The sequence below is a fragment of the Ursus americanus genome, chromosome 34, assembly GCF_024610735.1.
Source record: "Ursus americanus isolate L20-20 chromosome 34, mUrsAme1.1.p, whole genome shotgun sequence".
Taxonomy (NCBI): Eukaryota; Metazoa; Chordata; class Mammalia; order Carnivora; family Ursidae; genus Ursus; species Ursus americanus.
Window position 1 is genome coordinate 2,142,977 of NC_142160.1, and position 243,793 is coordinate 2,386,769.

The 243,793-nt window shown below is 50.0% G+C and overlaps 2 protein-coding genes and 1 long non-coding RNA gene across 4 annotated transcripts; 2 read left to right on the top strand and 1 right to left on the bottom strand.

Annotated features, from left to right (window-relative positions):
* The first annotated feature begins 110,007 nt into the window (after positions 1-110,007).
* Positions 110,008-122,143, top strand: S1PR3 (sphingosine-1-phosphate receptor 3). The gene is made up of 2 exons (XM_045772557.2): positions 110,008-110,206; positions 117,470-122,143. Exon 2 carries the CDS (start codon positions 117,589-117,591, stop codon positions 118,723-118,725), a length of 1,137 nt encoding a protein of 378 aa, XP_045628513.1. The 5' UTR covers positions 110,008-110,206; positions 117,470-117,588; the 3' UTR covers positions 118,726-122,143.
* Positions 122,144-122,158: 15 nt separating this feature from the next.
* SHC3 (SHC adaptor protein 3) lies at positions 122,159-227,527 on the bottom strand. Of its 2 annotated transcripts, none has more exons than XM_045772554.2 (12): positions 226,962-227,527; positions 201,060-201,130; positions 165,566-165,629; positions 163,481-163,600; positions 160,501-160,554; positions 157,902-157,953; positions 153,877-154,003; positions 146,940-147,090; positions 145,759-145,858; positions 144,979-145,134; positions 141,665-141,960; positions 122,159-128,578 (listed from the first exon to the last, which is right to left on the bottom strand). In XM_045772554.2, the coding sequence occupies exons 1-12, from the start codon at positions 227,415-227,417 to the stop codon at positions 128,450-128,452; spliced, it is 1,776 nt and encodes a 591-aa protein (XP_045628510.1). In that variant the 5' UTR covers positions 227,418-227,527; the 3' UTR covers positions 122,159-128,449. The 2 variants fall into 2 exon arrangements, with proteins under 2 accessions (XP_045628510.1, XP_045628512.1); XM_045772556.2 differs by having other exon boundaries at positions 145,771-145,858; positions 226,962-227,526.
* A 7,059-nt stretch (positions 227,528-234,586) lies between these two features.
* On the top strand, positions 234,587-242,953 carry LOC123776480 (uncharacterized). Its single transcript, XR_006775368.2, has 3 exons — positions 234,587-234,930; positions 238,886-239,043; positions 241,846-242,953. It is a non-coding gene; the product is annotated as an uncharacterized LOC123776480 (long non-coding RNA).
* Positions 242,954-243,793: the final 840 nt, after the last annotated feature.

Here is a 243,793-nt window from a genome sequence, read left to right on the forward strand (position 1 = left end):
TCCATACTGAGGCCCGTATGAATGAAAACTTTCATTCTTGGTTTCCATAATTACAGGCCAGGGCTACCCTGCAAACTAGGGAAATGTTCCCACACAGGGACGGAACACTAGGCACGAGGAGGGGTCTCAGGAGTGCCTGGGAACGAGGACTGTGTGGGTGGAATGGGCGTGCCTGTGTGCAGGCCCCTGCTGGGAGAGGGGCACAGGCTCGGTGACACAGCGTCCATGCACAAGATTATGACCAAGCTCACGGGGGCCTGGCTCTGCAGGTCTGATCTGGGTGCTGTCACGAAGTGTCTCATCTCAAGGCCGGGCTGGGGAGAAGCAGGGGGCCAGGCCAAGGGTCAGAGTGTTAGCGTCCAGGTGCTGTCGGCGTCTGCAACGCATTGGGGCGAAACTCCCCTCGGACAGCTGTCTAGAGGGCTGCAGGTGGGCACGCCGGGCACCCCCTGGGCGAGTGCCGCTCACGGTGGACACCCAGTCTGTGAGGCCCCTTCCTGCACTTTGTGTCTCCCGTGTCTGACTCGTGTGTCAGATGTAACAGCACAAACACGCAGGGAGCAGACACGATTTCCTGCTCTGTTTTGCCTTCTTGCTGTACCAATAGGCTCAGAGCAGTTTCTTTTTCCTCGATCTGCTATAAAAGATCAACAGACCGTCCTCAAGTCGGGAGAACCCAGCCCCTCTGCCAGCCCAGAGGACTGCCGAGTCAAGGCCTGGAGACTTCCGCGGCAAGCAGCTTAGAAGCTTAGTGCTGGAGCGTGCACTGGCAGACCCCAGCGCACACCAACTCCCACAGGCCATGACGCAGATCTTTCACAAGCCTGAGGACCGGCCAGGTTGGAAAGGCCTTACCTGCCCATTCCGGCCCCTTCCTTTCCCTGATGCAGAAAGTGAGGTCAAAAGACTTCAATGGCCCCTTGGAAGAAGCAGCACCAAGGCCCTTCCCAAATGCTCACACCGTCTCTCACCTGTACCCACACTGCCCCCTCCTGCTTGGGAGTCTGTGTGGAAGGCCCCAAGGGTAGCCCTACCCACACTGTCAGGAAGGTGCTCTGGCTCTCCCCTCAAAGAAATATGGGGGCTGTTTTCGTAGAAGGTGAGGGAGAGTATTGCCTGACTTCCTCACCCGCAAGAGTGGTCTGTGGTCTTAACTTATCATCCCCCCAACCCGCGTGCAATGCCAGTGGAGGACCTGGGCTTCTCGGCCACACAGGCCCCAACCCTATACCTGCCCAGACCGGCCAATGGGAGACGGGGGAGTAGGACCCCCTGAGAGGCAGCCCTGAGGTCTGTGGAAATGATAAACCAGATTCATATGAAAAACTGTTTGCCTGCACAAGCCTAACACTGATTCAAACATTAATTCTGCCAAAAGGAATGAACCCAGGGGAAGCCTAGGTGCTACCAAAGACACAGGCTTCCGATTATGCCGTGAGTAATCATGGGCATGGAAGCCACGGCTCGGGGGGCAGAGCCCAAGGTACTGTAATCCCGGCGCATGGTGACAGATGGCCGCTCCCCTACTGGGGAGCACAGCGTAGTGCATAGACTTGTTCAATCACCGCGTGGTGCGCCTGAAACTAGTGTAACATCGTGTGTCCACTATACCAATTAAAAAATTTTAATAATATATTTCGCTTAACCCAATATGTCCAGAATATCATTTCAACATGTAATAATATAAAAATTAATGAGATATTTTACCCTATTACTGTAAGTCTTAGAAACCTAGCATGTGGATAACTTATGTAGAGCACGTGTGAGTCCCTGTGCTAAATTTTCATTGTTTAAGGGGAAATGTGGGTCTGCCCAAACAATAAAGTCATGTTTAACGGAAAAAAACAAAACCTAGGTGCTACTGCCATCCACTCTAAGCTTCTTGTCTTTGACTAGTTATCAAACAGCAAAAGAAGTCTAATTCAACAATTTATAGTCATTTTTAGAACAGATACAATTTCATTTCAATGAAACTCATGGGATGTAAGTTTCTTGGAAGACTTCTAATTTTGAAATAATTCTGGCTTCACAGGAAGTTGCAAAAACAGTAGAGAGATACCCCACGTACCCTTCACCCTCTTCCCCTAAGGGTTCCCCCTCCTAAAACTATAGTCTGTTCTCGAACACAGAAAGTGGACATTGGCACAGTGTGTGTGTGTAGTACCACGTCATTTTATCACTGTGTAGACACATCCCCGCATCCATGGGTTGTCCCATCACCACGGAGGTCTCCCTGTCACACCCGTCCCCACCCTGGCCCCTCGCTATCCTAACACCTGACTCCACTGGTCTGCTCTTGGTCTCCACGGTCTTGTCATTTTGAAGTGTTTTATATGTGGAGCGATCTCTGGCTCAGCTTGTTGCCCTGAGATCTCTCCACACTGAGTATAGACAGTTCTCTTCATTTTGCTGCTGAAGCATAGTCAGTGTTTTCCACAAACCACCACTGTTCAAATGTCACTGCTTGGGGCTGTCACACATCAGGCCTGCTATGAGCATTCATACGGAGGTTCCCATGTGGAGATTCTTATTTCCCTGGGATCGATGCCAAGAAGTGGGGTTGCCAGGTTGTATGGTAAGTGTACATTTAGGTTTTTAAGAAATTGCCAGATTGATTTCCAGGGTGGCTGCACTACCTTACACTCACACCAGCGATGGATGCGAGACCTAGTTTCTACCCAACCTCGCCAGCACTTGGCATTGTAACTGTTTCAGCTGCTGGAATATGTGATAGAGAGATAGATAATAGATAATACCATCTGATATCTAATATATATGTATTCAATATATTATCTTTGTAAACTTATGTGCTTGTTGGCCATCTGTGACTTCTTCCATGAAATACCTGTTCATGTCTTTTGCCCATTTTCCAATTGGGTTGGTTTTGCTTTTACTCTTGAATTTTAAGAGCTGTACAAATGTCCCATGTGCACGTCCTGTGTCACGCATCCCCATCTGTGGCTTGTCTCTTCACCCTCTTCACCTTGGCTTCCTGAGACCAAGAGTCCCTAGTGTGGCTGAGGTCCAGCTGAACTGATTTTGTTCTCTGATGGATTCTTGTTTTGGTGACATGTCTTTTCATCACCCTCGGCCCTGAAGATTTTCTCCTAAACGTTCTGTAGCTTGATGTTTTACATTTAAACCTACTACCCATTTTGGGATAATTTTGTATAAGCTGTGCGGTTTAGCTCGAGCTTCATGTGCCTCATGCACGTCCAATTGTGCCCACACTGTTGAAAGACTGGGATATAAGACAAAAAATTGTTTTAATTTGTCATTTTGTTTATGAATACATAAGCGAAACTACATTTCTTTGATGTAGGTTTTTAAAAAATATTTATTTATTTGACAGAGAGAGCAAGAGAACACAAGCAGGGAGAGTGGCAGGCAGAGGCAGAAGGACAAGCAGACTCCCCGCTGAGCAGAGAGCCTGATGTGGGACTCGATCCCAGGACCCTGGAATCATGACCTGAGCTGAAGGCAGTTGCTTCACCGACTGAGCCACCCAGGCGCCCTTTGAGGTAGGTTTTGACAGTGAAATTCCTTGTCAGGAAGGTTTTGGATCCAAAATGCGTGTACAGGGTCTGGTGTCTATGCCTCCTCAAGGAACGTCAGTTAGCAGGATGGCTATCTGCTGCCGGTTATGGCAAAATGAAGCTCTCCCTGTGCTCAATGCTACAAGCACCCAACCAGCTTCTCCAAATATCACAGGGTCCACAACCTGCTTTCTAGGCATGTGGGTGTACATGGGGCTTGTCTGAGGCATGGGGCTATGTGACTGCCATTAGAAGCTCTGGGTCTTGTCCCCAGAGAGTAAGAATCTGTTTTAGGAAACACATAGAATGGATGACTAAATGGCTGGGAGTTAAATCTAGTAAACTTTGTCAGTATGAATCTTCTCCTAGCACACGGCTTAAGTTTATAAGGCAGCAACTTTCACTGCATTCTTTATAAGGAGATTTAATGTAAATTCAGTTTTTTTCTTTCACCACCAAAACAAGAATGATTTTTTGCTCCTGTTCTGAAGAACTGATGTCTGGGTGTGCATATGGTGTTTGGGCTTGGTCTGGATAAAAATTAATGAGAGTGAGGGCTCTGTTCTGTTGTCTACCAGGCTCTCTGGATCCTTCCCTGTGAGGGCAAGGTTCTGTTTACTTGTTGGCCATCTAGTTAGTTTATTTTCATATTTCTGCCCTTTAGGGAGTGAGTCTTCTTTTGGGAACTGGGGGGATGAGCGTCAAGGTAGAGCTCCAATGGCAGCAGGACAATCCCCCTGGCTGTTGTCCACCCCAGATCCCGCCTCCGCACATCCGGCCTCCACTTTAGGCCATAGTGGGACATGCAGGCAGGGAGGATATGCAGCAGGGGACCTGTCCTGGAGCCCAGGCATGGGTTCAAGACAGCCAGATAGGGTCTTGATAGGATCAGGAGGACACTGATGCTGGCTGTTTTTCAGTGAATCACTCAGACCTACAGTCTGCATGACTCCATCATGGGGACACTGGAATATTATTAGATGAGTAACATGACCCCTCACCCCATTTTACCCACCACCCCAGTGCCAGCCACAGCCATTGAATAACCTGGCTGCCTATTATTTGTCTGGATTGCATGGAACATAAGGACCCTGCCCGTGGCCTTTTCCATCTTCTCCCCTCTACTTATCCCCTACTAGGGCACTAATAAGCCAGAGGACTTTTGTGGGTACTGTTTTAAATACCAAAACAGGAGGTATAAATGAATACAGTAAGACTTCTGGGATGGGAGCATTGGTCTTGGTGTGATCTGGGCAGGAAAGCCTTCATAGATCATGGGCACTTAACTGGAGCCTTGAAAGGGGCATGTGAATTAAGTGGTGAGTACCCTTTCCCTTGGTACACTCACAAGTCTCCAGAAGCCCCTTCACAGAACCCTGGACTGATCATATGTGTGAGCCAGCACTCAAGGGTTAAACAGCAGAGAGCCTCGTTGTAGACAATGAGATCCAGATTTAGGCCGAAATTTGAGTTGACACATCCCAGGCTCCATTCCCTGGGAAAATAAAGAGAAAAAGGTGAATCTCATCTGCTGGTGCTGGAGAAAGGCCCCTCGGAGAGAGCCCATCATACAGGAAGGGGCTAGGAGCTGGGCAAGGAAGTCATTACCATGACATTTCAAGCTTGCAACTCTAAATCCAGAGCAGATGGAGAGTGTTAGGTTGCATTTCTGAGCTGGATTATAAATCAGCTCAAGGTAGCCTTGGCATTTCCTGAAAACCACTGAAGCCTCACTGGGGGACATTCAACATTCCGATGCGGAGAGCTGCAACAGACCCTGCTGTTTAGGGCAATTATAGTTAAAAAGCAAGATTGGCAGAGTGGATAAAAAAAAAATGACCCAACTGTGTGCTGTTTATGAAAAATCACTTTAAGTTCATCAGCATAGATAGGTTGAAAATAAAAGGATGGAAAAAGATATCCCATGAGACTATATCAATGAAAAAACGGTAGGAGAGGCCATATTAATTTCCAAAAATGTAGATTCCAGACCAAAGAAAATAACTAAAGACAAAGAAGGACAACACATAAAGATAAAAAGATTGACCCACCCAGGAAGACATTACAATCCTAAATGTGAACACAAAAAACAACAAACAGTTAAAATAGATGAGGCACAAACTGGTAGAGCTGAAGGAGGAATAAATAAATCCACACTATGGTTGGGAACTTTGGCACCCACCTCCCATCGCCTGGAGAGAAAATCAGCATGGATAGAATATGAACAACACAATCTACCACCAGCATCTAAGTGCACATATATAACCCTTGACCCCAGAGCAGCAGAACACACATTTTTTTTCAAGTGCCCGTGAACATTCACAAAACAGACCATATCTTGGACCAAAAATAAATTTAAGGAATGTAAAAGATTTGAGGTCATACAGAGAATATTATGTGAGCATAATGGAATCAAGCTTGAAATCAATAACACAGAAACAAAAAAAAATCTCTAAACGTGTGGAAGGTAAACATTGCACTTCTGAGAAATCCATGGATTCAAGGGGAGGTATCACAGGAAATGAAAAAAATGTAGAACCAGGGCACTTGTGTGGCTCAGTCATTGGGCGTCTGCCTTTGGCTCAGGGCGTGATCCCGGCATTCTGGGGGGTCGAGCCCCACATCAGGCTCCTCTGCTGGGCACCTGCTTCTTCCTCTCCCACTCCCCCTGCCTGTGTTCCCTCTCTCGCTGGCTGTCTCTCTCTCTCTGTCAAATAAATAAAATCTTTTTAAAAAATGTAGAACTGAATAATGAAGGAAAATGAAAACACAGTGTATTAAAGAACGTGGGATGTGGCTAAGGCAGTGTGAAGAGGAAAATTCATAGTACTAAATGTTTACATTAGAAAAGAGAACTCTCACTTCATAAATCTAAGTCCATACCTCCAGAAACTGAAAAAGAAGAGCAAGACAAATGGGAAGATGCAGAAGGAAGGAAATCATCAAGTTCAGAGCAGAGATCAGTGAAATAGAAAACAGGCAAACAGAGAAAACGAATAAAACTGCCAATTGGTTCTTCAAAGAAAAAAATCAATAAAATTGATGAGCCTGCAGCAGGAGGGCTCAGCAGCACCAGGATGGAAATGAGACTGTCCTGCAGATGTCACTCAACCCTTTAAGGGATTACAGGGGAAACGAGGAAATGCAATGAATAACTTTATGCTCATAAGTTTGAATATTTAGAAGAAATAGGCCTTCTTTGAAAACCTAAAGCTGCTAATCAACCAGGGTGAAATAATCCAAATAGTCTGAGAATGATGAAATAAATTGAATTCATGATTGAAAATCTCCTGAAAGTCTCTGGCACTTTCACTGGAGAATTCTACTAAATACTTGGGCTTTTGGTTCAAGATATTGTTTTTATTACAATGGTGCAGAATGGGAGTCCCTACTTTTGTAGAGTATTCTTACATACTATTTCTTCTTCCTGGAGACCCTAGAGCAAGAGCAGCCATGCTGTGTGTGCTCAGCCCTGTGGGTTCCCTACTTTCCCATCTCCCAGGGACCGAACTCCAGCTTCAAGCCAGATGCGCCCCCTTGTTGTCCACAGCATGACCTCGACCACTCTCTTTCCCAGAAGTTAGTCCACAGCAAGCCCCGGGCCCTGGTGGGTTTTCACTCTGCTTCTCCTCTAGTGTTTGGGGCCAGAGCCCATGAGTCTGACGTGCCGAAGGGCAGGTCCGTGAGCAGAAAATCCTGAGCTCAGAGAGACAAATCCCAGGAGGCACCATTGGAGCCCACGAGTGGGATTAGGGGCAGTCAAAAGGCCAGCTGGGGAGTTCAGCGGATGGACCGTCATTTCCTGTTCTCAAAATTTCCTTTAGGATCTGCAGCCTGGCTGCTGTGCGGGGGAAGCTGGGGGAGGAGCCAGGGCCTGGCGCTGCGGGTCTGGCTGGCGCTCCTGATGGGACCCTAAAATCTCACACGGGGGCCTGTCCAGGCCAGGTCTGATCCCACACACAGGGAGACGTGGCTGGGCCTGTGGGTCAGCAGAGGGGTGTGTGTGTGTGTGTGTGCGCGCACACGTGTGCATGTGAAGACGTGTGGGAGAGTGTGTGTAAACATGCATGTGCGTCCGTGTTTGAGTGTGTGCAGAAACGGAATGGTGTCTGCGTGTGAGTGTATGTGTGCAAGTGGGTGTGTATGTACAGAGGAAAGGATGGATCTAAAATGTAAAGACCATTTTTAAAAAATATAACCAAAGTGCCATTATCACCTACAAGTCCTAACAACAGTCCTTCGTAGCATCCGTGCCCGGTCCGAGTTCACTGCTCCAGCGGTCTCAGACACCACACTGTGGCAGCTCGCTGCGTCAGGGTCTGCTGTCCCCGTGCTGGTGGAAACGTCCCTCGCTATCCCGCACGTTATTTGCTGCGTCAACTGCTCCTTGATCCCCCAGAATCTCTCTCAGTTTAAATCTGCTTTTGGGGTGCTGTGTGGCTCAGTCTGTTAAGCGTCTGCCTTCAGCTCAGGTCATGATCCCAGGGTCCTGGGATCGAGTCCTGTATCGGGCTCCCTGCTCAGCGGGGAGCCTGCTTCTCTCTCTCTCCCCTCTGCTTCTCCCCCTGTTTGTGTTCTCTCACTCTCTCTCTGATAAATAAGTAAAATCTTTAAAAATCAATCAATCAATCAATCAATCAATCAATCTGCTTTCTTTCGGACTTTGAACCCTGAGGTCATTGTTCAGCAAGCCCCTCTGCTCAAGTGTTTCCTGCGAGCTGGTGCCTGGACCTTAGGCCTCACCGCCTCCAGGTACAAATGTGTGTCAGGAATAAGCTCTGAGGGTTGTGTCCTGCCAAGAGGCCGCTGCGTCTGCCGTGTCCTCATTTGCTGGTCATAGGGGCTGCTGAGGTCAGGCCCAGAGGGCAGGGGCTCTATGTGGCCCGGGATGTCACACGGTGGGGCCACGGTGCTGTTGCTTTTATGGGAACTTCAGTGCCAGGACAAGGGTCCCCATCCACACCCCACCCTGGACGGGCTCATGGCCGCAGGAACTGGTGATGGTGGCGTGGGCCCCTGGCCCCCACCGACTGTCCTGACAGCTAGCAGTCGGATGGTGTCTTTGGGTGTTTCCTCCTCAAACGAGTGGGGTCCCTGTTACTTCAATGGTCGGCTTCATTCCCACGCTGGGCTACGGAGCACCGCATAGACACCTGGAAAAATCGGGGAGCTCTCCTCGCTGCCGAGAAACCACAGCAGCGCGGGCAGAGCTGGACAGAGAGGCCAGATGAGTTGCGGGGCCTCATCTTGAATGTTTCCGCAGAAAGAGACGAGATGAGGGCGGATGGAAACTTCGTGGTGTCAGCATAAGGGATGGGATAGGGGACGACCAGGTGGCTGTGAAGTCTGGGAGCAATCACGTTGTTGCCATCTGGTCCACTGCTAACGAACGGGGGATGGCAGGTGATGTCCAACAACATGTTTTCCTCAATTCTTTTTCCTTTGTCTCCTAAACAGGAGATTTGATCAACTTGACATTTTTACCAAAGGAAACATGGGGGAGAGAAGGGGAGGGGGTGTCCACTCACGTCAAGTGCCCGTCCCCCTGTCACCCCTTGGCCCTGTTCCTCCTTCTGGAAAGCGTGGTCCGAGGATGGGGCTTTTGCCGTGACAGCTGAGAGCAGGACCACAGTCCTCGGGGACTGCCAGCGGGTCCTGCCAGGGGACGCAGCCCACCCTCAGATGCCACACACCAGCCCCCTCGTCCCTCACGAATGCAAGCCCCTGGCCTCCGGCGAATGGAGGAGGAAACATTTGTTGTTACCGCCTCGCAGGGTGCTGTGAGCATGACCATTTCCTGGCGGGAAGCTTCTCCGTCTTCCCCAAGCCCCTGGTCCCTCGTCGTTGATGGTTGTTGACAATTTCTGAACCACAGCAGCTCCAGCAGCGCCCTGAGATCTGGGGCAGCAGGTGCTTTCCTGGAGCAGAGGCGGCTGGTGCTGTAAACTGCTAGGAGCTTCTCTGTGTTTGTTCACGTAGGATGACGTTCAGTTGGGTGACAAGACATTCTCTTCCGAAGTAGATAATGCCGAGCAAGGCTGGAGTCCTCCAGGAATCACTCCTGCAGTTTTGGGGAAACATCGCTGGAGCCTCAGTAGGTGGTCGTCTGAGGCTAATGTGGGGGGGGGGCGTCTTGAATTTCCAGAGCATTCACAGTGCTCTGGGGTTCCAGCTCTTGGACCCACACAGGTCCTCGGCTGCTTCCTTCTCAAGGCCTTGCCCCCAGCTGTGACATCACGCTGGCCGCAAGGGACTGTGGTGCCCATGCCATCCCCTGTGGCTCTCCGTCCCCTTGTCTCAGTCTCAGTGAGCGAATTAAGGTGCCAACGGCGCGTCCAGTAGGCTTTCTGATCTCTCTTCCCAGAAGCGGCTCGCACTTAAAAAGCAAGAGAGACAGTGCTGGTGTCCTCTGCTTCAATACCTTATGCTGCCTCTTGTTTTAACTTTTAAAAGCAGATAAACATTTGTTTACAATGCCGTTGATTTATCGTGATCCCTTTTTATTAAGGGCTGGGGATACGGTGCCGCAGGTGACAGGGCCAAAGAGAAGCAGCCCGGGCACCGTGGCGGGTGGAGCGGGAGCTGGTCATGACCGCAGGCGCCCACCTCCCACGCCGAACCCCGGAGCCTTCCCCACGTGCTGCCTGCACCAAAGCCGCGGCCAGCGGGGCTCTGTGTGCCGGGCCAACGCAGACGCAGCTTGGTCACGCAGGTTGTCTTTCACAACGTGAGAAGTCACCCTGTGCAGGAAAATCAGTGGGAATATATACTGTTTGTGAACTTGGAATCGGATGAAGGAGGCGTGTGTGTGTGTGTGTCTGCGTGCGCACGCGCCATGTGCATAAGGAGCAGAGGGGAGGAGAGCCCAAGAGCCCCAGGGACACCCCCGGGACAAACTGCTCTCTGCGGAGAGAGACAAAAAGAGTAGTAGGAGCTGTGTTGGCCCCTAAAGCTCTACAACCCCAGGGACTGGGGGGAGGCCAGGGCAGACCGAGCAAAGACTCAACAGTAACCTATAAAAAAGGACAAGATAGACCGAGGGAGCACTTAAACCAGTGATGCTGGATCCACAGATGCATCACATGCAGTTAGTAAAAATCAGACATTTAGACACTATTTCGTGCAGGCCATAAAGCAAACTCCACAAGTTTAAAACTGCCACCTAGAAATATAAAATCACACATATTGTTTCCAGTGCACAACTGAGCAGAAAAATGGTACGAAGTGAGTGTTCAGAAAGAGAGCCTCTATGTTTAGAAACCTAGTATTTGACCGGAGTGGGGTTCCCGTGTTGGGAAATGAGGGCCCCTGAATGGACTGCTTCTTGGGCACCATCGGGACCGTGCTCCGTCCCCGGATCTGGTGAATAGCCGGCGTCTAGACTAGACCCACATCAGAGCAGGACGTGAGCAGGACGTTGCTGTTCGTGACGCTCAGCCACGGACGTGTTCGACTTGCCTGCCAGACCGGCCAGATGCCTGTACCCCCCTCCTTGGAGCCGCTCACTACACGCTCAGAACTCGGTGCTGGGGCGGGTGGGCAGTTGCCTCCGAAAACCTGAGATCCACAGCATTGACTTGGTTTTGGGGGACAGGTGGCAAGACCACCCACCCTTGAGCCTGGAAACAGGGAAATCCGTGTTGGTGTAACTGCTGCCTGTGGGAGTTGGGAGGCTCGTCCCAGGCCCGTCTGAGTGGACAGAGCCATGACCGGAGCTGGAGGTGTGTGGGGGACGAGCTCGGGGCTGCTGGGCAGTTTGCAAGGAGTGGGGAAGGGAGCTGGGGCAGCTCACAGTGCGGTCTCTCAGGGCTGGACGCGGAAAGCCAAGGGTTTCCAGGTCACAGGCACCGCGAGGTGGGACTTAGACGAACAGAGGCCAGCAGGAGGGCAGCAGACCCTCCCCAGCAAACAGAGAGACGGAAGAGGCCCACACGCGTCTGAGGGCCTCCAGTGGGTCGGGAGGAGGAGGACGCGGTCCACGTGGGGGGAGTACCACCCAGGGGAGAGCTCCGGGTACGGCCACTCGAGTTCCATCCCAAATGGAAGCCTGCAAACCCGGAAACCCATCCAGTTTTGGAGGGAACCGCGTCACCAGAGAGACCACGAACAGAGACAGCAATATGATGGTGACCACGCCGTGACCCACAGACGACACTTGGGCCTCTGCGGCAGACAGCATCAGCAGCCCACCGCCACCTCCCATCTGTCGCGGTCTTCCTGTGGGGCCAGCACACCCGCCACCGTGGACGGGTCCGTGTTCTCCCACCGCCCCCCCCAACTCTGGGCGTGCTTGGGGCAATGGCAGAGCCGCCATCACGGGATGACCACGGCCAGGGTGACACACCTTCTGCGGGCTCTCGTGGGACGTTGGCACCCGGAGCCCAGTTGCTGTGCTGAGAGGAGCCCCGGCATCCCGGAGACGGCCCCCGGGAGGGGCCAGGCCGTCTGACCCCTACCTCTGGGTGAACTAACTCCCAGCGCCAGCTTGCAGGCCACGAGAGCAAGCCACTGTGGACGTGAGTCCTCCAGCTGCTCCTGAGCCAGCCCGGCGCTGTCACGAGCCCCGTCCAAACTGCAGATTTGCTAGCTGAATACGTGATGTTTGTTTTTAAGCTGCTAACCTTTGGGGTGTTTGTCACACAGCAGTAGACCAGCACAACGGCCCCACAGCAAGATGCTGGCTGCATGCTGCCACCTCCCCGGGATGAGTGCACCCATCCTCCCCCCACGCTTCGGACGGCGGACGAGGAGGGAACTCCCCGGTGCTGTATCACGGAAAACAAGGATCAGGGAGCCCCCCTCCCCACCCCTGAGAGTGTGATTAAGGCCTAATCAGGAAATCTGCACTCCGCAGGCAGGCGCCTTCCCAGGGACCATCCTGCGGAATCTGTAACTTTGAACCAGTAATCGCCGCGTGTCTCCCTTTCTTCCTTTCCTGAACAAGGGTTGATCGCAGGTACCCACCCCCCCACCCCCCCGCTGCTGCACAGGACCCGGGCGGAGCACGGCTGACTTGACCTTTCAGTGCCCAGAGAGATTTCCCATCTGGTCCTAATGGAGAGGGACGTGCATCCCTGGGGCTCAGGTGATGCAGGCACAGGATGGCTTTTCGCACAGTCTCCCTTGGGGGGATATGAGAACATTTGCCGCATGGGCAGCGGCAGTGCCCCGACAGTCTGTGTCCGGTGGGGCAGAGTTCACATAGACTCCTGGCGCTCACCCGGACCCATGGGCACCTCCGCGTTCCCAGACTCTTGACCTGTGATGCGTTCTGGCCAGTGGAATACGGGCAGCCCATTGCAGGCCTGGCTCCTAAAATGTCCCACACCATCACCCCCGTCTGTGCGTCTGTCCCTGTGGCTGAGAGCAAAGGGTCCTAAGAAGCTTGAGTCACTCAGTGGAAACAGCCCAGACCCACATCAGACATGCAGTGAGCAAAATTAACCTTTTTTTTATGTTAAACCACTAAGATTTGGGGTTATCTATTACAGTATTTAGGGTTAATTAGCCTGTCTACGATGATAAGCAAAGACTATGAATAGAAATGTTAAAGTGAAAAGACCCAAATGGCCCGTAAAGATGAAAAGATGTTCACTGCGAAGAAAAGCAGAACAGCGCTTCAGTACCGCTTTCCTGCCCATCAGATGGCGAGAAACAGTCCGCAGGCAGTGAGGGAAATGGGAGCTTTTCAACATCGATGGTGGCAGCGTGCGGAGTCAGAGTTCAGGGCCAGGAACAGAAATGGATGTAAGTACTTTAAGCGGAAAGATTTCCTGCAGATAACAGTGCGCTGACAAAGTCAGGAGAAGGGCTGGGAGCGCGGGAGGAAGGGGCTGCAGGCTGCGCGTCCCGGGAATAGAGCCCCCGCCTGCCGCCCCAGAGCATGCAGAGCCCCCACCTGCGGCAGGGGGCGTGGGGGCCCAGGACGCTGCTGTTGGGACGGCTCGATTCAGGGGTAGAGTCCTCCCTGTGTCCCCAAGGCAGGAGAGCTGGGGTGCTGACCACGACTGACCGACACACAGACAGACCCCACTGGGTGGGGAGGCGGCAGTGTGGGCCGCAGGCGAGGCTCCTACTCTCACCGTCCCGCCACCCAGAGAGCACATCACCGGCAGGACCTCCCACGCAGACACACGCCCTCAGGCCGAAAGCCCTGCTTCCCGGTGCCCACGGGGCAACACGGCCGAGGGGGTTTTCAGTATTAGATTTTGGAAATGGTGAACTGTCCCTCAGCATCAGGTGAATACATGGTTCATTCTGTGCCAATTAATAAGGGGGAAACTGCACTGAAGTGGACTTGGGGTGCTGGAGGGGAGGCTAGAAGGGGGAGCAGCTGGGCTCCATGCCAGTCCCAGGAAGAACTGGGGATTACAGGCCCCTCGCAGAGGAAGAAATCTTCAATTACAGGCCCAACCGGGAGAGACAGACACTGTGTCTCCTACAAGAGATCCACCAGCCCTGCAGCTCGGCCAGTGAGAAACCCTCACTGCCCTGGACTCTTGCTTGCCTCCAACGGACCACCACTCAAAACAGCCCCCTCCACCCACAACACCCTCCTTCTCCATAAAATCACCTTCCTCTCCTGCATTTGCTGGACTCACCTTGTTTCTCCCACATTGCAATCCTCTGCCGTGCCTGCAAAAAAGCCCATCATTGCCAGTCAAATAATCGGCAGTTTTATTTTTGATGTACCAATTCCTACAAGGGAATATTATAGAGCAATAAAAATAAATGGACCAGATCTACAGATATTAACAAAAGTAGACAGCAGAAAACATAGTAATTTAAGGAAAAGGCATGTGTCAGAAAGATACAGGAAGTGTGGTTTCGATGTTGCATATTTTTAAATAAATATATATTAAGATTTTATTTACGTGAGAGAGAGTGAGACAGAGGGAGCATGAACGGGGAGGAGAGGGAGAAGCAGACGCCGTGCTGAGCAGGGAGCCCGATGCGGGACTCGATCTTGGGACTCCAGGATCACGACCTGAGCCGAAGGCAGGCACTTAACCCACTGAGCCACTCAGGTGCCCGATGCTGCAAGTTTTTAAGAGTGCCCAGAACAATAGATACATGTCCATAGTCATAGATACATGGATTGGACCTTGGCAGTGGACATGCAAGTGTCTAGCATATCATTACCTACTGGGTGGGTTAAAAAAGTTTGCTAATTAGGGGCGCCTGGGTGGCGCAGTCGTTAGGCGTCTGCCTTCGGCTCAGGGCGTGATCCCGGCGTTCTGGGATCAAGCCCCACATCAGGCTCCTCTGCTAGGAGCCTGCTTCTTCCTCTCCCACTCCCCCTGCTTGTGTTCCCTCTCTTGCTGGCTGTCTCTGTCAAATAAATAAATAAAATCTTAAAAAAAAAGTTTGCTAATTAAAATGAAAACTTGAGAGTGAAGTTAGGGGATGCAGATGAAGGAGTGAAGCTGTCGTGAAATGCGCCAGGTGACAGACATCAGTACAACTGGCCATTCCAGAAACAAAGCATTTTATAAGGACTTTAGGCAGTCGTGGGACTGCAAACCAAACTTGTAGTCCTTACAACCAACAGAAATAGATGAGTAGCATAGAAGGGGGAATTGAGAAGCTCAACGAAGTTTATTTGTAATCAGGAGAAGAGTAAATTCACTGGACAAAGTTAGGCTGGCTAGAAAATGAAATTAGGGGCGCCTGAGTGGCTCAGTTGGTTAAGGGTCTGCCTTCAGCTCAGGTCATGATCTCACGGTCCTGGGATCGAGCCCCGCATTGGGCTCCCTGCTCAGCAGGGAGCCTGCTTTCTCCCTCTCCCTCTGCCTGCCACTCCCCCTGCTTGTGCTCTCTCTCTGTCAAATAAATAAATAAAATCTTTAAAAAAAAGGAAAAAAAATGAAAATGAAATTAACTTAATTAGCTGTCCATTCGGAAAACGGATGGTTTAGATTCCTAATTCACACCCACTATGTGTTTCTATATTCATTTAAATTGGTTTTTTATTTACTAAGAAATAAATTTCAGTTGGATTTGAGAGCTAAATGTAAAATCAAAATTATGCAAATATTAGAGACAGTTTAGGAGAATATAAATGCCAGAAATAATCTTCAAATTTATTGTTACTTCCATGGTTAAAGGTAAATTGTAGTGTGCTACATGTCACAGACTATGTCAGAGGAGATAAAAAAGAAAAACCCGGGGCCGCCTGAGTGGCTTAGTCGGTTGAGCATCTGACTCTTGATTTCGGCTCAGGTCATGATCTCGGGGTCATGGGATCGAGCTCTGCATCAGGCTCCCCGCTCAGCGGAGAATCTGCTTGAGATTCTCTCCCTCGGCCCCTCCCCCTGCACTGCACTCCCATGCTGTCTCTCGTCTTTAAAAAATGAAAATTAGAAAGTATATTCTGCAGAATCATATACACATAGAGAAAACTGAAAGTAGCTCAGGTTGTTTGGAAACCAAAAAAGATGAAGTGTGAGTATTATTCTGTTTTCACACAGTCTTGCGTTTTCCAGGGACGCCCGTGTGATACTTGCGGTCTGTCCCCATACCCCCCAGCTGAGGAGCAGCGGGGCACGGCTGCGGTGACCAGGGAGGTTTCCCGTGTGCACCAGTCAGGGCACCGCACACCATGGCAGCTGGGGGGCGGGTGGGACAGACGCCCTCCAGTGCTCTTGTGAGTGTAACGGGGGGGGGGGGGGGCGCAAGCAGGGACTTGAGGATGTGACTTCACAGAAGGCTCCGGATATGGACACTTGGGTCCGACTTCTTGACCAGGAATGTCTCTCAAGGGTTCGCTCCTTAACCCACACACTGTCTCCAGAAGCAAGTCATCTCTAGGATTGCCAAGGAGTCAAAACAGATGAGAGAGTGGGAGGACGAGTCAAGCACGCCTTCCGTCAGAGGCCCATGTGGCCGTCCACCCTGTGGGCCAGCAAGGTGCTGCCGGCTGCCCGGCCTGCCTTCGGAGAGCCCACAGGCTAACCTCTCAGCGGAAGCTGCCCCTGCCTCCTCTGCCTGCACTGCAGGACAGGCAGCCCCGGGCATTCATCCCTCTGCCTGACGTGCAGGGGCCACGGCTGCTCCACGACACAGCTCCACAAGGCCCCTCCCCTGCCTCACCAGCCTGGGAGGGGCTGCGGCCACCATGGCCTTGGCTTCCTGTGTCGTGATGCCGGGGCGGCTGGGGCCTTCCTGCCCCTTCCAGAGCTGGCCCCGTGTGGGGAGCGCAAACTACCCCAGGACCACGTGCTGAGACCACACCCACCGCCTCTTCTCGGCCCTTACGGTCTGGGCCACCATCCCCCTGACCTTGTCACTCCAGGGTCCAGTGCTGGACATCGGGGACAGCCCCAGAGCTCACGGATGTCATGCAAACTTAGCCGATCCTAAGCCTGCTTCTGCTGCCTCATGGGAGCCACAGTAAGATTCAGGCCCGTGCGTCCGCTCACTCGCTCCGGGGCCCGACTCCCATTCCCCCCTGCGTGGCCGGCGGGCCCGTCCCCTCCCCTGCCGGTCATCTCCTGAGCTGTTGGTCTCGTCCTAGCTCCGTTTTCTACTAATACCCTGTACTTTGGAAGCGCGGCTTCAGTGACCGTGGTACTCACGCGGACTCCCAGTTCCGGCGGTTCTTCCTGGGAGGGGCTCACGGTTATGCATCTTGTGTTTTCAGCTCCAGCATGTCTCCACTGAGTGGGAAGATGTTGTTTGTTCTTTCCATGTTTCCCCGGCCCAGGAGATACACATCAACCCAGAGTCTGGGGATGGAGTTGTTTATTATTCTTGGAAGAATAGGGAGAGAGGAGGCAAATCTTGCATCGACATGCTTGTCCCCGGAGAATTGTTACGACGATGGTCGTCCCACGAGGAGGCCAGCTTATGGGGGGGGACAGCTGACCCGCGGCACCATGGATGTGCCCCTTCCGCAGGGGAAGGGAGCCTGGACCAGACCCTGCTGGCGTGGTTGCTCCTGCCCTTGGGGACACGACCCGCTGACCCCCCACAGCCCCAGACCAGCTGCCGCCAAGCCCCCTGACATGGGAGTTTCTGCTGGACGTGCCCCACTTCAGAAAGCAGGATTGAAGCGGATCAACTTCAGATATGGGCCAGCCGGGCCCGTCCACTTCTTCCCGCACATCACTGAAGTTCACGGCGGTCGTCGACTTGCGTGGACGCCCGGGGACAGAGCCTGGAGGAAGCTCCCCGCCCCAGCTCAAACACTGCAGTTTGCGTTTTTATGACCCAGTTGCCAAACACCACCACAACTCAAACACGGCGGACTTCCAAGAGACGTCCGAGAGGCCATTGGCTTGGGAACAACGAACGACCGACCAAACGGAGAAAGTCGGGCCTCACGGGGCTGCTTGCCGCTGTGTAACCGACTCAGAGACGGGGTGAATTTTGTGTGTCTTGGTCAATCGTCCGTGTCACTTCCATTAGCTGGCGCATTATGGTGAAACACAAGCATGGCACGGGGCTTTTTCCACTCCGGACTTCCCCATGAGCTCTGCGAGGACGGCGCTGGCCGGCTGTGCGGGAACGGAGGGTCCTCAGCGCCCGTCTACACCACCGCTCTGCGAAGCTTTGCTGAAAACCATCATCACTTACCATGGCCCCCTTTCTCCCCCTTCTACCCTCTCCTGCTGAGGCCTCCTGGGACACTGAACGATCATCAAATCCTTGTGCCACGCGGGATTGCTCTCCTAAGAATTTCACGCCATTTGGGTGCTCCTAATAAATAACCATCACCCCCCACACACACACACACACGGAGACCCTGGATCCTTGCTTCAGGGGAGAGCCCGTGCTTGACTCGTGTTCACTCAATTGTCTCTTCCCTTTGTCGGGAAAAGGGACCCTTTTCCTTGGGTGGCAACCTCTCCTGAAGAGCCTGTTTTGGGCAGAACAGTCCTTGGTGGTTCCTGAACGAGACAAGGTCTGCGCCCATCACCACCTTCCCCTTCACCCCATGTTCTCCATACATGGTCTTCCCTGCGGTGTTTCCGACATCGACCTGCACGTCTTCAAGACTCCACGCCAACTGTCTCATGAAAAGCTCCCTGACCTGCCCAGGCGGCATCGGGAGCCCCTGCTCCGTGCTTTCAAAGTGCGTCCAGGGTACTCGGGTAATTGGCTGCTCTCTGTCTCCCTCCTGGGAGCTGGGAATGATCTGGAACGTGTCCAGTCAGCCAGCCTCTACTCAATTCCTGGCTCTCTGACAAACGTTTGTTGAATGAATAAGTGAGTGGTTGTAGAATGCACTTCGAATTTAGCCGGATGGATCTGTTGTGACATTATTGGCTGTTTAGTTAGATACCTCAAGGAAGCCCCTAAACCTGACCTGGCCCAATGCCCCTGCTCTTAGGCGAGGACTGTATAAATGGCACCGTCGTCTCCAGCTGAATGCATGAGTCACCCAGCGTGGGACCAGCAGAAATCTGTGGTCAGCCCACAGAGTTGTGAGAAATAACACTCAATCCTGAAATGGTTTGTTGACATAAGATTCTTTCTCCCTAATTTCTTTTTCCGCCATTCACGAGGTGACCTGAGCACTTCCCTGCCCCCCACAAGAGGACCCAGGGACAAGAGCCGGGTGGGAGGTAAGCGTCGGCCGGTGTGGGACCAGTATCCGCAGACTGATGCTAGGTGTGGACTCTGCCCTTCCTCTGGAGGCACGTAGTGTCCACCTCTGGGCCTCTGTGTCCTCTGTCCACGGGCAGCCTGAGTTGGCACAGTGAGTTTTCAAAGTGAGCTTTGAGGACCAGCGGGGTTTGCAGCCAGGCGCTGGAGGGGCCAGGCCGAGGGCATCCCTGGAACTTGGGGTGTGAGACTCTCCCCACCTATTGGAGAAGCTACTTTTGTATAGGTTTCATACATTGGGCTTCTGTCTAAAATTTTATTTGAGAAAAGCATTTAGCTGCTTTGAACATGTGAAAATCACTGGACTAGATTATTTTCCAGGGCCTTTGGGGACCTCATCTTGAGTAAGCCGGAAGCCCATGGCTCCAGCAAGAGCCTGCTCTCATTTGGTGTCTTGACACAAACACCCAGAAAAACCTAGCGTCCAAACACCCTGTGGTTTCACACAGAGCTGGAGAACACGCGGGCGTGTGGTGGGAGTCAGCACGGAGACGTAACTGGCTCGTGGGGTTGTATGTGGCACCACCATTCACAACAGGTCACTCGGGGATTGCCAGTAAAGCGCTCTCAGTGGCGGACGGGCAGCCCCTGCATCCCCTCCGTGCACTTGGAGTTCATCTCCGCTCAATCTTCCCTAAGGCTTGCCCAGCCCCCTACAGAGTGAGCACGTCTGTGGGCCATCTGCACACCCGGGCCTGGGTGGGATGAAGACCAAAGATCTGCACACTGAAATCAGTAAGACATGAATAAAAGAAATTAATGAAAATACACATAAATGGAAAGATATCCCATGATCATGGGTTGAAAGGGTTAATATTGTTAAAATATTCAAGCCACCACAAGTGATCTATAGATTTGATGCAATCCATTTGAATATCTCAATGGCACTTTTTACAGACATAGAACAAACAGTCCTAAAATTTTTATGGAACTATAAAAAACCCAAATAGCCAAAGCAATCTCGGGAAAGAGGAATGAGGCTGGAGGCATCATAGTTCTTGATTTCCAACTGTAGTGTAAAGCTACAATAATTAAAACAGTATGGTATTAGCATAAAGACAGACACATAGATCAATAAAACAGAATAGAAATCCTGGAAATACACCCACACGCATACAGTCAACTAATCTATGACAAGAGCGCAAAAAAAATACCTAAGTGAAGGACGGTCTCTTTGGTAAGTGGTGTGGGAAAACCAGACGGCCACATGCAGAAGAATAAAGTTGGACCCTTATCTTACGCCAGACACAAAAATCAACTCAAAATGGATTAAAGACTTAAATGTAAGACCTGAAACCAGAAGTCTCCCAGAAGAAAACACAGGGGAAAAAATCTGCTTGACATTGGTCTTAGCAATGTTTTTTTTTTTTTAGATTTGACACCAAAAGCATGGGCAACACAGAGAGAAACAAGTGAAACTCTATGAAAGCAAATGTTTCTGCACAGCAGAGAAAACCATAGAAAAACGAGAAGGCAACCTCTGGAATGAGGCAAAACATTTACAAACCATATATCTGCTAAGGGGTTAATATAAAAAATGTATAAGGATTTCTACAATTCAATAGCAAAAAACCTCCCCCATAATCCTATTAAAAATGTGCCAAGAATCTGAATAGACATTTCTCCAAAGAAGACATATAGATGGACGAGTACATTAAAGATGCTGAGCATCACTCGTCGTCAGGGACGTGCACGCCAAAATCACAACGAGATGTTACGTCACACCTGTTAGGATGCCTATGATTAAAAAACAAAGGAGAAGTGTTGGCAAGGACACGGAGAAGAGGGAACCTGTGTGCGCTGTTGGTGGAAATGCAAAATGGTACAGCCAGTGTGGAAACCAGTATGGAGGTGCCTCAAAAAGTTGAAAATAGAGCTACCCTCTGATCCAGCAATCCAATGTCTGGGCATTTATCCAAAGGAATTTAAATCAGGATCTTGAAGAGCTATCTGAACTCCCATGTTCTTTGCAGCAATAGTCACAATTGCCAGAAGATGAAAACAATGGAATATCCATCCATGGATGAGTGGATTAAGAAAACGCAATGCACACACACACACACACACACACACACACGGATATTACTCAGCCATAAAAAAGGAATTCTTTCAATTGGGACAGCGTGGCTGGACCTGGAGTTCATTATACATAGTGAAATAAGGCAGACTCGTAAAGACAAATGCTGTGTAGTCTCACTTCTCTGTGGAATCTCGTCAAGCTCATAGACTAGAAGGGCAGTTGCCAGGGTCTGGAGGGAATGGAAAAGCAGGGCTGACGGTCTGACGGTACATAGTTTCAGTTACGCATGATAAATAAGTTCTGGGGATCTACTATAGGGCTGCAGCTAACAGTGCTGCACTGTATACTTAAAATTTCTTACGAGGGTAGCTCTTATGTGAAATGTTACCCCCCCCCCCACACACACAATCGTAATAAAGCGCAGGAGGAGGCTGGGGAGGTGGCGGAGTCATTATGGCCCTAAGGACAGTCTGGGTTCACCAGGATGCACTTAGTTCCCAACTCAGGGAGTTGTGTTCATTACCTTCCACAGCTTTTAACGTGTCGCCCATACCTCAATGAGGTGGTTTTAAAGGAAAAAGAAATTGGCCATGCACATACCTTTATTTCTGGACTACAGCTTCTTCTAAGGCCCTGTCCCACTCATTTTCCTTCACCATGTCCTGAGAAGCATTATTTCCATTGAAAGCTTTAGACAGATGAAGCGATGAGATTTATAATTTTCTTTGTCAAGCAAAACAATGGGAGTGTGTAAACCTCTTGAAATATGACCACTCCAAGCCCAATGCTGAGCCAAGTGCATCCCAAGGGTATTGATCAGTCACAGCTCCCGTGTTTTCTAGGCACCTTAGCTGTTCTCTCTCTCTCTCCATCCGTCCGTCTATCTATCTATCTATCTATCTATCTATCTATCTATCTATCTATCCATCTATCTATCTATCCATCCATCCATCCGTCTGTCTTTATGTATTTTTAATTTAAGTATGGTTGGCACTCAGTGTTACATTAGTGTTAGGTGTACAACATAGTGACTGCACGAGTCTATGCGTTGCGTGGGGCTCCCCACAAGAGTGCCTACTGTCTCTACTATCTTTTGAGGTTCCTCAAAAAATTGAAAATAGAAATACCAGGGGTGCTTGGGTCGCTCAGTCAGTGAAGCGTCTGCCTTTGGCTCAGGTTATGATCCCAGGATCCTGGGATCGAGCCCCCAGATCAGGCTCCCCGCTCAGCGGGGAGTCTGCTTCTCCCTCTCCCTCTCCCTCTGCCCCTCCTCCCCGCTTGTGCGTGTGCTCCCTCTCTATCTCAAATAAATACATAAAATCTTTTAAAAAAAAAGAAAATAGAAATACCATATGATTCAATAATTCAACTATTGGATATTTACCTAAAGAAAACGAAACCACAAATTCGGGGAGATACTTGCACCCCTTTACCCGCTGCAGCATCATCTGCAGTAGCTGAGAAATGCAAGCAGCTCTCGTGTCCTCCCACAGACCAGTGCAAGAGGAAGTCGTGCTATTGAGACAGTCTCTGTTCTGGGCCTTTTCTGGTGACCTAATGACCATATCCTTATAAAGGAGGGGCAGCTTTTGGATTTAGATGAAAACTAGAGAAAACTGACTATGCTGCGAAGGAATTTGCATATGGCGGCCCAGAGAGCTCTTCCTGCCAGCTCTGAGGCAGTCTGGATGCACCCCCCGTGGCTCGTTCCTGCCAATGTGGTTTTAATCCAGAGCAATGAATTCTGCAAACTTACGTCCTGGGCCGCTCCTAATAATAGACGGCCCCCCCGCCCCCACACTGGCGGAGAATGCGGGGTCCCGGGAATGCTGCATCGTGATGCAATTTGCCTGTCAGGCCGCGGCCAGCAGCAGCTGCAGCCGATTAGGGTTCAGCAGAGGGCTGTGTGTTATTTATGACCCGCCTCCTCCCTTTCAAAATCCATCAGCACACACTCATGGAAGTCAAATTAGAGGCTCTGGCCAGAGTTTGGGCTTGGGAAATGCACTTTCCCCTCCTTCTGTGGAGGACAGCCATGTCCAAGAAGGCCACACGGAGGGGCTGGGGAGAAGGCCTGGTGAGCGCCCGGCCCCCCATGTCTCCATCCATAGGCCGAGGCTAAGAAACCAGATCCTCCTAGATGTGCAGGGCCTTTTTTGGTTAAATGTGCCTTCCTCCTGCAGCTTGCCACCGTGCTCCATCCCCAGCTCTCAGGAGGAATTTCAGGTCCAGCACTTACTTTCAAGCACTTCTAGTTGGGCCCTTCAAAGTCACCGACTGTCACCACCCACTTCCTGCTAACCCCACCCCCTTCTGTCATCTCAGTCCCTTCTTCTCACTGGCAAGAGCCACCCTCAGACTCCTGCTGACCCCTCCCCACTTATTCTCGGGGCCTGTTGTCCCTCGGTGTGTGTGAACCGGAGCCGGCGGGTGGGTCACCCCTGGACAAGCCATCAGCTGGACATCTCCACATGTATTTTCCAAGAGAGAACCCTGCATTCTTTGTCTCTTGAAACCCATATTCACTTTCAAAGCCTTTGGCCCCAGTTACAACAAAGAGACAACTTGGCGAAGGGCTTTTGGGAAAGACCTTGTCAGCTGAGGTGCTCTTCCTGTCTCCCCTGTGATGGCTGAGAAAGCCCCTCCCAGTGAAGGCTGCGTCTCGAACACTTAAGGTCAAGAGGCGTGTGCAGGGTGCTCACCCCGCGTTAAAGGAGAGCCAGGCAGGTCAGGAACAAGTTAGAGAAAATTAAGAAGTGAGAGCATTCAGATGCCAGTGAGAAAAACAGCGGGCCAGTGCAATCATGCCCTCCAGCCCACGTGGGCCTGGACAGGAGAAAGCTCCAAGTCAGCTGCTGTGGTCAAAGGCCCACGTTTTCCTACACCACTTGTTAGGACCCAGGACAGAATGAGGGAGTGGGGCCCTTGTTCAAAGAGAATAAGAATTTCAAGATGGCAGCTGCAGAGCGTTAAACCCGGCATGGGCCCTTCTGCAGGTACGACCCTTTGCTTGCGGGTGCGACCCTGTGCTCCCGGCTGGGCTGTCACTTGTCACTTCTCTTCTCTGCTCTTCGTGCTGATTTTTCTCACGTCAGAACTTTGCTGTCTTTGCCAACCTTCCTCTAGCTCCTAGGAAATGGTCAACACCATGGCTGCGTTGAGGAGGAAGGTGCCTGCTTGCCCTCTGAGGGCCAGAGGCCGTGGGGGGTTGTGGAGAGGGCCCCCCATCCTCACCTTGTCTGCCTTGCCCTTCATCTTGAGTCTGTCTTGTGTCACCTGGCTCCTGGCAAAGAGCTCGGACCTGGAAAGAGTCCTGACGCATCCCATGGAGGGTCCCTGCGGCGGGCCCCCAGACGACCTGCCGCCCAGGACTTCCCACCCACCGCAGTCGTCATCTGTCTGTGCGGGGGAACTCCTGTGGCTGCCTCTGCCAAGCTGCCCCTGCGCTCCCAGCAGGCTTCAGACCAGGGGCGGCGCTGGGCGAACCCAGACATGGGCTGCTCTTCCTTGCCTCCATCTTGAGTGTGGGGATGGTGGGGCGGCCTCCAGGGGCAGCAAGGGCCACAGGGGGCCAGCCCCCTAGATGCCAGCTGGAGCAGGGGAGTGTCCCTAGCTATGAGGCCCCTGCAGCTCTCTAGACACCAGGAGGGGGGCTCCTCACAGCGTGGCGTGGCCAGCTCTCAGAGGCTCTTCCCTGCTGTGCGTGACTGCAGAGTCACCGGGAAGAACATGATTGTTGGAGATCCGGGTGGGGGGATGAAAACTTCGCAACTTTTAATGATGATTCAAATGTGATAACAAAACACATCCACCAGCTTTGTCAGGAGCACAGGGAAGGCGGGGTGCGTGGGGGTGGCTGTGAGCGGCATCAGGCCCCCCAGCTCACGCCGCCGGCCTCCTAAGGAACAGGCTGAAGGCCAGCCCCGAACTCTGACCCGGACTCAGTAAGCCCCATGTTCTATGTCTCTACATCCCGTTTGGCGATCAGTGTGAGCCAGAAGAAGTGCGCGCTCTGGTTAAGTTAGGCTGTACGCTGTGGGTGCTTGTGTTGTTTTTTCAGGGAAATACATGTTTGCAAATGAAGACTCGGGGACCTCCGCACTGGAGGTTGGCTGGGGACACGGCCCCTGTGTGGGGGCAGGGCGGCCCAGGAGGTCCTGGGGGATGCCTGCCTTCAAGGAGGACACGCCCAAGCTGGAAACTCTCCTTTATCTGTGCGCATGGGGCTTCCGCAGGGAGCGGGCCCAGGGCCGGAGAGGGAACAGCAGGTGAGGGGGCCTAACTGTGAAAACACACGCCCTCATTCACTTGCCCCACAAACATCTGAGCCCCTCATGGCTGCAGGCTCCGTGGGACGAGGGGACAGGGCAAGACCAACCCCAGCTGTGACTGGAGCACATGGAGAGGGCACAGAGGAGTTCAGAGCAGCCGCTCAGGCTGAGACCTGACGCCCCAGCAGCTCTCGAGCACAAGAAAGGGACCTGAAGTCCTCAGAGCAAGGAGGCCTGGGTCCCCCAGCAGGTTTCCAAGGCCAGGGAGACCGGCCTCCGTGGGCTGGGACACCACAGGTGTGGGGTCATCAGGCAGGCCTGGACGCCGCCCCAAATTTCCATTTCAGCAAGTGGGTGCCCTAGTTTTCCTTCGGCAGGAAGTTGTCTGGGGGCCCGAGGGAGGGGTGGTGCAGGGGCCCCCATGTCATGGGTCAGTGGTCCCGGCCTGAACAAGGCATCTGAACGGCACCCATGCTGACGCTGGCGGATGGCAGCACTGGCCTCGGGTGCTGTGAGGATGCGTACCCTCCTGGCAGCCCGCCCTGGGCCCATCCCAAGTCACTGGAGTCCCACGGCAAGTGATGCTCAGCGGGGGGGGGGGGGGGTGAAGGAGGAAGCAGGGAGGCAGGGGAGGGGCAGGTGCTATGGGAAGAGGGTCCTGATGAGATGCAGGGGGAGCAGTGGGAGGTGGTGTAGGTGGTAATGAGCAAGCCTTGCAGGAAGTGTGCTGTAGCAGGGCAGAAAGACAGGCCATAGCACAATGGGATTGAGGTCCCCAAATGCGCATGGGTGGGGGACCAAGGGAGGCAACAACTTGGATGGTTTTAGAGGAACAGGAAGGGAGGCAGGAGAGGAGGGAACTCACAGCCCCGTCAGGAGCTAGGGCACCTTCTCCAGAGGCAGACCCGATGTGACAAGCGTCACGCTGAATTTCTGGCTGAGATGGAGACACGCCGGATGGTCGTGTCTAGTTGTACAGGTTGTGAAGTGCACAAAGATGCCTTGCATGGTGGAAAGCATCATTCTTGCAGCAGGTGGTGTGAGCTTACATCATTTTATGACAAGGGGGGCTTCTCCCTAATCTGCCAATGGGCTCTGAGTGAGGCAGGACTCTAGGGCGTCTGCTGAGCGTGAAGGAAAAGGCCAGGCGAGGGTTTGAAGGAAGATGAAAACTTGGGAAACCAGGAAAGAGAGGGAAGAAGGAGAGCCTTGCAGCAAGCAGAGAACAATTCTCCCTCTTTCTCTTGCCCAAGTGATGCCAGGGTCTGCCTGTGACTTATCATCCCAGACTGTGACCTGACACCTTCCCCAGGGTCAGAGTCACAAACAGGAAACCTCAGAACGGACCTCTGCCATCAGAAAACCTGACATGCCTGCCTAATTTTTTTGAAAATCAGACTGAAGTATTTAATTCCCTTGGTTTTTCAAAATACTCAGCAAAACCATTTCCTTGTGGACCTCATGTCAGATTTTTTTAAAATTACTGATGAAATGCCGCTCCTGGCAACTTCTATTTAATCCGAGCCCAGATGTGCTCCCCGCCAGCCCACGGCCACCCCCTGTCGGGCCATCGGGATGAGTCCATGCCGACCACGTCCACGTCCCCCCCCCTAAAAAGCAGTCTCTGCGCAGGAGCTCACAGCATATCCATTTCTGATAATTCTGGGCTCATTCAGGGGAAGGACCCCCCCCCCCGGCCGAGGGCACTGTTGGCTTCACTGAAACCCACAGCCCAACAGGGAATTATGGCATCGCAGACTCATGGGCACTGGCTCAAATCCAGTCTTTGTAGGACTTGTGTGGCCATTAGTAACTGATGCAACTTTTCTCTGTCACAAGTAGGGGGCAGAGACAGTCAGGAGCCGACGCCCATTTAAATGAGATCGTGTTTTTCATGATCTGGCTCGGGAAGCACAGCCTGGCACAGAAGTCAGAAAATATCAGCTGTCATTGTTATCTATGTTTCTTTAGCATTTTTTCCCTATGTGTTACATCATTACTATTGAAAAACCCAACAACAACCACCTTTACAATGAGGGAGTTGCTGAGTCACCGCTGGGGCACGCCGTTGGGGTTCCCAGACCTTGAATCTCTGCACCAACAAGAGGGTCTGAGAGCAGGTCTCCACCACGCAGGAGGACCAGCCAAGATAGTGAGGGTGAGAGCCCTGGTCCTCCCTCAGGCCACATGCGTGCACACGGCAGGGGCACACATGCCATCTGGGGCGTGCAATCCACACCCAGGATTATCAGCTTACCTTCCTCTAGTTCTGCTGAACATGTCAGGTAAACAGACACCAGGACAGAGTCATCCCGGGAACTAGGAGAACCCCAAGTGCTCATCAGTTCTGGAGGGCCAGAGCTGGAAGGCACACCCTCAGTCCCCTCAGAGCGCAATGCCTTCCCCGCACCTGCGAGCAGGAGCTCTGTTATCACTTGTCTCTGCACTCAGAACATTCTGATGAGCTCACTGTGGGAGCCGCTGCCAGGAGCCCAGCCTGCTCTCACCTGCTCTCACTGCTGCAGACGACCACACAGAAGGACTCCGGGGTCCTGGGCCATCCTACTCCATCACAGTGCAGAGGACCATGGGGAAGGACTCCGGGGTCCTGGGCCATCCCTCTCCATCACAGTGCAGACGACCATGGGGAAGGACTCCGGGATCCTGGGCCGTCCCCCTCCATCACAGTGCAGATGACCACGGGGAAGGACTCCGGGGTCCTGGGCCGTCCCCCTCCATCACAGTGCAGATGACCATGGGGAAGGACTCCGGGGTCCTGGGCCGTCCCCCTCCATCACAGTGCAGATGACCATGGGGAAGGACTCCGGGGTCCTGGGCCGTCCCCCTCCATCACAGTGCAGAGGACCACGGGGAAGGACTCCGGGGTCCTGGACTGTCCCCCTCCATCACAGTGCAGAGGACCACAGGGAAGGACTACGGGATCCTGGGCCGTCCCCCTCCATCACAGTGCAGACGACCATGGGGAAGGACTCCGGGGTCCTGGGCCGTCCCCCTCCATCACAGTGCAGAGGACCATGGGGAAGGACTCCGGGGTCCTGGACTGTCCCCCTCCATCACAGTGCAGATGACCGCCATCTGAACCAAATTCTACCACTTGGCCGTGATGTGCCTGAGTACGGTCTAAACTCTCATTTGTTGAGTTTGTGCTACACTGAGCTCCTTCCAACGGTGACGAATGTTTCTGTCTCCATGTGACCACAGCTCAGGGAGAATCTTCGCAGGCTTGCAGACCCTGCGGTCAGCACGGCTGATCTCACAGCCGGGGCTCGGGGCTGGAGCCAGTGCTGTGTCTCCTCTGGACACCATCGGTGACTTCTGTCCTGTCTTCCCATATGAAGTGAGGTGGCTGTCCCTGCTTCTCGACACTGTCATGGGAAACAGGTGTGCAGCTGCGCCCAGTGGGTCGTGGGGTGGATGGAGGCACGTGCGGCCACTGCAGTGTCCCTCGCACCCAGCACCAGACCTGATGCCCGAACAGGTGCTGATTAACGTGTACTCGAGTGGGTGCCATATGCAGACGCCTCGCCCAGGACCTGGCAGAGCACGGACAAACTGCAGTCACAGGAGGAGGGGTTTAGGCTCGTGCTCAATCCCGTCATTCACCCTGCACCTAACCGTCATCGCTGCCCTCTGTCAACCACCGCAGAGCCCAGGACGGAGCCTGGCTCACACGCGCCACCTGACAATGCTCGACTGTGTCACTGGGGAGGGTGTTGGCCGCAGAGCAGACCAGCAGCGAGACTGAGCTGACGTCCACGCAGGAACATCAGAATGCTTATTTAGCGCTTGCCGCGTGGTAGGAAATGGACACTCACTTTTCTGTGACTCATTTTTCTCACAAAAACCAAAGGGCCTGGTCCTCTTGCTCTTCCCATTATACGGATGAAACTGGGGCTCTGGAGGCTAAGGTGCCCAAGGGCATGACAATCACAGAAAAATAAGTTTCCGTTGATTAACACAACAAGCACTAAATAAATGTTTTGGTCTTGTTTTCTTGGAAGGGCTGTGCCTTGCCCACTGGTCCCTGTGGCCGCCGAAGGGGCGAGGTCACAGGGCGCCCCCAGCCCCCAGGGTCGACGGGAGGCCATGCCCCCACAGACCCTCCAGGGGTCTCTCTCCCGCACACTGAGCAGTGCTCCAGAACAGCCTGAAGGAGGTTGTCCTTGCTGCATCGAAACAGAGAACAAAGAACATCTGGGGGTCCTTTCTCCTTTCCAAGAACAACACAGGCTGCAATTTCTTTTTCCTTTAAAAAAAAAAAATTAATAAGAGAAAAAAAATGCCCCCTAAACTCCTAGGGGAAATCCAAAGACAGCTATTCCCACCACATTTTGAGGAAGTCTTGAACCTTTCATTGGCGGACACCAGATTCTCAGAGGGCGACTGACCTTCTGCAAAAGCCATTAGAAGGCTTCATCTGGATGGGGTTTCCAGAACACAGTACTGTAGCCCCACCGGCCAGCACACAAACCCAGCCATCGGAGACCACGTACGGGCCTGGAGGAGCCCGGATCAGCAAGTGCACTGATCATGGGCCAGAGACCTCCCCGCTCTGCCCAGGAGGGGCCCGAGCTGGGGACCCCAGCAGGCCACGGTGAAGCTTGAGGGGAGTTTTGGTTCCCGAATGGGCTGCTCCTTGCAGTAGAGGGGAGGAGGCCCGTGCCAGGACGTGGGCCCAGGGCTGCTTCTACAGTTCCCCCACAGTTGGACGTGTTCTGTAACAGTGGCACAAGGATGGGGCACCTGCGTGGCTCAGCCGGTGAAGCATCCGACTCTTGACTTTGGCTCAGGTCATGATCTCAGGGTCGTGAGATCAAGCGTCACATCGGGCTCCATGCTCAACAGATGGGGAATCTGATTGAGATTCTCTCTCCCTCTCCCTCTGCCCTTCCCCTGTCTCTCTCTCTCTCTCTCAAATAAATAAATAAATCTTAAAAAAATAAATAATGGCGCAGGGATGAGCTCCCATTTGCAGAGGATTCTAGTGACTGACTCTGTGTTGTGGGAAACGAGACCACCTAACTAATAGGCAGGCCATGACAAGAGCCCAGGTCCTTCTCAGAGCCATGTCCTGTCTGCAGTCGTGCGGACCTCTAACACGGCTCACTGCCCCATGCCCTGCAATCCATCACCCACCAACACAGCATCTCGGGGCACCTCGGAGACACACCTACACTCTCACTGCTCACCCAGAGTCCACGTGCTTGCTGGCTCAGATTAAATCTGAGCCCTCTGGTGTGGCTCATGATGCCCGGACCAGGGCAGGGGGGTAAGGATGGTCCATGCCTCACATGTCCAGATACGTTAAAGCCCTGGTCCTAACCCAAAGGAGACCACAAGCCAGCTGCTTATGCACAAGCATGTGGGCACACCAGCTGGTGCCTCCATCTCTGGGTCAGGCCTTGGGGCCAGGGTCATGCATTGGAGGAGGGCTAGTGGAGGTAGGCTTGGGATGTATGCACAGGGAATTCTGCAGTTTAGGATACCCCCAGCATGATCTAGAAGGAAAGTGAGGGCCCCAGGTAGCCCTGCGAATGCTTCTGCCAAAAGGGACACAGCAGGGCAGGTCCAGCATGGGCCTCTGTCTGCCAGCCCTGACCACAGACCCCTCATGCTGGGCTGAGGCCAGGCCAACGTCTCCTGCCCAGCTGTATCTTCTGCATGATGCCAGTCTTTCCAAGCCACATGCCATCCTAGGGAGTAACATCTGCTTTATATCCCCGTGAACATGTTTGTCATGGCCCACTTGCCTAGGATCCCCTCACAGTGGTCACCTGCTGGACCCCCAACCTCTGGTGTGGCTCTTACCACACTGTCTCATAGTCACTTTATGGTTTGCCTTCTGAACCAGATATTCTGTCTAAGCATGAATACCCAACACAGAGTTGGTGTTTAATCAGTATGTTGCCTTTGCTTCATCCCCATCCTGGAGAAATGAGAGAGATCGGCTTCTGCTCAGGGTCACAGATGCCTGGGAAATGCAGGTTAGATCAATGGTGCTTGGATTGTCTTCTCCCCAGCAGACCTCAGGCCAGGAGCCCAGCTAAATACCGTGCCCCTGAGAGAATCCAGGAGAGATGTGTGAACGTCATGTAGCATCACCCAACAGACAGATGTCGGACACTTCCTACATGTCAGATCCTGGCTGGACACTGACATATAGAGGAGCGGCCGATTGGCACAAACACTGGAACTGGAGCTTACACTTAGTGGCAGCAAACAGTCACTCGCCAACCCATGCATCTGTGCCAATGTGAGCACGGTGTTGTCCTGACATGTACTGTCCAATCAGGTAGATCAGGTCCTTGTGGCTGCTTTGTCCCTGGAGACCAGGGAGCTGTGGTGACGTTATGCTGAGCCCCAGACACCAAGCAGGAGGCAGCCGTGAGCACAGGAGTAGAGGTTTAGTGGCCTTTCTACATACAACAGGGGCGAAGAGGATTTACAGCCAAGGAGCAGGCTCAGGGGATGGAAAAGTACTAAGAGGAAGCATCATGGGTTGGGGGGGTTTCTGGCTGAACCAGCCTGACAGGAACGCTGAGAGCAGGCCAGGTGATGAGTCATCACCTGGAAGATGGAGAAGGATGAGGGGACTTCGTGAGACACTGAGGGAGATCACATGTTGAGGGTGGGGGCTTCTGGCTAAACTGACTTAGCAGGAATTTTGCTAAAATTGGGCAGCGCAAAGGTAGATGCAGAAGTCCGAAGCCTAAGCTTATTTGGGAAGACTGTTCAGAGGATCCAGACTGAAGTTTGGCCAGAGAGTGTCTTTGCCAGTAGCTCACTCCTGCCCAGAGCCCCTTCCCCCCGAGGCCTGGGCACAGAGAACCAGGCAAGGCTGGCAAAATGGAAAACACTGAGCAGCCACAGGCAAGCAAGTGAAAGTGTAAATCATACTGGTAAAGGCAACACTGTAGACAACTTTGGCATGCTGTCCTTGTAATGGTCATATATATAAACTATTTTTAACCCTGATATAGAAGTCAAAATATAAACATTTGTTAATGACTACACAAAAGAAAAAGAAGCAGACTCTGAAAACCAAAACACAAAGCGTGTGTGTGATGGGGAGTAAAGTGTAGTTTTATATGCATGTAAGTTAAGATGCTATCAGTTTAAAATAGATGGTTTATAATAATAAGATATTTTATGCAAGCCTGGAGCTAACCACAAAGAAAAAAAAACTTATAACAGGTACACAAAAGATACAGAGAAATGAATCAAAGCAAATCACTATCAAAAGTCATCAAATATCAAAGGAAGATAGAGAGGGAGTAACAATTGCAAAATAGAAAAGAACAAACAAGATGTAATAGTGAGTTATTAATAATGAGTTATAACTAATAGTGAGTTATAATTAATAAAATAATTATGTTAATAATTATTGTAAATGGATTAAACTCAGCAATCAAAGGCATAGAGTGGCCAAAGAAATTTAAAAAAACAAAAACAGAATCCAACCATATATGACTGCAAGACTCGCTTTACCTTTAAGAACACACATAGGCTGAAAGTGAAGGGATAATATGCCAAGCAAATGGTAAGCAAAAGAAAGCAAGGGTAGCCATACTACCAATAAACTTTCAGTCTAAAAGTGTCATAAGATACAAAGGTCATTATGTAATAATCAAGTGCCAGGCAACAGGAAGATATAACATTTACAAATATACACACTCAACATCAGAGCACTAATGTTGCAAAGCAAATATTGACATATCTGAAGACAGAAAGAGACAGCAATATGGTAATAGCACGGGACTTCAATACCCCCACTTAAGATAATGGATAGATCATTCAGGCAGAAAATCCACAAGGAATCAATAATCTGGAACACTGTGGACTAAATGGACCTAACAGACGTATATGGAACATTCCACCCAACAGCAGAACACATGTTCTTCTCATGCACACACAGAACATTCTCTAGGACAGATCCCTTGTTAGGACACAAAACAAGTCTTAACAAATTTAAGGAGACTGAAATCACATCAAGTGTCTTTTTTGACCACAATGTGATTTCTACTTTGACGCTGTTTGAGTGTGTTGTTTAATTTCCACATACTGGTGAATTTTCCCATTTTCCTTCTGTTACTAATTTCTACTTTCGTTTCGTTGTAATCAGAAGATACTTGTTATGATTTCAGTCGTCAAAAAAATTTCACCTGCTTTATCAAGGTATAATTGACAAATAAAGATTGTATATATTTAAGGTGTACAAGCTGATGTTTTGATATACGTTGTCACCACAATCACCACAATAAAGTTAATCAACATATCCATCCCCTCACAGTTACCTTTTTCTGTCTTCGTCTTGCATAATGAAACTTTGTAAACTTCCACCACACAATCCCAATCCCCCTTTCCCCAACTCCAGGCAACCACCAGTCCCGTCTCTGATTCTACAGGTTTGGCTATTTTAGGTTTCACATGTAAGTATTTGTCTTTCTGTGTCTTGCTATTTCCCTTAGCATTATGTCCTCTAGCTCCACCCACGTTTTGCAATTGGCAAGATTTCCTCCTTTTTTAGGGTTAATAATTCCATTGTGTGTACACACAGATGCGCATATATATTTTATTTATTCATTCATCCAATAGTGGACATATAGGTTGTTTCCATATCTTGGCTATTGTAAATAATGCTGTAATGAACATGGGAGGGCGAGTATGTCCTGTATCAGGTAATCCTGATTTTCATTCCTTTGAATATACACCCAGGAGTAGGATTGAGGATCATATGTAGTCCTATTTTTAATTTTTTGAGGAACCTCCATACTGTACCAATTTACATTCTCACCAATAGTGTGCAAAAATTCCCTCTTTTCTCTACATTCTCATCAACACTTATTTTTCGTCTTTCTCATAATAGCATTCCTGACAGGTGTGAGGTGATATCTCGCTGTGGTTTTGATTTGCATTTCCCTGATGATGACTGATGTTGAGAAACATTTTGTATACATGTTGGCCTTTTGTATGCCTCCTTGAAGAAACTAATAGTCTATCGCTCTTCTTAAAATTGGGTTATTTGGCTTTTATGCTCTTCCGTTGAAGGAGTTCCTTATATAGTGTGGATATTAACTGCTTATCAGATAGATGGTTTGCAAATATTTTCTACCATTCTGCAGGTTGCCTTTTCACTCTCTTGCTTGTTTCCTTTGCTGTGTAAAAGTTTTTAATCTGTCTTTTTTTTTTTCACTTTTGTTCCCTGTGCTTTTGGTGGGAGATCCAAAAAATTATTGCCCAAGAAAGTTTTTCTCTGTTTTATTTTCCCTGGTTTTATGGTTTCAGATCTTATGTTTAAGTCTTTAATCTGTTTTGAGTTTGTTTTTGTGTGTGGTGTGAGATAACATCATTCTTCTGCATGTGAGTGCCCAGTAACACCATTTGTTGAAGAGATATTCTTTTCCTATTTTGTGTTCTTGGCACCCCTGTTGAATATCAAATATCAACAAAACAACGATGATTTCTGACAAGGTAGACAAAATCAACACACATTTAGCTAGACTAAGAAAAAAAGAGAAAATACTCAAATAAATAAAATCAGAAATGACAGCGGCGATACTATGATAGTCATTATTATAAAGTGGGGTGTTGACAGTCCTTTCTATTATTGTGCTACTACCTCTCTCTTCAGTCCTGTTAATATTCTTAACATATTTAGGTGCTCTGGTGTGGGGTTCATAAACATTTATAATTGTTATACTTTCTTGATGAAGTGACTCGTTTGTCACTATATAATGACTTTGTCTCTTGTGACAGTTTTTAACTTAAAGACTATTTTGTCTGATATAAGCATATATAAGCATAGCCATCCTGCTTTCTTTTGGTCTCCGTTTGCATAAAATATCTCTTTCCAAGTATTAGTTTCAGCCTTCTGTGTCCTTAAAGCTAAAGTGAATCTCTTACAGATAACATATAATTGGATCTTTTTTTTTTAAATCCATTCAGCCACTCTGTGTCTTTCAATTGTGGAATTGAACCCGTGTATATTTAAAGTAATTACTGATAAGTAAGGACTTACTACTGCCATTTTGTTACTGTTTTATGTTTGTTTTGTACCTCTTTTGTTCCCCTCTTTTTCTCTCGCTGTCTTATCTTGCTGTTTTACATACATTCTTTTCTGTCCTCCATCAACATATTGCCTTTTTCTTCAGTCTTGTCATTTGGTTACCACAAGATGACTGTCACAGTTCTGACTATCATAACCTCATACAAATATGTCCAAAGGCTGAAAAAAAAGGGGGGAAAGGAACTCTTCTCACATTCCTTTCTTCTTTTATCAGGGAGGACAGAATTTTCTAGAAATCTTCCAATAGATCTCTCCTTGGATCCCATTCACATGGTTATCTTTAGCTGTAAAGAAAGCTGGTAAAGTGAATATCTGATATTTTCAGCTTGAATTGTGGGGACTGGCCAAAAAAAAGAATAGTAACTAACAGAGTCCGACAGACCAACACCCACTATTTGGCAACATCTATTCTGGCAGATTTGGGGCAGGGGATTGCAGAATGCCAGGAATTCCCCATAAGACTTTCCCAAATTTCCTCATTAGTATAATAAGTAAAATCAAGACACTGGTTTCCAAATGACACCTTGAATTTAAGAACCCCAGCCAGAACATAACCACAAACATGAGTCTAATATTAGAGAGGGGAGGGAAGCAATATGCTCCCCAATTTTCCAGAAGTAGAAAATGTTAAAACTCAAAATTGGACAAATTCTCAAGAGTATATTGAATCAAATGCACAAAACATAAAATATTTCACCATGAGTTTATGCATTAGACAGCATGAAGTTCAAAAAATCATGTTGGCATATTCAGTTAGTTAAAAAGCTCTGTAATCACTTCGAAACTCAGATCAATATTTTCAACTCAGTGCCTCTAAGCAGCTGGTATTTCCACCACTTATATTTGTGAGCTCAGTTGTTTCTATCAGTACTCATTCGCAGCTATGCATGTTAGTAAACAAATTTCACATCTTGGTAACTGATTCATTGTGTGTTTAAGTTAATGTCCATTCTCAGAAACACCTCCACAATCACAAATCTGGTCTGCAAAATTGATTTTGATTGCAAATGAGATTTAGAGTCTAATGTCAGGCATAGTATGAGGAGCCCTAGCCAGAGAAATCAGAGAAGAAAAAAAAAAAAAAAAAGAAAAGCATCCAAATCAGAAAGTAAGAAGTAAAATTCATCTCTGCTTGCAGATAGTATAATCTTGTGTGGTGAAAACCTTAAAGACTCCACAAAAAAATCTGTTAGAACTAATAACTGAATTCAATAAAGTCACAGGATACAAAATCAACATACAAAATCCATTGCATTTCTGTAAACTAACAATGAACTCTCAGAAAGGGAAGGTAAGAAAATCCCTTTTATGATAGCATTGAAACGAATAAAATACCTAGGAATGCACAAAAGAGGTGAAGGACTTGTACACTGAAAACTGCATCATCAATGAATAGAATTAAAGAAGACCCAAATAAATGGAAGGACCTACTGTCGTTGAGGGCATACGTCTCCCTTCAATTCTGTCAGTTGTCACCTCATGTACTGGGGGCTCTATTATGAGGTACACATATGTTTATCATTGTTGTATCTTACTGGATGTACTGGGTGAGTTCACTCTTCTAAAATGTCCCTCTTTATAGTAACTTTTTTTGTTCTAAAAGATTTTTTTTTTGCCTGATATTAGAGCAATGACACCAGCATTTTTATGGTTGCTTTTTAAATGACACATCTTTTCTTATTCTCTCTCTTTTTTTTTTGCTTCCATTTTTTTTATTTTTATTTTTTTATAATAATATTTTTAAATTATATTATGTTAGTCACCATACAGTACACCCCTGGTTTTTGATACGTGCCCTCCTTACTACCCATCAGCAGCCTATCCCATTCCCCCACCCCCTCCCCTCTGAAGCCCTCAGTTTGTTTCCCAGAGTCCATAGTCTCTCATGCTTCATTCCCCCTTCTGATTACCCCCCCTTTCTTTATCCCTTTCTTCCCCTACCAATCTTCCTAGTTCTTACGTTCCATAGATGAGAGAAATCATATGATAATTGTCTTTCTCTGCTTGACTTATTTCACTTAGCATTATATCCTCCAGTGCCGTCCATGTTGCAGCAAATGTTGAGAACTCGTTCTTTCTGATAGCTGAGTAATATTCCATTGTATATATGGACCACAGCTTCTTAATCCAGTCATCTGTTGAAGGGCGTCTCGGTTCCTTCCACGATTTAGCTATTGTGGACAATGCTGCTATGAACATTGGGGTGCATATGGCCCTTTTCTTCACTACATCTGTATCTTTGGGGTAAATACCCAGTAGTGCAATGGCTGGGTCATAGGGTAGCTCAATTTTTAACTTTTTAAGGAACCTCCACACTGTTTTCCAGAGTGGCTGTACCAACTTGCATTCCCACCAACAATGTAGGAGGGATCCCCTTTCTCCACATCCTCTCCAACAATTGTTGTTTCTTGCCTTGTCCATTTTTGCCATTCTAACTGGCGTAAGGTGGTATCTTAGTGTGGTTTTGATTTGAATTTCCCTGATGGCTAATGATTTTGAACATTTTTTCATGTGTCTGTTAGCCATTTGTATGTCATCATTGGAAAAGTGTCTGTTCACATCTTCTGCCCATTTTATGATCTGTTTATTTGTTTCTCATGTATTGAGTTTGAGAAGTTCTTTGTAGATCTTGGATACCAGTCTTTTATCTGTAGTGTCATTTGCAAATATATTCTCCCATTCCATGGGCTGCCTCTTAGTTTTTTTGACTGTTTCCTTGGCTGTGCAGAAGCTTTTTATTTTGATGAAGTCCCACAAGTTCATTTTGTCTTTTGTTTCTCTTGCCTTTGGAGATGTGTCATGAAAATGGTTGCTTTGGCCGATGTCATAGATGTTGCTGCCTATGCTCTCTTCTAGGATTTTGATGGATTCCTGTCTCACATCAAGGTCTTTCATCCATTTGGAGTTTATCTTTGTGTATGGTGTGAGAGAGTGGTCAAGTTTCATTCTTTTGCATGTAGCTGTCCAATTTTCCCAGCACCATTTATTGAAGAGACTGTCTTTTTTCCACTGGATGTTTTTTCCTGCTTTATCAAAGATTAGTTGCCCAAAGAGCTGAGGGTCCATTTCTGGGTTCTCTATTCTGTTCCATTGGTCTATGTGTCTGTTTTTGTGCCAGTACCATGCTGTCTTTGTGATCACAGCTTTGTAGTACAGCTCGAAATCCGGCATTGTGATGCCCCCAGCTTTGTTTTTCCTTTTCAACAGTTCCTTGACAATTCGGGGCCTTTTCTGGTTCCATACAAATTTAAGGGCTGTTTGTTCCAGTTCTTTGAAAAACGTTCTCGGTATTTTGATCGGGATAGCATTGAAAGTGTAGATTGCTCTGGGTAGCATGGACATTTTAACTATGTTAATTCTTCTGATCCATGAGCATGGAATATTTTTCCATCTTTTTGTGTCTTCTTCAATGTCTTTCAAGAGTGATTTGTAGTTTCTAGAATATAGATCCTTTACATCTCTGGTTAATTCCAAGATAATGTATGATTTTTGGTGCTATTGTAAATGGGATGGATTCCCTAATTTCTCTTTCTTCAGTCTCGTTATTCGTGTATAGAAATACAACTGATTTCTGAACATTGATTTTGTATCCCGCCAAATTACATATTGCTCTATAACTTCTAGTAGTTTGAGAGTGGATTCTTTTGGGTTTTCCATATAGAGTATCATGTCATCTGCGAAGAGAGACAGTTTGACTTCTTCTTTGCCGATTTGGATACCTTTTATCCCTTTTGTTTTCTAATTGCTGTTGCAAGGACTTCTAGTACTATGTTGAATAATAATGGTGAGAGTGGGCATCCTTGTTCTGTTCCTGATCTTAAGGGAAAGACTTCCAGCTTTTCCCCATTGAGAATGATATTTGCTGTAGGCTTTTCATAGATGGTTTTTATGAAATTGAGGAATGTACCCTCTATCCCTACACTCTGAAGGGTTTTACTCAGGAAAGGATGCTGTATTTTGTCAAATGCTTTTTCTGCATCTATTGAGGGGATCATCAGAACTAGAAGCTGGTTCTTTGAAAGAATAAATAAAATTGACAAACCACTGGCAAGACTTATCCAAAAGAATAGAAAAAGGACCCAAATTAATAAAATTATGAATGAAAAGGGAGAGGTCACAACCAACACCAATGAAATTGGAAAGATTATTAGAAACTTTTATCAACAGCTGTATGCCAATAAATTAAGCAATCTGGAAGAGATGGAGGCCTTCCTAGAAACCTATAAACCACCAAGACTGAAACAGGAAGAAATTGATTTTTTAAACAGACCAATTAGTTATGAAGAGGTTGAAACAATGATTAAAAACCTTCCAAAAAACAAAACACCAGGGCCTGATGGATTTCCCGGGGAATTCTACCAAACATTCAAAGAAGAAATAATACCTATTCTTCTAAAGCTATTTCACAAAATAGAAACAGAAGGAAAGCTACCAAACTCATTCTATGAGGCCAATATTACCTTGATCCCCAAACCAGGCAAAGACCCCATCAAAAAGGAGAGTTACAGACGAATATCCCTCATGAATATGGATGCCAAAATTTTCAACAAGATCCTTGCTAATAGAATCCAACAATACATTAAACGGATTATCCATCATGACCAAGTGGGATTCATCCCTGGGATGCAAGGGTGGTTCAACATTCGCAAATCTATCAGTGTGATAGATTTTATCAACAAGAAAAAAGCCAAAAATTATGTGATCCTCTCAATAGATGCAGAAAAAGCATTTATTCTCTCATTTTTAGCCTGTTTTACATCTGTGAATCTAAGTTGTATCACCTGTACACTGCATATGGTTGTATCTTGTGTTTTCTTTCATTTCGGCTGAACCATTTCTACCTTTTGATTGGATTGTTTCATCCATTTAAATCTGATATTGTTGATATGTCTGCTATTTTACATTTTGTTTTCTATATGTTTTATAGCTTTTCCCCCTTTCATCCTCCTTCGTTGCTTTTTTTTTTTTTTTGCATTAAGTTAAATTTTTAGTGTTAGGTTTTAATTAATGGTTTTTTCATTATGTATTTTTTATTTACACTTTTAGTGGTTGCCCCAGGGATTACAGTATACACTTACCACAATTTACTATAGACTCATGCTGACTTAATCCCAGTGATGTAGAGACCTCACTTTTCATTTTGTGTTATCATTGTTACGCACATGCGTCTGTCTCATTATTACCATTATTACAATATGTAATTACATGTGTTCTGAAGATGCTCTGGAAGAAAAGAGAACAGGGATGCACTTAGAGAGGTGGTTACATTGACCTTATTTGCAATTTCTGGTTCGCTGATCTTGTTCTTGTGGATTAAGTCCCTCTGGCTTCACTTTCTTACCCCTTCCACTCCTTTGTGCTGTGACTGAGAATAGATTGGATTTCTGTATGCTATGGGCCCAACTGCAATTACATAAACTCTGTTGTCATCAGATTTAGGGGGTTTTCAGCTGCTATTTCTTTGGACTCTTTCAATGCTCATACACATAGTGGAAAGGCGTTCATTCCTCTTCCCTCCTTGTTCTCTGCTCCTCAGATGACCTAGTACCCACCACGTGCCTTCAAGTTCACAGACTCTTCCTTCTGTCGTTTCAGAATGAAATGTTGAGTCAGATGTTGAGTCCCTTCAGTGACTTCTTCATGTCAGTTCCAGAATGTACATTTCATTTTTTCTCTAGTTTCTATCTCTTTGTTTGATTTTTAAAATCTCTTTGTTCTTTATTTGAGGAGATTGTTATCATGCCTTCCTGTTCTTCTTTATGCATGTTTCCCTTCAGTCCCCTAAGGTAATTATGTACCTTATAGGTACATAAGGTATAAAGGCAGTACAAACGCACATTTCTTCTTTTTTCTTGTCAACTTACTTAAGAAACAATTGCATAGGGGCGCCTGGGTGGCACAGTGGTTAAGCGTCTGCCTTCGGCTCAGGGCGTGATCCCAGCGTTATGGGATCGAGCCCCGCATCAGGCTCCTCCGCTATGAGCCTGCTTCTTCCTCTCCCATTCCCCCTGCTTGTGTTCCCTCTCTCGCTGGCTGTCTCTGTCTCTGTCAAATAAATAAATAAAATCTTTAAAAAAAAAAAAAAAAGAAACAATTGCATAAAACATAATTCATTATGTAATGAAGTGTGTATATGTGTTACAATGTAAGTGAACCTTAAAAGCGTTATGCTAAGTGAGATAGCACGGGGACAGAGACTGCAGAGTGTGTGACGGCACTTACGTGAAAATCCAGGAGATGCAAATCCGTGGAGATTGGTCTGCTAACTTTCACATTTGGGCTCACTCACAGGCTGCTTCTGTTGTCTGATGTTTTCCCTGTGTACAATTCACATTTTCCTGTTTCTTAGCATGTTTTATAATTTTTTGTTAAAAATCGAAAATGAGGGGTGCCTGGGTGGCTCAGTCAGTCAAGTGTCTGCCTTTGGCTCAGGTCATGATCTCAGTGTCCTGGGATCGAGCCCCATGTCGGGCTCCCTGCTCAGTGGGGAGTCCACTTCTCCCTCTCCCCCTCCCCCTCCCCCCACTCATGCTTGCTCACGCATTCTGTCTCTCAAATAAATAAATCGAATAAATAAAACCTTTTAAAAAATCTAAAATGAAAATAACATATATCACCATCTGGATACTGACCCCTCCACCTATTGGGTCTTGTCGTTTCAATTTGTTTGCTTCTTTGTTTAATGATCTGGCTGGAGTATTTCACTGCACTCTCTTGCCACAGTAGTATGACAGCTCTGATGTCAGTCCTCCGAGGGCACTGTCCCAGACAGTCACTCTGGGAGCCAGTGTTTTCACAGGGCTCTCTCAACTGTCTCTCTCATCTCTCTGTTAAGCTGTCCTTCTCTCTTGGTATCTCACCAGTTATTATGTTCCACTAATTGTCAGCTGATTGCTCTGTTGTTTTCAAGAATGTTCTGAGGCATAAGTTGCTCTACTATCTGATCCATTTAAACTCAGGCCAGGGGTAATTTGTGAGGCCAGACTTTAAAGTTTGTTCTGGTTTCTTTCCTGTTATTCTCTGTAACTTAGCTGACCTACGGTTTAGCTTACTGCTGGTAAGCTTCTGCTTCATTACTTATTGTCCAAACATTTGCTGTTTCCGAGAGTTCCCTTAGGCTTGCACTCCCCCCACACTGTTCCATGTAAGTCCATTTCTTTGAGGAGAGTGTTGGAACTCTCTGTTCCCCTATGAGCAAAGTTTCAGAGCCATTGACCTGGAATAGGGGCAGGGACAGTGATCCTCTTCTCCCAGGATGACATCTCTCGTTTATAGGCAGAGCACTGGTTGGGGATGGCAGCCTCTTGTCTTCTCCACTTGCCCTTCCCCTCATGGAAACTCTGCCCTATGAGCAAGCTTCAGTGAGGATGACAAGGGCTTCAATATGCTTAGTCTGTGTGCCTGGGGTAGAGACTTCATCCTGTAAGAGAGGCTGGGGAATGAAGCTACCGACCTCTTGGCTGCTCTCACCTGGGCTTTAATCTCTGACACATATACACAGAGGGGATGAGTAACACTGGGTCCTGTCCCTCCCAGGGAAGCACTACAGTCTTTGGGGGGGGGCATGGAGGGACAGGTGTCTCTTTGTTTTTGGCCTCCTGCCCAAAATGAAGCTTCCATCATGCTCCTCTGGGAGAAAGGAGAGAGCCACAAACTCTTGCTGTACTTACCAAAATCTGTTAAGTGTTCTTAAATTAACATTTCTTTATTTTCCATATGTCTTTTTCAAAAATTTCCAGAGACTTTAAATGGTTGAGTTTCTAAAATACTTTTCACTAGTTAAGGTTGTAGTACTGGGTAGCGAGTGTGTGGAGCTTCTCAAACTACCATTCTGAAATAGAATCTGCCAATTATTTTAAAAGTTCACTTAAGAGTGCTGGAAGACAAAGGAAAGGATTCTCTCAGAAAAGAGAAAAAATACAGGAGAGAAGACAAAAGACCTAGAGGGTAAATCTGGTAGTCAAGCTACTGAGTAACAGGAGTTCTAGGTGAAAAAGGCAGAAAAAGATTAAGGGGAAGAAATTATCCCAGAAATAATACAAGAAAATTTCTCAGAGTTGTAGGACATGCATCTGCAGATTGAACATACCTTCTAAAGTCTAGTGTTTACAATTTAAGATTTAAATAGTTAATGATATTGTAATAGTGTTGCAGGGCGACAGATGATAGCTACACTGTAATGAGCATACGTAACTTCCAGAGATGTGGAATCGCTATGCGGTACACCTGAAACTAATGTAACACTGTGTGTCAACTGTGCTCAAATAAAAAAAATTTAGAAGAAAACAAAAACAAAGCTACATAATTATGTAACTTCTGGACATAAAAGCATAAACAAAATGGTTAAAAGTAAAAAACAAGACTTAATGTGATGATCATTTTGCAATATCTACAAATACAGAGTTGTTACAGTGCACTCCTTAAACTAATATAGCATTCTATATCACTTATACCCCAATAATAGAAATTTTAGAATGTTAAAAAAAAGAAGATAGACCGCCTTCAAAGGAACATAGTTATGAATGGCATTAGCTTGAATGCTAAAGACAATAGAGCAGTGCCTTCAAAACTCTAAAGGAGAATAATTTTGAACATATATTCTAATACCCACACCAAACGTTACATGTAATGACTGAATCGAGACATTTTAAACATGCAAGAACTTAAAATTTGTTTCCCACGTGACCTGTCTCTGGCAGACACTTTTGGGTGTATTCATCTGAAATGAGGCACTAAATCAAGTCAGAGCATCACGGGAGGCGGGAAGCTATGTCTCCACCTGGAAGATGGCGTTCCAGGATGACAGCAGCAGCCTCGCTGTCCTGGAAGAAGGCCAGCCTGGGAGAATGGAGGGATCCCAGGAGGGACTGAGCACTGAGGTTTGGGGAGGGAGCAGGAAGTGAGGGCCACTGGAGGGAAAGCATCTTTAGACTACAAGACAGGTAATAAGCAGCCAGCCCAGGAGACCAGATGCAGAGACGGGGAATGGTGGAACGCCCTAGGTACTCGGGCAGGTTGGGGCATCCCTTCCCTGGAAGCAGTTCCACACGGTCCTGGGGAGGCAGGAGGCAGAGCAACGTTCATGACTGTCAGGAGCTAAATGATATACGAGAGCGAATGAATAAAAAACCAGTGTAAGCAGTTATGTGGTTATAGAGATAATGACTCAGAGAAACAGCTGAAACAGTTAAAAAGTGGTCGCTGCTGAGAATCATGGTGGATTTCTTCCATCAAGAATTTTCATTTTGCAGGCCTTTTGTGTGACTTAATATTTTAATGATATGGGATTTTGATTTTAAAAAATCTTTTTACATTTATTTTAAAATGCTTATGATTTTCCTTGGCTCTTAATTTCTGGGGTTTTTTTTTTGTGGGTTTTTTTTTTTTTTTTAATTTTGGAAATGAATGCAATGCCCAGAATAGCCGGGAAAGTGTCCAGGAGCCATGAGGCTGTGTCCAGAGACTTGTGCGTTTGTCTGTGCTGCGTCCAGTAAAAGTTCATTTTCCAAACATGATTATTTCATCTCCAAGTTGCTCCCTGACTGTTCCCATTTTGTCATTGTCCCTCAGTATTAATTGCAAATTTAGCTTTTCTCCTTCCTTTTGTGGTCTGTTAGCCAAAGCCGCCAGTCCCTGTGCAGCAGCCGTCCATGCCCTTCGGGCTTCCGCACAGCCTGCGGGGCAGCGACCTGGAGCTTCTCCCTGTAGATTAGGAGTCCTAACTCTTCTCAAGGACAGGGCCTTTTCCTGACGTAAGCAGGAAGGAAATAAGGCAAATCAGAACCAGAAGAAAAGCATTCCCTGGGAAAACGGGGAAGTGTCAAACATCAAGAAGCTGTCTACAGCCTAAATGTTCTCTACGGTCCCTGTTGTGTTGGAGCGTCTGCTCTGCGACTTGCGTTTTGGTGGCATTGGGTCTACTGATGAGAGAAAGGGACAGAGAGGGAGCAAAGTCATGGGCTCTTCCCCCGCTCCCTCTTCACCTGGGCTGGTGGAGCAGCTCGCCTGAGTGTGCTCACGGCAGCCGCTCACCCAGCTCACACCCGCCACCACCACACGCTCACCCAGCTCACACCCATGACCATTGTTCACACTCGCCCAGCTCACACCTGCCACCACTGCGCACACCCATGAGAGAGGGCATTTGCTCTAAGGCTTCGATCTTCCAAATTCCCAGTACAGTTTGCTTCCTACTCAAAACTTACAGAGTTCACAGTAGAAAGGAGTGAAGAGACTCCCACTAGCAATGCATTTCTTATCAATTGTCCATTTCAGATGAAAGAGACTCCAATTATCAAAGGCCCAAGTTCCACACAAGCCGCCGAGCAGCGGGTAGTCAGCGTCAGGAATGAAACCATCACCATGAGTCTCGAGCCCAATCACTGACGATACCAAGCCAGAACCAGAGCTTAAAATCCGTTTTGATTTTTTTAAATTAAATCTTTATTTCTTAAAATGTGACGGACCCAAATATTTAAGTTACTGTTATACTTCTTTCGTTTTTGAACAAGGACCCAGTTTCTTACTATGTTTGGTTCGCTTGGGGTCTTTTCACTGCGGCTTTTGAAAGTGTGCAGCCACGGGGACACGCCGAGCTCGGCCATCTCCAGGATTCCAACATGTGTCTGCAGGAAGCAGAATAATTCATCTCGAGACTCACATCAGCCCTGAGATCGTGGGGGGAATGACCTACAAACAACATCTGGGTCCATGATATTTATAATTTGAGCAATTACATCCAAGTATGACATGGTCTCTCCCAGCATGCATCGACAAGCGCCATGCCCCGTGCTGCCTAAGGAAACACACGCCATCCATGACCCAGGGCACCAGCGTCCTGCTCCAGGGTCCAACCACAGCATCCAGCATGCAGTTCACTCCAGAGGACCGTCTCCATGCCAACCTGCATCTTCAAGGACAACATCTAAGAAGGTCTGTAAGAAGGACAAAAATCACATCTTTCTCTTTTACATTTGAAAGGATTTCTCGTGTCACAGAGTGTGTCGGGATTATGAAAAGCTTAACCTGATTCCAGATTCCTTTTCTTTCACTTATTCAGTAAACAAAATAATTATGGAATACATCACACATGCCGGGTCAGAGCTGGGATACCGATGAGTGAGCGGGGGTACGGTCGTAGCCTCACCTTGCTTCCGGTCCAGGGCCCTGTCCAGTCGCTCACTGATGCTTCTTGATCTGCGGATGTGTGAGTACACCAGTGAGCCGACGGCAAATACTAAAGAAACAGTCCAAGCACTGCTGCTGGTGATGTATATTTAAAAAGAGAGACAATGGGCGTTCAAGCATTGTGAGCACCAGACCTCCAATCCGTTGTTTGTCCAAAACCTTAAGATCCTTTTTACAAGCCAGCTGTTTCCTAGCAGGTTAAAAGATAAATTTATGTGTCTTCTCTTGTTGGAAAGCTGTAGGAGGGGAGAAGAAATCTCCTAGAACTCACCCTCTGTTTTGGTTGACTATAGGTAATTTATAATCTCAACTCCTGGGAAACTGCACCATGGCATCTTGCAAAAAGCTCAAGGACATGGATCCTTGCCTTGAGGTCAAGGCAAGGGCTCGTAAAAGGAAGTCCAGAGGTGCTCCTGAGATTGCCGGCGTGCAGAGTTTCTTGCTGGGAATCTGTGGAAAGACGGAGCAGCACCTTACAATAGAATCCTCTTCCTGGGGCCTCACCGAGATGCGTGGTCTTCAGGAGGATGAAACGTAAGGGCTTGCTCAGTGGGATACAAACCAACTTTATGTACGCCAACAACCGGTTCCCCTTCTTTTTTCTGCCCTAAAGAAGCTTGTCCAAGCTGTCAAAGCCAGAAACAGCAGCTCCTTAAGGACGGAAAGTGTGTTTTGGTCAATGTTGCCTCCCTAACACCTACCACAGAGCGTGTGCTTGAAAAATTAAAGCAAGACAAGAAACTTGACACTTTCATAGGGAAAAAATGAAAGTAACTGTATGTATAACCTCCTCCTTCTCCCCCCTGTGGGACAGTGTCTGACAAAGGAGCAGAGCAAGCCGCGGACTGTGCTGCACTGAGGAAGGGAGCTGGAACACAGCTCCCAGTGAGAGCCGCCTGGGGCCGGCTGGGGAGAAGGAGGTGCAGAGACTGAAGGCGGGGTCCAGAAGGGACAGGCGCGGGTCCTGTGGGGCTGGAGAAGGCCTGGCCACTCGTTCCTGGAGGGAAGAGAAAGAGAAATGGGGCCTTGAGACGGGAGTGTCCAGAGAGGACTTGTGGGAGCTTTGCTCCCGTCTGCACTCCCTGCCCGGTCCAGGGAAGCCCAGGGTGAAGACCCGCACAGGCGCCCGGGCTCTGGAGCTGGGGGTCGGGTGCTCCTGGGGGTGGGTGCCTGGGGAGAGTGTCCAGGAGCAGGAGCACGCTGGCCCAGCTTTGTGTGGTTATAATATTTTCAACTCGGCTGCTTCACTGTCGCCACCCCCAGACACGTGCCCCTGTCACAGCCAAAGCTCACAGGCTCCCAGCAAATCAGTGCTGTTTATGAGACACACCTGGAGTCCAAAAACAGAAGAGTGCACCTCTGTACCTGCATGAGCCCGGGTGACGGTCGGGTAAGTGCGCGAGTGTCTCCCGAGACAGCGGAGGCCCATCGGGATCAGGAGTCCGCTTCGGGGAAAATGCGATAGGACCTGTTTTAAACGCCAGGCCTCCACTTGGGCAAATACAGCAGTCCTGAGACGCCTGTCCATTAACAGTGCTTCGTATGTATTTAGTGTCTGAACAAAATCAACTTCCAGCAGATTCAGTAGCTCCCGTTATAAACTGCTCTGAAGACCTCAAGGACTGCCCTTCACATCTCATTTTTCTTCACGGCGGTAGCCGAAGGGGAAACACACTGTGATTTCTAAATACGCAAAGAGCCCTCTTGTTTCCCTGCACATCTGGGGGCCTGGGCCCCTCGGCCTGACCGGTCCCGCAGACCGTGTTGCTGATGCGTGCGGACCGCAGGGGTTCTCCCCAGAAGGCCAGGCTTTGCCGCCGAGCACCCGCCCGTTACTAATCCGCCCGCCTGCCTCAGACCACACAGCTGCTGCCGGATATCCACAGCATCACAAAGGCATCCCGTGTCTGTGCTCCCTGAGCAAGCAGCTATGAAGTGCTGCGTCTTCTCTTCCCAGAAACCAATTAGTGTCCTCCGCCTGACCGCTTTCTTGGCGTGCCCAAGAGAAGCTGGCGATCACGCCCCCGGTGAAGCCGTCAGCAGGTTCTGTGCGAACACGGAGTCACTCTCAGAGCACACAGCACCCTTCTTTAGAGAAATGCAGGCAGCTTGCGTTCCATTTCTTTTCAGAACACTACCAAAAAGTAGTGCATGGTGCACAGTGATGCCATTATTGTGTTTCTGTAGGATACATCCCTAGGAGGTGGAGTCGCTAGGTCAAAGACTATGCATATTTAAAATGTTGAAAGTTATTGCCAAGTGGCCTTCCAAAGAAAGTGACACCAATCTATATTCCCACCGAAAAGGTTACCCATGCTCTTGTCAGCACTGGATAATGTCAAACTTTTCGCCTGATAGATATGAAATGGTGTCTCATCATTGTTTAAATTTGCATCTTTTCAGGGAGTTATGAAGTTTTGACCCTCGATTCCTGTAAATTGCCACATCTATTCCTTCGTCTGTGAACCACTGTTCAAGTCCTTTGTAGGCCTGACCTAAGGGCTTGTTCATCTTATTGATTTGTGTGAGCCTTTTACATATTGAGGAGCTCTGTGTTTCTTATGTGTAATGCAAGTAATTTCTACTTCCTGGTGGCATGGCTTTTATGTAGCTTCTTTGTTCCTCTGTGTAAAGTTTTGGGCTCTTGGCTGTGGGGTTGTGCTGGAGCAGAGCAAGCTCTGGGTCTGCTCCTACCCAGCATTGCACTGTCATGCCCAGGCTGTGACACAGTGTCACTCACAGATACACAGATGGGCTCACATCGCAAGGGTTTCCTTACAGTGCTCAGACCAGTTCCGCACACCCCCGGCACACTTTACTACTACCATCTTTGTTTCATTACTAGTAGTTTTGCCAAACCATTTGGGACTACACAGTTACCATCACGGTTTTCCAGGCACGGAATCACATCAATTTGTATCTTTGTTTTATCTCTCCATTTTCACGGGGGTCTTATTTCCGCTGTCATTTAATTTCTTGGCAAGCTATTGAGAACAACACTAAACAATGGAGGTCCAAGTGGGTGTCTTTGTCTTCTCTTGATTTTAAAGGCAATACTTTTGGTTTTTGCTACTAAATGGCAGTTGAGAGTTTAAGTTTGGAAATTGCTTTGCTTGGATTCAAATGCCAGCTCTATATCTGAACTGATAAATGTCTTGGGACAAATCCCTTAACAGTTTTAAACCTGGAGTTCCCCATCTGTTAGATGGGGATGTTAATATTGCCAAACTCCGTGTTTTCATTTTTTCCCCCTATTCTCTTTGTCAAGTACAAATATCAGTGTTACATCCATTTTACTGTATAAATTTGGAAGTTTCTTGTCTTGGTACAGGCTCCAAACAATACAAATGTCATCAGAATCCTATTTTTTTTTGAAAGCAGGAAAGAACGTGGGCTTGGCAATGTGCGTGATAGCACTCAAGAATTTTGACAATTTCTTTTGCTTTTGTTCATCTCTTTAGATTTTGTTTTAACTTCTTATCAAGTCAAATTTTGTCATTTATATTTTCCTGGAAAACCATCTATTTAAATTTTTCTAAGCAGCACCAAACTGAGAGCTGACATAAGGCAGAGCGTCTCTTCCTGGAACCTCAGCTGCCAGCCGGCTGGTCAGGACACAGACCTTTCACTCTCCTGCATATTGGCTTGGGAGTAACAAAACTTCTTAGCAAGCAGGGGGATTCACAAATGTGGAATGCATGAATTGTGAGGATGAATGGTATCTCTGGGCTGGTTTTCTAATAATCATGACGTATGCTGGTCTGCAGTTTTCTTGCAATGCCCTTATCAGGTTGGGAATCAGGAGGTGGTAGCCTCACCATGAAGTGAAGAAGTGTATCTTCTTTCTACTCAATTTCCTGAAGAATTTTTGCACAATTTGCATTGTTTCTTCCCTAAATATCTGGTAGAATGCACCATTGAACTCATCCTGACCTGGGCTTCACTTTGCAGGGGAGATTGGCATGTAAATGTGTATGTGGGGGGGGGGGGTAGTGCCGTATTATTTATCACCTTCTTTTAAAACAAACATTTTATTTTTGAACAGTTTTAGATTGACAGAAATCTTGCAGAGATAGTAGCAGGAGTTCCCATAACCCTCACACCCATTTCCCCTATTGTGACGTCTCATGTTACTATGGTTCCACTTGCTACGATTAGGGAACAAGTATTGATAAGTTCTTAACAAGTAAAGCCTGTGCTTTGTTCAGATTTCCTTCATTTTTACCTAACGTCCTTTTTTTAGTGCTCCAGAATCCCATCTAAGATATGAAGGAAGGAGGGAAAGATTTTAATTATTACAACATAAATGTAATAGAAGCAGAGCTATTTTTTTTTTTTAAGAGAGAGAGAGCATGAATGGGAGCAGGGAGAGAGAGAGAATCCCAAGCAGGCTCCACACCCAGCACAGAGCCGGACCTCCAGCTCGATCTCACAACCCTGAATCATGACCCGAGCCAAAGTCAAATTAGGTGTTCAAATGACTGAACCACCCAGGTGCCCCGATGCAGAGCTATTCAGATTACCTATTTCTCCTTGACTGACCTCAGGGGTTTGTGCCTTTCAATAAATTTGTCCATTCATCTAAGTTGTTGAATTTATTGGGATAGAGTGGTCCCTAGTATTCCCTTACATGGTATTATCTTTGGACTGCGTGCTGATGGGACATCTCTCCTTCCTGTTATTGGTAACTTGTGTCATCTTTCTTATCTGATCAGCAAGATTCAAGGTTAATCAATATCACTTTTCTCCAAGAAAGAGCTTTTGATTTCGCTGTTTTTCTCTCCTGCTTTCCTATTTTCCATTGACTTCGTTTCTGATCTGATTTGTGTTATTTCTTTTCTTCTGCTTACGTTTTGTTTCCTGTGCCCCACTTTCTAGTTTCTTATGGTGGAATCTGAGATAACTCATTTGCAGCCTTTTTCCCCCTGTAATACATGTATTTAATACTATAAATGTCCTACTAACTAATGACTTTAGCATTGTCCCACAAATTCTGATATGCTGAGTTTTATTCTCAATCAGTTTAAAATACTGTCTGGTTTTCCTTTTGCTTTCTTCTTTGAATCATAGGTTATTTAAAAGTGTGATATTTAGTTTCCAAACATTTGGTGATTTTCCAGAATTTTTTCTTTTGTTGATTTTAATTTAATTCCATGGTGGTCTAACCACATACTTTGCATAAGGTTGAATCATTTTTTTTCCCTCTAATTCCTTCTTTTTTTCCCCACATAAATGCTCATCTGTTTATTTTATTTTGCTTTATTATTTTTTTGACCCGAGTATAGCAGACACACAGTGTTACATTAGTATCAGGTGTCCTCCTCGGTGATTTAACGAGTTCATACATTATGTAGCTGCCCTCTGTCCTGCTACCTCCCTGTTACAGTATCACTGACTGTATTCCTTATGCTCTGCTTGTAATTCCCATGATTTACTCATTCCGTCACTGGAAGCCTGTATCTCCCGCTGTCTTTCACCTATTTTACCCATCCCCCACCTCCTTCCCCTCTGGCGACCATCGGTTTGTTCTCTGTCTTTATAGGACTGATTTTGCTTTTTCTTTGTTCCTTTTTTATATTCCGTTTATAAGTGGAATTATGTGCTATTTGTCTTTCAGTCTGACTTCTTTCACTTAGCATCATACTTTCTAGGTCCATCCATGTTGTCTCAAATGGCATGATCTCATCCTTTTTAATGGCTGAGTAACATTCCACTGTGTATTCACGTTTCCACTTTCCTATCCATAAGTCTGCTGATGGATACTTGGCCTGCTTCCATATCTTGGCGATTATAAATAATGCTGCAGTGAACATAGGGGTGCATGTAGCTTTTCAAGTGAGTGTTTTCATTTTTCCTGGGTGAATACGCAATAGTGGAATTATGGGATCATATGGTATTTCTATTTTTAACTTCTTGAGCAGCCTCCATACTGTTTCCCAGACTGGCTGCACCAGTTTGCATTCCCACCAGCAGAGCAAGAGGGTTCCCCTTTCTCCGCATCCTTGCCAACATCTGTTGTTTCCTGTGTTGCTAATTTTAGCCATTCTGACAGGTGTGAGGTGGTATCTCATTGTAGTTTTGACTTGCATTTCCCTGATGACCAGTGAGGTTGAGAATCTTTTCATGTCTCTGTTGGCCATCTGTATGCTTTCTTTGGAGAAATATCTATTCATGTCTTCTGCCAATTTTTGATAGATTATCTGGGGGATTTTGATGGTGAGTTGTATGAGTTCTTTACATATTTTGGATACTAACCATTTATTAGTTATGTCATTTGCAAATATCTTCTCCCATTCAGTAGGTTGTCTTTTTGTTTTGTTGATGGTTTTCTTTGCTATGCAAAAGCTTTTATTTTGATGTAGTCCCAATAGTTTATTTTTGCTTTTGTTTCCCTTGCCTCAGGAAAAACACTGTTATGGCCAATGTCAGAGAAATTACTGCCTGTGCTCTTTTATAAGATTTTTATGGTTTCAGGTCTCACATTTAGGTCTTTAATCCATTTTGAGTTTATTTTTGTATACTGTGCTAGACAGTGGTCCAGTTTCATTGTTTTGCATGTAGCTGTCTAGTTTTGCCAACACCATTTGTTGAAGAGACTGTCTTTTTCCCGCTGTATATTCTTGCCTCCTCTGTTGTAGATCGATTGACTATATAAGCGTGTGTTTATTTCTGGGTGCTCTCTTACGATGCATCGATCCATGTGTGTATTTCTGTGCCAGCACCATACCGTTTTGAGGGCTTCAGCTTTGTAGTGTACCTTGAAGTCTGGGAGGATGTTACCTGCAGCTTCGTTCTTTCTCAGGATCGCTTTGGCTGCTCCGGGGTGGAGTTCCCTTTGTTTTTTGTTGTTGTTGTTGTTGTTGTTGTTTTGTTTTGTTTTTTTTTAAAGATTTTATTTATTTATTTATTTGACAGAGAGAGACAGCCAGCGAGAGAGGGAACACAAGCAGGAGGAGTGGGAGAGGAAGAAGCAGGCTCATAGCGGAAGAGCCTGATGTGGGGCTCGATCCCACAATGCCGGGATCACGCCCTGAGCCGAAGGCAGACGCTTAACCGCTGTGCCACCCAGGCGCCCCTGGAGTTCCCTTTGTTACGGCGTCTCCCTCTCTCTCCGTTCTGTCTCGGTTGCTCACTAGCTGTCAGTCAGCCCTCAGGTCTTCAGGAGCAACTGTTCTGTGAACAGGTGTAGTTTGCCAGGTTCTGGGAGGAGGTGAGTTCAGGGTTTTTCTACATCCCCATTTTGAACCAGAGTGGCCTTCCCTTTAATTTCTTTGACATTTTAGATCGCAATCATCTGAATTTTTTTCTTATGCTTAGAACAATTCTAATCTTGAAATATAGTTCTATATGTATGAAAAAGCAAGTGGCCTTTATTCATGATGTTAGATTTATTTTTCCAGCTTTAATGTACCTCCAGCTGAGGTACGACTGACAACTGAAATATATTCTTCCTTTCCTTATTTACCACCCGTTTCTCCCTCTCCCTCTGTCCCTTTCTCTCTCTCTCTCAAGGAAAGTAGCAATGATAAATGTGAGGCTAATATTTATGTACAGATCTGACGTTGAACATTCTTGGCTCAAAAAGAAACTGGAAAGAGGAAATTTCCTTTTGTAATTCTTTTCCTGAGTATACTTGCCAGATGCTGCTGAGAGGTGTGGTCAGATAGAAACTTCAGGTCTGTCTCTGTGGAATACTTGGCAAAGCTTTTACTGAGTCATTTGCCCTCAGGGCGGTGCTCCCGCCTCCTGCATCCTGGGGGCTGGCAAGCCGGGCCCCCGGGGAGGCGAGCACGTGCCCACAGAGACCTCGCCTGCCTATGTGCGGGCAGACAGCGTGGTCCTCAGCAGACCAGTGCCCATGACCTCAGGACGCTTGTGCCCTCTTTAATATCAAGTCAGCAGGGATAAATTTATCCAAACCCTCGTCCAATTTTCTCCTTAGACCCTTTTCTCCCCACCATTTTCCCCCGTTGGCCTTTTCCTTTAAGCACATAACACAGAGGTAAGTATTCCTGGGGCAGTTACGTGTGAGTGCAAATACCAGTGTACAAATCCCCGTACCCTCACTCTCTTCCCTTCGTGGACCACGTTATTTCTGTTTTACACAGTTTCCCGGGGTCCTGCACCACCCTCCACGTTCCCAGACAGATCTGCGTGTTCGCTTGGAAAAATACATCCATTCTTCTGTCTGGTCTTCACCTTCACATCGTGCCTTAGGTCATGAAATTTTACTTGTTGTCCTTACGTTCATAGTGAGCTCCGGAGAAGCTTCAAGCTGTCGAACGTCTACTTGAGAAACCATTGCTTCCGTGGGGTCAGTGGTAGAGGGCAGAATATTCCAGACACGAAGTTTATTGATATTTCCTCTTGAAGAATTTGTATTGACATCTTATATAGAAAGTTTTTACTATTTTTATAGGTATACATGTTACCAGAGGATGGCTTGCAAAATGACAAAAACAATTCTCCTTCAAGGACACGGTCAGCACCTGCCTAACCCGTGAATGGGTTCAGCAGCAGGATGACACACTTGACTCAGAGAAGTTAGATCTCAAGAAGAGATAGTCAGTGGAGGAAAGGCTGCTGGAACGACGACTCCCAGTTAGATGGAGAAAAGAGATTCACACCCTACATGGAGACCAATGGAACCGTAAATTTTGAAATTTTCTGGGGAAAAAAAAATCACCATAGTTAAGATAACGATCATACACGTCATCCCCAAATCCTCTGTCATCTTTTAACTGGAAATCTTTTTTTTTTTAATGTTAAAATGTTTTTATTTTATTTTTTTATAGTAATTTTTTTTATTATATTATGTTAGTCACCATACAGTACATCCCTGGTTTCTGATGTAAGGCTCGATGATTCATTAGTTGTGTATAACACCCAGTGCACCATGCAATACGTGCCCTCCTTACTACCCACCACCAGCCTATCCCATTCCCCCACCCTCCTCCCCTCCGAAGCCCTCAGTTTGTTTCTCATAGTCCATAGTCTCTCATGCTTCATTTCTCCTTCTGATTACCCCCCTTTCTTTATCGAGACTGTGCACTAAGCACGAGGAAGCAGTTTTCCTGGGTGGTCTCAGGAGCTGCGGCAGCCCTGGGCTCTGGGCTTCAGCTCTGAAGAGACAAAAGCCCCCCTGAGAGGAGAGTGCTCCTGCCTCCTCTCTGCACACTGTCCTGTCTGAGCTGACGTCCCCTCTTACCCTGCCCCCAGGCGTCCTTGTGGTGCCCAGCTCAGAGGTGGAGTGCATCCTGGGCCCCAGGCAGGCAGGGTCAGAGCCCCTAGGGAAGTCCTTAGCCCTTCACGTGGCTGGTTCAAGGCTGACAGTGGCCAAGCTCCTTGGAGACCATAATGTTGTTTCGAGGGACTACTTGCTCTCTCTTGGGGGGAAAGAGCTTTACTCTTTCGAGCAAACTTGGTGTTGAAAAGAACCTGCCCACCCAGAGGCTACACCCCATGAATGACTTGCCCTCCTATTTGCCTCATAGAAATACCAGGCAGGTGTTTCCTCTGCAGCCCGAAGGGGCCTGAAAATGACACAGCCCATTCCAAATGCTCACCAGGGGCTCTGAGAAGTCTCCTTCTGCAGTCCCACCTCAGAACAACAGATCTGCTAGTGGTTTGTGTTCTCCTTGGTTCCGGAGGAGCCTGGAACACCTTCATGGAGGGGGGACAGTTACGCACACAGGCATCTTGCAGGTGTTAAAGCCTACAGCCCTGTGCGCTGTGGCGGCTGGACACCCTGCCAGAGAGACGGGACACTTCCCTCACCCCCCAGATTTCATCCCGCCTTTGCCCGCCCTCCACCCCTGCCCCAGGCCACTGCTGACCTGCTTTTTATCGCTAGAAGTCAGTTTACATTTCCAGGGATTTCATGTCGAGAAATGATACAGTATGTGTCTTTGACTGGCTGTTTCCCTCAGCACCACGGAGACGTTCAGCATCTATCAGTCGTTCATCCTTTCGATGTTGAGCACGACCCATCATGGGGGTATACCTCGTTTTGGTTACCATTCACCTGTCGACAGACACCTGGGTAGCCCCCAGTTTGGGAAGACGATGAATAAAGTTCCAGAAACTGCTGGCTTTCCCAGGTGGTTGCGCCGTTCCAGTTGGCCCACGGTTTCACCGGTACTTGGAGCAGAGTGTCTTTCCTTTATTTACCCCCATGGTGCAGAGGAGCTGGATTCCTTCCTGATTTTGGTTTGCATTTTCCTGGTGACTAGTGATCTTGAGCAGCTCTTCCTGTGCTCGTTGGCCACCATAACTCTGCTTTCTAGAAGTGCCTGTTCCAATTTTTTGCCTATTTTTTAAAAAATAGGTTATTTGTCCTCTAATCCCCCAGGCACACCAGGTAGTTGTGTTTTGTATTTTATATGAAGACTATAGTTACTTGCAAGGCTTTCAGTGTGTTGGACGTTCACTCCACCATATTGGAAGCAGAATTCTCCAGTCCCTGGTCCATGTGCAGTGATTTAATCAAGCCCTACAGTCAAGAGATACATTGTTTCATTACAGGAAAAAAAATGAAATTATTTAATTTCCTAAGAAGGAAAGTTTTAAACAGAGCATAGTTTTTCCTTCTTGTCAATTTTAACATCAAGGTGATTTTTTTTTCCAGAAAATACTGAACACACCTTTCTCTGTGTTCTTTCATTAGATTTTGAATTTCATTTGTCTATTAACTGGTTACTCACTAATAACTTAAATAACAACTCATTGTTTGAATCCAATCATTGACATAAAAACAATGCATGTGTAGGAATATTCAAATTGATCAAAACAGGTTCCTTCTCACAGGATCTCCTTTAACATGTTTATATAAACATTGTTTTATTGGGCAAATCATTAAATTTGTTTAGAGATTATTTTAAGTACTTAGGCAGTTTAATTCACAAAGTCTAAACATTGTTTCCACAATGGATACATTAATTGTGTAGTAACCCTTCTTTACCTGCACTACCAACCCAAACTCTGTTATAAGCAAAATCTAAATTATTGTCAGATTCTGAATTAAAAGAATCCAAATTCAGGAGTGTCGCAGACTGGAACCCCCAAGCCAGCCATCTTTGCCCCCATCTGTGGGTCAGGTTGGATGGTGTCGGACCCCACGCTGGTCCAGACAGCGCACATACTCACACCTCACTTCGAGCATTCCTCTTCCTATGTGCTACTCTTAAAGACTGGAACAAATTTTAGAAAGTCCAATCTGTCTATTTGCCCTTTTCAAGGGTGTGGTTTTGCTCACGGAATACTAGCTTCTTTGATTCCAATGCTCATCCAGGGACTAAACAGAAGGAAACTCTGGAAATACATTCTTAATTCAGGGTTTCAAATTCATAGTCTTACTGCTTTGTGCCACGTCCTGACACAGACCAACCCGCCAGAAAGAGAAGGAGTCTACATTCTTTGGCCTCTGATTTAGTCTGAGCAAGAAGGTGAGAGTTCTTACATGGTTTCCCCTGGAATAGTATAAGCTCCCGTCTTGCAGACAAAATCATTTCTATCAGCGAAAGATTGATTATAATGGACTAATGACTATGTGGGGTTGACATCTCTCTATCAACAAGCTTGTTTCCATGCTCTGATTATTTATCATATTAATGGGGTCCAGCCACACCGCAGGGCTCGGGCCCCCACGATGGACGTGAGACCCATACATGGAGCTGGCCTGAGGCAAGCAGCAGAGATCAGGACCCCGGGGCGTGGTCCACAGTCCCCCCTTCAGTTTCCATCGGGGAAAGCTGCAGGCCTATGAATCACGCTCAACCTCTGGAAAGGGCTGAGTCGTGTCCCCGAGTTCATGTTGCAGCCCCAGCCCAGGGCCTAGGGATGGGACTGTGTTTGCAGACTGCAGACAGGAGGTGTTTAAGTTAAAATGAGGTCACTGTGGGCCTGATCCACCATGACTGTGTCTTTATCAGCAGAGATCAAGGACAGACACACACAGAGGAATGACCCTGTGTGGCCCTGGAGGAGAGGCCTCAGGATAACCAGGCCTGCCAACACCCTGACCTGGACATCCGGCCCCCGGGATGTGGGGGTCTTACCATCTAAGCCACCCACCTGTGGTGCTTTATTACATCAGCCAAGCTGGCAGAGACAATGTCCCCAAGCCTGCACCGTACCACTGGTCCCCACCCCAGCTCTGCTCCAGGCCCCCCAGGGCCCACCGCCGGCCTGCGTCCATCCTGAGGGGCCCACCGGGGCCACCTCCTCATCTTCTCCCTGAGGGTGTCACCCCTGCCACCCCCTCCTGGGACCCCTTCATCAGTCAGCAAGCCCTCCATCTGGGAAGTGAGCACCTCACCTTATTTCGAGAACACCGCCACTGCTCCCAACAGCTCTGAAGTGTCCTAGCAGAGCCCGACTCTTGTCTAGAACACCTCAGTGCCCAGCAGCCTGCCTCAAAGGGTGAGCTGAGCTTCAGAGACGGGATCCCTGTCCTCTCTCCAGGCCCTTCTAGACCTGCAGTGCCCCAGTCCCCAGTGACGGCCCACCGTGGGGCCACAGCAGGTGTTGTCAGGGAAGAGTGTGTGGTGGTGATAGAGGGCTGACCCGGCGTCCGGACGGGCCACAGCAGTTCGAGAGTTACTCCCGTGTTGCCGAGCATTTAAATGACCAACCTGCCACTGGTCCCTTTCCGTGGCTGCTCACTGTCGGCCGGGTGCTGTGTCAAGTGACTTAATCCCCCCAGTGATCTAGTGAATATAAAGTTGCTGTTAACCACTTTCCTTGCTCTGGTTCTCCAGGTAAAGCAGTCTGCCCAGAGCCATGCGGCTAAGAAGCTGCTCACCAGGGTGGACAGGACCCTCCTGCCATGGGTCCCGTCTGCCAAACCCTCCTTTCCTGACACCGTCCTCGTGGTGCAGCTGACCACTGCTGGGCCACAAGCCTTCTTGCCCCTTTCCCGCCAGTTCCCTCCCTCCCCCAGGGAGTGGGTGGCTCCCAGCGCGGAAAGCACTCCTGCCTGAGGCTTGACTTTCCCCGTCCCTGCAGGGCCCACACCCACGGAGGAGAGAACCTCTTCAAACTGTCTCACTGAAGACACTTGAGGAGCTCTGAGAAGCCATAGCTTGAGCATTCAGCTTAGAAATATTTACAAATACTTCCCTAGAAATACGACTGACTCCACTGGAGATGTGAATACCTCCGAGACTGTTCTCATTGCGAAACACGTGCTCCCACGTCTTGGGATCAGCCGAGTGAGGAACTGGCGGCAGATCCGGCATCGCCGGGAGCTCAGTATGCAAAGCTGCGCTGAGGAGCGGTCTGGGGTTTGCAAGTGCTCTCTGGACACAGAGGTCTTGTCTTCTATTTACCTTCAGTGCACCTCCCAACAGGAAACACTTTCTTTTCCACATTCTCGCTATGTGTACAACCTGCCTCATCCTGGGGAGCAAGCCACCGTGTTTGTCTTGCTACAGGCGAGAAGTCTGCAGAGCAATCACCAAAACTGCATCGCTGGTGAAGGGGCTGGTGAGGAAGTGCTCCATGTCGTAAAGCAGGGGTTAAATATTCAATGGAGTAAAACGCGCTCTGCGTGGCTCATCGTTCCTTCTAGACTGCAGCAAGCCTGCCTTCCCAGGGCTGGGTAGGTCTGCAGACGGTGAGCCGTGTATGCTATCCTCAGCCCCCGGGACAGGTGTCAGGAAGTAGCAACCCCACAGGGTGGTTCCGGTGTGGGGAGAGTGTGAATGTCTCCCCCAGAGTCACGAGGAAACGTCAAATCCTCGACGAGGAGGTCTGCAGGCTGCCCCGGTGCTGGCAAAACGGCGCTGCGGGTCCCGAGGCCGACCGCCACAGCATGCTGGCTGTGTGACCAGCCTCGGCCCTCCGCTGCCCCCACGGACGATGATGAGCCCTTCATGAGCCAAGATGGAACCGCAGAGCAGAAGCCTCAGCAATGCGGGGCCTGCTGACCCTGACAGCTGGCCTGCAGGCTGGAGCAGAGCGTGCTGAGCCCACAGTGTCATCCCTCCGGCAGCCCGCAAGGCAGGGGCACCTCCCGCCTGGGTGTGTCCTGACATGTGTCAGCTGGAAGCAGTAACCCCCAGTGAGTCACTTGCACAAGGGTGGCCGTGGAACCTGGCTTACACAGTCTCCAGGAAGAGGAACACCAGCTCCACGAAGCGATTCTGTCTTCGTCCTCCAACCTGGCTAAGTGTCCACTTTCCTTATCTGTAAACTGGAAGTCGGAAAACCTGGGCAGGATTAAATGAGGCAGCAAGTGCAGAGCCTGCCCCGTTGCCAGAGGGTGGTGTGGACGGACCCAGGAGTCTGCTGTGCCAGAGGGATGGGCATGGTGTTGTGGTGCACGCAGGTGTCCCACACTGCCTGCCCCCAAGACCACTGTGGAGAGGAATGCACCCCCATTACCCCAAAGACAGCTCCAGGGCCTGAACACAGACACACCACCTTCCCCTGGCTCAGACGGGAGCTCTCTTTGTCGTCACAGGGCGTTCTTGGTTCATTTGAGATAATTTCATCTAGGAAAGGATGCAGGCATGGAGGAGTCCCTCTGGGGTCCCCCAGGTCTGTGGGACGGGAAGCAGGCTGGCGCTCACACTGCTCTGGGATCTTGCCAGCAGGATGGAAGTTTGACAAACCCATCGGTGGAGACGTCACGTGTGAGCTCGCGATGTGGGAAAAGGCTCTTAGAGAGAGTTGCGTATATGACAGAAAATTTATGAAATGCAAACTTTTCACCAACCATCCCACCAAATAAATGCAGCACACTAACACTTTCCGGTTCTTCATGTTTTTGGTGAGGGATTTTTTGATGTAAAATGTTGATTGTGAGTGTTGGGCCCACACGTGTGGGGCAGGTGCGTGGCTCTGGGGACCCAAGATTTACCTCCGCACAGCTGCTGGACGGTGGCCCTGCCAGGCACCTATCTGCAGAGGCGATGTGCAGGAAGGCTTCACTTTGGCTGGGGAAGGAGGACTCAGCACCACTGTTGGGGGTGGGAAAGGATGGGAGGATGGACCCCCCCTTCCAGCAAGCCCCCGCTCCTGCTCTGAAGCTTGGCTCACCAGGACCAGAGGCTGCAGCCCCCTTCTCTGGGGTGTTGCAGGGGGACACTGTTGCAGTCTTGTCCGGTCCAGGGGCTGTGGGAACTCATTCTTGAGGAAAAACCCAAAACAAGTCAGGAAATGAGGCAATCTGGGTCAAGACGTGTCCTGCACAGGTGAAGGCACTGAGCCCCGAATGAAAGGACAGCCCCCTGCAGTGGCATTTCACCTCCGGGCTGGTGAGGCGAGGACATCTATGTTTTCCGTGGACCATTCCATCCTTTGTTCTATTCATAGATGCAAAATTGTTATAATTCTGTCACAAAGTTGTAATACTTCACATATAATTTTGCATCCATTCTCTTACTTTGAGTTCATGGTTCAATTTTTATACTTTTTTTCTGTTCTAAACTCTATGATAAGCAAGCATTGCTTTTATAATCAGAAAAATTCATGCTCTAATACAAAGAAGAGGTCGATGAGTAGCAGAGTGTCTGACCACGGAGCACCTGAGGGAGCAGGTGACGTGAGGGGCAGGTAAGGGGGGGTGGGTGGCAGGTGAGTGGTTCGTTCAGGGACCATGGGATGGTAGCTGTCTGCAGGAGACAGCTCTCATATTTATTGTTTTTAAGGAACAACTATAGGTTTTACCCTGTTTTTTTCTCTTGCTAACTCCTTCAGGGTGTGAAACCCAGGAAGTCGGCACAGCAGGGGGCGAGCCACCCCCAGCACCTCGGTTGGTCAACAGTCATCGACCCAGCTGAGCACATCCTGAGAGAATGAGCAGCCTGGCGTCTACAGTCTGCTGGGAGCTGGGGATTCCTCCCCTTCTCTTGAAGTGCCTGTTCTCTGAAGTGCTTCGTTCTGTTCGGTCACGTGGGAAGCATCCAAAGCCCGAGGTCCTCAGCCAGCGGATATCGCCCTGTGGCTTTCTGGAGCCTCCACGTCTGTCTGGCATCCCCGTCCCTGTGAGCCCCCCACGCCCACACCCCACGCCCCGCCACCCCTGCAGGCTCCAGCTCTCTGGGCCGGTGCAGGTGCCGCAAGACGCCAGGCCACACCGAGAGGAGTGCGCCCTTCCCGTCCAGGGCACTTTCTCCTGTCCTGCTGAGCTGTTCCTCACACAGCAGCCATTCTATTGCTGCTTGGAAAACCAGATGCATCATGAACCGTCTTCCCGAGAGGAAAAATGCACGTTCGTCCTGGGTGCACAGATGCAGTCTTGTGAAGGTGTCAGTTCTGCAGAAACTAATCTACAGAATCAGGGCAATCCCAACAGAACTTGCCGCGGGCTTTTGAATATTTGATGACTGCACCTGAAAGTCCCCAGAAGCGTGACACACCTACAACAGCCACGATAATGCTTCAACATGAAAGCCCACGTGGAGAGCCAACATGACCTGATTTCCAGACTAGAGGGTTTCCAGGAATCAAGGCACTGCACATTTTTTGAAACTGGACAAACAAGATCCTTGGAATGGACAGGGGTCCAGCTCTAGAACCACGCTATTGGGACAGCTGATTCTGACCACATTTCAAAGGCAGTTTACTGGAGAACTAATAGCCGCGGTTGGACATTCATACTTTAAAAGATGGCATTGTTGTATTTTACAAAGTGAAGACGTGCTGGGGATGTGGGGCTGCAAGGGGCCCGTTGGCCACCCCACCAACTCAGGACCTCAAATCCTTGAGAGAAACTTGCCAGAGTCGTTAGGTTGACATGAATATAGGAGAAACGGAGAACAATGATGGTAAAACACTGCAAACAAGTCTGCAGTTTCAAAATAACTTCTCAGAAGTTCACATCAGGTGAGATACGTATTCAAGGAAAACGGGGGGCTGGTGGCTTATCAAGACTCAGAGAAGCTTCCGGAGTGGGAGGCGGTCCCATGGGGAGAGCAAGCTGGGAGCATGTTGGTGTGACCCCCAGCCTAGAAGGGGGAGGGGAAGTGAGATGGTGGGTCCCTGTCTGGCTTTATGTCTACAGAGTTGTTAAAACGAGGCAGATCTCTGGGAGGTTTCGGGAGCAAATCTAAACTCTGCCCCACGAGAAACCGAAACCAGATTCTGCAAAGGAGGTGGGGGAGGGAGGGCTGGGATGAGGTAGAGAGCGGAGGATGGAGAGTGTTTTCTATTTGATGAAGTGGACAATTAGGACATGGAGGTCCTGAATCATTTTATTAGGGATAATGAGTTGGATTTATGGGGTGCTTTCTTCTGAAGATCTAAAGCCATTTCCACACCTACTATTTTGTTTCTGTTCACAGCAACTTGGGAGACACAACGCTGTTGTGAAATAAACATAGAATGCAGAGATGCTGCGGGAAGGGAAGACATGGGGGCCACGAGGACAGAGCAGCCGCCGGCTGGGGGCGGGGGCACGTGGCGGCCAGTGCTCCCCAGACCTGTTTGCTGCCTCCTCCCGGATTTCTCGTTCCAGGTAACTTTGTCCATTCTTTTTCCAAAACACAGAGTTCAGTCTAGGGCAGTGTTCGGTTCATGCAAAACTCAGGAAAGAACAGAGATCACACACTCCCTGCCCACCATGCACAGCCTCCCCACCAGCAGCACCCCCACTGGAGTGGACATTAGTGACAAGCGACAAAGTTACACGGACACGTGATAACCCAGAACCCACAGCTCACAAGGGTTCCCTCGGCGATGGGCTTTCTGTGGGTTTGGACAGATGTATAAGGACATGTGTCCACCACGTAGAGTCCCACAGAGTCATTCCCTGCCCTGAGCGTCCTCAGCCCCCACCCCTCCAGGGAACCCCTGACTTTTCACCGTCTGCGTACTCTTACCTTTTCCCGAATGGCTCCCACACCGTGTAGCCTTTCCAGGTGGGCTTCTCTCTAATGTCCTTACACTTCCTCCATGTATTGTCATGGCCTGAGAGCTTATCCTTTTCAACACTAAATAATATTCCATTGTCTAGATGGACCACGGTTTGTCTATCCATCCCCCGATGAAGGACGTCGTGGTGAATCTTCGTGAGTTTGGACGATTATGAACAGAGGTGCTGTGAACACCGTGTACAACTTGTGCAGACATTGGCACTCACCTCCATGGGGTAGATGCCCAGGACCGTGATCGCTGGACCCCACGGAAAGAGCAGGTTAGCTTTTACTGCTATTTCCATGGCTTGATTCCTAGTTCTTTTTTACAATTTTTTATTGATGGGTAGTATGGTACACATCGGATGTATGACATGGTGCGCTGACGAGTCTGTGCGTTACAAGAGCAGTTCGCTTGGTAAGAAACCACCTGTGTTCCACGTTGCGTTCCCTCCAGCCGCAAAGGGGAGTCCCTGTGGATTCCCTCGCTCTGTCTCAGGCAGACGTGGCCAGCCCACGGCAGAGCCCGGCCAAGCCTGGAGCATAGTCATTACCTGCGTCTCAGACCTGGGCATGTTTGCAGGGGTCCAAGAGAAGGTGTCTGACGTCCTGAGTCCACAGTGCGGCCCAATGTTGCCTCTGGGGCTGTGGGCACAGATGATTGGTCCTGTTGTTTCGCTCACTTGTTCAAGCATTGATAACAGAGCACCTAATACGTGCCAGGGACCCCTGCTCGTGTATCAGCATCCCTGCCAGATGCTGCAGAGACGCAGCCTAGATGCAAAGATGATGCGGGTCGCGGTGCCACCGGAAGCTAGAGGGGCCACGGCGTGGATAGTGGCCCACGCCTCACAGAGGGTGTAATACTCGCTCCGCTCCCACAGAAATATGCGTCACCGGGCTGTGGGCACAGAAGTGCAGATACCTGACCATGTGACACAGTCTATAGGAAAAAAAAACACGCTTCCTCCCAACCAACCCACAGACAAGTAGGATAAATAAGTAAGATGAGAGATGTTTTGGGTGTAAAAGAATTAAGTGACCTCAGTCTGTGCAATGAGTGGGCCTTGTTCAGTTCCAGATTTTAAAAGCCACACTTAAAAATGCAATTTAGGGATAATCAAGGGAGTTTGAATATCCAGCAGGCATTTGTTGGAGGTGGTGATGTCATGTCCGTGACATCAGAGAAAAATGTCCTGTGGTTCCGAAAGCCACGGGGAAGGATGTAGCAGTACAAACATGTGGAGTCCATGATTTGCTCTAGTGCACGTCAGTGAGAGCAAACCATCCCACAAACAGGGGATGAGGTGGAACAGACACAGTGGTTCTCAAGCTTCGTGATCCCGGCTGGGCCCCCCAGGGCTTCTGGTCCCGGGTGCTGCCCACGCTGGTTCGCACCCCGACAACCCCCTGCATGAGGGGACCAGTAAGACTGCAAATGCGCGTGATCACTGCAGCCGGGCTTGGGGTCGCCGGGCTGTCCTTGCACTGTCGTGTCTACACGTGTCTGCTTGACAGAGATGGGGTTCAGACATGTTGTTGTTTTTTTAATGATTTTTTATTATATTATGTTAGTCACCATACAGTACATCCCCGGTTTCTGATGTAAGGCTCGATGATTCATTAGTTGTGTATAACACCCAGTGCACCATGCAATACGTGCCCTCCTTACTGCCCATCACCAGTCTATCCCATTCCCCCACCCCCCTCCCCTCTGAAGTCCTCAGTTTGTTTCTCATAGTCCATAGTCTCTCATGCTTCATTCCCCCTTCTGATTACCCCCCCTTTCTTTATCCCTTTCTTCTCCTACTGATCTTCCTAGTTCTTATGTTCCATAGATGGGAGAAATCATATGATAGTTGTCTTTCTCTGCTTGACTTATTTCACTTAGCATTATCTCCTCCAGTGCCGTCCATGTTGTACCAAATGTTGAGAACTCGTTCTTTCTGATAGCTGAGTAATATTCCATTGTATATATGGACCACAACTTCTTAATTCAGTCATCTGTTGAAGGGCATCTCGGTTCCTTCCACAATTTACACTCTCGCCACTATTATTCAACATAGTACCAGAAGTCCTTGCAACAGCAATCAGACAACAAAAAGGGATAAAAGGTATCCAAATCGGCAAAGAAGAAGTCAAACTGTCTCTCTTCGCAGATGACATGATACTCTATATGGAAAACCCAAAGAATCCACTCCCAAACTACTAGAAGTTATAGAGCAATTCAGTAATGTGGCGGGATACAAAATCAATGCTCAGAAATCAGTTGCATTTCTGTACACGAATAACGAGACCAAAGAAAGAGAAATTAGGGAATCCATCCCATTTACAATAGCACCAAAAACCATACGTTACCTTGGAGTTAACTTAACCAGAGACGTAAAGGACCTATATTCTAGAAACTACAAATCAGTCTTGAAAAACATTGAGGAAGACACAAAAAGATGGAAAAATATTCCATGCTCATGGATCGGAAGAATTAACATAGTTAAAATGTCCATGCTACCCAGAGCAATCTACACTTTCAATGCTATCCCGATCAAAATACCAATGACATTTTTCAAAGAACTGGAACAAATAGTCCTTAAATTTGTATGGAACCAGAAAAGGCCCCCAATCTCCAAGGAACTGTTGAAAAGGAAAAACAAAGCTGGGGCATCACAATGCTGGATTTCGAGCTGTACTACAAAGCTGTGATCACAAAGACAGCATGGTACTGGCACAGAAACAGACACACAGACCAGTGGAACAGAATAGAGAGCCCAGAAACAGACATGTTTTAAACGGTGCATTCTCTACAGCTTTTTGGAGCTAAGAACGCAATGGCAATTCAGAAATCCGATTCTTGCCCACATCTTCCCTCTCCAAAGCTTCAGTGAGAAATGGAGCAGCAGCTCCAGGAGACACGTGACCCACGTGACACCAGCGTGTCAGTCTCTCTCTTCTCACACCTGGGCAGAGACTGTGGCCAGAGTGACCCAGACCCAAACCCTGGGGGGAAAGACAGCAGGCCGCATGGTCCCAACCACTCGCCACAACGGGGGACTTCGTTTAGGAATGACACCCCGTTCAGATCCATTGGCTGTGGAAGCATTTGGTGCTGTTTGACTGCCAATGGCAGAAGCCATTTGCCGCACCCCTTGCCTCCTTTGTGTTTTGTGTAAAACACAAAACAGTGGTTTAATTGAGAGAAACATCTGCTTCTCTTCCCTTTGGGCCTCCTGAGCTGCTGAGGGGCCAGCGTCTACTACGCAGGCCTCATGGCCCCATGTGGTAGCAAAGGTGGGTGGGACACACGAATCCGGAAGCCTCCCAGGCTCAAGCCCCCAGCTGCTGTCTTCACTGGGGTCCAGCTGCTGCTCATGCAGGGGTGACAGAGATGCAGGGCTGCGTGCAGTTGGAACGGGGACAGTCGGGCACCGAGCAGAAAGCATCATGAAAGACCACACTTCCCCTCTTACCGCTCGGGACCCAGCCTTTCAAACCTCTCCTGACTGTTCAGTCTCTTGTAAAGTTGCCCACCACCAACTCGGAAAACAGGACACGAAATACCAGGTCGCCCTTTAGCAGAGTGGGATTTGAATTCCGATCCCCCAAGCACAAAGAAATGAGAAACCCAGGGCCTATCTTGTTCAGTGACAAAAGTCCTTGATGCCTTGGGGCGGGGGGTGGCGGGGAGTGCAGGGGGAGACAGGCCCCTTGGCCTGCAGGAAAAGCAAGCAGGAGTTTGCATCTCGGCTTCTCCCAAAATGGATCGAGTTGGCAATTTCAGGACAATCTACTTCCTGCAATCTTGCTTACCTAAAAATAGCTTACACTTTAGCATATCAAATCCCTTCTGAGACCTACAACTCTCAGGGCTGCGAGGCAGGAGCCAAGATCCTCAGGGTCGGGGGCAAGTCTGCAGTTTGTTGAGGACCCTCTGCAGGTGCAAAGGTCGTCCGGGCTCAGGGGGGAGATACCTCGTGAGGGAGGGGGAGTCAGAGATGGTCTATTTTGTTCTGCAAATAGAATTTAGTCTCAAGGCCTTAGAGATCTTTGTTTATTTAAAATGAAATGACAAAATTAATCGTATGCCTGTTGAAAAATTACAAAATGTAGCTAAGAAAAAAAATATTATTTTCACATACGCTCTTCTAACTCTGTGTGTGTGTGTATGTGTGAGAGAGAGAGAGACTGCATGGACCACTAGGTATATTCCACATTTTTGCAAATGTGTAACTGATTTTAACGTAAGAACCGATAATTTTCACTCCTTAAAGAAAGATTTAAAATAATTGAGATTCTGAGACAAACCTTGGAAATTCACACTTTGACTCCGCTGGGCAATTCGGGAAGACATGTTTTAGAAGAAATCTCTAGGTATTGGGACAAAGTAAAGCTCAGCACAGTGGAAACCTGTTCCCTCCGCCAGTGGCTCTGGAAGGTCACTAAAACCTCAGGAGTCTGGAGGACAGCTGGCCGGAGGGCTCACCCTGCTCATGGTCCCCTCCAGCGAGGACCAGGGGCTCTGCTCCCACCCACCCCGTGCTCCTGGCACCCCTTCCCAGGGCAGGCTGGCAAGCCTGAGCTCTGCGTGTGTGATCCTGTCCTCTCTCTCCTCTGCGCAGACTCGGGGAGAGAAGTTCAAAGGCCTCGGGGGAACGAGTGGCAAAGGCAGACTCAAGCCCAGGCCTGCCAGCGCCCCAGGCCCACGCGCAGCCAGAGAGCGGGGAGGGGGTCCTGCTGCAGCAGTTGCCACCCCACGCGGGAAAGCACAGAGCCCTCTCTCGTCCGCACACACAGGTTTCCTTCAATCACACCATGCTGCAAAAATGACCTTACTGTCACAGGTAGGTCAGCAACATGACCGTTTACGTGGGCCGACCTAGAGAACGAGCCTTTGCAACCCCGCACGTTTGGAGGTGGAGGCTGGGACGGAAACACAAAAGCATGTTGGACTGGTTATTCGCTCACCCCATCCTCCTCCCCAGCCAGCGCCCGGCCCCTGCTCTGTGTCCATTCTATCTGCATGCAAAGACGGTCGGAGGGGAGTATGGCGGCCTGGTGGCCTGGGGGTCCCCATGACCAGCAGTCCCTGGATCTATGTCCCTGAGTGGCTCCTTCTCCCACGTGGGCTGGGCTGCACACCTGCTTTAGCCAGTGGACTGTGGCAGAAATGCCGGTTCCCAAACTAGACCCCAGGAAGGCCTAGCCGCTGGAGCCATGCATTTCGGGGTGTAAGACCTCGTAAGAAGTATGGTGGTCTCCTGGGGAGACCCAGCGGAGAGGCCTGTGATGACATGGAAGGAGATTTCCCCAGCCCCCGCCTGCCCATGCGCTGGGTGGTACGCTGGCCTGTTCCGTCCACCGACACAGCCCAGCAGGTCTGGAGCCCTGTGCCCCCCTGGCTTTCCCGCCCTCCTGTGGGTCTCTGCGTTTGCTTCCTCAGTCCTCACCCACCTCATGGGTGAGCTGCGCCTTTGCAGTTGTGGTCCTCGGAGGAGAGCCCCCTCCCCACCCCACACCATCCCAGGACAGAGCAGGGATCACATAGTCTATATTCAGAGAAGACATGCCTGAAAGAGGCTGCTTACCCTGGGACCCAGAGCCTCAGCCACTCAAGAAAAAGGTTACTCGTTGAAGTTAATTATGAACAAGGTCAGCAAGACAGCCATCACTTAAATACCTTTTTAAAAAAATCATTATTCTTATGTACTTTTTAAATTGAAGAACAGTTGACATAAGTTTCGGGTGTGCAACACCGGGGTCTCTATGTGTGAGGAGCTGCTCACCCCGAGTAAGCAACCATGTGTCCCCATGTAACGCTGTCATAATCTCACCGGCTGCACTCCCCATGCCGTGCCGGCCGGCCCCTGACTTACTCCAAACTGGAAACCCGGACCTCCCTCCCCCTTCACCCAATCCCCTCCCCTCCCCTCTGGCATCCATCAGTGTGTTCTCTGTAGCTATGGGTCTGATTCTGTTTTTCGTTTGTTCATTTGTTTTATTTTTTAGATTCCACGGTGAGTGAAATCATGTGGTGCTTGTCCTGTCTGACTTATCTCACTGAGCAGAATACCCTCTGGGTCCATCCATGCTGTCCCAAATGTCAAGCGCTCATTCTTTTTTATGGCTGAGTAATATTCCACTGTGTGTGTGTGTGTGTGTGTGTGTGTGTGTGTGTGTGTGCGTGCGTGGACACACGTGCCACATCCTTACCCATCATCTGTCGATGGACACAGGTTGCTCCTATCTTGGCTGCTGTAAATGGTGCTGAAAGAAAGGTAAGGCTGCGGATATGTTTTTGAGTTAGTGTTTTCATTTTCTTTGAGTAAATGCCCAGTCGTGGAATTACTGGACCATAGGGTAGTCCTACTTTTCGCTTTTCAAGGACCCTCGTGCCGTTGTCCACAGTGGCTGCACCAGCTTGCATTCCCACCGACAGTGCACGAAGTTCCTTGAAATCCTTCTAATAGCAAGAACATCGCCTGTGCTTCTGACGGCTGAGTTTTCTTTTTAAAAGCTGAGCGAAATCGTATTGATCCGCAATCCTGGCTGATGGTTAGAATCAACTGGAAAGCTATTTCCAGAGCATTTAAGGGCTTCTATAAACACAGGTCCCAGATCAGAGGTTCTGATGAACATGTGTTTGAGAGCCCTTGACCTTGCCGGCTTGTCGAGATGCCGTCCCTCAGCTGGTTCTGTGATTCTTTGCTGTTATTTCTGTTTTTCTCACCAACTCAGAATGAGCCCCTACCCACAGCAAATCATCAGACATGGCTTTTCTATCTGTAAAAGGGAAATTATGGGAAACATTGTGATCATTCACCCTGTATTTGTAACTTAAGTTTTCATTGAAAAAAAATTGTTCTGTACAGATGCAAGTCTTGGTTTTCAGATAATTCAATCTTAATTGTAGCTAGAGCTGTTTCTTAATAATGAGAAAGAGAGAGATGTTAGCCAAAGGTTTGAGTAGCTGAAAGGAAAGTACTATTCATTTGTATTTAACATCAAGTATGATTTAGAATTCACTTTCACAATAAATACAGCTCATGTTTATTGAGCTGTGGCCATTACTCATGGCCAGCCTGTGTGCTGGCTGGGAAGCATTTATTCCGGCTGATAACCGTGGGATCTAACCCGCCATGGCGCCCGGCTCCCTGGGGAGGTGGCCTGGGCTCCTTCACTGCAGGGATGGGGCTGTCGGGGCCAGGAACAGCGCATCAGTTCTCTCTTCTAACTGGTCCCGTGCGCTGACACCGCGGAGAAGAGAAGCCAGACTGAAGCTCGCTAAGAGGAAGCCGTTCTGTGCTCTGCGGGAGTCTGGGGGAGAACACGTCCCCCGGGGGGCATGCTCGCCATCTACCGCACCACGAGCCCAAACAAGCCAAGAGCCCAATAAATGCTCGCGGGGTGAGCACCGTGGCGCCACCAGCACGGTGATGTTAAATGCAGCCTGGCCAGGGTGCCAAATGCCCCCGAGCAACCCCTCCCCGGTGCTGTCCCTCCAAATACCCACTGTGCCGACTTCTCTTCCCACACTTGGCTTTGCCGGGAATGCTGGAAACGCGACCGCGCTGTGCGTGCTCTCCCGTGTCTGGATTCTTCTGCTCAGCATCACGTCAGCGGTGTTCTGTGCCCGCAGACCTCTGCTCGCACGGGCCTTCCTCCCGGGGCTGGCGGGGGGCAGGTGCCTCCTTGGGCTTGTTTCCGGGGCTGGAGGAGCCCGGGCTTCTGACAGGCGTGCATTCAGCTGCACCGGGCGTTGACAACAATGTTGCCAAGTGGCTGTGTGTATCGATCCTCCCACCGGGAGTGTGTGAGCTTCCATACGCTCGTCGTTCATTGCTCAGTACAGTTCCTCCTGTTGATTGCTAGGAGCTCTCTACATAGTCTGGAAAGAAGCCCTTGGTGGGGTATTTGTATAAACTGCAAACGGCTTTTTTATAATCTTCATGTTGTCTTTTGATGGACAAAGCCTGTACTTGCCGTCCTTTGCTGGATTGCGGGTTGCGCGGCCCTTCCCTATCTTTCCGCTCCCAGCCTCTCTGGAGGTCTACCGACTGTATCCATCTTTTTGCACAACTGGCTGGCAGCTCTGTGGGTTTTCTGTGTCACACGTGCCTTTCTATTTTCCGGCCCCTCATCGGGATTCCCTTCCACCCGGTTTTGTTGACTCAAACTTGCTGTCCTTTCTCTACCTTCTGGAGAGGCACACAGGAGTCATCCACTTCAACCTTCACTCTGTCTTGATCAATACCTTAGGCTGCAGCGTTAGCAACGCCGGACCGTGATCAATACTTAGGCTACAGCGTTAGCAATGCTGGACCGTGTACATGCTGCTCCCAGAACACGCGGGGGGTCGGAGACGGCTGCTCCATCTGTGCGCCATCAGCCTGCCTCCAGGCGGGCTCAGTGGCGAAGAGCATCGCTCCCTTTCTCGGGATTTCAGGCCGGTGGCGCCTGTGGATCCCCAAACCATCATGTCACCGTTCAGGGGAAAACTGAAACTCCACATGAACACAACGGCCCCTCCAGAAACAGGCCAGGCTGAGAGGCAGGGCCCGGGACCCCGACTCACTCTGCGGGGCATCCGCTCCTTAGCTGGTAGCAGCCCCTGAGTCCGGGTCACCGGGGACGTCCCCCCACCTGCCCTCATCTGATAGAACATCAGCATGAAATGGGGTGTTAAGAAGGGACAGCGAGTGTATAGCCCCCAAAATTGAAAGCAGGGCCTTGAATAGATACTTGTGTGTCCATGTTCACAGCAACATTATTCACAAAAGCCAAGAGGTGGCAGCAGCCCCAGGGTCCACTGATGGACAAACAGATAACTAAAGCCTGGTCCGTGAGCACAGTGGAACACTCCTCAGCCCGACGAAGGAAGGACGTCCTGACACCGGCTAGAGCGCGCATGGGCCCTGAGGACGCGACCGGCCAGGCACAGGACAAATGTGTGACTGTCTTATAGGACGTCCCCCGAGGAGTCACATTCACGGAGACAGAAAGCAGGATGGTGCTGCTCGGGGCTGGGACGGGCAATGGGGGTTGTTCAGTGCGGACAGTTTCAGTTTGGGGAGATAAACACGTTCCCCCGCGGTGAGGGTTCACCACCGTACGAACGTGCTTAATGCCAGTGAGCTGTGCACTCGAGACTCATTAGGATCACACGTTCGTGTTGTCTGTGTTTCACCACAAACGTTTGTAAACATTTTTAACGGCTCTGGAAGAGCTGGCTGGGTTCTCCCGCCCTCGACCGTGTGGGTGCTCGCTGCCGTCCCAGGGAAGGGCCCGGGGGTTGCTGGCGGCAGGGACGCTGATGGGGGGCTGCCCTGTGGCACTAGGACCGCGAGCTGGCCTTGGGGTGGTCCTGCCCACGCGCTCCCAGGCACGGCCGATGCTGCTGCTGGTGGCCGCACCCAACGGCAGTGACATCTCCAGCACCCGAGGGAGACAAGCTCGGGGCTTCACAGAGGCCGGGTTCCACAACCGAGGGAATGTGTGTGCGCAACAGAGCTGGCCATCCCTGGAGGCCGTTAGTCCCTCAGACATGGGAGCTCACCCTACCTTTGTCCCTGCAGCGTCTCCTCACCAGCCCCAATCTCTCTGTTCTCTGGACTCAGAAGCCTGCAGAGTCCTGGCTACTCAAAGCCACAGATTTCCTGGAGCCAGGTTGGATGTGCTCTGAAAAGCCTGACGCCTTCATCAGAGATCTTCAAACGACTGCAACCCCCGTGGTAGGCATGTGGCCAGTGCTGCCGGCCAGGAGAGCAGCATGCGAGGGGCTGGAGTCAGCCCGAGTCCCGCATGGAGGGGGAGGAAGGCCGGAGAGCATGTGGACCCCTCTTGGGGTGCAAAGTGGTGGACAGACGGCTCCGAGAGAAGCCACCCTGGACAGAGGGCCGCTCCTCCCTCACTGGTGGGGAGAAACCAGTTTGCTATAGACCCGGGCTGTCAGAGTGCAGGAGGGGGCCAGGCTGACACCCCAGCTGCGGCTGGAGGTCCCACGGGGGCGGCCTTGCTATGGGGACCCCGGTCACCTTCTCCCAGTGGCACATTCCGTAATGAGGCCCACGTGGATGCTAAGTTGAACGTCTTCTCTCGTATGGAAACCATCTCCAAAGATCTGCACATGTCTGCCTTCAAAGAGAACAAAGACCAAGATGGGAAACTGTCTAATGGTGTCTGTAGGAGACTGATGCAGTGGAAGATTCCAAAGTGTGTCCAGGAGCCAGGGCCCCGACGGCACAGCCCAGCACCCGACCCCTCAGCAGCAAGAGAAGCGTGTCTTCTCAACAGTTCAAACCCACCACGTGTTTAACAGTGTCGTTTACCTTTATCTCTCACGCAAACACACACACACACACACACACACACACACACGCTCTCGGAAGATTTAGAGCTTCCATGACCAGCAAAAGGGGAATCCCAATGGAAATGCACAAATTCCCAACAAGTTCCCGCCAGCTACGCCTGGAGCCCCCACACCACCTGAAGACCCACTCTCCCGCGATGTTCCGTTGTGCGAATCAGAACACGATGGTGATGACGCTGGTGGTGTGTAAGAAGCAAACTCTGAGAACGGTGTTTTATCACAAACAAAGCAGCTTCAAGACCCCAGAGATTCCGTGAGATTCAGTTGCAGCAGGAAACAGTTCCCTTCACTGGTTTCATAGTTGACGGTTGCTTCGGACACTGAGTCCCTGTGTGTGCAAGGACGGCACGTGCGAGGCCCTGTGCAGAGCCCTCTGCAGCCCGCCCAGGGTGGCCCGCGGTCTCCCAGGTCTGCACACCTGCTTCGAGTAACGAAGGCCGAGGCACTGAATTCCCCTAAGTGACCCTGGGCGGGTGGCCCCACATCATCCAAGCCCATCCGGATGTCCTGATGAGAGCAGATGTGGTCACAGCGTCCCCAGGAGATTTGAGGGGCCACACATGCAATTCCGATTTAGCGGCCAAGGCAAGGGCCTGGGAGGCTCTTCGTGTGCCAGTCTCCGAAAGGGATGAGCTCACGGGCAGAAGGAAGGAGATGTGGGAGGCAGGAAACATGTCTGCCCCCAGATACCCAGGGCCCACGTAGGGGTTTGTGCGGGGCTGCAGCAAAGCTCCCTAGCCAGGGAAGAGGCTGAGACAATGGAAAGCCATCATCCACCACTGCTCTGGAGGCGGCAGGTCCTGGGCCAATGTGCCGGCCGGCCGCGCTGGATCCTTCTGAGGCTGGGAGGGAGGCTCTGGTCCAGGTGTTCCCACAGCTTGCAGCCGGCTGTCTTCGTGCTCACACTGCATCCTCCCTGTGTGCATGTCTACACCAACACTTCCTTTTCTGTAAGGACCCCAGTCATATTGGATTAGGACCCACCTTGATGACCTCTTCTTAACTCCATTGCTTCTGCAAAGACCCTGTCTCCAAATAATGGTTCGTTCTTAAGTGCTGTAGGTTAGGACTTCAGCATGTGAATTTTGGGGTGGGGACAGACACAATTCAGCCCATAAACATGCAGAAAGGAGGGTTGGGGCAGCCCAGAGATAGTGCATGTCCTGAGCACGGGAAATCTCTGAACTTCACCACCTGTTCCCCGGGGATATTTGAGAACAAGCTAAAACTCCCATCCTTTAACCAACTGTCTCATAATAAAATAGGTGTTTTCAGTCTTGCACCCGAGGTCATAGGATGGAACTCTCTGAGAATGGCCCGTTGCAGGGACTAGAATCGAACGTTTCATTCAAGGAAACATGAGGAAGTGTGGCTCATTTGGTTTGTTGTAAGTTCCCATGATACCTCAAGTCTCGATAATCTCCCGAATGAACCCCCAGGGCTAGGGACCTACAGGGCTCTTGCCTGTGACCTTTCCAGCCGAATTAGGATGTAGAAAAAGAGCCAATTTTTTTTCATTTTTAGCTCTGCTGAAAGGACCTCCTTGTCTCTTGGTGCATTCCGTTGCTGTGGTTCCCCCCCCGCCCCGATTCTCCTTTGCTCCGTGTGGACTCATTCCACGTTGTCTGTGTGCTCTAATCTCGGACCCTGGCTCATCCTTATACTCGCGCGTCTTCTCCTTGTGTTCCCTTGTTCTGCCCACACACTGGTTATGAGAGTTCAGAGCAGGAAGGATATTTTCCTTTTACTCTTTGGTGTTCCGCGTGTCCGCCTCCTGGACTGCAGACACAGGTGTGTGGTGGCCTGGTGTACACGCCCAGACGTGAGCCGGCGTGCCGCCCCGGGTCTGGGGATGCTGTCCACACAGCGCGGCGCCCTGGTGGCCGGCGCTGCGGGTTGCGGCCTGGCGTGGGTCTGCGTCCGCTCCTCTGCGCTGGCTGCAGGCACGTGCCCGCTCACCGGCGTCGCTGTGCCTCGCGTGGAATGGTGGCAGAGGACACTCCAGCTGCAAGATCCTGCTGGCTTCCCTCTGCATCCCTAACTCGGAGCCTCGAGCAGGCGTGCTCCTTGTCCCTTGCCTTCAGACATTTCACTCCTTCCTCTTTTTCTCTCCCTGATTGTTTGCAGAGAACAGATTTCTTCATCTTCAGGAATGTCAGCGTAATCCTGGATCCCTGAAACTGGACATTTTCCATTAATCACGAACAAAAGGCCAGGCTGTGCTCCCCACGTGCTCCGTTTGCTGGGCCCTGGGGGTTAACCATGTGTGTGCTGGCTTAGCGCCGGGGTGGGGGCGGGTAATGCTGGCCCCAGGCTGCTGACTCAGCACCGTGGCCTCCTGGCCCTCTCAGTGCTGGACAGGAGTTGGTGTCACACGTGTGGCGATCGGATAGGGAGCAACATGGCAGTGGCCCAGGCCAACACGTCGCCACTGGCTTGAAGAGTAGGCTCACGCTGGCCGGGGCCAGACGTGGTCAGTGTCTGAGAGACCAGCTCCCACATCTGCAAGGCTCCTGGGACTGGAGCACGCAAGGGACCTCGGTGGGTTAGTGTCCGTGTGGCCATTCACGTCGGCTCAGCGGTTGTGCCACACGGAAAGCCAGCCACAGCCAGAAGCCGCTGGACTGTTTCAGCACATAAACACGAGAACCAGAAAGGCCGGGAGCAGGCACGCCATATGCCTTCTGAGCAGTCAAGCCGCTTGCCCGGGACGGGCCGGGAGCTGCTGCAGGGCTGAGGGGGACGGGAGCCTGTGCTCTGGGCTGACACTCACCCCATGTCCTGTGGCGCTCCCGTGCTGGTTTGGCACCAATCCTAGAGCTGTGTCTCACGTGTTGGCGCCTGGAAGCAGCACCTGAAAGCCTGACACCGGTTACTTAGTCGGTGTGCCGGCCTCCCTCTGGTTCAGAGAGTAAGAACTCGAGGGGCGGTGGCCATCGGGCTGCGGAGGGCTCCAGCCAGCTCTGCCGCAGACCAGCCACCAGCAGAGGCCTGGAAAGCCAGGCGACCCCGAGAGCCCTGGACTGTGTCGATGGTCAGACGAGAGGGTTGGACGGCTCAGGGTTTCCTGGGGCCTCGTGACTGAGTCACAACCGTGGGAGCAGCGGGCTTGCAGGTCTGACAAACCCTCTCCACGTGATGCCTTTTCCTGTCCTCTGACAAACCCCAGCCAGCTGCCCGTGTGGACCCCTTCCGTGGCTGATGGACTATTTGGGGGGCACCCCATGTATTTTTGAGTGTGAGAGCCCCCGAGTATTTGAGTTTACAAAGAATATTCACACAAGTCATCTCATTCTTGGGGGGAAGTGAGACCCCGAAGGTCCATGGTTCATTCTCCAAAGACATGGAGCCAATAAATGCCTCATGTGCTCCGGGTCAGGCCCCTGGACCCCACGCTGAGCAGTCCCCTGCCCCTCCCCGCAAGAGTGGGGCCTCTCTGCTGGTGCTCAGGTGTCCCCCCCTTCCTGACCGCAGCAGCACCACCACCCGGCCTTCAAACAGTGGACAAAACCACCTTCAAGCTCCATCGACCTCGATTTCGATCTTTATTCCAGGTTTAAGCCACTTCATGTCAAGGTCAAATGCATCTTGGTTAATAAATCCCTTAAACTTAAGATAAATAAAATCGAGTTCCCTTTGGCAAAACGCGCTTCAGCGACATCTCGGTGGGACTTGACTGGACAGTTGTGCTGTGCATTCTGGGGGGACAGATTCTCACTGGACAACTTGGAGGAGGACAAAGGACGCTGGCTTAGGGGCTCAGGTCGGGGATTCATTCTGAGATTGTAAGCATCCCCCAGCCCTTCCTGCGTCTGCCTCTGCACCCAGCAGCCTCATTCTCGTGTTGGGGAGAGGTCGGCCAGCCAACTGGCTCCAACTCTATCTCACGGGTTTTCTGTGAAGACGAGACTGTTATTTAGAAGATCTCATCTTCCATAACCAGCTGTGGGAACACGGGCTACTGCCCACGCGTGCTCCCCTCGCACCCCGACAGCTCAGCTCCCTTCCTGGATGGAGGCAGGCGAGCAGCGTTGGTGACAAGGAGTCTCTCCGACAGCAGACACTCACCAGCAGCATCAACCCCGTCTGCGCCCAGATGTCCCTCAGGCCCTGCGGGGCCACTCTGCCAAAGGCTGTGGCCTCCAAGCAAGAGCATCCTTCCTGGGGACATCTGACAGCAGTTCTAGGCTTGCCCGAGGCTTCCCACTCTCCTGTGGATGGTGCCGACGTGAGCTGAGCACTGTTAAGATGAGAAAACGCCCACGCGCGTCCCCTGGGGGAGCAGCCTCCGCTGGCCCTGGGGCTGTCTCCAGAGCCAGGGGCCCTGGGACAAGACTGTCAGGGGGCATCTCCTTCTATTCTGTTCCCGCCCAACACTGATCTAATGTGCAGAGGTTGAAGCCGTGCCATCTGTGGACCCCCAAAGTGGTGCATCACATGAGCTCACTCTCAGAAAGAAAGGTCAGCTGGGCCAACAATAGAAATAAAAACTGCTGATTCAGAGTGTGGCTGAATCAGGGACATGTTTCAGGAGGAACAGAGTAGAGGGTGATTATGGGGTGTGCAGAGGACAGGTGTGTGTGAGGACAAGTGTGTGTGTGGGGGTGTGCAGGGGACAGGTGTGTGCAGAAGACAAGTGTGCAGAGGGGTGTGCAGGGGACAAGTGTGTGCAGAGCACAAGTGTGTACAGGGGACACGTGTGTGCAGAAGACATGTGTGTATGGGTGTGTGTGCAGGGGACAGGTGTGTGCAGAGGGGTGTTCAGGGGATAAGTGTGTACACAGGACAGGTGTGTGCAGAAGACCAGTGTGCAAAGGTGTGTGCAGGGGACATGTGTGTGCAGAGGGTTGTGCAGAAGACACGTGTGCAGAGGGGTGTGCAGAGGACAGGTGCGTGCAGGGGACAAGTGTGTGCAGGGGACACGTGTGTGCAGAGGCGTGTGCAGAGGACAGGAGTGTGCAGAGGTTAAGTGTGAGGAGTGTGGTGATGCGCTGAAGGGGGGCGGAGGGGGTCGAGCTGTAGCACGTTGTGTCGTGTTGATGTGAGACGGCACAGAATGAAGGCTTTCTATGGTTCTCCCGAAACTCACACAGTCATTTCATGTCTCCATAAACATGAAAATCCTCACATAAAAACTTTGCCTAATTAATTACGAGAAGCCTCTAATAGACAGGGGAGGTTTTATGGCAGCGACAATGGGAAATGCTTTGGGGGCATGCTGTTCCCCCACGACTGTGAAAACTGTAAACACACTGGTCTCAGCTGGCTCTCCGGGAGGCTTGTCATGAGTCGGCCTCGTCCACAGGGGTGCAAATGTTGAAAGGGAGAGCCTAGTGAGGGAAGGCTGTGGACGGGGCAGAGAGAAAGTGAAATCGGCTCCTTTAAGAAGTTTCTGGCAGAAAATTCAGTTTAAAACTAAGTTGCTCCATTGGGGAAAACAATGTCTCCATGGAGACACGGGTAGGGGAGCCCCAGAACATGGGTGAGCGGGGGGGATTCAGGGACCTGCCATCCCCTGCCTGGAGTGTGGGTACACCTGGCGCCTGCTTTCCTCCAGGAGAGCCCAGGGCAGGGGGTGGGCCGTGCCTGCCCCGAGGAGGTTACAGTGAGCGAACACGGCTACCTCGTCCTGCAGGAGAGACACACAGGCCCCAGCCACGAGGAGCCAACCTCTGCCGATAGCCATGGGAGCGCGGCAGGGGACCCTGAGCTTCAGAGGAGCACACAGCCTGACAGGGACCTCGCTCACAGCCCTGTGAGATCCTGAGCTTGGACCTCAGTCCAGCTGAGCCAGGACTCCTGACTCACCGATGCTGTGAGATAATGAATGGTGCATTTTTGTTTTAAAAACGACTGCATGGTAATACATTTCACATACACACAACTCATCCATTATAAATCAATGCATTTCAGTATAGTCACAGGGTTATGCAGTCATCCTAGAACGTTCCAGAACATTTTGATCCCTCCCGGAAGAACCCCCAGACCCATGAGCTCTCACTCCACACCCCCCCACTCTTGCCTAGCCCTAAGTAATCATTGATTTAGTTCCTATCTCTCTACATTTGCTATCATGGACACGTTATATATATGATATCATATAGTACGAGGTCTTTAGTGACTGTTAATGCTCACGTGCCCTGTATCATTTCACTGCTGTGAGACTTCTTCATATATCCAAGTCCCCGGTCAGGTATGTGATTTTAGACAACTTCTCCCATCCTGATGGTTGTCTTTTTGCCCCTTTGATGTACGTTTGGTGGCACAAGAGCTTTCAATTTAATGAAGTCTAATTTATCTATTTTTTTCTCTTGTCACCTGTGCCTTTGGTGTCATATTCTAAGAAAGCATTGCCTAGGCTAACATCACGAAAAGTTACTCCTATATATTCTTCTAAGAGTTTTATAGACTTAGCTCTTACATTGAGGTTGATGATTCATTTTGAGTTCATTTTTGTACGGTGTGAGGTATGGGACCCACACTAGTCCTTAGCATGTAGATCTCTAGTTGTCCCAACACCATTTGCTGAAAAGACTATTCTCTCCCCCCTTGAATTGTCTTGGCACTCTTGTCGGAGAGGAATTGCCCATACGTGTAAATACCTATTTGTCATCTCTTAATTCTATTCCATTGATCTGTATACTATCATTATACCTTGATTACGGTAGCTTTGTTTTAAGTTTTGAAGTTGGGCTGTATGAGTCCTCCACCTTTGTTCTTTACGGTCGAGATGGCTTTGGCTACTCTGCCTCTCTTGCATTTCTATGTAAATTATAAAATCAGCTTGTCAATGTCTGCTAAAAAAAATGCCAGCTGGGATTTTGGTAAGGATCACATTGAATTTGTAGATGATTTGGGGGGAGTATGGCGATCTTAACAGTATCAACAGTATCAACAGTATGGAAAGTGTTTCCATGTATTTAGATCTACTTTAATTACTTTCAACAATGTTTTATAGTTTCTACTGCGAAAGTTTTGGGCTTACTTTGTTCCTCGGCATCTTATTTTTTGATAGTATTGAAAAGTGAAGTTTCCTTTCATTTCTTTTTCAAAATGTCCATTGCCAGTATATAGCTATACAATTTCCTTTGTATATTGATCTTATGTTCTGATACCTCACTGAACTCCTTTATTAATTCTAATTGTAGATTTTTACGGTAGATTCCTTAAGATTTGGTATATACAATGTCATGCCATCTGTGAATGCTAGTTTCATCTCTTCTCCAATCTGGATGTATTCTTTTCTCTTCTTTTTCTTTTATTTTCTTGTTTCTCATTGTCTTGGCTAGGACTTTCCGTACACCGTTAATAGAAGTAGCAAGAACAGATATCCTTGTCTTGTTCCTGATTTTAGAAGGAAAGCCTTTAGTTTCTCAGCATTAAGGTTATGTTAGCTGTGAGTTTGTCATAAATGTCCTTTATCAGATTTAGGAAGTTCCCTTCTACTTCTTGTTTGTTGAGTGGTTTTATTATGAAAGAGTTTTGGATTTTTTTCAAGTAATTTTTCTGCAACTATTGATATGATCTTTTTTGGCCTTTATTCCATTATATATTGCATTACACCAATTTTTGGATGATTAAGTCAACTTTGCATGAGTGAAATAAATCCTTTATGAGATTTAGTCAATTTTCTTAAACGAATGTTTCATGACTTGCTGGATGGACTTAGGATGATTTTCAGAGACTTTAAATGATTTTTGGTTTTTTATTAAAGTTGAAATTGTGGTTTTGTTGGAGAAAGAGTCCACGGAGCTCCTTATTGGTCATTTGGAAGTCCTCTGAGTTGTTTTAAAAAGCTGCCAGACATGGTGGCCGTCTGTTATGTGGCATCAGAAACTAATACAAGTGTGACTTGGGTTTTGACACCCAGTCTATTGAGAATGGAAAAACAGCTGTAGAAAAGTGTAGGAACAATGCCTGTCTGAAAGACTTCTCCTGTCTGGGCCACCACCCAGAAGCAGGGCAACCGAGGAAGTGCACCCCGGAGGCCCCCGTCTTGCCCCCCGCCAGCTTGCGGGCATGGGGATGGATCGTATGTGCAGCATGGGCCCTGGGAAGCGACGGAGCTCCCTCTCCTCCTGCCCACAGCACAGGAGCACCCATGGCCCCGTTTCTGACCTGAAGAACCTCTGCTCGAAGAAACTTAACCCCAGCTTACTCCCAAATATCGGGGAAAATATTCAAGGTGATGGAACTATTAACCTGAGACATTAAATGCAGATGTGACTTTCACAGAGACTAGATAATAGTTCAATTTAATTAAAAAAAAATTCTTAGCAAATAATCATCCTGTTAGGGACAATGGGTAAATTGTACCTAAGGACAAATGGATTCATTACATTCCCGTGTCCCATTTTAGAAAAAGGCTCACATCTGTAGAAGTCAGATCGACTTCTTCCAATAGTCCAACCACTGAGAAAGACTCACGCGACCTTCTTTTCAAGAACTGTCCCAGGCCCACCAGCAATGTCAGGAACCATAGCGCCAACCCTAGGGGGGGATCGTTAACTTGGTCTGGAGGGCTGGTGTGACGCTAGACCCTGAGGGGAAGCAGACATCATGGAGGATGTGGCCCTGATTCCAAGCAGAATCAGAGGCCCAGACAAGGCTCAGAAGCATGTGGTTGCTGCCCCCCTTCTTGGGAGAGCCGAAGGCAGAAAAGGACCTCCACAGGGGGCTGCATGGGCTTCACAGAGGATGTGCTTTGCAGGAGCGTTGGTACCCGTGACGAGTCACAACACATTCACCTTCAGGCGGGAGGGGTGTGTAACAAGGAAATGATCACGATACGGTGGGAGACAACCATTGAAAATGATGTTTTCGATGTTTTGTGTTATCTTTTAATGGCAGGAAGAAAACATGCAAGTTATTGTAATAAGCAGGACAGAGGCTTTATGCGATGCAATCCTAATTGTACCATACAGTACATCGTGGCTCCCCGTAGACTTCATCTATCTGTGTTGTGTGAACATACAAACACACAGACAGGACGTGGGATCTTCCTGTATGCTGCACACACACACACACACACACACACACACACACACACACACACACTGTTTAAGGGCCTACTGTGTGCCCCACGATGCACAGTGCTAAGCGATTGAGAAACAGTATCTCATTTATTGATGGCAACAACTCGGTGAGGGAGGTATGTACTGGGTTGAATAATTTCCTCCCAAATTCCTGCCCACCTGGCACCTCCAAATGTGACTTATTTGGAACCAGGGTCTTTGCAGATGTCCTTGGGTTACAATGAGGTCATACTGGACTAGGGTGGTTCTAAATCCAATAACTGGTGTCCTTGTAAGAGAGGTGTTTGGGCACAGCCATAGATGGGTGGACAGGCCATGCAAAGACAGAGGCAGACACTGGAGAGATGTGCTGTGATCTCAGGAACACCCGGGGTTGTGGGCCACCACCAGAAGCTCGAGGAGGCAAGGAGGACCCTCTCTAGCACCTTCAGAGGGAGCATGGCCCTGCTGACACCTCCATTTGAGGTTTCTGGCCTCCAAATCTGAACAGAACAAATTTCTGTTGCTTCAAGCTCCCGGGTTTGTGATACTTGTTACGGCAGCCCTAGGAAATTAACACAAGGTATATTTATCAATAACACGTCAAGACAATGATCAGAACGAAGGATTAGTGGGAGCCCCCACAGTTACAGTTGGCCAGACAAAAGTATGGGTGGCCTGGGCACCCCATTTGCAGCTGGTGTCAGAAGTGGGGGCAGTGTTGCAGGGCTGAGCCCCTAACTGGGTCAACAGCATGAGGATCAAATTGAATCGAATGTTGGACATCTCGTTGGTGTCAGAAAATTGGAGTTTGTCACTTATAAAGTGCAAATTAAGACCCAAATGTGACACTAATATACCCATATTTGATCTGCCAAAAAAATAAGGAACCTGGGAATGCCAGCAGTGGGGAAGGCTGTGGATGGACAGGGCTTCAGACACAGTCCTGGGGGGTGCAAATTAGAGGCCCGGTTTGGAAGTGAACTGACCGTTATATCTCCAAGTTGGAGAACCACATACATATGACTCAGCAACTCTGTTCTTCAGTGTGTATCTGTGGGAAACTCCTACGCACGTGCCCCAGCGCGTCTGTGCCAAGAGGTCTGTACCAGCTAAGACTCTGAGACCGTGAAGAAGCCCGTCTGTGGAAGGATACCATGTGGTCTGCTCCAAATGACTGAGCATAAGCCATGCACAAGAGCACGGGCGTCAGGAACTGAGCTGCGTTGCAAGAAGCAAGCCCAGGAGACACTATATATATATTAGATGGTATCCTTTTCCAAAGTTCAAAAATAAACAAAATGAAACCGTATATAGTTGGGGCATACAAACAATTCATCACAAAGCAAGGCTCCACCCACACAAATTTCAAGTTAGTAAATACAGTTCTTGAAGAAGTAAGCAAACCTGCTGATAAAGTCCTAAATCAGGTCCTCACTTCAGTCTTCCGCCCTTTCCCAGGGAAGCCAGGCATCACAGCAGTTAGCAAATTACAATCTTAGGCAATGCTTTGCCCCAAGAGTTTTTCTCCACCAAGAAGATGTGTCATTTCGGTTTTTATTTACTTGCTGACGTGTGTGAGAAGGTTTTCTCAGTAAATCCTTGGAGAATAGCCTTTCTTGTCATGCAGAGATGTTATGATATTTTGTGGCGTAATGACGTGAAAACATTTTGTTGGTACAAAATAATTAAGTTTTTACAGGGTCATTTACCAGGGGATTTATTTTTCCCTTTTCTTGGCAACGAACCTAGCTAAGCAATTCTGTTGTTCCTCCAAGCGCCTACCCTTGGGGTTCGGGATTCTACAGGCAGGAGGGGCGAGGCTGAGACCACCACAGGGACATAACATACAACCCATCAGCTTTGCGAGCCCGGCTGTGGCGAGGAGCCCTAAAGACCTTGTCGCATCTATCTGTGGGATGAAGCCTTAGTTAGAGAGAAGGCGGGTGGCTGGAGGGATTCAAAGTGGAGCAGCTGTAGCAGCCAGACAAGAGGACAAGAACCTGGAGGTGTAGAGAAGAGGTCCAATCAAGTTGTAGGGATCTGATTTGCAGAGGGAAGGCCATGAAACCATGCACAGGGCATCAAAGGAGTAGGAAACGCTTCAAAGTCAGAGAGCCCCTCACAGAGGGCTGGGGTTCTGCTCCAAGTCAGAAGTGGCTTCAAGCCATGACAAGATGGCCCCATGGCCTGGGCGTCAGGTGGGGTGGGTGAGGTCATCACAGAAAGGCCAATCTGCTTGAGCACTGGCTGCTCACAGGCACTGGAGGATCCAAGTCGCTGGCAGGGGTCTCCTTGGCTGGTGGGAGAATTGTGTTTAATGTGACCTTTATCACAGTCCAAAGATCTACAAAGAAGCAAGAGGAAAACCATCAATCTCTTTTTCTAATCATTTTAATTCTAAGAACTTATAGCTTCCACAAATATTATTAAGAATAAGATTTAAAAGGAACCCCACATGACAGCCTATAGGGTTCTCGGTGCTATCAATAGCTTCTGGATCAACCCTTATCTGAACCCCACTCCTATTGTTTCAGGCTTGGGATTCAGGGCCTCCGTCATTTGCAGCTGCAAGTATTCCAGCAGCCACAGGAGCTAGTTACACAGTAGCAGTTTATGTGCTTCCAGCTCTCTCCCCACTGGCAGAGATTAGCCATGGATTTCTCCCCACAAAAAAACTTTTGCAGGCAAATCAGCTGCACCTTCAACTATGGAAGCCCCAACAGTTTCCTTCTGGAAATGATAAGCTTGGGTCACATGGAAGACAAAAGAGGGAGATCCACTTTAAGACATTTTCACAAAATTCCACTGTGTAGGAGGCTAGGAACGTGAATATTGAAACAATCACAAAAATAGAATTTGTTTCTATTATTGAGACCAAGCTACAGGTCATTAAAACATCTGGAAGATCGGTCATGCAGGGGACAAATGGACATTCACTGTCGGCTGGGGGCAGGAGGATGGGAGGCAGGTCATTCCAGGCCACCCAGCTCTCCGCAGCCTGGGAGCAAAGAGATGCAGACCCAGACCTCAAGGAAAACAAAGCAATGAGTCTATCTTGTGGACCAGAGTTGGTTTTCTGGAGTTCAAACCTGCTGCTTGCCAGCACACAACGAGAATGACCTTTTAGGTGTGGATTAGTCTTTCCTCAACTGTACAAAATCAAAAATATGAAACAAAAAAGATTTGTGAGAAGCACTAATAGATTGAACCCTCCAAATTACATTTTTAACTCCCTATCCTAAATCCAACCACAGAATCAATAGGCTGATGATGGAATAAAGCTGAAGACATAGGTGTGAAGCCACATTTGTCGTCATACGAGGGGGACCAAGGAGACGCGTGGGCACACACACGGCGGCTGGCGCCGTCCACCACCAGAGTCAGCGAGCGGATCCAGGCCCCTTCATTCCTAAACACCAACTTCCAGCCAACGGAGCCACAAGCCCCTGGAGACTCGGCGGATCCTAGCCCGAGGGCAGAAGACACAGGATGAGCCTGAGACATTTTGTTGGGCCAGAAACAGCGAAAGCTCTTAGGAAAGGATGAGAAGACAACGAGACGGGGCGTTCTGACGGCACAGGAGCCGACCTGGAAAATCCCAGAGGCCAACGCAGGAGTGAGTTGAGCAAGAACATAAATAAGAAGATCAGATTGTAACCCAGAGAAGAAGCCCCATCCCTGTGAGTGCGTGTTGACACAGGGAGACGATGGGAGGATCCATAAATGGGAAAACGGGACAAATTTCCTTCAAGAATTCCAAATAATACACGATCAGGACTGAGGGCAGGGGAGATCACCACAAGGGCCACAGTCAGAACTGCTGTCGGCAAGGACCACGGCCGACGCTGCACCAGCGGGCCCTGGCTTAGCCTCAAAGTCCCACCACAAAATGTTTATTAATCACCACAGTGGTTTTAACATTTGTGCAGATTCTTTGATCCGCCTCCAGGAGGTGGGTCCCACGTCTCCTCCCCTTGAGTGTGAGCTGGTTTCTAACTCATGGAAGAGAAAACAGTCACTTCATGGAGGCCCCGCCCAGACCTGGAGATCCGGGATACCAGCACCAGGGCCCGTCGGGTAACATGCAGCCCCCGATGTGAGGCCATGAGGATGCCCCTGTGAGTGTTCTCCCCCAAATCCACAACCCTGCTGTAACTAACCACGAGAAGTCATCAGAGGGACATTCTGCAGAATAGGACGCTCACAAAAACCAGACCCCAGGGGAGCAAGTCACACAGCGCATGCTGTGGGGAACCCTGGATGGGCTTCTGGGGCATAAGCAGGGCACCAGCGGAAAGATGGGTGGCGTCTGAATATTCTGGACTGCGGTGAATAATGTGGGACCGGAGCGAGTTTCTTAGTTTTGACAATGTCCTGTGGTTACGTAGGGTTGCAACATCAGGGACACGGGGTGAAGAGGAGGGCTGTCTGCACTATTTTGATGACTCCTCTGTAAATAGAACATATTCTCCAAAGGAAACATTAAAACGTTTCTAAAACAAGAGGGTGGGCCATCAGAGGCTGGAGGGTGAGAGGCTTATTGAGGAAATAGCCACATAACCGTTACCTTACTGTGCACCCAAAGTGCTGCTTCCCTTCCCATCCCGGCCCCTCCCTCTTGCTGAGGAAGCACGCCACGTGTCCCATGTCCACCCGACCTGGTGGCCATTGGATGCATTTTTTCCCTAAGGGGGGTTGTAACTGTCACCAGAGAGCCATTTGAATGGGATATATGGTCAGAAGTGGAATTTCCGGCACCAGAGACCAGCTCGGGAAGGGGACACTGTCACCAGAATGAACGGCCAGTACCCCACGTAGTCACGAAGATTGTGCCTCCACCAACTGATTCGGCAATCCAATTTCCACTTGGAAATGTAGCCTCAGGAAAAAATCAGGTTCCTATGAAGACACCCACCGTTGTGCGGCTTCTAATAGTCCAACAACAGAAAGCAAGCATCTATATAAGAGACATTGGGGTTGGACTTTCTTATTGAAAACACACCTGGCCAGCACTCCAGCGCTTGTCCACGTCAGTGTGCTTGGGCTTGGACGCTTGCTCTGGACAGGTTTATCTTACACCCTCCCACACCACACCTCATCAGTACTCTCAAAACTGAAGCCATCTGCCCACCGAACTCGCGTTTCTTTCAGGAGTCACCTGATCTGTCTTTGCAAACTGCAGACTCGAGTGTGAAGTGACTTGTCCACATTGGTACCTGTCCAGCAGAGGCTGGTAAGCACTGGAAACGGTCTCACTGACTGGCTAGTCCATTCTGACCAGGCCCTTCCAGCCACCAGCCCGGCGTTCGGCTGGGACCTGAGACCCTTCACAGCACGTCGGCACCGGCACCCGGGGCCCGTTTCCACAGCCCACCGCAGCCCCGGAGCTCACTTTCAGCTCCAGTCCTCCCTACAGTGTGAAGTCCACCTGCCAGGCCAGGGGTCCTTGGCGATGCTGGGGAAAGCCAGGAGAACAAACCACTTGTCCGGACGCAGCTTCGGGGTACCTGTCCTGAGATTGCCCGCGACATCTGCCAGCCCATTTCAGTAGCTGGTGCTTCTCCTCCCCTGCCCAGCAGAGCCCCCATTACCCCTGACTTTGCTCAAGAGACCACCCTTCCCCTGAGAGGCTCCTGCCCCCGAGAGAGTCAGAGCCTGCATGCTCCTGACGCCCGGGGCTGGGCTGGCTCCCTGTCGCCTCGCCGCCTTCTGCACAACCACCACCTACGGGACCCGTGGGAGCTGGTTTTATGCTGTTCTGTGATTTGTGCATTTCACAGTAACACGCGTGTGAAACATTCTTGAACAAACACAGCTCAGAGGAACACCGTACAACACCCTAAAATGCCGCCTACCCATACTTCAGTGCCATTATCAGCTTGAGTCCATCCAGAGCTTTGTGAATGTGGAGCTCAGGGAGACCCATGCTCCCTGATCATTTGCCCTCGAGAGAGCACGCCCCCGTGACAGGCCAGGTTCGAGTCGGGAAGAATTCTACCGCGTAGCTCTTGGATCACTTGGGCTTTTATCCCCATTGTTTCTAAGAATGAGAGAACAACCATGGTAGAAAGAAAGGGCCAGGGCAGAAAGGACATCACGGCCACTAAAGGTCAGAATTCAAACTCTTGAGATGGGCGTATGGTCGGGGATGGCCAACGCTCCGTGCGTCGGCAGTAACGATGGACAAGTTGATGCCTCCTTGCCCAGCTAGTCCTCCGCAGCTTAGGAGGGTCCAAGCAGACAGAGGCAAAATTCTGTGGCTTTTAAAATCCCTGAGCTGGCCTGGGTTCCCAGTGGTGTTCTCTGGGTTTTGGGTAACTCGGAGTGGCTTTGGACCCGCTTTGGTGAAGTAACAGTGTGTGTTTAGGAGATGGTGCAAATCAAAACCTCAGCGTGACGATCCTTTCAGCTCAGGGCACGCTTGGGTGGTTATTCCTACATCCCGTGACCCGCGTGTGTGTGCGTGTGCGTGAGTGTGTCCCTGAGTAGACACACGTGCATCCGACCCCGCTGAGCAACCGCTACCTCCGTGCTCTTCTCCGTGCGGCTCCGCAGGGCGCTCTGCTCCCCCGGTGGCTCTGGTGTGCTGGTTTATTTCTGCTGTGAAGCATGTTTAGGTATCCATAGTCTGCACTGAACCGGTTCTCGGCCATCGGAGCCCTTGAGGACTTCTCGAAATCCTCAGAGCTTCTGACCCAGCGGGACCGGGGTGGGGCCCAGGAATCTGCATTTCTCTGGCGATGCTGCCGCTGCCTGTCCTGGGGCCACACCTTGAGAACTCCTGACTATTGGGATAGATTTCCGAGGATCCATGGTGCTCCTGGACGGAGCGCTGGGTGAACCACTGTGTGTGTTCACTGAAAGGACCGGCTAATTGTCAACTTAACCTAGAATCCCAAAGAGAGCCACCCAAGAAAGGAGAAGGGTCTTAGTGCCTGCGGTGCAAATAAGGAGCAGGTGAGGGCAAGCTGTCCCCGTGCCCTGACCATGCCTCCACCCCAGCACACCCACCCAGCCTCTGCAGTCGGGCCAAGAGACCTGGTTAGAAGGGGGTCCTTCCCCTAAGACAATCCCACAGCCCTGGAAAACTGTTCCCCAAAGCTGCCATCAGCAGGATGCCGAGGAGCCAGGTGATTCTCTTCTGTCTCACCACCACCTTCCTGCCTCCTCCAGGCTGGGTCCAGCTTTCCCTGCGGCAGCCACGGTAGGCGGGTGGCAGGTGGGAGGAGCCCGCTGTGCTCCGCCATAGCGAGGGCACCCAGGCCCTCTGTGCACGCTTTCACAGGCCACAGTGATCCCGGGCACCCCTTCAGCCTGCTTGCCTGTCCTCCAGCTTGAGGATGAAATCCCACAACTAAACAGACCCCACAGAAAAATCCGAGATTCTCCTGCTTCTGAGAGCATTGTCCACGGACAAGCTGGGGACATTTGCTTAAATACAAGAAGCTGCTTCCTAGGACGGACTTGCACTTGGCGTTGGGCACGCGGAGGGCTGGGACCCTAGCCGTCCTCACCGCCTCCCCCGCGGCTCCAGACCAGGCTGCCTCCACCCATTTGAACGACACATTCACTGCCCGTCTGGAATGAGGCCGTCTTGGGGACGGGGTGGGGGCGGGGATGCAGGAGAGCTGACAGTCAGGCTTACCCAGAGATACCCAGAAGCGTCCCTAAGAAGAGCCGGGCCCCCAGGCAGCTGGGCGGGGGTGCGCCCATGTCCCACAGCAGCATCCCGGGGTCTGAAGTGATCTCCGTCCACTGGACAGTGAACGCGGATGGCTTCTCCTCTGTGATGCGCTCGCCCTGTCCTCCGTACTGAATCTGACGAGCCAGGAAGGAACGGTGTCCTCTGTATTCACGCCTCAGTGTCTGTAGCGAGCCCCCCGTGAACACCGGCAGACCATTTGGGAGAAGCCTGCTGAACAGGGAGTGTCCCCGTCTATGCAGACAATGTAACTAACCCCTGGGACTCCAGGGGAGCTGGGTCTGGGGTCTGCGCCCGCTTGGGGGAAGAGCAGAAAACTCCCCCACGTGTTTCCATTCTGAGTCCTCTCTGAGCTGTCCTGGGAGGCAGCCCAGACCCCACTGGGGCCACACAGGCTCATCCTCCCCGGGGGCCTGGCCAAGCCCACGTGGAAAGCTTACTGGTGTGGCCTGGAGACGGTCCACGGCCTGCAGCTGAGAAGGGCCAAGCCTGGGGCTTCCGAAACCAGCCACGGTGGTGGTGGGGCTCAGGCAGCTCAGCGCTGCTCTCCCCAACTCGGCCCTTCTAGGAGAACCCTGCAAACTTGCAGCCTTGTGTCTGTGGGGTTAGTGTGCAGCCAAGAAGCCAGGATGTGTTCTTGTGCAGGGCACCTGGGTCAGCGAGGGGACCTCTGGGCCGGCCCCACACACACCATCACCCCAGTGGCAGTATACTTCTGGGTGTGTTCTGGAATTTTGATGTCATTTCCAAACTCCTTCAGAAGCTCTACAACCGGATGGGACTTGTCCCCCAGGGGGACATTTGGGGATGTCTGGAGACATTTTGGTTGTTATAACTGGGAAGACAGGGTGCTGCAAGCATCTCAGGGATAGCGGGACAGAGGCCAGGACGCTGCCCACACCCAGCAGTGCACACAACAGCCCCCAGAAGAATTATCTGACCCAAAATGTCAATGGTGCCAAGGACTGAACACCCCACTCTTCAGGCTTTTGAAAAAAAAAAAAAAAAGTAGCAACTGACTTGTGTGCAAAAGATTTAGCTGAGAAGCTCTCCCAAGCTTGCTGTGCTGTCTCACGTCTCCAGAGGCTGCCTCTGTTCAATGCGGCTTTCCCACCCACCCTACCTGCCTGCTAGATGGAGCCACACCTGTCCCCCCACCTGATCTCCCCGGACTCCACCTGGACCTCACCTGGACCCTACCCACCCTGTCTGCTGGACAGAGCCATACATCTGGCCCCCAACTGACCTCTCCTGGACCCCACCTGAACCCTACCCACCCTGCCTGCTGGACAGAGCCATACACCTGGCCCCCAGCTGACCTCTCCTGGACCCCACCTGAACACTACCCACCCTGCTTGCTGGACAGAGCCATACACCTGGCCCCCACCTGGCCTCTCCTGGACCCTATCTGGCTCCCACCTTGACCTAGGCTGTTTGTGTCTTAGTTTGGGTCCTTCCCAAGGCAGATGCTGAGACAGTGTGGTGGCAGTCATTCACATAGAGGGGTTTCCAGGAAGCTCTTGGTTGGGGAGAGAGGAGGGGTGCCGATGGAGGCTGGGCCCCTAAGCTCAGTCCTGCTGGGATCTGCCCACCCAGCACTGTCCCCCATGGCTGGGGCTCTTCTCTGGATCCTGACCACCAACTACCCAGCCTGCTCCGGAGTTTCTGCAGAAACGGCAGGTGGCCTCGGGGAGGGGGGTGAGGGGCAAGGGCAGAGCACTCGAGGGGTCTGCTCCAGCCAACCTCCCCCAGCAAACGTGGGCACTGTAACCATCGCTGTTTCCCTTAAATTCCTGAGACATGGTGATGGCCTCATTCAGCTTTGTGTTCCCAGAGCCTGACCCCTGGTAACCCCCAAGAAATACTTGTTGCACAAGGAAGGAACGGAATGCCTACAACATGCGAGAGGCTGAGGGTGATGGGTCACTTTGCTTCCGCTGACCATGCCTGGTTTGCCAGCAGAAGGGGAAACGCACCGGGAGAGCCGATTGGCCAGTCCACTTTGAAACTGTCTCTGGGAATGCACTCTGTGCCCAGCATTGATCTGGACAGTCGAGAAGAGGAGAGGGTTTGGAATGGGATCCCTGCCAAGGAGGATAGACATGTCCTCGAGGAGACACACCTCACGACTTCGGACTGGAAGAGCAGCCGCTCCAGGCACTGCTGTCTGCTTCATGGCTGCGGCTCAGCTGTGTACGACCAGCCAAGGGAGAAAATCAAAGTCATGGGGGATCACAAGGTCTTGAGCCCCCACCCCACTTCCCTCTGCCCTTTCCTCCCTGACATATAGTTGTGAAATATTCCCAATGAACAGAGGAGCCTAAAGAACTCTGCAGTGAACACCAATATGTGTAGCACCTTGGGTCTACACTCGCACTGCACCTCTCAGCTCTCCCCCTTGCTGCAGCCACCCGCCACCCCACCCTCTGTCCCACAGCTCCACCGTCACTGGCTCCACAACCACAGTCACAAGCTCCAGCTTCCTGCTGTGTATTTGTTCGGGAAGACAGGGCAACGACATGAAGAAAGCAAGGCTTTTATGAGAAAATTTCCCTGCAGGACATAGGTCAAGAGCTTTATGCATTTTCCACTCACCTATGGCCAGCTATTCTCACTCCTACCCTCAAAATCCTGGGGGGCTGGTTGTGCCAGTGAGCACACTGTGGGCAGCTTAGAGTAGAACCCGTTTCAGGACCTAAGAGAAAGGCTGGGCCGGTGCTGGCTGGTGGAAGAAGGGTGTCCCTCTGTGCAGGGCCCCCAGCACTGCCTGCCACCTGCCATTCTGGGGATGGTGCCCAGGAAACCGCCCCAAAACCTTACCTGCATGCACTTCAGCTGCTGAGAAGTTATTTGCTTAATATTTTGGAAATCTTCTCATTTCTATGTGTATTAAGCATGTGTTATTGAGCTGAGTAAGATGGATGCAATTATGTCACAGTGATGATTTCTGAGCATTTATCTACTTAAAGAAGCTTATGAATTTTTAGCAATTGATTACCTTAATCCAAGCTTTGAGAGAAATGTGTGAGACATGACGGAAGAAACATTAAAAAGAAAGAAAAATAGGGAAGGACAAATAGACCACAGACTAACATGACATTTGAAATTGATAAAAATAGAGGAACAAAGAAATTGATAAAAATTGAGACAGAACAGCTAAACACCAGAAAAATGTAGGTCAAAAGCAAAAAAAAGAAACATGTAAATAAGCAACAGACTATGGAAAATAGGAAGACCAGAACAAAGAAAACACATATGCTACCACAGCACTGGGCAGGGCAAAATCAAATGGTTTTGTTGTTGTTAGGCAGCAGGTCAGAGGTGTCACAGCACCAGGAAGGCCGGCCGATTTCAACTGTGAGGGTCCTTGCAGGGAGAAGTGGAAATCCAGAATTGCAATGCGTAAATTCTGTCCAGTAAGCGCCAGCTCCCCTCCATCGGGCACCTGCGGGAGGACCGGTCCACACCTGCCCCATGGCTGGACTCATGGGCAGCAGGAACGCATTCTCCTGGCCTCGCAGGAGACTGACCTATGACGAGGCTCAGGGACACATTTGGTGATTGTCTCCAGGTGTGGCAAAACCCGCTGCGCGTGTCATCCGCTCCCCAAAACAGGGACGAGGTACCAACCGGGGACCCTCTCCAGCTCCGGCCCCTGGCCTCCTTGCAAGCAGCCTCCCTCACTGTTTGGGGTGGTTCTTGAACAGCGTAACAACTTCCGCAGAGTGAGACCAAGTGTGTGCCTGAGTGTGAGCTGCTGGAGCGAATATGATCCCTCAAACAATGATTTTCTCATTTTACCAGGGAGCTCGTTAGCCTGTACTAATTTACAAAACCAGTTTGCTACGATCATAGTCATTACCTGGCACAGCCTGTGCTGGCCTCTGTAAGCAGCTGGACAGGACAGGCATCTGCACTCTCTCTCTGAAGACCACCCACTGGACAGGAACATTGCTTACTTGACATGAATGGTTAGATAGTTTAGAGACGACATGGACAACATTCAACTGAGTGGAAAAGCAAACGAGACAGACAGGTGCCAAAAATAAAGCTAGGAGCCTCGAGGCTCTGGACTTCTCTCCTGTAATGTGAGGTGAAGCGGACTCATGCCACACTCTGAGGCATTTCGGGTTCTCTGTAGAAAGCCCACCCTGCCACTCTATGCCTAGACAGGGGTGAGCTGGCATCCAAACCTCGCCACGTTCCCCGGGCTCCAGAACCTGACCGTGCTTACTGTAACTCGCAGGTACCCAGGCTGGCTTCACATTGGGCCGGGAGTGGAACGCCCAGGTAGAAACAATGAGCAATGATTTTACTTCCCAGAGATTGTTCCCGTGTAACAGCCATATTTGAAATTAATGCCTTGCAATTACACTTTTTAAAAAAGCAACAAATACTTTGAAGTCACCTAGTCTGCCCCCGAAATGTGTCTGGGGAAGCAGCGGGTCTACCCTGGCCCCACAGGTCCAGGCCTGGGTAGGGATGTCCGGCTCTTACCCCGCAAACAAGAAGAGGAGCTTCCCCACCAGGCACTCCTAAGCATTTGACCCCAATGTCTTCAGTCAAAGGCAGAATCAATCAAGGGAAAAAATAAGATCAAATCCAAGATAAAAGTCAGGCATTAAGTAGCAGGTGTTTCAGGAAATCAGGTTGGGTTATAAATCCTCAGTTGACTTTCTGGGCTTTTGTGAATAAGGAGAGATGAACTGTGGCTCTGGTGGGATCTCCAGCTTCCCCGAGAGGACAGCTGTGAGGCAAGAAGCAGACCGTCTTGTCTCGGGACTCCTGGGGAAGGGTCTCGGCTGAGCGCGGCGGGGTGGGCCTCGAGGAGTCAGCGTACGAAGCATTCTGGACACGCTGTGGTGGGCAGCCTCTCTCGGCACCCCAGCTCTATGTCTCTTGGTGAATATACACCAGTTCTGCATTCTGACTTGGGACACGGTGTCTTCTGCCTGAGTCCGTCAGATGGGCCGCCGGTGAGTGCAGACTGCAGTCCGGGCGTTGGCCCCAGCTCCCGCTTGCCGCACCGAGCCAAGCAGGCTGTCCGCATGGAGGGGTCCTCCTGCTCCCGGGGGTTCATCATCTCCCGAAGACCTCCCGACACACCAGCCCTTCCTCTCCTCATGGTTCTGGGCCTCTGTTCCTGCTCGCCGAGCTTGGATCTATACCGCGTCGCGAGTAAGAGCTGAGCGACTTTAGGAAGGTTCCTCATGGTTCAGGTCCCCACCCAGCCATGTCCTCTGCAGCGTAGCTCCTGCAAAGGACTTCGGGAGAGGACGCTACTCAGAAAGCCTAAGCAGAAAACGTCTGCATGTCAGGGGACAGAAAGGGAGCGTGCTGACCCAAGGAAGGAGAACCCCCATCTACAAGCCCACAGGGAAAATTGAACAAGTTTTTGTCTTACAAACCCCATGCCAACCACTGTGAATGCTCTTGCTTTGAGGACATCCTTGAAAAGTGCCCAGAGTGGGAACTGTGCTGGGGTAATAGAGTCTCCTGCTGTTCATTTCTTCTGATTGCATTGTCCCCAAAGTGCCTGAAAACATTAAAAAGCAGCCGTACTCACCGTATCAGAAAGCGGGCTTGCGTTTTGCTTTGCTCTGATTCTGCACATTCAGAAGGCGCGGTGCACGGCCGCTGTGGATAAGACTTCTTCCCACGCTGAAAGGCCATCGTTTCCAAATCGTCATTAGAAAGAGGGGATTTCCCCAGACCACCAACCCAGGGGTTCGCCCACTTCCCTCCTGCAGGCCTGCCTCGGGATTTCCTGCAGCATCTGCAGGCCACCACACGGTGACTGGTAAAGACCCCGAGGCTGGGGGCCTCAGGAGGCAGCCTGGCCTGGGCTCCCACCCACGCGGCTCACCCCCGCTGACCGCATCCTGTCCTGGCCCAGGCCATTCTGGGAGCGTATGCTCTCTGTTGGGCCCTGGCAGCCTGGGAGGGGAGTCTCCTTCCTTTGCCCCAAGGTGAGGTGCTGACTGGGGCCGGGAGACCCCTGCACCTTCTTGGGAGCCACCCAGGGTCCCACCACCAGCACCCTCACAGCCATGTCCCCACCTGTCACCTTCACTAGACCTGAGGATGCCCTGGCCCACAACCCACCACAGAGGCAACGTGTTTGCCCTAATTAGGACAGCGGAGCCCTGGCTGTCATGTTCCTGCTAAGGAGCAGGGTGGTGACTGGGCCCAGGAGCAAGTGGGGAGGGTGGCGTGGGCAGCTGGAGCGTTCCTCCCTCCCAACAGGAAGGAAGTGGAGCATCCGGGACAGGGCTGGTGGGCTGGTGGCTGCGACGTGGGAGCGTGTCCACCTCCCTTCTGGTTCCTTCTGTTTCGTAAGTGTGAGAACAAAGCAGTGAGTGATGTTGAGGAAGGCCGGGGCATCCACGTACAGAGGCGCGCTGTGACAGGGCTGTCTCTGAGCAAGGTGAACAGAGGACGAGGGACGCAGGGGCTGCTCAGAGCCTCATTGCGGACGTGAAGTAGACCGATCAGCGGGAACTCTGTAATTCTCCCGGCTGCTCGGGCCAGGAGTGCAGTCTGGACAGGGTTTGGTGAAACCGCTTGGGGGTTTGCCCAGGATCGCATGGGTGGCCAGCAGAGAGGGCTGGAGTCTTAGAGGGCTCAAGTGAGGAGGGGCTGACAGTGGGAATGGACTCCTTAGTCTCTGGGGAGAGTCCGGGCACGCAGGAGACGGACCCAGTGCCCTACGGGGCATCCTGACACTGCGCCGGCAGGAGCCAGCAAGATGAGCAGGAGAGTGAGGGGAGCCCTCCAAGCACAGGGAGATGGAGCCCTGAGGGCGTGAAGGCTCCAGATCCAAAGGGCATATGGGAGACCAGGTGGGGCCAGGACAACGTGACCATGTCCGGTGGCTACACGGGGAGATGGGGATGCAGGCTCAGGTGAGCCAGACGTGCAGGTGGGGCAGCTCCTGGGCCCGGCAGCCACCTGGTCAGCCGGTTCTGCTGCTGGCCTGTGGCTGGGCCAGGAGAGTGCAAGTTCCTCCAGACGCTGCTGATGCACCGGGGGGGGGGGGTGTGCTGCTGTTCAGGACCCCTCACCCCGAGTGTGACAGACCACCTGCAGATCCCTGAGGCTCCACGTCCACATTTCTGTCGACAAGAAGTGCAAGTCACAATCTCTGTGATGTTCCCAGGGAGCAGTCACAGGACTGTCAGTGCCCACCAGTCTGCCGGCCCATCCCTGGCTCAGAAGTGAAGGTTCGGCAAGCCCCCAGCGGCCAGCCCAGGCCAGCCCCTTCCAGGCCTCTACCCTTCTGCTCCTTCGAGACAGAACACCTCCCAGGAGCAGAAAGCATGCCCAACATGTGTGCTTACGTGCCTACTGGGTCAGGACAGCCACCTGCTTCAAAGCCTGCAAAGACCCCGACGCCTTTGCCAGGATAGCCGGAAATCCTCAGCAAGGCCACCGATAGATGTGACCCTTCCCACCACTCTGCCAGCCCACACTTCCCAGCCCCACACCCACACACCCACAGACCTCAGGCTACTTCTAACTGTGTGTGATGCCCAGAGGGCACACACCCCAGCCCTCTGCTGCTGGGGCCTGCGTGTTGTATCTGTTCTGTAAGACAGATGGTGGGGCCCCTCCTTCTAGAAGCCTCTGCTCCCTCAGGCTGGGCTGGGAGCCCCCACCAAACCCAGCCCGCTGTGCCCTGTGCAAGAGCCGCCCGAGAAAGTGTGGCCCCCACTCTACTTGGTCTCTGGCTCTTTGACGACAGACTTGTGGTCCTGTTGTGGCCTGGTGTCACAGTGGCAGCTGATGGATTGAAGAAAACATCAATGAGTGGCAGGGGAGAGGGAGGGGAGCATTAGGTGTTCTGAGCCCTGTGTTCTCAAGCTTTTCAAGGCCCTGGAATTTACTCTCTACATGACTCAGGCCTGGCGATGTCTTTACCAAAGTGAGTCCAAAGGGACAAAGTATAAGCCTATGCTGCTCGGTGAAGGCAGGGACCTAGTTTTCCACTTGCGGGATGCTCACGGGCGGTCACTGTCCTGGGGACTCAGGCCAGCGTGGTATAAATGCCACAGGAATGTTGGAAATTCTAGGTTAACACAGAAAACACTCTGCTTCATTATAATCCAAATCAAGTCAGATTCAGAGGGGGAAGCAAATAAGGGGGTTTTCTTCTTAGATTATCTTTCAACACTGATAACAGGACATGGGGTGAAGATGTAAGAGACAAAGTGGTCACTGGCATAAAAGATTTAAAAATCATCATCAGGCCTACCAGGCACCAGAGATCACTGCTAAGCAAGGAGCTCAGAGGGATGACAGGGTGGCCTGCAAACTTGGCCTCCAGAGAACGGGGTCATCTGGACCTGGGAACTCTGCTCCACACACGTGTTCACTCATGCACAGACATGCACAGACGTATACGCATAGTCACACACACGCACACGCAGACATACACAGACAGACATGCACACACATGCAGACATACACACTTATACAGACATACACGTGCAGACACACATACACACATGTAGACATACACAGACACGCACGCACATAGAGTCATGTCGACACACATACTCACACGTACACTCCACGCCGTTCTCAGGGTCATGTGGAGCTTCAGGACCGCAGAATTACTGGGCCCACATTACTCCCATCTCCAGGGTTTGGAACCCATCCAAAGAGGCCGTCTCTCTCCCCAGAGCCCTGGTTCCAAGTGCAGATCTGTCTCCTGCCCACTGATGTTGTGCAATCAATGGTCAAACTTTCTAGCTTGGTGAATAAAAGCCCCATGACCCGGCAGGCTGTAAACTCAATGAAGCCTTGTCTTGCCTCTGCACATCTGGCCCACCTCCGGGACTCCAACTGCCGGGGGAGTGAGTGGTTGGCCTGGCTGTGGGGCGGCTGGGTCCCAGGGTGCGGGTCACAAATATTCCCCATGTCCTGAAAGTTGACTGCCTTTATATGTGCTTTTTCGTCATGTGAATTTAAAGAATAAAAGTATCAGTTCATGGAAGAGATTGGAAAAGAGAAATCTCGGCCCCTTCTCAAAAAAGTGGGCTTAGGAACTGCGCGATTTCAAAGCAGGCACAGTGAGTGTAAATGGACAAGAGGGTCCTCCATTCACAGCGGAACCCATTTGAAGGACACGAAAGCCACAGGAACGTGTTGCTCAAATGCCACGGAGACCCAAGTCCTCTCAACAATGAAGCTCAGGGTCTGGAGGCATCTGTGGAATCCAAGGGTGGGTGTGTGGGGAGGGGGGCAATTAGGACCATGTATTTCTTCAGTGGCCAGGAGGGAACACAGAGCACATGTGGCACATCCACGAAAACCTCCTGCAGGAAGGGGCCCATACCTGGAAGCCAAAGTGTGTGCAGAAGTTAATGAGATGCAGAGGAAGGCAAGCACTCAAGGGAAGGAGCAGGAGCAGCAGGTACAAAGAACCTGTGGTAGGTAGGCAGCCACCTGGCAAGGAAGAGGATTCCACAGGTGGAGAGGTGTGGCCGGGCAGGAGGTGGCAGGAACCAGGACATGTGGGGCACCAGGCCTGGTGGAGGGAGGGCTCTGCCCTGGATGCTGGGGAGCCAGCAGAGCCAAGGGCCAAGAAGAGATATGATCTCATTTTCCTTTTCAGAAGAGCCGCAGTGTGAAGGACGGATTAGGGGAGTTGTGTATGACTCTTACGGAAATTAAAAATGGGATGGCCCTAGGTCCAGCCCCAAGGAAAGCCCGGGGTTAGCTTCACATAAAGCCAGATTTCCCTGCAAAGAAGAGAGAGGCGACAACAGAGAGGGGGATAAATACATGGCCATGGAAAGAAGGGCGGTCTGCATTGACAGTTGGCTGAGGGGCCCCCATGACCGGAGACGGGTACTGGGCTTAGTGGCATGGGGGTCCTCAATGCAGTCCAATGTATTGGTGTTTTTCTTTTATGAATCATGCCTTGCTGTCATGTCTAAGAACTTTCCATGAGGCCCCAGGCCCGAAGATGCTTTCCTATGTTATGTTATAAACATTTTAGGTCCAGGCACATTTTTTGCCTATGGAAATCCAATTGCTATAGCACAATTTGTTGAGAAGTTAATCATGCCTTCATTGAACTGCTTTTGCAAATATCTGTCAAATATCAATTGACTATACCTATATGGGGCTATTTCTGCATTCTCTGTTCTGTTCTATTGATGTACCTGTCTTTATTTAGTCTTGATTAGTGTAATTATATATTAAGTCTTAAAATCTGGTACAGTGACTCCTCCCATTTTATTCTTTGTTTTCTGAATTTTTGTAGTGATCCTAGTTCCTTTTGAATATTTAGAATAACTTAGAATAATTTTCTTTATTTCTGCAAATAATTTACGGGGATTTTGTTAAGAATTGTGTTAGACCTTTTGGAGAATTGAGTCCCTTCTTATGTTGAGTCTTCTAATCCATGAACATGGTATGTCTCTCCATTTATTAAGATCTTTGATTTCTGGGGTGCCTTGGTGGCTTAGTCAGTTAAGTGGCTGCCTTCAGCTCGGGTCATGATCCCAGGGTCCTGGGATTAAGCCCCACATCAGGCTCCCTGCTCAATGGGGATTCTGCTTCTCCCTCTCCCTCTGCCCATCCCTCTGTTCATGCTCTCTCTCTCTTAAATAAAAAATAAATAAATAAAATCTTTAAAAAAAAATCTTTGATTCCTCTCTTCAGCACTTTGTAGTCTTTGGTATGCAAGTTCTCTGCATGTTTTGTTAGATTCACACCTAAGAATTTCATTTTTTTAGTGATTATTAGTTGTACTCTCTCTTTAATTTCAGTTTCCATATGTTCATTGCTAGTATATTAAAAAACAAGAGATTTTTATAAGTTAATCTTGTATCCTGCAGCTTCGTTTATTAGCTTTAGGAATTTTATTTGAGTATTTCATAGACTCCTAGGATTTTTAGGAAGACCATCATACCATCTACAAATAGGGACACTTTTATTCCTTCCTTCCTGATCTATAAGTCGTTTACTTCCTTGCTTTTCCTTATTGTGCTATCTAGGACTTCCAGGGCTATATTGAACAGAAGTGGTGAGGGTGGGCACCTTGTCTTGTTCCTGATCTTAGGGGAAAGCTTTCAGTCTTTCATCAAGTATGATGTCAGTCATAGGTTTTCTATAGATGCTCTTTATTGAGTTGAGGAGGACTGACTATTCCTAGTTCTTTGAGAATTTTATCATAAATGGATGTTAATTTTGTCAAATATGTTTTCTCAATCAATTGATAGGATCATATGTTTTTTCTTCTTTAGGCTATTCATATTATGGATTGTGTTGCTTGATTTTTGAATGCCAAACCCACATTCCATTCCTGTAATAAATTCAACTTGGTCACGGTAATCTTTACTTCTATGTATTTCTGAATTCTACTTGCTAATATTTTGTTAGGAATGCACGTGTCTATATTCATGAGGAATATTGATTGATCTGTGGTCTTCTTTTTTTTTTTGTACTATCTTTGCCTGGTTTTGGTATAAGATAATTCTTGCTTTATAAAATGATTTCAAAAATGCTTTTATTTTCTGAAAGAGATCGTTAGTATTAGTGTTAACCCTTTTTTATATGGCTTGGTAGAACTTTTCAGTGAAACCATCTGAGCTGGAAGTTTTCTTTTTTGCAAACTCAGAAATCGTGAATTCCACTTCTCAAATAGTTATTTTATATTGGAAGAACTGTGGAAATGTGTACTTTTCAGAGAACTGGCCTGCTATATTTAAGTTTTCAAATATATGTGTGTAGAGTTGTTCATATTTTTCCCTTATTATCTTTGTGATGCCCTCAGGATGTGCAGCGAGAGTCTATGCTTCATTCCCAAGATGCACTTCTGTCTGGTCCCTTCTTTTCTTTGTCCGTCTTGCAAAAGTTTGTCAATTTACTGATTTTTCAAGGAACTGTCTTTGTTTCATTGATTATTCTTTTGTTTTAATTTAATTAATTTCTTCTCTTATCTTTCTTTTATCCTTCCTTTATCTTATCCTGCTTTGGGTTTATTTTGCTCCTCTTTCTTGTTTCATGAGATGAGAGCTTAGACTATTGATTTGAGACCTTTTCTCTTTTCTAAATTCAGCTTTTTAAGACATATTTTAGGGGTGCCTGGGTGGCTCAGTCGGTTAAGGGTCTGACTCTTGATCTCAGGGTCATGAGTTCAAGCCCCGTGTTGGGCTCCACACTGGATGTAGAGCCTACTTTAAATAAATAAGTAAAAAACTTTTTTAATAAAGGAGAAAGTTTTGTGCATGGTTTCCATCACATTAATGTGAAAGGAAAGCTTCTCACACATGTGCATATTGTAGAAAGTTGTAGAACTTCTATGATTCATTTAAATAGCCAGATAGTTAACATTGTACCCATTGAATATGGCCAGATGGGGACTCTGACACTCAGAAATTCAAGTTTCTTTATTAAGAATTAAGAATGATGATAGAAGCAAGATTCCCCATTCCTCTGCCCACCACAGTGTTCCAGCCTGCACAAGCTGTCCTCGTGGGCTAGAACAGGGGCTGTTGGTAAGGGATCTGGGTAGATTGCATCCAGTCTCCCAGGCCAGCTACTCATAGCCCAGAGATGACAGCAGCAGATGTGGGGCCTGGCCAAGAGTGAGGGTCTATGGATGGTGTCCATCCTCCTCCCCTTCCTGCCCTCCAGCTCCAGCCAAGAGTGGTGGAAGGAGCAGCCCCTGGACCACTCCACAGGCACCCCAGGTATTGGTCCTTCATGCACAAAGTTCAGACCAACGCCTTTCAGGAGGGTTGCAACCTCCAAAGAGCCAAATTAGATTAAGAAACTCCAAATGGATGGGGCATTCCAACTCTGCCGCTTACCAGCCGGGTGACTTTGGGCAAATACGTATGTCATCTCTGTGCCTTGGTTGCCTCATCTGAAAAACGGGATGATCTCGGTGTTGATCTCATAGTGTAGTTGAGGAGTGATTCTGTGTGAAGCTCATGAACAGTGCCTGGCCAGAGTAAGCACCAGGTCAGAGCTCATCTCTGCCCTCATGGTCCCATCCAAACTCCTCCAGTCCTTTCTGCTCAAAACCCACAAGCCTTTGATGTTGGAAGAGTGAGGAAATCAGCAATTACTGCTGCTTTCCACGGTCACCCTGTCTCCCCACCCCCACCCCCAAGCGAACCCTCGCTCAGCCAAGAAAAAGCCAAGTTGTTCAGCGATGTTGCAGACACTTGTTCAAAAAGCCAGGAGCGCAGGAGGAATACACAGAACCGGTCCAAGCAGAATGCAGACAGGTTTATGCACAACTTCCCCATCCACTGCAAGCTCATGAATGATTGGATAAACACAAGCCGGCATTTTTGTTGAATTACACTGCAGACGGAGTGTGTAAACAGTCTTCCTAAGCAGAGGGCACTGCTCCCGCAAGCCGGCCCCACCGCAGTTTCCCAGGTGGGGCATCTGCGAAGACAGGGCTCGTTTTTGGACGAATACGACGGAATCATATACGCACCAGGGCTGTTGAAGACGGAGTTCCCGAGTTTGTGGGATTCAGGCATCACTGCCAGCCGTCAGACCACTCTTGGGACAAGGCACAGAATCCGCAGTGCCTCCCGCAGCCTGTCCTTTCTCCTCTGGCTCCCAGAACACACAGACTTCTACGGAAAACACAAACACCAGACCCTCGCCACCTCTCCAGGCTGAGTTCACATTTCCCCATCCTCTCCCACTGAGTCTCCTGCCCAGCCGACCACAAATTCGGAGGTTCCCACACCCACTTCAGGTTTGGTCGCTTGCTGGAACAACTCACAGAACTCAGGATAACGCTTTCCTTATATTTGCTGGTCCAGGTCAGTAACAGCCACCCGGAAGAGAGGCACAGAGCAGGGTGAGGGGAAGGGGCCCAGAGATCCATGCCCCGTCTGGGTGCATCCCCCTCCCCGCACATAGATGTGTCCCCACGCCTCGGGATCTCTCCAAACCTCCCTGCAGACTGGGACAAGGCTGGAAGTGCCAACCCTGCAGTCACATGGTTGTTGCCTCGGTCACCCCACCCCCATCGTGAAGCTATCTGGGCCCCCAGCCACCAGTCATCGTGTGAACATACGAAAACAGATAAATTCAAGGATTTTAGGAGCTCTGTGCCAAGAAAGGAACAAAGACCAAATATTTACTTTGTATTTTACCGGAGGGTCTGTGTGTTCATCGTCCATGGAGGGTGGACAATACCTCCTTCACAGTACCATCGCCTGCAGCACACACACACACACACACACATGTGCACACATATACCCCACACGCATGTGCACATTTACACATGTGCACACACGGCCCCACATGTGTGTACACCCCACACACACCACACACATGTGTACACATGACCCCCCACATGTGCTCACACCCCACACGTGTGTGCATGTCCCACACGTGTACACACATGTCACACACTTATATGAACACACATACACTACTTAGGTGCCCTTACAAAATAAGAAATGTGAACAGAACAGTTCCTGGGATCTCTGCTGGCTCCCGGGGGATGGCACAGCGCAGGCAGAGATAGGGAAGCAGGAGACCTGAAGACACGGACAGGCAACGTGGTACCTGGAAGTCACAATTGAAGTTGTGAGGTTCAGCTTTGGGAGATGTCTGTCAGCAAGTGAATACTTACTGTGCAAGTGGCTTCACTTGGGTCCAATCAGGGTTATTGTACAAAAGGCCAACTTTGGATTTGCAGCTCCATATCCGGACTGATGTGTAAAAGCCATTTCTCCCAGCGCCGTGTGAATGACTTCTGTCATGGCGAGCAGTGGGACGGCCACAGACCGAGGCTCCCCGGGGCTCCTTTCCTCCCACCGGGCACCCCTCCCTGGGGCTCACCCAGCAGCCCCCGGCCCCCCACGGCTCTGTCCACAGTGAGCTCATACCACACTGTCCTGGAGTGCGCGCCTGAGGAGTGGTCTCTGGAAATCAAGAAAGGTGGCACCTGCAACATTTACTCAAGCTAAGAGCCAAAGCAGAGCTAGGAACAGGTGTGGTGCCCACTAATTCTGACCCCGGGGACTGGGAGAAGCATCCGGGATCCAGGAGGCAGAGTCTGGGTGAGGAAGCGGGGGCAGAGAGGAGGTGCACTTACAGGCCCAGGTGTCCGGGTCGGTAGGTCACCGCTCAGCGGCTACAATGCAGTCCCGCAGCACCTTGGCTCTGCTGGGGACCGTTTCCCTGTGGGTCAGAGTCCTCCAGCTGCCCTGCACCTGCTTGCGGGGCTGCAGGGACCACGGTGCTGGGGAAGTGAATGTGTTTCCTTTTGTAAAGTTATAAACAAGTAGGTATTACACATATGTCATAATAGGTAATACCTTTGTTCAAATGATAGTCAAGTTTGGGGCCAGACGGTTTTTCAAAAGCAGTCACATATAAATCGCTATCGTTCAATTTTACTCCTGTAAGCCTAGATTCAATTTGACAGCCTGAGAACAGAGGTGGAGAGATTTTTAAATTATTTGGTACCTGACATTTTATTTTTCTCCAACTTGTCATTATGGAAAAATTTCAAACATCCAGAGAAGGGGACACGTTGTACAGCCCCCTGCCGTGTCCCCCACCCGCTCCAACCACTGACTCTGTCTGATTCCACGTGCCATATTGTTTTTGCTGAGTCATCTGAAACCAGGTTTTAGACACCAAGCTATTGTACCCTGGACAGTTGGTCTCCTGGAAATAAGGCCATTCTTCCAGATGAGCATCGTGCTATTATCACACCCAGTTCACACTACCAATGAGCCTGTGACATCATCCAACCCTCCGTCCATGCCGAGATGGCCTCCCAATCTCTCGTGCCGCCAGGCATCGATCAGGCCCACGCTGGTCGTTAGAAATGCTGCTGCTTTTTGGCTGTTTTTCGTCCGAGGACCAGTCCCACCCCTTTCCTGACATTGACCTGTTTGAGGGATGTTGAATGCTTGGCTCTCTGCGCCCGTCTGGTCCTTTCTCCCAGTGTCCTTTGCCAGCTGCTCTATCCCTTCTCTGTCCCGTAAGCTGGAAGTGAAGGCTACGGGCTTGGCCTTTGATTCAAGCGAAGTGTTGTTCGCAAGAACACAGCATCGGTGATTTTGTGTGCTGGATTTTGCATCCCCTGATGTCTGGTTGGCCCAGCAAGGGTGACGCTGAGTTTGAATCCCTGTGAAGGTGCTCACAGATGTCTCCGATAGAAGTGGAGAGTGTTTTCTCTTTCCCAGGTAGCATTGTGTGATTGATATGCTCTCACACTGTCTTGTCGTCCCCCTCGGTGATTTCCTTGAGGGATGCAGGACGCAGAGCTCCTAATTCCCCCTTTCCTTCTACATGTATGAGCTGGCATTCCCTGTAAAGAGCTTTCCTTCGTTAATCAGGGAGACAGAGGGGGAGACTTTTATCCAAAGATGCTTGGGGAGGCCTGGTTTTCTGGAGAGAAGTAGGGAGAGAATATGGTCTCCAGGGGCTGTGTGGGGGTGCAGAGGGCCCCCTAGTCAGGGTCCAGTGTCTGAGCCTGATAGCCCAGGGAGGAGCTGGTGGGCTGGGACACTGCTTCGCCGTAAAGGCTGTGTGTGGGGAGAGCACGCAGGAGGGGAATCTTTGGGGGAAAGAGCGTTTTTGTAAAAGGATTTTCAGGAATGCCTCTATGTCAGATCTTCGTGCCTCCCTTGGGGTGCCTGCGGTAAAAAGCCCCATTGTTTTTTAGGGCTTCAGGAGTCCTCTTCTGAGGCTGGTTTTGGAGGCATCCCCAGACCTCAAGTTGCCCTGTTCAGTCTGGATTTCAGAATCTGTCCAGTGAATGGAGACGGGCCACCAATCATGGTGAACTTCGGCCAGTAACCAGTAATTTCACATAGTGCAAAGCAACTAGTTGAAAGAATTACAGATGAACCAACTGACTGGTCAGGTGTAGACACGGAGGCCAGGATGCTGTCCTGTCCCCTGGCTCTGGCGTGTGGCCAAAGCAGCAGTTCTTTCTTCTCCTTTGCTTGGCTTGAAGCTGAAGGACGCGTGGTCGATTCCACTTGCAATCTGGGACGGGAGGGGCTCCCCAGAGCTTGCACAAGGCACACTGAATCCGTTTGGAAGGCCACCGTGCAGACGGGACTCGCAACAGGTCTGGCCCACTGGATTAAGTGGCAGCAAGGCCAGGCCAGGCCAGACCAAGGGCAGGCCAGAGCTCTCAGCGCTCCCCACCCCATGTTCTCCAGAGCTCAGGTTTCTCGGCGGGGAAAACACACAAGACCAGCAAAGTGCAAAACATGCCAGGTGCCCATCAGGGCTCAAACCCGCCCCAAATAAGCATTTGCTCCCACCTCTAGGGGAAGGTGGGACAGGGCTCCTTCTCTGGGAGCAGGAGTCCTCCAGACCTGGGGCAGGTACCGAGGGAGACCCTTCCTCTGCATCCTCTCACCTGTCTCCTGGTACCCCTGCACCCCTATCCTGTCTGCCTAGGGACGTGCACCCTTGCTGTGGGTAGGAAGCCTAGGATTCCCTCCTGCCTCTCCTTTTCTTCTTCCACTCCCCCCCGCCCCAGCCCCAGAAGTTTCTAGGGCTGGTTGCTGTGTGCTGTGCATTCACCTGGCCTTTACTTTCCTTCTCCACTGGAACCTTCTGTACTCTAGTCACCTCCCCAGTATGCTTCTTTGGAAGCACTTCGTCTGGGCTCTTGTACTCATCCATGCAAGAGGGTCTATCTCTGTGGGGACAACAGCCCCTGAGACAGGCCCACAGGTCCAGGAGCTGGGCAGCCCTGTGTGGGGTGGGCCTGGGACGCACAGCCAGCTCCAGAGCGTGCTGACCCAGGAGCCCGTGGAAAGGCAATTTCAAGAGGAAATTGTCAAGATCACTTTAGCACCATAAGGATGAGGAGGAAGAGGATGATATCATCCTCTTCATCAGCCCAAACCCTTGCCTGGAGCTGGCTGGAGGGGCGTAGGGTCTGGAGGCCTGCCTGGGGTAGGGGCTTGGGACCAGCTGGGCCCTAAGAGCACTGAGGAGGGGGACTGGACTGGCGGGAAGAGGAGCAGGAATGGTGTGAAGGGCCAGAGCAGGGGAAGGGAGGGGCGAGGGGCGAGGAGGTGGGGACCTGGGGAGGTGGGAACTGGGGCGGGGAGATGGCCTCCCCCTCCCCTCCCCGGAGACAGGGAGGTGAGGACACTGGGGCAGGGAGGAGGGGCAGGAGGTGGAGATGGGTAGGGGACTTGAGCAGATGGGGAGGTGGGGGTTCGGGGACCGCGGAGGAAATAAGGAGGGGGCCCCGGGAGGGCGGGACAGGGAGCACGGAGGAAACGGGGAGCTGGGGGCGGAGGGGCGGAGGGGCGGAGCGCGGGCCCCGCCCCTAAGGGCCGCTGGAAAAGTTTGGGCTCTGGCTTGCGCGCGCAGAGGCTGAGCCAGCCGTCCCGGGGACACGCGACGGGGCCGGGGCGCCAGCGCGGTGGCAGGAGGAGCCCTAGCGACAGCCCAGGCCGGACCGACTCCCCCACCCCCCAGCCCCAAGACTCTCCTGTGCCCCGGTCCCCACCGCATGTGAGCGGAGGAGGAAGGGTCGCCAGGATGCGGGTGGCCCAAGTGCCCCTCCCAGAGGAAGGTGAGTCGGCGAACAGGGGTTTGGAGTCCCGGGTGCCCAGCCTCGGTGGGTGGGGTGGGGGCCCCCGGGAGGGCCCACTTTTATCACTAAATTCCAGCCTATCCCTGGCATGACAGTGACCTGGCCGGCCAGACCCCACGTCCACATCAGCCCCTCCTCCAGGCCATCCATTCCGGTGATGAGCCACAGCGGGGGAGAGGGAATGGTTCCTTTTTCCATTCTGGTGACGGGCCATTGTCGAGCAAGAGCAGGGGGACAGGGGATGGTTCCTTTCTAACTGCAGTGGGAAGGTCCAGACTGAGCTGCACCTTCATTACCTGAATGAAAGGGAAGTGGCTCTTTCCGGAGAAGTCCCCTCTGTCCCTTTCCTGGAACAACTGAAAAGTTAGGCCCCCTCCCAGGATGAGGACCTGGGGGCTCTGGGCCTGTGTGGTTGTGGTGGTTCTCCTGGGAGAACCATTCTTTTAAATGAAATTCGCCGCAAAATTCCCTTGTTTTCTTCTGTTTCTTGAAGTAGGCAATCAGGACTGTCGGAGTCAGGGCTGCAGGACAAGGTCCCTACTTCTGCGGTTGGGAGGTTCCCATGTGCTGCACTTACAGCTGAGATAAAGCCTGGAGAGGGGCCGGGGCCTGTCCTGCTGTGGCCCAGTGCTAGCTTTGCCGCTTCTAACCACCCGGCTCCTAACGGTCTGTCTCTCTTTCTCTCTCTTCTGCTGCCGGCCACTCCCGGTGACATATTTCTTTGTGGGTTTTTATATTTAGATGTAAGAGAGGAACTTCGTGTTGGGGGTTTAAAGGGAACACATTTCGTTAGGAAATAAAGCAAGGGGAATGGCACGAACATGGGGCTCTTTTGGACGATGATTTCAAAAGTGGAGGGTCCACTCTGGACACGGTACCCACCCCAAGCTGGAGCTCTGAGGACTTCCAGGATGAGACATCTTTTCTAAAGTCTGGATGTCAGAGAGGGGCTGTGGACACTCACATCTTCCTCATTCATCTTTGCAACCTTCTCTTCTTTAGTGGCATTCTTGCCGGTGTGGTTAAGAAAAACAGTTCCTAGAAGTACCAGGGCGGGATTAGGTCCTGCGGGTGTGTGATGGACACGGATGGCCGTGCCCGTGGCTGGGCGTGGAGGTGTGGTGTGCTCTTCTGGAGGCGTCGTCAAGCGTCTGGCTCTGTGGGAGTTCTCAGGGAACTGATGCAGAGCTCGATTCAGAATGACTAATTCTGTGGCCATAGGAGGACCACACATTGGGTTTTCTCAGTCAGCAACCTTCACATCCTGCCGGTCTGGTTGCTCCGTCACCTGACACCAGAGATTGCACATTGGCCCTTAGGAGCCCCTGGCGAAGATGCGGCCGGAACGGCTTCTCGACCAGCTTCACGAACTCCGGAAATGCTGCTTTTCTCTTTATGTTTCTGCATTTTGTAAAGTGCATGGCTCTCCTAATTTTCTACCATGCGCGGAGAGTAGAAACTCGCATCTCCTGAAGAAGGAGCCTCACATGTTGGCCTAACAATGTTCTCAAAATGCAGGGACTGGTTTTCCTCCCTTCTCCGGACATCACGGCCCTGATTTGACTCTGTGCTGTCTTTTCCCTCCTTCTCAAGACATCGGTACCTACAGTGTATGCTTATGTTCTATGATGGGGAAAGGAGAATCTGAGCATGCCATCACCTTGAAAATTTGGGGGTTGCCCCACTGTGAAGCCCCCTTTTCTTCTGCAGGACCTGGTGCTGTGAGCGGGGTGCAACCTCTGCGCTGTGCTTTCCGGGGCCTTTCTGTTCCCTCACACGTGGCTTCCTCATTCCTGTCTTATCAGTTTGGAGCCACTCTCATGATTCCTTCGCACCCACTTTCTGTTGAATTAATTACTTGCCTGAGGAGACATTCCATGAGCTTTCGGAGGTATCAGGATGTGCTCGGTGGACTCCATCCAGTGCCGAGACGCCTGTGTTCCGGTGACCGTCGTGACAGCCCTGGGCATGGTCAGCCTCCATTCTGTGTTGTTTTCCTCCTGTTTCTGCGGCACTGCAACCGGGTCTGTGGGAGGCCTGGCGGCAGGCCAGCCAGGTGAGCCTGGGACAAGACTGCCCAGTGGAGAGCGCGGCCCCCGGGGGCGGCTCTGAGCCGGAGCAAGGCCTGAGCCTGTCGGCGCGGCTCTTGGGCCTTGCAGACGCTGCTCCATGTCCCCGGGATCAGGTTTCCACACATGTTAGCATTCCAGCATTTGGAGAGCCTGCTGGTGACACTCTTGTCACCCGCCGTCTTGGTGAAGACCATGGGGGGGTGGACACCCCAGAAGAGCTGAGCCTCTGCTGTTGTTGCGCAGGAGTCATGACCCAGACATCCAGCCCAGCACTGCGTCTACTGAGCTGAGCCATTGAGGACGGCGACCCCCACAGCCCAGCCTCGGCTTTCCTCTGCGCATACTCAAAAGGCAGATGCTGCCACGGGGACAGACGGGGTGCCTGCAGGGGGCATTGTGGGCTCTGTGGGCTGCGTCACCGTTGCTCTGGGATTGGGTGGGAAGGACCCCACGGTTACGAGTTCTTGGGCCAGATGTCTCTTCTTCGCATAGGCCCTTAGCTGCCTGGAGGAGCTCATTCCCGCACATCTTCATTCATCCCATGGCCATCTGGGCAGGAGTCCCGTCCTGCGCCCTTACTAAGAACAAGCAGAGAAGAGAGAGTCTGAAAAGTCTGGGTGAAGAGCAGAGGGTAAGGCCTTTTGTATCAAGATCAGTTGACTTGCAGTGGGCAAGCCCCGGCACCCAGGCGAGGGAGTCAGAGGCAGACCCTGGGGCCTGTGCTGGGCTCCCGTGGCTCACCCCATGTATGTGGGCTGGTGGTGGCAGGAGTGCGCCCGATCTGTGCTAAACAGCCGAACCGTACCTGCCTGAGAGAGTCACCTGTGGCAAAGCCACCGGGTAGCGGGAAGCCTGCTCATGCTGGTGACCTCACCAGAGGCTCCAGGCCTGGGCTCCAGGCCCGGGCAGAGTGCGGGCGTGCGGGGCCATGTGTGCAAGGCTGCCTCCTGGGAGCTACCTCTGAAAGCCCACGAGGTCACTCAGAAATCTGGGGCAAGGGGAAATACTCATTAGCAAAGGCATTTCCTGGGGCATCGAAATGGCCAGCCTGTTCTTTCTTTCCTAAATTCTTGTAAACGACAACAACGGACATACTGCTTTCCAAGAAACTTTGCTGGTTGGCAAATGCTTGGCCCTTTAGTTCGGTTTGGAGGATGAATTACTTGATTTCCCTGGGAAAATGTGCCTTTGACGAACAGCACCCTGCATCTGACCCGGAGAAATCCCTCACTGTCTTTTTGTGCTTTTCTCGTTCGCCGTGACAGAGAGGGAGAGGGAGAGAGACCCCAGACTTGGTGGGAATATTTCCCTTTAATTTTTTCTTTTCCTTCTTTTTATAGTTTGTTTATTTTTCAAGTTGACATGTGTAGAGAAAGCAAGTCACTAGTATAGAGAGCACATCTGGAACCCATCGGCCGCCCGGGCCACCCCTCCCCGAGGACCGTCCTCCTTGGAACGGAGGGACGGCAGCCCCGCTGGTGCGACGTGGCCTAACCTGGGTGAAGCACGGCGTGGCCACCTTGTAGAAGGTGCCTCTCCCGAGTGCCCGTGCCACACAGCAGCTTCTGGGACAGGCCCTGCGCTCTGAGGTGTACAGACTACCTTCCTCAGCACCGGCTTCTATTTCTGAGTTGTTCAGAGGAAATTAAGCAGTGATCAGACTCCTACAACAAAATGTCAGACGGCGGTCCCTGCCAGCCCCAGATGCTTAACTTCTAAAATAAAACAAAATGTGGGCATTTATCATGTGTAAATCTTGCCCCATGGAGACTTTTCCAGCCAGCTGAATGCTGTTAGTCTCTGCAGGGACCCTCTGCATCAAAGCCCCTCCTAGACGCCAACATGATGCGCAGAAATCCGAGGCAGCCCAGGGATGCGTAGGCCCACGCTCGCGAGGACGCCCCCGCCCAGGCCCGACAGCGCTTGTTAGAACAATGACATGTAGAAACCCCCCTGTGTCCACAGACAAGAGTGGCTGGTGCACCCGTCCCCGGGAGGGAGCAGGAATTACTAGCATCCAAATGCACCCCCAATTGTGGGGCCTTATTTACGGGGAGGTCAGAAACAGGCTACAGCCCTCAAGGGGGTGAGAAGCCAGCCAGTAGTCCCTTTGGGGGTCAGTGGTGGCTGGGAGGGGTGGGACAGGCTGGCCTCCCGGGAGCTGCTGCTCGCAGTGCCCAGCCCTCCTCAGGGTGGATGTGTCCGGAGGTCCAATGCCCCTCCTGGTCCGGAGCTGGGCTGGCCGGCTCTGAGCTGGGGGTGGGGGAGGGGCAGAGTGTTCTTCCCGAAAATTCAGGTCCTGCCGCGCCCTGGAGAGGTGGGGGTGGAACTCCTCTGTGATGCTTTTCACCACAAATAACAGCACTCAGATGCATCCAAAATCAATCTGGCCTTTGGCCCAGCACGTAACTCTTGGGATGGAGTCTACGTTCTGATGCTGGTAATCCAAAGAAAATAAGCTTTTAGATTCTAAAGAGAGCCAGATGTCTTCCAGTTACGAAAAATGCGGCGAGTAGCATTTAGCAAGAGATGTTCTGAAAAAAGTGCTCTTTGAATGATGAATATTTAATCAAGGGAAATGATAAATCAAACATTACTGGGCAAATACATTCACCCTCAAAATGGGTGGTTTGGGTGGCTCTCTGGCACATCGCACTGTTTTCTTTGTGGTGGTTTTACTGCTGGGCATTGCCTTCACTGCTCGCTTGTGTTCCTGCCCTGCTTCGTTCTTTCGAAACCCTGCGTATGCAGGGAGGAAAGTCCTGCACTTCTCTGTGCTTGCTCTTTACGTCCAAGAGGTCCAGGTCCAGCAGGCTTATGGGCACACGCGTCCCTGTCCATGCTCACGGCACCAGTGCAGGGGTGGGGCGTGTGCAGAGGGAGGGATGCACATGGCTGGGAGTTATCCTGGGGAAACAGGCACAGTGGACAAGCCGCAGTTATACTGTGGTTTCCAAACCTTTCGGTTGTGGCTGCTGGAGCCCTTTCTTGCTGTCGTGGGTGTGAATTCACAAACAGTTCACAGTCTTCGCCCTTTCAGGTAACACGCGTGTGTTTCTACGTTCAGACTGTGTGGGTGCTCACTCACTCTTGATTTTAAGTCATGCTCACCACATGCGTGCCGTCGCTGCTGGGACGGAAGCCCCTGGTGGGCAAGCGGGACTGGTGGACAGAGTGGCCACTGGCACGTGGCACCAGGCTGCCTGGTGTGGGGCGTGTGGAGGCCTCGGGTCAGCTGCGTGGACCCACCATTGGTGGGGAAATAGCCATTCTCAGGGCGCTGCTCCTCCGACTCTGGTGGGGCTGGCTGTGTTCTGGGCTGTGCCCACGGCCCAGGCGAGCAGAGTGAGGCCGTGGCAGCTCTGTTTGCGGCTCACAGATGAAGTCTGAGCAGACAAGCAGTACTGAGGAGCACAGCCTTCAGGGGGCACCCGTGAGCGGACAGGCGCTGTGAGAGGCGTGGTGCCCCCGGTGCGTGTGTCAGGCAGGCCCCTCCAGGCGGCGGGCTCAGCAATGGTCAGCAGCGGCATTATTTCCACTCTTGAAACGACAGCCTGCGATTTATTGTAGAAAGTGGCAAGTGGGCTCAGAGACGTCTCCAGGGGCTGGGCTGACTCCAGAAAGTGTTGCAGAGCAGGGGGAGTTTGACTCAGGTCGTGAAGGACAGGCCAGGGTTAGAGAAGGGTGCAGGCGCGGCAGTGGGGGGCCGGCAGAACAGCGGCCACCGAGCTGACCCATGCGTCTCCAGGGGCATCTACCGACCTGCACGCAGCACCAGGAGGCCCCCCAAGGCCAGGGCCCACAGGGTTTAATAGGCAGTGCATGCAGGCTCCAGCACACTGGGAGAAGTCTGGGCAATAAAGGAACAGAGCATCTCTCTCTGACCGCAGAGAACCTGAGCCCCCTGATGGAGGGGAGGGTCCGACAGCCCCCCAGGCCCTGACCAGCACCCGCGGGGCCAGGAAGCAGTGACCTGAAGGGTGCCGGGAGCAGGGGGACCTTCGGACTTTCCTTTCCTCGTCGAGAGCTGCCGCCCACGCTGTGCCCCGGGGTCCTTCCAGGACTGAAACCATCACCACACCCCAAAATGCAGAGCAGACCCCATATCACTGGGGAGTGGTGTCCATTTGTCTCTGAACCCAACTTAGGGCCATGACTTAGATGTTGTAAAAGTAAAAAAAGTCATCACTGGGCACTCAGAGGGCTGTTTTAAGCTAACCTCATTTGATCGTATTTAAACAGAGGCTTCTAATTTAAAATCAGTGGGTCCACTGAAAGTCTCATCCCACTGTGACGTCACCGGAGGTGATGAACGCGGCCCCAGGTGAGGGTGGGAAGTATCGGGAGGGGAGGGGGGATTAAATCCGGGGCCATCGAGGGCTGCGCACTCGGCTTCAAGCCGTCACTGTCTCCCCAGACCCCCAGGGGGGTCGTTTCTTGCGGCTCGTGTGCCCAGCTTCAGCTCTGGGGGCTCAGGCAGTTTGATCTGAACTCTGAGTTTTCAGCCAAGTCCAGAGTCCAAGTGCTCGTACCTGCCTTCCTGCCTTTCCTTCTGTCACCCCCGGTGCAGGCACAGGGTTGGGTTCCGTCGTCTACCCCTCCACACGTGGCTGCCACCGTCGTGCCTCATGCGGCCCTTCCTTCCGTGGCTGTGTGGTCCTGTCTCCCACCTCTCCCGTGGGCCGTTGGGACCCGACTCCGTCCCCAGCCCTGGTCCCAGGGACGCCGTCGGGGAGGGGGTGCTCCCAGCATGTGGCTCCAGGCTCAGCAGGGGGCTTCCTGGGGGGGTCATCCTGTTCCGTCCTGCCGTGTTGTCCTGGGTGATCATGGGGAACCCTGGTTTGGGAGCTCCTGTGCACTGGATGAGAATGCAAGATTAGCACTCCCGGCGCCTTGGGACTCCCTGATGGACGTTTATTTGGGTCTGTGTGTCATTTTTACATGAGTCAACGACAGTGGCGCTCATGCACTGATCTCCCTCCTGGTGGCTGCAGACACCAAGCAGCTTCCGGTGGCCGCCTCAGCCCCCGGGGAGCTCTGGGGCTCTGCGTGACCAGCCGTCTGCATACTTACGGAGTTTGGGTGCCTTCCTCCAACTTTGCTATGGCCACTGCCCCTAGGTGGTGTCGGGCCCCCTTAATCGCTGGGCACCCCTCTTTTATCTTTGCAGGCGCCCACTCCGCACACCCTGGCTGGGGTCCGGCCGGGGCCGCCACTATTTTCTGGTGATGGACGTGCCCAGGGCGCCCTCTGGTGGGATCTGGAGCTGAGCCTCTGCGCGCCCGAGCGATGGCCACGGTCCTGATGCCGCGCCCCGGGCCCTCCCCCGGGAACCAGACCCTGTACGAGCACTACAGCTACGTGGGCAAGCTGGAGGGCAGGCTGAAGGAGGCCCCCGAGGGGAGCACGCTCACCACCGTGCTGTTCCTGGTCATCTGCGGCTTCATCGTGCTGGAGAACCTCATGGTCCTCATCGCCATCTGGAAAACCAGTAAATTCCACAATCGCATGTACTTCTTCATCGGGAACCTGGCTCTCTGCGACCTGCTGGCCGGCGTCGCCTACAAGGTCAACATTCTGATGTCAGGCAAGAGGACGCTGAGCCTGTCTCCGACGGTCTGGTTCCTGCGGGAAGGCAGTATGTTCGTGGCCCTCGGGGCGTCCACCTGTAGCTTGCTGGCCATTGCGATCGAGCGCCACCTAACTATGATCAAGATGAGGCCGTACGACGCCAACAAGAAGCACCGCGTCTTCCTTCTGATCGGGATGTGCTGGCTGATCGCCTTCTCGCTGGGCGCCTTGCCCATCCTGGGCTGGAACTGCCTGCACAACCTGCCCGACTGCTCCACCATCCTGCCCCTCTATTCCAAGAAGTACATCGCCTTCTGCATCAGCGTCTTCACGGCCATCCTGGCCACCATCGTGGTCCTGTACGCTCGCATCTACTTCCTGGTGAAGTCCAGCAGCCGCAGGGTGGCCAGCCCCCACACCTCGGAGCGCTCCATGGCCCTGCTGCGGACCGTGGTCATCGTGGTGGGCGTGTTCATTGCCTGCTGGTCCCCGCTCTTCATTCTCTTCCTGGTCGACGTGGCCTGCAGGGTGAAGGAGTGCACCGTCCTGTTCAAGGCCCAGTGGTTCATCGTGCTGGCCGTGCTGAACTCGGCCATGAACCCCGTCATCTACACGCTGGCCAGCAAGGAGATGCGGCGGGCCTTCTTCCGGCTGGTCTGCACCTGCCTGGTCCGGGGCTGGGGCGCCCGCTCCTCCCCCGCCCAGCCTGCTCTCGATCCCAGCAGAAGCAAGTCCAGCGGCAGCAACAACAGCAGCCCCTCGCCAAAGAGCAAGGAGGACCCTCCCCAGATAGCTGCCTCACCCTGCATAACCGACCGGAACAAAACCCTGCAGAATGGGGTCCTCTGCAAGTGAGAGCAGCCGCCTCCAGGAACAGGGATCCTTACACGTCCACGGGACGAGGGGCGCTCTGCTCGCAGCCACCTTTGTATTTATCACATGCCTCACGCCCGGGACTTCAGAGCTGGGGCTCGGGAAACCTATTTGCCAATAGCCTGCGTAGCGTGGACATCACTTAAGGGGGGGACCCGAGGACTCGCCAGCTGATTCCACGGTGGACAGTGTGCCTTGTCCGTTTCGGCTCCAGAGTCTTCCGAACGTCCCCAGCTGCTGACGTGATCTGCTGCCTTCCCCTGAGTCCCAGCGGCCACTCTCCGTGGTGCCTGCCGAGGGAAGGTCGCGGGCCACACAACGTACGGCGTGCCTCCTGGACGTCACGGTGATGTGAGGCAACTTTACACTACATTGTGCACAGAGCGGATGCTGGTGCATTCGTCACTTCTGCATTACGGAGCACTCGTGTTTCAGACGGCTGCCATCGTACGTGGCACAGTGTCCTGACTGAACCACCAGGTGTAAGGACGTGGCTGGCAACCAGGTGAACATGCCAGTCCCGGTCTCCTCAACTGACATGAAGTCTTGTGTTCAGCAGGCTGAATTGCCTGAATTCCCAGGAAGGGCTGCTCCCAGGCGGGTCTCAGGTGTGTGGGTCTGACCCAGACGGCATCTGAAGGACCTTGGGAGAGCGGGAGAGCTCAGTCCTGTGTCCCTGTGGAGTCTTAAACACATTCAAAGCCCCATTAACCAAGTTACTTGATTGCCTGGGGTTCCTACAGATCCCAGAAAAGCCAGGAAGAGAACCCACATGAGAAGCAGAGGACAGACACCCTGGCCAGAAGCCGGAGGCCACGGGCTGTTTAATGTGATGGAACGTTTGTCCTGAATTAGAGGTTGACTTGCTCCTATGTGGAGTCTGATTCACTATGATCAGAGAAACACCAAGTCAGTGGCCCTGTGTTGTCCCCGTGGAGAAGCTGGGGCAGTCAGCAGCCCCTGCCCGGCCAAAAACTGACCCTGACGGTGCCTTGTTGAGAGCGCGTCTGTGAGCCGGTGGTTTGCGCATTCTTCGAGGAAATGTAATGATGCCGTAATCCCCCTTTTCAGTGTGGGTTGACCCTGTGTCCCCGTCTGTAGGGAGTTATTTAGAAGGCGTTTCTGCGCATGCCTTCCCCAAGGATTCCACCTGCAGGACAAACGGACGAGGAGAACGTGCACACGTCTGTAGAGATCTCATAAACATGTTTGGTTCTTGGTAGAAACAAAACAGAGCAACCGTCAAGAGAACTCCTACTTGGGCAAGCCCACATCAGAGCCCCTGAAGTTTTTTGGTTCGCTGGGTGTTTCGGCTGAGTCAGGACTCAAGAGACGTGTTAGTGTTAGTTCTCTCGAGAAGTGGGCTCCTGCGTGCTCTCTGATGCACGTTCCCCGGATAGAGGAACATTCCTGTGGGTCGTGGGTGGTCTCCATGTGCTGACCAAAGACTCCTCATTTTTGTTATTGGTGAGGAAAGTCCCATTTGTCAGGAGACGGTCAGCAGTGGCATTTTTGTTGGCTTCTTTACGTCACTGAAAAGGAGCTTATTATCGACCGCGATAGCATGTCCAGAAAAGTAAAGCACAGAGAAAGCAGACAGTGTTTCGGAGCCAGAATGTTGGGCAGTGCGTGTTCACGTGGGGAGTGAAGGACCGCCGACTCGGTGTCCTGGCTCTGAGGGGTGTTGGGGGCCCCGGGTCTCTGGTGCTAATATTAGTGATACTTGCTCCATAACCCGAACTTCCCATTTCGAAAACGCAAAAACTTTCAAGCAGTCTGAGTGCAAAATATGCCAAAAGAGTAATTTTGTTCGTTTGGTAGACGCGGAGAACAGTCCGCCTTAATACCGGTGTGTATGGCGTCCTCGGCAGCTGGCTGGGGCGTGGAGGAGTTTCAGAGCCACAGAGAATTCGTGCGTCAGCTCTCACTCGGTCAGTGACCTTTACCGTGTCCCGCGTGTGTTTGTTAACAAAACAAAAACACAAGCCTGCTTACAAACCTGTTGCTGGGGGTTGGCCTGGGGGCTTGTTTGCACCAGGGCCCCCTCTGGTGACGCGCAGGGTGGCGGCCCGGCCTCCCACCGGCCCGTGTTCCCCCAGGACGGAAGCCACTCTTGGAAGCTTGTGACCGTCCCCCCGTGTGTCCCCCGGGCATCACTAGTTTCGGCGTGCCAGGTTTTGGTAGGCCGGGGCGTTTGGAGGCGGGTAAACCCTTCGACAAGGAGAAAATGATGTGTCCTGGCCGTAAGAGACGGGCTGTTGGGTTCAGCTCTATTTGCAACAGGAGGGAGGAGGTCAGAACTGGCCCGCTGCCCAGCGTCCTTGTTGACAGAGGGCAACTTCTAGTCTGCGTGCGTGAGCATACGTGCATGTTTGTGTGTGCGTGTTTGCACGCTTGTGTGAACGCAGGTGTGTGTGCACGTGTCCGCCCTGCCTTAGGCCCACATTTGGCATAACTAGCCTCGGGCTGATGTTCATGGAGAAATCTCGTGGCACAGCCGAGAGCCACAGCCTGCAGCCGCCACCCTGGACTCTGCCCGACGCGACCAGGAGGATGTGATCGCAAAGCCCGCCAGGACTGCCGCAGCCAGGCCGCCACGTTGACCCCGCGCCCTGGGAGGAGGGCGAGGCTTGACAGGCGATGGTGGTGTAACAAGTCTGGGATACCGGAGTACCTGCCCTCCGAGGAAAGGTTCCAAAGTCCCTCCTCTCCCTCGCGAGGCAACGCAAGACCCAGCACCCACGCGAGAGACTTTTCACACAATCCTTTATTGCTCACAGAGTTACACTGACAGTCGTTTAAACAGTGAGGCAGAGAGAGCGGCTGTTTCCCTGCACCCTGACCCGAGGTTATTCCGCGCTGGTAAAGAGCCTTTCACAGACATGTTAACGAGGCTCATTTTATAGAAAACGTTTAATTGAATTACCAAGTCCATGCTTTGAAATCCACGAGGACAAAACCTCAACACCCAAATGTTTTTAGTATCTAAGTCAAAATATCAAAGGTTTGCTACATAGTCAGAAATGCACACACCACTATCCCGAAAATGAAGGCACGTTTTCTGATAACCAGTGAGAAGGAGAAGTGCGGCATGGCCCAAATGGGGGTGACCCCGGGGGCCGCCACCTGGGCCCTCTGCTCCGCGGCCGCCGGCGTGCAGGGCTCTGGCCCGCAGCGCACCCACCTCCCCCTCCCCGCCTCTGCTGTGTTCCCCACATGGCCAGGCGTTCCCAGCTTTCACAGAACAGAGCTTAGAAAGCTCCAGATTGGTTTGGTGATTCCACTCCCCAGAATCTAAATGCCGTCCCAGCATCAGAGCAGAAAGTGGTGACTTGGCAACATACCCAGAGACCTTCACGGCAATCCTTGTTTGTTCCACAAAAGTTAACGGAAAACAAAACACGAAATTCTCAAATAATATTTATCAATATATATAATTTGCCATCCGAATGCTTTGTAAAAAGTAATAAATATCTCATTATTACACATAAAATTTACATGGAGTTCTCTCCAAATCCTTGGATTTTAACATCAAATGTTTAATTCTTGTTTAATTCTGAATGCAAAGAAACATTCACATACTTAATTTTTTACAATATTTATTCTGGAACAAGTTTTATTCAAGAGGCAAATGAACAGAGAACATTCCACTTGCAAGCGACACATGATCGTCACAGAGAAAGGTAATTCCGTGTCTGAAGATGGATATGCCCATTTATTTCTGCTGTGTTCATTGCTGCTTGCTTCGGTTGGGTAGAAAATTTGGTAGTGGGAGAAATGTCCCAGATGTGTGTGAGCTCATTAGCTGTGACACGCTAGACCACGTGTGTGCTCCCTGTGCACCAATTTCTACCAACAGCATTGCAAGGTGAGCTGCACCGGCATCTGGCACTTTCTTCCATGAGAACAGTCCTCCCAGCCCTCCAGGAGGAGCCCAAGGGAGTTCTTTATTCATGGCATTAGAGAGGCAGGAGGAGGCCCGAGGGGGGCACCCCAGCCCCAGTGTCCCTGCTGACACCAGCCATTCTATGTGAGCGTGTCCTGCCCCCTCCAGAGGTCCACCCCACCTGCCTCCTACCTGTCTTCCAGCTTGCAAAGGCTTCAGACTCCCCACACCCACCCTGGAGCCCTGGCCTCCACTGTCCTGTTGAACGCGACCGCATCAGTCATCAGGGTTGTCACACTCTCATGCCCATGCGTGCTTGTTTCCTATGGGGGGCCCGGTACCGTGGCCACTACATGGGAACCAATGCACAGACGAGGCCAAGAGAAGGCTGGCTGGGAATGCCTACAAGCCGGGCAGCACACACAGCTGTGCCTAGGCAGACAGCTCAGCCCCAGCATGCCTAGTGGAGACAGCCTTGCCACGCCTGCCCCTTCTTATCCTTCCTCTCTGGCCTCTGAGAGAGGCTGCATGCTGCCAGATGAAAGCAGGAAACCCTTCTCCTTACCTCCATCCTCCTCCACCATCTCCCTCCTGGCCTTGTCTTCCCCTGCTGGCTTCCCTTCCCGCCTGTCCCTCTGTCACTTCCACAGTGCCCCCCGCCCCATGGCCCTCCTGTCTGTTCCTGCTCCCTTTGCACGTGGGTCCCACATCCTACAGCATCCAGGACCCTCCTCCATGTGTCTGCAGATGCCAAAGTCTTCACATCTGTTTCACTTTCTGCTTGTCCTTGTGGGTTCAAATACCAAAATGCAGGGAGGAGTCTTGAGGTGCATACCGCACAGCCAGCCTGCACGTACACACACAGGTGTGCGTCTGTCCTGATCAGTGTAGGTACGTGCGTGCGCCACTGACGTGCAAAGTCCTGGTATAAAATTGCAGTTTTTCTGGCTGCTATAAAATGTGCCAGTTTTAAAACTGTGCTTTTGTTGCTTGCAAACTTATAAATATGTATAAACCCCATTATAAATTGTGGCTGGCAGATGGCATTTTATCTGCCAGCAGCGACTGCACGGAGTTCTAAATGCTTATTAATCCTCCACTTTTAAAACAGAGCATGGACTCTGGGATCTGTGACATGAGGTGGTGTGAAAACAAAGTCGTAAATTCGAGGAGGAAAGCCCTCAATCAGGGAGGGTTAAGGGCTGGCAGCTCACACTTAATGGTGGTTCTCGAAGTCCACACTCCCCACCAGCATCGCTCAGTTTACTAGAAATGCAAATTTTTGGTCCCCGTGCAGACCTCCTGGGGTGGGGTTAGGGGGCGCCTTGGTGCCGGTCCACTCCGTCTGCTTAGCCGGGAGGCCTGTCGCCCTGCCTGGGATCCCCCACCCTGGGAGTGAGCTCAGGTGTGCACGGGGCCTGCTTTCCACCTAGGATGGGCCAGTGGCTAAATGCCGCTGGGTGAGCACGGATGCGTGTCCAGCCCCGTCTCCTGCTGTCCCTCGGCACCATTAATCTTCCACATCACCATGACCCGCCCGATCATGCCCTCCTCCTCAGCTTCCTCCCCTTCCCCACCCCTGGGGCATCACCCGGAGAAAGTACATACAGTCAGACCCTCTGGGGGTCTGCTTCCAAAGCGCTGCAAACAGAAACACTTCCTTGTCTGTGTAAGACTCCGGCCTTTATGCCTTTTGCAAGCAGAAGGAGCATAAATGCAAACCCAAGGAGGAGGGAAGAACTATGTGCCATTTTCCACCAGGGACTGAGCTTTATACCCGAACTGTAAAGGACCCTAATAAGTCCTGTGCTCTAAGATTCAGCCACTGTCACCACATTCCAGCAAGTCACCTGGCCCCAGCTCCCCCAATGAAAAGGGGGTTCTGCAGCTGCACGATCCTAGAACACTCCCTTGCTTATTACCCTCTGGGGGGCCCTGGCATGCCCAGGTTTGCAACACCTTTCTGTGAAGTGGTTTTCCCAATTCATCTCTCTCGGGACCAGCTCTTTAAGTTTCACTACAGAGCCAGATATTATTCTAAAACTCAGGACCGAGATTTGTCCGCGACATACAGTGACCTAAGTGCAGTATTTCCATAGTCCCCAACCCCTTTCCTATCAGGCTGTCGCCACCCACAGAAAGGCTTGAATGGACTGCAGTTGTGGGAACACAGCGAGAAGCCCATCACACCTGCGCATGACGCGTCCCAGGAAGCAACTGTCCTTCCTGTTTCCGTATATTCACCAGCACCTCCCCATCTATCTTGCAGCGGCACGGGGTGCAGGGGGCCAGCCACCGCTCCGAGACTGGGGGAGGCCGCCGGCGCTGCCCGGGGAGGCCTGTGAGCTCGTAGGAATTGCCTTCACCTGAGGACCAATTCAGGGAAAGAAGGACCAGGACGTCCGTCCTAACGTGTCTCTTATGGGGAGGAGCCACGAGAGCATCTGGCGCTGCCTGAAAGGAGCGCTCCATCTCAGGAGCCCCGGACGGGCCGAGCCGGGAGACCCACCGGCAGAGTCCGAGCACAGGCCCTGCTGGGGGCCACGCCAACTGCTACTCTGCCCGAGCCTCCCCCTCCTAAGCCAGGCCTTCCCCTCCGCACAAGGCTGGTCACTTTCTGTCTTCCCTGGAAATGACCCGTGGCGCCTTCCTCCCTGTGAGACCCTCAGAACACCATCCGCCCTGCACCTGGGCTTCTGTCCGCCCATCCGCCCCAACACCTGCGACGGCGTTCAACGATGAAACACGGGTCACGGCAACGCGGCCGCTGGGTCCCTTGGCCACTTGAGTATAAAAACCCCGGGAGCGGCGGCGTCTGCACAGTTGGGATGGGGAGACGTTTGAACGTGTTGGCCACCAGACAGTCCACGGGGTGGTTCAGGGCCTCGAGCATCAAAGCTCACTGAAACCACAGGTGAGCAGCCCCGCGGGGACCTGCAGACTCTAGTGGGACAAGAACGTCATTTGAAAGTCCCGTTCATTCACACACGGTGGTGTGGGTGGGGGTCTCTGGGGCCATGCCCAGTGGGGACCTGCCATGCAGCCCAGCATGCCCAGAGGCCTGGGCGGAGAGGCTGGGCCCCCAGAGAGGCAGCAGGCCCGGTGCCACCGTGGGCTCCGGGGGGCCGGGCACAGTGAGCAGCGAATGTACCGGGGGATTTGGGGGTCCGGAAACACACAGCCCTGCCCTGGCAGGGGTGCGGTCTGGGTCCGGGTGAGGGGGGACCCAGGCTGGGCAGGGAGTGGCCGTCCTGGGAATCCTGAGCTCCAGGTGCAGCAGAGCCCAGAGACGTGGAGGGAACACAGCTCTGCTGCCTCCCCACAGCGAGGCTTAGAGTAGGGTGGGGCACCCACCGTGCCTCAGTTTCTCCCCCTGTGAGTGAGGCTCCCCATAATGCCCATCCCACGGCCTTGACGGGGAGCTGAGGTGACCTGTGGAGCCCCAGCATGCTTCACACAGGGGAGGGACGAAGGTGAGAGAACCGCAGCCCTCTGCTGGGTCCACAGGCTGCCCCGGCGGCGAGAGGGGAGAGGTTTCCCCCTGGCCCTGTCGTGTTGTAAGCGACCCTGGAATCTGAACTTAAAAATACATATTTTGAATTAATATCGAAACAAAATTTGATCTCCCCCCAATATTTCTAATTTTCTAAATTAATTCTCATGCAAAAAAACATGATGTATGTTGCTTATCACCACTGAGATAAACGCTGACTGCACAGCAGAGAGCAGAGGACCATTTCTCACGTCCCAGGAGGGAAGAAAAGCAGGTCAGCTGTCCAGGGGCTCAGGGTCCTCAACTAGCCTTTCCTACTTTGCTCTTAAACATTAGCATTTGGGGCCGTGCCCTTAAGATTACCCAGTGGGGCATCGCGGGCTGTCCACAGAAAAGTCATTTTATTCATTTTTTATATGTGTGGACACTCGCATACAGGGATGAACCTCTATGTATGTCTGCAGGGCTGCAGGGCTCCAGGCAACGGGGCACAGGGTGGTTCCCACAGACGCCCCCCCAAATCGGCTGCTGCCCCAGCCCCGTTCAGCTCCCACTGCTTTTGGGTGTAGAATGGGGTATCCATACTGCGACTGAAACCAGAGCCACTCCAGGAAGAGGCGGGTGGTCCTACATTAGTTCTAATTCATGGCAGAACATTCTAGAAGATCAAAGCCACTGTCTTCTTGGATTCACTGGACCCTCAAAGGACAAAAACTCCTAAGAAGACTCCACACAAATCTTCAGACCTGCCCAACCCATCCTCACCCACGAACTCCACCCCATCTTCCTCCTGGACACATACCCACACCCTGAAAACAGAAATGGGGCTCATTCAGCATTAGAACTTTGCAGCATCATTCCTCTTCAGAATTTTTAAAATCCAGCCTTAGCTCCTCATTTCTGAAGCATCAAATTTACTCCTGCCCTACTGTCAGTGTGCTGAAAGTCCCGCTGCCCTAATCCAGGGCCGCCGCGGGCTGTCCGGGCTGTGGGACGACACTGGACGGGAGCCTCGGCTGTGGCACCCATGAGAGGAGCCAAACAACAGGTTAATCCTTCTAGCTTTTAAGACGGCATGGGTTAAATCACAAGGTAACCTCAACCCAGGTGTTTTTTAAAAGTTGGAAACATTGCCCGCTGGCCCCAAATGATCCAGGAAGAAATCATGGGCCCTTTCCAAGGAGCAACTGGGAAATCTGTTGCAGAGACAGCCAGCCACTTTACCCACGCCAGCACTCGAGAAGCAAACCCTCAAGCCGATTCTCCAAACTCCCGGGTCCCCAGCCTGAGGCAAGCGTGGAGCAGGAGCAACGGCCGTGCCAATGTCTCCAGGACCGAGCACGCGTGTCGGCGTCTGCCTCCAGTGCAGGGCGTGCACATGCATTTTTCTCTACTGGGTGTAAGCGGGTGGGTGCAATTGCCTAGCAGCGACCCCAGCAGCCTGCGATCAGCGTATTGGCTAGAAGGACACAGAAACCAAGACCTGGCCCCCACCAGCCCCCCACACGTACTGGTTTGTCATCCTACAGAGGAGAACAAGGGAAGCGTGTGCCAGTCAAGGTCTTGTCACTGACGCTCACTTTGTGTCATGTCTGTCAAACAGACACCTGGACAGCAGCCGTCAAGGAGGACAGCATTCCTGTGCTGGACACCCCCCGAACAGCTGGGGCGTCACCTGCTCCTTAGTGCGGCTACACCAGCCGTCTGGTGCCCTGAGCGCACAGGTGTGAAGCCGACAGCCGGGGGAGGTGGCATCACAGAAGAAGGGGCACCAGCGACGGGGAGTGGCGGCCACCAGGACCAGCAGGTCACGGAGTGTTACGTGCAGAGCGAAACCGCTCTGGGGAGCATCCTGCCTTCTTCCGCTACAACTCCTCGTTGATTCCCCGCCCTCCTGCTTGCTTCTCTTCCCCACGTGGTGCTTATCAGATAAAACCACAGGTAACAGCTTCCTAGTGGAATTTCTCAGTAGAATGGGTCAGATGAATTAAATTTTTGCCCGGACAACTACAGTCAAACTTTTTTTTCCATTAAAAACGTACAGCACAGAACATTAGTCTTACATCTTTCTTAGTCTTAAAAAATATAAATATAGAGGGATAATTTGTACAGGATGTATACGTATGTACACCTTTAATATGCACATGAGAAAATAAGAACAAGTTTATGAAACTTGCACTTGATGGACACCTTCCTCCTGGGACATCTGGACGAGGTTCTGAGCCCATGGGCAGCAGCCCGAGTTTCCGGAGCCCCCATACCCATCTTCCGGGAAGAACCGGGACTCCTGACCACTGGTGCAGGGTCAGGACAGGGCGGCTGGCTGGTCACAGGGTCTTCTCCACCGGCTGCTGCAGGCAGAGCTCGCTTCCGGCGGAGACGATGGGCACGCTGTTCTCCAGGTGGTGGTTGATGAGGTGGCTGATGCTGTCAAAGACCCTGTCTTTCGTCCGGATCTGGGAGGGACACAGAGGGCAGGAAAGCATGACACACAGGCAGACGAGAGAGAACGCACATGCTCAGAGCCAGCCAGACCATGGGAACCTGAGCAGCGCCTTCCCAGGGCCCCCACACTCTTAGAGACATGTCTGCAAAGTCCCCTGTCATTGTCACCAGCCGGTCAGTTCAGCCGGTCATCTGTCACCCACCTTCAGCAACCACCCTGGGCACCCCCCACCCCCCCGCTGCTAGCCGTTTCTCCCCTGCTCCCCTCCTGTCCCTGAAGTATCTGTCCGCCTGCCCTGCACTCCCAGCAGCAGGGAATCCACGCTACTCTTCCATCTCTGCCACCGGAGTGTGAGCCTGTCTGGGGTGCAGACACTGCTGGCCGCGTGGCTCTGGAGCCTTGTAGTGCCTGCCCACCAGCTTCTCCCGAACAAGTGAACACCTGGGGTGGGGTGGGGATGTGGGGGGAGGTCCACACTTCCCTCCGTTCACTGGGCCTATGCCCTGGTCCCTGAGCTGCTACACTCCCAGTGCAGACCAATGAAGAAGGCAGATGAGGCCCAGCCCAGAGCAGTCTCCCAGTCTGTTCTGGACACGATCCCCCTGCACCTGGGGTGACATGGGCAGGCCCTTTCTTAGAGGTGAGAGGCACTAGGAGCTCAGCTTGAGACTACTCTTGGGGTGTTGCCTTGACTTGGACTTCTTTTTCCCACTTCTTAGCAATTAAGACTCATTTAAGTTCTGGGGCAACAGGGGTGAATGAGGATTGATGACAGGGAGGTGTTTGGGACAGTAGTGTCAACCTGGGCTCACACCCAAACCACCTGACTGTGCTCAGTAAGCCCCAGGCCAACTCCACCAGGAGCTCGGGATGGGGCTCGGCCACCAGAGCGTTTCACAAAAACCCCGTGATTCCAACATGTTGCCCAGGCTGAGAGCCCACTGGTCGGCATCTTCAGAGTACGTAGGCTGGCTGCCGTAAACACACACATGCAAACAAAGGCACACAGGAGAGGTGAATGATATAAATTTACTGCCCAAAGAAGTAGGCCAGTTTACTCCATTCCCATAAATATTTGCTGAAACTGCGGTCTGGCTCCTGCCCAGAGAACTTGCAGCCCACAAAGCTATCTCTAGGGACCCCCCTACTCCGTGGTTCAGAAAAGAAGAAAGATCTGAAACCAATAATCTAAGCTTTTACCTTCGGAAACTAGAGAAAGAATAAAAAATTAGAGTAGAAACCAATGGCATTGGAAACAGGAAATCAATAGAGAAATCGATGATCTCAAAGCTGGTCCTTCAAAAAGGTGAATAAAAATTAATAAGCCTGCAGCCAGGCTAAGACAAAATGAGAGAGGACACAAATCCCTAATATCAGAAATGAAAGAAGGGTCATCACTATGGATCTTGTGGACATTAAAAGGGTAATAAAGGAATACTAGAAACAGCTCTAGGCCCACAAATTTGATAACTCAGATAAAAATGGACCCATTTCTTGCAAGACACAACCTCGTAAAACTCTTACAAGAAGAAATAGATGGTCTGAATAAGACTGTGTCTATTTAAAAAACTGAATCAATCATTAATAATCTGCCAACACAGAAAGCACCAGGCCTAGATGGACTCATTGGTGAGTTCTACAGAACACTTAAAGAAGAAATTGTACCAAGTCCCTACAATCTCACTCAGGAAACAGAAGCAGAGGGAATACTACTTAACTCACTCAATGAAGCCAGTTTTACTCTAATATCAAAAGCAGACAAAGACACAGGGAAAGAGAACTACAGACCAACATCTCTTATGAACACAGATGCAAAAATCCTCAATAAAACATTAGCAAATTGAATCCAACAATGATTAGAAAGAATTACACACCATGACTGAGTGGGGTGTGTCCTGCATATGCAAGGCTGCTTCTATATTCGGAAATCAATTAACATACTCCTTCACATCATTAGGCCTAACGACAAAAAACTGCATGATCATATCAATAGATACAGAAAAGGCATTTAACCAAATTCAACCAATTCCTGATAAAAACTCTCAGTGAACCAGGAATACAGGGAGAACTTCCTCCACTTGATAAAGACATCTATAAAAATCCTACCACTAACATCCTCCTTCATGAGGAGAAACTTGAACAAGGCCAGGATGTCCGGTCTCACACTCTTTTTCAACACCACAGTGGACGTCCTAGTTATGCAATAAGATAAAAAAAGGAAATAAAAGGCAAAGATAGCATTTTCAACAAATGGTGCTGGAACAACTGGATGTCCACACGTGAAGAAAAAAAAAAAAAAGAGCCTAGACCAGACCTTACGCCCTTCACTAAAACGAACTCAAAATGGATCACAGAACTAAATGTAAAATGTGAAACTGTAGAACTCCTACAAGATAACGCAGGGGGAAGCTTAGGTGACCGTGGGTTTTGGTGATGACTTTTTAGATACGACATCAAAGGCCTGATTCATGAATGAAAGAAACACTAAGATAAACTTCATTAAAATTAAAAACTTCTGCTCCACAAGTGACACAGTCAAGAGAGTGAGAAGGAGAGCCACAGACTGGAAGGAGATATTTGCTGAAGACACATCACAATGCACTGGTATCCAAAACATACAAAGAACTCTTAACACTAACAATAAGAAAACAAACAACCAGATCTCACCGAAGAAGACATACTGATGGCAAATAAGCACATGGGAAGGTACTCTGTATCACACGTCATCAGGGAAACACAAATTAAAATAAGACACCACTACAGACCTTTCAGAATGGCCAAAATCCAGAACACCAACAACCTCACATGTGGCAGCTAGAGCTCTCCTCACTGCTGGTGGGACTGTAGAGTGGTCCAAAGCCATTTTGGACGTTGGTTTGGTGGTTTCTTATAAAACTAAACATGCGTGAGAAGCAAGGTGCTGACAGCTGAGGCTCGGGGGTAGGGCGAGCCAGGGGAAGGAATCTACAGGGCAGTGGGCAAGGGGGTGGGGCCCATACCTTTTGCTTTAGGTATGGCGGGCTCGAGTTGCCTGGGAACATTTAAAGTAGGTGCCCAGCAGTACCCAGAAATACTGTTTAGAGATTGTACATTAACAAGTACACTCCACACACGACAGAATGATTATATCTGTTCTCTTCCAAAAGGTCACACGCTGGCTCGGGCAAAGCCATCAGACAGAGATGTTTCCTGATTAAAATCTGGTTCCATTGGAACAGGCTGCATACTCAGACCTGCTGCCCTTTGTCTAATGTCTCAGCTTGGGCTGGATCCACCTGTAGACACTCCACCCCCAAAGGCTCCAGCCCAAATACCACTAACTCAAGTGGGATACAGACCCACTCTGCCACATTGCCTGGCCTCCCCCAGATTTGAAATTAGGGTGAAGTTCATGTCCTTCCTAGACCCAATGGACACAGTACCAGACAATGCCAGGCTCGCATCAGGCCCCAGGGGCTACAATGCCAAGAGTCAACCTTGCGACCTTGTATGCCAATTGCTTACACCCTTCTAATCAATACCTTGTCCCACACGAGCACTCATTTTCCCCAACAGCAGGAGGAAAATTTAGAAACTCACAAATAACCTAACCTCCCACCTTAAGACACTAAAAAAAGTAAGCACATTAATCCTGAAGCAAGCAGGAGAAAGGACATCATAAAGATTAAAGCAGAGATAAACAGAGAATGGGAATACAGAAAATCAATGAAACCAAAAGCTCGTTCTTTGAAAAGACCAACAAATTTGACAAAGTTGGAGTACTTGCACTTCCCAATTCTGAAACTAAAACAGTGTGGAATGGATATAAAGACAGGCATATAAGCCAGTGGAAAAGATCAGAAGGCTTAGAAATGAACTCCAGCATATATGGTCAAGTGATTTTTTACTGTGGTATCAGGACCATTCAACAGGAAAGGGACAATCTTTTCAGCAAATGGTGCTGGGAAGACTGGATCCACATATAAAAGAATGAAGTATCCAGAGCTAATGCCACGTGCAAAAATTAACTCAAAATGGATCAAAGACCTAAATGTAAAACCTAAAATTCTTAGAAGAAAACACAGGGCAAACACTTCAAGACATTGAATTTGCAATGGTTTCTTAGATATGGTACAACAAAAGAAAAACCAGACAAATTGGGTGTCATGAAAATTGTAAAGTTTTGTGCATTAAAAGAACTATCAACAGAGTACAAAGGCAACCCACAGAATGGGGGGATAAATTTATAAATTGTGCATCCCGTCTGATAAGGGATTAATAGCCAGAATACATAAAGTTCTCCTAAAACTCAACAATAAAAAAACAAACAACCTGATTCAAAAATGCGCAAAGAACTCGAACTGACATTTCTTCAAAGAAGATCTACATATGATCAAGCAGCACAGGAAAAGATGTTCAATGTCACTCATCACCAGGGAAATGCAGATCAAAACTACAATATCATCTCATTCGGATGGCTACTGTCCAAAAACCAGAAAACAGCAAGTGTGGTCAAGGATGCGGAGAAATCGGAACCCTCGTGTACTGTCGGTGAGAAGGTAAAATGGTGCAGTCACTGTAAACTGATGGTTTCTCAAAAAATGTTTGTTAATGGATTATCATGTGACTCAACAATTCCACTTCTAGGAGGCTACCTGAAAAGTTAAAGCAGAGTCTCAGATATCTGTATATTTTGTTAACAGCCATGTTTTCCACAATAGTTAAAATGTGGCAGCAACACACGCATCGAACAACTGCTGAACGGGTAAGCAAAATGTGGTCCATCCACACGATGGAACCGTACGCAGTCTTGAAAAGGAAGGAGATCTGATACCTGAGGGCACTATGCCGAGTGAAATGGGCCAGGCACAAAAAGACAAATGCTGTGTGATGCCACTCACATGAGGTCCTCAGAGGAGTCAAATTTATAGAGACGGAAAGTAGAACAGTGGATGCCTGGTGCTGGGGGTGGAGGGGACAGGGAGTTATTTAATGGGGACAGAGTTTCAGTTTTGCAAGATGAGGAACGTTCTGGAGACGGCTGATGGGGACAGTTGTATCCATACCAGTGGACTCTACACTCAGCACTGGTTTCGGTGGTAAATTCTATGTTATATGTATTTTACCCCAATAAAAAATTTGAAAAGAAGAAAGAAAAAAAACTAACAAAGGATGTGAATAGACATTTCTCCAAAGTGGATGCATAAAAAGCCAATAAGCACCTGAAAAGATGCTTGACATTATTAATCATCAGGGAGAAACACACGTGAAAATCACAATGGTGTACCACTTCCCACCCACAAAGACGACAGAATCGAAACACCGGACAATGACAAGGGTAGGAGCAGCAGAGAGAAATTGGAGCCCTCGCACGCTGTAAGTTGGAACAGAAAATGGTGCAGCTGCTTTGAAAAACCATCTGACAGTTCCTCGAGTGACAGATTATAGAGTTACCCTACGACCCAACAAAGGCACTCCAAGGTATAGATCCAACAGGAATGGACACATACGTCCCCACAGAAACGTGGACACCGTGTTGGCAACAGTGTTGTTCGTAACAGCCAAACATCCATCAGCAGACCCGTCACAAGTAAACGTGGTCTGTCCGTAGGTGGAACATTATTTGGCCACAGGAAGGAATGAGCTGCTGACACGTGCCACAACGTGCACGAGCCTGGAAAACACTACACTCAGGACAAGAGGTTAGGTGCAAAAGTCTACATATTTATGTGATCCTATTCAGAGGGAAGTCCAGAAGGGAGAACCCGGGGAGACTAAAGGACTAGGGGCTGGGAGGCTGGCGAGGTGGCGGCCGAACCCTGCCTGTCGCGTTCCTCTTGCAGGGGATAATCGTGTTCCAGATCGACTGCGGTGACGGAGGCACACATCTGTGAATATACTAACGAGCACTGAATCCTACACTTCAAATGGCTGTGTGTGAATTATATCCCCCTGAGGCTGTTTTTAAAGCCTCAGAGTCTATCAGTTGGTAGAAAATCTGGGGGTCAGAGAAGCAGGGAAATGAAGCCACAGGGGACACAACAACCCAAATCATAATGTGGGATATTCTACAGACAAATACATGTCTAGTCGCGCAAACAAATCACTGGTGTCAGGGGAGACGGAAGGAAACTGGAGTAAGATGCACCACTTGGACCACGTTGGAATTCTGATTCCAACAAACGTACTATACAAAGAACATCTTTGAGATACTCAGGGAAATTTGAATATGTTGAGTAACTATCTTTAGTTTCGCCGGCTATAACAATGATGTCGTGTTGTTGTTGGAGGAGACCATGCTGAAGTATTCACCAGAGGGACGGCAGGATGCCTGGATATGCTATCAAATGCTCTGGAAAGCTCCTCCCTCCCCTTGCTCTCCATTGCCTTTCCTTTCTGAATGAACGACCAGTCCAAACGCCAAGGAGGTAGACAGATGTCTGTGCTTGGGTTGGAGGTGGTCCCAGTTGCCCCCACGGGAGACTGGCGTCTGGGCGGAGTCAGGAGCGTGCCTTGAGACAGGTGTGGGGTGTCAGAGGCAGTGGCGCCAGGCAGGGGTGGGCAGCCCTTGTGGGCATCAGGGCTGGGAAGGGGCGGTCATAGCATGCTCAGGGGGACAGGGAGCCCACGGGGAACAGCCGGGCAGGGAAGCTGGTGCCCCCACAGGGTGAGGGCGGCGTCCACAAGGGGAGGGGCAGCGGCTGTTGGGGGGGGCGTGTTGTACAGGAGAGTTAACCAAACAGGTGAAAACACTAAGGCTGAGGGGTCAGGCTTCTCGTTGCTGGAGAAGAGAGTTACCAATGTAGAAAAAGAAAAAAGTCGGATGAACTCTGTGATATCAGACTGGGATTGGAAGAATTGTTGTGAACATACGATTTCTAACACACAGAGACACAGAAATGGACACAGATATGTACGCGTGCCGGTGTGCACGCACCCGTGTCTGCACCAATCTGTCCGTCTCGAGCTGCAGGAGCAGCCCCGCCCTCAACGTGAGGAAGAACCAGGCTGGGGTTCCTTCGGAAAAGTGGCTGATTGCAGGGCTGCAGCGGAGGAAGACGACGCTGTCATACTGCTGGGTGTGTGAAGGAGGAAAGTGCAAAAAAACAAGGCCGTGTCAGAGGGACACCGGAACCCACGCGAAGGTGCAGGACGCGAATAGAGCAGCCGGCACTAACCCACTAAACCACACAGGGAGCCATGAACCACACGGATAAAAACGAGTTCATGAACAGGGTGAAGTCTGGTTGGGAAGAGGGTATTTCCGTAGCTGCACGATGCCTCCCCCCAAGTATTTAATAATTACAAGAGAAGGGGAGAGTCCGAAGAGGAGAAGCCGGTCCAGTGCCCCCCTTCGTCCAGCTTCCAAGTGAACGTTCGCAAACGCCACTTCCTGGGGCTGCTGGGGGGCAGGAAGGGGGTCTGCAGGAGCAGGCGGCAGTGGCGCATTGGGCTGAAGACCCAGTTCTGGTGGCGGCACAGGACCCCGGCCCCGAGCGCACGACGCTCGCATTGCAGTACCCAGGGTGATGGGGCATTTGAGTGAGGTAGCCTCAGATCATCCCGGAGAAGAAGCTGTACTGCACTTTCAGAAGATATCCTCCCTCCCCCAGATAGATGGGGCGAAGCGAGATCAGGTCAGTACTGGTCAACTTTGCAGCCAGTGATAGCTACGTTGGGAGGTCGTTACTCCTTTGTCTCTACATCTGTGCATTCAGGAAACACCGAAGGTGCGGAAGACAGAGACAGAGCGGGAGGAAGAGCAGGCAGGACGGAAGGGACGGAGGCTGTTGGAGCAACACAGCCTCGGTCTATGTGCAGGCACAGAGAAGACCTGGAACAACGGAAACACCTGTCAAAAATTGAAAAACGAGCTAGCCTTTCATTTTCAGAGGGAACATCAAGAATTGACAGTGTAAGATAACGGCACCCAAAGACAGAGTCTGTCTGCACCTGCTGCTCGGGATCCGGATCTGACGGGGTGAGCCGCCCGGGCTGTCACTTCCCATCCAAGCCTCCATGACTTCTTGCTCGGTTACACTTTGCAGGTGTTATGTCGACATGAAGTTAAAAGACACGATGGCCCTACCCCACCAGGCACCTTGCACGGCTCTCGTGTCTCCTGCAGTCAGGTCTGTGTGAGCTGAAGAGTCCCCAGCGAGGCCACTGACAGCCCCGCTCTCTCCACTCCTCTCTTCTCTTTGGAGCCCCCGGGTTGACAAGGCGGACCCGGGAGACGGAGGCCCCCCCCAGGACCTGAATCACCCAACCAAGGACCCAAGGGGCAGGAGAGCTCCTGACACACACCGGCAGCTCGAACCAGTGAGACGTCCCACGTCATTTGTTAATTCAGCACAGCCTAGTCTGCCTGAGACAAAGGGAATTTTAAAATAACAAGGCTTTTTCTCAAGTGGTGGGATGGGGCGATTTGTTTTCTTCATTACTCTCAGAATAAAATAAAATCCTAATAAACGGGTGTTGGACGGTTGCCATTGTTTTGTGATTTCCGGAAGGCAAAGCCCGGCTTGTGCTTTTCAAAGGTGCCACACCCTGAGACCACGTCTGGGAAGTCCACGGAACACCAGCCATGGGTGCAGGTGGGCCAGCCCTGGCTCATTCAAATGCAAGCACGTGCCCCCCCCCTGCCCCCGCTCTACCGGCCCCTCCAGCCAAAGGGATGAATCCGGGACAGGGGCCTCAGAGAATATCTTAGACTCGAGAGGTCTGACTGAACGACGGTGAAGATGTGGCAGAAAAAAGCAGCTCTCCAGACTCCATCTCCGGAGCTGCTCCTGCAGAGCTGGAGCCAGCCACGGCCCATGCGGTCCCACAGCTGCCCAGGAGCTCAGGAGCCCCGACCCCGCCCTCCTCATCCCCCGAGGTTCCAGCGACCCCAGGAGCCCCCGTCTTGCACCATCAGTGTGCAGCGCGAAGGCACCCAGGTTGGTGTACTCGGCAGTAAATTTAGACTCAGAACTGTTTTGCATCCTTATTTCTCTGAGTAATCTGTTCTGCCAAGTTTCCCCCTTTATAGTCAGGGACCAACCAATTACCATGAAAATCAGATGAATAAATATTGAAGAGAATGTGTTCATCGTCTATTTTGGTGTCCTAACAGCAAGGAAGCGACATTGCATTTGTGACTACGTCGTTCTCAGCTGAAGCCTTCCTTCACTGGATCAATTAAACAGGATCAACAGATCCAGCAAAAAGCCTCCCAAAGGAACAGTTATTAGGAGGTGGGACTTACAGATTTTCTCAGCGGCACTACACATTTCTCCTCCGAAATTAAAGCCATGTGGACAGCATAGCCTGGGGTCGTGACTTGCTCGAACACCTGCGAGCTCATGGCCGCAGCCTGGCTCCCCTCACCGTCTGCACTGCCCTGCCCCCCGCGTGCGTGTGTAGAGTAGTGGTCCTACCTGTCTTTCCTTAATCGTCCTTTCGTCTATAAGGACCGAGTACATAAAACATTGACTGTCTTTGCTCTATGAGACGGTATAATTTAGGTAAATTGCGAACTTCTCATCTTTAAAAAATACCTAAAAGTTTCAACGACAATCTTTATATTTTCACAGAATTGCTTGGTATTTTCTTTCAGACAACAGAGATGCCTTAGCAGGAGCCCTTGCAAATGGGAATCACTCTGCACGGATTCTAGACAGACACTCCCATCAGCAGCGGGGCCCCTTAGCACCACGTGGTCTCTGGGGCTCTCAGCTCCCGAGAAAGCCCCACGTCCCTCTGAGCCTTCACTGGCCACGTGCATGTCGACTACCCACGATGTGCCCAGCACTGTTCTATGTGCTGGGGTAATGCGGTGACTAAGGCTGCTCCCCTCACAGAGGTGACAGTCTAGTGGGGAAAACCAATAAGCAGGTTAACAAATAAATGAGTGGTTTGTGAGAAGGGCTTCAAGGTCAAAATAAATCACTGTGCGGAAATCGGGGCTGTCTGGGGGATTCTATGAGATGCGACGGGGAGGGAAGGCTTCTCTGATCCAGAGTGAACCTAGCTTGTTGTAAGAGGTGAACAGAGCCCTATAATGTTGACACCCCGACCAGATGAGTAGCACACGGTAAAGGCAGCAAAGACAGTGAAGACGGGCCTCAGGAAGCACCAATGGAGACATCCGAAAGTCAGTGTTAGATCCCCAAACCCAGCAACGCAGCTCCTGAAGGCTATGTCAGGACGAAGCAGGGCTCATGCCGGGACGTAGCATCAGAAAACCTGCCTGTGCAAATCCCCACGTTCACAGACTCAAGAAGTGACCACATTATTATTGCATTACTTCAGACAATGCTCACGAAGCATTTGATAAAACCCAATATGACAAAAGTAATTAAGAAATTAACACGTACGAATTCCACACAAGCAGAAATTGTTTTGTAACTGGTTCTCGGCTGTAGCCCAGGTGTCAAAACCAATGCCTGGATTCAGTAGCTATTCGGTGCACTGTTGGGGAGTGAGTGAATGAATGAGGGAATAAGATCCTTTCGGCTCTTGAAGACAGTCTACCAAAAGCTTACATCATCCTTAATGGAACAAAGCCTCCAACAGCCCTACTCATGCTGGGAACAAGACAAGGGCGCCCCCTCCCGGTCAACGCCCACGGGCACCCGGTGAGCGCGGTGAGGTGAGACCATCCCACAGGGTCAGAAGCTGGAAGGCAGGAGACACAGCTGTCGGTGTTTGCCATGGCACGACCACCGTTCCGGAAAAACCACTGCGATCAGCAAGATTTCTGGGCATGAGATCACAACACATTCCTCTCCTGCAGCAATCACTGGAGAAAACGTAACCAAAATAACACACCACTTACAACAACATTGAAACCAGACACTCTAGGAAGTAACGAAACAAAGCAAGCACAAGAACAATCTGGAGAGAATTTTTAAATTCTAACAAAGGACACCTTGACACTAAATAAGCAGAGACTCATGACATATTAATGGACTTGATGATTTAATGCTGAAAAGTGTCAGCGCTCCCTGAAACTCCTCTGTAAATTCAACGCCAGTCCTACCAAAATCATGCATTTTCGGTGCCTAGATAAACTGACTCTAAAAACCAGAACAAAAAGGAAAAAAGATCTGAGAACAGCTACAACAGAGAATACAAAAAGGAGTTTCAAGAGGAAGGTGTTAAGCCTGTTTCAAAGCCATGATGACCAAAAGGCGTGGTACTTGTACCAGGACTGAACGGTCAGCTGGACAGAACAGGGTGGACACTCGAGAAACAGCTGGACACGCGGAGTGCGGAGTGAGTAACACAAGGACCATCCATATGACCCAACGTTGGCTCACTGCCTGGCGATCTAAACAATGTCGGGTCCCTATCTTAGGTCATCTTTGAAATACCTCTAGTCAGAATTAAAACGTAAATGTGAAAAATAAAGCTTCCAAAGCCAAACGAAGAAAATATAAAGAACATGGTATGTCTGTGACCACGGGTGAGGAAATCCTCTAAAACTCAAGACCATAGATCTTTATAAAAGGGAAACTTTTGTTTGGTGGAGAACATCATGGACAAGATGATCCAATAGTGAAAAAATGGGAGAGTTCGTATGGAGAGTCTATGTTTGAGAAACTCAGCAAGAGAGTCCAGGGAGAAGTTAAGAAGAGAAATGCGGGGGAAAGGCAGGAACGTGATGCTTCCAGGAGGAACCTGTGGACGTGGGGTCGAAGGACAACACAGCCAACACCGAGACACGCTTTCCTCCCCACCACCCCCCACCCCCAATTCACCACACTGGGAGGACAACATTGAGGAGGACGAGGGGGGAACCCTGACACTTGGCTGCTGCCCCCCTCCCTGGTAGTCCAGCCATTCTGAAAGCAAACGCAAGCCCCTGGTGATACTAACTGTACGCATATCCTGTGAGCACAAACCCCAGTCCTGGGGTGTGCCCCAGAAAGACCATCGTGGGGAAACAAGCAGGAGGCTTCCTAGTGCCTTCAGCCCTTCCCGAGAGATTTCCACAAGTGACGTGTGGCCGCAGACGGGGGACACCAAGCAGCCCAGCCAAGGGACGATTCCGTGTACAGAAAGCACTACAGACAGATCTCAAAAACATGTGCAGAAGGAAAAACCAAAGAAATGAAATGGGGTTTGAGGAGCAGTATTATGTTTGCAAATTTCTAAGACGCACAAACAAACAGTATACATTTTCCCTAATGTACTTATGTGGGAAAAATCCCCATGACCAAAGAAGGTGGGTTGTAAGGAGTCACATTACATTCCCAGGGAGGGGTTGTCCAGGTGCGGGCGGGGGGGTGGAGGATGCACAGAGCTGAGGTGCAGACACCTGAAGCCATAAATTAGGTCATGTGCCCCGCCACCAAATTAAATTAAATTGCGTTCAAGTCCAACCGAAGACTGAAGCTTCGTCCCTACCCATCAATCAGGGCAGGCAATGCTCTTAGCTACTATTTGTTCATGCTACCAGCATCTTTGTTTTCACCGGATAACAGGTTTTAAACAACAATCCTGGAATTTATTTAATGGTTCAGTTAAAGTCATTATATTTATTAAACTTAACAATTCTTGGACTGTGCCAAGATCAAGTCAAATCTCTTTGTTAGCTGGAAGATGGGAAATTCAGGCAAACCCACAGAGCTCTTCAGACATGACCGTGCTGCCAGGAACAGTCAAACTCACTGTAACGAGGCGTGACTTCCCTGAGTGGGATAGCAAGAGGCCAATTAATAGGGGTTTTATGTATGGCCTCACCACAGCGTATACTCTAGGAACAGAAACTCAGTGATTCAACTTTTGGAGATACTTGAGGTAAATATTGAAAGCCCAGGACCCTTGCACTTCCATATCCACTAAGAATGTATTGGACAGGAAGACTTTCTCAGAATTTGTATTTATTTATTGTAAAGGACATCAGCGTTAAATCTTTCACCCCAGGCCCTCGTGATTTTCCAAGCTCGAGCCCCGCTCTGGCCTGAATTTACAAGCCCTCTGCATCTGGGCTCCCGCGTCCCAGAAGACTGGCCGCCAGGACCTCAGCCAGCATGCATGGCTAATGGAGGGAAAGCGTGGTCATCTAGCTCAGAGACCAAGGGGAGACCGTTCTAAGGAGGCAGGTCTTGTCCTGCCCCCTGCTCACCGTGCCTTCCGGGTCCACGAGCAGCAGGTGCTTGGCCTGGCCGTTGTGCATTCCCGTGAGGACGAAGGAGCCTGGGTTTGTGGCGCTCTTCCTGACCAGGAAGTCCCCATCTTTCTTCAGCAGGCCCTCAGCCTCCTTCCGGCTCATCTCCCCTTGGTACCAAGGCTCCCCTTCTAGCTCCTCCAGCATCTTAGCATCTGGGGCTCTCGGGGTGACGGGGCTGATGCACTCCACAGAGGCTGCTTTGCTCAGCACAGGCCCCAAGGACTGGTTCCTGAGAGCATCTTCAAAAGGTTCTGTCAACAACAATCACCAGAAACAAGTGAACCCCAAGAACAACAAAGGACAAAATGCACAATGTGATCGATGGAAATGCCATGGCAACTTCCGCCTGAAACAAACCTACAGAAAAACAACTGGCTGGTAATATTCACCACAGCCTAAACCCTGGCATGATTTTTTGATGAGTCTGCTTTCCCAAGACAGCTGGATGCTGTGCCTCGTGCCAAGGATTCAAGCATATCCTGTCTAGCCAGTTAGAATGACTTCACTTTTGCACACTGCACAAGGCCATGCATGTTACAGGCCATCTACTTCTTCTGGAACATCGGCTACCCTTTTAATAAATCTGTTTTCTTCTGAATGAAAACCTGCCAATGCTAATGAACATGAACAGAAAGATAATCCGCAAGGTTAGATTTAGCGCAAAACCTATACCCAACCATCAGATGTTAGTTTCAAAATTCTTGCACCAGGCATATTTTTAAAAGAGAAGTAAACTGACATTTTTGGGGTGCCTTTTGTGTGACTTGCCCCAGTTAGGAGTGCCACCTCCCCTTGGCCTTCGCTTGTTTCCTCTGTGGAAAAAGGCTCCTGTGTGACTTTCTGAGCTCGAGCATGACTGTGCGTCCTTCAGGGTACACTTCCCACCATGGGCAACAGACAACAGCAACACAAAAAGTCCCCAGGGACATCTGATGAAACCTCAACTCTCCATTTTCAAATGAGGTAATATGTAGAAAAGCACTCGAAAATGCACATGGTGCCACACAGTGTAAGGTGTGATGATGACGACACGGGACCATGTTGCCAAGCAGCACAATGCCAGCACCACGGGAATGGGAACGGTTCTCTTTGAGCACAACTATGTCCCCTAAGTTCAACATTGTTCCTGGGATATAGTCCATACCCACAAATATTCAACAAATGCTCTAGAAGGAGACCAATTGTTAGTAGAAGATGGGCAGGAGTCAGATGAATAAATGAAACCCAAATCAGGGCATCTTGATACTTGCTAAATTGTTCACAAATCTGGGAGTAAAAGCAGATTTAAACTATTGCCTAAAAGTAGAATTTCTGTTTTTTATCCCTTTTTTTCCTGATTACCTGGAGTAGTTGAAAGGTTGTATTATACCACTTCTACACCATCATCACCACCACCACCATCATCATCACCACCATCACCACCATTACCACCATCATGACAACCATCACCCTTATTACCACATAATCACCACCATTACCATCATCACCATCATTATCATCATCACCATCATCACCATCATCATCACCACCATCACCATCATCACCACCATCACCATCACCACAATCACCACCATCACCATCACCACTACTACCATCAGTACCAGGAGCAGCACCATCACCACCACCATCATTATTTAGCTCTGGTGGTTTAAAAGAAACAACACAGAATGCTGGCTTAATTCTTTTTCCAGACTTTTCAATAGAAATTACCCTCTCCAGGGCCCTTTCTTCTTCTTGTCTCCCCTTCGCTGGTTTGGGAGCAGGTGTAGAAATGGATGGATGACAAAGGGTGGCTCTGGTTCTCATTTTTCTCAAACCTCGTCTTATCTACCTCTCCTCAGGCTCTGGGGCCAGGAGCCACTGGTAAACTGACTAAATTAAACAGTGAAAATTGACCATAAATACTGGTACCAAATTGCAGTTGGGAGACAACATTACAGCTGGAGCACATGCTCAGAGAGCCACCACTTTGCTCTGCATCTTGGGAAAGTCGCTTCATACTTCTGTGGCTGTTAATACATTTTTTAAGAGATGGGATTTGATTAGATGATCATTAAGGTGCCTCCAAGACCCAAGAGTCCCCAGTTCTTCTGTTGCAGTGATATTTGCAAGTCAGAATGGGAATCCACTGTCCAGGAAACCAAAGTGGCGGAGGAGAAACAGACTTTTGTCGTCAGGAGGCCATCTGATCGTAGCAGCACTCAAGCACACCCTCATTTACCCACAGCACCACAGACAGCGCGTGTTGCACCAGCAAGCCTGCCTTGGCCAGCCTCAAGGAGCCTGCGTTTTCTCCTCTGTAACAGAGTGGTAATAATGGTAGCTACCTGCAGGACTGTTGCAGAAATTAAATATTTCTGCACATGGTAGACACTTGTTAAATTCTCAAGGAATTTCTTCAGCCTGTAAAATTCTCAGGGAGCTGACAAAGCAATATGGGGATGTAAAGCTCTTTGTGAACTCAGGAAGCTCCTTCAGAATTCCTTAGCAACAGTTCCCACTTTCTTTACCCAGTTCATGAAGATTTACTCATCCCAGTCTACACGACAAACCGCAGGTCCACAGCATGCATCGCTGCACTGCTGAGGAGCTTCCTGTCACACTCCTCATCCTGTTTTGGGGTTCACCAGGGCACTTGTTGCTACCTGAGAACACACCATGCTTACCTACGCTCCATGAGACCCTCTACCTTGCTTTCCTACAGACCCCAGGAAGCAGAATGGTATGTGACCCACACTAGGTGCTCAACGGACAGGAATATGAGAGAGTGAACATGTGTGCGCACGGGAGAGCAAGTGTGTGTGTGCGCACAAAAGAGCGAGCATGTATGTGCGCGGGAGAGGGTGCATCGCTCTTTCTTGCTTACATGTTGGTCCTGCTCAACAGCCTGAGGGCTCTGTGGAGAAGGGGCATGCATTTCACCTCGGCATCCTTACCAACTATTATTTAAGTGAATAAACCAGTGCTTTGTGTGTGTGTAAATCATTTGTCTCAAAGCATGTGCAGCTCTTCAAGAGGAATGTCAGTTCCAAAAAGAGGGGAAATTGCTCTGCCTCCGGACCTCAGAGAGGGCTGTCATCCCAAAGCAGAGGTCAGCCAAGTTCAAAGCCTTGAAAAGCCCAATCACAACCCAGAAAAGTGCAGACAGCCCTCACTGTTCATCCGAACCCTGCTAGCAGAAAGCATGCTAACTGCCCAGGTTTCAATAGAAGAAGGCACTGCAGAAAGCAACCTCAGAAGACAGGAAACGCAGACAAATGGCAACCCACTCATGTCAAAGAGGTCCTTCCGAGGGCTGCTCTCTGTGCTGCTGCCCGAGGCTGGCGTGGCCTGCGCTGGGAGGTGCTGGGCGTTCACGTAGGTGGGGGCTTCTCCAGGGGCCAAGTGCACTCTCCCCTCCGGCATGCTGTAGATGTCCGAGGACCCTGCAACAAGAAAACGAGCCCTCTCTTCTCTTACAACAGAAAGCGTGGTCATTGGCACATCTGCCAGTAAGCCGCCCCACCCTGCATGGAGATGATTCTACGGGCTGTCTGTTAGAGAATTTCTCTTGCGGGTCCCCATTGGCTAAATGCCCCTTTTCGGACCCTGTCACCACTGTTGTGTTCTGGCCAGGACTGTTTCCCAGCCTTCTTGTCAAAATGCAACCGGGCAGCCCGCAAGGGTGGACACGTGATCGCTAGGGCCTGGCCGAGACTCTGGCCCTGACCTGGGTGGGGCAGTGGAGCAGGCATAGCGGGGCAGAGGCTGCCTGGGTCCCCTTATCCCCTTTACAAAGGCGCCAGAACAAGGAACAGAGCAGGAGAACCACAAGCCTCATTTAAATTGCCCGGTTTTGCCCGTAAGTGTAAATGGATGCTTTGTAGATCAACCCCATTCTAGCAGTGCAGTGCCAGGCACCCTTCCTCACAAACAGAGCAGGACTCACGCCTCAGGCTCCGCACAGGAGGCCCAGGGTGGGCATGTGATCGAGGACCCCCATCCACAGGCAGTGCCTCCAGGGGACCTCCTAGCAGGGGCAAGAGTATGCCAAGCCTGGCCTGCCTCACCTTGCCTCTCACCTTGCCTGACAGGTGTTTGCTGCCAGTCTTCGCCAAATGGGTCTCCTAAGTGTCTCCCCTGGTAGTAAGTTTGCTCTTTTCCTGCAAACTATAGACACATGTAAATACACAAAGAGAAAAGCATCCTCTTCCTCTTCCCCATTGCTAAAAGCCATAGTGCAGTACAAGGGACCCCAACGGAGGGTTGGTTGCTTTCCCAATTACGCCCACTTTTCCCTTCATGCCTCACGGTTGGCATTAGGATTTGGGAAATAGGTTTGCATGGGTGCGAGGAAGAGGCTGCATCACTTCAAAACTACACATGCCCATCCTGCTTTCATTTTCCGCCACCAACCCTCCCTACGTGTGGTCGAAAATGGAGCCCTCTTAATGCAGCCCCATCCCTCGTAAATTTTGGCTGGGGAGTTTCTCTGTGTCAGAACATACCTCCCACAATCACACACACCTGGCCAAGTCCACCCCGTCCATCTCCACATCAGAGCTCTGACACTTGATGTCACTGTTATTTTTGCCAATTTTATTAGTATCATTGTTATTCGCACAAAGTAGGTGACATCAAAAAAATTCTCTGTAACTCAATAGAGATACTGTAATTCTAAAGAGGAATTGACTTACTGGAATGTTGAGTTGGAGGAAAAATCAAGGAAATGAGAAAAAGTGAAAGCTCATAAAATTCTCATCATATTAAAGGCCCACATCCACTCTCTTTTCAGGGAACACAAGGCACCCCCAGGTCTTTTAAAAGTCTTGAACTCTTTCTTATCCTCATTGAGCTCCCAGTATAATGGGATTTGTCCCAGGATGGAGAGGAGACCCCCAGACTCGCACCTCCAGAATCAGAATATAGGTCCAAGACATCTGATTAACACCTGAGTTATTCTGTCAAAGACTGGACAGAAGGCCAGCCTGCCAATCAAGTGGAAGAAGATGAAAGGAAATAAAGCTCAGGTGGCCACAACCCAGGCAGAAGTACACGACTTGGGGCGCCTGGGTGGCGCAGTTGTTAAGCGTCTGCCTTCAGCTCAGGGCGTGATCCCGCTAGGAGCCTGCTTCTTCCTCTCCCACTCTCCCTGCTTGTGTTCCCTCTCTCGCTGGCTGTCTCTCTCTGTCAAATAAATAAATAAAATCTTTAAAAAAAAAAAAAGAAGAAGAAGAAGTACACGACTTACCTGCGCTGTGTCAGGGGCATGGGGTCTGGTGTGCAGCCGCACATCCACGAAGCCCCCTGGAGGAGGCGTCTTGCTTGGGATGCTGTTGTAGTATGGGTGGTCTGAGCCGTCCCCCTCCTCTTCAGTCCAAGGCTCATCCAGACTCTGCATTCTGTTAGAAGAGGATTTTCCAGAGCTTTAGCTGAAAGCTGAGTGTGTCATCAAAAAACAACAAGCCTAAGGTTAGGACCTGCTACCTCAGAAAAGAGAGTTAGTCACCATCTCCTCACTATCTAGACCTCAATCCTAAAAAGCAGATGAATGGCTTGGCCAGATACTTCTGCTTTATTTGCAGTTCTACCTTCTGGAAAATTCCAATCATATTTGAAACAGGGAAGAACTCCTTTTTCCAAAACACATTTAATTAGAAAACAAAGGATTTATATCTAGAGATAACGAGATCCTCAAAGCACATTCATTTCAATAAGTCAAAGCATAATCAACTAAAAAGTGGAGATTTTAGTGACTTCAGAGAAAATGACAGAGTAAGAACCTCTGAAAATTCTCTCTTCCATAAAACAAACAAGAAAACTAGCAAAAAAGAAATAAGAAAGCATGGCTCATACACAAGAAAAAAGGCAATCAATAGAAAGTTTTTCTGAGGAAACTCAGATTTGGAACTAATGAGACAAAGATTTTAAATTAACTACTTTAAATATGACAATAAAGGAAATCATCAACAAAAAATAAACATGAGATTGTTGTCTCACCAAATAGGGAATATCAAAATAGAGGTAGAAGTAATTTTGAAAATAACCAAATAGAAAAGTTTAAAATGTTAATAACTGGAATAAAAAAATTCATAAAGGACCTCAAAACAGGTGTGAGCAGACAGAAGAAAGAATGACAGAACTGAAAGATAGTTCACTTAAGACTATCGAATCACAGAAACAGAAAGAAAAAAAAAAAAGAAAATGAACAGAACCTCAGGGACCTATGGGACCACATTAAGCAAACCAACATACACATGAGGGAGTCCCAGAAGGAGAGGAGGAACAGAAAGAGGCAGAAAGGACACATGAAGACCTCATGGCCAGAAACTTGTCAAATTTGATGAAAATCATTGATTTACATATTCAAGAAGCTAAAAAAAGAAAAAAACAAAACAAAACACCCCAAACGGGATAAACTAAAAGAGCTTCACACCTCAACACATCATAAACAAACTGTTTAAAGCCAAAAAGAAAGACAGAATCTTGAGAGCAGCAAGAGAGAAGGCACTCATCATGTGCAAAGGATCCTCACTAATATTTACAGCTAATTTCTCATCAGAAATAACTGAGACCAGAAGGCAGTGGGACGGCATAGTCCAAGTATGAAAAGAAGTACTGTGTACCAGGAACTCTCTATCCAGTAAAACTACCTTTCGAAAATGAAGCAAAAATTAAGACATTCACAGATAAAAACCAAAGAAAATTCATCACAGCAGATCTTCCCTATAAGAGATACTAAAGGGGGTACTTCAGGTTGAAATGAAGCACTAAACAGAAACATATATCCTCATGAGGAAATGAAGAACACTGGCGAAGTTAACTATGCAGGTAAACAAAAGACAAGAAGCTATAAGTAACTGTACACAAACCAGACGACCTAGACGAAATGGAAAAATTCCTACCAAGACTCAAACTACCAAAACTTACTTGAAAAGAAATAGAAAACCTGAATAGACCTGTAACAGACCTGGAAAGAGACGGAATCAGTAGCAATTAAAAACATTTATACTCCAAGAGAAACTCAGAATCACAGCTTCCTGGTGAATTCTATCAAACTCTAAAGGAGAATTAATAGCAATTCTTTACAACTCTTCTGAAAAATACAAAAGGGAGGAATATTTCCAAACCAATCTATGAGGCCAGTATTATCCTGAGACCCAAACCAGACAAAGATGTTACAAGAAAAGAACGCTGCAGACCAATAACTCTTATGAAAATGGATGAAAAGAAATCCTCAACAAAATACTCGCAAACCATATTCAGGAACACATAAAAAGAACTACACACCATGACTAAGTGGGATTTACCCCAGTAATGCAAAGTTGGTTCAACAGTTCGAAGTTGACTGGTGTAATACATCATATAAGTAGAATAAAAACAAATACCATATACTTATCTCAATAGACACAGAAAAAGCACATGACAAAATCCAACATCTTTGCATGACAAAGATACTCAACAAAACTTTGAACAGAAGCACATTTTTGTGATAAAGGGCATCTACGAAAACTCCACAGCTAACCACATGGTTAATGGTGACAGACTGGGTGTGATGCTTTCTCCCTAAGGTCAGGAACTTAATAAGAATGCTCCCCCTTTCTACTTCTAGTCACCCTTTTACTGGAGATTCTTTTTTTTTTTTTAAGATTTTATTTATTTATGTGACAGACAGCCAGAGAGAGAGGGAACACAAGCAGGGGAGTGGGAGAGGAAGAAGCAGGCTCATAGTGGAGGAGCCCAATGCGGGACTTGATCCCGGAACGCCGGGATCACGCCCTGAGCCGAAGGCAGACGCTTAACGACTGCGCTACCCAGGTGCCCCTTTACTGGAGATTCTAGCCAAAGAAATTATATAATAAGAAGAAATTAAAAAGCACTGAGGTAAAACTTAGAAGAAAATATGGGTATAAATCTTTGTGACCTTGCATTAGATACTGATTTCTCTTTTTTCCCCCAATTAACCCCATCCATTTATCTTTTAAATTTAAATTTCTTATTTAAATTCAATTTATTTAACATACAGTGTATTATTAGTTTCAGAGGTAGAGGTCAGTGATTCATCAGCTGTATATAACACCCAATGCTCATTCCATCACGTGCCCTCCTAATGCCCATCACCCAGTTACCCCATCCTGCCGCCCCTCCATCAACCCTCAGTTTGTTTCCTAGAGTTCAGCATCTCTTATGGCTTGTCTCCCTCTCTGTTTTTATCTTATTTTATTTTTACTTCCCCTCCCCTATGTTCATCTGTTTTGTTTCTTAAATTCCACATAGGAGTGAAATCATATGATATTTGTCTTTCTCTGACTGACTTATTTCACTTAGCATAATATTCTCCAGTTCCATCCATGTCATTGCAAATGGCAAGATTTCATTCTTTCTGATGGCTCAGTAGTATTCCATTTTGTGTGTGTGTGTGCGTGTGTGTGTGTGTGTGTGTGTGTGTCTTCTTTATCTGTCATCTATCGATGGACATCTGGGCTCTTTCCATGTTTTGGCAACTGTGGACTAGGCAATGGTTTCTTACCCAGGACACTAAAAGCAAAAGCAACCAAAGAAAAAAAAAAGCAAACTGGACTTCATAAAAACTAAAAACTATTGTACTTTAAAGGACGCTACCAAGAAAGCAAAAGACAATGTACAAAATGGAAGTAAATATTTGCTAATCACGTATGTGGAAAGAGACTAGTATTCAGACTAGATGAGGAACTCCTACATCAATAAATGCGCTAAAGACTTGAGCAGGCATTTTTCCAAAGAAGATATAAAAATTAGGCAATAAGCACATGAAAATACGCGTAATCATTAGTCATCAGGGAAATGCTAATGGGAATCAGTCGGGGCAGGGGGGGGTACCTGTGATGAAAATGACGGGCGAGCATAAGTGTTGGTGAGGATGTAGAGAAATGGGACCCTCACACGTTGCTGGTGGGAATCTAAAATGCTACAGGCACTTTGGAAAATAAGTTGGCAGCTTCTCAAAAAGTTTAGCATAAAGTTACCATGTGATCTAGCAATTGCACTCCCGGGTATTTACCCAAGAGTGCTGAAAGCTCCGTGCACACGAGGACTGTATGCACCTTCACAGCAGCGTTACTCACTCAAGCTAAGAGGTGGGCCCCGTGCAAATGTGGACAAAATGAAGAAAGGACATACAAGAGGTGGGATAGCCGTACAATGGAAAGTTATTCAGCCCTAAAAAGGATGCCGTACTAGTATATTGTACAGTGTGGATGAATCTGGAAAGCATTCTCCTAAGGGAAAGAAGACACTCAGGGACTGTATGATTCCATTTATACAAAATGCCCCGAACTGGCAAATCCACGAAGACTGCAAGTAGATTAGTGGTTGCCTGGGGGAGAAGGGGGAGAAAATGGGGGGTGACTGGTGATGGGCATGAGGCCATGAAAATGTGCTTGTATAATCTCTGAACATACTAAGTATCACTGAATTATATGCTGTCCAGGAGTAAATTTTATCATAAATGAATTATATATTAATTTTTAAAAATAGAACATGGAGCATTAGCTACACTTGAGTTGATTGTCATTGTCTTCTCTGGTTTTGTGTTGAAAATGGCCTTGGATTGCCACCAAAAAAAAAAAATCACAGAAAAAAATCTTCCAAGGAAAATCAGACCACACCAAAACAAAAACAAAAACAAAAAAAAAACCTCATTTAAAAGGACTATTTTGGATTTCCAGTTGGAGACGGGTGATGAATCCAGATAGAAGTCTCTCCCCTAATAATGAATACAATGGACAAGAAATAATTCACAAAAAAGCTATCCATTCACCAGCAGGAAGAGAAGAAAGGAGGAATCGTGTGCTGCAGACATGTTACTGTGATATTTGGGGCAGTCTGGTGGGCCCTGACACTGCCCCACTCCCTCCACGCCCAGCTGTCCACGTCTCCGCTCCAAGCCATGTGGGCGAAGGAGCTCAATGCACCAAATTCTCATACCTCTAGCTCGTATTTACCAAGTTGGAGAGACATGGCCTGAGGGAGTGAGGTGAAAACCCAAGAACTCCCCACAAACAGGAGCTCCTGTGTTGCTGGTCCCTGGTATCTCGGCATCTCAGGAGGAAAACCAGCCAGTGTCGCCCAGAGCCAATATCCCGGAACAGGGCAGGGAGGCAGGGAGGGTTCTCTCACGGCCCCGGCTGTCCCCACTAGAACAAAAGTAGTGTCCCCACCTCTCCCATGCTCTCAGACCTGCTCAGTGGATGTGACAAGTAGCTTGTCAGATGAGGTGACATGGGTGTCAGGCAGGTCCCCTCGTTCCTGCTCTGTTTTAGAAATGGTGTGCCCATACTTGCATTTGGAGTTGAAGTCTTTCTCAACAGATAAGATCCTGTCTACTTCATTGTCTTTCCCCTAAACTTTTTCAGACTTAATGATATAAAAAATTATATAGAAAATTCTTACCTTAAGTGCATTCCCAGAGAAGCAAGGCAGTTCACGTAACTCCCTCAATCATTTTTGTACATATTTTTATATTTATTTGACTTTAATGCCACATTTCCAAAGTAGAGAAAAGCATAGCAATTAATATAAAAGATAGGCCTCCACCAGAGATTAGACAAGTGTGAACATTTTGCTCTGTTTGCTTCCTTTTTTTTAAGAAATAAAATTTGTCAAACTTACTTTAGATGGATATATATATATCAAATTCACAGTAAAATGTGAATGGTGGAATCTAGAGGTGTTCACTGTAAAATTCTTTCTGTACGTTGGAATAGTTTCATTATGATACGTCGGGGAGGAGACATACCCGACAGATACAGTTAAATCCCACCCCATCACCGCCTGGTCCTCGGATACTGTACCGTTGGTGCACGACATTCTTACATGGTTTTGTACTCTTCACACACATGCATTTATCCATAAACAACATGCACAATTTTATTTATTGGTTTTAAAACGTCCATGAATGTTTCCTATCCCTTTTCACTCCCTTTAAGAGTTTTGAGATTTGTTCTGGTAATACACATATACCAATCTACTCTTTTTAATGACTATGTCCCATTATATACTAAACTTAAAAGTGGCAGGAGAATAGTGAACAAACTTGCAAATTTTATATACAGTGTATACAGTTTGCAGATAAGTGGGTGTGTATGAAGATTATAAAAACACGCTCTGCGCGTTCTAACTGCTCTTCCTGCACGCGGGCGCGTCTGAGCTCGGGGACGCTTCCACCAACTGGGAAAAAGTGAGGTCTTCGTGGGTACCTCCCAAATGGACGTCTTAAAAGCCATTTCCCAGGAGATGAGAGAGTGGATTGAAAGGCTGAGTCACGAAAGGGGCAGAGCTCAGAGGGGTGAAAGAAGCCTTCGTAATAACGAAGGTGAAAGTAGACACTGCCTTCGCGAGTAACCACAGAACGTGGCTGCAGACGTTGGAGCAGGAGTGGAAAGTAAATTCAGGAGAAATCAAGTTTCATGGACAGTGAACGCGCCCTCAGAAGAGGCTTTTGTGATGCAAGCCCAATCAAGGACAGACTGTTGGCGTGCCCCCTGTGACTTTCTCTGGATGCTTTATGCTGCACAAAATACTCTTCTGTCCTGAGGAAACTCAGTGGTACATCTTCTTACAATTCCTATTCGTATTTACTCTTTCACTGGACCCTTGAAAGAACACCACGCATCAGGCTGGGCTGTGCTGCTCCCACAGACAGTGGCCGAGGCTCACCCTGGCTACGGGTGTGTGTGCCCAAGGCCACCGGAGGCTCTGGGTCCCCAGGCCACCCAGCTCAGGGCCTCGAGGAGGGACCCCGAGTCACGGCCATGCAACCACGACGGCCAGAACAAGGCGCGTGTCCACCTGAGCCATGTAGACCCAAGGAGGAGACACATGGGACCCTCACCTGGTTGCAGAGGAAACAGCACGAAGCATATTACAGTGCATTCCTGTAACCTTGGCTACCGTCTCTATAGTTTCTAGACAATGTTTTCCTCAACATTCACAGCATCGCCCATATGTCGGCCTCCATCTGTGGGGCTCCCAAGCCTCAGCCCGGCCCCCCCAGGTGCCTCCAAGCCTGGAGCCCTGTGACCGACCACGTCTGTCCAGACCACACCCCGTGGAGGCCGTTTCGTGATTTTCTCCTCTCGAGTGACTTTAAGGGGAAAGGCTGTAAAATACAGAAAGGCCACTGCAAAGCGTGTCATAGCGCTACTCACCGGTCGTGGAATGCGGGCACCTTGGAAGGACACTGCAAATATTGCTTAAACCGGAGTTCAAAGGCCTGTCCGATAGAGCCGATGACATCCTGGGCCAGGCCGTCACAGCACTCCAGAATGTGACAAGCTGTGAGCACAAGCAGCACAGGCCTGTTAGAGACACCGGGGCCACCAGGCTCCGCATGGGAGGGCGCGTGTCCCTCACGGGCTGTCCCCGTAGCACCACCTACAGCCTGTCCCTGGGCCACAGCTGTAAAATGTCACCACAGGGATCCATCTCTTAACGGCTCTGCTTGCTAACACTAAGGGTTCTATTTGTAAATATATTTCAACATTTGTAATTTCAAATTGATTGCTCTTAAGAATCTCTTAGCGGTCTATAAAATACCCATTCCCAAGCCCAGCAGAAAGAACCAGGGTTTGGAAAGAAACGTCGATGAGACAGAGATCCTGATCGTAGCAAGAAGTGGGCCACACTGAGGCCCCGCGGGCCTGGGAATGGACCTAACCTGACTCTCGGGGAAGAGGCCTGCGCTAGTCCGTGGATGCGGAGCGGGCTGTCTGCTTGCCTCCCAGTGGGAGTCAAGTGTCCTCACTGAATGTGGCAACTCAAACAAATTAAAGAGGAATTTAAAGGGATATTAATTCACGGGTCTCTCCCACCGCACGCCGCCTGCACCTGCCCCACTGTGACAGCAGCAACTCGTGCAGGTTCCCAGAAAAGCAGCTCGTGCTCAACAGTAGATCAAAGTCAGGGTGTCAGTGGCCAGACGAGGGCCCCTCGGGGGCTGGAGCATCTCTTAGCCACTTTGGAACAGGCACCTGCCATCCCAGCGAGAAAGTAGGATGTCTCCTCCAGATGCACGTCCTTGGGGGCCGTGGGAGTCCCAACCCTCCCCGTGTGACCCACATGGCCTTGTCACTAATGAGGCAAAGGAATTCTCCCTGGAGAAAAGGGCCAGTGCAGGTGTCATACTCCACCTGGCTCCCGCCAATGGTTAGGAAGTCACTGTATTTGGGGTCCCCCTAGGGGCGTGGTGGGGGCAGGCTGCGGGAGGAGTCATTGCGCAAGGGGAGCTGCCCCCACACCTGTGAAGCCACCAAACCGTCCTCTCATTGCACAAAGCTCCCCTGGATGGCCACTGCCGGGGCGGGGTCCTCAGGCTTCTCGTCCCCCCAGGCTGGAGGGGGGTGCATCGAGGACACAGGATATCCTGGGAAGAGCAGCGTGACATATAGCAGCTCCGGATCACAGTGCAAGCCCCTCGGAACACTAGGGATGGCTAAGACGTGTGTCCCAAGGGCACAGATGCCAGCTGTATTTTTATTACTGATTATTGCTACTATTTTATTTTATTGTTGGTATTGGTTTTTATTAAACATCAAGCCCGTAGACACAGAGCAAGCCCGTACTAAGTAGCTGTTAGAGGCGCACGGTTGTGCATGACGTGGTAGGAGTGGAGGTCCCCGTCCAGCCCATAAGGAGGCAGGAGTCTGGGCAGGAGGGAGGGAGGCACTCCTGTCCCCACCTGCCTGTTTCCAGCTACGCACGCTACCCCTGCGTCCCCCACCGGCCACGGGAGCTGCCTGGTCGGTACTGTGGAGAACAGGCTGGGCAAGGGTCAAAAACAAGCAGCTTCCCTTCCTTCTGAAAAGCAGAGTCGCAGCTGTGGTGAAGCAAGGACACGGTTTACGCAGAGGGGCTGCTGGGTCCATCCGCGGGACCTGCTAGTCTACACGGCAGGGAGCCTGGACCGGGCCATCTTTAAGTCAGTTCCTGGGACACCTGCAAGGGGCAGGGCTGCAGGTGGAAACTCCCTGTTGGATGAGGGCAGATACGAGAGGGCAGCAGAGCCCCAGATGAGGACCTAAGTCCCATCCGCAGGCTCCGGGAGCTTGTGGCATTCCCTGGACGGAGCACTGGACTAGTGAGCTCTCACCAGACAGACGCAGACTCCCACACTCCAGCACGGTTTCCAGCCAACGCTAGCCTGTCATCTGGGGAATCGGCATGTGCCGCATTGCTCGGGGTTTTAGATCAGAGACAGGTAAGGGCTCGAGGCCCAGCAGGAGTGTGCCGCGTCTCCTGGCCCCAGAGGCAGGCTCGCTGAGCTCTTAGAAAGTAATTTCACACCTGTCAGATTGGCAGGGACTTAACCGACAGGGAGATGAGGTCAGGCTGGAGGATGGTGGGTCCAAACCCACTATAACCGGAGACCGTTTAAGCAGATGCCCAGGAGCAGACAGAGACGCGCTTGGGGCAGAAGCTGTGTGAAGACGGGGGGGCGGGAGCCGTGCGGTCACCAGCCGGGACACCCAGCCTAGCCGGCGCACCCCCAGGAGCTGGCAGAGGCAGGAAGGGTCCCCCCTCCAGGCCTCAGATGGTGGGGCCCTGACGGCGCCTTGCTCTTGGGCCTGCAGACACTGTAAGCAGGAGCTCTAGCAAATGGATAAGCAGTCCCCTGGGGAGGAACGGGCTCGCATGGCGCCCTCCCCCAAGACCTGCTTATCTGCGGCCACAGCATAGAAGCTGCTGCAAGGTCAGGAGGCGTGGCCTCCCTGAGTCAACGAGGGGTCTCAGGGACAGTCCCGGGCTCATCAAGACCCCCGATGCCCCCTTCCCGTCTGAGCTCAGAGCTTTGTGATTACCCCACCTGTGGTTCAGGAGTGACCACGCGGCAGTTACAATCCAGAACAGCACCTCACCTATGGGCCGCCTCGCCCCCCACCGCTGACATCCACACACCTGGGGGAGAATAAGGCTAACACCATAAAATCTCATCAGCTCTGGCTTCGAGGAAGGAAGGCGGTCCTGCCGCACCTCCGAGGACTAAGCCAGGGCAGGAAGAGGCCGGGTGGAAAATCACCCTCACACACTTAGACGGGAATGCAAATTTTTACAGCCAGACTGGGTGGCAATTTGCAAGGTCCACTGACCTATCCACCATCTAATCTCCCTGCAAATGCCTCTGGGAGGGGCCGCACAACATCGTGGGGAAGAACAGGGAAGGAGTCTGTTCTTGGACCCCCGGGGGTCGGTCCACCTGGCAGACATATCTCGTCACATGGCGCCACCTCACGGACAGCAACCTGTTCTCTGTGGGAGGTCGTGGAAATGTGTCCGAGATACGGTATGGGGGAGGGGGGCCAAAACAGAACATTAGGATCTCATTTGCATTAGAATTTTAACAGAAGAGAATATATGTGTATGTACGTAGATAAAAAGGCTTGTAAAGCGAACTAGAAAGTGTTAACAGGTGGTACCTGGGTTGGAGGGTGGGAGGAGGGGGAACTAGCCCATTGCAGCAGAAGTGTTGCTTTATATTGCTAGAAACTGCAGCCCCGCTCTTTGTGGGCGAGTTCCACGCTGGAGCCGTGGGACGCACCCGTATTCAAGGGTAGCGCACCGTACTAAGCCTGCCCACCCAGGTGGTTAGCACCCATGGGTGGGGCTTGGGTTTTGGACATGATAAAAAGAATGGGGCTGTGGGTGTGGAGGTAGGGTCTAGGAATCAAGGGTCTAGGAGGACAGAAAGTACTGGAACATTCAGATCCCCCATCCAGCCTGCGTCTGAGGCCGTGGCAGTGTTGTGGGCTGTGAGGGGACGGCACGAGAGCGTGGACCCTGGGCTCCAGGGCTGTGCAGGGCAGTGGAGCCTTGGGGTGGCAGAGTTGGCCACGGAGCTGGGGCTGGACAGGAGGACGGGCGGGTTGTGGAAGGTTCCAGGTGTAACCGAGGCCACGTTCAGGGCCTGAGTGGGATCTGCGATGGGCAGGTCGGGTGCACCAAGCTACAGCTGTCTGCACGCGGGTGTGTGTTTGACGCTCACGGTCGTCCAGTGTCTCCCAACCCGGCCAAGTATGCTGCCACACTCGACTGCCCACGAGCCTCCACGGTCATTAACAGTGCGGCAGGACACACGCTGGTGCCACTGGCGGGGCGGAGATTATGAGGAATATCTGGCGCCCGGCGTTAAGCCCGGCTGCGTATGAGTGAGAGCGCGTGAGAGTCAAGCACTGCTTACCTCTGCGATTAACGGGGTCCTTCGCTACATACGCAACGTAGTCTGTTGTGTCCTGTCAAAGAGAAATGAGACACACGCATCACTATTCACACGGGGCACAGACCAGCTCGGGAGTCAAACAGCCCAGTCAGGCGGCGCTCCTCCAGCCCCGTGGGCAGGAATCCCTGGACCTTGTGAAGTGGGGATTCTGGCTCGGCAGGTGCGGGCCAGGGCCTGAGTTCGGCATCCTCCCCAGCTCGCACTGGTGCTGACGCTGCTGTCTGCGCCCGTGGCCCAGGCAGCAGGGGTGTGACGGGTACCCCGTTCTCTGTGTGTTGGGCCCCCCGGGAAGCTCTAACAACACTGAAGTCCGAGGCCCAGCTCCTGGATAATCTGACCTAAGTGGGCTGGATGCCAGGAAGTTCTGAGGCTCTGCAGAGGCTCTGCTGTGACGGAGGCCGCCGACCCCTGCCCTCAGCTCTGCCCGACAGTGGTCCTCTTTCTGGCCTCCCTCGCGGGCCTTGTGGAAACACAGACTGTGGGGCCCCACCTTGGGGCTTCTGATTCTGTGGGTCTGAGGTGAGGCCCGCAAACGTGCATTCTGACAAGTTTCCCATAGATGCCGGTGCTGCTGGGCTAGAGGTCACGGGGAGACCAGCTTAGTGACAAACGCCTTCCTGGGTGGACGAGAGGTGACGGTTCTTTTCCTCTCAGACAGAAGCAGTAACTTTAATCCTCTTCAGTCGTTTCAAACCTGTGAGCTCCGTGGAGTGGTCTGGCTGTTACAGGGGACACACGAGTTCTCTTGGCCACATGGAGGAAACTGTCCTCAGAAGTGGGCTGGGGCTACCAGGTGGGTTTTAGTTTCTAAACCAGCAGAGGAAACATAATTCTCTTCATTTTTGAAAGCAGAAAAGACATCCCTGCAAAGCTGACATTTGCAACATTCAGAAAAGTCTCAGGGGGGCAGCTGGTAAAGCCTCACCCCATCCTGGCAGATACTTCCCAAATGTCACTGCCTCGAGGCTCCAGAGTTAGAGACGAGCTCCCACTGTGTTCAGCATCTGACAGATTCTGTGTCGTGAGCTCCTCCGGTGCTTCTCTCCGTGGGCAGGACACCCCCCCACTTCGCTCTCTCTGCGGTGCTCCAGGAAAACACTCCGACGGGAGGGGTGAGGACAGTGAGCGTGGGGGCATGCGGGGGTTATGAGCACCCACTGCAGACGGTGTGAAGTGCAGGGTGTGTGTCCGTACGCCGTTCCCCAGCGCTCACGGCAAGGGCTTTCCCAGTAGCGCCTGACTTGACTTGAGGTCCCTCCAGCGTGCAGCCCACCTACGCTGTTTCAGCCTCCCGCTCAGGCCACGGCCCACTGGTATATGCACAGACTGAGCTGGGAAGGGTGTGGACCCGGCTTCCGGTCATTTCCATCAAGAAAGGTCTGGTCAGGGTCTGACGCCATCTGTAGCTTGGACTCACAGATGGTCTTCATGGATTCAGGAGCTAACAGCATTGAAAGGTCCTACGATAACACTTGTGTCTCTCAGTCTGAGATCCATGGAACCCTGGGGCTGGGCAGGTATATTCCCCATTGTGTGAGATGTCATCAGAATTTTTTTTAATTTATGTTTTCATTTCCATGATAATCTTAAAAATTAATACAAGACTATCCGGACCGTCCACATGACCACCGTGGTATCGGTCCTGCACGCGATGTCAGCGCCAGGGTTGTCTGTTGGGTTTTCGATATTACGGGTGCCAGGTTTTTAAAGAATTAGAGAAAAAAGAACACTCAGACTAGATGCTTTTGCCCCAACTCAAGCAATGAATGTCACGTTTGTACATAATGATGTATCATGAAGGGCTTGAATAGAATAAATCAGTGGAAGGACTGAGTCATCCAGGCGCCCTCGGTAGTGGAAAGATGCCGACCTTGAAGGCTCCTGCGCCGTGATGGCCAGTTCCAGAAAGCCCCCACTTCCTTCTCCTCCTCCTCCTTCGCCCCCCTCCTCCTCCGCTCCTTCCCCTCCTCCCTCCTTTTCCTCCTCCCCTCCTGACCAAAGGTAAGCAGCAAATTCCCTTGTGACCCCACCTTCTTAATGAAAGAAGCAATATGCAAAAATAGAACATTCTCATTCTGCTCTCCCTCTCTCTCCCTTCCTCTCTGCACTCCTTCCCTTCTGGCAAAGCAAACCACTCAGACAACAGCATTAAATTTGGGGAGAAAAATTCTAATTCCAAACACCTATGAATAAACCAGACTAAGTAAATTCATAGCCCTCCAGTTGACTTCAAATAGAACATCAGAGGGCCCTCGTGGACGTCCAACAGAAAACAGGAATGAGGCAGGACTCGCCGTCCCAGACGGGGAACCCTGACGGCTCTGAGACTGGGGATGGTCCCACGCGCTCTTCAGAAAGCCAGCACTTGGAGAATTTTTGTCAGCTTTGGGTTGATGAAATGAAAATTAATGGTAGCCCAGAAGAGCTTGTGGAATCGGGAGGGGGACAGCTGGCATCCCAGTTACCTTTCCCAATCGTGTGCTTAAAGGCAGCCCTTGAAGCTAGGCCCCGTCTGAGGAACTCCCAGTGAGAGCAAAGAACACAAGCCATGGGCACTTACCGGGTCTCCCCCGGATGCGAAGGAGATGGACTGCATGTGGTGGTTCGCGATTATCTGTCCAGAACAAGAAATGAGACACGTTGTCAGTACCCAGCCCACAGCTCTGGAAAACCAACTGTTCGCTGGAAGACGGGAAGAACCGGCAAGGTGTCGTGAAGATGGGTCAGGCGGGTGTCCCGTGAGCACGACAGTGATCGGTCACGACCGCAGCCCACCTGTACTGGGCTTTTCCCAGCACACCAGCTGCTGGTCCGCTCGGCCAGAACCATGCCACGTGGGTCTGACGGCAGCCCTCGGGGGAGGAAGGAGGGGCGCCCACTTCACAGACCGGGAGCCTGAGGCCCAGGGGCGACAGCGGGCCTTAGGCAGCACTGTGACCACGCACAGGGCGTCTCCGACAAGGAAAGCGTCTCACCCCCACACCGAGAGACAACCACGGTGCAGGGTCTGTCTCCAGAGACAAGCGGCCTGCCGCACAGACCCGCAGCGAGCGCGGAGGGAAGGGTGTCACCCGCTTGAATCCCAGGTGCGTACAAATCAGAAAGCCCGCATCAAACATGGGGCCATCTCGGATACTCTTGTAATCAACGTGATCAATTTAAAGGCCAGCAAGGACATTCCAAGTTAATTTAAAACTGGGAAGTTTCCATTAGCTTTGTAGATGGCAGCCTGTGGTGGGATTCAGGAGACACTGAGTAAATTAGAAGCTGCCCTAAATTTAATAAGCTACATAAGTTTTCCCTGCTATTTTTATCATTTTGAAGACAATGTAATAACAGTGAAGTAAATTCCAGGGGTGGAAACAGCGGTCCTGCCCCCACCCCAATACCGCCAGTGTTCTCTCCGCATGGACCCTCATGCCCTCGCAGCAGGCAGGGGGAAATTATGCAGGCGGTACCCCACCATCCCAGGGCCTCCCGGCCACATTCCTGTCACCCTCAAAGCAAAACCATGACTGAGCTGTAGGAGAAAATCAGACAGTTTAAAATGCCCACTTAGATTGTTGGCACTTGAAAACCTGCTCGGGTTCTAGGAAGACCTGAGCGTTTAACTGGATAGAAACTACCAGGCCGGCTCCGGAGCCTGTGAGGACCCGCTGGCCCGATCCACCTGCAGCTGCGTGCGGCCTTCGGGAACCCTCCCGCCTCCCGTCCTGGGGGAGGAGGCCCCCAGCATGGCAGCGAGCACCAGCAATCCCCACGTGAGGATAAACGCCTAGAAGGTGTTGATTCTTGCTTATTTAGATTCTGCTCCTAAGGCAGCTCTCGTACTGGGGTTTGGAAACTGAAGAGGATGTTATGACTCAGGGGAACAAATGGAAATTGTATTTGGTCACTGCGATGCCTGACCGTTAACGTGTGGTTGTTTTCAGCCCTTCGGGTAAGATGTAAATGAAACAAGAGCAAGAAGCCTGGAGATGGTAAACAGCAAGCAGGTGTTTCTATCCGAGGGAGGTTCTTGGTGCTTCTCCTCCCTGAGCGCTCTGCAGAGGGGGGTGGCCAGGGCCATTCATGGTCACTCTGAGTGGGGCAGTGAGTGTCCAGCAGGGCCTGCTTCTAAACTGCAGAGGCCAGCCCCTACACTCGGCCACGGGAAAGCCAGGGCATGTGCTGGGACACACGCCAACCATCCCGGGCTGTGCTCCTGAGCCCAGCCCCGCACCTGTGCCCCACAGACAGTGAGGACTGGACACAGCCAACAAGTCCCCAGTCCCAGGACGGTTACATCCATTCCACTCTTCCTTAGTTTGTTTTTTTAAGGGAGGAATGAGGGAGACGGGGAACTAGGAGGTGTATCCCACAGAACTGAGGGCCACGGCCGGAAGATCCCTAGAAACATGGGAGCAGCCATGCATCCTGTGAGTGTGGATAGGGGCGTGTGGTTCAGGGCTGAGGGGACCCACCTCCCTCAGCTGTTGTGAGGAGTGAGGGCCTTTGCAGCCTGGGCCGCAGGTGCTCAGCCCAGAGACAGCCCCAGAGAAAGGCTGAGGCTGCTGAACCCTTCTAACCCACCACCTAAGTAACAGTCACCCCACCCATCGGTGAAAAGACGGTGATTATCTGTGGGGCGGGCAAAGGAAGAGGAGGAGTGAGAGGTGTCAAAACAAAGCCCAGACGTTGCCTCTCGTTTCTACGCTGGATCTATAATTTATTTCAATACCTCAGGTGGGGGGCAGACGAATAAACGAAGCTGGGGTGCTGCCTGCTTCCCTGGGGAACATTTAAATCACGAAATATAAATATATAGCAACATAAAGGTGACCCGGGCATCCCTGGGAGCACACAGCCAGAGTTGGGGAGGGTCGTTCGGGGGTCTGGGGCTGGCCCACGTCTCGCCGTGTGGATGCATCCAATTTCCAGCTCACACTGCCCGCAGCGGAGGCCCGGGCTGAGCACAGCTCGCGCCCCCATGTGTCTATGAGCGTTCCCACCTGTTGGCACCTGGGGCTGCCCCTGAACTACATCCACTGTTCCTGCTGAAGGATCTGAGGTCGGAGATGCCGACGACAGACACTGCCGAGGTGCCCGCCCTCCCTCATAGACTTCACCCCACGGTCGCCACGGCTGTGGGGCCACGGCTGGCGGCAGGCATCCCACAGCGGCCGGGCAGGCCCACGTCCTCGATCACAGGATGCTGCCAACCGCCAGAGGCTCCGGGTGAGGAACCACGGAGACAGAAAAGATAGGATTCATTAAGCCGCCATGTGCCATCCACTTCAGAGATGATGGAATGTGGAAGTAAGACATGGGCTGTGGCGCCAAGGAAACGGGGTGTCAAAAGCAATGAGAGAGGAACCGGTGGCAAACACACGCAGCTCTCCTTGCTCTGCGAGTAAATCAATGACTTCAGACATCATCCTTAAGGAAAAGGTCGTTTATAGCAGAATTAAAGAAAACCAACCGCATGCATGGTTCCGTGGGCGACCCCTGCACACCTGTCGTGGGGGCTGGGGCAGGGCGGCCCCCGAGGGCCTACAGACCTGTTTCGAGTCGGGCGTGCGCAGGTTCAGGCTGGCGGTGGATATGGTCAGGGAGATGCTCATCCCCGCAAACTGGAGGTTGCTCTTGCCCAAGATGCTGGACAGCATTTTGCTGGGAGGCTGTGAAATCAAGCAGCGTGATTTTAGCTTTGATTCCCACGGTTGCGGCCTCTCTGCGGTTCCCGTCTGCCACACCCCCAAACCCCCACCCTCCCGCCCTCATGAGGCTCGGGAAGGAGACTGTGCCAGGAATGAGCTGGGAGGCAGGACCTGACGCTAACACGTAAGTTCTGCAACACACAACAGGCGGCTGTAAGAGCTCATATGACACACTGGGATGAGGACACCTGCGGGACGTCAGCACTGTCTGTCCAGGTGGCTCCTGTGGGGACGCGTCTCGCGTCCCTCCTAAGCCTGGGGAAAGTGCCATGGACCAGCATCCACAGCCGTGAGGCTCAGGACCGTTTCATCCCAGCGGGAGTTAGGAGGGTCCAGCCCACCGGGCAAAGGGCATCCTGCGGAGTCTCGAGACTGCTCGCTGCGGAGGGGCATGGAGCACAAGGCCTCTGGCTGGAACATGGGCCAAGACAGAACTCGCACGAGGCAGCATCTGGTGGGCTCACACAAGGACGGACAACTGGCTCAGCTTAACTACAGGTCCTTCGCACGGGCCCGACGGACTGCGCTTTCCCACCAAGCACCTTCCCCCAGGCACTGCCAACACCTGCCTCCCTGTCCAGGGCCCGCTGACCATCCTTCCCTTTCAGATTAGAATGTGTCCCCCTTAGATATGCCAGTTAACACTAGTTCTTAACCAGGCATGCACTGTGTTTTAATCTCCTGACGGAGCTGTTTAAAAAAAGAGTCGCCGGCTCCCCCAGATTCTGATTAAGTCACACCTGGGGTGGGGCCCAGAAACGCGCCTAACTTCCACCACCTTCGCCTGGCTCTGAAAGAGGAGCTTCCCTACCTCTGTCCTCACACTTCCTCCTAGTTACCAGCTGCCCTGTGGCTTCTCTGATGTCCCCAAGCCATGATGACAAAACCGACCCGCAGCCCCGGGAGTCGCGGGGGCAAACACGCCAGCTGCCTGCAAACCTCAGGCTCAGCACAGACTGGGAGACAGAGCTGCTCCCCGTGATAGGGTCTGGGCTCAGACAGACCCGATGGTGGGTACTTAGTTATGTACCTGCGAGACTTTTACACAGAGGGTTTTCTGAGCTTTCTCTTCATCCATATTTTCCCTGCCAGTCTAACCACCTCAGAAGTGTAAAGGTTGAGTGACCTGGGCTTGAGCTAAGCCCACCACCTACACATGTGGCTTCTCTCTCTGTGCCTCAGTTTATGCCATCAGAAAAATGAGGATAAGTGACATTCTGGAGCAGGTTACAGCAGCTAATGATGGTATAAACTGAGGCTCAGCTGCTATGAAAAACTGATTTACGTAAACTTACAATTAAATAAATTACATTTAAAAAACAATAAATATTCAACACTTGTCACTTTCTAGCTGTTTCTGCTACATTAACAGTCACCCATGCTGTTCTTGTCTACTGCACCTGGGCCCCAGGTGGGAACCCGTGCAATGGGCTCCGGCCATGCCTGTGTACTGCACCTGGGCCCCAGGTGGGAACCCGTGCAAGGACATGCTGCTGCGCGTCTTCAGGGATGTCACGTTAGAGCTTGAAGTCAGCCAGGCGGAGGACATACACCACGGAAACTGGCAAACACTATAAATCTGGTGCTGCTTACTCCGCCCCCGAGAGCCGCTGGTTAAATTTACCTGCACAGCATTGGGGCGTCTGTCACAAAGGCCGTTCTAGTGAAGTGAATTCATGCCCATTAAGGCCTAGAAGAGCTCAGGCCCTGTCTCATGTGTCTGTTCTCATCACTGTCTGTAGGTTTTGGCCCCCGGGGTGCAGCTGGGGCGCTGACGTGGGTCGGCCAGTGAGAGCCAACTGTCCTGCTGAGTGCATGGCAGGGGGACCGTAAACTCTTATTGTCTTAAAAGTGTGGAAAGCCAGGCCGTGACAGGTGGGGTGTGACTGAAGGTTCTGCATGGGGAGAATACACAGGGGACAGTACCTTTCTCTTCCTGAAGGCTCCCTTGGCACCAGGGACGGCTTCACACACACGGCTGATGGCTTCCCTTAAGGAGGCAGGAAGAGAGATCCATTTGTCATGTTAATCAGGATTCTGCAACCCAGAGACCACACCTGCACATCCCCAGGGAAAATATCTGCTGTGCATTCAGTGTAGACAGCAGCCGCCACCACCTCCCACAGGGGTCACCACTTTCCCTCGAATGAACAGGTCATCTTGAACCTCTGACGGGCATCCCCAGCTCTTCGTGGTGCTGGGGATGCATCCTGACGGTGTGCTAGGTGTCGATGCCACACTCCTCTGTTGTACGTTTGGTTAGGATTCCATCTAATAGTCTGAATAACCTCACAGAAGAGATCCAGCTTACACTCATGAGCACCTTTCCATGATTGCTCTGCAAACCTGCAAAACCTTAAGACTGTGAGACCGCCAAAATATTTAGCTTCTTTAAATCAACCTACTTTACCCTAATACACTGAATATGCAAACAGCATGATGGCATTTATTTAAAGTTTACAAATAAGCAAACATTAGTATCCATTTAGAATTAATTGATACATGGTTGAACACAAGTATAAACATGAACAGGAAAGAAACACATTTACCTGTTTTGAGCAGCTCTTGGAGACACTGTTTACATGAATGACATTCTGGGAGTCAAGCTAGGGAATGGTATTTAGATAGAATCTAATAGGAAAGGGAGTTGTAGGACAAGTTAGTTTGAAGGTAAGGGTGAGATAGAATAGGTAAAGTGTATAAAGGGGACTTCAGTATTTTTTAATCAGTATTTGAAACAAAATGACAAAATTGATTAAAAGCTGAATTTTTCCATATATATGATAATAAAAATATTGTTTAAAATAGCAACATGGGAGATAATTTATCCCTTACCACACATGCACACATATATGGGAACTTAGTATGACACTATGTGTCCTTTATTCAGCCTTACAAAAGAAGGAAATCCTGCCAGTTGCAACTACATGGATGAACCCAGAAGACATTATGCTAAGTGAAAAAGGCAGATCACAGAAGGACAAAAACTGCATGATTTCACTTATATGAGGAATGAAGTAGTCCTAGGAGAGGAGACTTGAATTCTAAAGGTTGACCTCTAGCGTGTGGGAAAGGACCTCCTGGGACTTCAAGCCTTCTTAAAAATTTTCAGACAAGTCCAAGGTGCTAAAATCTAAAATGGACTGCTTTCTAGGCCAGCAATAAATCAGCCAGCAAGCCACAAAAAAAAAAAAAAAAAAAAAAAGGATTCCATCTAATAACCCAGTACTGGGACATGTGGCCTCCTGGCGTTCCCTTCAAGGCCACGGTCCGGGCACAGGCCCAGACCTGATCAGGTACTGCTACAGTTCCGCATCTTTCCAAAGTGGGTCAGCATGTCATCAAAAGAAACTTGGTCTTCTGAGTGTTATTCTCAGGTTCTGCAGTTGGTAAGCGTCCTCAAACCAAGAGGGTTCTGAGGGAGGGGAGGCACTCCAGTGGGACACAGCCGAGCCAGACGTGAGGTCTGTGCAGGGCAGCTCTCCTGAGCACACATTTACTGAGCAGCAACTATGTGCTGGGCGCTGCCCTAAGGAATGGAGGCAAGGAGACTCGTAGGTATAGGGGACGTGATGGGAGGTCCGGCTACAGAGGGTTCCCCAGGACAGGAGATCTCAGGAGGTGGGGAGGTGGGGAATGGACCACAAGGAGGCGGCTGTGGTCCAGATGCTGGAGGCAGGGTGCCGGGGGCTACGGTGGGGAGGACATAGCTGGCAGCAGGTGGCTGCAAGTGAACAGGTCACTCTGTGAGCTGGCCTCAGTGGGAAGTGACAGGGACGAGCCAGAGATGGCTCTGAAGTCAGGAGCCCAGAAAGGAGCTGGGTGCACCTGAACATCTCACCTCGCGTGTGGGGAAAGGACAAAATAGTAGGAGAACACAGAAAGAGAAACAGGGATCTGGACATGCCAAGTGACAAGACAATGGGTCCTCAGAAACATTCTGCAAGCTTTCTACACTAAATACTTCATGAAATTATTTTCTATGACCTAGAAAAATAATTGCCACCACAAGACAATGCTCTTAAGAGAAATCTGTGCTTGTTAAATTAGTAAGAGACTATTGAGGTAAGCCTCATCTTTGCCACTGAATTCACCACAGGGAGTGCAGAAAGACTCTTCTAGAAGTTCAGATGCCGTGAAGACTACAGACTGAATCACTGTGACTCAGAAAAAGTTCATTTAAAAGGAAGGAGTGTTTTTGATGTTTATGCTTAGTCATTTATTCTATAATAATTTTCCAAATGTGGTTCTATCGAAATGATCACCCAAGTACCTTCTGAAAGTAAATTCCTATTGAAGAAGGTCAAGCTGTCTCTTTATAGAACTATATAAACCCCAGCATCTATATTTTATCTATTTAATTAGAAAAAAAAGCTCAGTGCATCTCTGCACTGTGCTTGTTATATGAAGTGACAGATTCGGCTGAGCAAAGCAGCCAAGTCTCTGATGGTCCCAGCAGGCCAGAAAGGCATCACCCGGCAGGAAGCTTCCCGTAAGTCTCTCCTTAAATATCCATAATAAGCTTCTGATCTCTTTCCTGATCCGCCAACTTGGACAATGAGAGAAGGAAATTAGCCTTGGGTGACAGTTTCCCAAGAGGATAAATGTCAAGTGTCTAACCTGTATGACATCCGTGTCTGAGCTGGCAGGCCACGAAGCTTGGGCCACAGGCCTCCCTCCCGCCTGTGTGTGGCTTCTGAGAGAGGTGGGAACCACCCGTGGACATTAGAATGGGTTGGGGAGAGGCAGTGCAAATAATAAACCCATCTGTCAAGCAAGTCCTCCCACAGAGAGTCAGACAGAGTCCCAGGGTGCATTCAGAGACTCAATTTTTTGTCCTTAAGATTTGCAAATGTCAGAAATTTCTCAGAGCTGTAGCACCTAATAAAGTCCAAAGGATCCCCTTGTGAGTTTTAGAATCCCTTTACAGGGCTGCAAATCAAGCTGCTCTTGGGAAAAATTTCCTCTCTCCACCCCCAGCACATACTTGCTTCTAATGCTTGTGTGCTAACCTGCGTGCGTGCGAATGGTCTCTGCGCCCAGGCTGATGGCATCTGTTTCCATTTGAAGTAGGGATGTCATGCAACATAGTAACTACCACCCTTAGATGCCTGCTAACTCCGCGGTATAACCTCAGAGGTCAGGATTCTCCTTGTCCCTCCCTACCATCTAGCACAGCACGTTTGCATGAGTGGTCCTATCTCAGTTCATTCAGTTAGCAATAATTATTTAGCTTTGTGTCATTCCACTGAATCATGGTTTGAGTCTCAGGTGGCAATAACAGGTGCTTCCCTGTCATTAATAACAGAGATTACGCCTTGACCACCTGTTCAGCGTGACCCCACCTCAGTGAGCCATGACATGACCTCAGAGCTCAGCTAACAGGGATCTCTGGCACCTGTGCAGTCACCCGAAAGTAACTGATGTCTCCCTTTGTCATGGTCCCACCACCTCCCCCCATTCAGCATGAAGTTTTCATGAGAGCCAGCCCCTCCCTTATTTCATAACTGCTGCACAGAGTGTAGCAGAATTTGAGAACTGGGCCCTTCGGACTCATGGAGCACCACCTTTGTCCCCACTCATCCATCTTGTGCTGCCCATTCCCCCTCTTCCCCCCAACATTTTACAGACTAAAATCATTAAATAAAAAGGTGTCCCAAATGGTGATGTTGCCATCATGGGTTTATATTCTAGCAGATGGAGGAGCAACGACACATGTGATGGCAAAGTGCCATCCATTCCACAAAGAAACAAAAAGGAGAGATATACATGGTGAAGGGGAGCAAAACACACCACCCACACAGGGCACACTGGCATTGGGATTATTCTGAGCTGAAGGCAGCCGAGAAGCAGCAGGTGCAAGAAATATCTCTGCTCTTCCCCCCAAATGCCTAAAAGCAGGACATAAATTTGTAGAGACAGCCCCACTCCCCCGTCTACAGGGAAGGACAGAGGTGAATCACCAGACAGCCCCCCGCAGCCCCGAGACCCAGCCTAGGCATCAACACACTGCAACTGGCTCTCCCTGTCCATGGATTTCCCTGTGTACTTGCATCCCCACAGTTTGCCACCCTGGGAAACCCAAAATTCTTTTCCTGGGCTTTGTCCCTTCTGTCTGGATTTCTTGTTCTTTGTTAAGACGTGATATAAGCCCAAGTTCTAACCATTTCTTTGAGTTACTCATCACTGAGTTTCCCTGCATGAATGTATACTGCATGCATAGATCACCTGCTTTTCTCCCGTTAGTCTGCCTTTTGTCTTCAAGGCCCTAGCCAGAGAACACAGGAGGGAAGATCAGAAAGTGTCTTCCTCCCCTGCAATGACAAATACAGTAATTCATACCCAAGGCAGACAGAGTTACCAGTGAGTGGTGTTTCAGTGTCTGGGCAGCTATCCAGGAAGAAAATCAAACTGGGTTTCTGTCTTGTGCCTTATACACAAATAAATCCTAAATGGATTGCAAGCTTAATTTTATCATAATGAAACCATAAAATACTTTAAAAAAAAAAAAGAAAAGAAAAAACCTGGGAGGAATTTGTTTTTATTTATTTGAATGGAAAGATGATAAAAATCCAGAACATAAAAGAAAATACTGACACACTCATGATCATAAAAATAAAACTTTATGCAGAAGAAAAAACGGTAACATTTCATACTCAAAAAGATAATTAATATAACTCACTAAGAAAATATCAAAAGCCCAATATAAAAAAGTTAAAAGATACAAAGAAAGAGTTCACAGAAAAAGAAATACAAGCGGATATTGGACTTATCAAAAGATTCTCGGCTTTATTCAAAATAAGATGACAAATTCAAGCCCAAGCTAAAATGCCACCTCACGGCCAAAGACCGGAGCTTGACAAACATCGTAAGAAAGCCCTCCACGTGGCGAGAAGCAGTGCAGCACAGCGCAGCCTCCGAGGGGCAGACTGGTGGCATCAAGCAGGATGGGCTGTGTGCAGACCCCACCGTCCAGCAGATCCACTTCTGGGCACGCACTCTCTAGCACACTGGGAGACGGCCAGGGGATATGTCCCAGGGGACACCACTCACTGCAGCCAGGTTTTTAATAGGGTGGGAAACCCTCAGCGGCTGTCATAAGAGCCAACTCAAAAGTGATGGCACCTCCTCAAAGTGGACCGCCACCATTGTGCTGGTGATGGCACCCTCTGGACCCTCCCTCCCCGTCCTCCAAGCCAGCTCTTGTTCCCATGAGCTGTCCCTGCAAATTCGTCCACACCCGCCATGCCCCCAAATGTGGAGGGCAACCTGCTTGCATGCATCTGCCCCCAGCAGGCCCTTCACTCCCTTGCCACACTCCCTTTCCTTGACTTTCTTGACCCCATGCTGTTCTGACATCCTCTGGCCTCCTGGTGCTATTTGTCAGTGTTTTGCCTTTTCTGTGACTCAGCCGCAGGGCTCCATCCTGCCCACCTCCTCTCTGTCCTCTGTGTAATCTGGGCGAGTGGATGAGCAGGGGACAATCTGAGAACGAGCTCACTGCCCCCAACTCCTGTCTCAGTGCACAGAAACGCCCTGCTCCTCTCTGGACCTGGATGAAGCCCCAGACACACCCCATATCTAACCCACCCACTTTCAGCCAAGAAAGTGTCCCCACGTACTTACAAGTCACCCCATTTTCCTAGTTCCAGTAATAAAGATGTCCAGCCCAGGTAACAGTAAACACCCTGAACCTCACTTAAAACTAGAGCCATCTGCCCCCGCTTAGAGCTGCCTAGGGCAGAGACTCCAGGAAGCCAGGGACAGCAGGTGCCTCCCAGCCTTCAGGCTGCAGCTTCTGACAACTTGGCCAGGTGGGGAGGTGGGGACACATGCAGAGAGGAAGTCAGGCGCAGACAGTAACGCTACCAGCCCCAAGGCTACCTGCCCCCCCTCCAGTAGAGCGAAGGTTGCATCTGGCTCCTTGCTCCTTTGGAGGTTCCGCCCCAGGAATATCTGGGTGCCCGTGCTGTGAAACGATTGGTGTCAGTCCTTCATTTGCCCACACATCTGTCCCCTGCAGGGTCCACACCCATTGGGCAGCTATAGCCCTCTTGCTGCTGTGGATCCAGTGGGCTCAGGGCCCACATGAGGTGCGCCTTGCCCCCAGTCCCTGAGCCTGGTCGTCAGCAGGAGGCCATCAGCAACAGCCACTCCTGGCGTGGAGACCAACAGTGCACCAGGTGCCCCTCACTCTAGTGACACACATGCCAAAATCCGCATCATCTCCTTGAAGCCCCTCACTCTGTCTGAAGCAAGAAGGAACCCCACCTGCGGTGTGTGTGTGGAGGGGGTGGGATCACACGGCTCTTGCCAAAGAAGCGGGCTCCATAAGCCCCACCTTGTCCTGTGATTCCTCCCAGCTGGGTGCTAGGCAAATAACAGCAAAATACATCCCCACCCCCATCTTGTCTTCTCAAGCCCTATCCAGTGGCCATTGTCTGTCGGGACTGCTGGGGCCAAATCCCTGGGGCCTCTATGGCTCCCTCCACCCACTCCTGCCCTAAGGGGTCCTACTGTCTCTGCTCCAAATGCATCCTTAGTCTTTATCTCAAGCCCCCACATCTCCAGGGCCAGGATTTTGGAGACAATTCCCAAACCCAACTGACAGCTTCATCTTATTGTCTCAAAGTCTTCTCAGACATCCTTCAACCAAGCCTTGACTGGCCCTACCACAGGCTTTCTGTCCCTGGTCTTCCCATGGGGGAAAACAGGACTGGGATCCACAGGGTTGCCCCCACCCCACACTCAGAAGCTGTCCTTGATCCTCCAGCACCCCCCCTAACGCCAAACCCATCCCACCCTGACCACCAAGGAGAAGTGTCCAAGACAGCGTGCATTTTCAAAAAACCTGCAGAGGAGACCAGTGACACGTGGGATTGTCCAGAGAAGACCATGGCCGTTGTTGGATGTTGGGCACTGGTGACTACTCGAGAGCAGTCCTGTCTTTCGGAGAAACTAGAGGCCAAGGACGCCCATCAACAAACAGGCCTCATGCAAAGGGGGCTGGAGACCAAGGGGTAGAAGAGGAAGGTATGAGACAACACAAACTGGATCTGGGCCCAGAGAGGAGCGCGGCACACAGGTGGGCAGGGGAGGCGTGGCCGTGCAGCATGGGCCAGATTTGCAGAGCCGTGGGCGGGGGTTCAGAAAGTGGCTGAGGAGGGACAGACCACAGAGGCCCTCCACACAGGCTGACAAGACTGACAGGGAGCTGAGTGGACGTCAGCCACCATGTGCAGGACAAGGAGGTGGCAAGAAATGGCAGGCAGGGAGGCTAGCCAGACATCGGCTGCAGAAGTGGCAAAGCAGACACTGGGGAAGAAACTTGCAGGTGCCTACCCATGCCAAGTGACACCCAACGTGTTCATGTCACGAGACGGCCTCTCTCCCTTCCCAAGGACACATGAAAGCAGGTCGGCATGTCTGCCCTGAAGCCACGAGACACAGGTGGGTGATGTCACAGAGCCAGATACCCAGCCACGCAGTGAAGACGGAGCCAGGAGGCCACCCCCCGCCCCAGGGGCCAAGGGGCAGAGCAACTGGCTCCCGCTCAGAGCCATCCACAGGAAAAGCCATCCCCATTCCCCGGCACCTGCCGCCCAAGCATCCAAATATAACCGAACCATCGGGCACACGCAGAGTCGCACAGTAACCCTGGCCGTCAAAAGTACTTCAGACTTAATTTCTAAAAAGCAGTTTCACTGGAACGGGTTGGAACCGCCTAAGTCTTCCAACGATAAGTATGGCACAAGCGTCAGCAGTGCTATGCGTTGAAGATCTGTGCAGCTCTGGAGAAATCAGTGCGGCGCCAAAGCAACCTCACTGATGGCTCGTAGCTTTGCAGACTCACCCCTGCCATCATGATCCCGACATTCTCAGCGTTTTTGGTCCACCCCCTGCACATGCGGGGTGCAAATAAACACTGGCTGATGGTTACCAGACACAGACAAACACAACAGATCCTGTAAGTCCCCGTAAAAACCCCAGAGGAAACTAGGAACGAGGATCCTTACACAGGCCGACCGGTATCTCATAAAATGAAAAATGAACCCTGGGAAGGATAGGAAGGTATGGACCCAAGAGTAAAGCCCACCTACGGCTAATATTGCTTTTGGTTAAAAGAACTAAGGTTCAAGTTCGCTCGAGGTCACAGGGAGCGCCGCAGACATCTTCGACAGATGGAGGGCTTGCTTTAGTCTTACGAACACTTTCCCCGAATCTTCTTTTCCCCTTTAAAATTCTCACCGTTGGGTTAGAAAAAGTCTTCCGCTTCCAACCCAACTGCTTTGCGATGCTGATGAGCCAAATCCAAGAGAGAGAAGTGCACTGTGGCTGCTCTTTTAGGCAGATGCAACTTCATAAAGAAGTCATGTCCTCAGGCCGGCGGGATGGGTCCGTGGCTGTGCTGCCCTGCGGGCCCGAGGGTGCCACTGTCTTCAGGGCATCATTGAGGTGATGGCCGCGGAGCAGAGACGACTCCACAGACCCATGGAAACCTGGCCGTCTCAGCCCCCACTGCCAAATTTCAGGAGCCACTTATCCATTTGGAGAGATGCATCTTCTAAGATCAAATTTCACAAGCGTATGGCACCCAATTCCATTGAAATCTGCTTCCTGCTAGCAAGGCAGGAATACCGGAGATGCGAGCAAACTTGACCCCAAAGTCTCTGGCCCTTGGGATACATACACTAATAACAGCAGGGGACACCTTGTCAGGCCCTATTCCCCATGCCCTCGACATATGGCCTCATTTAATCCACACACACCCGGAAGGTAGGGCCATTCACGCTGATGTTACAGTTGGGGAAATGGAGGCAGGTGAGCTAAGCCATATGCCCTAGAGTGCACAACCAGTAAGTGCCTGCCCTTCGGAGCCCAGGGAGTGGGACCCTGAGACCGCGAATCCACAGCTACAAAGCCCAGCTGTGTGGGAGGTACCACAGAGATGGCACTTCTTCTGAACTCCAGCCCGTGGATCTCGAGGTGCCTTTCCACCTGCTCCCTGGCAAGGCGGGACTTAGAATCCCATGGTCCTTGCAGGATCACAAGACCTTTGACGCTCTAGATGCCGTTATAATCCACTGGGAGCTCGAGGGGTGGGGACCAGAAACCAGAATCTGTCCTGGGAGATAAAGAAACCACGTGAACCTATGCTCCATGGCAAAAGGAGCAGGCCGTGGATGCACCTGACGACATGCACGAGTCCTAGTGTAATCGTGCAGCGGGAGAGAGGACAGATGACAGAGCACATGCTGCGTGCTCCTGTTTATATAGGAACACCAGGAAATGCAGGTGACCTGTAGTGACACAGCCTTGGGGGGCTAGAGGACAGCAGGAGGCGTGGGGGCAGCTGCAGGGCCCCCGGGGTACAGTTGGCACCCCGTGAAGCTTGGGGCGGGCCTCCATCCCAGTTCCCTGAGCCCCCACCTCCACCAAACGCCGGCCTCCTCTCGGTCTCCGATATTCCCATGTCTGTAAAACGGTGGCTCTGTCATCACCCAGCCGTGCCCGTCCTGTCCCACTTGCTAGAGCACAGGCGACGGAGGGCCACCCGCATGAAGCCCTGCCCCTTGAGCTCCTGCAGCTGCAGGGTGCAGGCCCGAGGGCTGTAGCTAAAGCCAGGCGCAAGCAATAGGAGGTGCCGGATGCAGCCCTGCTCAGCGGTCACGTGCCACTCAGACGTGGCCTCTGGGATCATTTTCTATATATTATGAAGTTTGGACACCTTAAAAAACCTTCCTGACTGGGGAGAGGTACCCCTCCCGGTCTGGCCAATTCTTAGCCAAGGGCTCAGCCCCAAGCACACCTGCAAGGCGCAAACCAACCCAGCCAGAGCCAGACCTTCTCTGTCTGGCCCGTCTATGCATCTAGAACTACATTCCTCTGCCTGAATTGTCGCGGGGCCAGGGGCCAGGCAAGTAGGGGTGCTGCATAGCTCACTCTGAGCTCACTGAGATTATTCAGACTGGCTGGGGTCGCCCTGCCCTGCCCTACCTACCCAAGGAAACTGCATGAAGCCTCTGGCTTCGGCTCTCCTCTCCTGTCCTCTGCCTTCTGCCCAGCCTGGCCCTATCTGTGTTCCTGACTGAGTGCTGTCCCTCCTGTCTCGGGGACATGGAAGATATTCCTGGGCTGCTTCTGTGTCAGCTTTGGTGGCCGTACCAGACTGACCATCACATAAAAACAAAGAACAGGGGGCCTAGTGGGTTTCCATGGAGTTTTAGGGAAAAACAACAAAAAAAGTATGATCCTCCCATGATTAACTGTGTGGGAAACATTCCTGAAGTATTTCCATTAAAAGTCTTAAGGGGAGAAAGTATCTGTCACTGGCCCCAGGTTCCAGACTCTGGGTTTGCCGGGAATAGAAGCTCTGTTTCCCGTGAGCTGGGATGGACAGGGACACGATTGGGATTCATTTTTCCTTGTCTGCTGCCAACAAGGGTTGTGTTTGGGGACATGGCCGGGGACATCACAGCCGGGGATGACGGTGTTCCCAGGACAGGCAGGGTGCAGAGGGAAGGGGGGGGCACGAAATCGCTCCTCTTCACCAAATCACTCGTGTCTGGAACTCTAAAGAGACAAGATCAGAAAAATGTCACCAAAGTGGGGACGAAGGGGATTCTGACCTACACCACACACTGTGACTTTGGGCATTAGGAAGGTGATTTGTGGGTGTTTTTTGCATGCCTCATGTATTACATTCCTGTGTACTCAGATTAACCGTGCCCCAGCCTTGAGGCTTTGGATCTCACGGATCCAAATTATGAATCCAGAACTTAGGTGACTGTTTGCCTTCCAAGTGACTACATTCAGGGCATCAGACATTCGGCGCCTGCCCGGGGATGTGGCACAAGTTCTGGATTGGGAGGTTCGGCAGGTGCTGGAAAATCCCATCACACGGACACCTCCTCAGGGCCGGTATTTTCTTCCGACTTCTGAAGCTGAGAGGTCCTTGATCACTGCACCAAGCAGCTCCCACCTTCTGAATCCCATTAAGAGAAGATTTGAAGGACCAGGTGTGGGAACACGCCAGGCAGCAGGCTGTCCAGGGGCGCAGGCCGTCCTGCAGCAGGCTGGGGTGGAGAGGGGCTGGGGGCCGGCTGGCGGGTGGGCAGGTGGGCTGGCGGGCGGGCAGGTGGGCTGGTGGCTCTTGCTCTGCTCCAATTGGCTTCCCACAAGCCTTTCCTAGGGACACAAGCCTAAGGAACATAACGCAGAACCCACCTCCCGTAGACACGCAGTCACTTTCCAAAACAGGGATGCATGGCTCCATCAACCCTCAAGGTCGTTAGCGATAGAAATGCCTCCGAGTCCCTGCATCATCCGCGCCGGCAAGGAACAGACACGTGTTTCTTCACCAACAGGACCCTGTGGATCCGTGCGCCCACGGAGATCTACAGGCAGAGGTTAGAGCGCACGTGCGAATTCTGTCCCCGCCACCCCAGACGTGCGAGGCACACTCTCATGGGCTCTGAGGGCCAAATGAGATCATCCACGAGCCCGAGGAGTGTCTTCACGTTCACAGGGCCTGGCATGGGCCAAAGGCAACATGACTGTCAATGATGCCATCATCAGTACTCATGTCAAAGCTCCAAGGACGCATTTGCCTTCAGAACCAAGAGGACCTTGAACTATGGAGACACACGAACTGATCCTAGAATTGATTATACCGTTGACCCCTGAACCACACAGGCCGGAGTTGCATGGGTCCACTTGTGTGTGGATTTTTTAAATAAATACGGTACAGTCCCGTAAATGCATCCTCTCTTCCTTACGATCTTCCCAGTGACATTTTCTCTTCTCTCGCTTACTTTATTCTAAGAATATAGTATATGATATATATAACATATAAAATATGTGTTAATTGACTGTTTATGTTTTTGGTAAGGCTTCCCGTCAACAGCCTATTAGCAGTTACGTTTTTGAGAAATCAAAAGTTGTACGTGCATTTTTGACTGCGCCGGGGAGGGGGGGTCCATGCCCCTAACCTCCGTGTTGTTCAAGGTCAACTGTCTGTACATAATTACATACATGTGCATATGTACACATATAGACAGAGACAGCGTCAGAGACAGAGAGAGTAGGAGACAACTGTAGAGTCCCGGCAGCCAATTCTGGCTCCAAACATGACGCACGTTCACATTGACCATAATCAGATTCATCTGCAGACATATGGTCCCTAGAAACATATGGTCTCTAGAAAACTACAGGAAAATAAGTAGATCCGTGTGTAAGCATGAGCTACTGAAGAGACCACTCTTGGATTTGTACTAACATCTTATCCTTAGTCTCACGTGCCAAGACGATGTGGACGGTGGCCGGAGCAGTGGGTCCACTCCAGCACCGTGGGTCTGCTGTGCACGCACATACCCATCTACGCACATGTGCACGCATCTAGTGGCTCCAGATATTCTTGCCTGAATTGCACAAATCCTCAGGAAGTCAATAATGGAACCAGAAATTAATTTTCCTATTTTCCAAGGAGACTTGGACCCATGAAACAGTAACGGGGTTGTCAGCACAGCAAATGCCAGAGACTCTTCCCCAAAGGAAAGAAATGGTATTTCCCTGAGTCCTGAGGGAAAAGACCTCCTCACTCGACACAATTTCCCTGCCCTGGCCCCTCATGTCGGGAGGACTAAATGCAGATACTCTGAGACGGAGCAGAATAAACACATTCCCAACAGCAAATGGCACTCATGGTTCGCGGCTACTTGGGATCCCGGCCGGCTCCCCTCCTAATTTGGGGGCCATCCCATCCCAGCCAATTCCCCTCCTGATCTTGGGGGCTGTCCCCTCAAGCTCCCCACTCAGGGCACCTGGAGGTTAGGGGGTCCCTGGAGCCCAGGGGTCAGAGGCTGGGAGAGCCATGCTGTACCCCACACTCCCTCCTCTTCTAGGGGTGCTCCTGCTCACCATGTTATCAATATCAACAACCACAGATTATCATATGCACTGACTCTGGAAAACGAGAGACATGAAGTTAAAAAAGCCAAAGAACAAAGCCCTAAGAATAAGCACTCCATGGACGCAATGGGCTTTTCTTCAAAACTATGTTGAATATCAGGGAAAGACCTACAGGGCCACCAGTCAAAGGACGATGGACGGGCAGAGCCGGCACCGAGGTGCGCGGGGCCGGGAGAAGCGCGGGCAGAGCAGGGCATGGAGAACCACAGATTTCGGGGTCAGGGACCCCGGGGGGACCCGGCACCGGGCTCCTGGAGGCACCCACCCGAGTTCCACGGGAAGTGCCTTACAGGGAGAGAACCCATCTGTAAGGCAAGAGAGAAAAGGCTGGTTTGACTGTTCCTCATTGAACACTGTGTTAATTGTACCCCTTGGGACGTCTGGGTGGCTCAGTTGGTGAAGCATCTGCCTTTGGCTCAGGTCACGATCCCAGGGTCCTGGGATCAAGTCCCACATCAGGCTCCTTGCTCAGCAGAAGTCTGCTCGTCCCTCTGTCTGCCACTCCCCTGCTCCTGCACTTGTTTGCTCTATTAAATAAATAAAATTTTTAAAAAATTGCACCCCTTGTGTGGGCGGCCCGCGCTCCTGGAGTATTTACTGAAACAAAACATACCTCCTTTCCTGATCACTGCAGTCTGCTCATTACGGACAGCTCTATCTGAAGAGGGGCGTGGGACTTTCTGTCAGTATTTACCTGCTTCCCCGTACATGTGAGCATGGAGTCCTCTCACTGGAGAACAGGAGGGGCCCCAGCGGAGCACAGGACTCACTGGTTAGCCTTTGGAGAATGTGTCTGGCAGTCGCTGGGAGTAAAGGTGTCCTCGATTGAAAGGCAGAGCCAGAGGGGGCTGTGGCGTCTGGGGCCGGAGGGCAGCGTCCAGGCTAAGATGGACTCCGCAGCATAGGAGGGCAGCTTGCACACGCGCACACACATGCACACACATGCACACACGCACATGTCCACACACGTCATGAAGAGCCAGCACCCCAAGGGTGGGGACAGCTGACCTCCGCCTTCACGCCTCTCATCAACCTGAGATGTAAGAACCATTCTTCCCATTTAGAAAAAAAATGAATAACTACAATAAAAGTTATTAAGTTCAGAGAAGGTGTGTAAGTGTTCCCAGAACCACAGTGTATTAGAGGAAACAATCTGAATTAGATCCTCCGGATCTGAAGCCCGGTTTCCCAGGCCTGAGTGTCCTCTGCGGCTCACGCAATGCACACAGTGGCCCAGGGGCCGCACTGCCATCAGCTCCCCCATGAGCAAGCAAGCGTGCACCCCCGGGGTCTCCCAGGAATGAGGGTGCCTCCCAGCAGTCCAGGGCAGCACCGTCACGTGGGCCAGGCCGCCTGAACCTGCAGGGGACCCTGGGCACGGCGCAGCAGCCCTATGCCTATGTTTCTCGTGAGAACACGTAACATGCCCACCTCGTGGTGGAAAGTTCCCTGAGGACGCCGCCGCAAACATACACCATCCTGTGACCGCGCGTGAGGGGTGGCGCCCAGCCTGGGTGAGCCAGGCCAGCGAGGGCCTCGGACGCAGCCTCTCACCAGACAACAAGGCGCAGGAGAGCGGACACATCCCTGTCCATCTCGCTCTCCGCCTCCGGCCAAGATCGCGGAGCCAGCCCCGCCGCGGGGTGGACCGGGTCCTCCTGTCTGTGGGGCTGGAGCATGCGCACAGCAGCCCTGCCCCGTGGGCAGTGGGAGCGGCGAGGACAAGAGCCAGCCCCGCCGCGGGGTGGACCGGGTCCTCCTGTCTGTGGGGCTGGAGCATGCGCACAGCAGCCCTGCCCCGTGGGCAGTGGGAGCGGCGAGGACAAGAGCCAGCCCTGCCGCGGGGTCTGCTGGGTCCTCCCGTCTGTGGGGCTGGAGCATGCGCACAGCAGCCCTGCCCCGTGGGCAGTGGGAGCGGCGAGGACAAGAGCCAGCCCTGCCGCGGGGTCTGCTGGGTCCTCCCGTCTGTGGGGCTGGAGCATGCGCACAGCAGCCCTGCCCCGTGGGCAGTGGGAGCGGCGAGGACAAGAGCCAGCCCTGCCGCGGGGTCTGCTGGGTCCTCCCGTCTGTGGGGCTGGAGCATGCGCACAGCGGCCCCGCCTCGGGGGCAGTGGGACAGCCGAGGAGACCGTGCGGGCTGGGAGCTGAGGAGAAGGCGCCACCAAACGCGTGAGTGAGACGAGGAGGGAGGCCACACGGGGGGTGCCGTGAGCGCTGGGAGACGTTATGTTGTGGCAGGGACGTGAGGGGAAAGCCGCCGGGAGGGGTGTGAGGCCTTGGGGCGCAGAGAGAAACAGGGAAGACGCTGTGCGGAGCCGCGCGCTGACGGGGCGGGCGACGGGCGAAGGGGGGTCCCGTGCGCGGGGAGGCGGAAAGCACGGCCGCAGGACGGACGCGGGACGGGACAAACGGAAACTCAGGCCTCGTCCGGCGCGCGAGGTCACGGTACCCCTCGGGGTGGACGCTCCCCGCTACCGCTGCCCGCTCATTCCGTCGTGCCTGTCATCCTGAGGCGGTCTGCAGCGGGCGCCACGAAGCCTTCTAGCCGGCCAGAGAGGGCGGGCGGGCGGCCCAGCTCGGCACCACCGGGCCGAACCACGGGCGGCCCAGCTCGGCACCACCGGGCCGAACCGCAGACCGTCAGCGGACGGCGCGGAGTCCGGGGCACCGCCTCGTGTCCGGGGGAACTGAAGGGACCCTACGGCGGCATTTCACCGCCACCGGGGATTCCGGGCTGCGCCCAGGCCATCTTGTCACACGTGAAATGAACATCCAATTGTAACAACTAAAGGACATAAAAATATGAGAAGGTCGTCAGCATCATCTCACCGTGAGGGAGCTCCTCAAGACAGGAAAGCTCCTCTTGAATAAATGCACTCTTATCTCAACGTTTAATCGTAATGCAGAATATTTCCAGCACACATCTCATGTGCAAGAGGGTCCCACGAGTTGATAGGAAGACAAAGAGGAACCCAACAGAGAGCGGACAAATGATGTCGCCAGGGAGGTCGTTAGAGGGGAGACGGGACCAGCCGGCGGACGTCGGGGAGGAGGTGCCAGATGCCGCCAAGTGAGACACCAGCAACAGCCTGTGACCACACAGCCGTTACAGTGCATGGCGGGAAGGCCCAGCGCCGCGGACCTGTGAAGAAGGGGCTCGTGCTGGTGGCAACATCAGCAGCGGGCAAGGCAGGAGCCCTGCGGGACCCAGCACTGTGCACGTGGGGACAGAGGCCCATGGGTCCTGGCTGCAGACCTCTGGCTACAAAGCAACACAGGACGGGAAAGGTGACCAAATAGTGCAGAGGCTTTGGGACTCGCAGCTGCAACAAAATGAGTCAGACCCAAACCTCCTGATCTGCTCATGAAGAAGGACACCCAGGGAGTGACGGGTGTGGTGCCGTTCCTGTTGCTAACAAAGGGGGGGGGGGCAGTCCTTGTGTGTGTGTGTGTGTGTGTGTTTGGATGAATGCAGAAAAAGGTGGCTACCTGCCCCCTCCCCTTGAGTGGACATGTGGAACAGCAAGAAACTTTATCTTTCGTTCTGTACATCTGCATTGTTCGACTTGTTACAAAAATACTGTTTTAATTAAATTTTTAAAAAGGAAAATATTTTTTAAATAGAACAAGAAACTAGTCCATATTGCCACATGCATCATTAAGTCATTTCGTTTTATTGCTGAGTGTATTTATAGCATGCATGCAGCAGTATTTGTTTGCCTGCTCCTGGCGGAGATGGCGACCTGGGTGCTTGTAGCTCGGGTGCAGGTGGACAATGCTGCCAGGGGCGCTGACATCCCATGGCGCATGTCGTCGGGCCGGGCTGTGCGTAAATGCATAGTTACTTTTGTAAGAAACTCTCTGGCTGCATCCCACCTACAGTCCCACACGACACAGGTAACCCCCAAGGCTCAGAGCTGCATGAGGTTGGGAAGGCCGTGGACGGCCAACAGCACGGTGGAATTTGGAGGGGAGGGGATGTTCCGTGTCACTCTGCTGTAATAATTAGCACCTGTACACAATTGCCTGCACTCAGCACACCACAACACCTACGGTGTTGGATTTTACTAATGTACATCAGACCTCAGTGATGCTAGTGGAAGGTTTATAGTCACACAAAAAGAAACATAGCCTCCCCTTTGCCCAGCAGTGTACCCCGAGGGCCATGTCTGGGAGAAATGTGGGCATGCGGCCCCCAGAAGACACGCGCAAGGGTGAGCATGGCAGCTCTGTGGTCTCACCCTCACTGGGCGCCCCTGAGCCGCAGGGAAGAACACACTAATGGGGCAGCCAAGAGCATGAGTGAAGGTCGCAGACAGAAGGACAAGGGAGAGGAGAAAGGCGGGCTCCAGGGTACATCGCAACCCCCCGATTATGGGAGGGCGTGGGGCACGTTCTGGGGTTGGGAACCGTTCTGAGTGCTGGGCTGGCTGACAGTGACCTGGAGTGTGCAGATGCCAGGGAGCCGTACCCTCGAGATCTGTACACTCGGCCAGAGGCGAGTACCTCAGCAAGTACATGTGTAAACACAAAACAAGCATAAAACGTAGAAGAAAACCAGCCAGTGGGATTAGGGTAGGACCTGCTATTCCGAGGAGCATCTGAGGTGACAGGAAAATGAGTGGGGAGTGATTTGGGGTCGGAAATGCGGTATTTTTAAGGGATGCCTGGAGGAGGAAGGGCTTGCTGGGCACATCCTCGGGGACTGACGTGAATGTGAGTGCCTGAGGTGGAGAGTCCTGAGTAGCCCTGAGGGGGGACAGAAGAGGACAGGGACCCAAGAGTCATTTCCAAGCAGAGCGCACAGCATTTCAAGCAATGATTCTGTGCCTGGTGAGGGGGTGACATCCTTGCCACGGGAGGAAGGACCGTGGAAGTCACAGTGAAGCTACAACCAGCACGTTCCGAGTTTTGACCAAGTGGCCCTGCTCTACCACCGTGAGGGTGGGAATCTTCTTGTGTGGAAGGATTCAGTGTGATCTCCATTTTGCTGGTGAGAACCTGGGACCAGGTAGCCTGCCTGAGGCCTCACGGGTGGGCGAGGGGGTGGATCTATCCACAGCACAAGCCCTGTGTGCAGTGGCACACTGCACGGGAGTCCCCTGCAAACACCCACCCCCACCCAACCCAAACGCCGCTCCAGGTGTGCACCTCAGGTGTGGCGGGGCTCTGGACAACACAGTGAACACTCTCCATGTGCAAATGATTCTTCTGTTAAAACCACAGTGAGACAAGTCACATCCATCAGGATGACAATTATAAAACCACAACGTGACGTTGTAAGTGCTCGCCAGGGTGTGGGGACATCGGCCGTCTGTGCCCTGTTGTTGGGAATGGGAAGTGGTTCATCTGCTGTGGGAAACAGGAGGGAGGCTCCTCCAAAAATTCAACACAGATGACCGCGGCATCCAGTGATTCCATCTCTGGGTATACACGCTCAGGAACTGGAAGCAGGGTCTCACACAGGTACGTGCACACCCACGTTCACAGCCGCCAAACCGCAGAAGGAGCCCAAGTGTCCCCTGACCAGAAGGATGGATAAACGAAAACGTGGTCCATCCATACAGGGAAACACTACTCATCCTTAGAAAGGAAGGAAACCCTGACCCTCGCTGTACCGTGGAACCTTAAGGATATTATGCTAAATGAAATAAGCCAGTCACAAAAAGACAATGCTCTTGACCCTTGAACAACCCAGGGGTTAGGACACCAGCCCCTACACGGTTGAGAATCCGTGCATAACTTCTGACTCCCTAAAAACTTCACTCCTAATGACCAGCTGTGGACTCGAAGCCTTACCAGTAACATCACAGTGGATTCACACATATCTTGTACATCACGTGTCATCTACTGTCTTCGTACAATAAACTAAGCTAGAGAAAATAAAATGTCATTAAAATCATAAGGGAGAAAAAGTACTTTTATAGGACTGGACTGTATTCATCGAAAAAAATCCACATTTATGCAAACCCATGTAGTTAAAAACCAATGCTCAAGGGCCAGCTATACCGCATGATCCCACCTACATGGGGTCCCTGGAGTCATCAACTTCATAGGCAAAGAACGTGGGTGGTGGACGCTGGGGGTGGGGAGGCGGGGAGTTGGTTTGTAATGGGGGCAGGGTTTCAGTTTGGGAAGTGGGGATGGCTGCAAAACAATGTGAATGTACTTAACGCCACTAAACTATATACTTAAAAATGGTTAAAATGGTAAAATTTTTTAAAGTGACAATTAAGTAGAAGCCAGAACACAGTCATTGCAGTCCAAACCCGACACCATGTGCTGGGTGCTCAAGCCTGGCAGGAGGCCGCCACAAGCCTCCCGACCATGGGCCCGACCACGGGCCCGACCACGGGGCCCGGACGGCTGACTGAGATTCGAACAAATGTGAATCTCTTCCTCCATTCTGGGCATAATTAAATCTTCAGTACTTCCTGTCAAATGCATCTTCATTTTTTTGATGCACTTTTATGCCTATAATGATAAAATTCCTGCCTGAGGCTCTAAATAATTGAGCTAAGGCCCTTTCAAACTTACACGATAATATGCTTCTGTGGGCCATCCTTCAGCACATCCTGTGCTCCGCTGCTATTAAAAGGCTCTGTGGGCGTCTGGCCACACGTCAGAAAGCGCTGCCTTAGATGTAAACAAACCCCAGCTAAGAAATAATAAATAACATATATTTAGGCACATACATTTCAGAGGGCCAGCTTCTACTCCACTACACGCACTCATGTCGAATACAGATGAGAGTCACAGTCCAATGAAAACAAGAATTTCACCGAACATACAAAATGGTACCCACTAGTAAGTGGGCATAAGATGACTCTTGATTCCCGGAGAACCGGGACATCATTATTTGCTTATGTCCTGGATTCTGGTAGCCGCGTGGAGACCACGAGGCCTGCCCCACCCCACCCATCCCTAAGCAAGATCTGTGCTAGACTTGGCCCCCCAGATATGGAGGCCTGAGTTCCTCCCCATCACCACGAAGTGAATCCCCTGGAGGGGTAACCTGGAGATCCCATGTCCACACAACACACAATTCAGTTACTCTGAGAGCCTGATGACTCACTAGTACCTGTAAGAACAAAAGAAGAGCACGAAAGTTTGCATAAAGCGTGCTTGCAAAACATGAAAGACAACTGTCCCTTCTTTTTTTTTTTTTTTTTTTGTGCTTGTTTCCTAACATTTCTCCAGTGGATGTGCACGTACAGTGTTTATAATGAAACAGAATTGAGTTTGGGGGCATGCAGGTTAGTGGAATGCAGTGGTTCTAACCTGGGAACACTGGGCGAAGTCTGAAGATTCTCAGCCATCACAACATTCTCACCTTGGCGTGGAGCTCAGTTTTCACCTCTTGTCCTGGCCCCTCGGGCCCAGCTCCCATGCCACCAGCATTGACAGGAACGGCCATGCACCATTCACACAAGAGAAGGGTTTCCTGGGAAGGCAGGCTGCAGGGACAGCCCCACCTTCACTGTCACCTGGCTGTCTTGCAGGTCCCAGGGGTCCACAAGGGATGTGGGCAAGGGCTTCTGGGCCCTGGTGGTCACAGGCAGCAGGGAGGGTCTGTTGCTACTGTGGAAACCTCCTCAAGAGATCTGAAAGTCAGATTTCCTGGGAGCCACCTGCCAGCTGCCTTCCCCAGGGAGAGGGGGCCTGGGCTCTGGACAGAGTGCCAGTGGGACAAGCCGTCTGACAGTCATCTGCGCGAGGCTGGTCCTGCCAGACCCGGGGCCTGAGGAGGAGAAGAGGCTTTGTTGAACAGAAGAAAGCACCACGAGGACACTGCACGGGATGGCAGGATGCAGGGCATCTTCCTGGCGCAGGTGTGCCCCCCCCCCAAGTGGGACAGGTGGCGTCAAAAGCTCCACCAGAGGGGGCACTGCAGGGACCCTGGGTCCTGGGGAGACGCCCCAGGGCAAAGACACTTGCCCACCCCTCCGGGTACCAGCCAGCATCTAGCAGAGAAGGTTCACTGCCTTAGAACACCAGCCACAAAGCACATCCTCCAAAGACAGGGTCAGTCCCACTGCTCAGCAACACGTTTCTGTCATCTGATATTTTAGCGCATTTGAGTAAATGAGAGCAACTTACAGATTGGCTCATGGAATTTGCTCTCCAGCACTTAAAGGCTATACTTCAAAAGGAGTTATAAATTGCTAATCCTGAAATTATCCACGTCTTCATTTTTCCAGGTCGTAAGCAGTAAATAAAAACTTAAAGAGAAAGGACATTATGCCACCATGTCATCTCAAAGAAAGCTGTGTTTTCTACAATAAATGACTTTCAGGCTGCTCATCACATGCAGCTGTGCTAATTTTCCCAGAAAAGGCCCTGGGGGCAGAAAGGAAGGAGAAATGATTTAATAACACCTTTTCCACACGGAGTTTGTCTCACTAATCACATCCTCTGGGCCGCCACTATTAACAATCTGCTTTTTCTGATGCTTCATTTTTAGCCATTTCCCCAGACTCCTGCAAGTTTAAGATTTCAACAAATATTGATTGACCGCCTACAACGTGCTGGGCCATGAGCTTCTGGAGGGCCCTTCTGTGAGTCCCGTTGCCTCGGTGGGTTCTGACACCTCACCCAGACCTCATCAAGGAAACTCAAACCCTGTGTTTATTTTCTTTTATTTTTTTTAAGATTTATGTATTTATTTGAGGGAGAGAGAGTGCCCATGCATGAGAGCACAGTGGAGAGGGGCAAAGGAAGATGGAAAGAGAAACTCAAGCAGACTCCCTGCTGAGCATGGAGCCTGAATGGGGCTCAGTCTCACGACCCTGAGATCATGACCTGGGCTAAAACCAAGGGTCAGACGCTTAACCACCTGTGCCATCCAGGTGTCCCTTTTTTTATTTTTATTTTTTAAGATTTTATTTATTTGAGAGAGAAGGAGGAAGAGAGATCGTGTGCATGCATGAGTAGGGGGAGGGGAAGAGGGACAAACAGACTCTCTGCTGAGTGGGGAGCCCGACACGGGGGTCAATCCCAGGACCCCAAGATCATGACCTGAGCCAAAGTCAGACGCTTAACCAACTGAGCCACCTAGGTGCCCCAAACCCTGTGTTTAGAAGGCAACGTGTCTCAATCCCCCTGCCCCACTGCATTCAGACGCTTTAGACTTTGTTCTTTCTCAATAAATGACAAACAAATATGAATAGATTTTGATGATGGGAAAATGCTAATGATTCTAAGGGAGGATCTGTGAATATAAGCTTTTATATACAGTCTAAACATTATTATGTCAAGAATGCATATGAAAAATATACACTAAATCATCAAAAGTGACATCATTGCTACTGAGACAAGGTGACATCATGCACCTCCTAACAAGTGCTGAAAAGAACACAATTTCTATACTGTCAGAAATACATAACCTAAAGGCAACAAATTAAAATTGAGGGAAATTCTACAAAATACCCAGTGTTATACTCTTCTTATAAATGTCAAGAAAGACAAAGAAAGGCTGGGCAGTTGTGTCAGTGGAAGGGAGCCCAGAGACTTGACAACTAAATGCAATGTGTGATTCTGGCTGGAGCATTACCTTGATATCAAAACCAGACAAGGACACCACAAGAAAATTACAGGCCAACGTCCCTGGTGAACATAGATGCAAAAATCCTCAACAAAACATCAGCAAACCCAACTCAGCAGTACATTAAAAGGATCATTCACCATGATCAAATGGAATTTATCCCAGGGATGCAAGGATGGTTCGCAAATCAGGCAGTGTGATGCACCACAATTTACAAAATGAAGGATAAAAATCATATGATCATCTCAATAAATTCAGAAGAATCATTTGACAGAATTCAACATACATTCCTGATAAGAACTCTCAACAACCTGGGTATACAGGGACCGTACCTCCACATCATTAAGGACATATGGGACAAGCCCAATACTACACTCAGTGGTGAAAAAACTGAAAACTTTTCCTCTAAGGTCAGGAACCAAGACGAGGATGTCCACTGTCACCATTTTTATTCATACTATTGCTTTTTCGAAATTGTTTTCGCTACTCTAGGTTCTTGACTATATACATTGAAGAACCAGCTTATAGATTTCTACAAAAAGCTTAGTGGGACTTTGAGTAGAATTTTATTAAATGTATAGATCAGTTTTTAAAGATTTTACATTTTAACAATGCTGAGTTTTCTAACCTGTGAACACAGTGTATATATATATATATATATATATATATATATATATGTGTGTGTGTGTGTGTGTGTATATATATGTATATATATGTGTGTGTGTGTATATATATGTATATATATGTGTGTGTATATATGTATATGTATTTGTGTGTGTGTGTATATATATGTATATATATCTCAATTTAGATCTTCTCTCATCAATGTTTAGTAGTTTGTTGCATATAAATCTCACATTTTGTTAAAATTAACACTAATTCATGTTTTTATGCTATTGTATATGTAATTTCATTTTGCAGTTGATTTCTGCGACCTTGCTAAACTCACTTATTAGTTCTAGAGGCTTTTATGTAGATTCTTGAGGATTTTCTGTATAGATGGCCATGTCATATGTAAATAGAGACCATTTCATTTGTTCCTGTCCAATTTGTATGGCTTTTTACATTTTTCTTGTCTTATCACTCAAAGATCTCTAGTACAGTGTTAAATAAAAGCTCCTAACAATGATGTTGGCTGTAGGGTTTATGTGGATGTCCTGTTATCAAATTAAGAGGGTGTCCTTCTATTCTTAGTGTATTGAGAATTTTTATCATAAATGTATATTGAATTTTGTCAAAACCTTTTCTTTATATATTAAGATTTTCATATATTTTTTTCTTTTTTAGTCTGCTGATATGGGGAATGACATTGATTAAATTGTTAATGCTGAGCCAACCTTACAATCTTTGGGTAACCCCTCCAGTATATGATGTAGTATTATCTTTTTGATAAACTGCTGGATCCAATTTGCTACCATGTTGTTAGGGCTCTGTGTCTATTTCACAAGGTGTTTTTTTTTTTTATATATTTTTTTTATTATATTATGTTAGTCACCATACAGTACATCCCTGGTTTTTTATGTAAAGCTCGATGATTCATTAGTTGCGTATAACACCCAGTGCACCATGCAATACGTGCCCTCCTTACTACCCATCACCAGCCTATCCCAGTCCCCCACTCCCCTCCCCTCCGAAGGCCTCAGTTTGTTTCTCAGAGGTTTACAAGGGGGTTTTTTTTGTTGTTATTTTCTTTTAATGCCTTTGTCTGGTTTTGGTATCAGATAATGCTGACCTCATAGAATGAACATGTTCCCTTCTATTTTCGGGAAAAGACTGTGAAGAACAGGTGTTGTTTCATCCTAAATGTTTGATGGATTCTACTAGCAGAAACATGTGGCTCTAGAGCTTTCTCCTTGGGAAGTTTTGTTTGTTTGTTTTTATGATGAATTTAATTTCTTTAATAGATATAAGTCTATTCAGGTTATTGTTTTCCTTAAGCCATTCTGGTAGTTCTAACTTTCAAGGAATTTGTCCATTTCATCTAAGTTATTCAATTTATTGGCATAAAGTCATTCATGATATTCTGTTATTATCCTCCAGTGTCTGTAGTATCTATGATAATGTCCCCTCCTTCATTCCTGTTTTTCGTGATCCAAATTTTCTCCCTTTCCATGATTGATCTAATAGTTTATCAATTTTAGTGTTTTTTTAAAAAAAACACCTTTTGGTTTAGAATATATTCTCTATTCTTTTTCTGATTCCAATTTCATTGATTTCCAATGCTCTTGAAATGGCCTAACGAACAATAAAACTTAGAGAAAACACAGCAATGATTCTGACTCAAGAAATGGTTCATAAGCATGAGAGACTATGGACTCTGAGAAACAAACTGAGGGCTTCAGAGGGGCGGGGGGGTAGGGGAATGGGATAGACTGGTGATGGGTAGTAAGGAGGGCACGTATTGCATGGTGCACTGGGTGTTATACGCAACTAATGAATCATCGAACTTTACATCAGAAACCAGGGATGTACTGTATGGTGACTAACATAATATAATAAAAAGAAAAATTAAAAAAAAAGAAATGGTTCATGATATTCAGGCTCTGAGTTGGAAAAAAGTTTTAGGGATACCTTTTTCATATTGCTTATATTTTCCTTTTTAACAGATGTACAAGAGTTACAATGATATAAATCTGGGCCTTCAAAAACACAAAATAGCTTTTTCAGTATATATACACATATAAATTGATTCTGGTGATCTGAGAGCATTATGTCATATTTTAATAGGCAGTGCTTTTCTTTTAGTGGTTATAAAATAATGAGGTTTTTGTGGGTTTTTTTTTACAGGAAATGATATTTTAGAGCAGATGAAATACGATCTATGTCTTCAGAAGTCTACTACAACGTCCAATGAGGTAAAAGCCTCAATGTCCAACGTCCAATGAGGTAAGAGCAATTCAAACAATGTGGTCTTATAGCTCAGGGCAAAAGTGGACACTTCTGTTGCTGAATGTTTGGCCTTGAGGCATTCACCGTGCACCAGGAGAATGAGGCAATAGCAGGTCAGCATGGTTGTACAAAGGAAGCCTAATGGGGCATCATGAGATATATATTTAGAAAGGTAGCTGGGGCGGGTCAAGGAGAACACCGACTGCTAAATTAAGAATGTTTCATTGTATTCTGCAGGTAATGTATAAACAAGGAAGGTTAATGGGGAGTAATATGTCTCAGGGACACTAATCCATGAGCAGGTGCCCAGGGGATTGAAGGAGAGAGCAGAAGGAAGTACTAGAGAGGCTGCCCAGGGAGAACCAACAAACACTAGCGTTGGAACAAGGGAGAAAGATAAGGTAGAACAGTCCTGGTTTCTACTCTGGGAAAAGGTGTGGGTTGTAGTTACGACAAGTACTCCAGGAGATGTGAGCTGAGCCGGACGGTGGTACTGGAGGTGAGGTGGTGGGAGGTGAGAACAGGAGCAGAGATCCAGTGCTCGGGTCCTGGTAGCTGTGCCCAAGAAGACACAGATCTGTTCAGCTGCTCTAGTACAGGACTCAGAAGATTCAGGGATGTGGACACAGATCCGTGGCTTACGCACCTGGATTATTTAGGACAATGACATGGCCAACCTGAACAGAATATCATGAACGTGAAAATGTCGATATCGACAAACATGTCGATATCCGCAAACATGTCTCGAGCTCTTCCATGCACTAGACAACACGTTAAGTGCTTTTCAGATATTAACTCAATTATTTCTTGACCCTCTGAAGGAGGTACTGTAATGATTCCCATTTTAAAGATGGAGAAACAGAGACGCAGAGAATTTAAGTCACTTGCACACATCTGGAAAGTGGTTCAGCGCACACAGAAGCCCAGAACCTATAATGCTAGACTGTTCTCTACAAGGCAAGGAGATCTTTATGGAAGGATATATTTGGGGGGCAAGTGAACTCAGAGAAGGAGACAGAAAAGGAGCAATCAGAGAGGTACATCCTGACACAAATGTGCTTCTGGCATGAGGATTATAAATATACACCAAGCCAGATGGTCCTTAAGGAGAGTGTAGAGTGAATGCCATATACTCATCTCATGGATTCTATTTAAACCATGCTAAGCCACTAAGTCAACTATGCTCTCCATTTTTAAAATTTCTGGATGAGTGGGATCACTTGAAAAAAAAATAAATGGACTCATTTTCAAAGCTGTGGTTTCATAGATGGGAGTTGCAAATGGTTCAGAAGTTAAAGATAGAACTCTGGAGCACTGCGTCTCCAAGGGTGGTACCTGGACTGGGAGCGGTAGCATCCCCTGAAGACTTGTTGCAAATGCAAATTCTCGGCCCCCACTCCAGACTGTGATTTCAGTATATGCCTGAGTTTGAGAACCACTGCTCTAGAAAATAAGATGATCCATGCCTGTGCATCAGATCTTTGGAGCCCAACGCCCCAGCGTCAGAGCGCTGACAGAACACAGACCATCCCTATGGCCCCTCTGCCCAGCCTGCTGGGTTCTGGAAGGAATCCAGACACCAGGGGAGCCCAGGTCAGGTGGGGGTCCCCTCCTTCTGGTGCACTATGGTAGAGAAAACACAAAGGTCCTCCATGCCTGCTCCCTTCACCCAGAGATCTTAGCAGCGTCACCTGCACCCAGGTTTTAGCCCGACCCACTGTGAGAGAATCCCACAGGAGGGCACCACAGCCATTAAGAAAGCTCCTGCATTCTCAACATGCAAAGTGTGACATGTCTACCACGCAGAAAGTTCTATCAGGAGCCAGCTTAGTAGGCTGCTAAGGAGGTAAGCTAACAACAAAACAAATCCTGAGGCTTGTACGTGAGTCTCTGCAAAGTCCTCAACCTGCTTTGCTAACACTCGTAGACACCGTTTCTAACCCTTTCTCATTTCAATGACACCTGGGCTCACCCCAGCCACCTGCCCTTCCTTGCCACACATCCTGTGAGAGCCTGGCTCTCCTGTGCAGCCCAGTGGCTGCCCGCGCCTGTCCCTGCCGGCCCAGCTGACCCCGACCCTCCTGGCAAGGAGCCAGGACCCTGGCTGGATGTGCTCATGCCCGCAGGCGGTGACTGCTGCTGACCATGGGCCTGCGCTCTGTAGCCAGCTTACCAGAGCGTTAGGACCGCAGGTCTGGCCTGACATGCTGTTAGCCAAGCATGAGAGGAAAGGGGACACACGGAAGTAGAAGGATGTCTGGATTGTCCAGGTGGGGAGAAAGCGAGAACCAGACTCATTCACGCAGGTGTTCAGGGCAAGAAGTGGAAGACACCTGTCCCCAGGACCTCCTGGAGACGATTGCATGGCTCTCTGTCCACCTCTCCTAGCCCACCCCAGTCCACCCCCCAGCTCGCCCTTCCTCACCTCCTCTGTCCCTGCACCCTGTCTCACCCCACCCCACTGCATCCCATGCTGTCCCTCACTTGTTTCTCTAAACCATCCACATGAAATTTTTTGTTAACACTTTTATTACATTTCCTCCTGTTATTTGGAGAAAGTTAATGAGAGTTGCTGAAGCCCAGGATGAACAGCCCCAGGATGAGCTGAGGAAGTGGATCAGGGGCAGAGCCGTATTTGCAAGTCCATGCTGTCTCCAAACAGACCCTCACGCTCACTGACCTTGAGGGCCTCCCACAGACCTTGCGCTCTGGTTCCTTCCCTCTGAGCCTGCTCAGGCCATCATTCTGCGGCAGCCAGGAGGGGCATTCGCGAGCTGCAGCACGTCCCCTCTCCCAGCGGCACCTCGGCGGCTTGGCTGGGCGTGTGCTTCCCAAAGGACACACCTGTCCCCAGCCCTCGACGGGGCTGCGTCACTGCTGGGGGCACTGCTGACGGCACTCTGGCTCTGATCTCCATGGACACTTCCCAGCTTCCACGGTCTCAGTCTGCGAGAACTCTCCCATCCCGCTTCCTCACATCTGGGAGCACACAGCCCTGCATGCGGACGCCACTCTCTGAGATCACTCGCAGACATCTGACCGTACTCACCTTTCCATTGACAAAAACGGCAAGGTCGTGTGGTGAAGGCGAGCTCTTCCCCCGCGCTTTATTCTCAATATCCAAGCAGCAGCTGGACATGGCATATGATTGACACATGTTTGTTGAATGAATGAATGATGCACTCAGCCCAAAGCACGGAATGCAGTTAGTATTCAGTACAAGAGCCATGACTAGTATTACGTTCAATTATTATTAGCAGCGGGCAAAGCAGGAACACATAAGGAAATACTAGACAATATTGTTTCAAGTGGAAGTAAAGCCACATTACTAAATAATTTACCCTTTTCAGTAGTAAATTATGGTCTTTCTTCAGCTAGAAAAAATACCCTGTATCGAATTGATATTGATAATTATTAATAATATCAACCAGCAGATAATATTACCAACTAATCATTTATCAATTATAATTACAATACCTATATTATCAGTGTTAAATTGCACAGAAAGTTGGAGAGAGGAACCCGAGTCCAGAGAGGTAGCAAGCGGCTGGGAGGCGGTGCTCGGCTGGTGCCCAAGGGTCCCTTGACTTGCCCACTGGATTAGGAGCCTCCTCCGCTATATGTAGGGTTCTGCTAGGCGGGGTCAGCACCAGGACAGCTGTTCAGAGGGGCCACAACCGAAAAGTCTGATTTAGATGGACAGGCCAGGAACCGTCATCTTGATGCTCCGAGCCCATTTTGGGGTCCATGGTGATCCCATCCTGCTGCCTCAGGGGCCCACTCTGGCACAGGCCACTCTGATGGATGCTCCTGTGGCGTCCTCAGCCCGGTCGGGGTGCCCCCAAGTTGTGGGCCTCTGTCCTCTGCCCACGACAATCCTCAATTTCACTTAACTTAGTGGGAGGCAGTCGGTGGGCAAATGTGCCAGCATCCCTATCCCACGGTGGGAGAATGAGGCTGGCCAGTGATGGGACCTCTGTCAGTGACCCCCTTCCCTGCTCCTACCAGCCTCCCTACAACACCCTCCAAAATAACTCCCCACACCGAGTCTCCGGGTCTGCTCAGAGCACAGAAGAAGGCACGACCGTGTGCGGGTCTGGTCAAGGGAACCATCTTGGGCATCTTCACTGTGCACGGCCTATGCCGGATGTTTCCAGAAGTAATGTCTCTTAATGCTCACCAAGTGAATGAATCCATTAGCATAATGAATGCAGAGACTGAACTCACAAGTGAGTCCTGTAGGAAAGTAGACCCTACGTCCCTTTGCCCCGGGGCTCTCCTGGTGTCCTAATAGCAGCCAGCTCTAGGCGGGACCTCAGACGGGTACAGACTGCCCCTGTGTTCCCTGCATGTCTGGTTCAGCCCCCACCCTGCAGCACGCACTGGAATCACTGCAGAGTCAGATGGACGGAACCCCTTGTGGAACCAGCTGCAGTGTGTTCAGGAGTAACCTCCCATGCCCCAGATGCCCCTGTAGTCAGGCTTCAGAGCCCAGCCCTGTGAAAGCAATGGCCTCTGTGCTATACTTCCTTTGGATCTGACATGTAGTTGGGGGAAGAATCTACTGGCTTAAAATGTTCCCTCCTCCAGGAAGCCTTCCCAGACTTCTTCAGGCCCTGGGGACGCTCTCCTGAGTGTCTGTGGTATTTGTGCACGCTTGCACTGAATACCTGTCGGACTGCCTTGTGACTCCAGGCCTCTCCTGGGGTGTGGCCTGCTGGGCAGCTGTGCCCAGCACATTGTCACAAGCAGATGCTGATGCAGGAGACAGGGGCACAAAGTTATCCTGGGTGCTGACGGAGGAGGACTCGGCTGTACTCCAGAGCCCGGGTGAGCTTACACGCAGGGAGCGGGTGTTGTCAGAGAGCCTTCTAAACTGGGAAAAAACTAGCTTCCTCTCTGCCAGGCCTCGCCCCGCGGGGTATAGGGCTGCCAGAGGCTCGGCCGTGAAACGTGTAACGTGTTTGGAACAAGTAAATTTAGCATGAAGCGGTAAGGCTAAAGTCACAAGGGAGCAGCTCTGCGTTCCCCGAATACGCAGGGACGGGTGGGCAGACTATTCGCACCCGCCGTCGCCTTTCTATTTCTGACAGTCAACCCGCCCCGGGGAAGAGCGCTACAGACTTGCTCCTCTTCCGGCATGCTGAACTTGAGTCGACATTAGAGGTGTTTATTCTGTAGTGAGAAAGGAACCGGTAGTACCATCATCAAGTGTTCTAACTGGGAAGACGAGGCTGCACCCAGGCGCCCGAGCAAAAGCCAGGCTTCCTTGCTGTGTCATGCACCACGTGTAAACGCACAGATTTAACACCACAGATAGCGTGGATTTTCAAATACAGGACCTTCCGAATTACTTCCTCTGGGTTTGCAAAGTGAGAAAGCAACAGAAGCGAGTCCCACCCACTCGGTGCGGCATGTGGTGATCACACCACCGTTGTCAGACCTGAGCAGACATCCAGAGCCCACCGCCTCGGTGTCTCCGTCATTCTACTGGGTGGGGTGATGCAATCAGAGCATCCGTCCCTGGACCACAGGTGGCTCCCCCAGAGGCCGGCAGCCCTGTGCCTTCCTCTGCGTCCATCTCCAGCCACAGCAGCTGCTCAGAGCCTGATACGACGTTAGGAGGCACGGCATTGCCCCACACCACACAGTATGCTCGCTCCGATCCCTGAACGAGCTTGTGAAGAAACGGCACAGCCGAAGAGCCACGCAGCCACATCAGAGGCATGATGGGACAGGCTCGGGGGCAAGCAGTGTGGGTGGGAAGGCCCCTCTCTTGCAGGAGTCCGACAGGGCATGTGCAGCCTCAGGAAGGCCCTCATGCACACGGATGACAGACGACAGGGGGCGGTTTTTACCCTGGACTTTGTTTTTGAGGGCAGGTAGAGAACGCTGGAGCCAGAAGTGCCTGGAGCAGCCAGCATTGCCCGGCCTCCCAGGTCAAGTTGGGGAAGAGGATGTGGACAGAATCTTGAGGCCATGCAGCAGGCATCTGGCTTGCCTTTTGGGCTGCTGATGAGCCCCCATGCACAGGGCAGGCGAGAGAGAGACCACTCTGCAAGCCAGGCGGCATCCTCCGCTATCACAAGCCTCCATGATCAGAGCCCCAGGTCCCTGGGGCCTCTGCCCCCCGTTATCATGTCACCAGCGTGAGCTCGCTGCTCTGTTCAAACTCGAGCCCCTGCAGCCACCAACGGACTGCCCAGCACATTCAGACCAAACCATGTGGTCACAACCTCCCAACCACAGTTTGCATGTGAAACATCAGACAGAAAAGATGGCAACATCACAGCATTCCCACCGGCAGGCTGATGGCCAGTCCCGCTTTCACTACCCTCTGCCGCGTGCTGATGACGGGAGGAGCGTGTGGCCAGGCAGCAATGGACTCCAGCACCCTGACAGACCGTGAACATCTCCTGAGCCCCATCTCGTATGCTGGAGGAGAGCAAAAGGGAAACACCTTCCCAAAAGAGAGGTGTTTTCATTACCCAGGTTTTGATTTTGATTTTGACACTAAAGGGACTTTATACATGTTTCTGGAGAGTTTTCCAGACACAGTGATTCTGGAGCGGAACGTTGGGTGTGTGCGCCAGGTGGCACGCGGCAGAGCTGGAGAAGGTCCAGGCCTAACCAGGGTCTTTGGGGCCCACTGAAACTACAGCAGCTCCTAACATAAGGGAAATAAAAATAACGAAACTAGATTCCACTGCTGACTCTACAATTTGGAAGAATGAGTTTATTTTAGGAGCTGGACAATGTGTCGATCATCCACGTGAGCTCACCGGAAGAGTGGCAGAGTCGCACGTGGCCAAGTCTGCCTGTCTGTGACCATCCTCTGGCGAGTCCAGGCATTGCAGGGGGTCAGCTGGGGTCATTTAGAGCCAACAACATATGTCAGATGTTTGCACTGATGGCTGGAGAAGGACCACCTCGCGTGAAAACTCCGGGCTTAACTGTGTATATATTTATAGCCTTCTGTGTCCTAAAAATGGCTTAAGATGACTTCCAATAATAGATACAGTTTAACACGATAAATAACATAAAAATGAGCAGATGAGGAAATCAGAGGGAAGAAGGAAAGACACACTGGTCCAGCGACCAAAGGCACATGGAAAGCTTCCCATCACTGTGCACAGGGCAGGGGCCGACGGGCAGAGAGCACGTTCTCCCCCAGGGCGTCCCCCACGCCTGTCTGACTTGGCTCGTCCCTCCATAATACAGTTCAACCCCCAACCCCCACCTCCCGAGACAGAGGAGAGCAGTCTGGAGAGAAGATGTCTCAGGGAGGCACACAGTGTGGCCCACTCGGACGGTCATCTGACACTCGGCTCAAGCCAGGCAGGCCACTCTTGGGAACACTGTTGGCCACCGTCACCTTGTTTGAAAACCCAGCTTGGTCCTCCCTGCTTGGGACTCTCCCCCCAACCCCCTGCCAATCCCCCACGGTGACGCCAGCTGGAGACCCTCCCTCATGCCCCCCCTGGGGCTGTGCAGCACACTTCGCAGGCCCCGCCTCGTGGGCATCAGATCTCCCACAACAACCTCTGAAGTGGGCATTATCTTTGCATCCTGTTCACAGGTGTGCAAGCTGAGGCCAAGCTTACACAGGTGGGAAATGGCAGAGTAGGCCCCACACACAGGATGTCCCTCCACTTGTGGGCAGCCCCCAAGCTGCTCTGCCCGAAGTGTTAGTGGTGCAAGGTGATTAACTGCCATCACTGCAACTGAGTGTATAGTCACCAGGTGGTTGTAAGTTATCTACTAGTAAGCGCTCAGTAATCCACAGGTGGCTCTATGGAAAGAGTGGCACTCAACCTAAGCTCAGACCCAAGAACAGCACAACACTAAACTGACCCCCACGGAAGGACACGTGGCTGGCCTCCCAAAGACACTAACATCTACAACTTGAAACCGTCTAACAGATGAGTAGGGGCTAGTTACCTGCTTCCAGAAATATATGTACTTTTATGAACTTATGGCTGGGGAGCCTTTGGAAACACGTCTTCCCAGAGCCTGTTTACTGTAACGTAATCGCATTTAATATACCCACATCCCACTTCCCGGCAGCCTTCAGTATAAAGAGTAAGTGCAGTCTGGGCTCAGTTGGCGCTCAGAGACCACAGCGGCCTCAGCAGCTCCGCCACACGCCCCACCTACAGTCTGGGCATTCTCCTCGAGCCAAAGGCTGCTTTCTGACATTGATTTGTCAGATGGTTTCCTACGAGTGGTTCCCAGCTATTACCTAAAATAAGGACCGTGTCACGTGATCTAAACAAGGCAAGAAGGAAAGAGTGTCGCAGAGACAAGCACACACAGTTTTCAAAGAGCCTAATAAAGCCAGAAGTCAACACCGAGTTTCCTGAGTCCATGAACGGCGCTCCCCTGCAGCTCATCACGCTGCCTGCCTTTGCCAGAGCCTAAATGGAGGGGGACGGACACCCAGACCTCCAAATCCACTGGTATGTGTCCACACCTTCCTTCTACAATGTTACCACTACTTCTGCCCCCAAGAGTGCTGGGACCCTGATATCAAGGGAGCACCGGAATTGTTCGCACCCCCTGCCCACCACGGCTCCCCAGGCGTGTCCCGCACGCACTCCTCTATCATTTGTGTATGCATCTTTCTCCCCACAGGCACGGGCCCAGCAAAGCAGAACAGTCCATGGTGGGCCAGCACGTGCACAGCTGGCATTAAACATTCAATCGATACATCAGAAGAATTTAAATGAAATGAAACTCTCTCAGGAGTGACAGGAGCTATTAAGGGAATTCAGCCAAAATGGCCGACAATTCTCTTTAACAAAACCACCAGCACATACGAGAAGGTAACAGTCGTGAGGTCCCCATATTCCCAGACACGGGGCCCAGCGCCCTGCCCACCAGCACCACCGTGCACCTGCAACTTCATGCCTAGGACAAACGACTGGCTACGTAAACCTTTCCACTTCTCTCTGGAAAGCTCTTGGTTCAGAACACCGTTCCTTTGCCTTGGCAACTTCCAAAAACCATTTTGTACAAATCAGTGGAGATGGATTCTTCCCTTAATGCGGATGATAACATTGGTGCATTCCCACCATATGTGCCTGGAGTCGCTTCAGAGAGAAGAGAAACATCGTTCCTTCTGAACACAAATGTCTTCAGTGAGGAAGATATACCATTGCGGTGTTTACCACAGTTAAAGTGTGTACATTATTTAGCACCTAATTACTACAAATAATTGCTTTCTAAAGTTCGATCATCAGACTTTGGCTTGCTAACCTAAAGACATACAACAGACTGCTTTGAATGCCATTAAGTGTGAGGCATTTTCTGAGGTCACTATTTAGACCAAATAATTCCACAAATGCCAAAGCAAGGGAACCTCATGGCCCACAGAAAAGAGCTATTTCATGAACCCTTCCTAGCTTTCCAGTTCTCTTCCAGGTGACCTGATACCGGCTTTTTTCTAAAGGTATAAGCTTTAAAGGCTATGATTTTATTAAAAACAATGCTTAACTGCAGAACTGGCCCTCAAGGAGTTTAGAATCTAGTTGATGGTAGAGGAGCAGGTGTATTCCTATTCAGAATCACTGACGCCTTCAACAACTGGTTGCTTTCTAAATTACTACCACCATGAATATCTATGCCTGTGATCCATGCATTTTATTCTCTGTGCATCTCTCTCCCGACACCTTCATTTTCTCTTTAGAAATAGCACGGTTCAGTACATTTTGAAATACCAATCAGGTATTAGAGTTTCGTGTATAAAGAAACAATCACAAGTACTACATGTGTCTGCAGCTTCATTATAAAGAGAGCTTGGAAGCAGGGAGTGTTCCCAAGGATGTTGTGTCAGAGATACACATCACAGACGTGGACAGACACGTGGAAATCCTGACTACACTGGGCTCTGACTCCCTGTCACCGTCACCAGCACTCAAGGGGCAGAACTTCTCTCTGGAAATCTCTAGGCTCCTAACTCCGAAACCATTCCTTTCCGAAGTAAAATCACAGGAGTCCGTGTTCAAGAGGGCTTACCTGGTAATCTGTGTTCTTGTACTGAAGTCAAGAGACCTCATTGAGCGGAGAACTTCAATGCACCCCAAGTACTGCAAGGGGAAAAAAACGTAAATCATGAGCTCTGGGTACCGAGATGAAGAGACAGTTTCTAACTGCATCAAGGGCATTCCTGGAAGCCACACACGTTTCTTAAATCACATTTTAACTTTATGTACATCGTGAGGCTTTGTTCTTTTTCTGTAAAAGCAATACCTCACACCTATGAGGAAGTGTCCTCAGTGCCTGCCTTGGCACTAGACTTGACTCTTCTGAGATCCATGAGTATTTGCATTTTATTCAGAAGTACATTTTTAAAAACTTTTTTTGAGGGTATAACATGTACCATAAAGTGCAGAAATCTTAAGTGCATAATTCAATTATTGCTTAAAAACGTACCTGCATGTAACCATCCCAGCATCCCAACATCATATTTCTAGTCCTTTACAATGGTCTAAAGGTTTATAATTTCTAAAGAAAGAATGAAAACACTGTAATACCAACATTTTGACCAATATTAAACTATGTTATTTAAAAATATGTTTTGGGTTCTGTCAACAAACTATATTTCCACTACCCTCATAGTTGCTTTATTTTGGTTTACCAGAAAGCCCTCTTCTGCATTATGTAACACAAACTTTCAGAAGTTTCAATTTACACATCTAAATTTGTAGCTAAATCTTTAATCCATTTCACACATGTAAGTGTGTGTGCGTATGTAAATATATGGACATAACGAGAGCTGTAGATAAACAACTAGAATGGTAGAGATACAATATTTGTGTGCCAAAGCCCTTGGGAGTTTGAAGGACAGATGTTTTATACCAATGCCTTTAAATTTAGACTTTGCAGGAAGAGGCCTTGTGGTGTAATACAGAAAAGACTGCATTTGAATTATTCAGAAAACCTGAATTGGAGCCTGACTCTGTCATATCTTGTTATGTAACTTTAAGCAATACTTTAAATTTCTCTGAACTGAAGCCTCTATAACCCATACAATGTGACTATTCCTCCAGCCCTCGTGCAGCTCTGTGACATCACCACCACCACATTACACAGTTGCTGGAATACCACCACCACCACGGTCATGTGGATACAATGAACAACATTGCAGAGATACACAAATCAGATGACCGCCGACACTGCAGAGTCTTGTGATTACAGTGACCAACATCACAGACTTCTGTGTCTACTAGGATGAACGTCACAGGACTTTACCACTCTTAGCACCACCAATGTCACATGGTTACCCAAATCCCACATCCACCATCACAGAGTTCCATGAATGATTCCACTGATCATCCACAGTGATGCCATGAGTCCTGTGAGAAGTAGGAACAATGGTGCACAGTGTTGTGGGGGGAGGTGCCACTGCTATTATGGTTGTGTGGATGCCATAACCACCATGGCAGGGGTACGTGAATACCACTACCACTGTCTCTCAGATATGTGAAGACCTTAACCCACTTTGCATAGTGATGGGATCACCATATCTGTCACTGTCACAGCATGGGGACATCACAACAGTGTCCCAGAGCTATGTGGATACCACCACCACAGTGTTACAAAGTGAAGTAATTAGTATGACCAAGGTGGCAGAATGGTGTCAACAACACCACCACTACCTCTCAAAGATGTGTGAACACATCACTCCCACCACTGCAGAGTTATGCAATTTCACATCCACAACTGCAGACTTATGGGGATACCCACAACCACCATCACAGATGTATACCTATGACAAGAACCACTGCAGATATTTGAATATGGTGCCACCCATCAGAGAGCTGTTGACTACTGCAACCAGTATTGTAGTTATGTGAACACAACCACCACCATCACAGAGAAATGGGAATACTGTGGACACCGTCATAGTTATGTGAATACCACCAGCAACACAGCAGTGATATTTAAGTACCATGATGCCAGCCATCACAGAATTATCTGAATGCCGCATCCAGTCTCATAGTTGTGTGCTACAACGACTAAAGTTGCAGAGCTACGCGAATACCAGATCCACTAACATTGCAGAGTTACATGAATACCATGATGATCATCACAGAGTTTTATGGATAACATTCCTGGCTGTGCATCAATATACATATCCCCGCACCACCATTGCAGTTATGTAAATATAGCACCACCACTGTAGAGTTAAGTCAACAAATACCCAACACCACAAATACGCCACAAGCACCACTGTAGTTATTTGAACACACCACCAAGAGCATCTCAGATTCATGGGAAGATGATCAAAGTAATTGAAGAGATCTGTGAATACTGTCACTGACATCAGAGTTATGTGACTACAACCAACAGCCTCACAGTTATGTGGATACCATGACCACCAACAGAGGGTTATGTGAAGGCCACACCAGCCCTGAAAAATTGTGTGAACACCATGACCACCATTTCTGAGTTCTGTGAAGACCATGAATGACTTTGCAGAGTAATAGGATTAGCACATTCAACACCATCTCAGAGCTATGTGAAGATCACGACTATGGCTATGTGGAGTTACCAGAATACCACAAGCACCATGGCAGAGCTAGGGCAATACCACCACATGGCCATCACAGAGACACATGAACACCACAACCATCGTCCCTGCCACCACCACTGTTGCAGAGCCTTGTGAATACCATGACCACCAACCAGGAGAGTTATGTGACTCTCCTGACCAGAGTCACAGATTTACATGAATTACCACCACCTTGCAGTGATGTACTAATGCCAACACCACCATCGTCACAGAGTTCTGTAGACACCATGACGATGTCACAGGGTTGTCTGAATTATACTATCAGCACTGTCACAAGATACATGACTAGCACCATCAATTTTGTTCAGTCTTGCCAATGCCATGACAAATGCTGCAGGGTGGTAGGAACACCATGATGAGCTTCACAGACCATATGAACACAACCTCCACCAACATCACAAGGTCATGGGAATACAAGACCACAGTCACATGGTTATTTGACTACCACCTCCACCACTATCATGATGGTATGTGAATATCATGACCAACCTCACAGAGTCACCAGAACAACACCAGCAACAGCATTATAGAGTCACAGAGATGAAACTACCACATTTGAAGATGATGTGCACACAAACACCAGCACCATGACAGGGCTATGTGGATCCATGACCAACTCATAGAGCTATATGAATAGAAGCCAACAATGAAATTATGGGAATACTACCATCAACATGACCATAGAGTGGTGTGACTACTATGACCAACAAAATACAGTTATGGAGACACCATGACCAACACCACAGGGTTATGGAGACACCATGACCAACATGACCATAGAGTTGTGTGACTACCATGACCAACACCACAGGGTTATAGAGACACCATGACCAACACCGCAGGGCTATGGAGACACCACAACCACAGAGTTGTGTGACTACCATGACCAACCCTGCAGGGTTATGGAGATACCATGACCAACATGACCATAGAGTTGTGTGACTACTATGACCAACACCACAGTGACATCTGAATGTCATCACCAACCTACCATCGCAGGTATGGAATATCATGACCGCCACAGCAGGTGTGACTACCATGACAAACTTCACAGTTATGTGGATACCACCACACAATAGGGAATACCATGAACACCACCACCATCAATGTTGCAGTTATGATACTGCCACTGCACTACACGATTATGTCAACACCATGGCAAATGTGCATACCTCCACCACCACCAAAGTTGTATGGACACCACAAAGTCATAGAATTATGTGAACACCACCAACACCATCACAGTTACATATGTATCACCACCAACATATGGAATTCTGTGAGCACCATGACTGGCACACTTACGTAACTACCACCACCACCTCTGCAGTTGTGTGTAAACTGACTTCTCAGAGTTATGTAGCTACCGCCACCCTCACCAGCCATGTCATTACCCCCACTGCTGACAGAGTTGTGTGAATACAGCCACCACTGCCATCCCAGAGTTACACAAAGACCATGACGAACTCCAGGGAGTCCTACGATTACCACCACCACCACACGAGAGTACTAGGTGAGTGTGACTACTAGCGTCACAGACTTGATCATGGCCCCAAGGTCTGCAACAATTTGCCCTCTTACCATCAATGTCTAAGCAAGCTTATTTCTATCCTTCCTAACACCGTATAGCACTGATCTCTGAATCTTTGACTATCATGGGCAAAAGTACTTCACTTTCTTTTTAATTTGCATTTCCCTGATATCTATAAGGATATGCGATTTTTCTCACATGTGTTGGCCATTTTCACTCCTTTTTCTGCTAGCTAACTGTTGCTTTCTTTGGCCCGGATTCCTATTATATTCCTTATCTTTTTATTGTAGATTAATGGGATGATAATCTCCCATTCAATCATTTTTCTTTTGATGGTTTCTACATTTTACCTGACACTAGTTGTTACTGCAGGAATGTTGTAGTGATTCCTGTAATCACATGTCTGTCACATTCTGTATGGCTCTGGAGGGTGCTGTGTTGCTCAAGAAGTTCACGATATTCTCCTAAATTGTATTTAACAATATTTCTTACTTACCTATGCATTCACTTCTTTACATGTTTTTTTAAAATTTTATTTATTTAATTGAGGGGGGGCATGCATGCGCGTGAGTGGAGGAAGGGGCAGAGGGAGAAAGAGAATCCTTAAGCACATTCTCCCCACTGGGCACAGAGCCCAAAGCAGGGCTTGATCTCATGACCCTGAGATCATGACCTGAGCCAAAACCAAGAGTCAGATGCTTAACCGACTGAGCCACCCAAGCACCCCACTTCTTTACGTGTTTTAATTAGTGTTTTTCATTTGGCTTTTAAACCTATTTGGAGTTCTTTTGTCTGTACGGGACGTGGCATGAGCTAACAAAGTTGGCCTCCAGACAGACTGTTATTTATAAATGTCAGTACCACCAATCCACGTCTTCCTGCAGTGACATGCCAACTTCATGGTATATTAAATTCTATTTTCTGTGTGGACCTTTACCTGAGCTCGATGCTGTTACACCTCATGTGTCAAGTCCATGTCTCTTGTGTGTATTTTTCCTTAAGAACTTTAAAATCATGTTGTGAAGTTCCTCCACCCCTCAAAAACTGGATTCTAATGGAGATTTCATATTACCCTGAGAAGAACTTATATTTGCTATTAAGTTTTTTATCCCTAATTATGAGCGTTGTCTCCATTTTAGATATTTATTGCCTTTAGTAAGACTCTGTGGTCTTTATGACATATAGCCCGTGCTTTTCTTCTCCAATGTATTCCAAAGCATTTTTTTTTTTAAATTTTGGTTACCATTAAGGATGACATTTTGATTTTTCCATTGCATGTCTATCTGGCTTTCACCAGCAGAGAGAAAGTCTATTGATTTAGGGTATACGTAGAAAATTCAATCAGTAGGCCCAAGAGATATACAAAGAACCATGGAAACCGGACAATAGGACCCAGAAAACATCCCAGTGGGGCTAGAAGGCAGACATACAAAAGAAACTGTAAAGTCTTGGAGTTTGGGTCCAAAGGTTCCTGTACCTGCTTCATACAAATTCCAGGAAAAGGAAAGAAAGAAACAGAAGAAATACTCAAGAACAAAGAGAATAAAATGTTCAGTGTTGGATGAAACAGGAGTGTCTATATTTTCAAGGCTCACAGAAGAAATATGAAAAGACCCACTTGTGGACACATGGCAGCTCTGTTTCAGGACAAAAGGACCCAGAGAGAAACATGCTGCAAGCATCCAGTGAGGGGAAGGGACACGGGTTACTCACAGAGCAAGTTCTCTTGCACACCCTGTACAAGAAGACAAGCACCACCATCGGGAATCTGAAGAAGAGCAGTATCGAGCCAGGAATCTTAGATCCACCCAAACTGGCATTCAGGTGGGAGGACAAAGCAAGGACTCAGAAAGTTAACCACCCACAGACACTCCCTGAAAGAATTATTCCAGAAGAACAATGAATACAAAAAACAGGAGGATGTGGGCTAGGAGAAAAATAATAAGGAACAAATCAACAAAAGTCACAGGTACTCCTGGTGCTTCATAATTACTGATGCATAAGTTTAAATATTTTTTTTACAGTGACAGGAAGCTACATCTCAGAAGACCCCAACTCAGCTGGTCGGAGCAGACAGAAAACAGGCTGGAGCTGGGGAAGTGTGAGCTGGGGAAATGCTACTGTGTTTTATGGAGGCAGCACTGAACTGATTATCTGCAGCAGCAAAAACAATGTACAATTACAAACATGTAAAAAGGTTGTAAAACACATAAACAATAAGAATAGGATGAATGGCCTCTAAACTGCTAGAGAACAGAGGAGGAAAAAAATAAAGATGGTCCAGCCAGGAGAAAGAAGGGGGAAAACCAGAAATGCACAACTAAGAGACATGGGAAAAACAGAAATCAAAACAATGGCAACGGGTCCAAACATCTCAGTAATCATAATGAATCGATCAAACCCACCAATTAAAAGTCAAAGCTTCCACCCTGGTTAAAAAGAAGGTGTGTTACGTGGAATGACAAAGACAAGGCTGACAAGACAGAGCAGATTCTCGACAAAGGCCCGCAAAAGAAACCAGGTATCTAAGGGGGTCATTGTCTCATTTATGATTGTAGGAAACACAGCATGAATTAAGCTTAAGAAACGGGCAAGATCAAATTGAAGAAAACCTTTAATGAAGGACAAATAAATACAAGAAAACCTGCATCTGTGGAAAGATGTGTCATGATTTCTGGACTGCAAGATTTAATGCTAAACACATGCCAATTCTCCCCCAAATCAATCTACAATTTTACTGTGATGCCATCTGAAGTCTCAACAGGATTTTTCCCCCAGAACTTGAAAAATTAATTCCAAAGTTTAATCATACAGGAAGATTCTGAAGAACACGAGTAAATTTCTTTGGAAGACGGAAACAAGAACCAGTGCAGACCATGTTCTATTGATGGGAATCATGGTGCAGTGAAAACGGTGATGCCGCACGCTGGGTCCATGGACCCGGAGGGGCTCCAGCAGGATCAGCCAAGAGAGTCCTAGGCTGTGCGAAGGATGGAAGTCAAACGTGAGCCAGCAGGAGGTGAGAGCAGAGTTTACTGAACTTACAGAAAGAAAGAGACAGAGCATCCAGGAGACTGAAAAGGAAAAGAGGGAGTCTCGTCTTTGTTTGGGGCCGAGGGGTTTTTACTGAGGGTGGTGGGCTGGTGCACGCGCCTCAGGCATCCAGAAACCGTGAGAACAAAGACGAGGGCCCAGGTGTTATTCCTTGGAGCCAGGGGGCCTGGAATACCCAATTGATGGCTTCCAGTATTCTTACCTGGTCCTGCCTTAGATGTGATCTCTTGAGTGAAGAGATCCACTGACTCCTGGTCCCTTACAAGAGGACAGACACCATCTGCATTGCAAGGCATGTGCAGAGTGGAGTGGGGGTGCAGGTCCCAGCAAGATAAAAGTCGGAAAAGAAGCAAAGGGAAAAAACCACCTTTTTCTCTCATGGGGTCCCTTTAGTTTCCTGTCTCAATGGGGCTGAGAAGGAAAGGGCAGACATATCTGTGGGAATCAGGGAAGAAAAGAAGAGGGGCCGATAAACGTGAGTACGTGACGGGCCGCACATCCAGACCACGCGGCTGAGGAGGGCTGGGTGAGGCGTGCGCACAGCCTCTACGACACGCTCAACTTACCCCGTCCCCAGAAATAAATCCCCAAAGGATTAAAGAGCGAAGGCTAAGGAACAAACGTACAAAACCATTATAAGAAAACAGAGAATACTCTTTCTATAACAAGGTCTAAAACTCAGGCCATAAGGTAAATCATGAAAATTGTAATTTTTGTAAGAAAAGACAAGCAATGTAAATACCATGAAATGGCAATTGAAAGATTAAGAAAAAAGCAATCAATTTAACAGGGAAAAATATTAATGACCAGGCTGCTGCAAGAGTTTCTATGAGTCATTAAGTAAGCCCATCAACTCAAGAGAAAACAATGGGCAAGAAAACAAACGGAAAATTCACAGAGGAAGACAGGCAGCTGGCCAACATGCCTCTGTAAAGAATAGTGATCAGAGCAATTAAAATAAACCCAAACAGATCATTTTTCACCCAGCTGAGTGGTGAAACTGGGTGAGGAACCAGGAAAAAGGGCCCTCCCTCATGTTTCTGTAATTTGGTGAAAACTTTTTGGAAGACTCTCTGGAAATATCCATGGAAATGGAAAACGTGCTTCCCTTTGACCCAGGAGCATCACTTGTAGAACTTTATTCATGTGTAAATATGTGAAATTGTACGTAGAAAATATTCATTGCTTCACTGCCTGCATAGAGTGACGATGTGAACCACCTTCTCAAATGTTTATCCATAAATGCTTAGCTAAACCCTTAGGGCTCATCCAAACTATGATTCTGAATGTGGCCATTTTTTAACCATCGAAGCTCAGAGTCTCCAGGACACTGTCAGTTCCTCCACATTGTACTGGTTAAAGTAAGTCACAGGGTCAGTCCAGGTTTGAGGGGAGGGACTCGATCCGCTGGCTCCATCTCTGGAGACAGGAGAGCAGAGATGAAGAGGGAGCAGGTGCTCCACAAGGAGCCGTGGGAAGGAGGCCCTACTTCTGATGTTTCTGCATTGCCTAAACTTTGTATAACAAGAACATATCCATCTATTACTTGTACAATTACAAAACAATGAAAAATTTTAAATACTTTCCACCAAAAATAAAGACTATGCTTATAAACAGGGACCTCCATGCTATGATCCAGACTTGGTCACAAAGCGCCCATGGACATCTGGAGACTCTAAATACAAGGGATCTGGGAACTCCCTCCTCTGCCCCCTGGGCCGTCACCTCGCTCGGATGTGCCAGAGGAAGGGAGGTGTTCAGTGAAACCAGCCATGCCACTCGGATGGGCCTCATTGAATTTCATTCCTGGCCTTAGCTATGGTCAGGGATGGGTGTGGGATCCCAGGCAGGCCAACGAGTCACAGTCGCAGGGGTCTGGCAGGAACTGCCTGGACCATCTACCATCCAGGAGGGGCAATGTCCAACACAGCTTCTGAGAGCTGATAATTAGCAGGAATGGCTCCTGAGCCGCCAGACTTTCCCGGCTGGAGAACCTTAGGAGACTTTATGAGTCATTAACCCCGGTGATTTCTACCCTCAGCGACTAGTAGAGGCATCTTTAAAAAGACAATAGAGCGATAGCTTCCAAATTTGGGGGAGAATAATTTTCTGAGCAGGACTTCAATGCCCAGCTACCATACAGTAGGAGGGAGGAAAGAGTAGAGGACACTCTCAGACATGCACAAATTCAAACAGTTTACCACACAGGAGCTCTCTCTGAAGGAATTCCTTGAGATTGTACTCAAGCAGGAGTTAAAATAAAGCCAAGACAAAGAAATGGGAAGCAAGAAGCTGTATGTAGGGGCACCTGGGTGGTGCAGTTGTTAGCGTCTGCCTTCGGCTCAGGGCGAGATCCCAGCGTTCTGGGATCAAGCCCCACATCAGGCTCCTCTAGGAGCCCGCTTCTTCCTCTCCCACTCCCCCTGCTTGTGTTCCCTCTCTCGCTGGCTGTCTCTCTATGTCAAATTAATAAAATCTTTAAAAAAAAAAAAAGCTGTATGTAATTACTAATGAAATGGTTAAGTCTACGTTAAGTCTTGGGTTATGTTTTAATAGGACAGTAATCTGAATCTAAAGCCCCATGTTGGTCTGGCAGGTGGACAGAACCTGGCAGGGGGAGGGTGGCAATGGTGGGGAACGGAAGGACAGGAGCCTCTTGTCTTCTTTGGGAGAGAACACTGATTAACTGCAGACATTAGAGGTAGTGTTAGAAAAATACCAGTAGTTCAAGTTGTGCATTATGTTTTCAGATAATTTCGAGTGGCAGATACACAGAGGAAAGGCAATTCCCATCATCAGCTGTGGGGTGAATGCACGTACTGGCAGAGCGAGGATGGGGACAAACTCTTGGGAAACCGTGTGGCGTTTTCTCCCGAAGCTGACCGTGTGCCTTCCCTGTGACCCAGCACCTCCACTCCAAGAGAAATGAAGCCATCTGCCCTCCAAACAAATGTGCAGACATACTCACGGTAGCACTGTTCATGAAATCCCAACACTGGAAAGACAACCAAGTATCCGTCCGCAGCACGATGAATAAATAAAGAGCAATATAGTCATGTGGGATGGTGGTGACACAGCAATGAGGACAGAAGAGCCACCACTGCATGCCACAGCTGTCTCTGCAGCTGGCTGTCTCCGACCACGTCACTCACGCGATGAATGGGGACCAAGCCCCCACTTGTGCCTGACACTTGTCCAGGTACCAGCAGGACGCCAGCGGACAGGGTAAGTGAGCTTGTGCGCTGACTGAGGATCCATTCTAGTTGGGACAGCAGGTGAATAAATGTGAAGAAAGGATCAGTCTGTTGTTCCCTGCTGTTTGGGCTTCACATGTCACGTCCCCACCCACACTCCAGCCACACCAAGCTTTTCATGCATCCCCACGGCCTGCGTCCACATATGCGATTTCCCCTGCCTGTAAACTCCTCTCCCCACCCATCCCTTCCTCTCCTCCCCTTCTCGAACCCTGCCAATCCCTAATGATCCCCATCGAAGATCAGACCCCGAGAAAGGGCCCCTCCCCACCTCGAGCAATAGCGTTTCTGATCCCGTGAGCACACTGTCTGTGTTCTGCATCCACGGAACCCCGCCTGTGACCATGGTGGCTCCTCACCATTTGACCACCTCACAGTGCTCCGTACAATATAAGAAAGTCTCGTTGTCGGGACTCAAAACCGAGAAAAGTTAAACCTGTCATCCCTCCCTTCTTGTCAGTTCCTAAGACCCCAGCTCACCTCCAAAATGTCAGGTTAGTACCCTGTGCCGTCATCCGCAAATCTACTGTGAGCTCCAGCACCCACTTACATATTGTCATCTAGAGGGTGTTTCCAGGCGTGTCTTTATCCCTGTCCACTTTCCTAATGCCTCCCACATAATGGGAACAAAATAAATGTTTGTTGAATGCCTTCACCAAGGGCTGACCCTGCAGTGATCAGAAGTAGGTGACTTACGACACTTCATTCGATCATGCAGGAATCTCATGAACCATAATTTTCTATTAACTTTTGATTTCACTTATTACCACCAATTTGTGGTGGTTTGTGATACATAATGCATTTGAACATTCTCTGTGTTTCTGGAATTCAGACATCTGACCGTTCTGTAGGCCCTTCCCCCTAGCTGACTTAGTCTGAGTGACTGATTGAGGGTGTGCATGTGCAGGTCAGGAGCTGTGACAGAAAAAGGTGGGATGCTGATCCCAGCGTAGGGAGAGAGGAGCAAAAATACATTGTATTTGCAACAAGTAGGTCTGTAATTATCTCAAAAAAAAGTTTTAAAAAATATTTTTCAGTGAAAAAAACGTAGACTGTAACACTACTGCTATAAAATTCAACATCTTCCCTCAGTTTACCTAGGTGCCCATTTTTCCCCATCTAGAATAGCATCCTGCAAGGTAAGCCTCGGTTAGGCTACAGGTGTATTCCCTAAAAGATCAGTAAGTTGACATTTTCCCAATTAAATCACATGCTTAGAGTTTCCCAATGATTCTTTATCATTTTAAGATGAACATTTATTCTGTGAGTTAACTACATAATCTCTAAATCTGAATGTTAACTGGCATATGGCCTTTGAAGCCAACTATACCCTAATTACACAATTCAACACTTATTCAGCACTTGTGTGTGCCAAGCACAGGGTATACAAGTGGACAAGGAAAACCCCTGGCTTCCAATCTCACTCCTCTGTCTTCTGTTCTGTGAAAAGCATGAGACGACAATTGCTGGTCTGGCAAATGACAAAGTCTGGAAGAACGTGCATGTATTTGTGCATTTTGCTGGCTAGTCAGGCAAGAGTGGACTTTGGCGCATATAGCCCTCGGTTATAGACCCACTTCATGGCTGACCACCTGTGCGAGCTTCAGCAAATCCCTGGACATTTCTGAGTGCCTGTTTCTCCATCTGTAGAATGGGATGACTGTGAGAAATACACAAGACAGCATGGGTTTTAACCAAGCAGCATTATACCATGGATCATCAACACAAGCTCTAGACTCCGCGCTCCGAACATTGACTCTTCATCCATAGCACATTCCTGTGATAAGCATTTGCAATTGGCTTTTCATAAAACTTGCACCAACGGGCACATCCACTCACGGTGTGTGAGAGCATCTTTCCCCTCCATCTTTACCAACTCTGCAGGATGCCATTATGGGTGATTTATTTTCATTTTGTTATTTATCTGAATATCATAATTTTTACAACAAACTTTACCGCTTCAGAAATGAGATGTTGCTGACAGTTCAGTGCCCCATCTCTTTCGTCTAATCCAGGGCAACGATGAGGGGTTCAGTCGGAACCGGGTCTGCCCCTCCGCCCTCCGGAGACCCTTCTCACCGTGCCCCAGTTAATCCAGACCACCATCCTCTCTCCTCATCCAGACAACCGCTGCTTATATTCGGACCTCAGATCCTCCACAAAGTCACTTACTTCTGGCTCATTTTACTTAGCATGACTGCATTTTTTGTGACTATGTTTTATTGAAATATAATTCACATGCCATCAGAATTCATCCTTTTGAAGTGTGCAATCCCGTCATTTTCAGGATAGTCACAATTTGGTCCAAACACCACGACTATTTAATTCCAGAATATCATCATCACCCTAAAAAGAAGCCTGGATAGGGACCCATCAGCAGTTGCTCCCCACCCCCAGCTCCTGGCAACACCTAATCCGCTTCCTGTCTCTGCAGTGCTGGCGGTTCTGGACAGTAGAAGTGGAGTCACGTGGTATGTACATGTCTTGCTGTGTCTGGCTTCCTCGCTTGCCACAATGTTTTCAAGGTCCATCCATGCTATCGCAGGCGTCAGGATTTCACTTCTTTTTATAGCTGAATACTAACCCATTGTATGGACAGACCACATTCTGCTTCTCTCTTCACAGCTGGTGGACATCTTAGTTTCCACGTCGGGGTCTTTCGAGCAATGCTGCTGTGAACCTCCACAGAGGAGTCTCTGTGTGAACATACGTTCTCAGTTCTCTTGGGCATTCCCCCACAAGTGGAATCGTGGGTCACGTGGTCACTCTGTTTACCCTTTCCAGGAACCGCCAGTTTTCCAAAGTAGCTGCAGTGTTCTGCATCCCTGTCGCCCGTGGAGGCGTTCCAATTACCGACACCCTTGTTGTTGCCTGTCGTTTTTATTTTAACTGACCTAGTGGGTGTGAGGTGGGACCTCATGGTGGTTTCAATGTGCAATTCCTTGATGACGCTGAGCAGCTTTTCACATGTTTATGGGCCATCTGTCTGTCTCTTTCAGAGAGATGTCTATTCACACCCTTTGCTTATTTTTCAATTGGGTTATTTTTATTTTTATCGTTGAGGTGAAATAGTTCTTTATATAATCTGGATGCCAATCCCTCTTCAGACACACGACTTGCAAATATTTTCTCCCATTCTGTGGTTGTCTTTTTACTTTTTCAGTGGTGCCCTTTGAAGAACAAAAGTTTTTCATCTTGATGAAGTTCAATTTATCTATTTATATTGTTGTTGCCTGTGCTTTTGGGGTCATATTTAAGAAACCGTTGCCTAATCCAAGGTCACAAATATTTACCCTTGTGTGTTTTCTATGAGTTTTAAGGTTTTAGCTCTTACAATTCAGCCTTTGATCTATTTGGAGTTCATTTTTTTATATGATGTAAGAAAAGCTTCAAGAACTTCATTCTTTCCCATGTGAACATCCAGTTGTCTGACACCATCTATTGAGAAGACAACTCTCCATTGAATGGCTTTGGCATGACTGTCAAAAATCAATGGACCATAGATGTATGGGCTTACTTCTGGTCTCTCAATTCTGTTTCATTGATTTAAGTGTCTATACCTAGGCCCGTAATGTATTTCTTTAAGTCAGAAAATGTGAGTTTTCTAACTTTGTTCTTCTTCATCAAGATGGTTTTGGCTATTTTGGGCACTGATGCATTTTATAAACTATTTGATTCATGATTTAATTCTCTATTTGATTAGTTTGTTCGTTTATTTGGTTAGTCTCTGACTTCTTCACCAGAACATAAGTTGCGGGACAGCAGAGGCCACAACTCTTTTTTTTATTCCCAAATGTGCCATCAGGACCTGTATAGGGCCTGACACATAATATAAACTCAGTGCAATTTGTGGAATAAATGATCAAATACTCAATTTTGATAATGTTAAGTAGAAACAGCTTAAATACTCAAAAATAGGACAATTTTTAAGTAAGTTATAAAATTTAATGGGATAGAATATCATGCAACTATTAAAAACCATGCCTTCCAATAATATTTAACAGTTTGGAGAATCACTGAGCCTGACCTCAATTTTGCGTAAATGAAAATAAAGGACAAAAAAAAAGTCATGGAAGTGTTAAAAGAAGTCATCGTGGAAGACCGGGATTACACTTGTTTTTAATTTCTTCTTTTGCTTTTCTCAATTTTCGACTCTCTGCAATTAGCATGTATTGCTTCCATAAAAGAAAGCTAAGCACAGTTAACTGAAAGTATCCTAGGCATCCAGCTATGCAAGGACGTCTGATTTGCAGTCAAGAGTCAGTGCTACCCCTGCTGGGATTTTGTTGTTCATGAAGCTGACCCCTAGGGCCTTGAATGGTTTCAGATTCTATCATGGAGGGGGGCACATGTGAAATCTGGGTTGAAACCGTGGGGTGTAGAATCAGTATAGACAAGTCTGTGCCCCAGCCTCATCCATGACGTGGTGAATCGTCCTTCAAGAACCTGTGAGGACCCAAGGCCAGGGCGGGTTGTGAACTCCACCTCTTCCAAATCCCCAGTGGAGACCGGTGCGCCTGAGCGCGTGCAGGTGGCACCACCCACTCAATCAGAGTTCAAATATCATCAGCCTACAGAGTGCATGGCAATCTTAAATTCAAGTAAAATTCTGTCTGCTATTGCTGTCGGATAATTAGAGGTTCCAAAGTGACCTGATTTAGGGACACTTATTTGTTATGACTGTTTATATATATTTGAGAACAGGCTAACCGTAGATTTCACTAACTGGCCTAATCTACTTTATATAGGATTATAGATCATTAAAGCTATATACTTATGAAAGTTCCTACAGTGGCGCCTGTGTGGCTCAGTCGTTAAGCATCTGCCTTCGGCTCAGGTCATGATCCCAGCATTTTGGGATGGAGCCCCGCATCGGGCTCCCTGCTCAGCGGGAGGCCTGCTTCTTCCTCTCCCACTCCCGCTGCTTGTGTTCCCTCTCTCGCTGCCTCTCTCTCTCTCTCTCTGTCAAATAAATAAATAAATCTTAAAAAAAAAAAAATTCCTACAAAAATAGCCTTAAATTTGTTGAAATGTTACTATCCAGACTAAAAGAGTGGCCATATCTAACAGCCCCAATTTGGCCAATATTGTTAAGTATTGTTTTATTTAACAGGTCAGGGACATAAACTAATCAATGGTGGCAGAAATCAGAATACTGAACGCCCCACTGACTGGCTGGGGAATGAGGAAACCCAGCAGGGCCTGGGAATACGGTCGGGCCCGCGTGGGCATCATACACATGTATATGTGCTCAAGGAGCTGAACACTTGAAGGTGCGTGGTTTACTACACATGGACCAAAAAAAATTTTTTTTAAAGATCATTGCTTTTAAGAGAGCCCTTGAAATTATTTTATTTTTAACACTCATCTTTTTCTCATAAATAATGTGTGTTCATTGTACAAAACTTTGGAAAATACTAACAGCATCAAAAAATTGAATTCGTTTCTAATCCACCCTCCAGAACAACTTGGTGTGATGATAAATGCTGCTTAAAGCCCTGTGACAGCTCAGCTCTGGTGGGCTACTACCCAGTCATTCAGTCTCCTCCAAGACAGGCCCGTGCCCGCTCCTGCTGTGGCCCCAGGACCAACTGCAGAAGCTGTGAAGCTGAGAGCCCGAGGCAGGAGCAAGGAAGGCCACCGGTCCCCTCCGCCGTCCCCCCCAACCCTGGCTGCACAGCCACACCTGCCCCGTGGAGCAGGTTCACCAGCATCAGGAGGCGGGCTGACCAGTCTCGTCACAGGACAGAAGTCTCCTTCCAATAAAGCAGTCATCTACCTCGCTCACATGGAGAAGGCAGAGGTTGGCCCTGACCGCTAGAGCTCTGGAGAGCTGAGCCGTCATCTCAAGGACAAGGGCCAGCACTCATGTGCCAGCCGCCCCTCCGCAGCTCGTTCTGTGTTCTGCCCCAGGTCAGAAAAGAAACCTGAGGCTCAGAGGCACCCCAGGGAAGCGGAAGTTGAAGAGCTAAGTAAAGCCGTCCCCCTGTCCAGAGGCCCGGGGCACCTGCTGCAGACATGTGCTTGCGCCGTGGACACAGGGCCGCATGGGCCGCGCCACAGGACAGCCTGGGGGAACACATGGGCTGGCCACCAAAACAGGAGACGACCTGCTTTCGGCTTGCCCGTCTTCTTTGGTGGGTGTCCTCTGGCTCCCAGACAAGGAGGAAGCTAGCCATCTGAGTTCAGCAAACCCTGCATCCAAGCTTCCTTCTCTCTCCATCTTTCATCTCACGGAGAAAATTATATTAACACAAGTGCCATCTAGGCTTTCATCAAAGGAGCCAGGAAGCCTTTGTGAGTGCTGGCTGGTGGCGTGTGTCATCCGCCTCACGTATGGCGAGGATGCTGAGTCAGAGGGAGGAAGGACAACTGAGGCTCGGTTAAAAGGAAACCACTGTGCTCCATTTCATCTGAAAATCACAGCAGTGCAAGAGGCCACATCTGCTCTTCAAAGTCAAAGGAGGCGAGGGGAGCAATACTCCAGCAGCACATACCGGTGCTGCCGCTAAAGCCACGTCACAGCTGATATGTGAAGGACGCAAATCTGACTGGCCCTTTCTATTCAGGCGTGTCCCCATTTACCACCGTGGTCCCCACTCTGAACTAGCTGCTTGGTCTTAGAAAATGCCATCTCTCCCCTTGAGCATTGGTTTTCTTCACCCTTCCTTCCCCCAAAATAAGCTGGTCTGGACCCCGCTCTCAGTCCTGGGCCTCTGCTACACTGGAGCATGCTCTGTGCCACAGGCCCTTTGCATGGAGCTGGCCAGGCTCTCCTTGCCCTGAGGAAGCAGCTGTGGGCCATGCCTGCACTGGAGAGCGAAGGGCCAGCCAGGAGACGTGGTGGGACCTGTGTGTGAGACAGCCCCTGTCCCATTCCTGCCGCTGTGATCTCTGTCTTCTCTCTTTTCATCATTGTCCATCTTGCTGGGTTTATCCATCTCATTGATTTTTTTTCTATTGATTTTCTGTTTTTCATTTCATTGATTTCTGCCTTTACCTTTGTGATTTCCTTCCTGCTGCTTTCTTTCCATGTATTTTGTTCTTTTTTAGCGTCTTGAGAAAGACACTTAGATTATTGGTGGGAGAAATGTTTTCTTCTCCCGTGCATCTCTTGCCGCGAACGTCCCTCCCTGCTATGTCCTAGCACGTCCCGCAGACTTTGATATGTGGTGCCTTCATGTTCATTCAATTCTGTGTATTTTTAAATTTCCTTTGAAACGTCTCCTTTGTCCTTTGTTATTTATAGGCATGTTGCCTAATTTCCAAGTGTTGGAGATTTTCCCGTTGTCTTTCTTCATGAATTTCTAATTTGAATCCATTCTGGATTTTGATCATTTTGCTTAGATTCGTTCTCCGGCTCCAGATATGGTCTATCTTGTCAGCTGCTCCATGGGCACCCAATAAACATGTTTACCCTGCTTCGGCTTTACCGAGTGCTGTATGCGTGGCCCCTGGCTCCTGTGGTTGAGTGTCACTCAGTCCTGCGTACCCCTGCTGATTTTCTGCATGGAGCCCAGCAGCGGCTCAGGGCGGACTGCTGGAGGCTCCTGCAAGCACTGTGGGAACAGGCAGCCACTTCTGCACTTGTCTCTGTCACGAGAATGGGTGCATATGACACACATCATAGCATCATGCTCTCTGCTCACCTGACTATCCCTTGTGAAGATCTCTTCCAGTCAACCACGGCAGGAGTCCTGTCTCAGTTGTAAATGGCTGCATGTGGCCACGGGGTGTGGACACATCAGAACTCACTGCCCACCCCGTCCCCCACCCTGTTTGTGACAGGACTTTCCCTCTGCTGGGCAGGTGGCATAATCCCCCGGGACCATTGCACTGGCCTTCTCCATTGTAGTTCTGAGCCCTGATGGCAGGTGCTGTGGCTGGAAGCCTGTAGGAGTCCAGTGGCCTATAGCAGGCAGTGGGCATGGAGGGTGGGTGGCAGAGGTGAGTGTGCATTGAGCCTTTTAATAAAAGGAAGTGTGACTCTGGAAATCATGAATAATGCTGCTTGGAGATCACAAGGAACCAGCCGTAAGGAAAGCCCTACCCCCGTTTCTTGGATCTCAGGCAAAGATGAACTCACCCCCTGTTGTGTGGGCATACGAACTAAGGCCCAGGTTATCCTCAGGACAGGGCAAAACTCTAAAAATAGCCTGAATGGCAATTCCACCAGATTCCTTCTATGGATTGAGTCTTACATAGGAATCTGCAGGCTGGGATGTGAGCAGATCAGAGAAGGCAAGAAACAGTGAGGTTGGTCTGCTCTGTCGGCGGCAGAGTAAGAAACGTTAGCTTAGAGAAACGGAGGAGGGGACACATAACCTCGGGGACCTCGCCTGGTGAGGAAGGAGATCTGCCCTGCAAATGCCAGCAATCCGCCAGGGGACAGTGCACACGGGCCCCTCCAGTAAATGGGGAGCATCCCGACTCCAAGGCACCGCAGCCCGAGCCACCGACACATGGCAGCTGATGTCTCCCTTCCCTCTGACCTGGGTCAGCCCAGTGGAACGTCGTCCCCATTCCTGGGCAAACGCCAAGCCTGCTTTCACCTCCAGTGGGTTTCCTGCTTTGACTCTTGCCAGCCCCTGCCTGCACAGACCCGACGGTCTCCCAGGACCTGCACTCATCCCTGCCCCCCGTGAAGCCTTCCTGCCAGCTCCAGGTGCGCTCCAGCCTCCCCTGGCTGCCAGCAGTTTCCTGGACATGAACCTATTTGTGTGTTTCCAATGGCGCATCATTCCCTGCTCAACAGGATCATACAGTTCTTCTGGAAAATAGTCCTGAACCTCCTTCACAACCTACAATCCCCTCCATGGGGGATTGATGGTGCCTTCAAAACACTCCCCCCCCCTCGGCTTTTTCATAAATTTGGTGCTTTCCTTGGAGGTGGGGGCACTGGGAAGTGTTCGGGACTTAGCTTTCTGTGTGGAAATGTCCTGGTGGAATCCGGCTATTCAATATTTAACTTCATAATGACCACTCACAGCTCTCATTAAAGCCGATTTCTCTTACCGAAACCTTCCCATAATTAGCTTTAAAGAGAATTCGTGGGTCTGCTAATCATGCTTCCCGTTTATGGAACAGCCTGTGAGGACTCTGGCTGGGCCACGCAGACATGCCTGTTCATGGAAAGAATAATTATCGAGCAATTTTCTAATAGAAAAGAGTCCAAAATGTGCCTCTTTGGAGTCACATTCTTAATAGCCAAGTGCACGTAAATAGGCCCCAGGTCACCCCCCCCCCCGACCAGTCCCCTCTACTCTGTCCTATTCCCTGCTGCCCCTCAGCTGCCTCTCTCCCTCCGTCTCTGCCACTGTCTGCCTACCTGAGGCTCTGTCCTCAGGGGGCTCTTGGGAACAGCTGGTGGATCACCTTCCCCACAGTTTCTGGCCTCATCGCACATGGAAATCTAAGGAGTGACTTCCCCCTTAAGGAGTGACTTCTTTGAGAGCAGGGATCATTTGATTTCTCTTGGGTTCTCAGGGGCCCCGTGATAGGCACCTGCTAGGGATCAAAGTGATGAATACGAGGCAAACTGGGAGCCTGGGGCCCTTACGGGGAGATCCTTAGCTCGCAGAGCTTTATTAGAATAAAGGCCAAGAACAGGTGGAAAGAAGGGCCCCGACGGGGAGAATGTAAGCGAAGGCCAGAGGTGCAGCTGGTCTGGGGGAACCAGCTGTTTCCTGTGGCCAGTGTTGGGGCTCAGGGGACAAGACACGGTGCTAGACCATGAGCGTCTGTGTCTCCTGCCGGGGAACTGGACAGACTTCTGTCTGCAAAGGCCAGCAGAGAGCGTTCAAACAGGAAGCTGAGACACATATGTTACAAAGATAAATGATTCACCACATCAACAGAAAAAGGTGAAAAATACCTATTTATCTCACTAGATGTTAAAAAGTCCTTGAAAAAATTGAGCAACTATTTCAGATTTTTTTTTTTAAACTAGGGTTATAGGAAGTATTTCATCACATGGGTTCCACCCGTCCTCATGCTGGAAGGCACAGGCTGGGCACATCTGCAGGCTGCGGTCCCAGCCCTGGGGTAGGGGTACAGCGGGTGAAACAACACGGGCACAGCATGGTTTGTGGGGTTTTTACCTCAACTGAAAATCAGTACCCTGTGAGGCCCACCCACTCAGAAAGGAGGCCACCCCCATGCTCAGTGCCCCCACCATAAAGACACTCCTTATCCACCGCACACTAGAGCTCTTCTATGCTAAAATTCAAATTTTTCTTTTTGTTCTTTACTCAGGACATATGCACGACTGGCCATTTCTTTCCATGTCATCTGAAACCATCTCATTTCTGAATTAAATAATTCTATTTGACTTCATTGGTCCTTGACAATTTTCATTTAACAGGCTGGGTTCTCACCATACTTCCTCTGAGCCCGCCAAACATCCCAGGCAGCAGTGCCATGCGGTCTGGCCCCAACCCTGAGCAACACAGCCCAGACACCACGGAGCAGGCCACTCTCTGCCGGCCCTGGGGCAATGGGAGCAGGAACTGCCCCACCATGATACCCGCCATGACACCTGCTGCCCAGCCACCACCTCCAGAGCCGGGCCACTCTGCGGGGCCACGTCCCTGCGCCGAGGCACCACATTCAAGCGAGGAGCTGCGGGCTTCGCACACCCTTCAGGACGAGCCTATTGGCTGGAAAGCCAGCCTTGTATGTAGGTTTACACATTCACTGCCCACATTCTCCCTTACCATTACTTTGTTTAAATAACATGTATCGTGCATTCCTCACCAATAAGACAAAATCAAAGATAAAACACGGTGGGGAAGTAGAGAAGAAAGAAGTCTACGCTTTGCAGGATTAAAGTGTGATCAATAGCTTACCTTTCCCAGAATGATTTTCTCTTAAACATGAATACGGAAAAATGAATGAGATAATCAGGTATTTCTGGACATATGACATTTAGTATTTTCTAACAAGAAAGAAAATCACCCCTGTTCAAAGTCATCACAAGTTGTCTACCTGCGGTGTGTGTGCGTGCATGTGTGTGTGGTGTGTATGTGCCTGTATGTGCACATGCACTTGTGTGTGTGCATGTGTGTATCTGTGTGTGTGGTGCATAGTGCCACGTATTTAACACACTGGCTGTACTGTGTCACATAAAAAGAGAGATGATACACTCTCCAGAATAAACTAGTAATTTTGTCTATCAATCTCAAAAGAATTTCTTAAACTTTTTCAAACCATTAATATTTACATGTAAGCCACCCATATTATGAGATTTTTCAAAAAACATTTTTTGATCAACTTTGAAAGTTCTACTCCACATCAAAGAACAATTTTGTTCATCTAGAACTAAAACAAAATCCAACCAATCCCACCATGATAAGGTCTCACGGCTATACTTGACATAAGCGTGTGATGGCCTTTGCTCATGGTGTCACAGGAATACAGCACTAAGACACAGAAGAGTAAAGGTATTTTTAACAACACTGAGGCAAGTGGAAAAAAAGAATTTAGAATAAATTTTAGAGTAAGTGCGTTTATAAAGACCATCTATAAAGAGCAATAGAACATTTATAAATAAAACAAATAATTTATACCCCCCAAATATCATCAGATTCACAAATGGGAGAAACAGAATAATTTTTTAAAAAGTTCTTGTAAAAACAAGTCTTCGTTCCAAAAGAAAAACAGTTCAGCGTATCAGGAGAAGAGTCCATGGCTCTCTGATTGTTAGAAACTCCTACAAATAACCCCTAACCAAGACTGGGGTAAGAGCAGATGGCTATCTGCAGACGTCCGAAGGGGCCACCACGGTATTTAGCATCAGGTCACTGTTCCTGTCTGTTTTGAGAGTGACCAGTGAGCACCCGAGGTCACCGCTCCTCACTTGGCTCCCAATTCTTGCCGTGGGCACTGGGGTGGGCCCTAAATGTAGTCACCTCCTTGCCGGTTTTCAGTCAGTGGTACAATGTGCTCTAAGGCGGAGCTCTTCTTCTGGGGACCCTGGAGCCAGTGGTGTGCCCCAGGGCAGTCCCCACTGTACTGCCACCCATCAGGTGGGGTCAGGGCCGAATCTCAAGGCCATGCTGACCTTCAGATGGCCCTCCTACCTTGGCCAGTAACCTGTCCATGTCTGTCTCTCTTTCCTAAGCTGTTCACTCTGCAGGCCTGGTGTGGAGCACCCCAAAATCGCCCTTGGAACCAGCCGAAGACCAGCAGCAGCCCCCACAGACACTCGAGTGTAGTCGCCTTGGACTTTGAGGCAAAAGAATTTCAAGGTGGGCAGCAGTGTAAATAACATTTCTATTTGCCTTCCAGGTCCAAATATGGTTTTGAGATTGGAGAATTGTCATGAGAATTTTCATCGTTCTATTTGGTTGTGTTACAAAAAGAGAAAACCGAGGGTCAGGCCTCCCTAGTGAGTAAGGGCCAGGAAGGGCTGCGTAGGGAGAGATGGGAAGCGGGCTACAGGACCAGGCTCCCAGAAATCCCCGATGTGGAGAAATGCCAGAAACAAGGAAACATAAGGAGACCCCCTGGTTGGTCTTAAATGTCAGAGATGAGATATTTTCATGATAGTTACAAACTGACCACTGAAAGTAACCAGAGGAGACGTGATCATGGTGTTATCAGTGATGACCTCAAGAAGACTTAAGCTCTCTAGTCAGTTTTCTATAAAAGTCTGGCCCTAAAAGCCCACAGTGGCAAACCATTCGGGACCCCGCTCACTCTAGAGAGCTTTTTTCTTTCCTTTCTGTTCTCACCTTCACTTAATAAACTTTCACTTCGCTTAACCCGTTAGTGTCCGCAAGATTCATCCTTCGACTCTGTGAGACAAGAACCCTGCACCCCACAACACTAGGAGGGTACAAAACTCCCACCATTGAAGCCTCCTGACATCCATCCAGCCCTGGAGTCTGCATCGGGGGGAGCTCAGGACCCTGGCACGGTATCAGCGGCAGACCCGCTGGTGGCACGCAGGACGAGTCAAACCCGCTGAGCTCTGAATTCTCCTGTTGCTCAGGAGCCTTCTCTGTCTCTAAACTTCGTATCCTTCATTAATTAAGATTACAACCTGCTGTTCCAATAGTTTGATGTTTCCTAGGTGAGCAAACCCCACCAGACTCCCGCACTTCAAAGTTTCCACTCCCATGTAAGCAGATGGGAGTTGAAATATTTTTCAATAAAAATCTTGCATACGGCGTCCTCGTAGTGCCATAGCAGGTATCTCTACGAGGGGGAAAGCCTATAATTATACAGCATATGAATTTTCTAAGAAATAGGAAAACACTGGGGGGGGGTTTCCTTAATTTAGAAATAAATTTAAATCCAAGGTAATAATTAGTTCTTTCCCAAACCCTCAGCCTTTAGATTGACAGTTGATGTACAGTCATGTAATAAACATTGCCTCTTTTTCTCTACCAGAGAGAAAAAAGCCAAGATACTGATAAAACTATTCACAGATGAGCAAATAATACCAAGTTAAGAGGTTTTTTTTTTTTTTCAGTTTTGTGATTTTTCCAGAGAATAAGTCTGTGATGTTCAACTCAACACGGGCAATGCAGAAATGTGCACCAACAGAGCACCATGTGATCACAGGAATCAAGCGTGTGCACAAGACATTGTCCTTAACATCTGACCTCCCTTGCTGTGTGCTTCCAAACTTCTCTGGGTAAGCCTGAGCTGATGTTCACGTGACCACGTCTCACGGCACCAAGCATTAACCAGGCACGCTAGGGCCACCATTACTGGAGGCACAATCATGTGACCCCAAACCCAGAGGCTGTGGCAGACTCAGCTTCTGCCCATGTGAGCTCTGCTCTTGCCGGGGTTCACAACCTCACACCAACGGGATGGCCTTGCAGTGCTGACTTGTTTTGCTGTGTTCATCTGAAATCAACTACAACTGACCTTTAGAACTAGATCGTTCTTCAAAAAGCAACAGCAAAGCCCTAAGCCAAGGGAATGGTTTTTTTTTTAAAGGAAAACTTTAAAGGCGAAGTTGGAGAATTCTCCATCCATTTGAAAACTACCTCCTATGTTCGACATGACAAGCATAGAGAGAGAGCTTTGCCAAGGTCTGTCTATTTTAAACGTAGGCTCTTTTTCTGTTTTTTGTTTTTTGGGTGGTTTTTTTTGAGATAGCAATTATATTAGCACACTAGAAGTCATCTACTCCAGTGCCATGGTTTCACCTCAAAGTTGTCAGGGTTTCTTGTTTTTGTTTTTGTTTTCTTTTTGGTTTGGGTCCTGGTTATATAATTTAAAGAAGGACTACAGGAAGAATATTCACATTCCTTTATAATAAACTCAACAGATGTGCATATTTTATGCCGATCTGCATCCCTTCTGTAAAATAAATTAATCCATTTTCAGAAGGTAAGATGAAGATTGAATTAAAAACCAGCCTCAAACAGAGGAGAGGACCCATTTTTAACACTGATGATCACATTCCTTTGTCAGACCTGTTCAGACAGTTAAAGATAATCCAGTTAGCTGCTTCCTTTAATACTTTGGTCCCCAAACTGCCAAGACAGAACATTACACCTGAGGATGTGTCTGCTGAATTTCTACACTGAATCTGTAGCCAATATGTGGAGGCTAGACACCCTGCAGGCTTCTCAGCGTGCTTGACGACACACCGTGGAGATAGTGTGTGCGTCTCATTTCTTTTTAAACCAACAGCCATGCCTTGAAGTGACCTGACAAATAATGCCGCTTCCACCCCCATCCCCCTGTCTGGCGGGTGTCTGCCCAGCCGCAGGGCGCAGGGACAGCTCACTACTGTCCAATAGGCAGGAGGACAGGAGTGTGTGACAGGCCCATGGACGGGAGCTGGGTGCTGGCTCTTTAAACATCATAAAATATGTGTATAAGGGAGGAATTTTATGGACTACATTGGGCATGATTGTACAATTCTTTGTGTTGGAGGAAAAACCTCCTTTCCAGCCAGTAGCTCCAGGCCCCGTGCTCAGCCCCTTTTAGCCTATTTAAATGGAAGGCTACAGCCCCAGGGAAAAACAGTCCCAAATTCTCCATTGCTGCTGTGAACCAAAACCCTTAGGTATTATAGGAAAGGCAGACACCAGAGAAAACCTTGCTGGGTAGGAAAGTACAACCGGCTTACATAAAGCAGCACTGCTTTTGGCCTGCACTGCTAGGAGCTGCAGGAACCGAACCACCCACCCTGCCTCTTGGGGCAGACATAGCAGAAGTAGTGACACCACCTGCGTTTCTCAAGGCAGGGCTGTCGGGTCCTTCCAAGTGTGTTCACTGTATCGGCCTGATGCCCACTTCCCAGGGACAGGGGCCCATGCCCAGAGGGCCACTGGCCGGACACATGTGGCCAGGGGAGTGAAGGCAAGGAGAAAGCAGGCCAGAGTGAGGTCACCCATGGCAAAGCTTCTCCCCACGGGTGCGCAGCGGGCGCGTTGGCAGAACCCTGTCCCCATGGCCCCGCGAGCTGGCCAAGAAGGAGCGCGCGCCTCCCGGCCTCCGCGGCGACCCACCCTGAGGCCCGCGCCTGCACCCACCTTGACGACGTAGGTGACTCCGGCCCCCAGCACCTGGTCGCTGGCGTGCGGGGCGCGCGGCGGCGGCTGGTCGCCGGGCCGGCCCTTCCTGGCGGCGCGCATGGCCGGGGCGACGGGGCCGGGGGGCGCGCTGCCGTCCGGGGCGGCCAGGCTGGGCGCGCTGCAGCTGCCCGAGAGCCGCGCGCCCGCCCGTGCCCTGGCCGCCGAACGCCCGCGGAGGCCCGAGCTGGAGAGTTTCAGGTGGGACACCTTGTGGAGCAGGTGGCCCAGGCTGCCCGGCCCATCGTCGGGCGCCCTGCGCAGCGCGTCTCCGGACACCAGGTAGGGTGCCGCCGCCGGGGCCGCGCGCGCCGCCGAGACCTTGCCGCCGCCGCTCACCGACAGGTTGTGCAGAAGGTCGTCGACCGATGTCACCGAGTCATTCCTGAAGCGGTTGTACTTGGTGCGTGGAAGCATGCCCCTCCGTGGGCTGGCCGCATCCGCCCGAGCGCTGCAGGGGCGAGCGCGGCCCGGCGGGACGCGGCGGCCGGGACAGCGGGGGACAGCGGCGCCGCCTCCCCGCTAGCGGCCCGCGCCGCCGCGGCCGCGCAGCCCCGGCCCCGCGCTTGGCTGCGGAGGGCGGCACGCTCGCGCCGCTCCAGGCATCGCTTCCGAAGGGGAGCGCCCAGCGGCTTGGGCTGCGCACAGCGAGAGCGTGACTCACTCCAGAGGAGACCCTTCTCAACAAAGGCCCGGGGAGCACAGCAAATCACTTCCTGTAGCGCGCACACACACACGAAAGAAAGAAAGAAAAAGAAAGAAAGAAAAAAGAAAAAAAATACGTACACCCACTGACAGCACACTAGAGCCAATCAATTCTCAAATTGCCTTTTCTACCTTCCCAGAGATTTCCTTCCAACCTTTGGCTGCTCGCCTCCCCATCCCCCCGACTCAGCATCTGTGCCAGAGGTCAGTCCAGTCCCTTCGGACGGTCAGATGAACTTTCTGAAACCCCTCCTTCTGTGCTAGGGCTTCCTGTCCCCCGCTCAGCCCTCCGTGGGAACCCCTAAGTGTCTGACAGCCATGCGTTAAAATGTGACGAAGGCTTTTTAAGAATAAGATCTTCAGCGGCTCCTCGTGAATTCTGATTTGGAAAGCAGCAGAAATTGGTAAATAGCCAAAAAAAGAAAAAAAGAAGAAAAAAGAAAAAGAACAGAAAAGAAAAGAATATTTACTCCCAGATAAACATAAAATACTAATTTTCTGGGTTTTTCTTTTTTCTTTTCAAGTCAACAGAGCAGCCATGACAAGTGTCTTTGTGGCAATGCAGTTCCTTCAAAAAAAAAGAAAGAAAGAAAGAAAGAAAGAAAAGAAAGAAAGAAAGAAAGAAAGAAAGAAAGAAAGAAAGAGAAAGAGAAAGAAAAGAGCTGCACAAAGCCAGTGAGGATGTGTTCCCTGCTACGGACAACAGCCTTTCTCAGTTGAGGTTAGGTTGAAAACCTACTTCCAAAAAAGAAGAGGACTTCTCTGAGGAATGGCAGCCGGCTCCAGGAATCCATTCCAAAAAGGGGGCTGGGCTTGAAGCTTTATCCCAAATGAATGTGCTCAAGGTCTGGAAAAATGCCTACCAAATGCTACAAATACATTTCAATGTCCCTTCTGTTGCTGCTTTGCAACCCTGCATTAAGGAAGAAAAAAAATGCAGCTGCTCTGGTTACACAGCAAATCCGTCTCAGGAGTCAGACTCGTCTGCAAGGGACAGGCGCAGGCCTCCTTCCTCTCAGCGAGGAGAATGGGGCGTTGGCGTCCCCCAGAAGGTCGGTGGAGGCTCAAACCCGCTGAGCCCTGGCACCGCGGGCTCTGCCGGTCTGGGCCGGGCATGGAGATAACCCACCTGACACAGAGAAACCTCCCTGTGCAAATTGCCAGGCAATTCTGTGCAAGCAAATTAATTTACCTCTAGCACCCTGCCTTCTCACACCCACGACTAGGCATGTGCCACAGGAAGCACCAAGCCCCGCAGAGCTTTATGGACCAGGTGCCCGGAGGGCGGCTCCTGGCCCGCAGGTGAGGCCGGCCGCTGGGATGCGGGAGCGCAGGGCCGAGGCAGCTCCCTTCCCTGGGCGCAGGCACTCATTCTCGCCCTTCCCCTTGCTCGCTTAGCAACAGCAAGCGCACACCCCATCGACGATGGTGATGGTGAGCGGAACCCCCCCTAAATCTGAAGCAAAAACGCCCTATCATTCCCAAACCCCGCTCTTCATTAGAAGCAGACAAAAACAGCAAAATGTGAATGAGAGGCTGTTTGTGTGAATGGAAGGGCTAGCAGCGAGCCAGCGATTCTGTGAATGAAGCCGGGCCCTGCAAGCCAGTGCCAGGCAATCCCCTGGCTCCAGCGGCCTCAGCCAATGAGCAGCCGCCCCGATGACTCATTGAAGAACGCTTGCTCAATAGTGGAAGATTCCATTTCAATCAAAGGCGGGATCTTTATTCCAACGGCAGTGTGGGAAAAAAAAAGCTAGCCTGATTACAAAATGCATGGAGGAAGGCACCACTGTCATGGAGAGCGGAAAAACGAGTTTTGCAAGAAAATTGAAGAACCGTTGGTCAGCTCCCAGTGTGAACAGGACAGCCTCTGTTGGAGGTGAGCTGTGCCCCAAAACTTTCATTCAGAGGTTCATTTACAAGCAAGAAGCAACCATGAATGTGCCATTCGGTTCAGCATTTATCATGAATGTACAGCAAACACACATTCAAACCCTAGGCATTTAGCCCTTGATTCTTTTTGTGAAAGGATCATCGAACATGCGTGCACGTTCTGAATCTCCAAGGAGGAAAAAAAAAAAAACCCAAAGCTCCACGGTTAACCCTTTAGCCAACAGGGGATTTTTTATTCCTTTTATTATGATGAGCCAAGAGGAGGGAAATTGGCCATTTTAAAATATCATAGTAATATAAATGTACTGCATGTGAGAAGCTCTGTAATCAAAGAGGGTAATTAATATTCCAGGGACGCAATGGAACAGTAAGACCTCACTTTCCGGGAAGATGATGGGGGGGGGGCATGGAGACAGAAGCTGTAAGCCCAGCAGCCCATGCCCTCCCTCCCAGGCCATGCCGGAGGCCCTCACCCAGGGCCAGTCCTGCCTAGTTGAGGCACTATCAGCCTGTAAAGGTGTAGAGATCGATGACCGATGAAATTTTCATAGTCTGGCAGCACAGAAGGAAAGCAAAGAAAGGAAACCACTATAAAATCAGCCTTCAGACTCAAGAATGCCTGGGGTCATCAACAGTAACTTTTCCAGAATGTTGTGGTTTCCAGAATACTGTGGTTTCTCTTTCTAAATCTATTAACTTAAAAGTGTATTGGTTTCCTATTGGTGTAATCCCAAGATCAGTGGTTTAAAATGACCTAACAGTGTTATCTGCCCATGCTGTAGGCAGAAGTCCAGCATGGATCACCTGGGGATAGAGTCCAGGGTGGACATCCAGAGCAGGTAAGGGAGAGAGGGAGGAACTGGGGAGCTGATCATCGGGGTTGAGTAGGAGACAGATTAAGGAAGAGATGTGGGTAAACAGACGCTTCCAGAGACGGGGTTGAGGGAGTCCAAAGGAGGTGATGTACCAGGGATTCCTTCCCTTTACGTTCCTATCTCACTAAGGGTTCTTACCATTCCCACTTTTGGGGCTGATGGAGGACAATGGAATCTCTGGAGCCAGTGGAATTCCAGCTGGAACTTGGAGGAGGGGCTGCCAGGGAGAGCTGATGGGAAGGCAGTGATGGGAGGGAACGGGGACGAAAAGCTCCCCTCTCTGTCTTCCACTCTCCCATCTCCTGTAGGTACCCTCTCTTGGCCAAACCCAGGCGAAGCCAGAGGCGCAGGAGCCTGGCAATGGCAAGCTGGGCAGGGCAAGAGGAGCTGAATCCAAGATAAATCCCTCTGTGGCTGTGGTAAGAAGCCGGAAGAGCTTTATGCCTGATTTGGATGTTACACCTGATTTTCTCTACAATATGAAAGTGAGGTTTGTATTTAAAAAGTAAGAAGGGCCCATTTCCCTAAGGAATTTGACTTGAAGGGGAGCAGAGGATTCCGCCAACCATGAGGAAGAGGATGGTGTTGCTGCAGGCAGTATGTGTCCCCCGTGACTCTGCACTGTCCCTCAGGGCAAGAGGACTGGTTTTCTCTGATAGTGTGCATCTGCTCCGTAGGAGCTGGATGAGTGCAGACTCGTCCAAGGATGCAAGTGAGGGAGGGAGGGCAAGAGGAAGGCAGGCTAACAGGGTTGGGCAGGAGGCTGGAAGGAGGAAGGACAGAGATGGAAATGTCCACCAAAGGAGGAGCAAATGCAGGCCCAGTGGTCTTGGGCCTGGGAGGCAGCAGCCTGCATTCTTGGGGATGGAAACAGAAGGTCCCTGGTGGTGCCCCTGAGGCATAGTGGGGAGAGGAAGAAGCCACACCAGAGGGCAGGGGAGGGGGTAGGGCTCAGCTTCAGTAAAGCCAGAGGTTGGGGTCATCCTTTGAGGAGGCTGGAAACGGAAGGGAGTTTATTGCTGATGACAAGGTGGGAAAGGGTGGATAGCCCAACACTAGAGAAAGAGAGAATGAGTGCACATGATGCTCAGATGGGAAGAAACGCAAGCCACACCTAGAACTAGTAGAACTGTTGGGTGGCAGAGCTGGGGTAGGGTCCATGAGGCAGCAGATGTGCTCTCTGCAGGGACCCTCAGGTGCAGGCCCTGCACCTGCTGGGTGTAGGAATGTCTGTGGTAGGAGACTCTAGAACAGGTCACTCGAGGGTGGAAACCTGGTGCCCAAACAGTTGAACCCAACAGTTCAGCACTATGGACAGTTCCCCCGAGCCTGGACCCAGGACCCAGGCTGTTGTCTGCGTGGTGGCGGGCTCCAGTGAAAGCTCTCAGGGCGTCAGCGCCTCTCCACATGTGCTGTCTCTTCACTTTTAAGACCCAAATGTTGTCCCTCCATCCAGGCTGCTCCAGCCACCCACACCCGTGTGAACAATGGGGTGAGGGCCACTCAGCCTGCATCCTCAGTGGCCACCACTCCGATGGTCCTTCCCAGCAGGCCTTCGACCGAAAGCCCTTTATGTAGGTCCGTCCAATCCTGATGACACTATCCTGTAGATCCTACTACTGCCCCATATGACAGGTGAGGACCCTGAAGCCGGGAGAGGTTGAGTTGACTTTACAGGGTGACCCAGCTAGCGGGAGGCCGAGCAGGGAGGCCAGTCTGACCCAACCACCCCACAAACACAATCCCACAACAAGGTAGGGGGATCCTCATTCCAGCCCTGCCACTGCTCAGTCCTCTCTGTGGAAGGAGCACAAGAACATAACTACCACCTCCATGCTCTGTTGCCATGGTGACCAGGCAGCAAACCACAAGTCCATGCAGGGCTAGCATGAGGTGTTTTTATTATTGCCAAGCTAAGAATGGCAGGTCACCATCTACTGCACACACAGCGAGGGGAAGAATCAAACTTCTCCTTTGGTGGGAAAGCCATGTAAGTGCTGGCCCAGGTGCGGAAGATGGACCAGGAAGAGGGAGGCTTCAGAGCATGCTGAAAACAGACCCAGCAAAAAGCAAACCAGTTTTCACTTCAAAGAAAGGTGTCTGGGGGGCGAGCTTCGGGGAAAGGGGAAGAGAGCACGCTGCCAGGACCGGCACTGGAAGGGATGGCTGGGATGCCACCGCAGGCTGGAGAGAGTTGCTTGATTAAAATATGTGAGAGGGGCGCCTGGGTAGCGCAGTCGTTAAGCGTCTGCCTTCGGCTCAGGGCATGATCCCGGAGTTCCGGATCTAGTCCCACATGGGGCTCCTCCACTGGGAGCCTGCTTCTTCCTCTCCCACTCCCCTGCTGTGTTCCCTGTCTCACTGGCTGTCTCTCTGTCACATAAATAAATAAAATCTTTAAAAAAATAAAATAAAATAAAATAAAATAAAATAAATAAAATAAAATAAAATAAAATAAAATAAGTGAGAGCCTTACTTCACTTGTAGAATAAATTGTAGCTTTTCCTGAAGAATTAATTCCTTCAGAAAAATTTCAGTGGATTCTGTATTCCCATCAATTCCTTGACCATATGCATGTGAAGTTTTACATGGAAGTCATTTCGTGCTCATGTTTCCTCAAAATAATGTATTTTTATTTTTATTTTTTTTTAAAGATTTTATTTATTTATTCAACAGAGAGAGAGACAGCCAGCGAGAGAGGGAACACAAGCAGGGGGAGTGGGAGAGGAAGAAGCAGGCTCATAGCAGAGGAGCCTGATGTGGGGCTCGGTCCCATAATGCCGGGATCACGCCCTAAGCCGAAGGCAGACGCTTAACCGCTGTGCCACCCAGGCGCCCCATATTTTTATTTTTTTAAAGATTATATTTATTCATTTATTTAAGAGAGAGAGAGAGATAGCAAAAGTGGGGTTAGGTGCAGAGGGAGAGGGAGAGGCAGACTCCCTGCTGAGCAGGGAGCCTGACGCGGAACTCGATCCCAGGACCCTGAGATCATGGCCTGAGCCAAAGGCAGATGAGCCACCCAGGCGCCCAAAAGAATGTATTTTTAGAGACATCTCATTTTATTGTATGATCTCCACAAATGTGTTTCATGGCTGAATAATGTTCCATGGAGTTGAGAAGATGTAATTCCCTCAGGCTCCCCCATCCATGGACTCTGGTTGTTTCTAGTTTACAAATGTTGTGAACAGTGCCACGATGGGAGCCTTTGGGCCTCCAGCTCCTTTTGTCTCCCTGAATTATTTCCCAATAGAAATCACAAGGGAATCCAGACTTCCGAGCTCTTGACTGGTACTGCCAAGTGGCTTCCTGGGGATCCCCGATGGGTTTTCACTGCCAGCCACGGTCAGTAGGAGCACACCAGGTTCACAGCAGCTTCACCAGCATTGGGTTTTGATACTTTGCAAATGGCTCTTTGAGGATCTGGGTCTAGAGTGGTGGAGAGCGTGCCAGACTTTTGCTTTCAGTCTTACTGGTTGGGTCCACACCAAAAGTGGTGAGATTTGCCCAGACCTTGATGGGGGTGGTCTGCCTGTGGACCCAAGCCTGAGCAGAACTTGGCCCATGCCTCTCCCTCAGAGGATCCACTTGGAACCTCAGACTCCTCCTTCAGGGCTCACATGCTCGTTTTGGCTATTTTTAACTTAGATTTTTTTCTGCCAGACTTTGTGTGGGTCTCACTCTACTAGTCAAATGTTTACCATCTTAACCATTTTAAAAAATATTTTAGCATATATAAAATTATGTATGATATTAGTTACATTATGTTATGTAATTATTTACATATTATCTACTATATTATGCACTGTGATTTACACATAGTTATATATACTATTATACTTATATAACCTTTATTGGTATAATATTGATATATATTAATTATAAGTACTGTTTCTTTCATATGGATATGTGTTGATTTATACATAGATATGTAGCCTACATTTGTATAATGTTTATATATGTTAATTATATGTATTATTGCTCTTTCACATGGATGCATTATGTCTTGTGATTTGTACATAATTAGATATACTGACAACTCATACAACCTGGTTGTATTAGTGCAGTATTCATGCATATGAATTCTATGTATTTTCCTTCATGTGCAGACTCAGTGACAACAGAGGGACATAGATATGAAGACAGCTAGAACCCCAAAATGGACTCCATTGTCTCAAGGCTGAGAAGCAAAGCCACCAGCGGCCCCACCAGTCCTTCCAGGGGTCTCAGACTCAAGGATCCTATGGCGGACTTGTCACCACGCAGACGGCTGCTGTCACCACCCGGAGTTTCTGCTCCAAAGAGCGAGGAGTGGCCCCCGGGGGACATCAGTGCTGCCCTGTCAGGACAGCGCTGCATCACGGGAAGGGACCGACGAGGGAGTGCAGGCCCCTGGGAACATCTAGTTGGGTTCCAGCACAACAGATGCGCCACGGAGATGTCATGGAGGCGGCCAGGTGGGTGTGAGTCTGGACGGTATGGAAAGGTTTGGGAAGAATGAATGAATGTGAGTCAGGACGGTTCGATGTCATTAAAGCCATGACACTGAAGCGGTCAACAAGGGGATGAGATGCTAAGGAAGGAAAGTGGGTGTTCTGCGGGGTGTGTGGTGGCTGCTGGCTCTACGGTGACCAGACAGAGCTGTGTGAGGCAGTGCCATGGAGGGGCAGCCGTCCTCCATGGAGCGCGGCCTTGGGCTGCTCCTTGGGCAGCTGGGTGAGAGGGTGCTGGAGCCGTCACCCAGTGACCTGTGTCTACAACTCACTTTGCACAGCCTCCAGTGAGAGACGGGTGTGTCTGCCTGTCATGGGCTTATAGACGGGTCTTTTATTTATGCTCAGACTCATTCAGTCCCTTAGAAGTCGTTTTTATGTGAGACATGAAAGGCAGCTTGCGAAAACCCTGGCTGCACGGATCGCGGAGAAATGCCAACTCATTGGCAAGCTTAGTGCAGCCAAGAAGGAGCACGCGGTGGCTGAGATGTCTCTAGGGAATGCCCGACTAGGGAAAGGGCCACTCAACAGACCCAGCCTTGCAGACGCTTGCGGAAAGGTGGTGAAGGCCAACTCGATGCTGGAGGAACTAACTTCTGTGGTTCAAGAACTGAACGAAGAGAGAGCCCAACACCACGGCTGGTGTTGTGGAGATGGTGACAGCAAAGCTGCTGGAAGAGGTCCTGAGAACCGCCACACCCCAAGGAGCTTTTCCCAGCCTGCCTGGAGGCCAGGAGCCAAGCCCTGCTGGTGCCTTCCCCCGGAGCACTGCTGTTCCCTCCCCTCCACTCGGGCTCCCAGCTGCCCGGCTGCCTTGGCGACCCCACACCCACCTGACCATCACTGAGGCCAGTGGGTGCAGGGGAGCCCCTCCCTGCACTGGCGTTCCTCGAGCTCCACATGTTGGGCTCGGCAGTGAGCTCCTTCGTGGATCACTTCTCCAAATCTAAAGAATATTAGACTTCCCAGGACACACCAAGAAATGGGAGACTTTGTTTATATTCACAGAATGTTTGGATTCTCTCCTATTAGCAGTGAGAGAAATGTACTTAAGAGACTAATCGTTTACTGAATTTGAGTCATTAAAACACATTTCTCAAAGCAGTTTTGGTAAATATTATTTATATATTAATCTTACAAGTGAACCATTTACATTTTGTTCTCTGTATAAATATTGCATTATAATTTGAAAATATACACAGTTTATCGATAAAGACGTTTAGCTGGCAATAGCGATGTTTTCTTTAGAGTGGAATTCCCAACAGTCATGAGCCACTAGTCAAAGCAACTTTTTGCCTGAGTGTGTATCATTGAAAAAGAAAATATAATTGATCTCTTTGGAGATGGAGTTAAGTGGTACGCTCAGAAAGAAATTTTTATCATTTAATATTTATACTCTAATACAACAATAGCTAATTTTTTAAAATAAATTTGAGACATTACAGAGAGATTGTTTGCTTTTCCTGCAAGAATGTCTCAGTAAGGTTCTCTGGCCTAGAAGAAAACCAGGTGGACAATTTTGGGAAACCTGCACACTGCTGCCTCTCTGCCCTCTCTCCCTCACCAGCTGATACTCCCTTGGAAAGCCAGGGCAGAAACTTTTCCAATACAATTAAGCCTGAGCCCTACAGTTAGTCTCATCATTATCATCAAGATCTTAGGGTAAAGATCTGAGCCACCATAGAGTCTAAGAAGCCCCAACAACTTTTCCTTGTGCAAGATTGTCCTGGAATCTGGGTCCTCGCAGACCCTGGGGCTGGGGGTCAGGGGTGGAGCCTGGAAGCCTGACAAGAACCGGGACAGAGATGCTGGGGGCAGGGGCTGAACATGTGCCTGCTACTGGTCATGGGTCAGGGACGGGAGGCCACCTCCCTTCCAGGCCCAAGACCTCAGGGTGGGAGCCAACAGCAGGGCCCAGGGAGTAGGGATCAGCAGAGGGGAGGTCACAACTCTGCAACCCCCACAGCAAGAGTGGAGCGTTTCTGGCAAGGACAGGACTCTGTTCCAGGCTCAAGGGCAGGGGGGCACTTCTCTCAGAGCTCTCCATCTCGGTACCAGGCCAGGAGCTGGTGGGGAGCAAGAGAAGGGGGTCTGCTCAACTTCATCATGGAAACGATCCATCCACGAGGCAGGGGCAAGCCACAAGCCCCTCTCAGGCCTTGAGGAGAGATGTGCCTGAAGGAGAGCTCAGCGGGAGGCCCACGGGAGGGGAAAGGAAAGGCAGGCTATTGGGGGGTGGGTACTTGTAACATGAAGTGAGATCGAAACAAACAGGAAAAACAACTTGGAGGAGAAGACTCTGCAGAGAGAAGAAAACATTACCCAAAAAAACTATTACAAGTTCCCTCCAAGGGATAATGTTTGCATCCGTGAAACAAGACAAGATACCAAGACAGGAAGGAGGGACGGCGTGGAGGGGACCCTCATTGCTGCTGAAGTGTAGGAAGTCGGAAGGGTGGGGGGCTGCTGTGTCTCCCAACGTGCCTTCCAGAGCTTCTGCCCACTGGTTTGTAGATCGAGTGTCATAATCACAAAAAGTGTATGCTCCCTGCAGCCTCTGATTTTGAGAGTTTTGTAACTTCATGGTCCTGCCAAGAGGACCTGGCTGCAAAACAGGCCTCCAGTGGTGGAAGCGAATGGCCATGTGATGAAATTTCCTGTGACTGTCAGTCTGCATGGTGAGTTCCCACCAGGGCCGGTGGCTGGTTTCAGGGCACTCAGTACCAAGCAGTTCTGCCAGTGACCGTCTTGGTTCATCGTGGGACCACTGCTGCGGCAGCCTGCATGGTGCCTGTCCGTCCTCAAGGCCCATCCATTGTCATTTGCTGAAGCAGGAGGGCACGCAGCACACTTGCGTAGAAATGTAATCAGGCACGAAGGCAAGCCGCTGCAGCCGAAGCTTGCTGGTCTCCTACGTGGTTACCGCAGGTTACGCGCCCACCCAGCAAGCCCCCTCCTCGGAATCCAACCCAGAGAAATGAAGCTATGCATTCACAGATGTTCACAGCATCATGATTCCTAACAGCCAAACAGTGGCTATCTACCAAAGGAAAGGATCTGCAATTTTAGCAAAAGAGAGAATTTTTGCCAGTTTTCAAAATGGGACCTACTGTACATTGAGTTTCCTCCGAAGAGTTTTGCCCGTGACATTAAGTTTTGCAGTGAAAGATCTCAGGGCACTTGTCAGCACCAAAGGAGAGTCCTGGGCAGTGACCCTGAGTCTCATCTAGAGGGGTGCTAGAGCCCACGAACACGGAACGACATTCACAAAGGTGTACAGTTGAGAGAAGTGTTCTCTCCAAAATTAGTGAACACTGGTGCCTAATACCAATCTACTATGACCTACTATACAGTCAATTTTAAGAATCTGTTTAAAAAACTAAATCATTTTTGTGGAAACATCTCAGAATTACTTCGAACTGCTTCTGTTTGTCTTTCTTCATGGATTTCATGAAACCAGCAAAGCGTCCAGTTTTAGAGAAGGTGGTGAGGCCTCCCCAACGGGCCGAGGGTACATCCTCAGAGCAGGGCCCTTCGGCTCCTCGCCCCTCATCCCTGCCGCCCCCCCCAGGAAGCACAGTTCCCAGCGGAAGTGAGAGCTGGTCCCATGAGTGAGGCCACACTGCTGATTGGTTCTCTGCTCCAACTGCCCAGTAGGGTAATGCACACCCATTAAGACAGCCATTATCAACAAAATATATTTAAAAAGGAAAATTACAAGGCTGGTGGGGATGTGGAGAAGTTGGAACCCTCATGTGTTGCTGGGGAGACATAAGTAGGTGGTTCCTCAAAAAATTAAGCAAAATTTACTATTATGGTCCCACACTTGCCCTTCTGGTGTGTGCCCCCAAAGCACTGAGAGCGGGGACTGGAACAGATGTTTGCACGCCCATGTTCACAGCAGTGTTATTCTCTCCAGCCAGACGGTAGAAGCAGCCCACGTGTGCATCAGTGGAGGAACAGATAAAGGGAATGAGGTCTATCCATACAATGGAATGTTACTCAGCCTTAAAAAGGAAGGACGTTCTCACACCTGCTACAACAGGGACGAACCTTGAGGACGTTCTGCTAAGTGAGGTAAGCCCATCACAAAATGGCAAATATTCTCTGCTTCCACCTATATGTGGTCCCTAGAGGAGTCACATTCCCGGAGACAGGGAGTAGAATGTGGGTGCCCGGGGCTGGGGTGAGAAGAGACTGGGGACTTCATTTCAATGGGCTGGAGGTCATGTTTGGGATGATAAAAACGTTGTGCACGTGGATGGTGCCGATGGATACACGACACTGGATATACTTCCTGCCACTTTAATGGTACACTGAAAAATGGTGGAAAGGACAGATTTTGTGTTGTGTATGTTTTATCACAATAAAACAGCACGTACTTTCATTCCTCTCTTGCCTCGTTGCTGGCTGGCACAGGGCAAGAATAGAAGTGGCCTGCACTGCTGTGTCTGGGGCATAGGGTGGCTTCAGTGATTTTCTCCTACAGAATGTCCACAGCAGTGCAACCCACTTCCAACATTTCTTCAAAGGCAGAGGAACCCAAGCTCTTATTAGTGTGCTGACAGTTCATCACTACCTGATTTGTGGGGCTCTCTTCCAGGCCATGGTTTCTAGATTGGGGTCTCCTTGCTTTGTGTTCTGAGGTCTGTCCTCTGACGACAGAGCCCATAGAAGCTCCCAGAAGCCAGTGGACATGGCACCCTCAGCCTCCGGCGTGCCTACTGCTCAGGACCCACCACCATTTCACCGTGCTGAGGTTAATGCCATGAACAAAACCCCACACCCAGGATGCCTGGATGAGGGATGATCTCAACCTGATTGTATTTTCTGCACAGAGTATGAATGACTCCATCATTACAGGGAGTTACCTTGTTACAAGCTTGACTCACTACTGTCTTCACATAGTTTATTGCTTCTAAGGCCCTCTGCCTTAGAAAAATCTGGGCATTTGTCCATCAAAATAGATGACAACTGCAAGTCAATAAACGAGCATGGAGATGCGTCAGGGCTCCTGGTTCAGTGCCGACCCGGACGTGGCAGAGCAGGGAACCCGCCCTGGCCAACTGAGCCCAGCTCAGCCTGCAACCTCTTCCCTGGGAGCAGGGGCCCTGCAAAATAGCCCTCAGAAGTTGATATGACAGCCAGCATCGATTTTAAAATAGTGTTTCCATAGTGAACGCTCTAATTAATTTCTCCATGGAATACCATCTCCCTCCAGTTAAGAATTAACCTCTCTGTATGTCAAGTAACCTGCATGGTTTTGTGCTTTGGGTTTTCTTCTCAGCTGAAGAACTTAGCATTTTTTGCTTTGTGGGTTGAATGCATGTCTCCTAAATGCTGTCCTGACCACAATCACTAAACTGAAAAACAACCCAAACGCCTAAAAATAAAGACTTCAAGGAAGGATGCCAAACCTTGATGATGAGTCTCTCTCAGAGGCGAGATTTCTGGGGAATCTATTTGTTACTGTGCTTTTCTATAATTTTTTCCGTATAATTTCTAACAGTTCTATCAGGAACATAGATCTATTTTTCACCAGAATAAAAGGCTACTTTTTAAAATAAAAGTCAGGTCCTCACTACAAAGGACCGTTGAGAACGATTTACTAGTTCTGATTCAGAGAAGCACATAATCTATTCTAAATAGAAACAAAATCTCTCATAGCAGCCCTAGAAATTTCCCAAAAGAGCAGATATGCAGAAGGCTCAGTACTGGTTACAGTGCCGATACGATCTGACCCAAATAAATGATAATTCATTATAAATAATATTGAACAAAAGCGTGAATGGCACATAATCATTCAGTGAACACAAAATCAGGTCAAATCTGTAATGACCCTGTTATGGAAACGGGTTGCATACACGAGCCCCTCCATGGCATTTTTCACATCTGGACAAATATTTAAATGCATATGAAATTCTGTATCCTAAAACAAATGATTGACCACCAAATGCCTCCCAAACATGGCTTTTTAAAAAATGCAGTATTATTAAGATTTAAAATAGCAAGCATTTGAGCTAGCGATGGAGCTGAAGTCTTTGGATGCAAGACTTGTCACAAACATGCTTTGAAAAGGAAAATGAAAAAAAAGTCATGGTGCATTCATTTCTTAAACACACTGAGAACTACTGTAATTATTTCAATGAGAAATTCCTGCAAACTCCTCCAGCTCCTGCTTGCTCCCTCTCAGCGAGTTACAATGTGTTTCCATGGCAACCCAGTTGCTAAGGGGGACCCGTGAGCATCAGCGAGTTATCTGCACTTTGAGATGCTGTTAGCCTGAGCGGTGGGGCTGGCTGAAATATTGAGATTTAATTTAGGGCCATTTCCCTTCTATCCTCACAATGAATTCAGCAGAAACTATTAGAGGCCGTCCCCAGGGGAGGGAGAAGGGTAGATTCTTGCTAGGGTCGCCTCTGAGCTTCTACGCCGTCTGGCTCACATTGGCCTTCCTTTTCACCATCCTCCTGGACTTAAACCCCAGAATTTTAAGGAAAAACAATAATAGCAATTACCAACATTACCAAATGCCACATGAGACTGGTTTTGTTGAATGTTTATAAATGCCAGATATAAACCAAACATAAGTTGTAGGAAATAAACATCATTTTGAATCAATAATCTGAAAGATTTTAAACATTAAATATTTAGAAAGCCCCAAATGAAGCAAATCAAAATATTTTTGAAGTTTCCTTTTCAATGTGTGCGAAATCATATTCTGGCAGATTGTAACATTTCATCAGAATCCTGATCGGAATCCAGAATCTTCCATCAAGCCAATTTTGATTGAATGTTTTATTTGTGGGGGATAAGTTTTATTGTTGTAAGTGATAATTCCTGAAAGTGGTCCAGGTTTCTTGATTCCCTTTTCTTTAGCTCCTGAGCTCTGCATGCGGAAGGAGGACTTTTCTGATGGCACCAAGGTGGCTGTCCTTGGCTAAGAACCTTGTGCAGCACAGGGCCCAGCCTAACTGGAAGAGCCAGGAGCTGGTCCAGGCTGCCTGGCACCCACCGTTTGGAATGGCCATGCTGAAGCCCAGCCTCTAACTCCCCACTGTGATAACGTAGCTCCAGCTGTAACACTCAACGCCAGCCAGTCGCACCCCAACTGGGCCTGGAAGCCCAGGACAGGTGGCCATGCTGGTTGGGGCAAGCCCGGGTGGCTGGGGAAGTGCCAGCAGTGGTGTGAGTAGTGGGTCTCCTGAGGTCCCATAGGAACCCCCCCTTTCCAGCCACTTCAGGAACTCTCAGCACGGACATGGGCGTTCATCTCTCATTGGAGGCCAGTGGGACCGGGACCCGGTGAGAGCTAATCCCACTTGCAGACAGGGTCCCTCGCTGTGTTCTCCCATGGCGGAGAGGGGAGAGCAGGCTCTGGTGTCTCTTTTCCCATCATGGTCCCAGCCTCGTGACCTCTTACCTTAACCACCCCACAAAGGTCCCCTCCAGACACCCAGCCCGCTGGGGGTGGGTCTGGGGACATAGCATTCAGCCCACATCAGGACCACGCCTACACCCTCCACACATGGCAGGGAAAGCAGGGTTTGGAGAAGAGTGGCTCTGGCCCTCAGGGTGACAACCATCCCAGTCCGCGGGAAAGCTGCTGTCCCGGGACGCTCCACTCATCCTGGGGGCTGGTGACATGTGCCTGCTGAGCTGAGAATCTGAGGGAGCCACCTCCCTGGTCAGCCTGCTCCGTGCTCCCCCTGAGCCCCGGGTCCTCTGTTCCGCTCAGACGTCACCTCAGGACGCACATCCAACCTGATAAACATGCTTCACGGAGGAAGAGAACCAGGGACGCGTGACACTGAACAGCCTGTTTCCCTTCTAATTCATGGCCCTTCCACATGTGAAAGGAAAAGATTTCCAGTTCCCTATTTTACAGCTGAGGACACCCGGCTCAGCGTGGCCGAGGACCCATCCACACGTGAGCTGCCGTGTGCGGGGCAGACGCGGGACCCCAGCCTCCAGCTCCAGTGGGCGCTCGGAGAGAGGCAAGTGGTGTTGGCATTAGTCAGCCGGTCAAGACACACTGGTCATTCTACAGTTTCTAGTTCATGATTCTGTTTTCAAACTTCCTTTTATTTTACTTAAACGTATTAATCGTAGTTACTCTGTATCCTGTGTCTTAAAATTCCAATATTGGAAGACTTCAGGGACCTCTTTCTGTCAACTATTGCTGCTGGTGGTTCCCACCAAGACAGCTTCTTTCTTTGGCTAAGTGAACTCTGAGGACTGCCCCCCTTCTTTCCCTAACTTCAAGTAGGAGAGTGTTCTGAGGTTCAGGATAGAGTTTAGGTTTCTCCAGAGAGGATGTGAGTTTATCCCCACAAGTTGCCTGGGAGCGCAGTCAGTTAGAGACCTAGTCAAAAATAAATTCCAGGCATTTCGGGTCATCCCAGTGGGACTTCAAGCTGAACGTCTATGCGAACACTGCCTTGTGGTTCAGATGTTTGGGGAGGCTTTTTCCTCGTCTAAGGGAATGCAGGCCATTCTCTTTGTATTCGCCAAGTGCTAGGGAAGGTTTATTCCCACGCCGCCCCTGCACCGATGGAGCAGACTTTCAGGATCCCAGCTCCACGTGGGAGGCTCTCTTATTAGCCCTTACACCTGGTCCAGCAAACGCCCTCAAGAAGAGAGTGAGGCCCAGTAACCAGCTTCCCTGTTTGGAGTCCTCATTTCAACTCCTTCTTGTCCTTACAATTCCTTACTTTGTGTTATCAGAGTTCTACAGAAAAACAGAACCAAGGGGTATACATATACAGTATATATACAGAAGTACAACATGTCTAGCTACGTGGTTACATAGAAACACACTGTAAGG

Coding starts and splice junctions, on each gene's coding strand:
- SHC3 (XM_045772554.2), bottom strand. CDS start 227,417: ATGCTTCCACGCACCAAGTACAACCGCTTCAGGAATGACTCGGTGACA. Junction 165,630..201,059: donor ACAAGAACACAGATTACCAG/GTAAGCCCTCTT, acceptor TGCCTCCTTAAG/GGAAGCCATCAGCCGTGTGT. Junction 163,601..165,565: donor GAGCCTTCAGGAAGAGAAAG/GTACTGTCCCCT, acceptor TTGATTTCACAG/CCTCCCAGCAAAATGCTGTC.
- S1PR3 (XM_045772557.2), top strand. CDS start 117,589: ATGGCCACGGTCCTGATGCCGCGCCCCGGGCCCTCCCCCGGGAACCAG.